This window comes from Rhynchophorus ferrugineus, unplaced genomic scaffold (genome assembly GCF_030347505.1).
Source record: "Rhynchophorus ferrugineus isolate W39M unplaced genomic scaffold, kcgeb_rfMv2 rfM10, whole genome shotgun sequence".
Lineage (NCBI taxonomy): Eukaryota > Metazoa > Arthropoda > Insecta > Coleoptera > Curculionidae > Rhynchophorus > Rhynchophorus ferrugineus.
Genome location: NW_027472589.1, coordinates 28,450,249 through 28,738,606, shown reverse-complemented (window position 1 = coordinate 28,738,606; position 288,358 = coordinate 28,450,249). Strand labels below are relative to the sequence as shown.

The following is a 288,358-nucleotide window of genomic DNA, read 5'->3' as shown; positions in this document are numbered from 1 at the left end:
TTAAGCAATCACAAACATAAATTTACGACCATGCCCTAGCAGGATTCGAACCTGCGGCTATCGCAACAGTAGGAGGACCGTCCGATCGCCTTTACCACTGCGCCACCAAGCCGGCTAAATTTAATTTTATTCTATTTCTTAGAAATAATGCATATTATTATAAATTTTAGAACCGCTTTGTATTACGGAGAAACGTGGGGGATTAGAATTTCTGAAGCGTTTGTCACATCGATTAATTCATCAGAACAAGAAACTTCTTAAATCAAATTGAAATAGTGTATTTTCAATTTTCCTTACAACGTTTGGTCAGCGCTATCATACCAAAGGGTTGGTATTTGTTCACCTCTTTGCGTATAACTCTTTCTGATATTTTTTATAACGATTCTTATTCAGCTATCAATGCTCAATCGCTTTTAGCAGCTTGTAGTGCATAACTCCTTTTTATCTTTGCCAAGTTCAGAGCATGGACTTGTGGCTGTAAATTGTTTTCCTGCAGCTTTTGAATCGTTCTTTAGAAACAAAAATTCTCTTAATTATTCTTTTAATCTCTTAATCTCTTAACTAGTGATTATAAATTAGTGTTTGGTCTGTTCATATTGTGACAAGAGATGCCTTTAAGTTTTTATATTTTTTAATCTTTATTCGCCTGTCGAACCAAAAAAAATCGAAAAATTCTACCGAAATACTAAGGCATTTTGAAAACTATGGTGGTTGCCATTTTACTTCCTTTTCAATGATTTCTTCAACTTCTACTGCAACGTAACAATAGATTATTTGTTGAATGGTCTAACGGTGTAAGTCTAATTCATTTCTTAGAAAAATTTAACATGTTTAATTGTGTTTCTGAATATAGTCTATTCAATACAGCAGTAAACGCAAGCCGTCAATACGTCAATATATTGCCGAATTTAACTTCGACTTTTAGTTTGTTTTAAATTTATATTACTATTAATATATATTATTACATTCTAATTCGATATTTTACCTATATTACAACATTCTAATGTAAAAGAGAAAATAAAACAAAATTGTTATTAAGTATAATTAATTTTAACATTATAGCTCAATGTTCACTGCTATTTTGATTTTGAAACTATATGCACTTTTATATGTATGTAGGACTAGTTTAAGATAGTTTAGAAGCCTAATTTATTAGTCCTTTTAAAAGCTATTATAACGACTGACATGGTAAGTAACACGACATGATACTTGTGAATGAAGTTATAAGGCGTTAAAAGTGTACGCTGCGCTTGAATATACTTATATTCTGAGAAATTACAGGCGCATGTGTCTCATCTAAGAAACCACAGTCGATGAATCTTTCCCGGCGAAGAAATGTCAATAAATCAGCTGACAATAAAGCCTAATTCGAGGATCCTGTGAGGAAGAAGCTCGCTTTCTATAATACTAAAAGCAACTTTGTACAACCTTGTGGTTAGATCAGTTCTTCTATTATTTACGGAGCCCAACTATGGTTAAGTGTTCGAAAATAATCAAGCGTAATAAACCCGAGTTTTTGCGTCGATATGTGACAACGGTTGAAACATGGCTTCATTATTTCATTCCGAAGTCCAATTGATAGTCATCCGAGTGGACTGCACACGATGGAACCGCTCCAAAGCGTGCGAAAACGCAATAGTTGGCGGGCAAGCTTATGACGTCGATGCCGGATGCGCATGGAATAATTTTTATTGACTACCTTGAAAAAGGAAGGACCATCAACAGCGACTGTTACTTAGCGTTATTGGACCGTTTGAAAGACGAAATCGGCAAAAAACGGCCATATTTGAAGAAAAAGAAAGTGCTGCTTCACCAAGACAAGCCAGTGAAAACGATGGCAAAAAACCATGAATTGGGCTTCGAATTTCTTCCTCATCCACAGTATTCTCCAGATCTGGCCCTTAGCGACTATTTCCTGTTCTCAGATCTCAAAAGAATGCGGGAAGATGTTTTCGTCGAATGAAGAGGTGATCGCCGAAACTGAGGCTTATTTTGAAGCAAAGGACAAATCGTACTACAACAATGGTATCGAAAAGTTGGAGGGTCGCTATCATCAGTGTATCACCCTTGAAGGCTGGTTGAATGCTGAATAAAAAAAACTAATTTTGCCAAAAAAACATTGTTTTACTATGGTAGGCCGGGGTCTTTTCTAGTGACCTGTTATTAATAATACATTTAGTACTAGGACATTATAAGAAATATGCAATATTTTTGTATAGAAATGTGGTTAAAGAAAAAGATGCATTTTAAGCTTACCCAACTTTTCGTTGGAGGTAATCTCACCCTCATATCAGTGACGTACATGTCTAGTGGAGCGGTACGCAGTGGTTGATGTAATGTGTAGCCTTGGAACTGAAACATCCGTTCCTTAACCATTTGTCGACGACGTATGGATTCCAGAGCTCCCTCCATCTTGTCCATACATCTCCGAGACTCTTCCCATTCTCTGTCACGATTTTCGGATGTTTCGACGTTGACATCGTTGACATTGAATGGCAGATACGGATATTTTGACGGAGGATCTCTGTCATTTTGACGTTTATCCAAGGTTTCTAGATAGAGAATATTTTGATCAGTAATGTCTATCGATGAAAATGCGAAGTATTAAAAGCAAATAACTGTTTGTTGTTTCATTTCAAGAAATCTTCTGCCGAAGCCCATCAAACGTTTTTAGGAACTTATGATGTTGCTGCTTCGTCATATCCCAATTATGTGTATAATTTCAATGATCTAATAATGATAATTTCGATACCAATAACAAACAACTATCTGGAGGGCCAAAGGAGTTCGTAGGCAATGAATTGCAAGACTTGCTGGACGAAAATACAGTTCAATATTCCAAAGAACTGGATCAAATGTTTCTAGATATTGTATAAATGGTGAGAAAATGGCTATGACAGAAATTGTCTGAAAATTACATGTAGAACCGTTTCAACATTGCGGTTTGATTGCTTGTCAGAAAAAAAGAGAGTTTTCTGTAGAGCGTTGTGATTGGTGATGAAAAGTGAATATACTACGACAATTCTCAGCAGAAAAGTCATGGGCAATGTAATAGTATTAAAAGAATTATAAGAAAATTTTAAGAACAATAATAAGAATATTCATTCGTCTTCTGATTAAAACTAGCAAAATTGATTGATTATTGGATCGCTTCCAATGCAACATTGTTCTCTTAACATGGTTGCCACAAAGACGAAAAAATAGTCGATGTATAGAAAAGCTATTAGGATATTTTATGTTTTAAAAGCAAAATCAAAAATTACCTGCAAATTTCTTCTATACAATTTTTGGCTGCTTATTTAATTAGATAACAAATTTTCTTACATTAAAATTATTATAAACAACTTATATGAAAATAAATTAAATATATTTTAGTTATTTTTGGTAGAAATCAATACATAATTCTTTTTAATCACAAAACTAATTCATAAAACCTAAGATAATTACCTGGAACTTTACATATTTTTCGCATTAAGATAAATTAATAATATTATTATTGAATTTTTATTGTAGTAGATACATTTTTACTACTCTGATAATAGGGCGAAGGTACTTTTAAAAATTATAATATATTATTGAAATCACTTAAGAAGCCTGTAATTTACAGCAACCATATTTAGCATAAAAGAAATAAATAAATTATAGTAACTATATCAAATATAAAGTAATGAGAAATATATATTTTTTAAATATTTACGGTCAAAATGGTGAAGGTATTTTTATGGTGATTTATGTTCTCAAATAGGTGGTAGGTAACACTGGCCCAAAAGGCACAGTCTAATTTTTTAATTACTAAGTGTCGATAAAGTGGTGAAGTTTTGAGAAGATTTAACCAGATATTTGACGAATTATAAGAAAAACAGTAATTCAATTTCCTTATTTTGAATAAATATTGGCAACTAGACAGTAATAAACAAACCAAAAAGCATAATTTCCCTTTTCTCAATAACTGGAACATCACAATGGCTATTTTAGATTAAAACAATAGACAATAGACAGACAAAAGCGTACGTAGAACGATTATCGATTCGTATAAAGTTCAGTTACATTTAATTAAAACTATCCTAAGCAGCTGGTTATTGTTAATTACCATACACAATAGACTACATATATTATTACGTATCATTTCCTCGCCATTATATAAACGACAGTTCTAAACCCATTTTGTTTTCGGTTGCTGAAATATTTTGGGAATCGGAGGCTTTTTAATCGAAAGTGAAAGGAGACTGTGTTCCATTGTGTACGTAGAAGTATCTAATTTTATACATAACTAACCTCCATAATTATTAGAAATCTTCCTCCATCAAATACTTTTACTGCTGTTAAGCCTATTGTTTTTTTATTATTTCTGTTTTCGTTGTAGGAAAACAGTTTTGCTTACCGGCCGAATCGAAAGTTATTTCCTCGCTATCGGGCACCGTTCCTGTTGCGTTATCAGTGAAACTCAGCGCCCACAAGAAGAGCATCCATTTTTGTAGGTACATGGTAGAAAGGTAGAAGTTATCTGCAATTAAAAACGTGTAATTAATTGGAACTAATTATTAGTAATTATTTAATTAATTACTATTTTATTAGAAAAAGTTTTATAGATATAATATAGAAAGAAGATTTAATTAAAACTTATTTTAATTAGAAGTGGTGTTTTAATTTAATTGGTGATTGTACCCGGGTGTATGTTTAATGGTACGTTATTTACATCGTGTAGTAAATATACTTATTCAGAGTATTGGCCATTTGATTCAGAGATTGGTCATCCTATACATTTTGCCCATCTCTTAGACAATTTATGGTTGCCATTCCATAAGAGCTAAAGCATTCACCGAACCATTTTTAAAAGTTCTTTAAAATTGGCGAAGTGTTGCTCTGCGAGCCGGTGCCCCATATGCGCGAAAAAGTTGTACGTGGATGAAGCCAAGATGGAAAGTACGGCTGGTGTAATAAAACAAGTAATTTTAACACTTCTTTGATTAGTTTTGCTATATGAGATATCATTTATGTTGTCATGTGGCAAAATTACCTTATCATGTATTTGAACGTATTGTGTACGATTAGTATTAACTATTTATCCAGGTTTTAACAGATACTTCAGACACTTAACATACTTAACAGATACAGAACTTCTTTTTTCTATGTTTTAAAGTCTCCTTTTAACGTGGGCCTCGCACCACGGTCCTCGGCATTAAGTCTACCGACTGGCGAGTGACCAACTTAGAAATCATCCGGTCTTACCCAGCCTGGTTACTGACGTGACAGGGATCATATTCCTTGTCGGATTTTGCACTCTTGCCTAGGACAATCACAAATATTAAACAATCACAAACATAAATTTACGACCATGCCCCAGCACGATTCGAACCCGCGAATACAGCAACAATAGGTGGACCGACAATTCGCCTTTACCACTGCGCCAACCAAGCCGGCAATATTTATTATACTATGCCCGTTATTCCACTGTACCCTTATACAGATTCTTATTTATATATAGCTTAAGTTATCTGTTAATAAACGTTTAATGTAATCTTCGAATCATTGTCATTTTTTATCTGCATATATTCTTTCTACCTGCTCACTTATTACTTGTAGAAGGTGATTTAGTGAGATAAGTTGTCGTGAGTTATTCTAATCATTTTAAAATGGTGAATTTAACGTTGCAAACAAGAAATATTATGAAAGGCCAAAATCTCATTATCATGTAGACTGGGAAGATCATGGGAGATCACAATGAAAGCACTTGTGTTTATTATAGAAAGAAATAACCCCTTTTAGACTATGTGGTTGCAGAATCCGTGAAAATATACATGGAAAAGATTAAATGGGATTTCCCATTCTACCTGCCATATTCACCAGAAGTTTCTTGTAATGATTACTACTTACATCGATCAGAATACAAATATTTCAAGGGGAACAATCTAGATAAACAACTTAAAATCTTAGGGAAGTATTTCTAAGTCAGCAACTTATCCGTATCAGCTTCCAAGATCTTGAATGCGGTGGTCTAAAGGAAGCAGAATAAATAAATTATAAATATGGAAATGTTCGTTCAGAATTGGCAATTTCAGGGTCAATGTCAGTCAATTGTAAAAAAACAGCATGCAGTGTCAGTCACCACTCTAATATGATGTTCATATTGAAATATTACGAAACATAATTCATGTTCCCGATTCCTCAAGTAGAATCAATGGAATACCTCGGCATCTATATCGATGATACGTTAAATTGAATCATGTTAGCAGGTCACGTATAAAAGCAGAGCAGAACAGATTCAAAAACAAAGATCTGGACTATTTAGTCGGAAGAGACTCTCAATTTCACTTAAAAACAAAGAGTTTGCATTATCAGTCAATTAAAAAGCTCATAAGTACAAATGGGGTGCAAATATGATCATTTCTTGAAAACATCAAACCGATTAGTAATCTAACGTTGTCAAAACAATATTTTTTAATTAATTACCAGGGCTTATCGCTACGTAACTTGACTTACTAAAAAGATTTCTACCGGACAGCTACCGGATCACGCGGAGGAAATCATAAGATCAGTAGAAACGAACCAAACCAAAAAAACTTGTATAGTATATAAATCTTAGCTTTATCTTAAGTAGATTAATTTTATTTTAATTTGTGACATACATATTGATGTATTTTCCCACACTCGTCTTGCTAGTGTATTAATGGAAATACAACAGAACAATAGTTATAAAATAATTTGTAAATTAACTTTGTACTAAAATGACAAAATAAAAAAAGTATTAGATGATCGAAAGAGAGTTGGTTGAGGTGTTAAGTGTTCTCTTAGAGCGTTTTATGACCGAATTTTCTTATTAAGAAATATTGAAAGCTATTGCTTGCTCGTAGAAGTTTATGGTAATAAAATTATGTGAAAATTGAGGATTTCAGTATCAGTATCGAAAGAAGATCCAACATAGAAATTAAAAGCACTTACATCAGTATGTCAATAAGATCTAAGCAAACTTCCAATAATGTAAATGATAAAACTGTTACAGTTTTTCTTAAATCCAAAGAAGCGGTTAACTTTATGTGGAATTGTTATCAATGGTCAAAAATAACTTAAATTTGATAAAATCATGTTATATGTCATTAGGTCATATGTTTGATGGAATCGAAAGGAAACATCGGTTTGATGAATTGTTAAAAATTACGATAAAACCACTGTAGCCAATAGTTATACACACTAATTAATTGGAGCCGGCTTGGTTAGCACAGTGGTAAAGGCGACAGGACAGTCGACCTACTGTTGCGATAGTCCTAGTTCGAATCCTGTTGGGGCATGATCGTAAATATATGTTTGTGATTGTTTAAAATTTGTGATTGTCCTAGGTAAGAGTGTAATGATCCCAGTTACGTTAGTAACCAGGCTGGGTAAGACCGGATGTCTTCTGGGATGATTACTAAATTGGTCACTCGCCATTCGGTAGGCTTAATGTCGAGGTCCGTGGTTCGGAGCTCACGTTAAACAGTAGGTCTAGTCCAGATAAACCCTCGTTGGTAAAAAGCAGACTTTAAAATATATTTAAATAAAACTAATTAATTGCATTATATTAAGAAATAAAGAAAAAATATCCTGAAAATTGTCTTTAATAAAAACCGTTTGATTAAAAACCTATTGAGAGGAAATTAAAAATATATTGAGGGAGTAAAGTGTAAGCTATTTGTTATAACCTAATTTTGATAGGTTATGAAGTACGTGAGTATGTCTAGAAGAGCAATGACATGAAATAGTTTGAATAAAAACAATACAACATGTTTTTCATATTTCCAAAGCTTTTATCTTTCAAGAAACAAAGTTTGATTAAAAATATATTGAAAGTTCTTGAAGAATATTTGAATGTTTCAAGGAATATTCTAATTTTTCACTACGAAATATCTCTAGAACAATTATAATGACATTAATTTCTGACAAAAGAAAACAACACTTATTATTTATAGATAACTTCTTAAAACGCCTAAATGTCTTCGCATTATCTCTGTTTCCGTTTTTATCATTTAGAATCAATCTAAGCGACTTTGTGACTAATGACAATGAGCAGGTGACACAAGAGCCAACGATATCCGCCTAAAACAATAATAAAGAAAATGCCATCGCCATTGCGAAGCGGGTCCATCATGCTCTACTTCTTAATCACAATACGTGGATATCTCGTTAATTTCGTGGTCGTTCTTTGAACCAAACGACACAATATCCATTTTGAAGAACGAAAATGTTTTGCAATACATATTATATATATGCAATATATATATATATATATATATATATATATATATATATATATACATACATATAGCTAAAATACATATAATGAAAAAAATACAGAATAATAAAGTTGAATCTTAAAGAGTAGTTAATTATTATTAGGTGATTAATAACAGAAGGGTTGCCAAAACAATTTTCCATTTAGTTACCCCTATATTTCTATAAAATACCCCTATGTACTTATTACTATAAATTATAAACTATATGAAATATTTTTAAATTTAGTAACTCTTTATTTTCTTTGTAAAACATAGAACAAGAAGAGTTTATACACCCATTTTTTGGCCGTGTTAATATTAAATTAAATGAAGAATTGGGTGTTAGGTGATCAGATCACATCCGAAATCATAACCAAAGATTCTTTTATTCCTTTAAAATCGTAATACTACATTTAAAAAGGTTATTTATTCAGTTATATTAAGGGGGCCAGGAAATTTCAAGCAATTTCAACAATTCATCAGAATCTAACTTTTTGATTTTTTTTCATCTTTTTTTCTTTTATGTATTCTTTAAACATTAATAAATACCTAGTAAAAAATGAATAATATAAATATTGTTTGCTAATTTTATTTCACTTGAAAAATACTTAAATACACCTAAGTTATACAAGTTTGATATAAAAAACCAAAACATACCTTTTAAAACAAGACATTTAAAAACATTTCAATTATTTACTATACTAAAAAAAATAAATAAATTACCTGAATGCTAATTTATGAAAATCGCGTCGATATGGCGAATGCGAGATAAAAATAACTTTCGCCTACCGCAGAAAAACTGAAATTGCACTGATATTCGAGCGAACTGCGAAGAACTGCCGATGGTGAAATGTCACTCTCCTTTATGGAGCGACGTTTTTCTCGGCCCCAAATGAAGGAAGTAACGTGGGGGGACATAAACTGGGGTATCGAATAAAATGTATCTGATTAGAAGAGAAATAGCATGTATTACGGGTTTTAAATGACACTGGTTTTCATATACGTGCATTTTACTGTTTTTGTTTATACGAGTTCATTGACAAAATTTAAACATCTGCCCTGCAAAGTTCCTGGACGTCTCAGAAGCTTTTGACCGGGTATGGCATTTGGGATTAGTATATATATTATGATCATTGCTACCGCGAAATTATTGTCTACTGCAGAAATCATATCTTTTCGAAAGAAAATGTAGAGTCTCACATGAAGGGACATTCTCAAGATAAACCTATTTCAGCTGAAATTCCACAGGGTAGTGTCTGGGATTACTCCTATATCCGCTCTATACTGCTAATATCCCAACAACAAAAGAATACAAACAGTGCCTAGAAAAACACAAAAAACAAAACCTAGCAAAACAGTACTTTTTGCTGACGACACAATTACCATGGTAAAAGATGTATCTCTGTCTAACGCTGTAGAGAAAGTACAAGTAGTAGTCAACAAGATCTACAAATGGACTAGAGATTGGAAAATACAGCTTAATAGCTCCAAATCTGTCCATGTTAATTTTGAGTTGCGGATAAATCACAAAAACCTAATTATATCACTTGACGGATGTCCTATTCCTCGAGCGGAATCAGCCAAGTACCTAGGAATATATCTCGAGGGTAGGTTAAATTGGAAACATCATGTTAGACAAACAGCAGGGCAGATCAGACTCAAAGTCAAACAACTTTACTGGTTACTCGAAAGATACTCTCAATTTGAGCTAAAATCAAAGAGATTGCTTTATCAATCAATCATAATGACAATATGGACTTATGAGGTACAAATATGGTTGCACTAAAACATCAAACCAACTAGTAATCCAACGCGCTAAAACAAAGTTAATCAATGAATCAATGAAGAGTTCCACGATAACCATAATAACAAATAAATATAATATGAAATAAGGTTGATAAATCATAGCAACGTGAAAGAAATACAGCTACTGGACAACAATCAAGAAATCAGAAGATTGAAGCGAACTAAACCACACGAAATTGTTTAGTTTATAAGTGTATTCTTAACTTTAGCTTAAGTAGTTTATTTTAATGTTTATTTGGGAAATATATACTGATGTATTAATATTGTACTCCTGTTGCTTGTGTATTAATGCAAGTACAATAGAACATTAGTAACAAATTAATTTGAAAATTAACATTGTACTAAGCATAATTATTGTAAGATGTAATTAATAAAAAAATGTCTCGACATCCCTAATGATGAAGTTGTTACTACGACTAGCATATTGCTGCCACACACAGCTACATTCCAAGAGATAATGCTCCCATATACTCAACCTAACAGGTTTAAGTGACAGTTCAGTCTTGGTTTGAGCAGCATTAGAATATCATCTACAACATCATTGAAGTAATGGGCGGATGTTTTGGTACAAAAATGTGACAAAATGAGAAAGCTATTTAGATACTGCTATAAGTTGTTTTAAAAGCAATTGATGACTTAACACCTTATTAATAAATAAATAACAGGTTAATTGAAAAGTCTCCAGCCTACTATAGTAAAACACATTTTTTGGCAATTGATTATAGCGACCCTCCGACTCTTCGATGCCATTTTTGTAGTACGATTTGTCCTTTGCTTCAAAATAGGCCACAGTTTCAGCGATGACACCTTCATTCGACGAAAAATTCTTCCCAGCCAGCATTCTTTTGAGATCTGAGAACATGAAATTGTCGCTGGGGGGCAGATCTGGAGAATACGGTGGATGAAGTAGCAATTTGAAGTCCAATTCATGGCTTTTTGCTATCGTTTTCACTAACTTGTGACATGATGCATTGTTTTGGTTTGGTTTGGTGTGTGCGGCCGTTTTTCAGCGATTTCGTCCTTCAAACGGTCCAATAACGCTATGTGATAGTTGCTGTTGATGGTTTTTCATTTTTCAAGGTAATAAATTAAAATTATTCCATGCGTATCCCAAAAATGCAGATGCTCTAACCTTGTCAGCCGATTGTTGCGTTTTCCCACGTTTTGGAGCGGGTTCATCGTGTGCAGTCCACTCGGATGACTGTCGATTGGACTTCGGAGTAAAATGATGGAGCCATGTTTCATCCATTTTCACATATCGACGCAAAAACTCGGGTTTATTACGCGCGGCATCCAGTTTGCACAGAGATTTCTCATACCTAAATATTCGTGAATGATATGATGTACACGTTCAGTTGATATTTCTAGAGTGCCTACTATTTCATTCCGTTTCAATTTACGGTCATTCAAAATCATTTTGTTGATTTTTCAATGTTTTCGTCGGTAACAACCTCTTTTGGGCGTCCACTGCGTTCGCCGTATTCGGTGCTCATTTCACCACATCTAAACTTAGCATACTAATCCTTGATGGTTGATTTTCCTAGGACAGTGTCCGGAAACTCGGCATCAAGCCAAGTTTTTGCTTCAACTGTATTTTTTCCCTTCAAACAGCAATATTTTATCAACATGCGAAATTCCTTTTTATCCATTTTTTTTCGCAATAACAAAAGTTACTTCACTCAAAATGCTATAATTCACAAACTCATAATCCGACACATGTCTAATTTATACACACATCTTTTGAGGGTTAAGGATAAATATTTTACCCATCCCCTGAATATAACGAACAGTAAATTAAAATTGATACTAAACCCAACAGCTTGAAATTTTAAGAATATAATTAATTGCAAATGGGAAACCCATCCTCTAAGGAGACTTTGAATCTCAAGGAAGGAAGAGAGAGAGAATGAAGAAGGGTTAGAGATTAAGAAAGCGTTAAAGAACATTATGTTGCATTGAAAGAATCGGTTAGGATTTTGAAGCGCGAAAAGGATAAGAAACAATCTGACGTTATCCCGAAGATCAAGCCCCCTTAGTGAGAAATCCCGTATAATTCTTCGTAATGAAACTGTAAAATGATTTGTTCTATCTATACAATAATAAATATCGAAAAGTTCCGCACTGTAACTGTTATTTGAGCGTCTAAATAAATGTAAAACATCATGAGTTGATATATTTTCCGTGTGTAGTTCGGGTAATTTAATTATGTTTAAATTAGGTTTATTGAAACAAAATTAATTACCGTTAGTCACCGTGAAAATTGAAGGACCGTTATGCAAGTCATTGGATTAGATCGAAATATGATATGTGTTTTTGTATAACGTTATACAAGATGTTGTCTTTTTGATATTAAGAAAATTATTAATATTTAAATGATCCAACACGTGGTTTGTTAGACATATTTTTTATTAATTACATCTTATATGAGTATTAACACAATCAAGGCGAGTGCGGGATTAATATATCAGTACGTATTTCCAAAATTGAAATAAAACCTAACTACTTAAGCAAAATTATTCGAGGAACCTTAGGACATTTCGGAACCTGCTTCAAACAATAGACATTGAATATGTCTGTCATCATGATGATTGTTTTTCGCGGCAGCTCTTTATCATCAAATGTCATCAATTCCAGGAGCCTTTTTAGGATTGAGGTTGTTGTCAGTTTCAGTGGCAACTTCCATTGGAGAAATCAGATTTACAGTTACATCGGGCTGATAAACAGGATTTGCATCTATTGTAGATTCTATATCATTCGGTTGTAATGTGTAGTTAGCTAAATGTTCTACGAATAATTCAGCTTTTTCGTCATTGGGTCGAACCCATTAATTTCGATCATTTTTAATTGGCGGTACTCGAATAATTGGTCTTTTAAATCTTGCTGAGTTGCTATACATAGCGAATAATCTTTGTCTACTTCTGGGCTTAATTCACTTACATATTTTTGAAATCAGTTCTGTTAATAGTCTTTAATCTTTTGATTTATCTGATTACAATTCCATTAAATATTGATTTGCCTACAGAATTTTTGGTTCTGTGCCATACTCTTCTAGCGTTTGAACTTTCTTTCTAAACGTAAAATTCCAGTAGGTCTAGCACTTTATTCCTGTCGGTGTGTTCTTAAGTGTGTTCAGTAAGTGTGTTCGCCCCTTGAATGATAATTACAACTCGTACTATTAATTTCTGCGAGTGATTTCCTTTTCCGGGTGTTACTAATCGTGAATCCCAAGCTGCGCTTTTAACATTAAAGTTCTCTCCAATAATAAACCTTGGACCTAATTTTAAAGCTAAATCTTTGTGCTGTTGGTGTGTTTTTTTGTATCTTGGTGGACAGTGTATAGCTCCAATATTAATTTCAGCGCGGTTCTTTTCAGTGCTAACTATCGTAGCTTGTATTTCTTCATTTGTAATCTCTTCTTGTTCGAATTGTTGTATATTTTGTTTAATTATTAAAGCTGTTCCGCCTCGAGCCCGTTCGTTGGGGTGTAGTGTCCAGTAAGCATCATAACCCCGTATATTAATGTATTTCTTTTTAGAAAAATTAGTCTCCGATTTGAGAGCTACACCAATGTTATGTTATTTGTTTTTAGAAATAGTTTTAGTTGCCGGACTCGCCGGTTTAGTCCATTTGCATTCCACGTTATAATTCTTAAAATCAAATTACTAATTATTGTTTTTCCTCTTTTTCCAATTTTTCTACCTTGTTACCTAAGTGACTGAGATTGTGTCGTATTTTAGTTTGAAATTCACTGAGATTTCATTATGTTGAGGATGGTTGGCTTGTTGGGTTACAGTTTCCTGCTTTTTATTTTAATTTTTAGATTTGCTAGATTTTTTGTTGTCCTTTATATTTTTTATCGTTTGAATTGCTGTTTCTTCAAGTTTTTATTTTTGATGGCAGATGACTTTGCAAAGCTTTGAGCTTTGTCGAGTTGTCAATTGTTAGACATATAACAGGACAATTGAAAGTTGGCGGGCCTGACACATATATGGCGCTACTAAAATTAAATCCATATGTTTTTTAGTTAACCCTAACCCTCAAAAGATGCGTGTATAAATTTGACTGCTATCAGATCATTAGTTTGTGAATTATAGTATTTTGATTATAGTATTAGATAAAAAGGAATTTCGTGTGTTGAGACCATATTACTTTTTGAAGGGAAAAAATACAGTTGAAGCAAGAACTTGGCTTGATGCCGAGTTTTCGGACACTGCCCCAGTAAAATTAACCATCAAGGGTTGGTATGCTAAGTTTAGACGTGGTGCAATGAGCACCAACGACGGTGAACGCAGTGGACGCCCAAAAGAGGTTGTTACCGACGAAAACATTTAAAAAATCCACAAAATGATTTTGAATGACCGTAAATAGAAATAGCCGAAAAACGGCCGCATTTCAAGAAAAAGAAAGTGCTGCTTCATCAAGACAATGCACTGTGTCACAAGTCAGTGAAAACGATGGCAAAAATCCATGAATAGGACTTCTAATTGTTTCCTCATCTACCGTATTCTCCAGATCTAGCCCCCAGCGACTATTTCCTGTTCTCAGATCTCAAAATGATGCGGGAAGACATTTTCGTCGAATGAAGAGGTAATCGCCGAAAGTGAGGCCTATTTTGAAGCAAAGGACAAATCGTACTACAAAAATGGTATCGAAAAGTTGGAGGGTCGCTATAATCAGTGTATCATCCTTAAAGGGAATTATGTTGAATAATGAAAAACTAATTTTACCAAAAAAATGTGTTTTACTATGATAGGCCGGGGATTGTTAGATTATCAGGTCGTTTTTTCGAGATGGAACCCGTAAATGGCTTGAAAGATGGGAAACATAGCGGCTATCGATGGAAAATGCTTAGTAGTAATTACCATTCTTGACGATCAGCGGTAACCGTTTTGGTCTCGGAAAATGTGACTCCCCAATGTTTCAGATCGCTTTCTATGATCTTGATTCATGTATTTTTCGCAACTGTTCTGCTGTGAGGAATTTGTTCACCTTTTATTCGATGCGATATAATATGATATACATGATACTAAAGTGAATTCAATTAAAGTGAAATTACTATAAAAACAAATATGGCTCTTCTTATATAATAGCAAATATTTGCTAATATTATTTAAACCTTTTCAGACGATTATGTGCTAATTATTTTATCGTCAGATATTAATTCAAAACTATAGGACACCTTTAGTATAAACATATTACAGGTTTAAACAATTATGTACATTTCTTTCATCCAAATACGACACTATAAATTTTATTGCAATATTGTACTAATTACTTTTATGTTAAACAATATAATTATGCACGAGACTTTAATATTTGTGTAAATATTTATCACGAGAGATGTTGCTGACAGTTATGGATGCGGAAATATTGTACAATTCGCAATAAAAGGTTTCACAACTTACAAAGACGTAGATCCATGAAATATATATCAATTAACCGAATATTTACTCCAACAAGGAATCTTTTACTTGTTATAAACAGTTTACCATTTTGTTAATTTTGTTAGTTAATTTTGAGGATATCTAGTAAAATTAAAGGTTTATTGTGAACGACTTTGTATATATTATTATTTTAGTTTGTTAATACTTTAATATTTATTCTCTAGTCTTTCAGCATCTTCTTAAATTGGCAGTTCTACTTAGTCAGACGATCTGGCATCGACTAGAAATGATAATTCAAAATAGCAAAGTTTGATGATTATTACGGGCAGGATAGGTTTTTTTTTGTTCTGGCCTAAAAACCAGGCGGTGGAATGCATGACGCATACTTGGTCGCGGAGACTTGCCCTGGAGTGACAAGTTGGACCGGGTTATGTGGGACTGCCTCTGGGCTACCAATACACTAAACCGAAACCGCCTGACAGTTGACCCCTGTGGATCACTACTGCTACTGCATTAAATTTGGGGATATGGTACCCGCTGATCGGGCAGCCGTTATTGGGCACGAGGGCCCGGCGATTCTATTGATTCGCGAACCTGAGTTAACACACAACTGGGTACTGTTGTATGGGGGCAAAAGTTTTGACTGTAGCGACGGATGCGGTCGTTTCAGTCTGGAAAAGGGGGAGAGCTTAGCGGTGACGCGGTGCTAAGCTCCCAGCATGTCTACCAGCTCGCGAACAAGCGCGTTTTCAGAAGAACTTGAGCTGAGTTGTTGTTTGTGGAATGATTGAGATATGAAGTGCTTGATTTCTGGAGTGTCAGTTTCCCTGTGAATTTGATTATTTCTGACAAACCATGGAGCGTTTAATAATCTCCTGAGGAGCTTATTTTGGAAAACTTGAAGCCGTTTGACCTGGTTGGGTGTAACTAACTTGAAGTAGACATTAGATCCGTAGACGAGTACGGACCGAATTAACATCTTGTAAAATAAGCATTTGATGGAGATGGAAAGTCTGCTAGAAGGGCAGATCAGAGAAGATAGCAGGTGTGTTATCCCCGAACCTTTTTGGATTGCTTTCTGGATTTGGGAATGCAAACCGAACCGCCGGTCGATAGGGCAGGATAGGGCTGTTATAAGTCTCAAAATTAATTCGCACTCCTAGTGTAGATGGTCCCAATTTTTACACAATATTTGAATTAAATAGAAAATTCAATTATTATTTTTATATATGAAATAGTATTAGGCATGCATATTGTCAGTGGTATCTTTTGGTGAAAACGTAAAGTATCAATGTAAAAATCTGTTAAACAATATTACCTAACTGTTTGCATTTCTACAAATAATTTTCCATAAATGAGTTACTCATTGTATAGAGATGCTAATCACGGAACGTTCGAAATTGTATTGTCTACTTTTATTACTTTTGTGGTTTGATTAGCCGAAGATCTGCTTTGATCTGCTGCCCAAGTCCATCAAATACTATTAGAAACTTATAATAGCGCTGCTCTATCATATGCTAATCGTCAATTTTCTTGTTAATAGTTTATAAAGAACCACTCAGAGTACAAAAACAGTTTGAAGACATTGAATTGTAAGACTTATTAGACGAAACCTTAGTTCAAAGTATCAAAAAACTTTCATACAACTTAGCAACTGCCAGAAATTTTATTCGATGGGAAAAAACATCGCTTGGCAGGAAAAAAGAAGAGTTTTCAGCAAAGTATTGTGACTGGCGAAAAAAGTGGATATACTGTGATAATCTTAAACGTAAGAAGTTATGGGTTAATCTAGGAGAGGAGATACGCAAAGGTGATAACACTGACATCACTTTACTGCATAAAAGGCACCAAATTTTAATGATAAACGATAATCTGAATTATTAAGTATTAACGAACACTTGCATCTTTTGTACATAGGATGTTATTGGTTGATTTGTTATGCAATATGAATGGTTTGGTATAATTTTCAACAGAGTTTCTTCATAACGGAAAGAGAAAATAATTTTTTTAACAGTGAAGAATGTTGCCATAAATATAAGTCATAGTACTTTATAATATTTTACTTAAAAGTGATATAATCATTAAATCAAAATAATCAGTGATGTATCAATGATATATTCAATATTCTTAAAAGCTATAAAAGAACCATTAATTCATTTTGATAGATTTCAAACAGGCTTGTGAACTAAATCTATTCTAATTTCAGTAGCCCTAATTAGTTTATTCTAGTTTGAGCACTGAAAATGTCAAATTTAAGTAAGTTTTGAACTTGCCCTCATTTATGTGGTAATTTAGATAGCCCTAAAATGAAAATGGGACTGTACGTGAATGCTTCTTGATGGCAAAAAGACCGTTCAAGCGAAGCAATGGCTTGAAAAGTGTTTTATTTTTGAAAAGAACTCCGTCAGAAATAACAATAAAAAGTTGAATTGCTGAATTTAAAAGTGGTCGTAAAGACCTCGATGATGCAGATCGCAGTGGGCGTCCAAAAGAGGTGATAACACCAGAAAACATACCAAAATCGTTTTCAATGACCGAAAAGTGCAGTTGCGTAAGTTAGGTAACATTATAAAGATATGAAAAGAACGTGTTGATATGTATTGCATGAGCATTTGATTTTAGGAAAGTTCTGTTCAAAGTGGGTACCGTGTTTGCTCACTGTTGGTCAAAAACAAGAACGTGTTGATGATTTTGAGCAGTGCTTGACCATGTTTAAACGTAACAAACCGGAATGTTTGCATCGATATATGAGAATGGATGAAACATGGATCCATCACTTGGACCAAATGGAATCATAACGATCGTCATCTGAGTGGACTGTTATTGGTGATATGCCTATTTCGAGGTAAAAGATAAATCATTCTACAAAAGTGGTAATGAAAAATGAGAGCGACGCTGGAATGTTTGTGTGGCTCTTGATGGAGATTACGTTGATTAATAAAGCCAATTTTGCACAGAAAAAAATGCTTTTTCTTGGTTTCGCCGGGACCTTTCAGTCGATGTATTATACAAGATATCATGTTAAAAATTAAAAAAAAAGTTCACACCCCTCAAAATGAATTCATTATCCTTTTATTTAATTAAAAAATAATAACAATGAGATTAAATGATAATTGATATGCTATATAAATAGACCGAATAAATTTATATTAACAATAACTAAATAAATACATCGAAAATGTATAGAAATTTATATTAATTATTTTTCAAGCCCGAATTACATTTTATTGATGCAGCTTAAATGGATTATTTCATTATAAAAAACGAACTATTAAAATGCCTCGAATGAGCGATAAGGTAATTAAAACTGATAATATATTAACGACTAAAATGTAGATATCTCTGTCGAACGTCATTTGAATAGTACTAGTTGAAAAGATGGCATTGCAAGGCTGGTGGATAACGCTGGTTCTCTCGCTATTGATAGCGGTGAATGTCGAGGAGGTTTTCGGTTATTGGGGGTTGAAGGGTCATAAATACGGATTGTTTTCCAATCGAGATGCGTCAACGAATGGGGTATCCACGTTGTGGATGGAACAAAAATTAGATCACTTCGGCGGTGAGTCTAGTACATGGAAGCAGGTATGCAACGTTAATTTTTATTATTTTTTATTAATCTCTTAGGAGGCCAACAATCTGCCCGTGGGAAATAACTATTATTCTATGGTTTCAGTTAAATAATATAACCATCCTGACATGTAGCTTATTGCTGTATAATTTATAATCTAAATCCTATTCTAGATACTATTCTAATTTACTCTAAAGACTACTCTAACTTATTCTGGAGTTTATTAAATCTTACTCTATGTGTCTATTAATCAGTTTATATGGTAGTTTGCGTTTGAGCCTACGCACTTCACTATCATCGCGCACATTTAACTGTTGGCGAGAGCATTGGGATGCACCAATAATATTTCCAAATACTTCGCACTAACACTTCGAATCACACTCTTTATGGGTTCTAAGGGGATATTACACAGTTTGTGATATCCCAGTTTGATATTACAGTTTGTTGGACACGTAATATGGTAACGTATCGACTGGAGGACTCTGGAGGACTGGAGGATAGCTATGTTAGATTTGCTAGTAGTACCCCACAGTTCAATACCATAGATCCAAATGGGCCTACGTATTGACTTGTTAGCAAAACAAGTTAAACCTTGTTATCTAATGATAATTTAAATTTACGCCCTTTCAGCAAATATGGTTTAGTTTAAGCCCAAGCTGTTTAAGTTTTGTTACTATATCTTCTTCCAGGTCAAACGTCGATCAAAATTGTTTCACGCTTGTGGAAGTTCATGATTATTCAATTTTACTGAGGGACATGTTCTTCTACAAAGGGTGAATATCACATGGGTAGATTTTGTCTCATTTGCTTTGATACGCCACGTTTTCAACCACTATTCGACTTCTTCTCTCCTCTGCAATTATTTTGAATCTTTTAATGTATAGTTTTTCGAAAAGTTTAGATAACAGGCTTATAGGATGATAAGAGGAGACAACTTCTGATTTTTTCCCAGGTATAAGAATCATAATGATTTGAGCCACTTTCCAAGTGCTAAGAAAGTAATTAAGTTTTAGCATGGCATGAGAGTTCTTTTAAGATTCTTCCACTAATTCGACCAAAACCAATAGCTTTTTAGTATTACTTTTTATTGATAATTAAAGAAAATCAACGTAGTATATAACAGATAATTAACTTTTCTATGCCTTAATCTACTAATAAATAGCTACAGCTAAGTATTATATTTTCCATTTAATCAGTCTTCATATATTAAAAAGATCACATGACTTGTTTCTGTTTGAGATGTTTAATGATAATATGCATATTTAAATGTAAATATTGCAATACGCTTTCACAATACGCTTGAGCTCTTTATTTTGAAACCTCTGAATCACTTGGATATTGGAGTCATTGGCGGAGCCCCACAGCTGAATTCCATCGCTCCATACTGGTCTTGTATTGGCTTACACGTATTGATAACTCCTTTTTATTAGTTTTTCTGTACATTTTCCTGGACTAGATATTTTTCGTGTTACTTTTTTATGTTCCTTCTATCAGAGTTTGGCATTCAAGGTCGTGCCAAGATATTTTGCTGTGTTGACATATTGAATTTACATACCGTTAATGAAGATATATTGCGGCATGATCCTCTTAATTATTTTTGATTTATGTAATTTGATTCTTTTCTAGTCCAGATAGAAAATTTATCAAGATCAGATTGGTGTTTTCGGGCTAAGCTCTCTGCAATCTCTTCTACTGCTAATATTACCATATCATATCATATGTGGGGATATCACTGATATAAAGAAGATACTGGACGCAATATACTATCATAATATATATCATAAGTATATTCCTTCATTATTAACAAGGAAGTATTAACAAGGAGTTTTTCAAAGAATTTAGCCATAGTGGGCAATAATGAAATAGGGTGGTATAAAATTAGCAAGAAATAAAAAAATTTTAAATTTAAGAGTTATTTCTTTACAATCTTTAAAGTATCTCTTTGGCTACAAGGTCATAGCTTGGTGTTTTTATCAAATTACAATGATGCTTAATTTCTTTCAACAGCTTATTGCAATCTTCTAAGGACAATTGTTGAAATCGATAGATAGATAGATAGTAGATTGGATATCCCTTGGCTTGGATAGAGTCTTTCTTCCAACTGTTCTGTAAATATATTTGCTATTATATTTTTCAATCTATACAAGAAAGAGTACCTAACGTAACTAAATTTTAAACCTGGAGAATCGAAATCCGACATGAATCATAACAGTTATACATTTTATAAGTGAACCTCAGCTTCTTTTCTCAAGACAAGTCTCTCTGATAATTTATCTTCCAAGAGCACTTCATTAGAGCACTATTCAAGCATTATACGTTTATAATTATAAATATATTATATTATTTATATACTCTTTTATAAATAACTATCTATCTTAGATCGTTATATTGTGAGATAAATAAAAAAAACTCTATAATATGATCGGAAAATCTTTGATTGAACAGGACTTAAATAATTATTCATAAAGGATCCCAAAATAATTATATACCTTACTTTCAAAGTCCCTTAGTATAGTTTTTAATAATTATTAAAACAAGGCCATAATTCTTATCTTGAATGTTATATCACTTATTCAAACATGTTCCTACAAAACAAACAAAAGTATTAAGCAGAAAACAAAAGCATTAAAAGTATTATGCAGTAAGGCATTTATTTGTCTGAAATATAAATACCAAGTTCCATATTACTCTATTTTTTATTATATATAGTATTTTATACTATAGTCCAGTTAAGCCAAAAAATTAATTAAAAAATACGAGAGAAAAAATCGATTGACCAATTCAATGAAACTGTTACTGCAGATGTCTACGGATGTCAATTGAATGAGTTGATGACGTATTGCTGCAAAAAAAACAAAAAATGTAATGACAACAGACGTAGTCATGTTCTTGCATGAAAACGTTCGAATACGTGTTTCAAGAGTTGTTAAAGACACACTGCTGCAATTTTAATAGGTCTACCGCACCGTTCAACAAACATAGCGCCTATCGATTACCCATGCTCAGAGCAATGTAGTATTTGGCACATGGCTTCGAGACCCAAAAAGTGCGAAAGAAGATAAAACATATTTACGCAAAAATGCGAAAATCTATTTTTACGCCTTTATATATTTATGTACGGTATAAGAATATCTAGTGGATTTACAACTACATTGATATCGATTCTAATAATCATTATAAAATGTCTCAACGATTGGTAAACATTTTTTTAATTACAAATTCGATTATTCAGAACTTAAAACAATAATAACACTTTAATTTTCTTATCAGGATAATCAATATACGTTAAAAAAAACGATAATATATCAATTAATTGAAACGTAGTTCGACGAAATTTCTGAGATTATTTGATTAAACCGAGAAGATTTATAAAATTTGCTCATTGATAAGATTTGTCCTGAGATTATTTCACAATAATACAAATTGCATTTACCATTTTATAATTCCTTATTTTTGTTGTATTTCAGAGATACTTTGCCTTTGATAAATACGGTAACAAATCATCGAAAATCGTGTACTTGGTACTTGGGGGAGAAAGTGCTCTTGGTGATGATTGTCCGCTTAAAGGATCATGGACATTGACCGCGGAAAAGCATTCTGGTCTAATATTCTGCCTAGAACATCGTTACTACGGTGAAAGCCAACCCGCGTCGTAAGTTTTTCCATTCCATTACACAATTTTGAAAAGTAAAATATATTTGCCATAAATTTTGGAGCCGTCGCCTTCGTCAATTTATGCAAGCGCATTCGCCATTTAGTCGAATTAGCGCATTCGCCATTTTATTTAGTGATAGTTTTTATCATTTCTTTCTTTCTTAATAACTTTTTATCATTTCTTTCTTTCTTAATAACTTAATAGAGTAACCAAATAATCTGAATTTCGTATTTTAGGGATTTAAGTACTGAAAATCTGAGATATTTGTCGAGTCGTCAGGCGTTGGCGGATGCGGAGAACTTTGTCAGTTATATAAACGCAAATTATTCCTTAGCTAGTGACACTAAATGGATCGTATATGGCGGTTCTTATTCCGGATCTCTGGCGGTCTGGTTGAAATATACTTATCCCAAGGTGATCTATGGGGCAGTGTCATACAGTGGACCTTTGGAGGCAGTTCTTGATTTTAAAGGTACACCTTACTTAATAATAATCAGTTTTGCCATTAGAATCTCGGCTTTTTGAATTTTCAAAATTAACACGTTACTAAATCTGCCCTGTCTCTTCACAAAGATCTCTATATCTAGAATGTTTAATGGGGTGTTAGCTTTCAAATGTGCTATTAAATTGCATCATTGAAGTAATACAAGAGATGCGTGATTTTAAGGCCATCTATCAGGAAAAATCGAGATTACTTTTTCCACGCCCTCATAGATCAAGAGAATGAATTCTAATGGTGATATCAAAATAAAATATCTGCTCCCCAAAATATATTTTAATTTCAATCACTATATGTTTATAATAGTATTTTTTTAATTAGAGTACCTGCAAATTGTTGAGAATGACTTGACGCAATACAACAGTGAGTGCACAAATACCATAAAATCAGCTTATGGCGAACTGGACGAAATCACCACCAGCTGTCTGGAAGACATAGAGCTCTATGAGTACATTGACACCTCGTTCAAGCTCTGCGAAACTATCGAGACTAGCGATGGAGTCGCCAATGACATATCGAACTTTTTCGAAATTCTGACCGACAAAACCTTCGCTACCGTAGCCCAGTACAACAACCATCCAAATCTGAAGGATGTAAACATCAATAAAGTCTGTGATATTTTAGTTAACGAATCGCTAGGTAAGATCTAATTTCAATTCAAGTATGATTGGTGGAAAGTATTAGTCTACAAATAATTATAATTAAAAATTCATATAGCAATTTTATGGGAATAATCTTTAGAGGATATTTATCAATATTTCGGGGCGTTTTGGTTATTAGGCATTCATACAAATATTGCTGTAATTTTGACTCAACGAACATTAATACTAGGTTTAGACATATTAAAGATCATATTAACAAATTAACGTAAATCTTATACGTTTATGTTATATGATTTGTTATATCATTTTATTGTTATCTGAAAAATATTTAAAAAGGTTAAGATGATTGTGCAGGAGATGAAATTTGGGGCTCATCAAAACAATCATCAGTTCTGAATATTTCTGTAGTTACGATAAATTAAGGAAATTCACATTGCCCAAAAGTTAATCATAATTTGTTTAAATTATATCCAGGTCTCCTTTTCCTCTGTATACGTTTTTTACTAGTGCTTTCATAAAACCGGACTTTGTTGACCGAGGAGAATGAAGAATACTTTTAAATATCCACAAAGCGTTCTCATACAATAATGGTCTCTTAATATCATAGTTATCTTTCTTGGTGAATGAGTTTAAACATTTAGTCGATGCTTGGATCACCTCTAAAGAAGATAAATGTTATCACTGCGGAACTTCCGAAAGATGGACAAGGATATTTGTGTCATTAAAATTTTAACAAAATAATCCTCTATGTCGATATTTATAACAATCTTAAACTATAGACTTTATTAGATACGCTTAGTACAACCTTAATTTACAACTAACTTATTACTACTTTTTCTATGTAATTGGATTAATTCACAAGCAAGACGAGTGCGAGGAAATACATCAATATGTGTTCCTCAATTATAAATTTATAACAACTCATAGCTATAGTTTAAACTAAAGGTATACACCTTATATAAGTTCGTATGGGGTTCAGTCAATTCGCTTCAATCTTCTGACATTCTGCGCGCTGTCATCGTGTAGTTCTTCGTTGGTTACGTAGCGATGGGCATTGGTAATTAATTGAAGAACCTTGTTTTTTGACAGCGTTCTATGACTAGTTGATTTGAATTTTTAGTGCAACCCCATATTTGCACCCCATACGTCCAAATTGACTTTAAAATTGTATTATAGATCAACCTCTTTGATTTTAGATCAAGTTGAGAGTATCTTTCGACTAACCAGTATGGTTGTTTTATTTTGGTTTTAATGTGTTTTGATTTTTGTCTAACGTGATGTTTCCAATTTAATCTACCGTCAAGATGGATTCCAAGGTATTTAACTGATTCTGACTAAGGAATCCGGCATCCATTCAGAAACCAGAAACAATTTTTTGAGTTTAGGGAATAGCAAGAAACCAATGGAGTATAATTAGGCTAATAAGACGGTTGTGTAATTATTTGACTTGCTTTTTTTCTATATAACTATGCTGTATAACATTGCGCAAACACATGTGGCACATGTGACAAAGAGTAAATAAATATTCTGTGAAATCTCAAAATTTTGTAATACAAAACACTGTAACTGATTATTTGAAAATTTTAGGTACTCCCATGGACAGATTGAGTGCCGTTAACACATTAATGTTGAGTGACGAAGAGTGCTTAGACTATAAATATGACAAATCTATTTTAAGGCTCTCAAATATCACCAGCGATCCAGCTAAATATGGTAATTATATCGATATTATGACAATATTTTGTCTTATTTATTTGCTTATAATAACTACTGGTGTTAAGTATTACTTTATGTACTTTGATCAGCGATATATATTAATGAAAATATTACGTATCAATATGTACAACATAACCTAACTGTTAAAAATAACGATTTTACAGTTGGTACTATTCAGTTGTTCAATTGTCTTTAAAAAAAGCATTATTTTTTTGTTTGATTTGTGGAAAGCCGTCGCCAACTCGACGAAGAACTTTTAGGAACTGGTAATGCTCTCCGACATACTCCAATTGTTGATTTTTAGTTAAATGATTTAGAAGTGGGATGAAGACCCAACCCAAACTCAAATTTGGCAGAAGCGTTAAAGTGGTCCAAGAAATGAATAGCGACCGATTACGAGCAATGGGGAAAATCCAAAAGATGGGAAGATGGGTGAGACATCAATTGAATGACAGGCAAATAGGAAGCAGAAAATCGTCTGCGAAATGTTGCTTCAAATTTCATATCATTCATATGATCGGAAGTCATTTCGGCATCGAATAGTGACGGGTGATGAAAAGTGGATATATTTTAAAAATCCTAAGTTCACAAAATCATGGTGATCACCTGGCCAAGCCGGTCCATCGACTCTGTGCTTCGTAGGACCAGAGTGACGTGGTGTATTACGATCTGTTGAAACCTGGTGAAAGAGTTGATAGTGACCGCTACCGAAAACAAATGATTTGAATTGACAAACGAAATTTAAACCATGCATTGATCGAAAATGTCCACAATGGGCCACTGAAGACACGGCAAAGCTATTTTAAATCGTGGATGGGTAACTATCGCACCCGCCGTTTTCTTCAGATCTTAACCCATCCGATTATCAACTTTTCACATCAATGGAAAACGCGCTTGCAGAGGAGCCCTTCGCCAATTTCAAACAAGTTAGAAAATGGCTCGATGAATAGTTTTGCTCAAAGGACAAACGATTTTTTTGGGTTGGTATCGATAAATTGCCTGAAAGAGGGGCAAAATGTTCCAAGAATCAAATGGCCAATACTTTGATAAATAATTTCTCGAAAATTATATAATGTAATAACTTTCCATTCTTTAATAAGTTTTAAAAGTATAATCTATTCAACAGGAGAACTAAAAAAATTCGCCGTTTCACCATTAACATTTTACCTCCCCTAATAACATAACCAAAATATTATGATTAAATTAAATTAGATTAAGTAATAGGATAATAGCGATGTTCATTGCAGTTCTAGAACCTATTTTTTATGAACTAAAGACTGATAAAATATGTTAAATAACTTTAAACAAATATATAATCATCCTGGTACTTTTACAGAACGCCAATGGGTTTATCAAACTTGCACCGAGTTCGGATTCTTCCAAACCTCGAGCCAAAACAGCTCAGTCTTCGGAACAAAATTCGACGTCGACTTCTTCGTCAACATTTGCCAGGATCTGTTCGGTCAGAATTTCAATAGAAGCTTCATAGAAGCAGGTGGGTATTAGTTGTCGTAAGCGTCGATAAGCAACTCATTGAACGTGTCGATAGGTATTGCCGAAACCAACTCCAGGTACCAGGGGAAGAGCGTTAAAGTCGAGAACGTCATCTACGTCAATGGGGATGTGGATCCGTGGCATGTTCTTGGGAAACTGGAGACCAGCGGTGAAACTGGATCTAAGGCTATTGTTATAAAAGGTTAGTCAGAATAAACTTATCGTTGTTGTTGTCATTTTTATTATGGTATAACTTGTTGGAATAGAGTTTTACGAGGTAATCATTCGTTTTAGCATATTTTATTTCGTTAAAAAGTCAATAACATCATCACCATCATGAATCTATAGCCGGCGCTTGAGGATATTGCCTGCTTCTCAGCCAATACGTTGCTGTTAAAGCTGGAGGACTTCTAATATTCTTCTACATTCTCTAACTAAGTCTCTTCACGGTTACCATTCTTGGTCCATGTATTTTCTGGAGCTGTTCGCTATATCTTCCATTCACTAGGTCGGTTTCGTTACAGAAGTATGTGAGTGTGAACTGATTCACTTTTTATTCGCTGTTTATATAGCTTGGAATCTGCGTCTCCAAATTTGTTCCTCAACTTCGCACTGCAGATTGTCGCATCTTAAACAAATTACTTCATTTCTAATACAACGTGAGGCAAAATAACCGCAACTATTTTGATTGCCTGCAACTTTGCTCAAAAAAAAGATCAGTAGTGCGGTTTTCATAAAAAGTTTATTTGGTCTTTAAACTTTTTTTTCGCTGTGATTAAAATATTATATCGGCTAAAGAGTGACCGCGATTCGCTATGCAACTTTCGGCACTTTTTAAGGCTTTTTTCATGACATCCTGCAACATCTGGGACTGAATTTCTTCAATTTCGTGACGAATATTGTTTTTAAAGATGTTGAATCGTTTGAGACTTATTCACATAAACTTTTGATTTTAAAAAACCGCATAAAAAAGTTTGGTGCTGTTAAATTCGGATATATGGCTATAACGTCATTCAATAATTGAATTGTTGAACGACCTGGGTGTGCTGTGGCTTCATTTTGCTGAAACCACATGTCCTATCCTCTTCCATTTTAGGCACAAGAAAATTTCGAATTACGTCTTGGTACTGTTCAGCAGTAACAGTAACTGCAACCTTGGTCATTTTCAAAAAACTAAAGACCAATGATGCTTCCAGCATGAATACCATACTATAGAGTTGTTTTTAGTTGATGCAATGATGTTTCATGAATTAGTTGAGGATTTTGTGTTCCCCAAAACCGACTGTTCTGTTTATTGGCGTGACCGTTGAGAAGAAAATGGGCTCATTATCAATTTAGACGAAAAATTTCACCAGACTGATTTAAGATTGCATTACAGTACTCAACTCGTTGATCAGGATCTCTTGGTAGCAATTTTTGTACTAAATGAATTTTGTACGGGAACATCTTAGAATCGGTTTTCAAAACTCGCCTTAAACTGCGTGCAGAAATGTGTAACTTGGAACCACGTCTCCGAATTGATGTTTCTAGAGATTCTGCAACACTATCGCGCAACAGAGCCACATTTTTTTCAGCGTTACGAGACGTCCGTTGTCTTCCAGAACGACGCCTGTCTGCCATCGTACGGTACTATCGAAAATTCGCATGTAAACGATAAATTCTGGTTTTGTTAGGCACTGGAGGATTAAGTTATTTTTGACGCAATTTCCGCTGAGTGGCAATAATGGAACGATTATATACAATAAATATTGTCACTATTTATGCTCGTTCTTGTGGCGTATATTTATCCATAATAAAATTTGGACGTTTACGCAACACAATGGTTAAAGCGAAACTGAGCTAAAGGTCACATAAACAAAAAGGGCGCGCAATCAAAATGGTAGCGGGACTTTTACCCGACCTGTTACGATTTCGGAGAGAAACATTTAAAATTTGCTTGGTGATTGGCAAGATGAGCGTTCGAAAGAGGCAGATTGTAGTCTTGATTGTAATATATCCCTTCGTCCACACGTACCATCTTTTATCACTGATGGCCTGTATTACTGATCCCTAATACTTGAACTTCTACACTTTCTCTAACTGGATCCCGTTAATATGTATAATGGAAGACGATCCGTCAGTTGTTAATACTACGGTCTTTTCTTCATTAATTCTCAAGCCACATAACACTGCAATGCAAACTATATTAAGAACAATGCTAGAGGCCTCAATATCAGATCGATAACAGAGCTTTTTTTTGTCATAACGAATGTATGCTTTAAGAAAATATTCATATAACTACATCTACTACTATTTTGAAGAGAAGTGGAGACACGACATCTCCTTATCGAACATTTGCACACAGCTAATGGAACCATCGTAAAATGCCTGAAGAAGTCTGAATAGCAACGATTTATTTTGTATTAACTCCAGTATTTAGAAATAATTTTTCTTTTACTGGAAGTCATCGTATTTTGTGGATGAAAATAGTCTAGTTTTCGAGGTGATGCTTTAATGTAAAACAGCGATGCAAACAGGCAGCTAACTGAAAGTTCAGAGTTATATATTATAAATGGAGGAACTACTTTATGAAGACTCATATTAAACATTTTAAGTAATCTGAAATATTGGGTCTAGCCTTTCGATAATGGTAAATGCCGATGATAAAACATAAACTTGCAGCATCAAATTATCACTGGTGATAAAAATAGAACAGAATCTAATGAGATCAGAAGAATGTGACTTACTGTATATAGAAAGAATACTCTAGAAGAATACCACAAACTTATTTTTCAGCACGACAGTATCCGTTCACAAATCTACTTTAGTTTCGAACTAGGATTATTTTGTTAATTTTTCTAACTCGTCATTGATCCTTTCTCTGTAATAATTATATATTATCATGTCATGTAGTTGTTAATAGACTTAACGAGAAATGTTAATAACTTGGAGAGAAATGTTGTGATAATGTGAAATGTGACAAACAATTTATAATGTGTTGGAAACATTGAATGATAGATTGATTGATTGAAATACGACCAATCAGCTCAGTTATGTTAAAAATATTAAATGTCATTTGCAGGAGCGTCTCATTGCGCAGGTTTTTACGCAACTACTGTAAACGATTCAGAGGAAATAACGGCAGCCAAGAAAGAAGTCCAAGACACGATTTCCCAATGGCTGAAAACGACGGAACCAAACTCAAGTACCAGAGTGAGCCATTCGATATTTATGTCTGTAATAATTAGTATGTTAGGAACACTATTGTTATAATGTATAAGTAAAATTGATGAAAATAAAAGTTTAAATATATAACATATTTTTTATTTTTCTAGTTTGTAAAAATGTTTTCCCTTTAGTATTATATTCGATCAAAAACAGTTGATGTTTTATTTTAACAACATTATTCATCATTGCATGTATATTGATCAATGATTGGAGTAAAACAATTTTTTTTGGTCTGGCCTGCAACCAGGCGGTGGAGTGCACGACCTATACTTGATCGCGGTTATTGGCCAGGAGGACCCGGCGAAAAAACAGATAGTGAAACTAACTATAGATTCGCGAACTAGGGTTAACATACGACTGGATACTGTCGTATGGGGGTAAAAGATGTGACTGCCACAATGAATGAGCCTGGTCATTTCAGCCTGGAAAAGGGGACAATAGCGGTGACGCGGCGTTAAGCACTCTGTCCACCAGCTCGCAAACAACAGTGTTTTCAAAAAAACTTAAGCTGAGTTGTTGTTTGTGGAAGGATTGAGATATGAAGTGCTTGATTTCTGGAGTGTCAGTTTCACTGTAAATTTAATTATTTCTGACAAACCATGGACATTTTTTAATCCTCCTGCCGTTTCACCAGGTTGGGTGTAACAAACTTGAGGTAGAGATAAGATCTGCAGAGGAGTACGGACAGTAAGCATTTAATGGAGATGGAAAGCCTGCTAGAAGGGCAAACCAGAGAAGAGAGCTGGTTTGCTATCCCCGAACCTTTCTGGATTGCTTTCTGTATTTATCAGTGTAAAAAACTGTTAAACAATCTAACCCAAGTATTAAATCCGATGATTTTAATATTTCTCTACATAAAAAAAACAGCTCAAACTTTCAAAGAATTTTTAGAAAATTTAGCAGTTGATAAAATATTTACAAGCAAAAAAAGACAAATAAATAAGTTTTCTATAGTGTATTGCAACTGGCGATGAAAAGTGAATTAACTACAGCAAGCCCAAGGAAGTTCTACCGTACCTAGTAAGGTTGTTGGCCACCAAAAAAAATATCGAAATATTTTTGTCGATATTAAAAAAATATCGATATGTCGGAGAAAAAAATATCGATATATTCTTTGCAACAAGTATAAGAAAATCGATATTTTACAAAAAATATATCGATATCTTGATATTTTTTCCGCATCCCTAGCATCTACTTTCATAACTTTAAAAAAGCAGAAGACGGATTATAGGAACTAACGCTGCCAAACTAACATAGTTCTTTCGATATAATATCGCCATGTTGCTGGAAATTTATTTATTAAATTTATTAAATATTTGATAAACTTTGATGTCATAACTAGTAATAAATATATTCTGTATTCATGGTTGCATACCAAAGGACATTGATTAATCTAACCGCATACTCTGTTTACGCAAGTCTTCCTCATTGGTTTTTTTATAAATTCTATCTTAATCTTATCTTCAATCTTCCCGCACTGTAATATGAATCAGTGTGAATATATCCGGAAATGTGAGGATAAGACAAAAAACGAAATTTTCCTAATTATTTCTCAAGGTACCTCGTTATAAATAAAAATTAGATTTTTTTCTCGGGCAAGGAAGCCGATCTTCGTTTGGTTTCGTCCGATCAGGAAGCACGAAGCCGCCGCCACCGGTACCGCCGATCGCCGGGCGTACCCGTCCCAAACGTCACTTTTTTCTCGTTATATAAAACGTGCGTCGGCTTAATTACAATACGGGACGATCGGCGATTGTTCTCCTCTTAATTGCCGCGCGGCCACCTTGATTATGATTTTTTATGGCTCAAGGAAAAGAACCATATGAAAATGGGTTCGAGTTAACTGAACGCAATATAAATATTAGCTTTCCGTTTCGATTCAAAATTAGTAGAACAATTGAATTATATACTACGGGTCGTTAATTAATCCTTATCAGTGCCATCTATCGGCAGTCACTTTTTTGCATTTGCATTCGATTTTTTGCACTATTATTTTTGTAGTGGGGATGAAATAATTGTAATGGTGATTTTAATGAGAAAAAATAACAATAAATATTAGGTGTTTGCGTGTTTTTCGGATCATTTTTCCATTTCAAAAAGGCATTTATTGAGAAAAACTTATTTGCCAGCGATCCAATCACAGATCCCTTTTCGCATTTCTTTAGCATTTTAAAATCATGTGGCAGGAAATGCTGAATGCTGAATTGATCTGAACAAATCGTAATCAGAAGGAATTATGTCTATTGGGGATGCTGGGTGTAACACTGTATCACAGTTCTTGTAATGTATGGCCGTCTGTTCATCCCTTAAACAATAGGTCGATTCAATTTGTTCAATTGACATCGGCGGACATCTGCAATAGCAGTTTCATTCGGCTTTAGCAGCTCGTAATATACAGGATACACTGCTTCACAACATCCCCGAATATAGCGCATGAAGCATAGAAAAGAATAAACTATATTGAATATGAAACTATATTGTTTTCCTTTTCTAATGGCGGTACATTTTTCTCCAGTCAATCGGTACTAGTGAAAACACAAAAAAATCTAGAATATTTAGATTTTGTGTTACATTAATAAATCTATAGTAATAATAATTAAATTGTTGTGTTATTTTGGTGGTCTAAGATACATTGGTTTTAAAATATGGAAGAACAAGGGTAAGTGCAGAATGTAAGGTTACATTTTTAAATGTTATAAAATCCAAACAACATCAACTTTAGTTATAATGGGAATTTTAGCTGCCATTTATAACACATCATTTTCAACCACCTGGAACATATTAACCAACATTTAATGATACCAAGAACAGAGAAGAAAATAATTCTTGTTGTGTTGGATTTGGTCAAGTCATTAATGAGGTTTGTCCATCAAGACTAGTAGCAAAAACTGTAGTAACTGGTAATAATTATACATTTATTTTAAACATAATATATTTTAGTATTGATTTAGATATTATTTTATAGCTAAGAAGTAGCTAGAATTTTTTGAAAGTAAAAGTCGAAGAATGTGTAATTCAGAGAATCAGAGAAGAGGAAATTAGATAGCATTTTACTAAGATGTAAGAACAACGTACAGTGATACTTTGAAATAATTAATTTTGTTAACAAAAGCAGAAATGGCAATGTTTATTTATATGGTTCTTGGAGTTCTTGTTAATTGTTAAAATATATAAATTAATTTAAATATGGTGTTTTTATAAAAATAGAAGGAAGAAATATTCAATATTGTTTAAATAAAATGTGTTATTTCCAAAATTTTACCAATTTTATTTATCTCCTGAAACTATTTACCTGCTTAATATATTCGATAGTAAACTTAATGATCATGATAAGAAAAAATATACAGCCAAACATAGAAGCTCCTCCTTTTTCGAAGTCGTTTAAAAAATAAGTAAATAAAGCTGGATATACGCATGCGCCAAACTCGAATTATTCTTTGTTTTAAAATTAAAAGGAGCCAATATGCGCCAATAATAAAACGCCAGCTTTTAAAAGAATACAATTTTTAAAAGCATACAATAAAATGAAGGAAGACTTATTATTTCAATGTGTGTATTTAGATGAGACATGGATATTTCAGAATGGGATAAATATACCAAATATACTCATGGTAAGACGATAATAAAAATAGTTTTAGGACAAGAAAAGTTGATGGAAAAAAGGTAAACGTTGAAATAATAATTAATTAGGTTTTATTAGTCATAACATTAATTAATAATTCATTGCAGATATATTCTACTTCATCCTGAAAACAGGAATGGTTAATAACACCTTCGATTTAGGTGGACTCGATTTGACACATTGAAGAAGAAATTGATAAATGATGGAATTGTGAAAAAATGTTAGATAGATTGAAAATTAACAGCTTAGTTATTCGCTTGAATGAAACTTTCTAAATATGATATGATTCAATGCAGCTAATTTCTAAGATGAATGATGAGGGCCATGAAAGTGGAAACAAGTAATGGTGAGTTTATAATTAATATATAATGACTGTAGGACATGTTATTGTAGAGTGTAAAATATTTATATTCACAGATAGATTTGTAATTGTCTGAAGAGAAGGAATAGTAACTATTTTGCAGATATGACAAATGTATCAGTGATTAAATCTAATTTTATCAAAAAAGATATATTACAGGTATTAACAGAACAAACTAAGGAGAAATACAGTTATAACAAAATGTCTTTACAAGAACACTGTACGGAGAGGGCACAAGAACTAAACGTAAAAGTATTTACTTTTTACGTTTAGTGCTCTCTAATGAGAGTAAAATATATTTCTCGGATATACATTTGCTAATTAGGTGGATTAGACCTCCAGTGGATACAACTATATAAAAACGCTCCTAGAACTCTCACTCATAGGTGGTAGGGAAAAGAGTTTAATGTAAATATAATCAAACACAACCCTAACACGCAAACTATTATAACTGTGTACTTCGTTATAGTTTTCAGTCCTTTTATAATATATGTATTAGATATACTATAATGTTAAAATAAATTATGTTTGATAACAGTATTTTTGTTAAATTATTTTATTTACATTAGAATTTTGTTGTAAGTTGAAACTAAAATATTTTACACGGCAACATTGCAACGTTTCGACGCCGCATATTTAGATGACGTATGTTTAAAACCTCTTCGGATAGACTATATATAATAAACCAATATCAAAACCGATCCAAACAAAAAAGTGAATTTATGATTACAAAAAACCAATCAATTTAAATAAATCTGTCTAGGAAATATTGACCCAGAGATACATAAAAGAGCAGCGAACTATAGATTAGAATACTTTTCAAAAAATTAGATGAAAGTCACTATATATATAAAACAATACCATCAGGGTTAAAATAGCCACACAAAAAGCTGTACTAAATGATTTCATAATTATCAAATCCCGATATATAAATACACTTTTATAAGTAAGAAGGAGCGCTTCCGGACCGTTCAGCACTGCATCTCATTAAAATTGTTTTCGATTAAAAAAACGAAACGCTAATAAAAATTAATAAAAGCAGAAAGATTGAAAGGTATCTGTGCATGAAGGCTAAGAAAAAAGAGAAAGGTTTATATGGATCGTTTAGAATGGCGAATTGAGAGAAAAATAACGAATTTTTGCCGCCGAGCGCTGGGATAACCTTTAAGGTTGTTCCCTGAAGCGTTCCCACAAACCCATTAATATATTTTTATGTTTATATATCTGTAGGCTATAAAATGCGTTAGTTGATGTCTAATTTGTTATTAATATATCCGACATACTTGTTATATATAAAATAATTACAGAAAAGTCCCTGGTTTAATTGTTACATATAATTTTATGCAAATATCAAGTTTAGGCGTTAATATAAAGTTGAATAAGTAAATTAATTTTGAGTTTTTATGATAAATTGAAGGCTTTGCCAGGTGTGTTGATAATTCCTTTCCGTTTTTTTTTTGATAAAGAACAAAAATGTTATTTACAAGGAATAGTTAACATGTATTTATTTTAAGTATTGGGCATTTTATTATATACATTTGCCCATCTTTTAGACAATTTATAGGTGTCATTCCAAATAAGGATACTGTACTGTGCTGTACTTTTGGCAGAATGTAACTTGTGTTTTAAGGATACTGTCTGTAGAATAACGTAACATATATATCAAACCTGTTACAAAAATCGGAAAGTAAGTATAGACACCTCCAGTACTGTGAAAAAGTGTAGTTTAACCTGATCATATTGCAGGTAAGTTGTGAATATGGTAGTTGATATACATTTCGCACATGTTTACGAATTATGTAGCAAACTGTCGAATGTCTTTCTTTCAATACTTGGTTTACACCCTAATGTCATTAAATCAATATTTTCTTTTGTATCCTAAAAAACCTGCATTAACTCTTTATTCTGTTCTTATATTTGATCAGATTGTTCCTTATTAATTGTAAATTCCAATAGCATTAGATGAATTTCTGTAGTATTTTTCAACAAGTTACATTCTAAAGTATTAGAATGAAACTGCAATAATTCAAAAGAATTCAGACTAGGAAACTGTCAGTTCAGTCTAAACAGTCAGTTTGCTTACGGCATACATATTAGATGCTTGTAAGTATTTGAATTAGCGATATCTATTGTTGAAAATGCGAATTATCAATCTAAACAATTGTTGAGTAGTCTGCTTTAGAGGCATAAATTTTAGATATTTTTTCAAATGAAATAAAAAACAAATAATATTCTTACTATCCACCTTTTAATGGTTGTTTATTAATATTTAATAACGATCCAATATCAGCCACAAGACTACACTACACCTTAACAAAGTTGAATTGTGGTTTAAAAGGTGGCGTATCAAAGCAAATGAGACAAAATCTATCCATGCGACATTCATCCTTTGTAGAGCTTGCCCCTCAGTAAAATTGAATAGTCATGAACTTCCGCATCGATGATTGACATGGAAAAACATATAGTGACAAAAATCAAACAGCTATGGCATAAACTAAACCAAATGTATTGGCTGATGTATGGGCGTAAATCTAAATTACCATTAGATAACAAGGTTTTGCTGTATAAGTCAATATTTAGGCCCATTTGGACCTGTGGTATTGAACTGTGGGGTACTACTAGCAAATCTAACATAGCTATCCTCCAGAGGTTCCAGAATAAAGTGTGCGAGTCATCAATAAAGTTGCGATATCCCCTTAGAACCCATAACGAGTGTGATTCGAAGTGTTAGTGCGACCTACTTTGAAAGACTATTAGTGTATCCCAATGCACTCGCCAAACAGTTAAATGTGCGCAATGATAGTGATGTACGTAGGCTCAAACGCAAACTTCCATATGAACTGATTAAGTGAGAGTGAGATTTAATAATATCTAGAATAAGTTAGAATAGTATCTAGAATAAGATTTGGATTATAAGTGGTATAGCAGATCGCACTTACTGAAGCGATCTTCTACATATCAGATTACATATCGGTTGATGTTCTAAGAGATTAATAAAAAAAATTTAATAAACAAAAATAAAACAGAAAGAAATTGAAAAAACCGAGAAATTATAGACTAAAGAAATAGTAGGTCTCAAAAAATGTCTTTTAAACGCGATGTTTAAAGAAAAATATATATATAATATATCCAAGATGGCATCAGAAATGAAGCAACTGGTTTAGGATGCTGCGAACAACTTTAGGAGAGACATAAATTAAGATCATAGAACGCGATAACTATAGATTGATGATGATATTGATGAATACAAGAGAAACAAGTGGAATTCCTGCTAATAGTCCAAAGTGCCCAAGTAGCAAGCGTAAACGCTAAAATGCGTAAGGAAAGAGGGACGTATAATAATTAGAACTAAAATGAGGTTCTTCTAAACGTTGAAGCAGTTTTAAGCCAGGACAATGCAGCGTGTCACAAGTGAGTGAAAACGATGGCAAAAATCCATGAATTGGGCTTCGTATTGCTTCCTCATCCACCGTATTCTCCAGATCTGGCCGCCAGCAACTATTTCCTGTTCTCAGATCTCAAAGGAATGCTCACTGGGAAGAAATTTTCGTCGAATGAAGAGGTGATCGCCGAAACTGAGGCCTATTTTGAAGCAAAGGACAAATCGTACTACAACAATGGTATCGAAAAGTTTGAGGGTCGCTATAATCAGTGTATCACCCTTGAAGGGAATTATGTTGAATAAAAAAAAATTGCCAAAAAAATGTGTTTTACTGTAATAAGCCGGGGACTTTTCAATTGACAATTCTTGGATAACACCAGAACAGGACAGACTCAAACCGTACAGTGAGGTGCATTTAATAGAAAAGCCTTGCGAAAAGGGGGCTTTCTAATTGACCTGTTACTTTGTAATGTCTTCAATTATTCCAGTACGTAACAACATTTCCTTAATATTCCCATTTAAAATTATCATATTGGTCTAATAAAAACATTTTCATATTTGTTAAATATCAATTTTTGGGTTAGATACTGTTTTTGATGTATTTTTATTATGCTTGTTATTAAAATGTTGTTAATGTATATATGTCTGTAATTTTGTTTTGAAAATGAAAATATTTGTGATTCTGAAGCGTATAATTTGGCCAAAATTTTGTCTATGCCTGACTATTCTATGGGTTAGTGTTAATGATCAGGGCTTTCAAATAACTAAATGTTTAGTTCCTGTTTAGCTCATTCGAACCTTCATGAATAGTAAAATAAAAAAACAACGCAAAATAGCCGAAGAAAAAAGTGTAAAATCGCACCAACAATACCAACGCGAAAAAAAAAACGATTTTCCACCTTTAGAAAACCTCACGGCACGATGGAGCATCCTTGAGGTGTTTCCGTTATCGCGTTTTTTTCTCTCTCGCCGCGAATTCTATTTATTTACTTTTTTTCTGAAAATGAAGTATCTGTTCATCGTTCTGACGAGACGCGGGAGCGGCGCGGAGCAGAGAGAGGCAGAGGAGAAAAAAACAACGGACGGTCGCGCCCAGCCATCCATAAAAAAATATCGATACGAAATTAAATTGGTCGCGATCGAAACCGCCCGGCGACAATCAAATCGATTTATTAATTAATTGTCTTAATGCATTTTCGATTTTTCTGATTATTTCCAATGTAAGGCTCTTGCTTTTTGGTTTATTTTTGCGCGGCATGAATCAGCCCATTCACGGTCAGCTCGACAGTCGCCCTCACTTTTGTTTTTTTTTTCGCCATCGCGGTGATCGTTTTTCTAGAAATCGGTAATAATCTGACAGATGACTCACGGTCTCCGATGAGTTTATGGTGAGGCTGGCCGGTTGGAGCCGGTTAAGACGTCGTCTAACTGTACTTGTTGTCGTTTCCGAAACAACGATATTGTAATTATCTGAAATAATTACATTTCGGACGAGGAAGATGTTTGCTAAATTAAACTGGTTAGAAAATGCCCGTCAACTCAGAACCACAATAATTTCCTTCCTGTTCAGTCCGTTAATATTAGATGATTAGATGTTTTCTGATCATTATCTTCACTTTGATAGAGAGAGCGTGTTACAAAGAAACGAGCAGAACCTTGTATGAGACTCAAAAAATGTGGTGGTTGCTTGAAGAACAATTCCAATTATCATTCCACAACAAATTATGATTCTATAAAGAAATCTTGAAGCCAGTGCGGACCTACGGATATGTTCCCAACTTACCAAAACAAAATTATTCGCAGCACTGTTAATGCTTCATGATTTATTAGAAAAAACCACTTCCATAAAGTTCAGGGGGTATCAACAATCAGCGAAGAAATCGAAGAAATTATACTTGTCGTTTCCGAAACGGTGGTATTGTAATTATCTGAAATATTTAAATTTCGAAACGAGGAAGATATTTAGTAAATTAAACTGCTTAGAAATTGCCAGTCACCGCAGAGCCGCAACAGTTTACTTTTTGTTGAGTCAAATATCGGCCAATATTTTACAAATTTATATTTCATACAAGATAGATGTAAATGTTTTTTGGCGAACACTTCAATTGGGTAACGTGAAAATTTAGTGAAAAATAACGACATATTTGAGAAATATGACATAACTATGTGTTAACCGCTATTTTGAATCGTATTCTTATTGCGGGCGAGTAAACATTTAAAAATAGAGTAGAAATATGTAGAGACTGTTTATGGTAAAGCATAGTATGTCGTTATTTAGTAACACGTTTAGTGTCCGAGAACTTTCATGAGTAGACATCTCGATATAGGTCGTCGAAGTTAATAAAATGTACGGCGATGCAGCGAGAGGCAGGAAATTGTAATAGTTGTATTGATATATCACAAGTGCGTTCGCGAAAAACTCGAAATGTAGCGGATAGCTTTATAATGCAACGAATTCAATGTATACTGGAACGAGCAGCAATCTACTACGATCCGGAAAAAGATTACGGTACCAACAAATAAATTACATTTGGGGAAATGACAATCGTTTAAAAATATTGTTAAGCAAGATACAATTTCAATTCAGACAATTTCATATTCACTTTTAAGGTATTATACCATTTTTTTTTTGGTATCTTAGCTAAAATTTTTATCAAAAGTAAGTTACAAAAATATCACTTACTAGGAATGTTATTACCAGTATGAGATTTAGAATGTCAATTCTGAGAAATATATTTTATGGGCAATTGGTATACTGGAAATAATAAATTTTATGCTAACAATCAACAGTGAAATGAACTACTCAGAAACTACAAACATTTCTTTATAATAATGTCAACGAACGTAGCAAAACACCTGCTAGTGAGTACCCAGAGGTTTAATTCACGGACGATCGGCTATTGCTATTGTCGGAGAAAACTTGCGAGTTGGGATACCAAATTTATCTAATAATCAATAAAAATATCATGTCATAAAGTGATGTCGAATAAATGGCAGACGTACTAGTATAAGTTTTGAGTTTTTCTAGAGAGAACTGAAGATTTGATGTTGTATTTACGCGTTAGTATTTTTTGGAGACTATCTACGTACAAAATATTTTTGACAAAAAAATTGATCCGACTTCACTCACTAAAAATTAAAAAATAATGAGACTTTTAACACAAAAAATATTTTAAAATATAACATGTACATAATAATCGTTGTAATAACTAAATAAAAATAAACAAAGAACTTATTTTACCTACCTACTACATGTATTTTATATTCTACTATATACGCGCAATTTAGCTTAATATATACTTAAACATATTTATCTATTTACATCATTATTTTAACTACTACCAACTGACTAATTTGAATTCGTTGCAGAACGTTTCCCGATTTCCCCCCTTCCCCCAACAGATCCTGATTCGGATCCAATAGGATCACCTCGGACGTGCACTCTTTCGAATGAAAAAAGAATTTTGAAAATCGGCCTACAATTGATAGAGAAATCGGCGAACATACATTAAGAATATATACAGCCGAACATAAAACCTTCTCCTTTCTCGAAGTCGGTTAAAAATTGACAAAAGCAACGATAAAATTTACATAATAAACAGTATAATAATAATAATAAACGAACAGGCAAATATAAAATAAAGCTATGTGCAAGATAAAAATCAATTTTAATATAAAGACCGAATTCTTTGAGGAAACCAAAGATTCAGACAGATTTTGAGTAAGAAAAATCTCTGAAAAAAGAAAAAATTGAACAAATAAGCCATATCTCCTCTTCATAGTTAAGAAATTGCTGCGTTTAGTTAAAAATGCGAAAAAAAAATTACATAAGTTCATGACAAAAGAATGAGTTAATTAAATAATTGAGCGAGTAACATAAGAGGTGTCCATTCAGTAATATATTAAGATTTGTTTACATTTATCTTCTTTTCTAGAGAAATAGCAGAAGAAAATAAGTATTTTTGACGCTTCAAAGCTCGTTATCCCTTTCGATCTCCACCTGATTATCTATGTTATAACATATAAATGAGAAAAGATTTGTATTAAGAGAAAATTAAATTAATAAATGTATTTTAGATAAAGTATTGCTAATCGTCACGTACTATTTTCCTTCATATTCTGTATTGAAATTATTCCTCGCCTTCAGACACCTGATAACTGCTAAGCTGTCTAAAATATTTTTGAGAGGTTTATTTGGTTTTTTGACTTGCAATTCATTATAGTTGTACTTTTTGGTCATTCCATGATTAGCCTCTTTATTCACTGAATAGCTCAATTGCAAAAGAAGGAATATTGTCAGTATATGTAGAAGAACGTTAAAACCATAAAATTTATCAATTAATTCGAGTTTTCACTAATAGATATCGTTGATCAAAACTGACTAGAATATCGAAAACATAGAGTGTCACTTGTATCTCTAAAACTGGAGCTTCATTGTGATTTTTTTAATCCAAGACATTTCTAAGCTGGGCAGTGTATTCAAAATGTTTTATAATCAATTTAACACGCCTAAAATTATCTCGAATAGACTGAAGTCGGCACACTCTCCGAATTTTTCTAATTTCGCGTCTTGTCGCGGTCGCATTCAAATCATTAAATCAATTAACCTTGACGGCCCGTTAAAACACCAATACCGAACCAGATATCGACCCGTCCAGGTACCCGATAATATGAAAGGATGCCGGCCAATCGCGCCCCACGAACGGAACGATTATATTTTTCAGAAATCCTTTCCGCTCAAGGATCAAACCGTCAAATAGCGAAATATTGACGACTAAATGGGATTTTTCGGTGGGAAAACCGCGTCCACCAGCTGCCGATCGCCCACCGTCGCCCGATCCGATACAGTTTCCTCTTCCGCACAAGAAGTGAACTCGAAACGAATCTAAGGTCGATACGTATCGACCGTAAATTCCACTTTCATCTCGCTATTTTTTCCCCTCGAGTGTCCGTCGTCCCTGCGTATTAAGGCAATAACAGTTAATTGATATCGGGCCGATTGACATGACGTCCGCGTCTTTTCTAGGTCTTTGGGGTCGTTCATTATTTACCCTATTAAAACTGCCATAGAAAGAACATTTAAATTATGTGCTACACATTTAAGAACCGCCAGTCGATTTTGTGGAATATAATTTTTTAAAATGTATTTTAATGTCTTTTTCTTGTATTATTTCTTTGTCCAGAACAAACAACCTTTTAATGACCTTGGATGATGTCGAATATTAGTCATATTTTTCCAATCATCAAGTGCCCAAGTTTTATGATCAGTTGTACCACCTCTATCGCAGCTTTGCTTTGGCATTTATTACAAAGTGTTGAGTTCTGCTGTCACTTTTACCGTGATAGTTTTTGTCATCTGATTGGCATGTTAACTGAGCAATACATATGTTATTTTTTCCCCTTGAGTGTCAGTCATCGTTGCGTATTAAGGCAATAACAATTAATTGATATCGGGCCGATTGACATGACGTCCGCGTCTTTTCTAGGTCTTTGTCGTCGTTCATTATTTACCCTATTAAAACTGCCGTAGAAAGAACATTTAAATTATGTGCTACACATTTAAGAACCGCCAGTCGATTTTGTGGAATATAATTTTTTAAAATGTATTTTAATGTCTTTTTCTTGTATTATTTCTTTGTCCAGAACAAACAACCTTTTAATGACCTTGGATGATGTCGAATATTAGTCATATTTTTCCAATCATCAAGTGCCCAAGTTTTATGATCAGTTGTACCACCTCTATCGCAGCTTTGCTTTGGCTTTTATTACAAAGGCTTCGGCAGTCGCAGTTCTTTGAATAGTAGCTTTTTGGTACTCTCGCCATACTGTTTTAGACGAAACAGTATTACTCAAATAAGTGTTGAGTTCTGTTGTCACATTTACCGTGATAGTTTTGTCATCTGATTGGCATGTTAACTGAGCAATACATATGTTATTTTTTCCCCTTGAGTGTCAGTCGTCGTTGCGTATTAAGGCAATAACAGTTAATTGATATCGGGCCGATTGACATGACGTTCGCGTCTTTTCCAGGTCTTTGTTGTCGTCCATTATTTACCCTATTAAAACTGCCGTACAATGAACATTTAAATTATGTGCTACATATTTAAGAATCGTTAGTCGATTTTATAGACTATAATTTGATTTTTTATTGTATTTTAATGTATTCTTTGTCGTATCATTTCTTTATACAGAACATACAACGTTGTAATGACCTTGGGTGGTGTCGAATACTCACATTTTACAAGTTTTATGATCAGTTGTACAACCCCTATCGCAGATTTCCTTAGGCTTTCATTACAAAAGTTTCAGCCATCGCAGTTCTTCTATGAATGGTAGTTTTGTAGAACTCCCGCTATACTATTTCGGTCGAAATAGTATTACTCAAAATAGTGTTGAGTTAGGCTGTCATTTTTATTGCGATTTTTTTTTATCTGACTGGCATATAAGGATTTTGTGGAGTATAATTTGATTATATTTTAATGTATGTTTTGTTGTATTATTTCTTTATATAGAACATACAACATTGTAATGACTTTGGGTGGTGCCCAATATTAGTCAATTAGTTCCAGATCTTGAACATATGCAGGGTACAAAAGAACCAATGAGAACTAAGATCTGGTAACGACATGCTGATCTCGGATATCACGGATATTGAGTTTTACGCCATTTGCATCTTATTTAATTTTTCATGGCGACAATAAATAACAATCACACTTTAAAACTCCTTTATAAAATATAACTAGTGTAGTCGATAGGATTCCGAAGAGATTATAATGGTGTTCTAATTTGAATTCATACAATTAACTGAAGTCAAATTAAGTATCAACAAAAGAAGACAGGTTGACAGGAGATTGGCAATCGTTCCGCAGTTCCTCGAAGCGTTTCTTGGTGTGGTTAGATGGAGTTTGAACAAGGGTATCACAGCTGAAGTTGTAAGGTCACAAAAGGTGGATTGAAGGTGCTCAATGACCTCTAGCCATAAACTATTCCAAGTAAGAAACATTCAAGGTTTGAAAAACCCCCTTAGTCCTTGGATTTTCGATACATACGGTAAGTACATATATTCAAGGGTAAAGCTGTGAATTTACACAGTTTACTGGAATTTGAACAGAAGCTTGCAGTTCAGGATGAACGGTCACCTAATGCGAATTGTCGTAACTCAGTTTCTTAGCCGCAGGCTATTGGAATCTGGAGTCACCAAGCCTGGGAAACCATTCCATGGAGATTGAGTAGAAACAGTGCCGTTTCAAAGATCTTGAAAGACAAACTGGCGGACAAAGGTACAGACGATACTTAAACATAATTTTACAATAACTGAAAACTGCCGAGGCAGAAGCTTTATTTTATTTAAAGTATTGTCCATAGATAGCTGTTACTTTTTCCATTGTTTTCAGAATATTGTTAACATATATATTTCTTAATCGGCTCTTTTTACTACATTATGTCGTCTAAATTTTATTTAACGATGCCTGGATCTATCATCTATGGAAAGATGAATTATAATGAACTCATTAAATAACTTTGTTGTGGGTCAACCTGTTTACCAAAACCCCCCGAATATTTTATTTTTCTCTTTTTGGTGTTAGGTAATTACTCAATAATTTACGCAGTTATTTTATTAAGTATTACAAAGTATAGCTTAAGTAAAAGTACAGCCCGTATGAGGAAAAATACGAATAAAGAAATATTGAATAAAAATAAGGAACGCTTCAGGTCCCGGGGTCCGCGACTAGTGATTTGACAAATGTTCCAACCAAAGTAGAACAAAAACAGTTACTGCCCTGTTGGGGATCATCGACCTCTGCGTGTGAGCTCAAAGTTCTAGCCATAATACAATAAAAACAGTTGCCTACAATATTTCTACGTCTTATATGATAGGGTTAATGCTTAAAAAGCAAACTGGCTCACGTTGACACCGAACTACTTTATTATTATGAGTATTATGATTATTTTAGAAAAAATATATGTGAAAACATTTTACATGCCATCAGATTCCTGATTTGGTTACAATGAGACCATCTCGGAAGTGCATTCTTCCGAATAAAAAGATTATTTCGAAATTCAGTCCATAATTAACGGAGAAAATGGCGAACATACATTAAAAGAAAATATATTAAGCAGAATATAGAACCTCCTCCTTCTTTGAACTCGGCTAAAATTGGTTTTAAGTTAAACCTAATTTAACATGTAAATGAACAAGAGCAGTGTAATTAAACTAAGAGAAATGAATGTAATTATTATTACACGTAAAACTATTCAAACCTTCGAAAAAAAGAAATTAATATTTTACATTATTTAAGGTACTATTATCTTCATAGAACTCCCACAGTCACAGAAATAACTCGTCAATAAATGAATTATTTATTAGATGTTAATAAATATAATCATCCTCTCATCCTAATCAAATGAATATCAAATTTCCTATATCAAGTAAAACGATCTTATCTAACTCATCTAGAATTCAAAGTTCATAGCCAATCAACTAGTATTAGTAAAATGAATTGCATAACAATTTGCACAGAAATGACCTAGAGTCATCGGTGAACGTACCATCGAGCGAATTACTAATAAATGTAAATGAACCTGTCGAAAATCACCGAATTCTTTTTGGTGAAAATACGCTGCGGTAAGTATATTTGTCTTATTTTGTGTCACTTCCTCTGCGAAAGCATTGCGGGGAAAATACCGGCGCTCAGGCCCGTCTCGATGTTTCGACTGGGAATTCCAGTTCACGGAATTTAGCGGGAGGACTTGTAGATATATCGTGGCTTGTGACGACTGTGAAATAGAAATCTTACGCGATTTTTACTCGGATTTGTGCCTTACCAGTTTTCTTGTGCAATAGTAATCGCGTTCATTTTTATTATTATGTCCAGTTTCAAACATTCTGTTGAACTACATTTAATACGTTTTTTTTTCATCAACTGATATTAGGAGTATAAATAAGCCTTTTTAATTTATCAGAAATTGGACATTTATTAGGAGATTGTATGTATTCTGATCATTTTTCTCACTTTAAAAGAATATCACTGAATAAACCGCAATCAGCTATCAGAAGTGTAACAGTGTATCACAACTCTTGTAACGTGTGGACGAACATTGTCATGCAAGAGGATGAATTTGTGTCCGATACTAACTAATGCCGGTTTTTTACAGCAATATCTCGTTCAATTTTTTCAATTGACATACACAATCTGTATCTTGCCGGTATTACCATGTCCACAAACAGAATTATGGCCATAAATGTTCCTTGTATTGGCTTTGAAGTTATCGCTTCTTTTTGGACTGCTATTTATAATCTATTTGAACGTTTTTTGAGTGTTTGAGCTGGTTTTCTGTCCAGTAAGTCTTGCAATACATTTTCCTCAAATATTTTTGGTCCTTCAGACCGGTCTTTGTAACCGACACCGAAATAACCACTTTTAAAACATTAGAACCAAAACGGATAATTAGCATTTGATAAGGCAACATTACCACGAGATTCTAAAACTGTTTTGAGCTTCGGCAAGTAGATTTATTCAAATAGAACAATGGAAGTAGTGAATGTTGAAAATTTAAAATTGAGTGTTCCATGATTAACATCTACGCAAACTGAATAACTCAATAATATTAAATAAAAAAATCTATTATTGTATGAGGGAAACAATAATAATAAAACATGAAACATGAATACATGAAACAAATCATGAAAACAATTTAATTAAATAGTTACGTCACTATGTTCAACAAATGTTTATATTCATACTTATTTTTATCAACAGTTACTAAACGGTACTTAAACTATATGAAAGCACCTAGTAAGATAATTAAATTCATTTGAAACGTCATATCGTAAGCTCGGACCTCTGTCAACCTTACAATTTCCAAATATTAGCAATTTTGTATTAATATCAATTTTTTTCTTTTATTTGAGAGTCGTAATCTGAGCAAATGCTATTTGCGAGGAACTTTTAGGGTAGTTCTAGGATTCCAATGGTTCATCATGATATATTCGAGCATGAGTCATCAATTCGACAAATAATACAATAATACAATCAAGTCAACAAATAATACGAAGTAGGTAAAAAAAACTACCAGAACTGATCAATTGGAAAAAGTAGAATCATTTGAGATTCCAGTCTCTGCAAAACTCTTTTAATATTCTAAAGATGGCTCCTAAAGAGGTCTGTCAAAATCACTTTGTTCAGTTTTTTGTCAGAGATGTCAGCACTCTTTAGTGATGGAATTATGGTTTGGTTTGATTTGGTCAATGAAACCATCGCCGATGAAAACGTCACATATACAAGGATGAACAAAATAAGCTACCACGTCGTCACACAATCGATCCTCCCACAGCGTCGATTACGGGAGCCCTGTCCGAAAAATAGCTTGTTCTCAACGTCGTCGATGGACCACATTCAAGTGCCAAAGAAACGATGAAACAACAGTATCTGTAGGACCGGAAGATATCAACAGTCGTATCAGATCGCAACCGTACTAACTACAACCGTTTCGATTTACCATATTTTTCAAAGCCCTTTTCATCCAGCACATTTTGTTTGGTATATAATTTTTTTTTGTATTTGATATTTTTTCATACATTTTTGTATTTTTGTTGCTTGGGGTAATTTTATGTCAAATTCTGGCAGGGGAGTATTCTAGCGACCTTGAGGCATGTCGAATTTTACATCGTGGAATAACGGTCTACAAAATACCCAGAAATATAATCCCAGATGCTGAACACGGGCGGGATGCCAGCAGCGCCAACTAGAACCCGACAACGAATAGCTGGCGGCAATCCCGAGACGTTTATATGGGATGTTATTGAAGGGTATTTCGGTGATTCAGTGCCCAACCCTCGTTTGATTTAGACGTGTCACCATCGACTGCCCAAGCCTCGTCACTAGGTAACACCACTGCAATCCGTTTTATTATTTATATTTTTCACATTTTTTTATATTGCCAATAAATAACGGTCACATAATGTAAACACCACTGTTTCATTTCGTTTTACCTCCATTCACCGAGCCACATCATTTACCCTAAAGTGTAAATGAGTATAGTAAAAACTTCATCATTGAGGATGTCGAGATATTCATTCGCGGCATCCGACTAGTGATATAAATGAGAGGAATATCTAAATATTATAATATTTCCGCTCGAATTATAGGAAAACCTCACCTATGCTTGAGGAGTAGGTAAAGAGCAGGCAGTTCGGATAGTTTATAGGAACTAATGTAAACGATGATTCAACGGACCATACTATATTTTTCGAATCATCAAGTGTGCAGTGTTTTATGGCAAACTTTTTCATTAATCTCTTAGAACTTCAACATTCTGCATGTGGGCAAGTATTATTATATGGTTTCAGTTACATAATATAACTATACTGACACGTAGTAGATCACTTCAATAAGTGATCTACTGTACAAATTATAAGCTAAAACTTATTCTAGATACTATTCTAACTTACCCTAAAGTCTATCCTAACTCATTATAAAGACTATTCTAACATATTTTAATGATTTTAAACATCATTCTATATGTCTATTATTCAGAAAGTATGATAGTCTGCGTTTGAGTCTACACACTACACTAACATCGCGCACATTTAACTTTTTGGCGAGTTTATTCGGAAGCACTAATAGTCTTTCAGAGTACTAACACTTCGAATCACACTCCTTATGGGTTCTAAGGGGTGTGGCGCTGAATCAGTTTGTTGGAGACGTAATATGGGCCATCGACGATCGCTCGCAGCATATTATTCTGGAACCTCTGAAGGATAGCTATGTTATATTTGCTAGTAATACCCCACAGTTGAATAACATAGGTCCAAACGGGCCTAAGTATTGATTAAGTATCAGCCAATACATTTGATTTAGTTTAAGCTCAAGCTGTTTGCGTTTTGTCACTATATGTTTTCCATGTCAAGCGTCGATCAAAATGCACTCCCGGATATTTAATATCATCTGCTTGCGAAAGTTCACGATTATTCAGTTTTACTGAGGGACATATTCTTCTACAAAGGGTGAATGTCAATCGGTAGATTTTGACTCATTTGCTTTGATAAGTCACGTTTTCAACCACAATTCGACTTTGTTAAGATGAAGTTGAAGGTTTCTTGTAGCTGTATCGTAAGCATATGTTGCAACAATAATGTTTCTTGAGGTCGGTAAATCAGTTGTATACAATAGATTAATGGGTCAAGAACACTGCTCTGCGGAAGACTCAAATATATTGGGTGTAGATCAGTGTATTGGTTACTACGGTTGACAATAAAAAGTATGTTTGTGATGTATGATTTCAGCAGTTGATGGGTTTACTATGTTTATTAATGAAGCCAAATTGATGGTCTGGAATAACCCTCTTGTGATTATTTTGAGTCTCTTAACGTATAGTTAAAAAGTTTAGAGATCCCAGGTAACAGGATTATAGGACGATAAGAGGAGGCGTATGGTAAACTGAAGAAGTGATTTAAGCATACTATTAAACGTTTAATTTAAATTACCGGTAGAGATTATACAAAAAAACAAATCATCACCATCGTAGCTAAGCAAATAATAACTGAAATCATTGAAAGCTCAACAGGAAGAACCGAATGATCCTTGATCACCAAAAAAATATAATCGCTGATTAAAAATAAACTTACAGCAATCCCTGCAGTAATAATAAAGCAATATTCTCAAAAATTGCGAAATATTTCGAATTAATTAGCGAAAAAAAACCGAGCCAACAGATTAACGCTGTCCTGCAACAAACTGAAGTGACAGTTGGCATTGAAACTGCTGCTGTTTCTCATGGAAATTAGGTGGACATGAAACTGACTGACAGGACCTTCATGGCGGAAACCGATTGTTAAGTAATGCTATTTCCTTTGATTTCTATTTCGGTACTTTTTGGAAATAATCACCAACGAACACAGATATCTAACGAAATGCATTAATTAATAATATTTGAAAATGGCGTCGGATTTGTAATTAACTAGTTGGCAATCTAAAACAAATACATAATGTGTTTCACTAGGTTAAGCCACGGCCTTCTGTATGGTACAGTGTCCCCAATTTTCAACTAAAACAAACGATTAAGGCGAATTACCACATTTTTTCTGTGCGAACTTGAAACGGCTCGACTAAAATTAGTGTATTTTTTTATTATTTACACTTGATGTTTTATCATTGGGTTGAAATTCGTTGGGAAAGTATAATTAATTTTACGTTAAACACTCTCGTAATAATGGACACAGAAATTAATTAAAAATCATTGTTATATTTCGCAATAATTCTAAGCCGAAATGTCTGTAATCTAAGATTCAGGGACATCATCTGACAGAATATTGATTGTATCGCCGTTAGAAATAGATTTCTCGACGGATTTTTATTTTTATCAATGTTACTGTTCGAAATGTTAATGGATTGAATGGAGATCAGTAATACTCTACATTGTCTATGAAAAGCGTAAATAATTTATCAATTGAAAGTCGTGTGCTTGAAAAATGTGCTAATGTTTTTAAGATTGCAGTAGCAAAATTGCGTCTAAAATGAGTATTTCAATATAACCGAAATAGTTATGGTTCATTTGCCCGTGACTCATTCAGCCCATTTGAAATAAATATGTGAAAATCATTATCAAAATATTACATTATAGGAACCTAGATGACCTGGTAAATTTCTTATCAGCTATTTCTATATTGAAAATCTTTTCCGATAATAATAATCCTCTTCGTTGACTGTCGGTAAATTAAACCTCCTTGTGTGTTAAACGATAAGTGTTTCGTCAGGTCTGATTGATGCATTTTGGTCGACGTTTGACTTAGAAAGAACATAAGGTGACAAAACGTAAACAACTTGGGCTTAAACTAAATCAAATGTATTGGCTAATAGGGCGTAAATCTAAATTATCCTTAGATAACAAGGTTTTTCTGTATAAGTCAATACTTAGGCCCATCCCAATGCACTCGCCAAACAGTTAAATGTGCAAACGCAAACTACCATACGAACTGATTAATAGACGCATAGAGTGAGATTTAATAATCTCTAGAATAAGTTAGAATAGCCTATAAAATAAGTTAGGATAGAGTTTATAATAAGGTGATCTTTTTGATGAAGCGATCTTTACATGTCAGTAGATTTATATTGTATAACGGAAATCATATAATAATACTTATTGTCCACGGGCAGATTGTTGAAGTTCTAAGAGATTAATAAAAAAAAGGTCTGGTGACAATATTATAACTGTCAGGTAGCATTCGATTCAATATTATTTTAAACATTTTGACTAAATCGCCGTTCTGATAAATAAACGTTTGTTGTTCTTGGATAATAGTTGATTTCACTGTTGGGATTTTGATCATTACCCTTATAAATTTCCACATCCGGATTTCCCATAAAATAAATTTGTAAAAATTGATGATCTGCATCTGGTAGTAGTAACAAAGCTCCTAGTAAGTGATAAATATGCCTTAGTATCTGCAATTGCTTAGAGAATTGTAAACTTATTTGTGACACAAAAGTGAATGTCTTTAATTGTTATAACCTTTTATTGTATGGTGCCTTGAAAGTGGGTATGAAACTTGCCGAAGCCAGTAGGTAGATGCCAGAATCAGAAATAGATTCAGTCTCATAATCTGTTACTTCCAGTAAAACCCTTACCAGTAAAACGTGTTATTGATACTGTAATAGTATGTTGCGGTTTTTGTTGGAAATAGTTTTTAACGTGTTGCAACTGCACCGAATATTAGTATGGGCAGTGTAATTAAAATATCCCAAAAAAAGAAGAGCAATATTATTATGGATTCACAGAAAGGAAACCCTCCTCTTACGAAGCAAATTAAGAATTAAAATGATCTTTATGTTAGCTCAGAGATCAAATTTATAAGATATATAAAAACAATGAGTTTTTTTTTCAATATAAACACAACTTAAAACACTTATTTCCGAGGGAGTTCTTAGTCTGGAAAGTATACATAGAAAACTTAGAGATATGCAGTTCTTTGAGGGATGTAGAACATCCCTTCAAAACCTGGAAACAAAGGATTTAAATTTTGTAAAAATAAGACACGAAGAAATCTAATTGAACTTCCAGGTATTGTTTTTAAAAGAATAAATTTTTAAAGTATACAATAAATAAAAGGAAGACTTATGTAATTTTGTATGTTCATTTGTATATTTAGATGAGACATGGATATTTCAAAATGGAACAATTGGACCACTAGTGGCACGATAATAATAACAATTGTGTAAAGACCACAGCAGTTGATGGAAAAAGGAAAATGTTAGATTAATATTTGATAAGGTTTTGTTAGCCATAATATTTATTAACAATACATTGCAGTTATATTGTTTTTCCGGTTGGAAACTGATTTCAAAAATAAGCTATTAAATAACTTAGAGGAAGCATCAGTTATTGTTATGGACAATGCACCACCTCATAGTACACTGGCGAAAAAGATCCCAACAAGTTACAATACATAAATTAATTGTGACTAACTTAAATTAACTAAAACTAAATTGAGGCCATGCTAAAGAATGAGTTACTTTAATACAGAAATTGAACTAAAGTTTATCGAGAAAGGAGTACGCAAATAGAAAGAATAGACGAGACTGAGGCAAAATACCTCATTTGATATATAACTTGACAAGGAAACACTGAAACGAAGGAAATAAGTAAAACTAAACGTAGACGGTGGATATACAGTTGTTAATCAGGTGGATAAGGCCCCCAGGGTGAACCACTACATAAAACGCGCCTAGATCTCTATTTCAAAGGTGGTGTGGAAAATATTTCATTGTAAATATAATGAAACACAACCCTGACCTACAAATTATTGTGGCTGTATGATTAACTGTAGTTCAAGTCACTTGTTTCATTTTAATATATGCAGTAGATGTTCTATAATGTTAAAGTACATGATAATTGGTAAGGTAAAACTAAAACTTAAAGTTGTTACTCTGCATAACTCTACCACAGGAAATGTTTATTTGACTGCAATTAGAATACGATTCAAAATCGCCGCTGAAGCACAGTTATATCATATTTGGCATATATGCCATTACTATTCACTTGATTTTCACGTTATGGAATCGATGTACCTATAAAAAATATTTACATATGTATGAAATATAAATCGTGGTAAAGTATTAAACAGTCAGTGCCGATAAATGATCTTCAATGTTTAATACATTATATATTCTAGTCGAGGTTTGAAAATATTTAGTCACAAAATAAAATTCCGCACTCATAAATATTTAAAAATCGGCAAAAATGTCGATCCTTTGTAACAATGAAACTGTTGGGGCCGTGATGCTTTGTTTTGGAAAATAAAAGTCGTTTCCGTTATTTTTCTTACAATTATTCCATATTTCCTCACCATGTAAAACTTCCCTGGACTTCCACTTCTAGCCATTCCCACGCTTTTAGTTGCTAAGAAATAAAAACACAAAATTTGAAAAATCTCCATATTAAATCAAAAACCAGTCAGAACGTCACGAAACCCTGACTTCACTCAATATTTCCTAACCTAATCATAAGTGAAACCTAATAATATTAATACGTGTAAATTTTTTGACACATTTCGATTTTATTTGAACTATTTATCTTATATTTCATAGCTGAAAAACTAGTTTTGTGCCACCAACAGTACGAAACAGTGGAATAGGGATTTAACAAGACAAACAATACAAATATGAATTATTTGCATCAAACAGTGACTATTATTCCGTTGAATATTAAAATATTTAAAAAATAGATTTTTTCTAGCACTAATAATAGAAGGGAGTACTCCAGATGCACTAGCTCTGAAATTTAGTAAAATATTGAAGGAAATATACTCATACTGTCCAAAGAATATCAGTTGGCAGCAGAGAATAGTATTATTACGATCAAGTGTCCTATAACTTTTAAAATAGCCCACATACTATGCAATTTGTAGTACGACAAGTTGTACTACAGATTGGACAGACAATCTATGCAATCAGTCGCCTAAATAACTCACACATTATGCAATTTGTCTATATGGAAGCAGTATTGCTAACATGCAACAAGATATACTATATTCCATATTATTCATATTATCTACATTTCTGTACATGTTGTTGAAGAAAATCAAAATTATCAGTACACAATACATTGTTATTATACAGGAAGTATGAATGAAACCGATATGGATATACGGAATTCAATTATGGGGACGTTCCGTGAAAACTAATATAAATACAACACAAATAGTAAATATATTACAAGTATAGTATACAAGTTCCAGAACAAAGTCCTGGGAAGTATTGTAGATGTACCGAGATAATACACGACTAATTACTTACACCAAGGCCTTCATATACCGACCTAAGGACAGACTACATTCTCATGTCAATATCAAAGTAATAAGATATTAATTGAAAAGTCCCCGGCGCTACTAGAAATAATTCTACATTAAATCCATATGTTTTTTAGTTAGCCCTAACCTTCAAAAGATACGTATATACATTTGACAGCTGTCGGATGATTAATTTGTGAATTATAACGTTTTGAGTAAAGCTACTTTTGCTATTGTGAAAAAAATGAATAAAAAAGAATTTCGCGTGTTGATAAAATATTGCTTTTTGAAGGGAACTTCGACGTGGTGAAATGAGCACCGAAGACGATGAACGCAGTGGGCGCCCAAAAGGGATTGTTACCGACGAAAACATTTAAAAAATCAACTAAATAATTTTGAATAAAATGAAAATTGAAATTCGACATCACTGACGAATATTTGGGTATGAGAAAGCTCTGTGCAAAGTGGGTGCCACTGGAGCTCACTTCTGACCAAAAACAACGACTAGTTGATGATTCGGAGCAGTGTCTGAAGATGATCAACCGAAATAAACCCATTTTTTTGCATCGATATGTGACAATGGATGAAATATGGCTCCATCATTTCACTCCGAAGTCCAATCGACATCCGAGTGGACTGCACACGATGAACCCGCTCCAAAGCGTGGGAAAACGCAACAGTCGGCTGGCAATGTTATGGCGTCTGTATTTTGCGATGCGCATGGAATAATTTTCATTAATTACCTTGAAAAAGGAAGGACCGTCAACCGTTTGTAGGATGAAATCGCCAAAAATGGCCGCATTTGAAGAAAAAGAAAGTGTTGCTTCACCAAGACAATGCACCGTTTCACAAGTCAGTGAAAACGATGTCAAAAATCCATGAATTGTCTTCTCATCTACCGAGTTCTCCAGATCTAGCACCCAGCGACTATTTCCTGTTCTCAGATCTCAAAAGAATGCTCGCTGGGAAGAAATTTTCGTCGAATGAAGAGGTGATCGCCGAAACTGAGGCCTATTATGAAGCAAAGGACAAATCGTGCTACAAAAATGGTATTAAAAAGTTGGCGGGTCGCTATAATCAGTGCATCATCCTTGAAGCGAATTATGTTGAATAATAAAAAAATCTGTTACAACTCTTGAATAACACTAGAACAGGACACAGCCTCAAACCGTACAGTGAGGTGCATTTAATAGAAAAGCAGCAGTGTTAAAACACAAACATAATTGAACCAGAGATTAAGATAGGGTCCTCCTAGATATATACCTAGACCTAAGATATTGTAAAGACAAATTGTTGGTTAATCGGCAACGACTAGTAACAATGTAATACATAAATTAAAAAATTAACAAATATATTATTTTCTTTATCCCCTATATATTTGTAATTAAAACATAATTAATTGATTAATACTGTTTATATATAACTCATTAAATAACTAAATGCCCTTAATAATGTACTCTCCATTATTTTTCTATCTATAGAATGAAATAGTAATTCCATGCAGTTAATTATAGAATGTGTAAATTCTTATAATGGATTCGTAAATATTCTATCGCAAATATGGAAACTAATTGAATTTCAAATTTTATTTGATCATACAAACGGCACAGAAATACTTAGAATTCGTATATATATATATATATATATATATATATATATATATATATATATATATGTATATATATATATCCAAATGATTCAACGAGATTCAATTCATGTCGATATACAGCGATAAGCTGTTTCTCCATATCCAACGATATGATTTCAAGAGAATATTTTATAATAATTAAATAATGTTACGCATTACTACGATCAACAAATTTATGATAAATTTCTGTATTGCTTAATATGGATGTTGGCAAACAATGAATAAAAATCCTATTTCGTTTAATATGTTTCTTGTTATCATATTTTAGTTGCCCCTTGCTAAATATCTAATTAAAATATTTTGTTGGGTGCGTTTAGTACAGTCTTAGTTATAAATTACCTTATTAGTAATTTTAATTCGTACTTGGATTAATTCACTAGCAACTTAAAAAAATGCTAATAGCAACGCAATTATATGTATTCATTGCAAAGAGTGAGGTTCAGTTTGCTTCAATTTTCTAATTTCATTCTTTAATATTTACGGTTAAATCTTGGATAACTTCATGAATCCACTTGATTTCGAGATCATCGTGTATTAATTTTCTTTTGCCAGAATTGTGTTATTATTCGGTTGGATAACAACCCAATTGCACCACATAAGCTCAAACAGGTTTTATTATCGATTGATACATCAATATCCATTCCCAATTTATTACCAAAACGGATAAATAGGTGTTTTGCTGATTCTGATTGAGAAATTGGGAATCCTCCAAGTGATATAATTAGGTTTCTGAATAATTAGGAAACATAATGACATATATATCAAATGTGATGGAAATTTCGGATCGTATTTTAATTGCGGTTGAGTAAACATTTACCAAGAATAGAGTTGAAATAGGTAGTGACTGTTTATGGTAAAGCATACTTTGTAAAGTATTTTACATTTGTTATTATTTAATAACAGGTTTAGTACATAAGAACTTTCTTTACTTTTATTATTAACAATGGCAAGGAGATGACAATCTGACTTAGCTCGTCAAGGTCAATAAAATTTGCAAAAAATGAAAGACAGAAAATGATAATAGTCGTATTGGTATGTCATAACTGAGTTCGAGAGTGACTGGAAATTAAATGGATAAACTTAGAAAGCAACGGATTCGTGCATAATAACCATAACAACAGCGAGAGATTGCGCAGATCTATGATCCAAGAATGAGCAGCATTCTTGGCCAACATCAAAAATATAACAGTTGTTTCCAAATGACATAACATAGCGCAACGCATACTATACACTATAATTTAATGTAACTTTCAAGGTATTATACCATAAAAGTTATTCGATAATATTCAAATCAGACAATTCAAAATATTGAATTCAATTTTTGTATCAGAGCTACATTAACAAAATCTTAAACAATTACAGATACAATGACATATTTGTTACTTACTAGGGGCACTGTTCTAACAAATTCATTTTATGGATAATCCAGATGCGGAAAATGATTGGAAAATAAGATATATTACTTTTTGTTAAAATAAAGTAGGTTAAAATAATATAAATCACCAACGTAATTGACAATAAAACTCTAACATTGTACACATGTTTTGTATAACTAGTAACTAATTTGATTTGTAATCATCAAAGATTTATGTGAATTAGTAGAAATCAGAAAAAAGGACCAAGATGACCGTTTAAGAAAAAAAATTGCGATTCATCGGAATAACATATTAACGAATTGATAGGTGTTGTGCTCATAAAATCTGACAATGAATCGAGCTATTGTCCAACAAATACAAGCATTTCTTCATCAAAACAATGATTTAGTATACATTTTGAAAACAGAATTGGATGGGATGACATCTGCTGGCTATAATATTGTCATCATACCCGACAACACCTGAAGGGTGCACAAGAAGTGGCTATTGTTATTGTCGGAGAAAATTTGTAAGATGGATATAGATGACACGAAGTTCATCGGGTCATGTACTATGAAATAAAATATATTTCCTTTAGTTAAAGTAAATTAGGTTAGAATAATATGGGTCATTAACAGAATTATTAATAACGTTCCAATAGCGTATACATATTTGGTAAAATTAATAGCTATTTTGATATGTAATCATCAAAAATTTAAAGGAATTATTGAATATTACAAAAAAGTACCAAGGTGACTGTTTAAAGAAGAAAATTACTGGTAATAAAATCCGATCATTCGTTATAACAAATCAAATAACTGATGGGCGTTGTGTTCACAATTCAACAGTAAAACGAACTGTTGTCCGAAAGATGCAAACATTTCTTTATCAGAACAACGATTTAGTAAAAATGTTCAAAACTGCATTAGATAGAATGACATCTGACAGCCATAATATTGTCACCATACCCAACAACATCTGGAGGCTAGAAAACAAGTGGATGTTGTGATTGTCGGAGAAAATTCGAAAGATAGATGTAGGTGGTATGAAGTTAATCAGGTTATTTGGTTTAAAACGAGGTCTATTTCTTAGTCATTAACAAAATTAATAATAAAGCTTAAACGGTGTATATAAGTTTGGTAACTATTTTAAATAATAAAAAATAATAAATATTGAATTAATAAAAAATTAATAGCTATTTTGATTTGTAATCATCAAAGATTTATAAGAATTACTAGAAATCAGAAAAAAGGACCAACATGACTGAAATCTGATTCATCGGAATAACAAATCAACGTCAATTTCTCCGCACTAAATATATATTTCCGAAAAATCCAGCGCGAAATTACAGCGTGATTAAGTACAAATCGACAAATGTAACTATCACCATCCCGTCCGATCTGCCAGCGAAACCGCTACCGATACGTCAACGGAGACTCTCATCTACATCTTCGTCGCGCTGACCGCAACTCGCGAGGCGAGCAAGGTTAATCGCCTACCGCCACCATTACGGCACCGCAGCCACTATAAATCGCCCGAAACTCTTGCAAAATCTTTCAGTTGTCGAATTTTTTTCGTTCATCAACGTCGGGATTTGCCGAGATCATTCGCGCTAGCCCGACTACTGCTGGTCGTATATCTCGCGTCTTGTCCATCATCGATCACCATCGATCACCATCAATTCCATCGTTTGTTTCTACTTTCGGCTTTTGCGTTTCGCGCCTTGTACCGGTGGTTTTTGCGAGTGAGTGATGCCGCCCCAGGAAAACCTCAGCCAGCCACACCACGAGAAACACGAGATGGAAGGGTAATGTCTTTTATGCCTTGTAATATGTGCGAAATCAGAAACCGAGAAGGATAAAAAATAATGAAATAAGTAGCAATTCGGCAACAGAATATTTGATAGAAGAATCTATAATTTTATACAATTCACAACTAATTAGAGATTTTAATGGATCAGCGGCCAGGTCTTGTAAATTCATATTTAGGGCATAGCGCACCCTTTTTGGAACATTGCTTTTTGCGAGTAAGTGATTCCTTTTAAGCAAAATCTCAGCCAACTACACCACGCGAAAAACGAGATGGAAGGATAATGTATTTAATTCCTTATAAAATGTGCAAAATCAGAACCCGAGAATTATGAGATAAAAGATAAAAAATGGCGATAAAATTAGTGATAACCCAAAGGGTCAATGTCTGGAAATACAGCCTGTAGAGCTAAACATTATGCTTGTATAACGATAACTTTTCTTTCAAAGCTTTGCCATCAAGAGTGTCAATTGCAATAGATAGTTTAAATAATAGTCATTAGATTTTTTTTAATTCAAAACCACATGCCACACATATTACACCTAATAACTATAACCAAGTGATTGTATTTCTTCATATTGTTCTTAAAGGCCAGATCTAAGATTTCAAATCTAAGCTTAATTAGCATTTGAAAAAGTATGATAACAATAATAATAATCTAAAGAGTTAATGTTTAGAAATACAGTCATTAGATTTGTTAAATTCAAAACCACATGGCACACATATTACATCTAATAACTACAACCAAGTGATTATTTTTCTTCATATTGTTTTTAAAGGTCCGATCTAAGATTTCAAACCTAATTAGCATTTGAAAAATGATGATAAAAAAATGATATCCTAGGGTTAATGATTATAAATGTTTAGAAATACCGCCTATAGAGCTGAGAATTATATTAGTATAACAATAGCTTTTCTTTCAAAGCTTTGCCATCAAAAGCGTGAATTGCAATAGATAGTATAAATAATTATCATTAGATTTATTTAATTCAAAACCACATGGCACACATATTACAACTAGTAACAACAACCGTCTAGTCATTTTTCCTTCATATTGCCCTTAAAGGTCAGATCTAAGATTTCAAACTTAGAATACTGCACAGTTTTCACACACAATTTATTTGTATTAATATAAAGAGTTTTATCTCTTCGACATTCGAGTAAGTCCACTGTCATGTGTTTTTGTGGATATCCTCAGTTTCAATATACTATGGGACGTTAACAATGCTGCCAAGAACTTTGTATTGGTGAGTTTGGACCATGTTAATACTAAATATCTTGGTGCAACATTATAATTGCACACGGTAGGTCTACACTGGCTTCAAGATTTGCTTGTATAACAGAAGTTTCTTATCGAGTCAACATTATGACATTTTTTAAATGCATTTTCCTGAATCTATTTCAGTCTTCAACACGTCTCATTCTCTTTTGTGTCTTCTGTTGACTAAAAACAAGTGTCTTGAAATAATAATTTCAGCATTGGAAAGTCGAAGCCACTCCAGTGGAATACGATGATTAGTTCGATGGTATTTATTGAATTTGTGGCCAGAACTTCACGCTGGTTTACAATGATAGTCGCAACTCTGCAGCATTTGCATCAACCCAATACAAAATTATAGTACAACATAAAGCACAATGCAAAATGTAAGACAAATTATTTATTCCAAGTGTTTCTTATTTAAATTTCTTAGCATTTGGGCATAATGACACAAGATGAACTAAAACAAGTCATAATTGAAGTTACTCTAAATCAAAATCCAATATCAAATATAGAACCGTCTTTAAAGTTGCTTGTTAAATGATAAAATGAAGCTTACCGAAAATTTATGCACCACTTAGCGATAAGATCATCTAACTGATGGCACTCGCAGTTTCTACCCCTATTTTGTGATTTTTTTATGTTTACGAAACATCTACTAATTTTGGGTAATATACATTAAGCATTATTACTGTTGCGAATGTAAATTCAGAATTAATTGTAGCTAATTTTTCCCACACAGAGTCTCTGATTTGAAGGTTAGTGCTATTCAAACATCATTAATGGTGTTACTAAAACTAGCAACAAACTCCTTACTAAATATTGCTATCATTTAGTTCACTCTCATTTAATTAACTAAGAAGAATCAAAATAAATTCTCAGTATTCTAGATACTAAAAAAATCATCAAATAAACGATCATCATTCTAGCTTTTCCTTGTTTTTTCTCATTAAATTCGTCGACATCGTCTGAATAATAATCAAATATGAAACAAATCCTAACCAGTTGATATTAATGCACAGTCCAATCTATTCCATTTATCTCCTGAAGGTTGATAAGCAGGAAGTAAATACGAAGATATGAAATATAGCCGGCTATTCAACAGATGTTGAAAAATAATTCATCGAATGTATTCTCTCTTACTTATTTTAAAACATTGATCGCATCTGAAACGCCAAAACCAATAATTCCACGTTTCTATCCATGTAACATGTTTTACTTTAAGTTTCTAATATTTCTTTACTACTTTTCGGCAGCTTCTATCGAATTAAAGAGAAAACCATTTGCTCAAGTGTTGTGTTATAACCATGCGTGCAGAAAAATATGTTGTTTACACTTCAGCAAAAAGACAGATAATAAAAAGTGAAGCCTAATGATAGAGCCTTGTAATAAATAATTTATAGTCCTATAATAGTATATGATTTAGCATTCAGAATACAATAAAATATAAAACTTAATAGGTTAATGAATACTTCATAAAGCATTTATCTTTCAAGTTTTTAATTTAATTATATTTTACAAAGCACCAATATTTCCTAAATCGTTTATCTTGTAATATTAGCTTGTTTTAGAGAGTTATGAGATAAAATATACTTAAAAATTTCCCGAACAAACTATTTTGTAATTTGTTATTAAAAATTTATGGTTGAAACCTATAACTTCATATAATTTAAATTACTTTATATAATCTTGATTTTCAACAGTGTCAGCTATTACTGGGCTTGGTCCTCTGGTTTTTAGGTAAGCTGATGATGTTGATGTTACCATAGAGTAATTTGATTTTTTAGAATTAACAGTTAAAATTTAACTCATCATCATCAATTCAGAGCCGGCGCTCAGAGAGAGTGTCTTCTACTCAAAAGGTAGATTTCGCCATAGAAGTCTGTAAGCATATGTCCAAACCGTTGTAATGTACATTTCTGATTTTGTTCTTTAACTGTACAGTGATTGTCGCATCTTAAATGAATTACTTAATTTCTAAAACGATCTCAGAGCGAAACATGATATCAGATGGCAACAGTGTCCAAATCTTGCTGCTATAGGATTGGCAAGATAAGCACCCAAAAGGTCAGATTTTTGTTTTGATTGCAATATTTCCTCTTTGCCTCTCACGCGCCATCTAAGAGAAGCAAAAACTCCGATAACCTGATCGATTCGGTATATTACTTTCTCACTTCTTCTTCAGTAATACTCATTCAAATCGTTTAGCAATCGCACACATCTAATATAAACATCGTAAAATGCATGGATGTGTTTAACAATACCTTGGGAGAACTTTCTAATTTAGGCAGCTTCCAAAGTTGTGTAATTTTATTTTTTTTTTATCTCAAACTTTCATCAAAGACACTTTATACCTGTTTGATATATATATATATATATATATATATATATATATATATATATATATATATATATATATATATATTATGACAGCCTTGTAAATAACTGGCTTTAGAAGGCCATCATCAAAATTTGCCACTAAGTGAACTTGAATAGACAATAGTCTTTGACATTATGGTCAACAGTCCACAATAACCTTTAAAATATATTAAAATCAAAATGGTTTAATTAATTTGATGATGAAATGACGACATAGGTAAAACCCTTTGAACACATATATCACAGAAAAATTAAAAACCCTCGATAGAAATGTTAAAGTGGTGTTAAAATATGTTAGAAATGAAAATTACAAATTCGCAAAATCCTGAAATATTAAAGGCAATCACTATACGAAAAAAGAAACAAAACAAGAACCAAATCATTTGAATCAAGAGAATATATAGTTAGATCAAGATTTATATTAATTAAACATATTAGTTGAAGAACAAACAGCCTGAAGGATTTTTTAATCAAAGAAAATAATAAAAAATGATGAAATACCATAAATTAGTAAGACAGAAAATGCTTTGGGTCATACTTAATTGTCATCACACTTTATGTTGACTCATGATACAATATAAAGTAAAACTAAACCAAAACGAACAAACTAACAAAAAATATTGTATAAATCCAGGAACCCGGTAAAATAAGATTCCAGAGTTCCTTAGAAATGTAGAATTAATAATTAACGAGTTTTTTATTGGTTCCAATTTTGCAAATATTATGGAGTGGGTGTTAGACGTCAGACGATGAAATATAACCAAAACAAAAGCACAACATTTGTGGTTGTTGTAACCCGTAATTTAATAGGAAATAATAAATGCGTCATTAAAATTAAATGTTAAACAAAAAATGTTTAATACGACAGGAAAAATAATATAAAAACGCTTTGTATTCTCAGAATTTAAGCAAACCTCAAATAAAGATTATAATCGTTCACATATTCACATTAAAACAGAAAAACTCGCAAAAAACAAACGACCACCATTATATTTTCTTCTTTTTTTACATTATTAAGTTAATGTAAGCATTCTCGTTGTTTTGAACGATAAAAATGAAGCAAATCCCAATAAACTAATCATTATTCATAGTCATTACCATCAATTTGTTTGGTGAAGGCTGATAATAAGGAAGTAAACAAGAAAAATATGAAATATCATCAACTGTATAATACAGATCAATGGAACCGTGATTTTTACTGTATTAATAATTAAGTAATTATATTCTAAATCCAACCGACCCATTAGAAATCGATTTTGAAGGTTGATGTTCAGGAAATAGTCAAGACAAATATTAACAAGCTCAAAAGTTGTAAAGAATCTAAAAGTTAAATGTATTTCGATAATCAAACAATTTGCTGTTAATTTTCATTAAATTGTTCTATTAATAAAATTATTACATGAAGGTTTATATCCAAGAAATCCATAGGAAGAACAATCAGGAACCAAAACGTATAAGTAACATTGTTTTTTATTTTTATTTCAATTTAAAAGCTTATTGATTTTCTATGTTTTTGTTGTTATACTGTTGATAAGCTTGAAAAATTTAAACAAGCAAATAAATGAGCAACAGTCATAACGTTTAAAATTAATTGCAGTATACATTATTATAATTCGACTACATCAATTAATTGAATAAGATACTTGAATAGTAATGTTAATTATTAAGGATGTATGCACTTTTCGAAATGTAAACAACAGAATTTTTCACAGCCAAGATAAGACTAAGACTAAAATATCACAAATTTAAAAAATACAATAAAGTATCGTTAAAAGAAATTTTTAAAAGCTTTCAAAGAATACAGAACATAGTACAAAATATAGTGAATGTTTTTGTTGTTCCATTATAAAGTAGGACCAGAGGACACGATAAAATCATCATAATTATTGTTGTTTTAATGAATCTAGTCCATTTAACAAAGAATGTTAATATATATTGGTCAATGATTGTTAGAAAAAATAATATATTAAATAATTCAACATGATTGTTTACACTTTTAAATTATTATAACCTGTTCTATATTCCTCACTAATATATCTATATATAATTTGTGCGAACAATAAAAATTTTACCATTGTAACGCCACAATGATTGAAAACATGTTGAATTGATGACTCAATCTGGGGGAATTCCTCATGTTACAGTATATCACTGTATATGATAAGTAAATGATCAAGTATTAAGTAGTAAAGGCAAATACTTTATAGAAATATTGATATTAATAGCAGTTTTTTAATAAGACAAGAAAAAAAATATATCAGAAATATATCAAATATCAATCGATAGACAATTCGCGTTAAATAATCAGCGATAACTTTTTAAAAAGTTTAAAAATATTAAAACAAATAGTTAAAAACAATGCATATTTAAGGGAATGAATAATATTTTTAAAATATATATAGTAAAATAAATATAACCAAAAAATATACGAATTATTCAGTAAAATGTAACAATAAAATATTGAAATGTTAGAAGATAAATAAGTAAACTAAATAATCAGTTATAGAATATTAAAATAAAATAATATAGTAATAAAAAATAAAAACAAATAGAAAAATATGCAAAAATGTATAACAGAAAAGAAAATAGCTCGCGTTTGATTATTAATATTTTAGTTTTATATCACATTAAAGAATATCAGAAAAATATGATGCAGTAATAATCACATTTTTCAATAAGACAAGAAAAAAATATATCTGAAATATATCAAATATCAATCGATAGACAATTCGCGTTAAATAATCAGCGATAACTTTTTAAAAAGTTTAAAAATATTAAAACAAATAGTTAAAAACAGTGCATATTTAAAGGAATGAATAATATTTTTAGAATATATATAGTAAAATAAAAATAACCAAAATATATACGAAGTATTCAGTAAAATGTAACAGTAAAATATTGAAATGGTAGAAGATAAATAAGTAAACTAAATAATCAGTTATAGAATATTAAAATAAAATAACATAGTAATAAAAATAAAAACGAATAGAAAAATATGCAAAAATGTATAAATATATAATAAAGAAAATAGTTAGCGTTTGATTATCAATATTTTAGTTTTATATCACGTTAAAGAATATCAGAAAAATATCATGCAGTAATAATAATATTTTTCAATAAGACAAGAAAAAAATATATCTGAAATATATCAAATATTAATCGATAGATAATTCGCGTTAAATAATTAGCGATAACTTTTTAAAAAGTTTAAAAATATTAAAACAAATAGTTAAAAACAGTGCATATTTAAGGGAATGAATAATATTTTCAAAATATATATAGTAAAATAAAAATAACCAAAAATTATACGAATTATTCAGTAAAATGTAACAGTAAAATATTGAAATGGTAGCAGATAAATATGTAAACTAAATAATCAGTTATAGAATATTAAAATAATATAATATAATAATAAAAAATAAAAACAAATAGAAAAATATGCAAAAATGTATAACAGAAAAGAAAATAGTTCGTGTTTGATTATCAATATTTTAGTTTTATATCACGTTAAAGAATATCAGAAAAATATGATGCAGTAATAATAATATTTTTCAATAAGACAAGAAAAAATATATCTGAAATATATCAAATATTAATCGATAGACAATTCGGGTGAAATAATCAGCGATAAATTTTTAAAAAGTTTAAAAATATTAAAACAAATAGTTAAAAACAGTGCATATTTAAAGGAATGAATAATATTTAATAATTAATAACAGAAAAGAAAATACTTCGTTTTGATTATCAATATTTTAGTTTTATATCACGTTAAAGAATATCATAAAAATATGATGCAGTAATAATATAGTGAAATTATCCAAAATTACTAAGTAAATAGACAATAATTAAAGCTGAAATAAAACAGAAATAGTTAATAAATAATCAACAATATATAGTAAAAATGTAGATCAAAACTAATCTTAATTATCAATTTAATATTAGGTTCCAATAATTAATTATTAACGAAAAAAGGTTCATAATTGCATAAGAAAAAATTCATTAATAAATAGGTCCAAAAAGAAGAATAAATTGGTTTGAAAATTGCTCATAATAAATATTAATAAACTCGAGTAGTAATAAGAGTTAAAATAAAACCAAATAGCAAATCATTGTAAAGCCTAAATAACAAAATATATGTTAAATATTGATTGGAAAATAATTTTAAAATAAAACAATTAATTAATTTATCAATTGCGATCAGATCTGAAACAAACCTAGAATTGAAAAAAATACATATAGAATCCGTAAAAAAGATGTGATGATAAATGCTGTGAAATATGGAAAATTATAAAAATTAAAAATAAAACAACTACAAAAAATTAATGTCTCATCTCGTCTAAACCTGAAACAAAACCATAATCTCTAAAAAAACAAATAAATATTCAGTAAAAATATCAACGATTATATATTCAAATGTAAATTAAACTAAAAAATGCATCAATTATACTGTAAAAATAATAAAACATAAATCAAATTAAAGTGATATTGATTAATCATCACTTTCATGATGAAACCTAAAACAGAACTAAAAATTTTAAAATTATTAATAATGATTAAAATATATGATTATTTACTACTATAAATATCTGTCCCACTTAGTTTAGTACCATTTGTATGCATGCGACACGAATAAAACTATATTTTAGCATAATGTCGTCATATTGTTTAAAATTTTTGAATTAGTAATAGCTTACTAAGGGAATTTCTAGATATCCGCAGGAACTTGCAAAACGTTATTACTTATATTCCAGGTACAAAAGTAGTGTTTCCTGGAACTATTCATATAAAATGGGGGTACCTTGAAATTCCTGCTATAGGATCTGGAACTCATGTCCCAAATATGTAAATTAAAAATGAAAAATACAGTTTTATTAGACTGAATATGCATTCATTGGCGAGCCTTGCTTGTATTGTTGTAAAAAATAAGTCAACGAGAAGATATAAGCAAATACTTTATATCATGCCATGATAGTAGTGGAATACCATGAAAGAAGTAGAATCAAATAACCTTTAATAAAGACATGAAATACTTTTTTGAAAATCCTACTTAAAAATTTACTATTTCCGTTAGTAATACATAATATATAATAACTTACCCAACCTGGTTATCATAGTAACTTCTTATTCCCAATATGAGTGATCTAACTGCTTACCTCCATAACACTGCACTAACTGCTGAAATAAAATAGAAAAAGATGTGTAACAAAATAATAATAAAACCAAAGCATTATGACCACAAAAAATTTTTAAACAAACATTAGTATAATAACAACCAAAAAACAAAATAATAATTCAGGTTAATTGAATGGTTATTCTAAGTACAAGTGGAACTCTTCATATAAAATGGAGATATTCCACAATTCGTACATCCTTGCCTAAGAATCGTGTCCAAAATATGTAAAATGATAAGTTACTTAAAAATAAAGGATTTTTTATACAGGGCGTTATTAATTGAAGTTCAAGGGCTTTCCATAATTTATAGAGAAGCTATTTTTTAATCAAATTAAAAGTGTCTGAAAATCATTGTTTGATTATTGAATTGTTGTTTGTTTGTTGTTGCTTCAAATATTGGGAGGACAAATTAATCACCATTGTTGGATAAAAGAAGTATCAAAGAAAAAAACATTGAAAAAGTTCAGGTGTGATATATTCGAATGTTATATGTAAATACTTGTTAGAACAATTTTGTAGGAAAATTATTTAGACAAATTTTTATTTATTGTGATGATATGTTGAAACTTAGAGGTTGTTATAGTTTGAGATTTATAAAATTGAAATCTTTCGCCTTATCGTTTTAATTACCCTAAAAGTTTTACCAGGGGATAGTTTATTCTACTACATCATTCCATTATTCCTTTTCAGCTTTTTGGGGAAAAAAGTGGTGGCTCATGATGGATAAAACAAAGTTACGAAATTTTAATTAAAAAACGTCCTAACGTTGTTTTCAATAACCATAAACTTTATACAGCATTTAAAATTGTGTGGAAGCATATTTATTTGGCATCATTTATCAGTTAGAACGTACAAACCATAGAGTAGAAGAGATAACTCAATAAGTATCTCTAGAGAAAAGTCTCGCAACCTTTAATATCTAGATGGTATTATGGTCACTATATTAAATTTTAATTATAGGCATTAGCAAAAAATTATTTGTTGAAAAGGCATTCGATGGGTTTTATAACAGAGTTTACTTCAATTCAATATGATCTATTATAGTTCTATATTTTTGTTTGATTATAACAAAAAAAACTTTACCTATTATAATTATATAATTTTTTTTAATCCAAAAATATATCATACATCTTATCACTCCTGATACCTGAAAAGAGTTTCGTTTATACCATGAAAAGTTTAGAATTTAGTTTATAAATATATCTGCTAGAATAACCGTGACCTTATTGAAATAGCAGAATTAGAAGGAAATAGTTTAAACACCTACACGTAGTATAATAAAACTGTCTTGTCTCTGTAGACTTAATCACAAAAAATATAAATAAATTATTAAAAAATATAAATTATATATATAATATGGATAATATGGATATAGGGAGCAAAAGTAATGGTAAATCACACACCACACACACATGTATAAACCAGATAATTTTAGCAGATTTAATGTGATCTATCTATTTTTTTTTGGACATAACCAGAAACTTCATAAAAAGAAAGCTATGTACGTAGAAAAATTCTAAACATACTGTTCTTTATATCCAGTATACAGCAAATGGGGTTAAAAATAAGTAAATAACAAACGCACTATAAACATTAAATGAACCAAACCAATAAAATATATCAAAAAGGCGATTGTAGTATTACCTAGATATTGGACATCGCGAAACATTTCTCCAAAGCCGTTTATAAACTTAAACCTCTATTAAATATATGCTCTTAAGAATCATTTAAAATTAAATACCACGCTTAGTATTAAATTACTTAGTATTTTTATATTCAAACAGTAAAAATAAAATATTGTTTCACCATAAACTCGTCATATCACCATAATAATGAAAACATAGAAAGATAGAAACCGAATTGATAATGACTTATACTCAGGGAATTCCTGTCCGAATTACACACATGTCCCAGTGCCATTAGGAAAATAAATCGCGTCGTAAATCCCCATCTTCCCAGAACCCAAATGCCCACGCAATATCTCACGTCCCCTGTTTATCTCGTTTCAGATTTACCAACAAGGCGTTCGTTGATGACCAGCACTCGAAATCTTTGTCCAAAGATGCGAGCTACAACAACAACAACAACCGCAAGAACGAGAAAGGCTCGGACGAGAGCAGTTTCGATTTCGACGACTTGTTCCCCCACATCGGCGCGTTCGGATTCTATCAGATCTTCCTCTTCCTGATGATGATACCGTTCGCTTTCTTCGTCGCCTGGGTATATTTCACGCAAATCTTCGTCACCCTGGTGCCGGAAGCCCATTGGTGTTGGGTACCGGAGCTACAGAATCTTACCGTTGATGAAAGGTAAGATAATATAATGTGTATATAAGACATTGGATGAAACTTTTCCAATCTAACTATTAAAATCGCAGACATAAAGGATATTTTAAAGAATCAAATATATATATATATATATATATATATATATATATATATATATATATATATATATATATATATATTAGCATTGGGAACTATCGACTGAAAACAGTCGAAACAGTCGATAGTCAAAAAAATAGCGACTGAAAATAGTAATTACTATTTGATGATGATATTTTACCAGATGATATATTTGTATTTTTTGAAGTTAGAATGGAAGATACCTCTTTTGTGATAACTTTTTGTATCGCTTCAGCATTATTTGCAATACCAAATCCTGCTTTTTTAAATCTAGGATCTAAAAATGTGGATTTCCCGCATATCGTATTCATTTCTAAAATTGCCTTTTATTGATGACATCTAATAGACAATTTTGTCATTTTTCCCCATTCACTTGTTATAATCCTGGATTTGATGGAATGTTGCAGTCCTCTTATTAACCGTATAATTAAAGACATCGTTGGGATTGGTAAAAAATTCTTCAAATCTTTTGGATCTATGCAATTTCTGAAACCTTTGGAACCTAATTTTAGTTTTCAAGAAAAAAGTTTTGACAAACAAGACGCTTGGACAAAACTCGTAAAAGTTTATCAAAAAAGTATTATCTATTATACCAGACCAAAGTATTACCTATTATGCCAGTCAAAAATATCTTACTATTTATCATTTACAATTTAATTTTTTTACCCTCGAAAACTAGCGTTCCAAAATGCTGCTATATTAATTTACAATATACAGTTATTCACAAGCAAACTACAAAAAAAACATAAAACCACATATATTACATATAAATATATATAGGCATACATTCGGCGCATTACTTTCAAGGTCGTGGCTAGGACGGAAGGCCAGAATGTTAAAAATTAGTCGAGTGAACTAGTAGAATTGAAAATACTAACTAAAAGTAAACGACTGAAACAGTCAGACAGTAAATAGTAATAAAATTTTATTATAGTACATCTAATAAATTCTATAATATTTGGTAGAGCACACCCTTTATTAGGACTCACTAAATAGAAATAATAAGAAAGAGGGCTTCCATCATACACTAAAAAATAAAATCCTATTAGACAAAAAAGCTGATCAGAATCAAAATCAAAGCTGTACTGGTCAGTCGGAAGATTCTCTCAACTTCTACCAACTAGTAAAATAACTCTGCCAAGGCTGCCAAAATCCGTATTTTTTATAGACACGTTTCTAATGTGCACTGAGTGTCACTTATAACTTCACTGAACTGGATCGAATGGTTTTACTCAATTTAATCTTGTGTCTAAGCCATTATTATCTAGGATATGTGATGTGCTGATGAGACTTCTGTTTATATCTTTTGGCATAGTTCTTCATAACATTATCGAGAATTTCTACCTTCAGGTCCTTATACAGATTGTCGTTACGAATGTATCATGGAGCATCAATAATACCTTGCAGTAATTTGTTTTAAAAGCTTTTGTATGATATTTCTCTTGCTTTGACTGGTGAAACTCCAGAGTTGAACATCATCATCATCAAGTCCATACTGGTTCAAAACTCGTTGGTGAACCAAAAGCTTGTTAGAAACTGACAATGCTGAATATTTATCCAATAACAAATACATTTTTTATACTTCAGCTTGAATTCTGTGCTTCAATTAATTATTCTTAAATGTTTTCTTAACATGTGGCTTCCACCTAAGTTTCACATCAAGGGGTCATATCAAAATGCTGTATTCTTTTTTTGGTGAAATCAATGGGTACTGATTGATTTTGAAGGGCCACCTTTCTGTCCAGCGTTATATTTCCGCAATAGCTGTTTGTGACTTTTCAGTTGATGTTGTTCTGTTGCTATCTACAATGGCTAGAATTGCAATGCCATCTGTAAATGTAGCAACAGCATATTCATTGAATGCAGTCAAGTCCTGAGTGTACTGTGTTGTGTATCTTAGTGTTTTTCTTGGAATTTCCTTTAATATTTTCCTGGTAATAAGGTCAAAGTCCACACACAAATTCAGTCATCTTCATTTCTATCTCGATCTTCTTTTTTTCTGATATTGGTTCTAGAATTTCTTTAGGGTAGTTACTAAGTTATTTTTTCCTCTTGATTTCTTGGAGATTTTGCCACGCCGTGTACTAAATAACCTTGATCAACTTCTCCACCTCATTATTACATTCTTCCTCAGTCTATATCCGGTCTCCCAAGTTCATTTTTTCACCTAATGCCAATCCAAAACTTATCCAATCGGTTGTTTTATTAACTAGACAGTAATTACTTGGCTTTGCCATGATGTAGTCGTTTAAAGTCAGAACTAGCAATATATATTCGGATATTTCGATTTATTTTAATCATGAATAGTATTGAGTCGTTTAAATTAAACCGAACAGATTATGATACGGATTCATAAAAATATCTTACGCAATTTATGGTGCACAAGATCGATTTACCATCGACAAGGAGATGTTGCGACACCGCCTCGTTATAACAGATGGTACCCGTACGAGGAGAGACCTTGCGAGAAACGGTCTTCAAACAAAGCCCGATAGCGCCATCTCGATGAACCATGACCATTTCTACTTGGATCTACGGTCAGTTCTTGCGCAACGCTCCCTCAATTCCGACGTTTTATTTGACTATTGCACCGAAACGTTTTATGAAGCCATTTGCGTATTCGAATAAACAAGTTTTCAGTTTTTTTCTCGTTCGATCCATCTTTAGTCAGCAATTAACTTTTGCTTCATCGACTTTTAAGTATGTTACACATCGGCTGATTGTTCTTTGATATGATCTATAGATAACCGCTTTAATATAACGAAAACTGATCATTTTCAAGCTAAATTATTCAGGAAGTATCCGTTTCTGTGCTATTTGTATGTTTACTCTATGAATTCTTCTTCCTAAACAAAAATTCTGGATCCGCTACTAGTTCTTTCTGATCGTATTGTGCTGTCTGATAGGCGAGCGCAGTTTGATAAGTCTAACATAGTTTTTTCGATAAAGAAGCCTTCTATTTCTAAGCATAATCTCCTTTTCCCAATTCTGTATTTCTTCCAAATAATACATTTTCTCAAGGCCTTCAAAATAGGTGTTTGTTTCAGCAATGACCTTTTGTTGAATCCAAATCTCTTTCCGCCTAGTCATCTCTTCAGCTTTGTAAATAGGAAATAGTCGCAGGGTGCTAAATCCGGAGAATATAATAGATGGGGTAGCAATTCGTAATTAAATTTATGGATTTCTTTCGCACTACATACGCGTAAACCCATGCATTGTAGCGATGGAAGAACACTTCTGTCTTTGCTAAATGCGGTCTTTTTTGCTTCAAGTCAATATCAAATTTTTCTAAAAACTTTTAATAACATTCGCTCTGAACATTTGGCCTCACTTGTGCTAGTACGACCATAATATAACTCAGTAAACCACCTCTTAACCACTGAAATTGATGGTGGAAAGCCCCCGTAATGTTTATCAAGTATCTTCTTGATTTTTATATAAAAAAGAATGCTTAACCAGCATACCAACATAACTTCTTTTTATTTTTGCAAACATTCGAGGGATTTCTGCTATATAATGGCTGTCAAACACAAACTAAAACAGAAGACATGTGATGCTTTAAAATTACCACACAGTACCAACAAGTACAACTACCGACGTTAGAGTACACTATAACCAAGCATCAATCTAACATATAGTACATATTTTATTCGTCTTTGTCCCATATTTCTTTTAAAATCTTCATCGTTGAATCATTTTCATCAGACAAATTTCCTTCTATCCTTATTACTTTTAAAAAATAAGATATAAGAAAAATCGTATTATTTCTCTTGACATTTGATATAAATAAGTATATCTTAAAAAAAATTTAGTTATTGTAACTGAAACATGTATTTGTTAATCATTCGTATTCTATCAAATTACCAAGGGTTAATCAACACTCCATCATTCAGGTTATATACAAAATTAAAATTGTAAAAAACCCGACTTTTTAACAACTTCAATAATCTGTTGAGTGTTTTTGAAGAACCGAACTTTCTTCTAAAATCTTCTTTACTCTAGTTATTTTATTTTTGACGCCTTTTACATTATCTGATGAAAAAACTTTTTACTTAAACTTCTATTACCATTTTTATCAGAATGTACCAGATTCACTGGTAATAATAAATAATAAAAAATAATCGGGTTCAATCAATTCCGCGATGATCAAAATGTTGAATACAACATATTTGAAACTCCTCGTATATGTAATTCTTTGTTTGCGGAATCACCACTTGCCTACCAATTAACATGTGTTATATCACTGAAGAATCTTTAATAGTATTTGCATTTAAATTGTGAAACTTACTTCTCTAGTAAAGCTCCTTCACGACGCAGCAGTATGAAACCATCATTCTGCCATATAATTCTATGAATAAACAAGAACATTGATGTCTGCTAATTGGGAGATCTTAACCGATTTTATGTTTCTGACGAGTATCGTTGCAAATCATTACCATAACACTAATAATAATATTGTAAAGTTAGTAAATTATAAAAAAAAACATATTTTTATGAATGTATTGGAGGTTATGTGTTATATATCATTGGATATTATAGTAAAGGGTTTCATAATATTATCGTTGGAATAAAAAAAGGAAATTAACTTGATGGCATTCACCATTTAATGGTAAATTATTCTCATTACTTAATATTACACAAAAGGTTATGTTATTCACTACTAAATCAAAGGAAGCTTGGATTGATATTAATCATCATATTAATATATCTAAGAATAGAAACCTAATGATAACAATGGTGGACTTATATCACAACAATCTATTCACTTATCTTTGGGTCTATCATACAGTAATAAATATAATGTTATTTTGTATTTTCAAATGCTTTTTAATGCGTATTAAGCTTGGCGTTAAGTAGTATATACATTTTAGGGGATCCACCATTTGTTCGTTAGAAAACATTTAGTTGAAATAAACACACCAAAAATTTTAACAGATTAAAAAAAATCAGGTAGAAGAGATTTTTAGTGTTAAAGCATCGTTAACTACTGACATTGTGTTGTTATTTTTTATTTTTATATCAGATATTAGCTGTATTGGGCGTATTCATCATTTGATAATATAAGTTAAATTAAACCACAATAATCTCTTTAATTATCTTCTGCAGATTCATACAAAAGCGATAATAGATACAACATTATTCTATATTTTGTGAAAGCTTTTCAACGTATTTTAAGCTTGGGTATCGAGTATTATATCAATTTTGAGCGCATTCACCATTTGTTGGTTAAGAGATATATGGTGATTTAAACAAAATTCTGACAGTTAAAAAATAAGGAATGAGGGATAATAATTATAACATTATTTAAAACCAGTAGAATTGTATTGTTGTTTATTAGATTTGTAATCGAAACTCGATTTCTTGGGCGCATTCAGCATTTAATCGATATTTTCTCTGAGATCTACAGGAAGTTCCCGCTTGCACTACAATCTCAAAACAGTATTTACGAAAAAACGAAAACCTATTTCACCATTCCATACAATTAAATCTAATTAGTCAGATTAACCCGGATAATTAGACAACTCTTGAATATCGTTGCAATCGGACAAAACGGTTAATCGAAATTCGGCAATGGACTGCTCATTTGCATGGCGAACGCGGAAAAAAGCCGACAGTCAAGGCCTGCCGTGATGACGAAAGTGTCGATCTAATAATAACGCGCTGCGTTTGATGTCTCCATATCCATTTTTTTTCCTGCATACAGAATCGATTTTTCTTCGAGATTTTTTGCCCCGTTACCCCCTCCTGCTCCGCCCCGCAAAATCCGACGACAAAAGGGAAACGCATTTAGGACACCGGCGTTACAAAACGTTTTAAGTATGTTTTCACGCCTCCTTTGTCGTACTAATTGATTCGATTTTTTCACCGGGTCCATTTTGAATCGTACGAAACAAAAACGAATCGTTCTTGTAGTATCTATGGGTTGGCGTCGGTTGTGTTCCGTTTTTTTTCGCCTCTCAGATCGTTGCAATAGCAACGACTCGAGCGCTATTAGCACCGAACATAAATACTCGGAATGGAAACCGAAAATCAGTCGTGTGTGAAGTTGCGATTATGATACGGTCTCGAGATTGAATTAAATCGAAGAAATGCCGTAAAAACGCTATCGCGGCTGATTTTTAAACAATCATCGATAATCGCTCTTTGTCAGTCACCGACTGCAACCGTGACATTTTGTCCCATTCGTTTTTGTTTTACGAAACCGCCGAGTGGAATCACTTATGATCCTATGATAGGTTGATGCAAAATGGTCCTTACTGTTTCAATAATCGCGGTGGCCTTGATGGTAGGAAAGCAGTTGCAGCGTCATTTAAGACAAGTACTAAAAATTATCAAAACATTAAGTTCTATCTTCAAGAATATATTAATATTCGATATTTAATTTGGTTGACTTATATGTAATGGTAGTGAGTTAATATTCCTAATCAAGCCATAAATAATAATTAATTTTAATAAGTAGGACGTTTTTTAATAGTCAAAAAATAATTATAAATTATTACATAGATTAATAATGGATGAATGACAGATTAACTTAACATCCTATGATCGATCATCTGAATGAAGTCTATTTCCTATTTTATGTCTTTATTTTTTTTTCAATTTGCTTTAATTTCTTGTCCATTGTTTTCTTGTTTTTATCGTTTTTTTAGTTCATTCTTGTAAATTTTTTTAGTGTTCTGTTTTTACTATCAATATTTTCTTAACCTTTTGTTCTATTTTCGGTTTCTTTGTTATTTACTCTTATGTTGTTATCTTATTTTGCTTCTTCCTCTTATATTATCTCTGTTCTTCTGTATTCCTTATCTATCATTTTCTTTAATTTTACTCTTTTTCTCTCTCTACATTAACAATCAATTTGTCAAGAATTGTTACTTGATTTCATTATCCTCTTGCTTCTATCATATATGATTTTAGTAATTTTCTGGTCTATCTAATTCTTATTTGATTCTTTGAATTTTTTATTTTGTTTTATGATTATGTTTTAATTTCTTCTTTATTTTTGCTTGTTTTATAATATCCATAATTTTGTTTATTATTGATTATATGTTTTTTATCTTTTGTTTCTTGTTTCACAAATTCTTTTGATGAATTACGTGGATTGGCTTGATTAATACTTCAACAATGAACAAAAAGGAAGATAACATATTAGATTTATCAGCCAATAATGAGTAAAATTTGATGAGATTACACCACTATACAAAATATAGCCTAGAAACATTAGAAAATTCAATTGCTATGGATTATTCTCCTTGAAAACATACTTCAAATAATTTCTACTTGAGCCAACTACATCATATTCAACATAAACTGACCAAACCATTTAAAAACTTACTAATATATGCAAACTAACTAATATACTTTCGATATTTTCCTGCAAATATAAAGGATTATGGCCTGTACTAGCCAAAAATATTGCTTTGTTATAAGATGTGCTTTAGATTTTTACTATTATAAAATATATCTTCACGCTGATGTTAACACACTTGCTGAATATACATTAATTGCTATATTTTGTTTAGTTAAATTTAATTTAAGAAATATTTATTGCCTTAAAAGAACAACAGGGATCTTTTTGATATTTAATCATAATTAATAACATGTAAGGGATATGTAAATATAAAAATATGACTATTAAGAATGAATAATGTACTGTAAAACGTTAGTATAATAAGCTATGTGAAATTTCTATATATTATGAATTAATTTTGCCATGCTGTTAAATATTCAGCAAGTTCTTCTTGTGTTTAACCTGAATTTTCGTCGAGTAATGTAATGGTCGGTGTTAATGTAGCTTAGTTTTTCTCATTTCTGAAACGTCGCTATGAGTATTTTATATGTTTTTGTTGTTCAAAAATAATTACTGTTAAACATTTATTATACTACCCGATGAAAAGTAAATAATGCTCCAATGATCTTTAACTAATTTGTAGTTAGATATATTTTTTAAATTTGATACATAATAAAAGATTCATGTGAATTGTGAATAAGCTTACTTAAGTATTCGCTATAAAAGTTTTCTTAGATTCTTTAAAATGTCTTCATAATATTGTTTTAAAAGGAATACTCTTTTCTTTATTAAGAAAAATAGTGCCTAACAATATAGATTATCGTGGTTTTTTTCTGAATCCTTTTCCATCTCAATTATAAGAAAGGGTATTGCTACTTTTACAGAAACCGAATTCTGTAGAATAAGTCGAATCCTTTATTCAATTTTTATTTTAATTGTTCGTTCACACAGTCCTTTTCCTGGTTATATTGCCAATAATTTACGTTCCTTCTGATCTATCTGAGGATCTCTTCTGATCTGCTCAGAATGTAATAACGTTGTCGCTACTAAGATTGCAAATTTAGCAAGACATAAACAGACAAAAAGACTCTCAAAAGGATATATTTCCGCGTCTTCCCATCTTTCACAATTCAATACATATATTAGCTTGTTATTCTTAATTGACGTAATACTTCACAATGTTTTTTTTATCAATTCAGAAGCCACTGTAGCAAAACTAAACGGAAACCGAAGGTCATTTACGCGATTCTGATTATTATATGGTTTCAACATATAATACTGGGGAAATGCCATTAAAAATCCGGCCACATTTTCAGATATTAATTGGTAAAAGATTACGTATCAGATCGGCCCGGTTTGTCCGGTTATCAATGTCGACCACTTCCTTAAAATCTCACAATCAGTCTTGTATGGTTTAGAAAATTAGAGCGGTGATAGACTGATATTGGTCAGAAATCGTGTAATCAAATGGCTATTATCTAAAGTATAAATTACAAAGGAAATATAATATTGGTTGGAGCCTGATAAAAAATCAGTTTGTTGTATGCGTTCACTATAAGGAATTAATGAATGTTCCTATATAATATGTCCATTAACAGATTTCAATTATTTGTATTGAAATTTACTAGATATTCTGGAAGTTAGCTGGTTAAATTGACTATTACAAATACGGGGTGAGCTATCTATTTGATAATTCTACTGAAATTGTAGACTATATACACCTTGTCCCAGTTTGTTGAAATGAAAGGTAAAAGTATAAATTATCTAGTGTAGAAGTTCTTCGTTGTTTGGTACTATTTTGGTTCTAGCTATTGAATTGCTTTCTTCGTAAAGTTGAATCCTATTTGAATACAATGTTTTAAGTCAGTTATAGTTTCCGGCAATGCACCAGGTCATCCTATTAAGCCTGTAACATTACATCCAAATATTGGCTTATTATCCTTAATGGTTCTGGAATCTGCCAAATGAGCAATAAATATTATGATAATTGGTACAAATGATATGGTATATTCATGGCATGTAAAAAATCACTTCAATACGTGATACTCTGTGCAAAATATCATATTTTGAATCTTATTCTATAGTCTATATATGCCCATTAGTGAGAAAACATTTTGAACTGATTGCCAAGTAATAGAACAACTCCATGACTAAGTTCCGTAGGTCAACATGTACGTAAGTATTGAGTTTTCGTCTAGTAAATGTATGGTTCTTAGCCAGTATGTGCTCTGCTTATATGAATATTAGAAAAAAATCATTTTGTTAAAAGCATTCTTAATATAAAAAATCGCCGGAAAAATTGGTGTCATACGCATCGAAATTATGCTGAAGAAAATACGTTATAGCGTGTCCATGCTGTCGAAAATATTAAAAAATCTTCTCAATACAAGATCTATCTAACAAAAACTAAAATTAAATTAGTGAAATGAGGATTTAATCGAAACCGACCCCTGAAAAGATGACTTTTGTCTTCAATAATATAGACCTGCCTATGAAAAGGGCTTATTCTCGAAAGAAAAATTATTAATGCCACAACTGAAAGTTAATCTAAGACCTTTTAAAGGCGACAAAACAACCAGTTTTTTTAATACTTTAATATTATAGTAACTACCTAGAATTATATTTGGTGTAGTAAAAAGAATGTTTTGTTTATCCAATAGATGACTTTAATAAGTTGTATCTCTCGCTGTAAAAGTTGGAACCATTTGAAGTGTTATGTATCTATTTATTAATATCTGCTGAATCACAGTGACCATCTACTATGAATCGCTCCCCTATGGTAAAATTCTTAATTTGGTCATAGTGAACTTCGATTGGTTCACCCAGAAGAGGCTTTGGGTGAACTTTGGCCACTAGGACAAAAATTATGTTTCATCAAGGCAACATTTTTCATTCAGGTCACACACAGTGATGGCGATTTGCCAGAAGTACTGGAAGAATGATTAAGAAGTTATTTTATACTTATCTTATAGTATAAGCTTGGCACCAAGTGATTACTACCTGCTTCTATATGTGGTTAAAAGTACCCGGCCTAAATTAAATCATGCTTTTCAATTAGCGCTAACCCTCAAAAGATATGTGTATAAATTTGACAGCTGTCGGGTCATTAGTTTGTGAATTATAGCATTTTGAGTGAAGCAACTATTGTTATTGTGAAAAAAAATGCATAAAAAGGAATATCGCGTGTTGATAAAATATTGCTTTTTGAAAGGAAAAAAATACAGTTGAAACAAAAACTTGGCTTAATGCCGAACTTCCAGACACTGCCCTAGGAAAATCAACCATCAAGGATTGGTATGCTAAGTTTAGACATGATGAAATGAGCACCGAAGATGGTGAATGCAGTGGAGCGAGCTTACTTTTGACCAACAACAACGACGAAATTTTCGTCAAATGAACAGGTGATCGCCGAAACTGAGGCCCATTTTGAAGCAAAAGACAAATTGAACTGCAAAAATGGTCTGGAAAAGTTGGAGGGTCGCTATAATCAGTGTATCACCCTTGAAAGGAATTATGTTGAATAAAAAAAATAATTTTGCCAAAAAAATGTATTTTACTATATTAGGCCGGAGACATTTCAATTGACCTGTTATATCTCAAGTTTTATTAGTTTTATTATCATAAATTTACGTTGGCAAACTTATATGATAGTGTTTCTGTGATTATCATGCACCAATATATACATAGTGATTGACGAAACTTTCGAAACTAACTGACGGTTTAAGTAAATCTGGGACCGAACAAAGAAAAAAAGCTGACAGTCTAATTGTTGCGTCGGACTGACGATATTAATTGATATCGAAACGATATAGCCCCCTTCACCCCTCGTGTTCTCGACGGCGTAAACGCAGCCCGATAGGCGGCATTTTTAAATTCATTATTGTTGTGGTTACGCAAACATATTTCCTTGATTCTGAATTAATAGAGCGGTTAATTAGATTCGTTAGATAGTTCGAGGGTGTGTTAGTGATTGCTTCTATCAAACAAATGTACGTTCAATGGTATCTTATATCGCGCGGCTAATATGTGATGAGTGAGACATCTAGATATAAGGGTTTGGTTTATATTAGAATAGCTTAAACCTTTAGTGTCGTTTTGCATTGCCATTCAACAAGTCGCCATAAAATAAATAGTAATAAAATACAGTAATAATCAATAAAATAAAATAGTTTTTAAGTAAAATAAAATTTTAATTTTGTTCACTTGTGTGATATTAAGTTGTCTGTACTGTTATATTATTGAGGACGAAAAGAAGAGAGGGAGAAGTATGAACAGCTATATATAAATACGATGGTGACATGATTATATGTAAAGTTGGAAAAATAACAATATAAAACTGAAGCCAGGCGATATAACACCCATAAAATTATATATCTTAAATTATTACAAACACAATAAAAAGAAAGGAAATCTCCAATGAGAATACCAGTATTTCTATTATAAAAATAATAACAAATATGGATCCCAACTAAATAACTCAGGACTCAAACCCCAAAACGTCAAACCCATGTAGTATAAGTTAATATTCATCATTAGCACAAATTAAATATGTTGTCTCTGTAACAGCTGTAACCTTACACAGACTCATACAAAATACACAATATGTTTAAAGGCATCATTCAATAATCAACAATTTCCGATAAATAGTTTCCTAACTGGTACGGATCAGACTGTTAGATACGAGTACCCTATCTAGAAATAAAGGTTTCGTTTACATTAGAATAGGTTTCAACCTGTAGTGTCTTACGTGCAGTGGATTGAAACAGTCGCCACTTGTTTTCATTAAAATAAAACAACAAAATAAAAATAAATAATAACTTAACAAGAATAAGTCAATTTAATTGATATAATCATCCTTGAAAAGTCTCAATATCGAATCCACAGGTGGTAAACGCGATTCTAGTATTATTGTTATTATTTATAAACTCAAGAAGTATTTGCTGAAAAATTCATTCATAATTATACATTTTGATAAAATACATTTTATAAAAATAATACATTTTGTAAAAAATAATAGCTTTAGTTGAATATAAATTAAATATAAACTTGTCCCACATGGGACATAGTTCTGTTCAACCCAACATATGTAACAATTATCGTTTATACTTTAATGAAGCTGTTTCCAATTAATCGTATCCTCGCAAGCGTATTAGTGAGGCGACATTACTAATAATCTATCATCAGTTGTTAATACGAGGAGCCAGTTTCTGTTTGGTTATAAACAATGTGGTTTGGAGGACAAGTTTTAACTATGTTTGCCCAATAATGACGTAATAAAATGTATCAAAACATCACGATTAAAACAGAGAAATGAAATAAATGATCGTTACAGACACAGGTTTCACCAATACTGTTCTAAAAATATTATACCCAATATTTTTAATTCTTTGAATTATTCGTGGAAAATCAGCACAGTGAATTAATTCTAAGGGAATGACAATAATGATGATGCAACTAATCTGTGTTCCTGATGAAGCTCTTTCCTTAGATTTTATCTTTAGCTCTTTCCTTATTTTTTTTAGCTCTTTCCTTATTTTTTTTTGTTGTTGGTGCATCAGCTTTCTTAAAGGTAAATAAGATATTTTCAATCAAACTCTGTTCCAAAGAAAAAGTTTAAATATAAGCAACTGGAAACTCACATCACGAGAAACCATTAGCCGGAAACGCTTTAATTGAATCTTAGGCCTACCAGCAATAGTCACCAGATTTTGCCCTTTTCAACTGTTCCACCTATTCTAACAAACGACAGGATAGCCGTCGTCCTAGATGGACTTTAGGAAAATGTAACTAACCCAGTGATATGTTGATAGAAGATTCACTTTCGTTGTAAATTAATAGCTTTTCATAAACTAAACATAACGTAAAGTCTAAATTAAATCAATAACTAACATTACCTTTATTATTAGAATGTTTTATGACCTCCTACATTTCAAATTTGATGCAATATGGCTTGATTGGATTGGATACTAAGTAATACTACAAATATGCTATTTTAAAGCCGTCTATTAGGATAAACCAAAAATAAATTATCCTCAATCTTATATTTTCGATTTCTGTAACCAATTATTGCCACAACAAAATGTGATTAGTTTAGTAACTAATTATAAACATTTCCATTAAACAGCAGGCGATATTTGTAATACGTGTTACGCTGGATAGAACAAGATAGAAGTATTAATATGGGATAACATAAATACCAAATCTTGTTCAATATTAAATGGCACCTACCAGGTTATATTTAACGATCCTGCTTCATCGATCGTTGTTAAGATTTTGAAATTAATTGTCTCTATCGCTTTTAATTATCTTTCACTTTATTTTTGTGCAATGAGAAATACCCCTTAACAAACGACATTTGCGACATTTATTTATAATTGATATTTTGATCGAATTATATTATTTCAACATAAAATATTTTACACATACAATACATATCAATATTACTTTTATTAGTTTTGTATCACTTATCTCATAACGGAAGATATATACAAGAACAGCGTTAAGACAAATAAAAAACAAAAAGTAAAACCCCAAAAATATAAACATATCTAGTATATCTATTGTGATATAATTTAAAAAATTAAAATAGAAACAATAGGACTACATTTAGGAATAGAGTATCCAATAGAAATTTCATTACGAGCTTTTGCAGATGATGCCATAATAAGAATTGATACAGGTCTGAATACCTACAGGAAGTCTTAAATAGATGGAGTGAAATACTAAGAGAATAGAGAATGGTAAGATTGTCAAACTATATGATATGTAATGCAAGCTATTTCGTGAGGAAGTGCACCAATGAACATCAGATAAGTCATGAAGTTCGTAGCATCAAATTAAACACCATTTTTCTTTTTATATCCTAGAAACACCGGTTCTAATCTCAAATGAATTTGAAAAATCATTTCACGCAGCAACGCAACTAATAGGTAATAGATCGTAAGATGTCTGAATGATATTTAGGGGAACATATTTAAGCTTCCAAACGTGCCCTAAAAGAAGACCAGTGTATATAGTCGAAAAAAAGAATGAATCAATAAAAACGACAAGCTCATATCTAACATGTTCCTCCATAAACTGCCAAAAACGCATAAATATCATCTACAGGTTTATATATGTTATGATACTCAGTAATATGTGAAATAAACAGTAATAGTAAACTTGTGAGATCCCTAAACTCCATCGAAAATATTAAAATATCTGTTGATAATCAATTACAATTATCAAATAAAAACCTAAAATGCTGTCGGTCTTAATGGCATATCGACCCAAAATACTTTTACTTAGCCTTTAAAACCAACGTAGGCTTCCAGCGAGATATTTTCGCCGATAAAAACAACAAAAAAAAACTATTTAAATAAACTGCGGCTTAAACAAAGAAACGGGTCTACCAAAGCGAGAGCTTAAAACTAACAGAGTGTGAAATATCGACTACACCGTCATTGAAACTGTTCGAAACGAGACTGATGATCGGTTAAGACCAGGCCGACATCCTGTTAAATTATTCAGAGTTTTCCGACACGCATACCGGGTAAAGTAAAAGTTTCGCTGTTATGGAGGAGAAATATCGAAACGGATTACCTTGAATGGTGGTGTGTTGATAAATGGTGACGCGGTAATTTGCGTCATGAAGATGTTATCAACTATCCGTCAAGCTTCAGGGAATAATCTCGTTTTCTGTGTAGAATGATGAAGGCCTCTTACTACACCATGTCCTTGTCCAACTTTATGTTACACGATTATCCGTTGATAAATTCTGCAAACTGTTTGTGTTGGTATATATATATATATATATATATATATATATATATATATATATATATATATATATATATGGTAATGGACAATTATACACAATATTTATATAACAAGGTGTTGATCCATTTGTTGACCTCTCTCATATCGAGTCAGTGAAGTGAAGAATCAAAGTCCATTGAGCTTAGCACAATTGTGGGAATACTTATAAAGTGAATGGAAGAAATAGGACTTCGAATACCTAAATAAGTTAATAAAATTTATGAATAAAATTTGTGAACAAGTAATTTAATATAGGATGGCCATTTTAACAAAATGTTTTTATAAATTTATTTTTATCTGTACTAATTATATTTAACGAAATGTTAAGTCAAAGGCTTGCTTAAGACTTTTGTGTAATAATTCACCACTTATCTGTTTTACTATAGTTTTTTTAATTACCCTTTTATTTCCAAACTTTTGAAGGGTAACATTTATAAATAAGGAAGTGGTATTATATATATTAATATTGTTTAAAAATATATTTTTAAATTTTAAATGTAATCTTAAACTGTAACTTTGAAATCAATTATTGTGCCTTTCTTCATCTATCAAGGCCGTATATTTCGCAATGTTATCCATCGACATTGACTACCTACAATGTGGACGCTTGATAGTTAATAGTACCCTTCAAATTCGGTCTCCTTGGCGTATTTCGATTACTATTTGATCTGCTCCTACCCCACTGCGATCACTTTTCGTGATAATATTGTACATTTTTGATTGATAATTTAATGGTTTGAATGGTATTTTTTAAACAATTGAAATATTTTGTTATTGATTGGATCGGAGAATGTAAAGAACCCGAAAAGTTTTTGAATGTTTAATGTTTTTGTATTCATAATCAGTATTATTTAAGACAAGCTTTTAATAGAAATGTATAATATAGCTTTTTTGTCTCGATCAATCGTATAGTTTACTTATTATATGATATTAATATTCTGATATCTAATTCATTAAACGACCTTCTTTATTAGTTATATGAAATTGTTATAAGGATTATTTTATTTTATTTCTACTGCTTATCATGATCCAATTATTCTATAATTTTATCTTTCTGCAGCTGTTTTGAAAGCAAATGGATCTATATAACAAGGTGTTGATCCATTTGCTTTCAAAATAGCTGCAATTCTTCATGGAATAGATACGTAGAGTGTCTGAATAGTTTCCAATGGAATGCTGTCTCATTTTCAGATGTTAAAACATTCGAAAATGCTTCAATGATGTTTGAGATGGAAGTCTACTGCTCACTATTTGCTATAAGTCCACATAACGGTTGAATTATGTTGATATCTGTCGATTGTTCCAGCCAAAGAGGATTAATGTTCGGATGCTCCTCAAACCAAGACTGAATTTTTTTGGCTGTGCGTATATATCATCTTGATATATGACAATGTTTGATAGCAGTAAGCTAGTCATAGTAAGAACTTCATCACTGAGTATGTCGAGATATTCATTCGCAGTAATGCGGCCAGTAATGTGATCATAAGCTTCTTTTCAAGTTCTCCATACATAAACCTGGTGGTTTGTAGGAAACAATGTAAACGATGATTCAATCGACATTACCACATTCGTCCAGTAACCAAGTGTTTAGGTTTTATAAAATATTTCGCAACTCTTCCATAAATGTTAATTTTGTGGAGCTCGTGCCTTACTCTTTTGTCGAAACGGCAATTCATATGAGTGTTAAGTCCTGCTGTTACTTTTGCCACCGTAGTTTTATATTGTCTGGCCACAATTCTTTTTAATGTATATTTTGGTTTTCGCCCATTACTGTTCTTTGGCAATGATGTTACCATACAATTTACTATTTAACTCTACTGATTTCATCTAGCCTCGCAGATATTTGCAGACTTAGTTCCTTTCTTGGATACAGTGTATGTTAATAAACTTACAATAAAATATTGAATAATAGTATTTCCAAAATATTATTTTGTTATTTGGTGACATATACTTCCAAATAAAAAAGAACATCAATATATTTAAATTATTATCATGGTAATCATCATTATTCATTGCAGCGTGGGAATGAATGGAAACTCGCTTTCATTTTTGCAATTTTGTTACAGACAGCTTGAATCTACTAATCAGTTAATAAAGTAGTTTCAGAATAAACTAAACTCTGAAATTGAGGCCTGCCAAATGCTATTTACGAATATAAAGGAATTCTCTACAAAGGAATCTAGAGTTATCCTGCAATCCTATTTCACTACAGGAATATATATTATTGATTTGCACTCTCTGAATATTTAGTCAATTAGCTAAAAAAGACATCTATCACTAAAGTAAGTTTTTGCTTCTTTAAGATGACGCTTATAGAAGAGAGGAAGTACTACAATGATGACTAAACTCTATCATTTTTCGAACGTTTATCATGTAAATCCATCGTTTTATCTTGGACATCTCCAAGCTAATGCTGACGTTTGGACATGTCTGTCGAATGAAAAGTGAACGAATTCCACATAGTTTTCTTGAAAAATCAACATATTGGGTAGAATAGACCGCAAACAGATTCAAAAAAAGAGCGGGATCAAAATGGAGGCCAGGCTGTAGCAGAGCCGATAAGATTTGGTGAAGAATATCCGAAGCCCTGCCCTATGAGTACATACCCTGAACGCCGACTATGAATTGATATTGATAATGAACTAGCAAATAGAAATAAATTCATTAAACAAGACATGTTCTCACAATAGGGTTAACGAGACCAATATATTTATTTTATAAGTCATTAATTACCGAAAGATCTGTCCACTTGGATATACGTTTATCATTAAAAGTTTATATTAAGTGTTGAAAAACTCAAAAAAAATTTTGGCGTAAATAATGAGTCAAGGTTTGGTGGCCCAATTACTGAACAAGCTAATTAAATTCTTTAAAAAGTCCACTAGGATAAATATATCAGCACTTTCCATATTGGTATAAAGGTAAAAGAAATTCCGTGCTGTCGATGGTAGCTATTTCTCATCAGTTGAACTCAAAAACATAATTCACCTCTATTTAGGCAACTATGCCAGGGCCAATTAAAGACATCCTATCAGGAAATTGAAATAAAATAGTCAGAATCGAATAATAGTAAAGACGACTCTCATAACAATGTACAACAATAAATTAATTTGATGGCCGGTCAATCTGTATAGCTCAGATCAAGATCTCTGTGGAACCGAGAGTAGAATAAAAAGAGACAGCGAGAGATAAGGGAGATGATGTGAGATAACATAGCTGGTAATAAATAGTAAATAAGATATATCTACAAGAAGTTTATCGGAAACAAATCCAAACAGCACAGAGTCTCATTAAATTACCTTTTTATAAAGAAGATTTTGATCGAAGTTTAATGAAGTAAAATAACGAAAGATAAAATTATAGAGTCATTGGAGCAGTGACAAGCAGTAGAAATAAAATAAAATAATCCTTATAACAATTTCATACAATAAAGAAGGTCGTTTAATGAATTAGATATCAGAATATTAATATCGTATAATAAGTAAACTATAAGATTTATCGAGACATAAAAGCTATATTATACATTTCTATTAAAAGTTTGTCTTAAATAATAATGATTATGAATACATTAACATTAAACATTCAAAAACTTTTCGAGTTCTTTACATTCTCCGATCCAATCAATAACAAAATATTTCAATTGTTTAAAAAATACCATTCAAACCATTAAATTATCAATCAAAAATGGACAATATTATCACGAAAAGTGATCGCAGTGGGGTAGGGACAGATCAAATAGTAATCGAAATACGCCAAGGAGACCGAATTTGAAGGGTACTATTAACTATCAAGCGTCCACATTGTAGGTAGTCAATGTCGATGGATAACATTGCGAAATATACGGCCTTGATAGACGAAGAAAGGCACAATAATTGATTTCAAAATTACAGTTTAAGATTACATATAAAATTTAAACATATATTTTTAAACAATATTAATATATATAATATCACTTCCTCATTTATAAATATTATCCTTCAAAAGTTTGGAAATAAAAGGGTAATTAAAAAAACTATAGTAAAACAGATAAGTTAACATTTTGTTAAATATAATTAGTACAGATAAAAATTAATTTATAAAAACATTTTGTTAAAATGGCCATCCTATATTAAATTACTTGTTCACAAATTTTACTCATAAATTTTATTAACTTATTTAGGTATTCGAAGTCCTATTTCTTCCATTCACTTTATAAGTATTCCCACAATTGTGCTAAGTTCAATGGACTTTGAATCTTCACTTTGTTAATTCGATATGAGAGAGGTGATGAGGAGTCTGGTGATTGTGATGGATATTTCATTATATGGAAAATATCTCCTTCGTTTCTTTTTTCCTCCAGGAACCACTGACATAATTTTGACGAATATTTAGAGTCATTATCTTGTTTAAAAACAAAATGTCGACCAATTAGATTCACTTCAGAAGGAATTGTATTTGAACTTTCCTGACGTAATTTAAGATTGTCTTTTTCATTCAGTTTTCCATCAATTTTAAATTAATGGAAAGGCTTATTGTTACTAAAGCATTCCTAAACCGTTACACTACCATCACCATACTTAACTGGCTGTACAGTACTAGCTTCTCAAGCCTGTTAGTTTTTGATCAGCGTACAAAAATACTTTAATGTCAAACTTAAAGCAAAATATATTCCTACATTTGCGATTATTATATATTGTGTATTCAGATCATCATACTAAAATTCAACATGATTATTTAGTATTATTTAGTATTATATAGGGAATATAGGATTCATCATTCATTATATTACTTACTAAGATAATAATAAAAGAACTAAAATTTTCCCAACAATAATGACATTCGAAAAGATTACGATTTCGTGGTTGGAATTATCAGATGCCGTGAATCCATGAAGGAAAAAACCGCGAAAGAAGTTTCGCTTGGCCGGTCATCATCAGGTCTGTCCAATTAAGTCTGCGGTCAAAGTTAACAATGATATTAGCACCAACACGAGCGATTATGTTGGTTTTTGGGCCAGGACAAAACCGAACAGAGTCGAGAGGCCCAAACCGAAGTGTAGGCGGGCGTTTGTTGTAATAGACCTTTTCACTTTTGACCTTTAAGCGTTCTACGTGATTTCACCGAAATAGAATTGGCGAATTTAAATAGTTTGGCGTTGGTATTTGATAAAATACGAATTCTACTAGTATCGTGAATTAATTTTGTAGCATTTAAAATATGTGAACTATACCTTAAGCATCAAATAACAAGAAAATATAGAATAATTATAATGAAGGCGAAAATTAACTAAATTGTCCTACTGGAATTGTTAAAATCGCTAGATTATTTATAACAAGAAAAGTGTCTTTGAGATTATAGGAACAGAGGAAATTGTTGACCAGAATTTCGATCATTAAGCTATTGTATTAACTTTAAGTAACAATATACAACACACTAGAGGTGTATAAAGGCCTAGAGACATGTTGAGTAGCTGTATCGTTACCATGTTGCTGTGATTTAATAATCTTATTTCATATTATAATGCGAAATCTTGGATAACTTCGTAAGTCCATTTGGCTTCGAGGGCATCGTGCAGTTCTTCGTTGATTACGTACCGTTAAACATTAACAAAACTTTTTAAGGAATTTGGGCACTTAAATGTGCAGAAAGAATCTACTATAGCTTATAATCAGAGTCACTTCAAAGGAAGTAATTCACACTTGAAGTTGAAGTGAACTACTATTTCCGGCGTCTTCCATATTTAACTCATATACAAAAATTATGGTAAAGGTTTAACGCATCTTATAGCACAACAATTCTCTGGTTATTTTTGGATTTATTTTGGAACAAATTAGCACTTCTTTACATTTATTTAAGTATATCTATTGACTGTAACCTATCTTTTGGTAAATATGAATAGGTTCAGGGATGGATGGGTCCACCAATATCATTTGAATCTGAAAGTTGCAGAATATTAACGAGAAATTATGAACTCGAACCCACAGTATATTTTGTGCAATCTAGCCCTGATTTGATCACTGGACATTATCCTATCATTACATTTTTACTCAAATCACGAGATTTTTGTCGAGAAAAAAATACTTAGCGAAGCATAACACCGCCACGAAGTTAACAATCTCCATTCCACCAGTCATCACAACTATAATTTACCTCAGAACCCAATAAACCGGATATATTCGTAAAAAATATCCCTAAACTGTTTTTTAATCAATTATTTGAATTATTGTTGCTAAGCAGAATGACACGAACTATATACATAATAGTTAAATATAGAAATAAAAAATGGTTCAATACAGAAAATGGATTCTCTGTCTCGTTTCAATCGTGTCAGAATTCGTAAAGTTATTAAACTAAGGCAAAAAAAATCACCTTCGACAGCCAGACTGCAGACACCTAGATATCTTTAAAAAATCGGAATTAAGAATTCGTTGCCGGTTTATGAATATTAATGACCGAACAGACTCGGTATACTGTAATCAATGCGGTGGAATGTCAAACAGTGTCGCTGGTTCCACGCCAATTATGATTAATATACATATTAATAATTATTGTCTGTGATGATAGAGAGACAAAGAAACCAAAAAAAACTATCAAATTAGGGTTAGGTCAATACGAAACAAAGATAGTTAATTTATTGTAGTCTTTTTGATGCTAAATATGTTAACAATACAGTGCCGTTTTACTGGCCATATTTCAAACATAGCAACTATAGAGTTATCACCTTTTCATACGTATCTACGTATCTAAATCCTTAAATATTTATATAACCCTTTAAATTGTTTAAACATAATCATAGCGTTCGACATGATGCTACTTTTGAATTAATTTATTCGATTAAGATTCGACAATCACTGTACAGTTCAAGAACAAATCCAAATATTTAGATAGAAAATACAATGAGCAACTCCAAAAAAGGCATAGTCCAAGATCATAGAGAGTGGGTTTGATCTCAATAAAAAAACCTCAATTACTCTCGCTAGGACGAACTATTATTTGGTTTAAAGCTAAGCTAATCATACGAATTTTAATTTTCAAGAACTAATTTTTTATAAATGATAAATTGTACCTTAATCTGTCTACCTAAACAGCTTTATTTTAGCTTAACAGAAGGCTTTGTCATTCCAAGTAATCCAATAAGATCACTAAAATTATGTTATCCTTAGCATCATCATCCCCTGGGAATGGGAATTGAACCGAACCAAATCCCATATTAATATTCGTTATCATCCCGTACTTGCTATACTGTTTAATCCTATTTCGTTTTACTGACAGTTTGTTTATTTATCGGTTGATCATTAGTTGATCTTGATCATCATTTTGTTTATTTGTTCTTTATAAGATAGATTTATATATTTGTATGGACTAAGCCACACCATCTGTGAAATTAGAACATTATTTTTTAAGAAGCCGTCTGGTTTGACCCTAAGAAGTTTATCTGTCCTTTGTCAATATCATGTTGAGTAAGAAGCCATTATTATATTCTCCATTTAATACACTAAAGTCTGGTCTTCTTCTTACTTCTTGTTGTTTCTCTTTTTCAATATTCTTCACACCAAAAGGCGAGGAGATTTCCTCTCCTTAAACTTCCCATAAGTATTGTAATTGATGTTGTACACTTTCTCGAGAGTAATTTCTTCTTAGTGTCCCCTTACGGCCCTTTTACCCTATTGTTTTCACTAGTTAATTGTTTATCATTCTATTGTACGACTGTTCTATTTTAGTAAAGATTTATTTGATTACCGCTTCCATTATTTGAAGCTCAGAAAGAGAAAAAGACTGTAAATCGCCGAAAAGAATTCATGTGGGTGCAAATGTTATTAAAATAATGGTTGATATCACAGAGATGATGAAGAAAATCTGAACTATATAAGAAGAAATAAACGAGATATTAACATGTTCTGTTATTTATCAGAAATAGTACTAAGGCGAAAGAGAAGTTGAGAAGCAATAATGATTGAAACTATTAAGGAGTGTTTTAAAAACTTACTAAATATTACTCCAAAAGACCAGTATGGTAATAGTGATCAGAGTGTAATATAAACAATGCCAAATTTAATATAATCCATAGCTGAGTTTTTTACTCTATATCATCTACAAAACTAGCAATAATATAGATGTTACTCTCATATCCTGATATCAACATTGCATTATTTTGTAAGTATAAGTGATATGAAATTGTTGCCTATTTCATTCCTATTTATATCAGATAGTGGTATAGGTGTGCTATATTTAATAGATACTCTCTTTCTCTCTCTCCTAATTCATGAATTAATTTCCCGATTCTTTCTATTTTTTTTCTCTCTCAGGTTCCTCATTTGTCTTACTCCGGCTTGGGTTTTTTCCTGATTTTTGAAGTATTTCTCTGATATATTCGTCTAGGTTCGCTTAGATGTCCTCTGATTTTTTCTCTCTTCCTTTATCCCTATACTCTCTTAACTTCTAATTTATTTAATTCTCAACCTGTCTATCACTATAATAAAACATTATTCTCTTTGTATCATGTTTCATCTATTTAAGATTTTCTGTAGGTATTATAGCCTATTATTTGTTATTACTACATCATTATAGTACTATTTATATTGCAACATATAAATGAACATAAGTAAAAATTAATCTATAACCTTAACTGCCATTATATCCATTTTTATAATATATTTAAAAAAACAAATAACAATTAATGCAATTAATACCTACACAATTAGCAATTAAAACAGAAACAATTTTATTTAACTACTTGAACACAACAGAACCCTTATTGCCTTATCAATTAAAAATATATTACATTTTAATTACTAATTGACTGATTTTAAATGATCTCTTGCAAATTGCTTTAGCACTAATCAAGCATCTATTCTCAGTACATAATAAAAAATGAACGTCCTTGATTATCGTTGATTTTATATCGTTTTAATGTCTGATTATTTCCACGTCTACTTTGTATTTCTCTGTTTTATAGAATGATGTAATTTTTTAGTGTTCTTATAAAAAAAAACATTTTAATTAATGTTGGATTAATACGTATGCATATACATGAGAATTAAATTAAATGTGTTAGCGGGCGGCTGATAATGAAGCACCTCACGCTCAACTCGTTGACCCCTCGTGCGAGTTTTTTTTTATTTGCCTTGCTTCATCATCGATATATTCAGTGTAAACTTGCGGCGTATATCTTTTAATTCACCAGAATACTGTTAAGTTATTATTACGAGGACTAACACTTACAAAATGTGGAGGATTTTCCAATTGCAGTGACCTATAATGATGTAATAAAATAATTTATTGTGCTTAAAAGTATTTGTGCATAGCTAATAAGAGGACAGTTTGATAAGTCAGTGACTTATTGAATTTCCTGTTAGGTGAGGTTTTTTCCTTTGTTGTGAGGACAACATCTGGAATTTTAATAAAAAAGGAAAAAAGTGATTTCCGTGTGCAGGTTAAGCATTATTTTTGACGCAAAAAAACCATCACTGAAACCAAAGAAATTCTTTAGAGACTCGGAACCATAAAGTTCAATGATTTAGCTCGCTGCAGCTATTTTATGGTTCCTAAAAAATGGTCGGCTGGTATGCAATTAGAGAAGAATGAAAAGGTCGTCGTTGAAACAACGTCTATTTTGACAGTATTGAAAAAAACTTGGAAAAACAATGGATAAATGCCGTTTGGTTGTGTTTACTTGATAGGATATTATGTTGAGAAATAAAACGCTTTTTGGTCGAAAAAATATATTTCATTCACAAAATCATTGTGAACAACAACATGTGGGACTACATGAAGAATAGTCTGGTGAATACGAAGGTCGAAGATCTGTTAAATCCGCTTGTTACGGTCAGAAGTTTGAGAAAACTAGGTTATGCGAATGGTATGAATTTTAGAATAATTCCGTACCGCAATGTAGAGATTTTTGTGTTGTTTTTATGACAAATTTTCTTTATGGACAATGTTAATGAGCAAATACACTTTCCATTTTTTGACAACTTCTTCTTGACCTTAAACAACCCTTGATATACACAATTTTTCAAAGATCCTATGAATTGTCATGCCATGTATTTTTTCTTAATTCAAACAAAATTCGTTGATACAACTTGTTAGTATTGGTTAAGATATTTTGGAAATAGTGATTTTGATTAAATAAATATCCTGATGAATTCACCATTCTTCTGTAATACAACAAAATAAATTGATAAATATAACTGAAATGTTATTTTGTAAGATGATATAATGTAAGTACTGTTTAATATCCGTAAAAAGGTTTTAAATATACAAACGATGAAGAAGATAATATGAATATCTGACATATACACAATATTTATTTATTAATAAGATTTTGAACCACAGTTTGTATTTAAAAAAGAATTCGTGGAACATCTCAATAATTTCCAACGGACTATTGTGCCATTCTTGCACCAAAACATCCACAAATTGCATCAATAAGTTTGAGATGGGAACCCACTACTCATTTTCTGATCTGTAACCCTCCATAATGATTCCATTATGTCAAGGTTTGGCGGTTGTACTGATTAGGGAAGATGTTTAATGATATTCTGAGGCTTCTCAAACCAAAACTGAATATTATTCATGAGGATGTCGAGATATTCATTCGAAATAACCTAGTTAGTGATGTCAACGAGAGGACCAGCTGAATATTTCGGTATTCCCGCCCAAATCATCACGAAGCCTTTCCCATATTTGACTGTTGGAAGCAGGCAGTCCAAATCGTAAGCTTCTTTTGGGGTTATCCATACATAAACCAGCCGTTTGTACAAACAAATGAAAATGATGATATATTGAACCATACCACATTATTCCAATAATTAAATGGCCAATTTTTATTATCATTGCATCACTTCTTTCGCAGCTTATCGTTAGTTTATTTTATAACGAGTTTTACAATCACAGCCCTTTAATGAATATTATCTTTGTGGAGCTCCAGCAGTACTGTTTTTATCGAAACCGTTATTAGTGAAATGAGTGTTCAGTTCTGCTATCATTACTGCCGCGGTAAATTTTAATGTTGTCTGGCCACAATCTTTTTTAATGTTCGTCGGTCTGTTTACTAAGCAACTAAGTTTGGAGCACTGTTCATCTTCGTCGATGATGTTTTACCATCTTTCGTGTATGCTCTTCATTGCCTTAAATATTGTTTTGTAAAAGCACAAAACTTAGCATCTAAACTGAGCAAAACATACCCGCCGCTTTATTTATACGGAAGCAGCAGTTTCCAACATGCAGCAGCAGCAAGATGTCATATCGTACGGTGTATGGTGAGTCCATATTTTTTCACGATACGGTGGAACGAATGCGCGTAGTGTAACAAATTAATTGCCTTACACCTTGAGTTGTAAACTTAATTTTAGTATAATCGAACGGTAACTAGCCGCGTAGTCATGATACAGTTTTAATCGGGTAAGAATTCCGCGATAATCCCTTTTCTGGCCGCCGCGAGACAATTAAAACTTGCCGTTCGTTTTAATAAAGGATAATCGATCTTATTTAGATCAGAAATGCGACCCTGGACGAATAATTTTATGGGCACCGCGTGCGTCAGGTGCGGGAGCCCAACGCTTCCGGGTTCTTTTTCTTTCCAAAGGTTTCTTCTCTAAGGCAAACGTAACGCTGTATCGAAGGCTAAGCCGCCGCCGATTGTGTCTTTTCCCATTACGCAAGCACGCGACTCGTTTGTTTGATTGGCCTTTGTTGTCCCAAGATCGCCGTAAATAATTCCCGAGTATTATATCGATTTTTTAAAGGCTTAACGTCGGTAATTCTTGTTACCGGCTAACGTACAAAACGACTAGTTATGACTAAAAAAATTGGTTTTGAATTACCCTGGCTACTGTAATTACGCTTTATTGAAAGCGTATCGCAATTAACTGACCGTACCGCATATATATATATATATATATATATATATATATATATATATGTTCAAAATAACAGTGATACAGATTAATAAATTTATTTTAAAATCAGACTTTTTTTACCTTCTCATTTTATTCTACTTAAAAAGAGAGACAACGATGTCTGATACGTTCGAACCAGGACCGTGCCGATAGAGCCATAAAGTTTCTATTATGTCAGTTCTTATTGGATTGAACCACATCAATAATTTACTAACATCACTCGCTTGAATAAACCATGAATCATTTGCTTAGTTTTGTTACAAATTATAATATGTGAAAAGGTTTAGTAAACAAAGATTATTAATATATTTAAGAAAAAACTATTTTATTTCATGAAAAGAATCTTCTGCACTGGTTGAACGGCGATACAAAGCGACGCTGAGGGTAAAAATGGTAGAAATCATTCCGATGTCTATTAAAAGGTATTTTACTAGTAATAGACCTTCTCTGAAGCCTTGAAGCCTGAATCTTCAGATCAGAGTGCAGTCAGTAGCCAGTACAGTACTTCTCGTATAATATAATTAGTATTCTTAGAAGAACCTATGAGGGATGCGGTAGCAATTCCTTGCAAATTAGCAGTGGCTGAAATTGGTTAATGCCTTCAAACTTTAACTGCACAAAAGCTTCCAAATATTTAATTTTGGTATAATTTAGACCTAAAGTGAAGGGTAAATATACACGGGTAACATGAATCTAGAAGAACGGGAAAATGGTTAACATGGAATTAAACATCTTAAAATATGTAACAATAGAAACAAAGACAAGAAAACAAACAGAAATAGAAGACCACTATTCAGCACGAATGCAATGATACCCAACATAACAGATCAACAGCAAAGCCAATGGCGTTAAATAAGGATGCAGAATTTGCGAATTGTAATGGCGAAAATGAAGTCCTAACTAAAATCATGAGGAAGAAAAGATCAAGTCATCGGCTTGTAGGTGTTGGACATGGGCTACCTAAAGCCATTCTTGTAAGAAATTGTAAGACCCTTTGCAATTCATTTATTGCCAAAAAAGCTATAGACAACAACAGATACAAAAGTCGATGATCATTTTATATAACTACAAAAAATATATTTTACCTCTCCAGTTATTGAAGTACGAAAAAAAAAGTTAATCGTATTAATTAAGCGTTTTGTCTCTAAAATGGGTAACAGATATGTTCGATACTAAATTTAAGAAAAAATTTGGCTTAATGACCGAAAAAATAATGGAAATTCAGTTGGTTTCTCAGTGGAGAAAAATCCACCTCGTTCAAAATAAAAATATCTAGAAAGTATATTAAGCATTCTAAATTATATAATTTTGCTAAATAGTGATAACTGTTAAACAGGATGAAGAAATATATAATAAATAAATACATTATAAGAGCTATATCTAAGCCAGTACTAGAAAAATGCTACTAGATGAAAAATATGAAGTTACAAGAAGAGAATCCAAAGGACAAGGTCCATTTAGAGCACATAAGTGGTGTGAAAAAATCAAATACAAAAAAAATAGATCAATAATATGTGAATATACATAATTGAAATATGAAATTTTTGACATCAATTTTGTTTTGTTTCTTCTGCTTTCATTAATGTTTTCAATATCTTAGTGAAAACTTTTCCTTATTGTAATATGTTCAGTTATTTAGTAAAGAAGAAATGTATATATTAGAAAAGTTCAGCAATAAGTCTTAACTTCTTCGACTTTCAATTCTATTTATTGGCCTAAAATATTGATAATTATGATCGCATTATGACGAATTGTTTTAAATTTGTTTATTAGTAAAACTGGTCTCCTAGACCAACCATTGATTACCTGCCAACAATTGTTATTCAAATGTACACACTATAGTCTATCCAGCGACAATCTATAGTTCCGTTCTCACACCTTACACCCTTTCACTCACGCGCTATGACACATTCCCAGTCTTCGTAAGTCTGAAAACAAGGTCCACATTTTAATTTCCTCCTTGACTGCACGAATTTCCAGGTCACGATACAAATGTTCATTGCGTACATATTAGGATGCGTCCAATGCGTTTGCCATACCTTGTTGTGGAATACCTGATTTTTTTTTTGTATTGCTACCCGGGTACAATCTGTACACCAGGTTGTAGATCAGTATCCTATTGTAAATTCGCATTTTGGATTTTTTTTTCAAGGAGCCATTATAGCTATTTTGCTTAGTTTCTTGTCGGTAAAATTAAGAGTCCAGTCGATTAATTTATCGCTAGCTGCATGTAGCCTCTTTGTGGATGCTTCTTAGCAGAGAATAGGATCTAGGACGCCGCCTTTAAGTACTCCTGCTTGTAATTCCTTTAGATCTGAATATTATTGTTCTTGTGTAATTGTAAAAAATCTATTATATATAGTACATGTATAGTATAATGAAATTAATTAATATCTCGACATATTGCTTTCACAGCTTTTTATTCAATTTTTATATAAGGCCCTGGTGCCAGTAAACCGAAGGTATATTGTTTTAAATAAATTAATTTTAAGCCAAATTTTCTTCCCCACGAAATACGGCCATGTAAATTAGAAAACATTTATTTTCATTTTATTTAAGTATGTGCAACTCATTTTTTGCCACAAAGGTTATACATACAGCAATACCGGATAGTTGTTTGAAATATATAGAGATAGAGATAGAAATTTGAATATCGGTTTTATAAATCAACCAAAAACCAATAAATTTAATGGTGTCTCTCTTTTATTTGAAACCCGTGACTCATAGCTCACCGTTTAACAATTAAAGTCTGATTTCGAAAGTCCCCAAAACGTTTAATATTAATTTACATTTTTGTCCCCCACAAACGAGACGAAATCGTTGCAGTTTTTGCAGCTGCATGCTGCAAGCCGTAATCGCAACGACTAAATTAATTCAATAAACCCAGATTTCCGTGTTCTCGCTTTTTTCCCCCGTAGAAAAAGTATTACCTAAATATATCGATCGAGTTCGAAAAAAAATTAATACATTATCTATTTATGTATTCCCGAAAAAAAGGTAATTTATGTAACCGCAGTTTGTCGGTGAAAAAATAAAGCATTTCGGCGACGGTTTCCTTATTGTGTAATCTGTGTTCGACCAAAAAATATCGCTCAAGGTCCGACTGCGATCATAATTCTACTAACATTGTTTCATTAATAATAGTTCTGTTTTTTTTCTTTTAATCTTACTAAGTGCATATATACGGTTATAAATATTTGTTTTATTGCCATTGTCAATGCCGTCCCGAGTTTCTAACCGTTTACTTAATATTGCTTGAGCAATGTAGCAAAAGCGCGAGTCGGTTTAACATTTTCACATTGTAGTTGATTCTTTTCACTGCTATATACATAACTGTTCCATGAATATTTCTAATATTAAAAAATAGTTTTATATTTATTTGTATGGAAACAACATATAATAATAGTTTTTCACTGCAGTTGGTTTATAATATATTTAACTTCAAACTTAATCTTTAACTAATGTTGGATATATAAATAATTGGGTGGATGCGCCACATGCAACGTCCTCATGTGTATATGGTTGCATAGGTCGATATTAAAATAGTTTCCTGCAAATTATAATGAACGCTACAGCGCATCCTCTTGTTAAAGCCATCCGGACAGGATGAATTGACTCAATTAAATCCCAGATACCTTCACCAAATCGGTTCTAACACTAACTTTAATTCAAACTATTGTTAATCGATAGCCGCTACTTTTCCCCGTCTTTCATGCAATTTACGATTTCCATCTCGAAAGAACCATGTATCCTTTAAGGCTTCTTCTATCTTCGAATTGACCTATTTTTTAACATCTCCCTAAGAAGTGAAGCGCTGCTTAGACAGGTCACGACTCATAGGTCGGAACAAGTAATAATCAGAAGGAGCAAGGTCTGGAGAATACGGCGTATGGGACAGCACTGTCTATTTTAATGTTTCCAAGTATGTCTTCGCCGGTTTTGCAGCATGTGATCGAGCGTTGTCATGCTGAAGAACAAGATTTTTGCGTCTTTGCTCGTATTCCGACAGGATTTTGTCAGTAGTCAATAGCAATCCCCAACGTTGGATTATCTTTTTGGTTATCCAGAACGCTCTCTATCTTCGATATCAAAATCACCACATCTAAGTCATATGGAATCCAATATTCGCATGTTAAAGTCGATTGAACATGGGTGCCATAAGCTTTACACAACATTCGAGAATATTCAATCGCCTTTTTTTTCTAATTGATGTAAAAACGCAAAAGTTCCCGCAAATACGTTTCAGTCAGTAAAAAAAGTCAGGCATTTTCAAAGCACTGAATAAAATTTCGGTTTACACTTCATGTTGTCATATCAATGAGGCTTCAACATGAAATTGGTTACAATGTACTCGATGCTCTTATATGACTGATTAATAATCGTTTTTCACTGCAGTTGGGTTCTAATACATTTATTATTATTATATGAAATAATAGTTTGCAGAAAAAAAGCTCTTTCTTACAAAAATATCTTTATGTAGCAGACGTCTTACAGCTACAAACCGACAGATCTGAGAATGACGGTCTCTCATATCCCTTCCTCCTTATGATTTAGTTAGAACTTGTTTTTCGCTTTTAGAAGTGTCAGATTCTAAGATCTCCATCCTCAATTAATGTCATTGGGTTTGATGTTTATCTATTATGCTGGATATCAGTCTCAAATAATGGTAATGGTACACTTGTTTACCAATCTTTTGCAAATTCGTGCCTTTGCTTACTTACGATTTTATTGATAATGTTTGTGAATGTTGATTTTCCATAAATATATTTGATGAACTTTCTTGACATGCTATTTATTGTTTTCTTGGCATTTAAATCAACATACATTCTTAAGCATTTTAACATGTTTTATTTCATGTTAACCGTTTTGTCGTTCATCTAATTTCATGTTAACCACATTCATTTACCTTTCAATTTAAGTCAATAATAGAATAAAGTATGTGGAAACTGTGGTATAGTCATCAACCAAGGATTTTCATATTGTACCATACATAGTTTGACATATTTTTGATTTTTGACAAACTATTAAGAATCAAACGTAGATACTTTCTTCTTTTAACGTATATTTCTCTACAATAGCGAAAGACCTATCTTGATATTTAATACTGGTATAGTCAAGGACGTTGCCCGTTATAATAGAACGTAGGGAAAAAAGTGGAAGGAAAAAATATGACCACATATATTAAGAAATTTCCTTGCCATATTCTTTTTGTGTTCCTTAACCAATCAAGCACTGAATAAAATCAATTTCTCTACACCTTTTTGTAACAGTAAGATGATGAATAATATATTAACCCGATTTCTTTTATTTTCAGGATAGCCTTGGCCATACCCATGGATGGTGAAGTAAGGAACAGGTGTAAAATGTACAACGTGAACTATACTGACTTGTTAGAACAAGGGGTAAAACAAGCTGATGCTAACTGGGAGGTGATCCCATGCAGAAGCGGTTGGGAATATAATACCACTGAAGTACCGTACTCCACCATCGCAACTGAGGTAAGATAACACATTGAATAAACCCTCAGTATTTTTTTATTTAAGAGAAAATTCAAGTATTGACAAATTCAAGAGTCGAATCTGAAGGGACTACGTCTGGTTAATAAGTTGTCTGGTAACATATTTTATTTAAACGTTTCCAAGATTATCATGAACTTGGCAACATCTGATTTATTGAGGTATTTTATTGAAGTATTTTTTCAAATATTTTGAAGGCATCTAATCGTAGATATTTGATATTGTAGTGCTAAACAAATGATTTCCAGTGATTAACACCATAGTAAAAAATAGACGAACTGTTAACATACATTATTACGAACATTATTAACACCAATGTTACTTTTAAAAGATAAAAAACTAGATCATATATTAAAAACAAAACCGGATATAGTTTATATCGTATAAAGTATAATAATATGAGGAATATTATGTTGTTCAATAAGTTTCGTCTTTCAAAAGAAAAAAATATGTATTTTATGTCTGAAGTAAGAATCCACAATATTACCAAAATCCTCCACGCCTCCTTGACTACTATAATCTCTCCTTCATATAATAATAATAAGAATAAGAATGTTAGTTCATTGTCTGATCTGTTTTTATTGTGGGATTTATATAGTTCTTGAAACCGGATTCCATTGTGTTTTTATTGATTGATATTTAATTAATTCAGCAATATATAACCGAATGTGAGTTAATGGATTAAAATATTTCTATTATATAAAGTTTTTATATTAGTATAATGGCAGTATTTATAATATTCATATACAATGGTTGTATACTCTTTCTTCGTATATTTTGTGATTATTTCTATCTTATTTGTAATTAATACAGAATGCAAAGACTGTTATATATGTATCAGCAGACAAACCAAATCAATATCCACTCTTTTATCATCACGACACGACAAGACATTTTATTATCAATCAAAAGAGGCGAACATGTAGATACCCAAATATATCACTTGAGGGATACACAATTCCTCGAAGAGAGTCTCTAAGAAATACCTCTCTGCAACAATCTCAATGAGAAATTAATTTTAAGACATTATTTTAGAAAAATGTCTGGATAGATTAGACTCAAAATCCAAAAAACTGTGCTAGTTAGTCGGAAGATAGTCCCAACTTGACCCAAGTTCAAGGAGATTGATTTATCAGTCAATAATAAAGTATTTTTGCACTTACGAGGTTGAACTAAGTCATCAAACGAATTGGTCTTCCAAAAGTGCCAGAACAAAGTTCTTCAATTAATTACCAAACCCATCGCTACGTAAAGAAAGAAGCACTAAATGATAAACATCTAAATCAACCTCTAAATCAAAAGGATTCACGAAGTTATCCAATATTTCGTCGTAAACCATGAAAGAAAGTTACTAAATCGTAGCATTTTGGAAGCAATACAATTTACAGGACAAGTATATTAACTATAGTTCTTTAAGCCATAGTATTGAATTTTTATTTCGAGACCCCTACTGATGTATTTATTTCCAACGTCTTGTTTTTAAATCGATCCAAGTATAAATGAAAAGTACTAATAAATTAATTTATAACAGGTCAATAGAAAAGTCCCTGGCCTGATACATAGATGGCACCACTAGAATTAAATCCATATGTTTTTAGTTAGCCCTAACCCTCAAAAGATGCGTGTATAAATTTGACAGCTGTCGGATCATTAGTTTGTGAATTATAGCATTTTGAGTGAAGCAACTTTTGTTATTGTGAAAAAAAAATGGATAAAAAGGAAAAACTTGGCTTGATGCCGAGTTTCCGGACACTGCCCCAGGAAAATCGACCATCAAGGATTGGTTGAAGCAATGAACACCGAAGACGGTGAACGCAGTGGACGACCTAAAGGCGAAAACCTTAAAAAAACCCACAAAATTATTTTGAATGGCCGCAAATTGAAATTGAATGAAATAGCAGACACTCTAAAGATATCACTGAACTTGTACATCATATCATTCACGAATATTTGAGTATGAGAAAGCTCTGTGCAGAGTGGATGCCGCTCGTGCTCACTTTTGACAAAAAACAACAACGAATTGATGATTCAGAGCAGTGTTTGAACATTATCAAGCGTAATAAACTCGAGTTTTTGCGTCGTTATGTGACAATGGATGAAACGTGGCCCCATCATTTCACTCCGAAGTCCAATCGACAGCGACTATTACATAGTGTTATTGGACGGTTTAAAGGACGAAATCGCCGAAAAACCGCCGCCGCATTTGAAGAAAAAGAAAGTGCTGCTTCACCAAGACTGGATCTCCAGATCTAGCCCCCAGCGACTATTTCCTGTTCTCAGATCTCAAGAGAATGTTCGTTGGGAAAAAATGTTCGTCGAATGAAGAGGTGATCGCCGAAACTAAGGCCTATTTTGAAGCAAAGGACAAATCGTACTACAAAAATGGCATCGAAAAGTTGGAGGGTCGTTTTAATCAGTGTATCACCTTCGAAGGGAATTATGTTGAATAAAAAAAAATAATTTTGCCAAAAAAATGTGTTTTCCTATGGTAGGCCGGAGACTTTTCAATTAACCTGTTATTAAAATTATACTGAGTATATTTAATAAAAAAATATAAATATATTTTCATATATTATTAAAAAATTAAAAATTAGAAAGTACCACCATAACAAATGTATTAAACATTCCTTAAATTCAGTTCAGCATCGAACGCATCTCACACATATTTTAAAGGCAAAAATAGAGGCTCACTTAACACTATTAGCATATTTTTTTCGTACGGTAATAATAAGACGACTCCCGATAAGGTTCGTGCCATTAACAGCTTAATTAATTGCCCCTTTAAAAGGACTTTAACGATGATAGAGAACCAGCCTGCTTATATGGATGCTATATCCTATAATTTCACGTGCATTCTTCTGCGTTGTTGAAATTGCTATTCTACGAAACCCACCTCCATGGTTTATTAACACTTTTCTGTCGTAAACTAGTCTGTCGATCATAGTCTGATTTACCGGTAATATTTCGATAATGTAAATATTCGCGGCATTCCTACTATAAAAAAAAAAGATTGTTGCTAACCATTATAATCAGCTTAAATAAGGTCTGTTCACGCCTAGTGCAAGAATAAACGCATTTTGCTCTATTTAAATTTTTAAATTAATTATATCTCTCTAGAAAAAAAATATTTTTTAAACACTTTTTACTTCAATGAACTTTCTTTTCAATATGTTGCTTATTAACAATTATTTATCTATTCTTCTCTGAGGACTATATTAGAACTTCTCTAATTATAACCTGAGGCCATAGATTCACAATCTGGTAGTTATACATCGCTGATAGCAAGAACATGATATTCATCCACAAATGGAGACTGGTCCATTTTAAAATTTACTATATATATTTTAAATTATATTCGGCAACAAACATGCATTTTTACAAACAGTGGGACGTGTTGCCAACAACACTATTTCTTGTGTGGCTTTGTAGATATGTTAGAGTTGATTGAGGGTTAGTTTTTTAAATACCAAACTTGGTGTTGATAAGATGTTAAGAATGGATTGGATTCGAATCGTGTGGCTGAGTGGAGGGAACGTTATTAGGACCTTGTTAATTACAACTTAACGAGGGATGTTCACAATCTTTCCACTTAGTAATAACAACACTGGTAATAGAAGAATCAGATTAATTATTAAGTTCTAAAACCTTAGCTTCGTTCAAGTTATTCTTCTTCGTAAATAATGTATTTATATATGAAATATGATAGCTCAATATGTTTCGGTTTCAATAGATACTTTCCTTATTACTGAATCAAACAGAGCATATCTAAACATTTAGAAATCATTTAAAAATCAACCTCCAAACTCCTATCAAGAAACGTGTTAGATCTGAAAAGCGTGCAAGTATCGCTTTTATTAATTTTCACCCTACCTTCGACAGTATGCACGTGTTCCCCTTAAACCTGGTAAAGTTCTTCAGGCATCTTACAATGGTTTCTTCACACAGTTTATACAGAGCGAGTATAGGTGTAAAATGATTTATCAATTTAATTTGAGATGTCGACTCTCCACTGTTTTTCAACATGGTAGTTCAATGTGATGCCACAAACCTTGATCCTTGATCGATCTGATGTTCGCTGATGATACCGCTATATACGCAGACGTGGAGGCTTCTAGCATACTTCATGATATAGTTCGCACTGCAGGGTCATATAACTTGAGAATTAATGAAGAAAGAACCAAAGTATTGACAATTGGCCTGTTATTGCAAATTTTAACGATATCGAGCAAGTGTAGGTACTAAAAATACCAGATAATAAACCCAATCGGCCAAGCTGCAGGAACTTTTCCTTCATCAAATTAGTGAGTATGGAAAAGAGGGACCTTCTGTATGGTTTGAGCTTTGGGCGCTGTCGTAGCCTAATATAGTTAGCTTGAAGCTATCTTATAGTGTTAGCTTGAGGTTACTATGATACTTAAGGCAAATTCATCATATTTCTTTTGGAGACTAAATAGTTGAAGAACAGACTCCGCAACTCAGATTAAAATGGTTCATCGAATGAAAGGTCAATGAATCCCTCAGACATAGATCATAAAAAGCGATCTGAAAGATAGGATACTAACACTGTCTGAGGTCAGAACAATAGAATATACAACAGGATATTCGAAGTCCTGCAGCACCAACAGCAGCATATTGGCCCAAGTATACACTCTTCCCGAGCGCCGGCTATGACGATGATATTTAAATAACCACTTGCCATAAAGTTAAATCTCCTCAGTATAATACTATTTTAAACGTTTGACAATTTGTGTACTATTAATATTCAGAGATTCGGCGTGTTTATCCTGCCTTTCATGTGAATCTTGGTCTTGTAATGCTTCTATTTATTCTTTTCAGCATTGTCTCGGTTTCCTAGACAACTATTTCAAAATTATCACATCTAAAGCATCATAAATACTATAATAAAGATGGTATAAGCTTCCAACAATAACAGATGCTTTTCAACAGCGTTTTTTTTTTAATAAAAATTGATTAATGTTAATTCATAACCGTAGCTTACTGATAAATAAAATGTAAATATCAGTATTATTTCATATAGTGAAGAAATCGATAAAACAACAACGATTACGGATCCCCGCAATTAGTATCAAACGCGAAGTAAGTCAAGGTTCCAGGGTTAATTCATCATTACCAAAAAAAAATAGCAGAAATCACTAAAAAATTACCGTTATTGAAACCCAGCATGTAACGTATAATTTGAATTAATTAATCCGAGTTCAGGTTATTAGGTGGATGTCGTTGATTTATTTAGCAACTTCCGATATTTTTTGTTTCGTTTTATAAAAAGAATAAACAACGTTATGTTAATTAGTTCATGTAACTATAAACGTGATAGTATAATAGTACAATAATACTGATAATGATCTCTATTGTTATTTATTAATTACTTATTTATTAATTTAACTAAGCAATAACAGCTTCAGTAAAAATATTTCTTCTACAGTAAACATTCACTCAATCAATATACAAGGTATGGACACAATAAAATACCTAACATACCCAATTAATATATTAATAAGATGTTAAAGAACCATTTTCTTTTAAATAGATGCAAATCTTCGCGGAATAGATTCGTAGAATGTTTAAATAGTTTCCAACAGAATATTGGCTATTCTTGTACCTAAATATACAGCAATTGCTTCAATGATATTAAAGGTAGAAATCTACTTCTTCCTTTTTTTCCCTCCATATAACTCCCCATATCGGTTTAAGTAAGTTAAGGTCTGATGATTGTGCTGGCTAAGGAAGATGTTTGGTGATATTCTTATACTCCTCGTACCAAGACTGATTATATATAAAAAAAAAATTGTGACAATGTTTGGCAGAAACGACTAGCATGTTTTAAGAAATGCATCGTTAGATATGTTGAGATATTCATTCACAATAATCTGACCAGTGATATAAATGAGAGGACCAGTTATCTTAATTAATATTTAATTACTTTTACTCATTAATTTAAATGCCCAGACATTAAAACTGTTTCATGTGTGGAACATTTCTGTCGCCAAATATAGCCAAATAAAATTACAAGAATCCGGGGCAAATGCTTGATATAATATGTTAGTACACTATTATTATAGCTTCATATGACTTTAAGTATGACTTTATTTGCTGTAAATAAAATATTAAAGCTTACTGAATCATATTTGCTCATGTGATATCTTCGGAAGCCAAATATCCTATAAATATTGTTTTTCATTCTCACTTTTACTGATACTCAATTTTACTGATTTACTGATATATATATATATATATATATATATATATATATATATATATATATATATATATATATATATATATATATATATATAAAATAGTATAGTACCAAAGTACAAGTTCACAAGAAAAAATATATAAATGAGTATAAAATGCTGAAAACATCCCTCTTTTGCAAGCATTTTCTCAAGCTATATTGCTAGTGAAGAAAGTTAAATTCACTTATTGGGTGCTAATATATAGCATTTTATATGCTATATATTCTGACCATCGTTTTATCATCGCATGTAAAGCTCGGAAAAACTTGCTTAATCAACTAGACTGTCTTGCAATACATTGTCTTTGTACATTGTTCGTCTTCCAAGCCGTTCTATATCATTAAGAATAAAATTACCACTCTTAAATCTGTAAAACTATAATGGACAATTGAGACATAATAAAGCAGTATCACCATAAGTTCCCAAAAGTGTTTAAAAGGATCATATAGCAGATTTCTTCCATATAAATACCAAAATTAATGAATATGGAAAATGCAACTTTGAACGTTTTATGATTAACGTCTGTAAACAATGATTAACTCAATAATAGTAAATGGAAAACTATTATTTAAGTATATAAACGCTAAAGTCATCGAATTTAACAGTGATGTTCGATTGTTTAACACTTGTTTCCCAATATAACACATAGCAGATCAAAATACATTGAACTACCTATCACTTAAAATAAAAACACTAATATGAATTGAGAACTCACAGCTTCTGCTAGAAAGCAGAAAGTGGATATGATGTTTTAATTTTTTTCTCTCTAATATGACTGGTTAATAATTATTCTATTAATATGTATTTGAAATATATAAGAATATTAGGAAGATAAATATCAAAAAAGTATATGTTGTATCCCTGAAAATGTCAGATCTTCACAGAAATAAATGACAATCTTTTACTGGCTAGCACAATATACTTTTCGACCTCCAAAGATACCTTTAAAATTACATGTTAAACCAAAAGTTAATGAGGTGACGAAAAAACGATTTGCTTAGCAATTCTATATCATTACTACTGGTCTTAAATAGTTTTCCGGGTTATATAATTATTTTTGCGGTAAAATTCTGTATAGGTTCTGTATAGACCAGCTTCTTTTTTAGTTATTTCTTGTAAACATTTCCTTATAATAATTTAGTTTTTGTAGGTACTTTTGCGTGATAATTATTCTTGAATATTATTAACATCCAATTATATTTATATTTTGAGAAAGATCCGTGATATATTAACTGAAAAAAATTACAATTTTATGAAACTGTCCCAAAAAAATTATCGGATATTTCTTGAATTCCATCATTATCAGAAACTTGAGAAAGCTTAGGTCAATATTTATATAATAAAGTCTCGTATTTAAAATAAACGGATTTATCGGAAGTATCTATTTTTGTCTATATATCTGTCTCGGTATCTGTATAATATTATCCATAGATAAAAAGAATTAAATACGTAAAATTTACGGAAAAAATAAATTTGATATAAAAAATTCTAACCTTTTTGCAGAATAACTGGGTATGTGATAACGCTGCCCTGCCCAGTACCGCCCAATCAATTTTCTTCTGCGGAGCCATCCTCGGTGGTTTGGTCTTCGGATGGATCGCCGACAGATTGGGAAGGATCCCGGCCTTGGTCGGTACTAACATGGTTGGATTTATCGGCGGCATGGCCACGACAATGTGCACCTCCTTCTGGACCTTCTCGGTCTGCCGTTTCTTGGTGGGTATGGCCTTCGACAATTGTTTCACCATGATGTACATCCTAGGTAAGAATAATCATACGTTTTTTATTCAGTTTTTTTAATACTTCATAATCTCGTAGTACTTGAGTATGTTGGACCGAAATGGAGAACCTTCGTGGCAAACATGTCCATCGCTATCTTCTTCACCTTTGCTGCTTCTATACTACCCTGGATCGCGTATTTCCTGGCTGATTGGAAAATGTTGTGCTACGTTACCAGTGCTCCTCTGGCTTTGGCTATTTTAACACCATGGATCGTTCCAGAGTCCGCCAGGTAAGATGAACAAATGATTAAATTACAAAAGAATATTTCATTAAATTTCTGTTAATAACTCTATAATATTTTAATATTTTCCTTTAAAACAACCAAACAATATTCATATTAATATTAATAGGAATTAAAAATAATCCAAATCTAAAAGGGCGAAAAATTAAAATGTAGGTAAATGTGCTGTAATAATATTCTCTAAAATCCTGAAATACCTCAAATTAATATATTAAATTAATTATAAATATAATGTGAAAATATCCTGTCATAATCTCTGAAGAGATGTTAATAACTCTGAAATATTTACATATTTTCCTTTGAAACCCCTAAAAGAACAAAATCCATATTAATGTTAATGAAAATTAGAAATAATCCAAATCTGCAATGATAAAAAGTTAGAATATTCTCAAAAATCCTGAAATAGATTAAATTCATAATTCAGAATCTATGATTTTCTTGGTAAAATCGAAGCAAGCTATTTGGTCTAAATAAATTAAAAATTTAAAGTAAATTAATTAGAAGGAAAAAAATTCCAGAACCATATAGCAGCGTCACCTACCGGGTAACGATTTAAAATATAATGAGCTACTCAAATACATACACACACACACAAATTCTCATCAAAATCTATCCAGTAGGTTTAAAAGAAATGATTAGAAAATAGAATAGTTCTTTGGTTTAACATTTTTGGTAATTAAAAATCGAAATCTGAAATGCTAAAAAATAAAATATAGATAAATTAGCTGAAACAAAGTTATTATAAGTAAATATTCTAAACAAGTAAAGAAATTAAATAAAAAGGTGTAATCGTTCTGATGGCAATTTAAAATAACACAATATCTACAACGGTCAAAAAATTATGGTACAGGCTAATAAATTAGCAGGGAGCGAGACATTCTAAAATAGCTGAAATAACTATTTATAATTCCCTTATATCAGTTAATGTTTCCTCTTGAAACAATTCATACACATAAAAATATTCACCAAATATATAATAAGATTTTTGCTAATTGAAAATATTGAATTGATTGATAAAAATAATAAAAAATTAGATAATAGGATGAGTAAATATTCTGTAAAATTATGTAAGAACGTCCTAAAATCAATTTAAATACCTAAACGAGTGAAAATCTAAAGTATATTAAAATTTAGCTTAAAAATATTTATGTATATTAATTATTTTCAAAATCCAAAACTGCAAATTAAAATAATTAAAAAATGATCAAATATATACCATACAAAAATACAAACAATGATAAAATAAACGTGTAAACCTTATAAAAATTATCGTGAATAAAACATAGAGATTTTGCCTGAAAGATGGAAATATAGCTGAAATAAAAAATTACATAAAAACAATATTAAATATTTAAGGAAGTGCCTAACTTAAAGGAACTGGGATCCTGTCTTGATGACTCCATGTCATTGGGGGAAAATAGAAACAGCTACGTACTTCAGGAATCGATTTATTATTAAGTTGGTATACATGTAACCCAAAAGTTCATATTTTGTTATGTTAAAAGTTTTATATATATATATACATATATATATATATATATATATATATATATATATATATATATATATATATATATATATATATATATATATAAAAGCAAACAATCAAAAAATAAATATGTAAACTCTATAAAAATTATCGTGAATAAAATATAGATGTTTTGTCTGAAAGATGGAAATGGTGAAATAAAAATTATATAAATTCGTAATGAGGATATCTAAAAATATATCTTGTTCTGAGAACGACAAATTGTTTATTTTTTCCTTAAATAATCAAATTAATTTCAAATTCAAAAATCAAATTAATTAATTAAATAATTAAATAATAAATAATATCCGCATATATATATATATATATATATATATATATATATATATATATAAAAGCAAACAATCAAAAAATAAATATGTAAACTCTTTAAAAATTATCGTGAATAAAATATAGAGGTTTTGCCTGAAAGATGGAGATGATGAAATAAAAAATATACAAAAACAATAATAAATATTTAAGGAATTACTTAACTTAAAGGAACTGGGATCCTGTCTTGATGACTCCATGTCATTGGGGGAAAATAGAAACACCTCCGTACTTCAGGAATCGATTTATTATTAAGTTGGTATACACGTAACCCAAATGTTCATATCTTAATATGTTAAAAGTTTTCAAAAATATATAAATTCGTAATGAGGATATCTAAAAATATATCTTGTTCTGAGAACGACAAATTTGTTTATTTTTTCCTTAAAACAGCAATGTATATACATATCCGCATCAAATATTATGTTAAACCCAAATAAAATGCAATAATAAATGAAAAATGAACAATTTCAAACCGTATTTTATAACAAATTAAAAAAAATCAAAGCTAATATATAATATATAAAACAACGCACGGTGTTCAATAATATCAAAAGCAAAAATAATATAAACCAATAAACTGTAAAAATAATTGCTCCAAATATAAACCTGAAATTCCTGAAAATAATTGTTGACCGCATAAGCACATGACCAATCACTGATTTTATTATATGTTCTTATAATCGAAAAATGTTTAAAAGCTTTTTAAAAATCTTAGAACATCCTCGCAGCGCTACCTACCGAGCCCGGCTGTGAAACTAAACCTTTCTCGAATCCACCTAAACATACACAACTTCATAAAAATCATATATATATATATATATATATATATATATATATATATATATATATATATATGCATAAAAATATTTTTGCGTATTAAATTATACCAAAGAAAAAAGCAAACAATTAAAAAATAAATGTGTAAACTTTATAAAAAAAATTAAATCTCTAAAATAAAGATTATCGTGAATAAAATATAGAGGTTTTGCCTGAAAGATGGAAATGGTGAAATAAAAAATATACAAAAACAATAATAAATACTTAAGGAATTACTTAAATTAAAGGAACTGGGATCCTGTCTTGATGACTCCATGTCATTGGGGGAAAATAGAAACACCCTCGTACTTCAGGAATCGGTTTATTATTAAGTTGGTATACATGTAACCCAAATGTTCATATCTTGTTATGTTAAAAGTTTTCAAAAATATATAAATTCGTAATGAGGATATCTAAAAATATATCTTGTTCTGAGAACGACAAATTGTTTATTATTTCCTTAAATAATCAAATTAATTTCAAATTTAAAAATCAAATTAATTAATTAAATAATTAAATAATAAATAATATCCGCATCAAATATTATGTTAAACCCAAATAAAATGCAATAATATATGAAAAATGAACAATTTCAAACCGTATTTTATAACAAATTATAAAGAATCAAAGCTAATATATAATATATAAAACAACGCAAGGTGTTCAATAATATCAAAAGAAAAAATAATATAAACCAATAAATTGTAAAAAATAATTGCTCCAAATATAAACCTGAAATTCCTGAAAATAATTGTTGACCGCATAAGCACATGACCAATCAGTGATTTTATTATATGTTCTTATATCGAAAAATGTTTAAAAGCTTTTTAAAAATCTTAGAACATCCTCGCAGCGCTACCTACCGAGCCCGGCTGTGAAACTAAACCTTTCTCGAATCCACCTAAACATACACAAGAACTTCATAAAAATCATATAATATATATATATATATATATATATATATATATATATATATATATATATATATATGCGTAAAAATATTTTTGCGTATTAAATTATACCAAAGAAAAAACAAACAATCAAAAAATAAATGTGTAAACTCTATAAAAATTATCGTGAATAAAATATAGATGTTTTGCCTGAAAGATGGGGATGATGAAATAAAAAATATACAAAAACAATAATAAATATTTAAGGAATTACTTAACTTAAAGGAACTGGGATCCTGTCTTGATGACTCCATGTCATTGGGGGAATATAGAAACACTTTCGTACTTCAGGAATCGATTTATTATTAAGTTGGTATACATGTAACCAAATGTTCATATCTTGTTATGTTAAAAGTTTTCAAAAATATATAAATTCGTAATGAGGATATCTAAAAATATATCTTGTTCTGAGAACGACAAATTGTTTATTTTTTCCTTAAAACAGCAATGTATATACATATCCGCATCAAATATTAGGTTAAACCCAAATAAAATGCAATAATATATGAAAAATGAACAATTTCAAACCGTATTTTATAACAAATTATAAAGAATCAAAGCTAATAAATAATATATAAAACAACGCACGATGTTCAATAATATCAAAAGCAAAAATAATATAAACCAATAAACTGCAATATACATTGTTAATTGAAAGAAACCAAAAAAAAAAAGATTATTGTAAAATATATTTATAATCATAAACGTTTGAGGGACTATTTAATTTTAAGGTCAATACTGAAAAGTGTTCTATTTTCTATAATATTTTGTCAATTCGAAATCAAAACCGCAAGATTTTCTTATTAAAACTTATCAAAAATAAATAAATGGGAAAATATAATAAATAGTCTTAAAGCATCTTAAAAAAACTCTTACTTTACCTGTCTTCTGGCCGATACACGCTTCTGAGATTGTAAAATAGTAGGATAATGGCCGGAGGGATGGATAGTTAGTACCATCATCATCACTATATATGACTTTAAACAAGAAAAAAACAAGAACTAATTCCTCTATCCTAAGTGTATAAAGTTAAGAATTTTGGAAATTAAGTACACAGTAAATCAATTAAAAACTAAAAATAAATCTCATCCACTTTGAAAATCTAAAAAGTTAAACTAATATATTTTAATCAGAACGAATCGATTTTAAGGTCGACGTTTAAAATTGTCGTAGTTTGTTGACAAATTACCCAACACCAAAAAAGAAATCAAATCCAATTAATATTACTTAACAGTTATAAAAAAACCAGGCATCATTATCCTTATAAACAAAAATGAGTACCCTAGTACTATAGTGATTTTTCACGTAAAATAATAATACATCAAAGGTAAAACTGGTAGATACTGGTTAAATTTAGACGAATTGATTTTAAACAAATCTTAAACAGATTTATAAAATTCACTAAACTATACTTTCGAATATTATATAAAAAATCACCCCAAATTCAAATAATACAAGCGTTATAGAAGGAGTTAAATTAACTGTAAATAAAAAATCTAATTTCTCTGAAGTTTTGTACTTTAAACTTTGTAAAAATAGCCGATTAAATCTAAAATTTCAAAAAAAATCGCCAGTTCGAAAACCTAAAAAGTTAAACCAATAAATTATAATCACGAATCATTAAGGAACGAATCGATTTTAAGGTCGATGCTTGAAATTGTCTTGATCTGTTAAATGTTGACAAATTGCCCAATAGTAGAAATGCAATTAGATTCAATTAATATTATCCAATAACCGTATAATGTTTCCAATATCCTCGTTATCTATATAAATAAAATTACTGTACTAAATTTGTTTCTGATCCATTGCATTTAACATACCAAGAATTAATTTGTAAATATTGGAAATAAAGAAACATATTGGTAACACTTTTTGGGTCATAGAATCCAAACAATAAAATCCATAAAAATTGTTATTGTTGAACTTGTCTTCCTACAGTTCAAATTGAAGGTAAATCAATCGTCTCTGTTTTGAAAAGTTTGGATGTGATGGTTGTCTTTTATATTTCGGGATTTGCATGCATTTCAATAAAATTACATTTTCTATTTCGATTTCCTAAATGTTCGCACTTTGAACAAAGCAAAATATTATTAAAAGCAGATCTGTTTGTTTATTGTAAAAATTTTGAATGTAAACCTTCAACTATTCATTTTACAATTAGCTACATTTAAAAACAAGAATAAAATACTATATGTTGCCCTTTAAACCTCCCCCTATAATCGTCCAGATTATCTGTTTACATAAAACTGTCGATACGCTACATTTAACACATAATAATCGTAGCAGGATTACGTCCCGCTACCCCTTTCATCTCGTCGCAATCCGGCCCGACAATTACTATTAATAAATTTAAAAAGATTCAGTTTCGCAACGCAAGGATCCGAATAGGAAACGAAACGAGCGAATCCTCCGGACCATTAACTTTATAGGTCGCCCCCTGCCCATAAAAGATCCGAATCATCGTGTCGTTTACATCTAAAACGTTTCCTTTTATTCCCGCAGATGGCTCGTCTCGCAGGGGAAGATCGATAAAAGTATCGGCATCTTGAAAAAGTTCGAGAGGATCAACAGGAAGACCATCGACCCGAAGATTTACGACCAGTTCAGGGTGAGTGTCGCTTTTACGAGGTGATGTCGTCGAAAACTGACGCGGGTTTCTTGTCGTTTTGTTCGCAGGAGAGCTGCATTAAGACTCAACAGGAGGAAGAGAGCGGTAAGAACTACACCGTTCTGGACCTGTTCAAAACCCCCAGGTTACGTAAGATTACCATTATTTTAATTCTGTTGTGGATGGCCATTTCGTTGGTATTTGATGGTCACGTGAGAAATGTCGGTACCTTGGGCCTGGATATCTTCCTGACTTTCACCATTGCCAGTGCTACGGAATTCCCTGCCGATACTTTCTTGACTGCCGTTCTGGATGTATGGGGACGTAGATGGTTGGCGTGTGGATCCATGGTTATTAGTGGAGTGTTCAGCTTGCTCGCTACAGCTGTACCATTAGGTAGGTATCAAAAAATGGGAAATTGAAATACAAGAACCAACATTTTAGAAAATTATTGATAATAGAAAAAATCGGCACTAGTAAAGACACCAACATCCCTATAAATGAGCTCTACATCAACAAGAATTAAAAAAAAACAGGACATCTGGTCAAAAGCAATGTAAAAGGACCCCAGGCTTACACTCCCACCAAAGAAATATTATTTTGTCTCAGAACCCCGACCCTGTATATTTCTCTCGTTATAAAAGACTACAAACTTCTGCTTATAAAGAAAATGTATTTATTAAATAATTGAAAAATATATACCCAGAAGAGTCATTAAAAATATTATTAAAAATTTAGAGACACTGGAAAAGTCATTAAGTCATTACTTTCTCTACCCAAAATACACTGAATAGAATAGAGCGCTTGTGGAGCAATAATGTGTTATGGTCCAATGAATCATCGTTTACATTGTTTCCTCTAAATGGCCGTATTTCTATACTTCAAATCTTCAAAAGAAGCCTACCATTCAGACCCCTCTTTCTATAGTCAAGTATGGGGAAGATTTAATTATGGTTTGAGCGGCAATATTCTGGCATTCAGCTAGTCCTCTCATTCATGTCAATGAAGAAGTTCTTACAAAAACTAGCTTTTTGCTGTCAAATACTGCATATTCCACGATAATAATGCGCCCATACACACAGCCAAAATGGTTCAGCCTTGGTTTGAGAAGCATCAGAAAATCACCAAATATCTTCCTTGAAGCAATTGGTGAATGTTTTGGTACAAAATAGGAATACACTCCGAAGAAAACTCATCCCTTCTAGCTTGATATTGCAATTTTATGTCAAAATTGATATCCCCATAATATTTTAAGATCAGCGAAAAACTAATAGCAATATTTGGTTATTTTCAGGTATTCCTTCTGCCACTTTAGCCATCTGTGGACGATTTGCCGTTAATATTTCTTACAATATCGGTTTACAATATGCCGCCGAACTACTACCGACCGTGGTGAGGGCTCAAGGTGTCGCCCTGATACATATCATGGGTTACGTCGCCAGTATCGTCGCACCTTTTGTTGTGTACCTGGTAAGAGAGACTCAACGATATCGCTCCGACATATATGAAAACGAGCACGATAATTTCAGGCCAATATCGACCTGGCCCTTCCACTGTTGATCCTGGGAGTCATGGGCATCGCCGGCGGTATTCTCGCCTTGTTCCTGCCGGAAACCCTCGACCAGGAACTACCCCAGACACTTCAAGACGGCGAGAACTTCGGTATCAACCAAAAAATGTGGGATTTCCCTTGCATCAAAAAGTAAGGCTACCACCATGGACTCGTTCCGCATATAAAACTGACGAATTCATCATTGTTTCAGGCCAGAACCAGAAGAACAACCCTCCGAGCTCAAGAGAACCCCTTCGGGCGGTCCCTCGCTCCGGGGATCCATCAGGGGATCCTTCCGGGGAGAGATCAGGTCGAGCATGATCAACCGCGGCTCGATAAGATCGAGAGCCTCGGTGGCTCTGCCCGAAGACCAGGTGGTCTAGGGACCGGAGAGGAGGATCACGTGACGCCCACAGGTGGTCCGTGATCAGGTGATCAAGCTGTGATTCGGAGCGTGTTCGCAAAATTCTCTTTGGACGCACGACGATGGTTCGCTGACGGCGGGAGGGAAAGGAGGAGGAAGATGGCGCGCATCCGCGACAACCGTGTGGATTCGTATCCAAGCGATTTTGACTGTGTTATTATTAAAAAATTTTGTTCTGTTGATAGGCTTAGGATTGTAAAAAGCTAACGGCGCTTTAATTTATTTTTATTATGTGTTCTATAAACGTATTCATAGAATATCATAGTGTTCGTATTATTTAATTGTTTGTTGGATAATATCGTATTGATATTTGCTCAATAAATCGTTCAAATTGTTGTATATATTGTACGAGATAGTTGAATTATTTCAAATCCCCCATCCCCTTTGTATTAAAATGGAAATTGTATTATTATACGAGGGTTAAATGATAAGTACCGTAACGTATTGATAAGTACTAGAACAAGCACAGCCAAGACCACATAAAAAATAAACCCGTCAGATTTAGGATTTTACATACCCACAAATAGCAAAGAATTTCTAAGCTACTACTTTCTCATTAAATAATAACAGATATGTGGCAAACGGAGTGTGTCACAAGGACACATCTTACATTAAATCAAAATATTTATTTGTATATATCCATAACAGAGAACCTTAGGCAAAGAACATGCTGCATCACCGGTTTAAGGGGATGACAAGAACTTCTCGATAAATAATTGAAAATAACGAAATTGCTGAAAATGTTTTTCATTCACTTAATGTTAACTGGTGACAAAACAAAATTCTTTGATTAATTAACATTGGTTATCGCCACGTAACCAACGAAGAACTATACGATAACCTCGAAAACAAATGGTTTTATCAAGTCATCCAAACTATACGAACTTGTATAGTATATAAGAGTATTCTTACCTTTAGCTTAAGTGGTTGAGTTTTTAATTTGGGAAATACATACCGATATATGCATCCCACACTCATATTGATCTACTTTCCTACTTGTATTGATGGTGCAAGTACAACTGAACAATATTAATAAATTAATTATATAAATTAAGATTCCATTAAGCAAACTAATGTAAGATCAAATCAATCACCCCCTACCATTGGAACTTTTATTCATTTTACAGAAGACGTCGAAGTAGAAGACCAATAATTAGGATATCAGTTTTCAGTTGACCAAGTTTTGAGTTCTCAAGCACTGTTTGGCTCTCAGGCTCACATTTAGATGAGATGGGTGATTCTATTTTTTTAAAATCGGCAGTAAACATGTTAGCAATATAGTAAAGCGATCAGATATTTATTGTTGATAAAAAGAATAATTAAAAATCGATTTCATCAAGCAACTCTGGTAGAACTGAAGACTAGTTCAGCAAAGGTAAGTTTTATAATATGTGCTCTTTAAAGTCTTATTATACATAAGGAAATCGCACAACAATGACTTCTGAAGCTGCGAATTTAACTGAAGCCACTGGCATAAGTTGGGGTATGTACAGGCTGAAGAGAATAATAGACAATGTCATGAATTTCATTTATAAAAGTCGTATAACTTTCTTAACCACAAGTAGGAGACTTTAACTTTCATGTCATTGTTTTTTACAAGAAAATTTATATATTTTTAACCCCATAACTAGAAACATTTTGGGACTCTCGTTTTATTGACTACTTCACTGCAATCCTGTGAATTACTGCGGATATTAATGCTAGACTACGGAAGGAAAAAATCAAAGTGACTTACCATTGACATTTTTGTATATTTTATAGAAATAATTGAAGAAGAATGCCAACATCTGGAATACCATTGTTCAGTTACCCAAGTGTGATGGATTATTGTATTACATAATATTCAGCAATAAATAGCTCAGTTACACGAAAGACTATCAGTTTGTTTATGCTGAAAAACAAAGGAAAAGAACGAATTGTTAAACCCCATGGAGTAATATGTATTAAACAAAACATTCTAACCTAGCAATACGCTTTTCAGGCAAATCGCACAACAATGATTTACAAAACTGTAAATCTAATTGAAGAAGTCTAAAAAGCTGAACAGAGTAATAGACAATTTAATGTATTCCATCTGTAAAGGGTTTATAACTTTCTTAGCCATGACTGAGAGGTTATAACTTTATATCCTCAAGAAATTGCTTGTTTTACTCTATAATTGGGACCTTCATTGTACAGACTTCTTCACTGCAGTCTTGTGGATCACTGTGGATACTGGTGGATGGACTATGGAGGGGGAAATATCAATACGATTCGCAACATAAAATTTATTTCGCTATATGCTTATTCCGATCGACCTGTTAAAATATGAATTTTAGTCTATATGTGTGTTTCTCTAAGGCTAACCACTGAGCTGTCGAAGCTCCACCACAAAAATATATTTCCTATGAGGTCTCGCGCCGCCGTCACGAAGACATCCTACTGTCGGGGAAGGGGTGACCGCGGTGGCCGCTTCTCCAGGTACGCCTTTACGTTGGGCACGTCGTGTATGCGCTCCTTCAGGCCCTTGAGAGACGGGTAAATGTTCAAGGCGGCCCGGCCGTACATGCCTTCGAACTGGTCGAGGAGGACCGCCAGCACCAGGTCCGACCAAGTCACCTGCAAACGATTGGGGGTGGATTATAAGATCGAGCGGTGAAGCGGTGGGCGAATATTTACATCGGAGCCGACTGAGTAACCGCCGTTATCCTTCACAATTTTCTCGAACTTGGAAAGGTAAAACGGTAGCTCTTCCTTGGTGACCCTGGCTCTCAGCTCCTCGCGTTTTATCGGGTCTGGTTCTTTCATGACCTTTGTAACACCTAAAATGAATGTGAGTAACAGGGGATAGGCTCATATGTCAAATATGTACAGATTGACATTCGAAAATACAGTACTTTCAGGTTTTGCTGTTGAAAGTGCAATATTGGATTTTGTTTTCATCAATTAACAGATACTCCTGAATATTCCTTTTAAAATTAACATTAATTCGTAAAAAAGTATAAACATCCCAATAATATTGTTCAATGAAGCACTAAAACGTTGATAAGTGCTAATCAAGAGGGAAACTAATGAATTAACCAGTTAGTCATTCTTGAAATATTTTGAGAAAAAAAAACAAGAAGCGGTGGAATTCTAGTTAGAAAAATTCTTGTCAACTGCATCATCAAAGCCATCATCAACTAATATTTAAATAAAATCAGACATTTAGTCTGTTTAAAGTTATTTTGTAAATACGTCATCTAAATTTGTGACATCAAAACGTCGCAATGTTGCCAGATGAACCCTGAGTCTTAGTTCAGTTCGGCTTTGACATACGACAAAATTATAATCTAAATAAAATAATTGAACAAAAATGTTATCAAATATAATTTATTTTAACATTATTGTACATCTAAGAACTACAGTTAATTATACAGCCACAATAGTTTATAGGTTAGAGTTATAACCTCTTATCACTTTTGCTTTCAAGAATTTTGCATACGTCTGACAACCGGACGACTTTGACAGGCTCATTCGTTTACGTGTTCGAACTAATCAGACAGCATTGTGTCTCTTTTTTAACTGGAATAAAATGAGAAGGAAATTGTCTGGTTCTAAGACGAATTTACAAATTGCGGCAGGCAACACATTAAACATTTTGATGACGTCTATACAAAAAAACTTTGAATAGACTATATACCATTGAACACTAACACTGAGAAGGATTGCATAATGATACATACTATAATTATATCAACATCTTAAGATAATAGTGCTGGTTTAGATACTAATTAAAACCTGAAGACTGAAATCTTTAAAGTTACACATCTATAATATACATGATATTTGAAAGGTAACAGTTCATAGAATATTGTAGATATAATAAAAGGAAGCTCCTGAAATTCATTATTATCATATTTTGCTTGAAGATATACAACTAAATCGTTTAAGATCAATAATACATAAGTATACTCAGTATAGTAGCGGAAAAAGTCCAAACCAAAAAAAAAACAGATATACCCAGCATTCAGTGATTTGGAACAGGAATTAACCGACTAAAAAGAGAAATATTTTGGGTTATGTTAGAACAAAATAGAATAATAAAAATTTAAGAAGTATAAAAGAAAAAATACCAATACTTTCAAACCCAATGAAAACTAAGGCAAGGCGAAAGTTTAAGCTCAACCTTTTTATAATCTCAATAGATGAAATAAGAAAGAAATGTCAAATTGACAAAAAAAAACAGAAATGTCAGTAGAATAGAATGCTAATAAATAAAAGCATTTACAAGATCACAATGATGGGAAAGACAGAAGCTATAATTATTGAAATTGAAAAATAGAACTTGAAAATTAAAGGAAAATATATTGTAAAAATAGGGCAAGTAAATGTGTTTAAAAATCTGGGTATAGAAGCCGAACGTATGGAAGTCAAGAGAAGGAAAAGAACACCAGAATTGGAAAAACTATAAATTTGTAGTTCGTTATAAATAGCAAGCATGTTTCGAAGAATGAATGAATGAATACACATTCATGAATCATCGATAATTAATAATCGCTCTAAATAATATTTTTATGTATTTTTTTACTTCAATATAAAATTAATAATAACCAATAACTAAGAGGTTCTTAACCGATGAGATATTTAGATCATAAGAACAATTAATTAAGCTATCGGATTTTCGAATGTCAACCTGTACGACTATACCAAGCCTTACTTTCTTGGAGATCGCCCAGTGTATCTACTAGAACATCACATTGCAAGGCATCCCATTCGGTTTTACCAGTAAGTCCGAACTGGCGAGCCAGATATCGTGCGATTGCATTGCTCTGAGGTACGTCTTTTCCATCGATCACCAGCACTGGTAACTTACCGAACGGAGTTTCTGGAGCAAAATTTCGGTCTTAAAGCTATTTAATAAACCGAGGGACTTTACAAACACGTACGTAGTTAATTGATATATATTAGGTGCTTGCATGTATTTCGATCTGGTGAAATGTATTAATCTAAACAACTGTTTTAATATGTATCTCTATAAAATAACGGTAATAAAATAACGGTTATTGCGTTATTTAATATATACAGACAATAATCATGAAAATCTGCTGTCGAAGCCCATCAATCACTTTGGAAACGTATGGTGATGCTCCATTATATCCCATTTGTCGGTTCCAATAATTTAAAAATGGATGTCAACGACAATGAATGACATGGAAAATCAAAAACTTCAAAGACAATTAATTTTAAGGATTTTTGACAGCTTGAGACATCTTAGTAGTTGATCAATCAGATGTTTCAGGCCCTAAAGAAATTTTCAACAACGACAACAACGGTTTAAACATCGCGGTTTCATTTCTTGACATATACAAAATGAGTTTTCGTGGCGTGTGGATCTGGAGATAGAAAGCCATCGATGATAATTCCCAGGATAAAAACTCAAGGGTTAGGCCATTCAAATTGACCACAACGCGGAATAGTAATGACCATAACATCTTGCTGCATATATAGTGGGATCAGCAAGGAGTAATATATTACGAGCTACTAAAACTGAATGACACTGTTAGTGTAGATGTTTACCGATGCCAATTGGCAAATTTAATGATTAATGGTAGCAAAAATGCTCTCAAAAACATCCTCTTCCATTCGTACGCTCTACCATATGTTGCGAATTGTGAATTATACCCTGTTGCAGCAGAAAAATGTGCAGCAGGAATCAATATGGTTAGATTGCAGTTTCGAAATGCTGAAGTGACAAAATCGTTCATTCCATACGGAATCAACAGGTTACCAGAAATATGGGAAAAAGTTGTAGCAAACGATAAGTAATTTTATTAATTTATACTTTATCAATTTTCACAGTTTTACAAGCACCTAATATTTACTTACAGTTGAATATCAAAAAATAATAAAAATTAAACAATGAGAATTAATTTTTTTAACGGCTTTTATAGTTTATAGTTTGAAACGTGTATTATTTAATAGAATGTTCAGTTTCAGAGAAAAACCAAACACGGAACTGTTCATTATTCTAATTTATACAGGGCATAGACAAAATAATATGAACACCATCAGTATACACTACTTCCGTCTCCTTTTTTCTTCTATCCTGGTTCCCAACTGGTTTACAAACCCTTGCTGACATCAAATGACGTTCACGAATGCACTATTCAAGGTGAGTATGCGTGAGGGCGCGAGGGCCCGAGGGCGGCTTTTGGCCGCTTGGACTGAACAGGACGCTGGGGGTTATCGAGGTGCAAGACCCTCTGAGAGGGATTTTAAGAGGGGATTATCCGAGAGGGCTGAAATTTGGAGGAATTTCTCGAATATGTGGTTCACAAAATCTATTACAGTTGGGGTGTCAGTTTCTCTGTGAATTTGGGAGTTCCTGACAAACCACGGAGTGCACAGAGCTTGCCCAAATGACTTGTTTTGTATTACCTGGAGCTTTGAGCTCAGAGTTGGTGCGTAGCTGAACCAAGGGTTTGATCCGAAGAGGATCACTGATCTAATTAATCTTTTGTAGAGCATAACTTTGATAGTTGGTGGTATTTTACTCCTACGACATAGTGGCGAGTACAACGTGAAGGAGATTCCGTTGCCTTTTGAAATGACCTTTCTGATGTGGTGGCACCAAGTGAATCGTTTATCGAAAATTAAACCAAGATATGTGGCCTTGTGGCGCCAGGGGATTGGGTAATTATCTACTTGGAGCTTTTATATTCTTAGGTTTTTTGGGGGTCAATTCCTAGTCTCCATAATCTTAGCCATTGAACAGCTGTGGATAGTTGTCTCTGGAATCTATTTTGCGCGCAATCCGAGCAATGAGTAACGGTGAAGAAGGCAGTGTCATCCGTGTATTGTGCGCCTTCTACGTTCTTCCTGATTAGAATGTCGGCCATTTTAGAGGTTAAAAAGGGCAGGCACAAGGGGGGAGCTCTGGAGGACTCCGGAGTTGATTGATTTGGTTGATGAACGCGATTTATCCACTCTAACTTGGAAGGATCTTTCCGACAAAAATGACCTCAGTAGAATTACCAGGTCTATGAGTAAACCTGATTTTACTGCATTATAAATTAAACCTTCGTGCCAAACTTTGTCAAATGCCTTTGTGATGTTAAGAAAGACTGCACGAAGGGCTTGTTTTCTCTTCAGTGCCTTTTCAATAGGATCGTTCTTTCTGCAATCTTGGAGATTGAACTAAGCATGCTGATTGGCCTGTAGTATGAAGGCGAATTGTTTGATACTTCCGTGTATTACTACTACTTCCGTGTACGTAATGCATAGTATTGCTCAATTTACATGCCAAATCTTGTAGGTTACACATCAGCGTATTATACGCCTTGTTCTGTGACTATTAAAACAAGAAATGTTTCAGCCTTCGTCGGTATCATCGGCGAATCAAAATTAACTAGCAAAGAGCGACAGACATTAAAAAGGATTATGACCAGACAACATAAAACTACCGCGGAAAAGTGACAACAGAACACAACACCCACTTGAACAAAAACAGTACGGCGGGAGTTCCACAAAGTTAATATTCACGGAAGGGCTGCGATTGCAAAACCCTTTATAACGGAAACCAACGCTAAGCTGCGAGAGAAATTGTGTAACCATCATAAAACCTGGACACCTGATGATTGGAACAATGTGGTATAGTACGATAAATCATCTCGATAAAACATTGGTTCCTACAAACGACAGGTTTATGTATGGAGAACCTCAAAAAAAGCCTACGGATCCGGACTGCCTACTTCCTTACAGTCAAGCATAGGGAAGGTTTCGTTATGAATTTGGGGAACAATATCGTAGTATTCACCTCACGATGCACTACTACGAATGAATATCTCGATATGATATGATATGCTGAAGTTCTTATTATAACTAACTTGGTGCCACAAAATAGTGCAATATTCGAAGACGAACATGCATTCATACACATAGCTCAAGACCATATATTCCCTTCCCGCCACAATCGCCAGACCTCAACATAATTGGACTCCTATAGGAATTTCCAGAGCACAGAGTGAGGAGTACATGTCAATCTTTAACTTATCTAAGCAATTTGATCACGTTTTGGTACAATAATGGGACAACATTCAGTTGGAAACAATTCAGACACTCGATGCCGCAAAGAACTGCACCTGTTTAAAGGTGAATTGTTGCTCAACACATTATTAAGAATTACATATTGTATATATGTTAACTGTTCATAATATTTTGTCCATTCTCTACACAAATGAATAATGTTTTAGTTATTTTGGATCAGTTATTTTGGATATCGATAACCATGTAAAGGATAAGTTGATATATACTCACTTTTCTTAAGTTCGGGCCATTGGTCTTTCGAGACGCGTACATCATCAAAATCGACGCCAGCGTAAGCGAAGATGTACCGTATGTGTTCCGCACGCCCAGGAACATCGAAATACTGCAGCTTATAGCTCTCGTGCTGAATAGACATCTTTTGGGTTTTCTAAAAAGAAATAAAAATAATTAATTTTAAGTAGCCCTACAAAGATTCATCTCATTCTTTTTATTTTCAGTAAACAGGACACACATAGTCTATCCAAAAGCTTTTTGTACATACGTCATCAAGATGTATAGTGTATTGCCTAGAATCAGACTATTAAGAAACTTATAAGAGGTTATGAACCGGTAAACGTTATTTTAACGCTTTGATGGTTTTCATATATTTTAAATCGCTACTTATTATTTCTCTGATTGAAAATTCCAAAGCCAGACCGAACAGATTGCGTCTCTAGTCAGTTACTTTGAACAGGAACGAGATAATGTATAATGGAATCTTGCCAGTAAAATTCGTTAGAGAGGTAAGCATTTTTACTGTTAAATATTAATTTTCAACGATTTTTATTGAAAATATTTTTAACGTGTTGCAGCTGCACTAAATATTGGTATTGACACGGCTATTGGAATATCTCAAAAGATGGAAACGATCTTGAATTCACCGAAAAAAGACTCGACCGTCGGATAACAAACCAAGATTAGTTTGATTGTATAAAGACAGTGAATAGTTTTTCAATACAATTATAATTTAATATAGGTAAAATGGAACTTCCGGACATTCCTTTTAAAAGAATACAATTTTTTAAAGCATATAATAAAATGAAGGAAGACTTATTATCTCAATTTTTGTATTTATATGAGACATGGATATTTCAGATTGGGATATACCCAACGGTCACTCATGGCAAGATAATAATAAAAATAGTGTTCTGACAACAAAAGTTAATGGAAAAAGGTAAATGCTGGAATAACAATTAGGTTTTATTAGTCATAACATTTGTTAATAACTCATTGCCGTATATGGCGTATATCTACAATATTGTACTTCATGCTCGAAACAGGAATGGTTAATAACACCTTCGGTTTCAAATGATGGAATTATGAAGAAATGTTAGATAGATTCGAAATTAACATCTTACTTATTCACTTGAATGAAACTTTCTGAATATGGTATGATTAAATGCGGCCAATTTCTAAGACAGGATGATGAGAATAGAAACAAGTAAAGGTGAGTATATTATTAATATAAGATAACTGTAGGTAATCTTATTGTACAGTGTAAATTATTTATGTGTTCAGAATATACATGAGTATTTGGTTAAAATGTGTCAAGAGAGAAAAAATAGTTACTGTTTTGCAGATATGGCAAATGTAGTGATCAAAACTAGTTTTATTAAGAAATATGAATACAGGTATTAACAGAACAAACAAAGGAGACCATACAATAATATATGTTCTTTGATGAAAGTAAAATATATTACTTGGATATACAATTGTTAATTAGGTGAATTAGGCCTCCAGGGGATGTAACTACAAACGCGCCTAGAACTCTAACTCATAGGTGATATGGAAAAGAGTTCAAAGACAACCCTAACCTACAAACTATTACAACTGTGTTCTTAATTGTAGTTTTAAGTCCTTCGATAATATATTCATTAGGTCAACTATAATGTTAAAATAAATTATATTTGATAACAGTGTTTTTGTTTAATTATGTTATTTAGATTAGAATTTTGTTGCATGTCAAAACCAAACTAAACTAAAACTCAGGGTTGATACGGCAACATTGTGATGTTCTGACGTCCCAAATTTAGATGACGTATGTACAAAATAACTTTGGATAGACTGTATACAGCGTTCGTACATATACTTTTGTTCATTAATATATTATTACTGGTCGTTGCTTAATAATTTGTATTTGGTACACTCAATACATACGAAAGAGTATTTTGTAATTCGTATTTTAATTAAAGAAAAACATGTATTTCTCTCGGCTCTAGGTTGCATCACTAACTTATAAATAATGTCTCTAAAATTCACTTAACCAAGACCGAAATTAACTCCTACCGACCCAATAGAATCCAAATGGGGGACAAGAACAAATATACGGTGCCTATTCGTGTGATACGGTCTCCGGTTTTATCGGAGTTTCTTCGCCAAAGGTCCGCTTATCGGGCCAAAAGTCTCTCGTTAATTGCCCGGTTTTAAAGCAAATTATCTTTCTTTCTTGGCCGTTCGATATAGAGTAAAAAACGCGGCGCAGCACCCGTTCGAGACCCGGCATTGGCCGTTATCAGATGTTAGGTCTAACGTTGCGTTTCGAGATGTTATCGCTTAATTTACCGCTTGAAAAGCACGCAGGACTTCACACGAATGGTTAATGAGTGATTTACAGTTATTTTTAGCCCTTCAACATAAAATCGTTGCCCCGAGGGCCTCGGCCAAGATAGTATTAACATATTTTTTTTTCTATGGTAAGCACGTCATTGGCGGAATCAATTTTATGTTAATATGTCGTTGGTTTTTACGAGTCCTTGAAGGTCATAATTAATGTTGGGAACTATCGAGTGAAAACTACTATCGACCGTTTCAGTCGTGTACTTTCAATTGCTATTTTCGGACCTACTACCGTCATTCGACTGATTTTTTAACGGTCTGGCTTTGCCGTATTAGCCGTAATCTTGAAAATAATGTGCTGAATTTATGTTTACATAGGTTTATAGTCTACTCAAAATTACAGTGAACTCATGTCATCAAGACGTTTAATGTATTGCCTGTCGCAATTTCTAAAATCCGTTTTAGAATCAGACAACATTCCTTCTCAGACATTTCCCTTCTCATTTTATTCTAGTTAAAAACAGACACAATGCTATATGATACTTCGAACATGTAACAGAATCAGCTTGCTAAATTCGTTCAGTTGTCAAACGTCTTATTATAATAACAGCCGGTTTGATGGCGCAGTGGTAAAGGCAACAGGACGGTCCTACTACTGTTGCAATAGCCGCGGGTTCAAATCGTGCTGGAGCATGGTTGTAAATTTATGTTCATGATTGTTTAATATTTGTGATTGTCCTAGATAAGAGTGTAAAATCCGACAAGGAAAATGATCCTAGTTACGCGAGTAACCAGGCTGGGTAAGACCGGAATCCTTCTGGGATAATTTCTAAGTTGGTCACTCGCCAGTCGGTAGGCTTAATGACGAGGATCGTCGTTCGGAGCCCACGTTGAATAGAAGGTATATTTATATATATATATATATATATATATATATATATATATATATATATATATATATATATATATATATATAAACATAATTTAGATAGATAGAAAGCTTAGATATATGCAGCCCTTTAAGGGATGCAGAACATCCCTTCATACACTGTTGGGTAATAAAGGATTTAAACGGTGTAAAGATAATTCAGGTCTAACAGAAAAGAAAAGAAGAAGAAGGAAAAGACAATTACTCGAAGCATTCCTTGGTATAGTTAAATTGAGTTCGGGCGCAAAAGTTTTACAGCTGAAGCTGTAAGATCATAAAGATGGATAAAGGTGCTCAAAGACCACTAGACATAAACTATTCCAAATAAAAAACATTCAATCTTTGAAAAAGAATCCTAATCCGTGGATTTCCAGCACAGACATCACAGTTCAAGGTGTAAGGCCACGAAAGACGAACTGAAATTGCTGTGAATTAACATAGTTTACTCGAATTTGAAGCTCGCAGTTTAGAATGAACGGCCACCAAAGGCTGATTGTAATAACTTAGTTTAGCCAGCCGTAGATTATTGGAATCTGGAATCATTAACTTGGAAACCATGCCATAGAGGGAAACCATAGAAATTACTGTAGAAAATGTGCTATTTCCAAGATCTTTAAAGGCAAACTGGCAGGCGAAGGTACAATCAATACTCAAAAATAATTTTACAACTATAAACTATTAGAGTGGACAACAACCACGTCCATTCCTGTAGTCATTTTTTTAGGAGGGATATGTTACATAATACTGGTTATGGCCATGACCATCTGCTTTAAAACCACCTGAATGGTGAACGACTAAGACGGGTTGGTCTGTTTTCTAATAAATAAAAATCCTCAGTGTCACTTTCTATCGCCGTTCAACCAATCGCCTCTGCTTTCCCTTAAATTTATAGTTTTTGTTTTCTAAAACCTTTAACACTTTATTATTTCTATACATACAAATTAAATTACAATACGAAAATAATTAACTCTATATAATTGAGGTTACAGAAAAACAACTTCAAATAAATGGTAACTCGATTTTATGCCAACAAAATAAACACAATTAATGTAATAGAGCTCTATGCAATCAATGTTTAAATTGAATCTGCGGAACTACTTCAAGAAGACAGTTTGAGAAAACTTTCGGTAATGATAAAATTTAACTAAAAAAGTTTTTAAACAAACAATGTTACTTCTGACAAAAGTTGTGTTTGACAGACGTTATAACAACTTTTATGTTTAGTTTACAACATTTGTTCTCAGCATAAACGTGTATATGTTTTACTGGATTACTAACGCCCAAGTTTATTCCAATAAAACAGCATTTACCAGAAGTTTTACAACATTATGTTATTGAAACAACCTGCACAGGAGTGACGATTTTTACACAATGGGCAAACATATGAATAAATTTCAATAAAATATAGTTGAAAATAACACTACTTGATTTACATCAAAGGCAATAGGCTATATATATCCATATGGATTCTGAAAATTAGTAATCTTAATTTTGAGAATCTTTAAAATAGTATAAAAAAAGACATACACTCTGCGACAAAAATTTAACACACTGCTGATTTTTCATTTCAATTCTTACTAAAAAATGAATTCGTATATATACGATTAATGTACAACATTACAAAGAGACAGCTACTGTTTATTTACAAATTATTTACGGGGAACCTGTAAGAAAATAAAAGATTTATCGCTAGAACGACTCGACAAAACTATTTCATTTTTATTTCAGTAATGGGTACAGTACCTCCTCTATTTTTTGCAACTTCAATCAGCCACTTCGAAAGCGTTTCATATAGGATTTTAAAATAATCTTAATATAACTTTTTCCACACATCTTGGAATCGAAATAGTTTAGTTTCGAATTATTAGTTTTGATAAGAGTTGAAATGAATAGTTTGTAGTGTGCTAAATTTTGTCGCAGAGCATTCATAAAAATGTCACTGTTCTGAAATAGAGTGTATTGATCATTTGTATATTAAAAGAGAATGGGAAATCACCCACACGTAAAAAAAATGTAAAAATTAAGAAATTGTGCGACAGTGCCAAGTTTAACCCTTGAATCAAAATGGTTGCAAGATGATATGGATATGGATGAGAAAATATGGATAAAACTGTAACGTTATAATTCTAAACATTATACTTTATTCCATATTATAAGAAGATAAAAAATAATCGTTATTTAAACGGTTGAGACATTGACTCGTTTTGCTATATTTGCGGCGAATATATTAAAGTAAAAAAGTATGATTTAAGTACAAATGTATAGATTCGCGACGTCTATCAAGTTTACTTTAATCTACCTGTTAAAAGTCTTGCACATGTTTTGAAGGGTGAGTTTATTTTCTTTTCTTTTTTATAATTATATGGAACCATTCATTGAGTTATGCGTTACGTCTTATTGTAGGCTGGTACAGAGGTGAAGAAAGAGCAACGAAGTTTGTGGTGTCAAGAATTTGGAGGGAACTAAGTGATCATCACAGAGATTATTATTTTTGCGTTGTGAATCAACTTAAAGGTAATTCAAAGAAAACATCTTATCCTGATGTATCATTGACAACAGGTCCAATAACCCATAGAGAAAAAAATCCTGTACCTGTTCCTCCTGTATTGAAAAATCAACTATTCTCTCAGGGTTCATCTGTATTCGGTATTGAACCTGATCCAAAAACACCATACCTTGTCAAATTTGAAGATCTCAAGGACTTAATAAGTGACTTAAATCTTCCAAAAAAATAAAGCAGTTATTGGCAGCGCGGTTAAAACAATGGAATTTAAATTCTGATGTTCAAATATGCAGTACAGGTTGATAAGAGAAACTTCTATTGAACATAGCAAAAAAAGTAAACATTTAGACTCTTTTTTAAGACAAATAAATCATAAATGGAACTTCCTTATATTTTATTAAATCATTTACATGTACAAATTGTATGTACTTTTATTTGTTGAGTTCTTATTCCTATGTCTAGGTATAAAAGCAAGAAAAGTCGGATACACATGTCCCATGCGCAAAAATTCTGTAGATAGGTATTATTGGAGAATTTGATATACCGGCATTGGCAACCGTGTTCTATTGACTCTTCATCGCTATATCGCTAGAAAGATCGTAAAATATTGTAGAATATTTTAAATTACGAAAAAAAAAAGAATTAAACCCTGACCTTGATACGAAATGAAAAATATTTTCCGAGTTATTATTTTTTGCATGCAAAAAAACATTAATAGAAACCCAAGTCACGCTCCGAACCGAACTACAATTTAGCCAAAGCGTCGGAAAATCTCCGTTCCGCAGCCTCCATCGGAAAAGGCTGAAAAGTCTTATCCGCCACTTGCGTCTCGGGCGGCGAATCAACTCCGAATTCCTTTTCCAAGCCGTAATTGAGATTTGAAATTCAGATAAGCCGTCGTGCTTCGTCATTTTTAGTCCGAGCCGACGTGAATTCGACGAAACGGAAAGGTGGAAATAGTGTAGATTGCGACGCCCGTGCAAATAATAATTTCCAGGCCATCAGAAGACGAATATATAAATGAATAATCACGTCATGACGAATGTATATTCGAGCATAATGGTGAATGCGCTTGTTGCAATAAATTGGATTACAAATTCTATAGATTACAAATTCTATAAAATCACAAGTTAAAATAAAAACGTTAGAACCACTTAAAGGATTATATTGTATTAATTGTTATTGCGGTTGGAAATGGTTTCTTGTGTTAGTCTCAACATATGTGGCATATGAAATAGCTATAGGGACACAGTTTATAGTCCTCGTAGAAATAACAATAGCGGAATGCCAAGCCAATCGATATTTAAGTACCTGAGATGTCCCTTTCCCCTTCTCATGTCGTACGAAAAGAAAGAAACGTGTTTAGTTGAAATTCTACAAGCGTAGTGAACAGACTATAAAATATACACTGAAAGTGAAAAGAAAATATACAATTTTAATATTAACTATTAATATTATTAATATATTAAAATATAATATAATAATAATATATTAATAAAAAAATTATATTTAATCTAAATACAATGGCTGATTCTTCGAGTTTTAGACGGTAAGGAGAGATTTAGTTGTTTTATTTTCAAGTAAATTATTTATTTTATGTTTTCAATATTAAAAAAATAGTAATAAATAAATTTTAAATAGTTTACAATAGAATCACCCGCTCTCAGAGTAATAAGAATTTGGAGAAAACATTCGAAGCAAAAGAATCTGATGATGACTGCGTGTAGTGAGTGTAGTAGTGATGATGAATATTTCCCCCCGAGTCAGGCGGCAGCTTCGGATTGTGGATGATACAGATAATTAACATTTCTATTTTCTTTTGTGTACGTTGATAGTTATAATGTATTTTATGTTATATAAATTGTATATTTTATTCATAATAGATGATGACATTGTACTCAATAATGAAGATAATGATTAGGAAGATGAAGATAAAGAAGGTGAAGATGGAGAGGATGAAGATAAAGAAAGTGAAGATGGAGAGGATGAGGATGAAGAAAGTGAAATAGAAGCGACGCTGTCTGGAATGACAGCAAAAGATGGTACTTAGTGGGCTGCGACATCACCAAGTGAACATCAAACCGGGAGCCATAATATTATTTGAGAGAGATGTGGACCTAATAGGAACACCAACATGCCGTCAAATTTAAATAAAGTTAATTACCAATGCTTATCGTCATATAACCAACGAATAACTGCACGATGACCTCGATATCAAATATATTTACAAAATTATACTAGATTTCGACTTAAAACATCAAAGGTTACTGAATCACAAACAACGTAAAAACAATAAAGCTATAAGGCAACGGGCAGGAAATCAGAATATTGAAGCAAACTAATGTATTAAGCATATCTAATGTAAGGTTAAAAAAACAAATCTACCAGACAACTTTTAAGAAGTGAATGCAATAATAGTGCAAAAAACGAATTTAAAAAAATGGCGAAGGATCCAAATACAAATTAAATGTTATAACGAATTTAAAATCAACTTACACTGATCAAATAAATTGGAAATATGTATATTCGTATCAAACAGCGTAGTTGGAGGTTTATTTAAAAATAACCTTATTGACTATCCAATATCGGTCTTAAGAAACTCATACGTCACCGATATCGATCTCCCGGAATAACAGTTGTCGACGTTGTCTGATATTGGTTTTCCACAATATATTATGCATTGTTTTTTCCATTAATAAGACACACGACAAGTATTCCGACCAATATCGGCTTTATATCCGCACTTTTTCAAACGCCAACGTTGTTCCGTATCTTTTTATTACACGATAAATTAACAATTGGTTCAAGAGTCCTTCGACGATGCGAGAAAAAAATGTAACAGTCTCCCAAACAAAGAAGTAAGAAGAAAAATTGTCTTTGAACTGTGTGTGGGGCAATAACAAAGATCTTCTTTATTTAGAAAATTCGTGTACGTCGAAACGTATAGTCGAAATAATATGAATACCATGCAGTAGTATATCTTCTTGCGTGTTGACAACACTGATTCTGTGTAAATAACAAGTCAATTAAAAAGTCCCCGGCCTGACACATATATAGCGCTACTAGAATAATTAAAACTCCAAAGATGCGTGTATAAATTTGACAGCTGTCGGATCATCATTTTGTGAATTATAACGTTTTGAGTGATAAAAAAGGAATTTCGCGTATTGATAAAATATTGCTTTTTGAAGGCAAAAATACAGTTAAAGCAAAACTAGGCTTGATGCCGAGTTTTCGAACACTGTTCCAGGAAAATCAACCATCAAGGATTGGTATGCTAAGTATAGACGTGATGAAATGAGCACCGAAGACGGTGAACGCAGTAGGACGCCCAAAACAGGTTGTTATCGACGAAAACATTTAAAAAATTCACAAAATGATTTTGAATGACCGTAAATTGAAATTGAATGAAATAGCAGACAGTCTAAAGAAATCAACTGAAAGTGTACATCATGTTATTCACGAATATTTGGGTATGAGAAAACTCTGTGCAAAGTGGGTGCCGCGCGAGTTCATTTTTGACCAAAAACAACGACGAGTTGATGATTCGGAGCAGTGTTTAATAATTTTTTAGAAATAAACCCGACTTTTTGCGTCGATATGTGACAATGGATGAAACATGGCTCCATCATTTCACTTCGAAGTCCAATCGACAGTTATTCGAGTGGACTGCATACAATGAATCCGCTCCAAAGCGTGGGTATACGCAACAGTCGGCTGGCAAATTATGGCATCTGTATTTTAGGATGCGCATGGATTAATTTTCATTGACTACCTTGAAAACGGAAGGACCATCAACAGCGACTATTACATAGCATTATTGGACCGTTTGAAAGACGAAATCGCCAAAAACGGCCGCATTTGAAGAAAAAGTGCTGCTTCACCAAGACAATGCACCGTGTCACGAGTAAGTGAAAACAATGGCAAAAATCGATGAATTGAGCTTGGAATTGCTTCCTCATCCAACGTATTCTCCAGATCTGACCCCCAGCGACTATTTCCTGTTCTCAGATCTCAAAAGAATGCTCGCTGGGAAGAAATTTTCGTCGAATGGAGAGGTGATCGACGAAACTGAGTCCTATTTTGAAGCAAAGGGCAAATCGTACTACAAAAATAGTATCGAAAAGTTGGAGGGATTTTTCAATTGACCTGTTAATGCGATGCATATGTAGTATGTCTTTTAGGTTATATTTCAGGGTATCATACGCTAGAAAAGTTGTGCCCCCGTTGGTAATCGAAGCCGGACTTCCGCGCGTGAGCTTAAGTTTCTAACCGTTACACTTTAGAAATAGTTATCTGCTATGTCTATACGTCGTCTCATATGAAATTGTTAGTGCTTAAAAAGCAAACTGAATGACTTTTACACCGAACTACTTCCAATTTTTCGTCACATCAGTTCAACAAAAATATTATACACAAATACCTGATTATTTTATATAAAAAAATATGTGATAACTTTGCAGGTGCCTTTGAAATTTGAGAGTTTCCCTCAATTTCCCCCCTTCCCTCATCAGATTCTGACTTAGTTCCAATGGGTTTGTTAGTTCCACTCCTTCAAATAAAAACAGAATTTTGAAAATCGGTCCATAATCGGCGGATAAATCGGTGAACATACATTGAAAAAATATATACAGCCGAACATAGAAAATCTTTCTTTTTAGAAGTCGAGTAATAACAAAAATGGACAGGATGAGAAGTTAAGATGTAATAAAAGAACTCACTATTGAATCAGTGAAAGAGTAACTGGAAAGGAGACAACACAACTCAACAAGACAAGTAAAGCGAATATAGGAAGCAAGAACAGAGGGGAGACAAATCAGAGGACGACCTAAGTCAACTTCAGAGGAGAGAAAAACCACTGGCCGAAGCAAAAACACTGAGCAAACCTAGAAACAAATGTAAGGAACTTATACGTGGAACATACACACCTACACCACAATCATTGTATACCACAAAAGATGCTTTTTATATAAATAAAATAATATTTCCTCAAAAACATATTAGTTAAAAACCATATATTTCATTCGACATATTTATTCAACACATTTATTTATGTAAATTAACTGAATAAAATCAATAAACAAAACCATTATTACAGTAGAATAAAAGTCATTCCACAATACCAAGCCTAATAGTCTAATTTACCCAAGAAAAGCAAACGCATACTACCGCCTTGGCCAAAAATCAACGATAATTAAAGCCGCAATTTTAGACAAACAGGGAAGACGTATATCATCGGGTATTAATTAATTTTAACAAGTAACGTCTCGGGCCGCCTAAAATAATAATGTCAAAAATATACCTGAACGAAAACGGCCGTGAAAGCGTCTAAACACACACATCAACGTCAACGTAAAATCCGTTTTAATTCATAAACAAATCATAGTATCCGAGTAAATTTATCTTGAAAGAGGTTTGTAAAGAATTTTGAGGTTAAGAGCACCGACACTAACAAAATTAAACTGCAACAATCACACGGTTGAGTGTTGTTTTACCGTACGACATCAAATACTCACATAAAAATCCATAAGATAGCTGACAAGGAGGAAACTAGCGGCACTCAACAACAAATGTAAATACATTATTGTTTTCCTTCAATCTAGTATCACGTTAAGGACGGAAATGTCAGATTTAACTAGCGCAAACAACAGAAATGTTGTCATACATCTCGTGCCCGGCGGGTTATGAGTGGTACTGAACGGTGAAAGCGAGTACGCACGTTATCGCGGCGAGTTAATCGCAAATAAAATGTTTTAAATAGATATCTCGATTCGAAATTAGATATTTATTTTTTTCTATACTATATTTTAAAGTCTCCACCAACTAGCGGTTTATCTGGAGTGGACCTACAGTTTAACGTGGGCTCCGAACCGCAGTCCTCCGTATTAAGCCTCCCGATTGGCGAGTGACCAACTTAGAAAGAAAAAGATATCCGGTCTTACCCAGCCTGGTTACCGGCGTGACTGGGATCATTTTCCTTATAAAATTATGCTAGTTACTTAGACCAGTGCTTCGTATTTGCCGAGTCGCAACCCGGTACCGGGTCATTAAAGTAAAATACCGGGTCGTAATAACAGTTGAGTGATAGTGATTTAATACAGCCAAATACAAGTTCTAATACTGAGTCCAACAAACGGGCGCACGATGAACAGGTAAATGAATTTTTTAAAAACAAAAAGGGGTCATGGGACTTACAATACCTTGAAGATTACATTCAATTCGGGCACAGATAACAAACCACTATGTGTAATTTGCAATGTCGAACTGTTAAACGAATCAATGAAACTTTCAAAGATGCAGCGGCATTTGGAACATCCTGACTACAAAGAAAAGTCAACAGATTTCTTGGCAAATAATAAGAGAAAGTTAATTAATATAAAAAAATTAAGTCTATATTTTCACAAGGAACTCAAGCTCATTATCTTGTCCTGGCTTCTTATGAAATTTCACAATTAATTGCCAAATCCGGCTATCTACATTAGTTATTGATGAGAAGATAATATTTCCGTCGGTAAAAATTGCATCATCTCGATTGTTCGAAAAAAAAGAGCAAAGCCAAGTAAGTCAGTTTGCGTTATCGAACAACATGGTAAAGCGTAGGACTGTAGATATAGCAGATGACATTGAAAAATCAGTCCTTGCAAATCGATGAAAGTCACATCGGCATCGGCAGAAGAGTTTTTGTTTTGTAAATCTTTGCCAACAGCAACGACAGCCGCAGAAATATTTAACTTGATAACACTGAATGGAAGCAGTTTATTGGATTGAGTAGTGATGGTGCACGAGCAATTTCAAGTATTCGTACTGCGCTTTATCCAAGGGTAAAAGTTGAAGTGCCGGAATATGTATGGACGCGTTGTAGCATTCACAAAGAGGCACTGTTTGTCAAGAAAATGCCTTTGCCCTTGACAGCAACGATGCAAGAGTGTGTCAAGTTCATAAACTTTACAAAGTCTTGTCCACTGACTTCAAGATTATTCTCTGTTTTGTGTAAAGAGGTGCGATGGCTCTCAAGAGGCAATGTTTTAAAAAGGCTTATTGAATGAAAAGAAGTAAAATCTTTTTAGAACATCCCCGTGCAGCCAGAGATTTAACATTTGAATTCAAGGACAGATTTCAAGACGTTAACTGGTTGGAAAAAGTGGCTTACATATCTGATATTTTTATATTTTTAAATAATCTAAATATGACACAGCAAGGTAACAGGGTAACAACATTTAAAGCGCAAGACAAGATGTAAGAAAAAAGCCTAATGTGTTACTTTGTTGGCACAACGCGCGGAAACAGGGAACTTCAGAGCATTTAATAACCTAAATGAAATACAAAAAGAGTACAACATAATTGTATTGCCACAAGACATCTTAACTGAAATTAAAGGATATTTATCAGGACTGGAGGAAAATCTTCAAGAATATTTTCCTCAAATCGACATCAACAAAGCTTGGATAAGAAACCTATTTGCCGACTCGTGAATTGAACTGTCAACGGACACAGTACTCAAGGATATATTTAACACAAGACCATTAATAGATTTTTGGTTATCTTGTCGTCAAGAATTAGTTCATCAGGCAATAACTTTCTTACTGCCTTTTGTCACAATTTATAAATATGAAGCTCGGTATTCAACACTAATTTACCTATTATTTTAATTAAATAAATATAGAAACCGACTTGAAGTGGAACCGGACCTTACGATAAAACTTTCATCATTTTCTGCGAACTTGGATTATTTAGTAAAAAAATAAGCAGCATAAAATTTAGTGATTAAACAGGCGATACCAAAATATGTAGTATTAATAAAACATTTACCTAATGGGACCGGCTTGGGATAAAAAAAAATATTAAATAGGCCACCAAGGGGCAGTATGAAAATTACCGGGCCATGGCAGAACAATGTTTGGAAAACACTGGTGTAGTGCATTCCCGTAGACGGATACTGTAGGAATTAGTAGTTTTGTTTTGACCAAATTTGATTCTTGTTTATGGAAAGGAAATGACGCAGCGAAATCTAAGAGCGCTTGGATGCTGTGTACGGCGACTCTTCTTCTTCGATAGCGATCGTCAAAAATTGGTTTAACGAGTTTCAACGTGGTGCCATGTCGGTTCTACCACGAAGGATAACATGACAAAAATCCACGATCTCAAATTAGCATACCACCGATTGAGTGTACGCAAGATAGCTGACACAGTAAGCATCTTAAAAGACAGCGTGGATCATCTTGCCTGAAATTTTGGGCATGAGAAGGCTTTCGGTGCGATGGGTGCCGTGTTTAGTCACTCCGAACAACAAGCACAACCGTGAGACCACTTCACGGCAGTATTTGACGCTGTTAAAGCGCACCTGAAGGAGCTTTCGCGTCCAAGAAACAGTCGAAACAGTGAACTTCACCCGGTGAATATGCTCCGAAGAAGACAATAAATATTGACTTAAATGTCAATCCGAATGAACACACCACAATACACTTTTATTATACGAGCAAATGTTGGTGTTCGTGGGGTTTCACGAAGAAATCTAATATTAGCATGTTTCAAAACAACCAAAATAAAGTTATCCGCCTCATCATTAGTGGAATATTAGGAACAAGAAGATCTAAGAGTACCAACATTCAGCTAATAAATTAATTAAAAAGTTTGCGAAAAAGCACCAAAAAAGATTGCAGGCTCACAAAAACGTCGAAGCATTTCAACTGTTCAACAACAGTGGGCTAATCTGGAAGTTAAAGAAGTTTTTGAAGATTTAAAGCTACGTAGAGTGTACCAGTTGTACCATCCATCAATTGTTAATTACCAAACGATTAGGGACAATACTAGTATTTATGTGATTTATATAAATATAAATTTGTGTTTGAATAAATAATGTTGTTTTTAAACGGTTATTTTATCTTAAATAAATACTGGTATCATTATTATTCCTTCTATGAAGTAGCAACACAATGCATGCGCGTCATTTGTGTTACGTTTCTTCTCATTTAGTCATTGTCCGTTAAAACGCGCGCTTTGCAGTATTGTATAGATATTATAATTTCATTAGTGTTAACTAACTCTTGCATCTAAAACAATCAAAAGTAAGTAATGCTCCCCATATTCCCAGAGGGAGAAAGAGGGGGAGAGAGAGACATTGGAGGCTCGAAAATTGTAAAAAGAGAGAGTGTAAAGATGTCGGAGAGGACAATGTGAAGCTATACGAGGTTGGTTTAAGAGAATCTAATAAGACGGCGTCCTTCCAATAAAGCACGCCTAATCGACAGCATGAAAAAGAAACTCCAAGAAAAATGGGCTAGACAACATCGAAATATGACTTTTGCAGACTAGAGTCGCGTGAGTATAACTTTCTTGAACACTACAATTGGTCAATAACGATTTTCTAGTATTAATTCTGTTAATTTACAGGTGTGCTTTTCCAATGAATCAACCTTTTCTCCCACTTTTCTCTTCCAATCCAATCTTTTCCAGACGACGCCTGGTGGACCATTCTACCTTAATCAAATCACCACAGTTAATCACCCGGTTAGTGTCTTGGTGTGGTCTATTATCTCAACCAAAATTTGTGTATGCCTATACAGTGTAGAAGAGACAATGAAACAAAGACCTATAAGCCAGTACTATAAATCCGGTTACCACCGCAGACAAATGAATGGCTCCCTGACAATGACAAATACATTTTTATGCATGATTCTGCACCGTGTAACAGAGCCAGAAGTATTACTGCGTATTTAGCGAAAAAATCACTGTTTTGCCTTGGCCAGGAAATTCACCAGACATGTAACCCATAGAAAACATGTGGGAACTCATCAAACGGGTGATTGTAAAAGAAGTAATTACCACCAAGCAGCAGTTAATTGAAACTCTCATTAGAGAATGGCATCATAACTTAAATCTCTAGGAAGATGCGCACGCATGTATTGAGATCATATCCCGACGCATAGAAGTTCTTATTGGAGCAAAAGCGGCATCACTAAATATTAAAATTAATTATATTATCTTTTAATAATATTAAAATTACGAAAGCGAAGATTATATTTCGCTTTTTTTTTATAGTTTTGAGACCCCCAACTTATCATTTTTAACAGAAATCGGATTAAGCCACAAAAATTAAATAATCTCAATATTGTCCCTAATAATTTGGCCACCCACTTTAAGTTTATGTCTTAGGTCTGGAGAAAATTACTAGATAGTTGTCGATAATAACTAGTTGTAAAATATGTGCTATGTGCTTTTAAAATTAACAAAATTAGCTCAAATATCAATCAATTGGTCGATTTCATATTTGTAACTAAACAAATGATTATAAAGGGACCACATGCAGACGCACCAATTTAAAGAAAACATTATTATAGAATACGAAGGGTATTGTTTTCTTTTAATTCCCAGCGGCCATCGCCGAACGCAAAATACTACAATAAAAGAGAGAAAAATATTTGTCCCAATATACACGAATTGAAAGCGAGAAACTGTATCGATTAAACCGATCAAAAACGTGAGTATCATGGATGGAGGGCGGACCATCTAGCGGTACGTATTATTCCAATATTGGTAACATTACTGGGATTTATTTCCGAAGCTTGTTTTATAAAATTTGGTCTACTAACTACTTGGTAATTACGTGTTAATCTCAACTTTAATCTCAATCTTTAAACTCTCGTGTAAATCAGTAATGAGTATAAAATACTTGGACGTGACACTGATTCGATAACAAGAGCAAGTGAGAAGAGCATGTTAAGATTATTGATTATTAATATATTCATAAATTATCATTTAAGGAATTAAGTTGATTTTGATAGAAGCGCAGCGCTCAACAAATGTGCTATTCCTACTATAAAAAGTAAGTATATCATTATGACCAATTAAATGAAAATGCAAAACCCTTTCGTTAAACGAAAAGGAAAATAGGTCTCCAATTTCCATATTGGACAATAATTTTGAGACTGTTGAGACTGTGCCCTCAGTTTCTTACAAATTGTAACCAGGCCTATCAAACCAAAAAGGCTAAAAAGCAAGTATAATTATAATAAGGGACTGTTACGTTTGTAGCTAGTATAAGTAAAGTTCATAGTATATGTCAGCAAATGCCAGTATGTTTCGAAATAAATCAATATTTAATAGGAAATAAGATTGGTCCAAGCCTATAACTAATTTTACAGGATTTACAACAGATGGTGTTACTATGCATTAAATTGCCTCAGGAACTTTTAATTTTTACTTCAATTTGGATTCAAAAAGGGCGGCTGAAAGTCATAGTATGCTGTGTGAAGCTTATGACAACCATACTCCTTTTATTTCAACATGTGAATACCGGCTTCGACGCCTTAAAAGTTGTGATTTTGACACCCAAGACAACAAGCGTTCAGGACAGCCAAAAAAACGAGGATTTGAGCTCATTGCTCAATGAAACCATCAATGAAAAACGGAATACGAAAAAAGACACAACAATGTTATTCTTCAGCATGACAACGCTTGACGACATGATACAAAACCGGTGAAAACATGCTTGGAAACATTAAAATGGGAAGTGTTACCCCACTCGCAGTATTCACTAGACTTTGCACCCTCTGATTACTACCTATTCCGATATATGAGTTGTGAACTGTCTGACTAAAGTACCACTTCCTATGAAGATACCTAAAAATGGGTCAATTCCTGGATATACAAAAAAAAATGGTTCTTTCAAGATGGAATCCGTAAATGGCCTGAAAGATGGGGGAAAAGTAGTGGCTATTGATGAACAATACTTTGGATAAAATACATCGTGCCGATTTTTCACAATAAAGCACAATCAAATTAAGAAAAATTCTTTAAAATTAATTATGATTATGATTACAAGTCTAATACAAATTGAAATTTTTTCATCGATGCTCAATCAGGGATATTATTTACATATCTTAATATTCATTTTCATAATTATACATTGCCATAATATTGTCATTAAAAATTTCTTACGTATATCATAAAATGTTTCAATCAAATGTTAAAAATGTTAAAATTGTAGAATTTATGTATTTATGTAGGATATATTTTACTGTAGCATTAATGTAATTTTAGTATTTAAATTAGATATTTTATTAAATACTTTTATCACTTTCCTAAAATTATTCAACACAACTTTTTCTAATTTCCCATTAAAATTAAAATTTCGTTTAAAATTATAAAACACCCTCTGGCGTTGATTTCGAGCGAAACTTTGATGCAGCTCTACACATAGGGGACTCAAAATTAAATAGATTTATCTCTATAGGTAACTAGATGATGTAATATCTAGATGTCACTATAATCCATTTTATTCCAATTCAATCCCAATATTAGTTTCGGGCTCCATTTTCTGTATGCAGAACATTTTCTAATTTAGTTCATTATGTTATGTTGTTCGAAGAGTTCTATAACCAAATGTACAGAAAGAAAAGAAATGAGACAGAGTTTTCCTTTCAAGAAGTTTCCGACTCTAACAAGGCCTATTATGTTATGAAACTCCAAATTATCTGAACTGAACGTGTGTCGTGTATGACTCAGAATTGTTTTTACTTGCTATGTACACATAGAGCTTTCGAATGTATATAACCATATACTGTTTTTTTTTTCAGAAAGTCTACGTTTCTTTAACCTGGTTACCAACAAATGGATGTTCTTATTTTGGACACAAGATTTTTATCGCAAAGTCAATTAAAATTTGAATAGTATCAAATTGTGTTGTCCCTTAAAAATGTGCTTATAAAACCAGCATTTATTTTTTAAGATGTTAATTTATTTAAAAAATATATTTTGATTAAACATCCAAACCAACATGTTGTGGCTTAAAGCTACATAACCAAGACAGGATATTTTTGGATACGTTATAATGCAAGGAGTCGAACATACACATCCTCAACAATTATGTTAATAAAAATAAATTAAATACATTTCTCATTTACAATCTGTTATGACTGACTTTGTGCGCCACCAAGAAAGCATTAAGTTTGTAGAGAAAAGGCAGTATCTCATGGCCCACTTAGCAACTACGTCAATATTGTTTTGTTGTATTGTAAGCAGGCCTTTTAGCTATCTCCTTTATTTTATTCCTAAAATTAAAGACCTCTTTAAAAATGTAAATTTTAAACCTTTTCACCATATAACACGTAATGGTTTTCAGAATAGTTTTACAAATATTATGATAAAATGTATGATATATTTTTGGAATAAGGAAGTTAATTTACATCCGTAGAGTCCTGATTTGGTACCCAATTACATGTGGTCGATATTGGATACCTGAAGTAATGTTTGATTAAGAGTTACCTAAATCGCAATGGAAAAAACCCTACGAAAATTAAATTCTTCTATTCTATTGCATGAAAAAGTGCACTGATGCTCACAGAGAATATTACGTAAAAACGCCTAAACCACAACCAAAGGCAATGAGCTAAGGCAAGCCATTCAAGAAAAGAACTGTAATTATCATTCAACAGGTAAGCCTAATTTTCTGACTGAATGAGCTCAACTCTGATCTTTCAGTCATTATATTAACCCTAAGCGAAATTACAACAAAAAGGACACCAACTGCCACCTTTATTAACAAAACTAGTCATTTGGAAAGTTTTAGGATTGACCTCCGATGCAATATCAACCAGAAAACCAGTCTTGCTGCAGACATACCAAAGTGCTTACATATATAATTAAATGTGTAAACTACCCAGAAATCCGAGAACTAGTTGAAGAAAAAAAGAATAGCGAGAAGAAGGTGGCAACAAACTAGGGATCCCACCTATCCTATCCTAGAGGCATATAATATCTATACCACCCATAAGAAGCAACAACGGACCATGGACCAGAGACAATAAATAAAAGCAAAGCTCTTTGCCGAACATCTAGCTGAAGTCTATACTCCGAACAGATAAACCACGTCATAACTTGTCGTTATAATCACAAAATATCACATCACTAACCCCAAAAACACTAAGCAATGAGATAAGAATAAACCTGAACCCAAAAAAGTCACCGCGATTCAATTTATTCACTGGAGAAATTCTAAAACAACTACCTAGAAAAGTCATACTAAAGCTTACTAATATTTTTGACGCAGCTTTTATACTAAAATATATTGCCTGCATGTTAGAAAATGGCGGGAGTAATTATAATACCAAAGTATCAGGCTTTTATGGGAACATACTAACAAATGTGTCGAATCAGATCCATGGAATATCGGATATCATTGAGCTTTGTTTCTTTGGAAGAAACACAAATATGCTCTATAGTTTTCCTAGATATAGGACAAGCTTTCCATACAGTTTGGCACCACTATTAAATAAAATGCTGCTAAAGCAATGATAATGTAGAGATATTCAGATGAACTATTAAACAGGAAGAAGAATATTCTGAAATAAAAGAAATACAAACAAGACAAGGTAACGCCCTAGGGCCTATCCTTTTTCTGATTTATACTAATGACATACAAATACTCGATGGAACTCGATAGCTAAATTTGCACTGCTAGCAGTAGGTAAATACCAAGAAGTATCCATAAAGAGACTACAGGCAGCTAGCCCACAGACTAAACCAAACAATGGAGAAAACAAATGAAACGACCTCAAATCTGTTCCTATTAATTTTACCAACAAAAAACTAAATAACCCACTAGTCTTGAAACTGAATGGTGCTATAGTGGCAAAGGTAGAAAAAAGGGAAAGAAGAAGTCAAAAAGAAATTAGCCGAACTTAAAACAAAATATAAACGGCTATAATGACTCACTGATAAAAATCCAAAATACCAATTCACAATAAGGTATTGATCTATGATCAGGCGTTCAAACCAATATGGCTATAAGGTATAGAGCTGTGGGGCTGTACCCGAGATAGCAATATAACGTATGTCCTCGGCCTAACATAGAGATGGCACTACCATATGTTTTTTAGTTAGCCCTAACCCTCAAAAGATGTGTGTATAAATCTGACAGCTGTCGGTAAATTATAGCATTTTGAGTGAAGCAACTTTTGTTATTGTGGAAAAAATAGATAAAAAAAATTTTGCGTGTTGATAAAATATTGCTTTTTGAAGGGAAAATATACAGTTGAAGCAAAAACTTGCCTTGATACAGAGTTTCCGGACACTGCCCCAGAAAAATTAATCATCAAGGATTAGTATGCTAAGTTGCGAGCACCGAAGACGGTGAACGCAATGGAAGCCCAAAAGAGGTGAAAAAAAGATATCAACTGAACGTGTACAACATATCATTCACGAATATTTGGGTATGAGAAAGCTCTGTGCAAACTGGGTGCCGCGCGAGCTCACTTTTGACCAAAAACAACGACGAGTTGATGATTCGGAGCAGTGTTTGAAGACGATCAAGCGTAATAAACCCGAGCTTGTGCGTCGATATGTAATAATGGATGAAACATGGCTCCATCATTTCACTCCGAAGTCTACTCGACAGTCACCCAAGTGAACTGCACACGATAAACCCGTTCCAAAGCAAAGTGGGAAAACGCAACAGTTGGCTTGCAAGGTTATGGCGTCTGTATTTTGGGATGCGTATGGATAATTTTCATTGACCACCTTGCAAAAAAGGAAGGGCTATCAACAGCAACTATTACATAGCGTTATTGGACCGTTTGAAGGACGAAATCACCGAAAAACGGCCGCATTTCAAGAAAAAGATCGCTCTGCCTCGCTAAGAAAATTCACCGTGTCAAAAATCCATGAATTGGGCTTCGAATTGCTTTCTCACCCACCGCATTCTCCAGATCTGGCTCTCAGCGACTATTTCTTGTTCTAAGATCTCAAAAGAATGCTCGCTGGGAAGAAATTTCCGTCGAATGAAGAGGTGATCGCCGAAATCGAGACCTATTTTGAAGCAAAGGACAAATCGTACTACAAAAATGGTATCGAAAAGTTAGAGGTTCGCTATAATCAGTGAATCACCCTGGAAGGGAATTATCTTGAATAAAAAAAAAACTAATTTTGCCAAAAAACGTGTTTTACTATGGTAGGCCGGTGACTTTTCAATTGACCGTTTGTCGCTGGATAGACTATAGTGTGTAAATTGTAATAATAATTAATGATTGGTCTAGAAGACCAGTTTTCATAATAAATAAATGCAATAGATCAGTTGCAATCATTGCACGATTATAAATTTACAACACAACTCTCAAATACTCACACAATAATCGTAAGTTGATTGAATAATGTAGACAAAAATGCCAATCACCAATATATGTAGGTAAATAGACATTTTCCTTTATTTCAGCACGACTTTTAAGACGAAAACAAATAATTAACACATGCAAATAACATAAAAGTTTCCCGAACATAAAACAAATGGTGCCGAATAGCGAGAAAAATGGAGTATGTTATCACCAAATCAGCGATAAAATAACTTTTTTCGTAGATATTTTGAATTTTATTCGAAATGTTTCTGGCGTATTGGAATATGAATAGATTCGACGGTAAAAAAAAACGCAAATCGAGTGGACGGCCACATGCGGACGCACTAATTTAAAGAAAACATTTTTATCGGATGTGAAGGGCATTGTTTCCTTTTAATTCCCGGCGGCCATCGCAAAACCTGAAATATGACAATGGGAGGGAGGAAAACATTTTTCCAATATATATGAGCCGAAAGGGAGAAACTATATCGATTAATCTCGCCGAAAAATATGAATATAATGGATATTGAAAGTATAGGGTGGGCAATATTGTAGTTTATTTTTTAAGTATCAATTATTTCAATATTTTCGATGGCAAATTTCCACAGAAAAAGATAATTAGTTTTAATTTTGAAGGACTTGAATTGATTGAATAATGAAAAACTATTTCCAAAGGACAGCAGCTTAAGCAGCTAGTAATAAATTTTGCTGATCCCACCATATGTGTAACAAGACCTTATGGTTATGAATATTCCTACGCGAGCGATTGCTTCGAGCTCTACATGGATTGAACTCCTACACTAATCAATGACTGTTTGCGCTTCAGATGATTGTAAAACCTCCATATATCACCACCAGTCCAAAATCCCACAAAAAACTCTTCTTTTTTGCCCGGCAAGCAAAGAAAAAGCGATGTTGAAACGATTCATAATAGCATTTTCAGTCAGTTCGTGTGGTGCCTATTTTCCCTCAATTTCCATAACTGTCTGAAAGTTGTTTCTTCAAGATAGGAACAGTCGCTTTTCTATTTTCAACGATATAAAATAGTAATGTTGACGTCGATGACAAAGAACAGCCCGGAGGACCAAAAATGATTTAAGACAACGAATTGCGAGACTTACTGAGCAAAAACCCAACTCAAACACTCAAAGAACTTTGAAACAGTTTATCTATTAAAACATCATACAACGTACAACTTGAAGATTCAACTCTTTACAGCCGTTTAAAGATTCAAAATGAGTGAAAATGGCTACGACATGAATTAACTAAGAATTTCGTTTCTAGCCATGCAAAAGAAGAGTTTTCTAGGGCTAATGCAACTAGTAATGAAAATGTGACATAATGCAGCAATATTGAGCTCAAAAAGAAACAGATTATTCCAGGAGAGACATCCACATTGACACTAAAACGAAATATTTCAGGATCATAAAGATTTCTTGTACTTGATGACTTGATCTTACCAGAAATAAAGGCAAAAGTAGTAGAAAGCAGTAAAACATATCTTGATTAAAACATATTGTTCCAATGTAAGCACACATTATTTAAGATAATGTGAAATAAAATGTGAAAAATAATAATTAGCAATAAACGACAATTCCAAAAATAGTAATAGAAGCAAATTTTCAAACTAAAGACTACAATAATAGACAAAAAATGTATACACACAGGAATAGTTAAATTATAAATAAAGCCCCAACAAGTGAATTCAACAGATGTACTCCACAAGTGTTTCTCATTTCTTCTTCTTCGTTTAAGATTTTTGATAAATAATCGTAAAATTCATCATTGAAAATGCATCGTAATTTAATCTGATATTAAAACACTATTTAGAACGTCTTATTAAAAGAAAATTCTCGCTACATCTCCTTATTTACATAAAAGTATCCGTTGTATACCCATCGCCGAGTCACTCGATCTGTATTAAATAACCTGTCGAGAGAAATCCGCTTTATTTGCCATACTTAATACCCCGAGATTAAAATATATTGATCGATCTCCACGAAACCTCGATACACACTGGAAATAAAGGAAAGGCGTGTTATATTAGAGAAATATCGCGGAATAACGCAACGTTCAAACCGCAAGGATGATATAAAAATACGTATAGGTATATATACCCTCCTCCATCTGATCCAAAGGCACTCAACTAATCTACCGGATTACATATCGAACAAATCGAAGGCGAAATAAAATGTTATGATATCGCAATTGTCGGTTTTGGTTTTATTATTGAAATTATTTAAAAGTGAATGACATAACAATGCCAACGACAAAAGGCGGCCTGGAAGGCCAAAAAAAGTCGAAGACAATAAATTAGGAAACTTATCGGAACTTAGGGCTTGATGATTCGATTATTTCCGGGCGTTGAAAAATCGAAAATGAGTGCAATATCGTTTCAATTTCACGGTTTCATTACTTGCCAGGCAAGAGTCTTCTGGGAAATATGTGAGTAGCGATAAAAACTTGATGTATTGCAGCATTGCTGAACGTAAAAAGCAACGGGTTACTCCAGGAGAGACATCCACATCGATACTAAAGCGGAATATTCGTGTCCATTAAGGATTTCCTGTACTTGGTGAGATAAGCAAGGCGTATTATGTTATCAATATCGTTCTTTCGATATAGTATCGCCATGTTACCAGAAAAATGAGGAAAAGTTATAGAAAACGATGGAAAATATTTTGATTAATTTATATTGTATCAATATTTCTTATTAAATGACTTGTTAATGTCAAAAACTTATGTGTTCAACTATTGTATAACAAGTTTTCATTTCTATAACCTGGAATTCAAATATCGACAAAAAATGTGAAAAACAGTAATAAACAATAAACGACAATTCCAAAAATAACAATAGATGCAAATTTTCAAAGTAAAGTCTACAATAATAGACAAAAAATATATACAAACACGAATAGTCAAACTATAAATAAAACCCAACAAGTAAATTCAACAGATGTACTCCACAAGTGTTTCTCATTTCTTCTTCTTGGTTTATATGTTTGATATATAATCGGAAAACTCGTATTTAGAGCATCCTATTGAAAGAAAATTCCCGTGAAATCTCCTTATTTACACGAACGTATTCGGTTTATACCCATTACCGAGCCAGTGGATCTGTATTAAATAACCTGTCGAGAGAAATCCGCTTTATTTGCCATACTTAATACCCCGAGATTAAAATATATTGATCGATCTCCCCGAAACCTCGATATACACTGGATATAAGGGAAGGGCGCGTATTACTAGGGAAATATCGCGGAATAACGCAACGGTCGAACCGGAAGGATGACATAAAACTACGTATACGCATATATAGAGCTTGATCCTCGTCCATCTGATCCAAAAGCACTCAACTGATATACCAGATTACATATCGAAACAATCGAAAGCTAAATAAAATAATTACGATACTATCGACGCCCATCAGATATTTTTAGAAGCGTATGGCAATGCTGCTCCATCAAATCTCAATTGTTGGTCTTGATTTCAATGATTTAGAAGTGATAAATTTTAGCGAATGACAAAGAACGGCCTGGAAGACCAAAAAAGGTCTAAAGCAATGAATTGCAAGACTAATTGGACGAAAATCCAGCTAAAATCCTCAAAGAACTTCCAGACAGCTTAGAGTATATAACAAGTGAAAGAGGCTACTACATGAATTGACCGAAAACTGTATTTTGAGCCACTTCAGTATAAAAACGAGTTTCTGGGGCGTATGTGACCTGCGACGTAAAGTTGATCTACTACAACAATCCTAAGCGCAAAAACCAATGAGTTACTCCAGGAGAGACATCCACATCGTTACTAAAGCGAAATATTCGTGACCATAAAGGATTTCCTGTACTTGGGAAAATTATCAAAGCATATTATGTTATCAACATGGTTCTTTCGATACGGTGTTGCCATGTTACCAGAAAAATGAGGAAAAGTTGTAGAAAACGATGGAAAATCTTTTGATTAATTTATATTGTATCAATTTTTCTTATTAAATTACTTTTTAATGTCAAAAACTTATGTGTTCAACTATTGTGTAACAAGTGTTCATTTCTATAACCTGGAATTCAAATATTGACAAAAAATTTGGAAAAAAGTAATTAGCGATAAACGACAATTCCAATAATAATAGATGCAAATTTTCAAACTAAAGTCTGCAATAATAGACAAAAAATATATACACACACGAATAGTTAAACTATAAATAAAGCCCCAACAAGTGAACTCAACAGATATACTCCACAAGTGTTTCTCATTTCTTCTTCTTCGTTTATATGTTTGATAAATAATCGGAAAACTCGTATTTAGAGCGTCTTACTGAAAGAAAATTCCCGTCAAATCTTCTTATTTACATAAAAGTATCCATTGTATACTCATTGTCGAGCCAGTGGATCTGTATTAAATAACCTGTCGAGAGAAATCCGCTTTATTTGCCATACTTAATACCCCGAGATTAAAATATATTGATCGATCTCCACGAAACCTCGATATACACTGGATATAAGGGAAGGGCGCGTTTTACTAGGGAAATATCGCGGAATAACGCAACGCTCGAACCGGAAGGATGACATAAAACTAAGTATAGGCATATATAGAGCTTGATCCTCGTCCATCTGATCCAAAAGCACTCAACTGATATACCAGATTACATATGGAAAGAATCGAAAGCCAAATAAAATGATTACGATACTATCGACGCCCAGCAGATACTTTTAGAAGTGTATGGCAATGCTGCTCCATCAAATCTCAATTGTTGGTCTTGATTTCAATGATTTAAAAGTGATAAATTTTAGCTAATGACAAAGAGCGGCCTGGAAGACCAAAAAAGGTCGAAAGCAATGAATTGCAAGACTAATTGGACGAAAATCCAGTTAAAATCCTCAAAAAGACCAGACCTCCAGACAGCTTAGAGTATATAACAAGTGAAAGAGGCTACTACATGAATTGACTGCAAACTATCTTTTGAACCACTTCAATATAAAAAAGAGTTTCTGGGGCGTATGTGACTTGCGACGAAAAGTTGATCTACTACAACATTCCTAAGCGCAAAAAGCAATGGGTTACTCCAGGAGAGACATCCACATCAATACTAAAGCGGAATATTCGTGACCATAAAGGATTTCCTGTACTTGGTAAAATTATCAAAGCATATTATGTTATCAACGTGGTTCTTTCAATACAATGTCGCCATGTTACCGGAAAAATGTGGAAAAGTTGTAGAAAACGATGGAAAATATTTTGATTAATATATGTTGTATCAATTTTTCTCACTAAATAATTTTTTAATGTCAAAAACTTATTAGAATACCTGTAAATATATAATATTTAAGATACCCTTAAATAATTCGACTGTTCAAATCAAAAGAGTTCATTTCTACGACCTGGAATTCAAATATCGACAAAAAATATGGAAAACAGTAATTAGCGATAAACGACAATTCCAATAATAATAGATGCAAATTTTCAAACTAAAGTCTACAATAATAGACAAAACATATATACACACACGAATAGTTAAACTATAAATAAAGCCCCAACAAGTGAACTCAACAGATATACTCCACAAGTGTTTCTCATTTCTTCTTCTTCGTTTATATGTTTGATAAATAATCGGAAAACTCGTATTTAGAGCGTCTTACTGAAAGAAAATTCCCGTCAAATCTTCTTATTTACATAAAAGTATCCATTGTATACTCATTGCCGAGCCAGTGGATCTGTATTAAATAACCTGTCGAGAGAAATCCGCTTTATTTGCCATACTTAATACCCCGAGATTAAAATATATTGATCGATCTCCACGAAACCTCAATATACACTGGATATAAGGGAAGGGCGCGTTTTACTAGGGAAATATCGCGGAATAACGCAACGCTCGAACCGGAAGGATGACATAAAACTAAGAATAGGCATATATAGAGCTTGACCCTCGTCCATCCCGTCCGGACGCACTCGACCGATCCGCCAGATCAGCCACCGTGCGAGCCCGAAGTCCCGACTCGCGAATGCGAAATAAAATATTTACGATACAATTTACAATGGGGGACCCTCTCTCTACTCACCCGATAGAACCAACCGGGACGCCAATCGGAACACACTGATCCAGTGGCCTCGGGCCTCGGCGTGTGCGCAGTGTCGGTCCGCTCGCAGCCCACCAGCACTCTGGAAATCGCCAGATCGGACTGTTCGGTCGGGTTCCGGCCGGGCTTCGCTCCCCCGTCCGACTCTGAATATTTATCGTCGGGACAATTTCCCAAACTTCGCGCGCAACACGATTTCCATTGCGATCGTTCGGCCGCCATCTTCCATAATCCGCGTCGATATGGGGGGAGGAGGACGGTGTATACGGTGGATGGCGAAAGTGTCCCTCTGTTCGTGTTCGTAGTTTTACCATAAAACTAGCGGAGACAACATAATTGTTCTTTTGGACGGAATAATTTAGTTCGACAAGTAAACAGATATTTGTTTATAATAAACAAATGTTTAACGACATACACAAAAATCTTGGGACCCTATCGCAACGCCACCTGTGGTGAAACTAAACCATCATCGAACCCACGTAAACATTCAAATAAAATTCATCAAAATCGGTCCAACTATTTAGAGGGAGTTCAATTACATACACGCTGACAGAACAATTACACACACGCTGATTGGTGGTGGTAAAATTAGAAACAGCATGTTAAACAAAAAGCAAAACAGATTAATAGCATCAAATCTGTCCATGTTAATTTTGCGTTGCGGCGAAATGACAAAAAACCTAATTATATCACTTGACGGATGCCCGATTTCTCAAGCAGAATCAGTTAAATACCTCGGAATACATCTGAATGGTAAACTAAATTAAAAACATCATATTAAACAAAAAGCAGAGCAGATTAGACTCAAAATCAGACAACTGTAGTGGTTAGTCGGAAAGCCAATTTGGACCTATGGAGTTACACTAAGAGATCAAATCAACTAATAATCCAACGCACCCAAAACAAAGTTCTTATTAATTACCAATGCTTATCGCTACGTAACCAACGAATAACTGTGCGATGACGTCGAAATCAAATGGATATACGAAGTAATCCAAGATTTCGCCTAAAAACATGAAATAAAGTGGCTAAATCACAACAACGTGGAAGCAATATGGCTACTGGACAACACGCAGGATATCATAAGATTGAAGCGAACCAAACCACACGAAAGTGTTTAGTGTATACTGTATTCTTAACTTTGGCTTTTGGATTTTTTTAATTATTATTTTTTATTTTTATTTTTGTATTTTTTTATTTTATTTGTACTTGCCTTGCTTGTGTAAACAGAACAATAGTAATAAATTAATTTGTAAATTAAGATTGTACTAAGTATATCTAATGCAAGATGTAATTATACAAAAAAATAATGTATATTGTAACTTTTTTTCAAAATTTGTGAACCAAATACGGGAATGCGATTAATATCTAAGATATCCTAAAACAGATCGACTTTTAGAGTCAAAAGAGACCATTTTTAAGACATGGAATTCAAATGTCGACGGAATGATGTGAATAACAATAAACGATAGTTATATGTTCTTATAATAAACAAAAGTGTAAGAGATACACAAAAACCCTGGAACCCTATCGCAGCGCCACCTACCGGACCTGGTGGTAAATCTAAACCATTATCGAACCCACGTGAACATTCACATAAAAATTAATCAAAATCAGAATAACTTTTTAAGAGTAGTTCAATTACATACACTCAGACAGTAGAATTATCATCTATATGTAAAGATAATTCTTAAATTTTTGTGATTTTATGTGGATTTATGTTAAGAACAGTTTGTAATCACAATTAGACCCGGTAGGTAACTGCGATAAGGTTCCAGAAATTATTTTAAATATATTAGATTTAAACTGGCGTTTATATCTGTCAGAATGTCATTTTCATGGTAACCTCCGTAATAATGACGGGCTATATGTAGAATAAATTGAATGTTGTATTATATTAAAAGTAAAACGTGCTGTCTTCGACCGATCAAGCAAACCTGAACTTAAATCCCATATAACATTAATACACTCATCCGATCTCGCAGATATTTGCAGACAACCCTACGATATAGTGTATATAACATTATATAATACGAGGGTCACTATTTATATTTCGGGAATTGGCAACAGTGTTGTCATGTGAGTCAATGAACATTTTCGTACGATGATTTTTTACGATTTTCGACGTAGATTATCATAACAAGAGTGTATCAATCAACTTAATTTCACTTTTGATGATGAAGCTCCATCAAAAACTACCGTGTAGCGCTGTTTAGTGAATTCAATCGTGGTCGTAGTTCGCTGTCCGACGAGTTTCGTGAAGGTCGTCCAAAATCGGCTGTTGTGCCAGAAAACATCGATGCTGTGTGCGAAATGATTAAGAAAAGATCGTCATGTCACCTATTGTGAGATTGAGGCATCCCTAAGCATTAGTTCCACCAGCATATATGCGATATTACATGAACATTTCTCAAAAAAAGGCTCGTGTCAATTGGTACAAAGAAATGCTTAAGAAATTCTATTGCGATGCTTCAAAAGACGTTTATAAAATCGTGACAGGTGATGAATCATGGATATATTCGTATGAGCCCAAAAGTAAGCAGCAGCCGACTGTATGGGTGATCCAAGATGAACCAAATCCAACAAAAGTTGTTCCCACACGAAGCACTTCAAAGAAAATGGTGGCCTGTTTCTTCGGGAAAACTGGACATATTGCAACAGTGCCTCTAGAGGATCGTTGAACAGTAAATTCTGATTGGTACACAACCATTTGTTTGCCAGCAGCCTTCGGTGATATTAGGAAAACAAACAAGAGACGCCGAATTGTTCTTCATCATGACAATGCAACCTCTCAAACAAGAGACTATTTGAGCACTTAAAACATCGAATTGATAGGTCATCCGCCGTACAGCCCTGATTTGGCACCCAATGACTTCTTTTTGTTCAAATTCGTGAAGAATAAACTGTGTGGTCAACGATTTTCATCGCCCGAAGAAGCTATTGAAGCGTTAAAAAATCATGTTTTGAAGAACCTTATTCGGAATGGAATAAATGCTTTGAAAATTGGTTTAGGCATATGCAAAAGTATATCGATCATCCTGGCGAGTACTTTGAAAAACAATAAAAATATATTCGCAGCTTTTGTTTTTCAAAGTACTATTTGTTTTTTCCTATTCCCGAAATATAAATAGTGACCCTCGTATATGTTAAATTACAGTAATATATTGAATAATAAACATAATATTGGCAACATATTTTGAAACATGTAGGGCTAATTTTAAACCTAAGACGTAAAATAAAAATTATATTTAATAAAACAATTTAACATATTAAGTAAATAAAAGCAGAGATCAAAATAAATAATATAACAGCTACTTACACGATATATGACAAAAGTTCCAACGGACAGTTCTGAAAATGAAATGAAAACGTATTTGAGCGACCAATTTTCAATGACAAGGGTGAAATTAAAAATATATACAAAAGATCGAATCGGCGATTATCACGACAGATACTTCTAATGTCAGTTAACATGGAAATATAACGGTACTGGCAGCTAAAATTACGAATAATTAATTATACTGTTGGATCATAGTACTGATAAATAAATGTACCGACAAGTACTGATAATAGATGGTACTGATAATATTATAGTAATAGTAGTAATAGTTAATAACAATGACGCACGATCATAACAAACAATAACTGATAGCAAAGTTTAACTATGTTCGCAGAGACTACTCTATGACTATGGCAGGATGAAGTATGATATATGCAGACGGTACGAAGGGAAAGTAACACGCGACGTACCTGATTTTACCCTAACACTAACAATAACGGACATGCAATGAGATCAAGGGAAGCAGACACACGATATCCTGCCACTAAGGTTAGCAATGCTCGCTAGGGTAAAGCCAAAATCTCAAATAAATAAATAAATAAGCAATACTATTGCTATTGGGCACTCACTTCTCCAGCTCCAGCTATAATGAATGTGCAATGCGCACAAAGGAAAAAGCCCTTTCGGTGGTGTTTATATGTGCTACAAATTAATAATAGATCATAACTACACATCCATACATTACTTTGGCGTCACTTTCTGACTGAAATGATAGTAAATAGAATATAATACATAGAGATTTAATAAATAATAAATGGAAATTAAAAAGAGAAAATTGGAATACTCTGTGAACAAATTCGCCATTTCATGAAACTCAGGTTGGGCAGCACTAACGCAGTAAAATCAACTGAATAAGCACTACAACATACTATTAATGACAATTTTCTTATCCATCATTATGGATAAGACTTGGGCATACCATCATCTCTAGTTCCTAAATTACTCCTGTGTTGGTAAAACAACACACTCATATCATTACTTAACATCTTCGTCATCATCATCAATAACAGGTCAATTGAAAAGTTCCCTACTTACCATAGTAAAACACATTTTTTTGGCAAATTATTTCTATTTATTGAACATAATTCCCTTCAAGGGTGATACACTGATTATAGCGCCCCTCCAACTTTTCGATACCATTTTTGTAGTACGATTTATCGTTTCCTTCAAAATAGGCCTCAGTTTCGGCGATCACCTCATTCGACGAAAATTTCTTCCCAGCGAGCATTCTTTTGAGATCTGAGGACAGGAAATAGTCGCTGGGGACCAGATATGGAGAATACGGTGGATGAGGAAGCAATTCGAAGCCCAATCCATGGATTTTTGCCATCATTTTCACTAACGTGACACGGTGCATTGTCTTGGTTAAGGAACACTTTCTTTTTCTTCAAATGCGGCTGTTTTCGCCGATTTCGTCCTTCAAACTGTCCAATAACGCTATGTAATAGTCGCTGTTGATGATCTTTCCTTTTTTAAGGTAGCCAATGAAAATTACCTCCAATTACCTCCATTAATTCCATGCGCACCCTAAAATACTGGCGTCTGTATACCTTGCTATGTCTTGTGTACCTTGCCAGCCGACTGTTGCGTTTTCCCAGGCTTTGGAGCGGGTTCATCATGTGCAGTCCACTCGGATGACTGTAGATTGAACTTCGGAGTGAAATGATGGAGGAATGTTTCATCCATTGTCACATATCGAAGCAAGAACTCGGGTTTATTACGCTTGAACATTGCTTCACACACTTCAAACACTGCTCTGAATCATCAACTCGTCGTTGTTTTTGGTCAAAAGTGAGCTCGCGCGGCACCCACTTTGCACAGAGATTTCTCATATCCAAATATTGGTGAATGATTGATATCTCTATAGTTCAGTGCGTTAATATTTTTAGAGTGTCTGCTATTTCATTCAATTTCAATTTACGGTCATTCAAAATCATTTTGTGGATTTTTTAAATGTTTTCGTCGGTAACAACCCCTTTTGGGCGTCCGTTGCGTGTACAATTTGCCTGTCATTTGAAAGACCACAAGCTTACAGAAATCAAACTGAAGCAATGTCCCAACACGATTTTGTAGTGCGAACTATATAACTACTGTACCAGTGAATATACCAGCCTACCAGTAGTGAATATCAGATCAGCCAAGCAGTTTGAACCATCATAGAGAACGTCATGTCTGTTTTTTAAAACTTTTCGCACAATTTCATCCACTGCTATGGTGAAAAGTGGTGGACAGATGGCATCTCCTTGGCAAACACCGGCTCGGGCCTCAAATTTTAAAAGTTTAACAACTTTTAGAGGAACATGTTCAGCTTCCAAAGCTACCCAAAGTGAGGGCTAATGTATACAGTCGAAAGCAGATCGATATGAATAAAAACTACGAGCGCACGCTTTCTACATCTAATAAGTTGGTCCACTAGATGGCATAGCTCAAAAATCTTACGCAACCACCATTGGATCTAAATCCGGCACCGTTAAAAAAACATTCCTAATATCTTATACAAATATCCTATTCACAACATTTACTAACTTGTGACTTCTAATTATTCGAATGTCTCGAAAAAATCTATATTAATCAAAATATTTTCCATCATTTTCTACAACTCATATACCATCTCGAAATAAGGATGTTGGTTTAGAATTCAAATCTATCCAGCAGCCAAGTCAACCAAGAATAAGAGGTAAAATATTCAATTAACATCGGTAGACATCTGCAGTAACAGTTTCATTCGGTTTTATCTGTTCCTAACACACTATACTTTGCTGATACTACCAATATACAGAGCAACATTTTATGGACCTGAATCCATATATGGAATTTGGAACATTCCAATAATAGCGTCTGTATACACTGAATAACTCAATAATAATAAATGGAAAACTATTATTTTATGAAGGAAAATGTCAAAACCATGGAATCTCACAGTTTACAACAATACTTGCATTTTCACCAATAGTTATCATTGAACAAAATACACCCTTAGGAGACTATGTCAAATAATTAACTGTATTAATAGGGTAGTGATAAATACATAATATGACACGTTATTAAAATATTAACCACTAATTAAGTGCAAATACACTCTAATTGCAAATTTATCAGACTCAATAAATATAGCACCAACATATAAAACCTTTATAACAAAAATAGAAAGCTATGTAGCCAAAAGGCCAGTTCTTTAGATATATTTTATTTGTATATAATTCATTAATATCAATATTTAATTTCAATAAAAAATAAAGATGACAAAGATAGTTTAAATTAAAATATTTAGACACATTAATTAAAACTACCTTTCTCCTGTTACACATAAAAATAACACAAACAATGAAGAGATTTTAAAATAAATCCACCGATGATAGATAATAAATCAACAATGTGTAGCATGTCAAGTGTATCACATTAAAATACGTGAGAATAATAAAAAATCAAGCAAAAATAATATCAAACTAAATAGTTCTAGAAATGGGAAAATTTTTTTTGGGGAATAAAAACTAGAATCTATAATTATATATATTAGTACACCTCGCATTTCATATTAATATCAGCTCATTTAGAAAAACAGAATGCTCACAAAAATATTCCAACAATATAAGAGCATAAAATAAAACTAGTTTCCCCCTAAATATAGAAAATGAAATAAACAATGAAGGTGAAATCGAAAACTAAATGGTTTATTTTGATTTAAAATAAAGAAAGAACTAAGGAAATATCCTATTTACTTATGATAAGAATCCACATTAGATAATTAAATGATAAAGATACACAATAATAGACAAGCCTTTAAAGTATTTTATTTCAAACAAAACAGAAATGTGTTAATCTATTAAATACCTTGAAAAGCATCCCAAACAAAATTAAATAGATTTGGGAATGGGATGAAATGGATTATCCTGATTTTTTAAAGATAAAACCAGAAATTATTAAATTATTTCAATTAAAAATATTCAATATTGGATACATATATATATATATATATATATATATATATATATATTATTTATTAATATCAATATCAGTTCATATAAAATATAGAATGATCACAAAGAAAATTCTAATCAAAATATCAAGAACCAAAACAATACTACTCTTTCCTACTACACAAAATATAATACAAACATTGAAGAAGAAATAGAAAACAAAGTTAATAAATTTATTTTAAAACTCGCCAGAACTACCGAAAAGTCGTATTTATTTATAAAACTAAAAATATATATGTATTAAACAGTGATTAAGGTACACAAATATAGACTAGCAATCTCTATAAAAGTACTTTATTTAAAAAAAAACAAAAATAGGTAACTCAATTGATATGACTTGAAGGACTATGATCACAAACATTAATAAATAAGTAAAAAATCCAATTATTACTTACTATAGCAAAGAGTTGGCCTGAGTATGTAAACACAAAAAAGAATATAAAAAATACTTTGAATTACTTAAGTCAGACATTTTAAAATTAATTATCACCATCCATATCCACTTATGTTTACATTAATATACAAACTAATTATCACCAAACATCATGCACCTTTCATTATTGATAATGAATAAATCAAGACCAATGTTTTGTGCAATTACCAGCTGCACCACAGAACTCCTTGTTATGACCTCACTAAAATACACAAGAATATACCTAACAGTAACGCAGCCAAAAGCTGTATTTTATGTGATACATGGAAGTAGATTGGTAAGCTAGATGCCTTATTGTTCTCTGGTTCAACAGGCAGAAACAAAATTATAGCACATACTAATATAATTAATGTTGACATAACATTGTTGCTTCTTGTCCGATCTACGTGTATGTTCCTAAAATAAAACCCCACCAGAATTAATAAAATCACTAAAATATACACTGCAAATATTTATAGACCCACCTTATAATATTTTCCCCCTGAACTGATCTACTTGAACTATCCACACTACTTTGAAACTCAAAATCATCATCGTTATGGTACCTATTATCTTTTTCGCCTGCAAAAATGGTTGATTCAATTGTCTTCCTTCCAATAAGCTAGCAAAATGAAGAATAAAAATAATAATAACGTAACAAATAGACGCAATAAGAAACACTTATTACCTTATCAGTTACCGAGTCTTGTATAACAATTTTGAACTTGTCCGAAATATTGCAGTTTGATGGTGTTATATGTTTAAGGGTTATTACTAGATCTACGGAATTCTGAGGAGGTATCGTCCCTTCCGGATTGGGAACGATATATTTATCCCAACACGCTGCATGGCAATGAACTAAAAAAGTCGCGCTACACAACACGAATCTGATATAATAAATCTTTTACCCTTACCTTTGTATTTTATCGGAAAATCGTAAGGACTATATAGAGTTACCACCTGGGTGTGACTGTTCTTAGAGCCCAAGAAAAATCTTAAACTACTGGGAAACACGAATACTGGAACTTGACGATAGTTCATACTCATTGTCTATCCCTACGTTTGTTTTTATGTCATAAAAACACTGTTTATTTTCGTCAACAGCTGTTCTATGACGTATTTTGTAACCTAATCTATTAAAAACAACAACAAAAAGAACAAAAGCACCTGCAGTCGAAAATAAATACCCACGCACAAACAAGTGAGAACTGGATCAAAAACCCTAATAATACAAAGTGGAAACAGGCACCCTTAAAGCGAAAAACTTTCTAAATTTAAATGTATATTGTCGCCCCCTGGAGATGGAAGTGGAAAATATAAGCGGGAGAATTAAATAACTTTAAATATAACTATTATGTAATTAAATTAATAAGATGTAAATAAACAGAAGTTAATTCATTTAACTATTATTAAAACAGTGAATTACTAAAAATTCGATAATATACATTATAGATTATTTCGATGTTTCTCCACACTAATAAATATAGAATATAAAATCGTAAATCTGACAACATGTAAGTGTCATCAACAGAAAGGCGATCCTAACCTCTTTTTATGAATATCCTTTTATGTACATGACCCAGTTCATACTAAAAAAATAAAAAATTCGATTAAAATGCAGAATCCCAACGAAGACACAGAATGGAACGATATTTTACGCTCCAAGGGGATCATTCCACCCAAAGAAAAGGAAATAACAGAAGATCAAATAGTGTCTATGTTAGAACAAACTATTGAGAAAAAAACCAAAGGTGAATGACTGAATGACTAATTTTTTAATTACTTTACCTATTAATTAACTATTCTAGAAGGAAAAACTTTGGACGAGCTTGATTTAGACGAACTGGATGAACTGGAAGATTCTGAGGATGAAGCTATATTATTAGAATACCGTAATAAAAGAATAGCTGAAATAAAAGCTCTAGCTGAAAGGTCTAAATTTGGTTTCGTTGGGGAAATATCTGCTCAAGATTATGTAAATGAAGTCAATAAGGCTGGAGAAGGAATTTGGGTTGTGTTACATTTATATAAACAGGGGTATGCTCATCAATATTGCACTTGTTTGATGAAAAAGTTTTTTTTTTGTACAACAAAACTAAATTTACTTTCTTATCAAACCTATACTTAGTGAGGGCATATAATAGAATGGATTTTAATTTTCAGTATACCACTATGTTCTTTAATTAATGAATATATGCGAATCTTGGCTCCAAGATTCCCCACAGTAAAGTTTTTAAAGTCAATATCAACAACCTGCATACCCAATTACCCTGATAAAAATTTACCCACAATTTTTATCTATTTTGAAGGTAATTTGAAACAACAAATAGTAGGGCCTGTGGAATTCAGGGGGCCAAACCTAACACAAGATGGTACGTAAAATTAATATTAACCTATAGAATTATTCACTGTGACTTGTTAATTGTAGAATTTGAATATTTGCTGGGAAAAACTGGTGCGATAGAAACTAATATCACCGAAGACCCTCGGCCAAAAGTTAAAGATAAGCTTATGCAAGATTTAGCAAGTACTAATGATTGGTCTTTGTAATTTTTAATTTTACAAATAATTTATGCCAAAAATATTTATGAATTTTATATCAAGAGAAGTAATAAAGTTATACGAAATATAAGCCATGGTCTGCTTACCTTACATATTTAAAATTAATTTTACAATTAAATAGATAAAACCATATAATTCTTGGAAATATACAAGTAGTATATAAAATCTGTATTTGCTGAAAACTTTTGTAATTGTTGTATAATGGTTTATATACATAATACTCATAATTTACTTACCTTCAACATTTAATTCACTTATAATATTCACTAACCACCTAAATACTATATATAAAAAACATAAATCTTGTTAAAACAGAAAGACTGATAAGTTTGTTTACATAATGACGGTAATGGCTGAACTTAGCCCTTAGCTTGCTTAGAGTTGTAAGTCTCCGAAGCTTCCGCATTTTTTACTTCAAAAGGGGTCACTTATAAAATAATTTTAACATTTCTTGTCAATATGATGTTACAATGGTTACGAAATATATCATTTTGTGAATGGATAATCACATAATTTAGTAAATGTCTGCTTTTGAAGCATTAATATATAGATAATTTATAACGAAAATTTTAAAAATTTTACATCAAGGTATACAACGAGGGATAAAATTCGTAATGCACTTACCTTCAGCATTTATTTCAGCAATTAACCACTCACTAATAGCACTAAAATTTGCGCGTTTAACTAAACCGCGATGGACATCTTGGTAAAACTGGACGCTTGTTTAAAAATTTTGGCGGCGTTACCTGTGTCATAGCCTACTACAAAAGTTTCACACCAATGAGATTATGGCATATCATTAATATATAGCGTGCCATGATTATCTAGCTCTAACAAGTACGGGGGGTGGTAATGACACTGTTTAATAATTCCTAGTATTGCTTCTTGCAATATAGTTTTATAAGTAGCTAAGAGAAATTTATTCGTTTGGACAAAAAGGTTAGTGTATATTAAAAATTATGTATAATATAATAAAGTGGGCAGTCAGAGGTAACCTTATTTACTATTTATTGTTATTTTTTGGTGAAAATTGCGTTCTTAGTTGAATGTATTATTTTTTTTTAAATTTGCATTTGCCAAATGTTTATTGCGGTATTACATATAAATTACAAAACGATGATCTTCTAACCTTTGAAAATATACATCATATCCGTTTTTTTTATTTAAAAAAATTGTTAATACTTTGGACAATGCAATAGTTAAAACACAAATACTATATTATTTTTATTATATATGTTAGCATGACTGTTTCATAATACTGTTTATATAAGTAAAATTAATTATGCAAGAAAATGTGAAAAAAAAAAACAGGTAACGAACAAAATTATTTATTTGATAGCTATATAAGCCCTCGTGTACTTTGATATAAAAATATAAAATGCAGTTTACCTAACAAACACACCTTAACAATAATGGAACCATAAAAATGTTGGTCTGTTCCACAGTTTAAGCAGAAGAAAGAAACATTACATATATAGTTTAAATCTTTATTTATAATCAGCTCATATCCTACGAACCCATCTAAATATCTTTGGAATTCAAATTGCTGCTTAACAACCAAGAAACATTGTCGAACAAACCAACTAACAGAGTTATGCAGTTAAAACAACAACGGAACGGTGTCCTTTTAATAATTATTCGCCATATCACATCGTTTTTATTTTATTTGAACCTATACCTAAACTCGTTTATTAAACCCATTATTATTAGACCTAAAAATAAACTACAGGTACTGTTTTGGTTGATTTCAAAACCTTAATCAACGATTCCGAAGTCTTTAGGCCGAATACATCCAGCGGTTCTCGAGCCATGCAGGCAATTCTGCAAGTTATGTCAATATATTGATTTAAATTAATGAGATCCATTGAAAAACAATTGCTTACCGGCCTCCCGAAATAGTATGCAGGAATTTCCAGTAGCTGGGCCGTAGATTCGTCGGTTCTATTAAAGCTGCATGGAAGAGGATGCCAGTACTTAGACAGTAGAGGAATTCGGTGAATCCAGGTACTTTTGGAAGGTAGCCTTTTTGGATACCGAGATTATAAGTTATCTAAAGGCAGAGATGTTCAACGTCAGTGTAAATAACGCTTTTATTCGCTGTAATATACCTGAGCTGCTTTCCACATAACGTAGAGGGCTACGGTGGTGTCGGGATACTTCTTAAAGGCCAATGAAGCGATCAAGCTGGCAGGGAATGCCATAAATGGATCATCCATGCCGAATATCCGTCTCATAACGCATAATGAACCCTGAAATATTCTGAATTAATTACTATTTTTTAAGTGTTTAAGTCATCACAATACCACACCACCACCCCCGCTCACTATATTAAATTAAGAGGTCTTCACCAGCAGTTATGACTCTAATAACTAAAATTTCGATATCAGTAAAATTGGTCAATAAAAAGGAATAATCCGTTTTGCTGGCAATAGATGAATCGAGCTGATGCTAAAGAACGATTCTACATCCTTTTGAAAGAAATCAGTCTCTATTCAGTTATTGTGCTCCTTCAAGTCTCCCTACCGTTATTTCCAACAAATCATGACTAACTTAGTTTAATCATCATCAGATCTTCATTTTTTTCCTGCTGTCATCCAGTTTGCAATTTCTTTCTTATCACCTCTCAATACTACAAAACTACCTTGCCCACTTTATGATTTTTTTTATTTTTCTTGCTACGTCTACTTCTATTTCTCTAATTCATAGTTGATGCATTTTTTTTCTGCTTTTGTTGGTCAAAACATGGTTCTTTATACCTTATTTTAATTTCTTTTGTTCCTAATTTCCATTCAACTTGTTTTCTTGTCTCTGACTATACTATACATTATAATCATTTTCATTTATAATCAGTCAATAATCTCTTTTGTTCGCACATGTTTTGTTTTTATGATTTTATCCCTCTCTTATATTCCTTTATCACTATTTCTTTATACTATAATGTAATTACTGGCATGAAAATGTATGGTCCTGGTTGGTATATGTAACACTTATGATATTCATTCACTATTAATAATATAACTAATCCAGCACTTCTGGAAGATTAGGGTGATTATATCTTTCAACTGTCGACGTGCCAGTTCTAATATGATTCAGAAGAAAATTGAAGACAAGAAGTTGATAAATCTATACTAGAAATGTTTATAGCATAGAGAGGATGCAAATCGGTTCACTATTACTCAATTTATCTTGCAGAACATGAATGTCACAAGTTTCTGCATTTAGTAAACGCAAAAAGGAGTATTGATCAGTTATGTGTTGTTAAAACAAAATGAAAATACCACTGTTGAAATATCCTAATGTCAACTGAACAATTTAAATGACGAAATGTTGCAAGAAGGCTAGCAATAACAAGTAATAAACGTAAATTCTGTAAAAAACGTAAAAGCGTAAACGTAAAAGATGTGAAAATATTTATTTTAATTTGAATAGGAAAAAGTTATAGCAAATGATAGAAAATTTATTTTATTGTATGTCCGTATTCATATCGAAGGATTAAATTGCACAAATCGTTGATAAACAAGTGAACTACATCTTAGTCAATTATTTTTTTCATGGTTTGTATGAGAGTTAAACTTGTAAACCATGGAAACTTATTATGAAATAATATTGAACTTTGTTTCGTTTATTTTGGTTCTTGAATTTCTTCATACATATTCATAATTATCTTCTTATTTAGATTAAAATTACTTTCATCCCATATATATTGTTATCAATTCTTTTCAGATTTCATCAATTCATCAATTATGATATATGGAGCTGGTGGTATTACTTTCAATAGTTAATCACAAATATTAGTGAAATAAACAAATTATTTAAACCATCAATCATTATTTTCAATTTTTATTGTAACTATTGTTATTTTGGGGAAAAGACAGACAATTCTGAACCTGGTTTTGCCCAGTTTGTCGCTTCAACTTTCAAATATATGCTCCCAATTAGGCATTTATTCAATTTAAGATAATTTTCATTCAAGTTGGATTGTTAAGAAGTATAATAAGTGATGCTCGTTATTGGTACCATCATGTTTTCTGATATGTATAGTATGTGATAATATAAGAATGTATTCGTCACTAGGTTTTGACATAATCAGATCCATCTCATGAATTTGTAGTACCTTTTAGATTGTCATCATTATAAAGCTCTTCAACAGTTATTATGTCTTGAGCATGCGTGATAGTGGTACTATATCAAAAAGAACTTATAAGGAAATACTCTTTTTGTTGTTCACAATGGCTTTTCACAAAGGAAGATATTTCACTAGAGAATGAAATAAAGCTGTTTTAGAAGTTTTACAGTATTGTTTAAATAGAAATATGGCAAAAGGCCAATTATCAAATGACTAGGAGTTTGAAATTTGTATCAATAGATTCGCTGTAAAAATAATTGAAACAATCAAAATTATTATTTCCCTAACGCATTATCATTAGACGCGTTAAAATAAGAAGTTTATATATGATCATTCTTAAATTCAGTTGGTGAATGGGTTTAAAATATCCTTTGATAATATATCAACAAACTTACCCTAAACAATCCAGAATACAATCCTAAAAACAATCCCAAGTTGATCATGTCAGGCCTGAAGAAAATCTGTTTAATGTTCTTCGGCGAACTGGTGATTCTTTTTAGGTTTAGAACCAATTTTAGGGTGATTTGGATCGCTAGGCCGACGCTGAACATTTTGGTTGTACCCTGGTTTTAAGATTTTTATTGGAATCTGTTTTTTTCTCAGATAATATCATGTCTACCTCTGTCACGTAATACAGGCAACTAAAGGGATGCGGGCAGCTGCTGTGCCTTCCCCAGCACTTCACTTTATGTATGAATTTCTTGTAGATGCGCAGCATTTGGAGCACCAACGCCAGTACCACATTTTTCTTCGGCTTCTTGCCGGGATCGCTGCTCATGTTTGCGACAGGCTGCCTGGTGAAAGTGTTGGGTTCCATTGCCACTGGTCTAGGACTAGTTTCCTTCGCTTCATGGGGCCCAACAACAAACCTATCGGCGACATCACGGTGAGTTCATTAGATTTCAGATAAAATTTAATAAGAATGGTGCCAAATCATCGACATATCACTTCAGTTATTTATAAAATTTATCTCAATTAAAAATCAAACCTAACCGTTATTGCTAAAAGTACTTGTTTGTTTTTATAAATGCTTTATATCAGTGCATACCGTAAAACCTTGAACATCGAATCGGATACGTCTTTGTGATAACCTTTCTTATAGTAAGTAAGTAAAATAGCCATGCTAATTCCGAACAGACCCATATCACCGTGATTGATGTTCCTCACCAAGTTTCTTGATACCGCCATATTCCATACCTGTAATATAGAGAAATAGTAATTTCGAACTGTCCTATGGAACTCTAATGTATTTACTATGACCTAAAATATATTATTTCTGCAGAGAAAATGCTAATTTCGGACCAACACGCTATTTAGCGTTGTGTGACGTCACTTCTATGTAAATCCAGGTAAAAATAATTGATTTTGAGTACCGATTCTGAATTCTCAAGTGTTTAAGTAGCATAGATTATTTATTTACGTGCCATACAATAAAACAATACGAATTAACTGGTTTAATCAAGATGTTATATCATATTTACCGCATCCTTCTAAAGTAACGCTACTTCATCGATTACAAAGTAGCTCCATGTAACTTCGCATGGACCCCATGACTTTAAGTTCTAAATAAATATTTTAAATACGTTATATTTAGATTGAAGTCTTGATAGTTCTAACTATAGCTGAATAAAATTTTTTGTTTGGGTTTGGAGCCACCTCGGCAAAATAAATTAATGAACTGTCGTCAAATTAGAGTTGTTAGTTTCGTTGAATCATTATTCCATGGTTAGATTTTATTTTAAACATTCAAAAACTGAACAATTGATATTCCGAAACCATAGAAAACTCTATAAACACAAATAGAAAGTTCGAAGTTCATAACAAAATGTCATTTGCATCAATCTACATAAAAGTGGATATTTCAAGTTAGTTTTATGCAGTAAATTATTAATCTCGCCCTGATTTGAAAAATGTATTAATAACATTTTATTGGATAAATATGACATTTTTATTATTGTTTCTATTCCTATCATAGTTATTTTATTATCACTTACCGTCTCAGTTGCAATATTGCTGACATATAAACATAGTAAAGTTCTCCTGGATGGCCTCTCTATCAAAATAGAGAATACACTGGATAGAAATGCCGGGAGGAAAGAAACAGACAGGACGTTAAAATTCCCAAGAACTCGCCTGAAATTCGGTCCCTCTCCGTATTTAAAAAAAATTTAACTATAATTACTGTTACCTTAGTCCACACAAGAAGAAACTATAACCAAAACCAGTAAAACTAAGGAACGCCGATGACTGAATAATACCATGTATTGTATTTCGTAGGTCTTTTTTGGTAGGAACTCGCCCTTTCATCAACAGAGAGAACTAAAACATCAACATTAATTTAATTATCTTAGAAATTTCGAGTAATTATACCAAATTTGTCACGATATAAATTCTTATTCCCCTTAATAATATCGCTAAAAATAATTGTATCGTAAACCCTCCACAGGTAGTCCAATAATGAATGTCCTGACAACCCACAAACGATTTCACAAAAAATTTACTCTGAACGGACATTTTTATTACAATTTTAATCAACAACAACCACTAGCATAAAGCGCATTGCTGGTACACAATGAACTGAATGTGTTATTTCAAAATACCTGTTTAATATCGTTGAAATTTATCACATCATCAATCGACTTAAATAAACAGATATAAATAATCTATCGGGCAATAAAATCGTAATGGTTTCTTATGACATTTTAATTTCCCCCTATTAGTCCGGCTGCTAGCAATGAATACTTACTATATAAACCGTGCTATATATTCTCAATGACTCTATGATACAATACAAGAAGCATCCAGCTATCGCTATACTGCATGATTCTTTCCAAGGATGTACATAAGTGTAGCAAGATACGTCTACGGGAGGCCCCAATAATTTACTTAAAATATTAGGCATTTCTCTGTTATGTTATCTTAAAAAAACACTGATAAAAATCCGTCCAAACAAAAGGTGTAAAATCGTCTATCGATCGACATATATATACCTAGAAGTAATTTTATTATGCAACAAAAATTATAAAAAATGTTAACTCGTTCGTTTTATCCATTCATGGTGTTTTATTTTAAGATATTTTTTATTGCTCTGACGTTATTAACCTTTGTTAACCTCACGGTTGACGTTAGGTCATCAGCTGATTGCCAAAACACTTATGTCACCATGCTTTGAGGAATTTAGTATTTCGCGTAACCGAAACGTACATCAAATGTCGCCGGCTAACTTCACTCCGCCAGATGTCAACACCTTTTTCCCTGGTTGTAAAATCGATAATGCTGTTCTTATTGGAAAATGCTCAAAATAAAAGAAACTTAGTGCGGGACAGTGCGTGAATTATCCACAGAAGAATGTCGGAGCGGATACTGGACACGCAGGGTTGGCAGGAAGAAGCACAGGCGATCATCAACGACGTGAAAGATCACGTAAAGCTCATCGAGGTATCCAAACATCTCCAAAGCACCGATTCCCGGATCTATTTAAATGTGGAAACCCTGGAAAACGCCAGGTACACGTTCGAACTCACCGTGCAGGGATTCCGGTTCTGCGGCGACAGCTTCGACTCGAACAACTTGGAGAATGACAACTATTTCGAGACCCCCTACGCCCTGCTGAACTCCGTCAGTCCCAGTTTCAAGAACTCCTTCATGGACGTGCTGTTCCAGAAACTGAACTACTGTAAATAGGACCGCAGCATCGTTCGGGATAGTAGTCAAATTTACTTGTGTTGTGACAGACTCTTAGTGCAATTCGAATTATATTTATGATATTTACACCGATATTTATAGAGCGCATTTTATTAATGTTTGTTTTCGATGCCAGGAAATACTCTAAATTTGGCACACCAGCGATTAGATAGATGATAAAATTAATGACATTCGTTGCCAACTTCACGGCGCACTAGCTCCCAACAAAAAGGATGTCAGGTTTCAGAATTTCCTGCTAAAAAATGACAAATTCGTGAGTTTACTCGTGATCGGTGCGTTCAAAAATAATTCCTCTCGCCGAATCGAGTTGATAATTCAACATGTTGTGAATCGGGAAGGTTGTTTCGTGGAAGAGTGAGAAGTGACAGTGCTATGAACAGTAACAAAATGAGTTTTCTTTTGTAGGGCAGAATAGAAAAAGGGTAAGTTTTCCGAAATTGTTTCTTGGCGGTGTTACGTCGTTCTTTTTGTTTCATGACATGGAAAATTAGTCTTTTTTTCAAATGTGTTATGCATGCCGTGTATAAGGAGCGCTCGATACCTTTAAAAATAAAGCCAAGGTACATTTTTTGCTGTGTACACAGTAATTACTCTTGAATGATTATCGTAGAATGTCCAAGGTATTTTTAATTAACCGGGTATAAAGGTGGATATTCGCTTTAGCTTTGAGGAATATTCGGTTTATTCATTATTTTATTGTAATACAAGCCGCTCAGTATCTATTACAACTTCTCGACAATGCACCTGTGGATGTATCAAGTACTCTGAAAACACAATTACCTATCAGGAGATAAAACGATTTATGATAATGAAAAATGCAAACATAAATTGTATCGGTTATAATAGTTGTCACGTTAAAATTGTTTTAAATTTGAGTTTTCTAAACTTTCGAACGAAGGCAGCAACAGTACCTTGATGCTTTAACTCGAATTTTGTTCGGTTTTTCGCTTGATTTATTCTGGTCGTTCGTGACAAAAGAAAAGTATGTCGTCGATTAGCGATAAATAACTATACCACTGGAAAATTAATGTAAAATTTAATCACATCAATTAATATATGTGATCACGGCGGTTATTTATTTTCAATAAAGTAATTTATGCCAGAGATAATAAATGTTTATTTTTAGTATGTTAATTTTTTAAAAAACTTTATTTAGTATCGAAAACCGGTCGGCCTTTTTGAATTTTATGCTGAATAATGGTCAGTTTTTTTCCCTGCATCTATTCAGCTTCCCGAATGTCAAAATCCATTCTATTTCGTCGTTTTGGTTTGGTTTTTGCGCATCGGGAGTCTGTTTCGTCAGCTGTGGTTAGTTGGGTCAAACTTCAGATTGATTCTTTTTGATGTTGGCTGTGTTCTGGTTGCTTCTGGATTCTTCCGCATTTATTTTCAGTTGTTTCGGATTTTAGTTAGTTTCATTTGAACAGCATTGGGCCTCGATAATCTGAGCCGATTAAAACTGCGGTTATCCGGTAGCTAATTAAGAAAAAGTTAAATGATCGGATTATTTGGCATGAGAAATACTTAACATAAAACAACAAGGAACAACAGCTATATAAAATATATTCAGGATTACAGGAATGTTATTTTATGAAGCTTTGTTATATAATAAACGCTGTTATCTTTTCATTCTAGGAAATTGGTTTGTCCCCTATTGTCCCGGAATAATACAAAAGTTCTTGCTAATGGCAATTAAACACAACTAAATAACCTTTACACTATGTACACCTCAGTGGCCATTAACCACGTCTTTAATATATATATAGTTTTTACTATATCCTACAGTTTTACTTTGAGATTATTTTTTATATAAATTTGTAATTTCTTGTTAAAGTTTTTTTTTAATTTAACCAGTGAGTAAAATGGTTATTTATCTGACAATAAGATGAAATGATACCACCAAGAAAGTTCTATGCTTTAAAAATGTTTTTGTTTTTCTTTGAATTATTTTGAAAATGTTAAAACATGCATCAGTCAGTTTCTTTTCTTGATACAAAGCTTTATTGCGAATAATTGTGTATATTTTTCCACGTATTATCCATCGCTACCCACTGCTTATTTCTATTTTTGTGGCAGTATTAGAATTTCACATCGGAAATTCCTCATGTTTGAGTATCGTGCTGTTCGGCCAAACCATGTGGCGCTGATGGGGACAAATAATAATCTGAGGGGAGAGAACTTTTTTGTTTCAATGTAGGTTTTGCAACACATTGTATTAAGACGTTTAGACTGGGAGAACGAAAACTGAAAGAAATTCATACAATTTCGGTCTCTATAACACCATAATCTCCAATAAAAAATATTTTTAATTAATTTTGGGCTAAGAAAAACGAATGCGATAAAGAAAACTTTCTTATAATTTGTTAGCTGTAGGTTTTTTAGGATTTATCGAACATTTTTCATTATTAATTGTTGAAATTGGTGAAATTACCTATTAGGTAGTAAGATCTTAATAAAATCCTTTTCCTTCTCATAACCCTACCATGATTTTGCAGATTTCATTAACTTTAACCATAACAGCTCGACTTTCTCCCGTAACAAAATTTCGAATCATCTTATTCTTCAAAAAAATCATGGCCATGGTGTATCTAAAGCATGTTGAGTACTTATTCTGCACTGTCGCAGTTTTCTATTTGCAGCTTATAAGTTTGGGGTGGGTAAGAACTGGTAAACTCTTTGAATACAGAACGCGTTAAACTGTAGATGGAACTTTCGCGTATCTCAATGAGTATCTGGGGCATTATTTGCTAGCTGCATGGAAATCACCAATTATGAAACTTTTAGTATTATAGTACAATGATATAAGGCATTCAATGAAGAAGAAGTTTATTATGTTTGGTTCTCTAACCAGAAGAAGCTCTTTATTTAGAAACCTAATTTTAAAGAAGCCCTAACATATCAGATGTAAGGTTATTTAGTCATGAATTGTACCACTGTCACAACAGTCATTATTATTTGCTACGATTAGAGGATGAGGCTGTATTATATAGCCGAAAGAGTTAAATAATTCAGGGAGTACCTCAATTATTTCACAGGCACTTTAACTGAGTACACTTTCAAAACAACAAAATGAAGTTTGATTAATAAATCAGTTTCTCTGAATGTTATTTATGTCAATTATGTATAATTTTTATACAGAATGTGAGTTGCGTCATCATAAGTATCTTGAGACTAATTCATATTCCTAGTACTATGAAAATTTCTATAAATATTGTTTGAAAATTTTTTTGTTAGAATATCTATCTATAGGACTATTCGGTGACTTTTCTTTGGATAATCACTAAAGAAATTGATGAAATTATTAACAAGAACGCTTATCAGCAGTGTCGATATTGCTATGGAGCTAAACATTGACCGCAAAGTTGTTTTGAACAATTTTCATAGAACTAACTGGGAAAAGAAGCTCAACTTATAGAACCTATGGATACTACTTTTGTATTTACGTTTTCCTATATGCTTCTTTTTTATAATGTATCGAGGTCACTACGAGAGCCCCATATCTTATTAAGCCTTGAAAAAGTTGGTACTTGAAATCTTGCAGGAACTTTTTCCAAAACTTAATGTAATAAATATTTGTTCACGATATATATTACTTAATTCACAATTTACTTCGCAAGTTACCTTTTATGTCTTTCTATTGCAGTAACCCTGTCGTGATTTCGCAGAAGATTTCATTGTTGTAACTTTAACTATAAAAGCTCGTCCTTATCCTGTGACAATTCAAGATTCGAATTAAACGACTCAATCTATGTCATGAGATATTGAGGGTTTGTTGAGTTCTTCTTCTTCTACACTGTCTTCATTTTCTACTTACATTTGGAGCTTATAAAATTTAATACGGAACACGTTAAACTGTAGATGGAAGATTCGGGCATCTCTCATCTCATCGGGTGTCTTTCAATTTTAACTTACAATTCTTTAACTTTCTGGTTGACTGGGGCATTCTTTGCTAGCTGTATAGAATTCATCAATTCTGAAACTTTTACAGCATGTGTGGATAAGTGACCATGGATAATTTAAACTCCATTAACTCTCAGTCTGTTAATATCTGCTATTAGTGTTAATTACGTTGTCAGAAAAATATTTTAACAAGGAGTTTGCGTTAAATTTTGTGTGAAATAAAATTAAATCAATTTATAGGACAATTTGGTGGCTTTTCCTTAGATAACCACTAAAAAAATTGAAGAAAATCTTATGATATTACTATGGAGCTATGCATTGACCGCAAAGTTGTTTTGGACCATTTCTTTAAAACTTACTAGAAAAAGAATCTTAACGTATGAGTTCAGCACAAAAATAGCCAAAGAGCATAAACTTGAGACGTTTCTTTTCAATCGAAAGAATCTGAAATGGTGGGCAAAACGTGGCGAGGCGTTACAAACGTTTGTGAGGCCAATCCACCATGAACTGCTTCCAGATTATTAAGCGGTTGATTCTCGATTTTTTTGTAGACAATTAAAAATATTACGCCCAAAATTGAAAGAAAACAGTACGACATTAAATAATAAGAAAGGAAATGTCTTTCATTGTGGAAACCCTAGACCACACACAGCTTCTTTATCAGCTAACATAACTGGCTCAGGTATAGCACCCCCAGAGTTTCAATTTACCGCAATTTTTCAAATTTACCGCGTACAACGCACGAAGAATATGCAGGATTGTTGGGAGTAACGCGAGAAACCATTTCCAACCGCTTGAAAAACATGTAAATACTCCAAAAGCTTGGATATTTTGTGCCGTGTCAGTTAAAGCCAAGAGGTATTGAAAGACGTTTGGTCATGTGTGAAATGCTGCTTCAGCGGCAATATCGGAAATGTTTTTTGCATCGTATTGTTATTGATGATTAAAAGTAGATCCATTATGGTAATCCAAAGGGAGGGACCACTTGGTCATGCATCAACATCCTCGGCAACGCCAAATATCCATGCCACCAAGCTAATGCTCTGTATTTGATGGAATTAGCTTGGTGCGATATACTATGAGCTGCTAAAACATAATGAAACCATCACTGGGCATCGCCATCGACTCCAATTGATGCATGTAGATAAAATATTGCTTTTTAAAGGGAAAAAATACAATTGAAGCAAAAACTTAGCTTGATGCCGAGTTTCCGGACACTGCCCTAGGAAAATCAACCATCAAGGATTGGTATGCTAAGTTTAGAAGTGGTGAAATGAGCACCGAAGGCAGTGAACGCAGTGGAGGCCCAAAAGAGGTTGTTACCGACGAAAACAATAAAAAAATCCACAAAATGATTTTGAATGACCGTAAATTGAAACTGAATAAAATAGCAGCACTCTAAAGATATCAACTGAACGTGTACATCATATCATTTACGAATATTTGGGTATGAAAAAGCTCTGTGCAAAGTGGGTGCCGCGCGAGCTCACTTTTGTGATGATTCGGAGCAGTATTTAAAGATGATCAAGCGTAATAAACTCGGTTTTTTTGCATCGATATGTGACAATGGATGAACCATGGCTCCATCATTTCACTCCGAAGTCCAATCGACAGTCATCCGAGTGGACTGCACATGATGAACCCGCTCCAAAGCATGGGAAAATAGTCGACTGGCAAGGTTATGGCGTGTATTTTGGGATGCGTATGGAATAATTTTCATTGACTACTTTGAAAAACAGCGACTATTAGATAGTCTTATTGGACCGTTTGAAGGGCGAAATCGCCGAAAAACGACTGCATTTGAAGAAAAAGAAAGTGCTTCTTCACCAAGACAAATGCACCGTGTCAAAAATCCATGAATTGGGCTTCGAATTGCTTCCTCATCCAACGTATTCTCCAGATCTGGCCCCCAGCGACTATTTCCTGTTCTCAGATCTCAAAAGAATGCTCGCTGGGAAGAATTTTTGTCGAATGAAGAGGTGATCGCCGAAACTGAGGCAAATTTTGAAGCAAAGGACATATCGTGCCACAAAATGGTATCGAGTTGAAAAGTTGGAGGGTGGCTATAATCATTGTATCACCCTTGAAGGCAATTATGTTGAATAAAAAAAACTAATTTTGCCAAAAAAAATTTGTTTTACCATGGTAAGCCGGGGACTTTTCAGTTGATCTGTTATAGGCCTAATAAAAGACGAACTTGTTTCCACACCCAATGTAATAAATATTTGTTGACAACAATCTATTCACTTCGAAACTTACCTTTTGTGTAGGTCTATTTTTAGTTTATTAACTGACGAATATGTTAACTTTTACGGCGACAAGCGTGATGATTCCCATTTGATACACGCAATTAGCCGACCGTAATATCCGCGATAGATGGCGAGCATTTGGTTCTTTTGATCGATTCCATTCTGCACACACCCTGTTCCTGCAGACACCCGGGTAACCGAAAAAATGTGGGCGTAGTTCTGGTCCTTTCACGTGTTTTTTTTTATGCGATGGCTATACGTTCCGCCATTTCGTTCGCCGTAGAAGGCCTTCGGAACGTGTACGTATGAAGGTCCGAGATAAAGGATGTTCTAAATAGGGATTCGAACAATGGTTATTGTCTAGTTATTAGCCGGCGCTGTTGTCGCTTTCAAATAATAATAATAATAATGAGCGGTTCGACGACTTGCAGTTTCGGAGTCGGATCGGGCCACACGCTCTTCAAGGACCGTCGTTCGTGTGTACGGGGTGTGATGGAAAAAAATTCGGCACTTTCTATTTTTTTTTCGGTTCGTTTTGTTTAATATCCTGTGGGTTATTGTTTTTTAGAAAGTATAATATTTAAATGAATTTCAATCTATAAAATATGTTATGAGACAAAAGTTCTAGCGAATTTCAGACTGAACTGCGACACAATTTCAGTCAGTTAGAAAACAGGGTAGAAAAATTAGAAACATCCCAAGACAAGTTAAAGGAAAACAAAAATGGCTAATTCATTCTTAAGAATTATAACATGGAACGCAAATGGCTATATCAGCGAATATTCTGAGATCAAATAACATAAATATAGCTCTTATATCGGAGACTCATTATTACTCATTATATTATACATTGATACGGGTTTCGAGGGTTATATTTCGGAAATAGGAAAAAGAAACAAATAGATAAGCTGAGAATATATTTTTATTGTTTTTCAAAGTACTCCCCACGATGATCGATACACTTTTGCATACGCTTAAACCAATTTTCAAACCATTCCGAATGAGGTATCTTCAAAACGTGATTTTTGAACGCTTCAATAGCTTCTTCGGGCGATAAAAGTCGTTGTCCACGTAGTTTATTCTTCACGAATGGGAATAAAAAGAAGTCATTGGGTACCAAATCAGGGCTGTTCGACGGATGACCCATCAATTCGATGTTTTGAGTGCTTAAATAGTCTCTTGTTTGTGCCGATGTGTGAGAACTCGCATTGTCATGATGAAGAACAATCCGGCGTCTCTTTGTTTTCCATATTTCACCGAAGACTGCTGGCAAACAAATGATTGTGTACCAATCAGAATTTACTATTCTGCGATCCTCTGAGAAGAGACTGAGACTGAGAGGCACTGTTGCAATATGACCAGTTTTCCCGAAGAAACAGGCCACCATTTGGTTTGAAGTGCTTCGTGCGCGAACAACATTTGTTGGATTTGGTTTATCTTGGAACAGCCATACACTCGACTGCTGCTTACTTTCGGGCTCTTACGAATATATCGATCACTCGTCATCTGTCACGATTTTATAAACGTCTTTCGGAGCACCGCGATTGGCACAGCTAAGTGTTCATGTAAAATCGGATATATGCTGGTGGAACTAATGCTTAGAGATGACGCTTTGAGCTTCATCGCCAAAAGTCAAATTAAGTTGATTGATGCACTCTTGTGATAATACACGTCGAAAATCGTAAAAAATATTCGCACGAAAATGTTCACGATTCAGTTCCAATTTTTGCCAAGACGGAACTTTCAACTAAATTGGAAATAAACAAATAGCGTCCGTGCGACAAAATGTTCTGAGTATGTATATATCAGATGGACTCACATGACAACAGTGTTGCCAATTCCCGAAATATATATAGCGACCCTCTTATGCATACTGGATATTACACCCTAGTGAATGTGCTCGAGGCGGAACAGCTTTAATAATAAAACGAAATATACAGCATTTCCAACAGCACGAGATAAAACAAGAAGAAATACAAGCTACGATAGTTAGCATTGAAATGAAAGGTGCTGAAATAAACATAGGAGCTATGTACTGTCCGCCAAGATACAAAGTAGCACAACAATACACATTTATTTTTAAAATTAGGCTCAAGATTTATTATTGGAGGGGACTTTAATATTAAACATACAGCCTGGAGTTCACTATCAATAAGCACCTGGAAATGGAAACGAATTTGCTCGCTGTAATAAATATTACTAATTCTAACTATCATTCATGGCGTAAACCCACTTACTGGCTTACCGACAGTTATAAAGTGGACTTTTACTGGATACTGGACTTTTACATTTCGGAAGGCATCTCATCAAATGATGTACAAATCAAGAGCTTGTGCGAGTTATCATCTGATCATTCCAGTATTGTTAATCTCACTAACAAATTTACTAACTGGGACACGTTTTGATTTATAATGCAGGAACAAATCAGTTTAATCGTAAGACTCAAATGTATACAGGATCTTGAACTGCAAACCCGAAATATAATTGAAAAAATTCGGTCTGCTGCAAAAGAAGCTACCCCAACATCAAGAGAGAAAACAGAATATTAGGTAAATTACCCCCTTTTGAAATTAGGGAATTGTAAAAGAAAGACGAAAAGCTAGAAGAGTATGACACGAAACCAGAAATGTAAAACATTATTTATTAGAATCAATAATCAGACAAATCAAAAGATTAAAGCATGTAAACAGAGTTGCTTGGATTATGGAAAACAATTCGGAAATTTAAAAGACCAATTACTAGAATCCAACCTATTAAAAAAGATTGAATCGAATGGGTTCGATGATAAAAAAGCTGAATTATTCGCAGAACATTTATCTAACATATTCCAACCGAATAATATAGAATCTACGAAATATGTAAATCTAATTTCTCCAATTAAAGTGGCCACAGAAATTGAAAAAAGGGCTCCTGGAATTGATGATATTTCACCTAGGTTAATGAAAGAACTGCCACAAAAAAGCAATAATCATATTGACATATATATTCAATGCCTGTTTGAGACTGAAGCATGTTCCGCCTGTCTTAAAGTTGCTGGAATAATTATGCTTAAATAGACCTGACAAACCGGAAGGACAAGTTGGATCTTACAGGCCTATTTTGCTGCCCCCTGAAACTACTATTAGTATAACCATTTATAAATTTCCAGTTTGAATTTCATAATCACCACGTGACAATCGACCAAGTGCACACAACATCGGTTGTTGAAAGTATATTTGAAGAAAACTAATCTGAATATATATATATATATATATATATATATATATATATATATATATATATATATATATATATATATATATATATATATATTGCTAAAATTGTCCACTTCCTTATTTGCCTTTAGCCTGTTTTAGGTTTTTTGCATGAAGGCTTCTTGTTGAACTCGTGATATCCTCGCTGAGATGTAGGAGTTAAGAGTTCAACGTATTGCTTAATTATTGAAAGATGGGAAAAATTGTAGAAAATAATGGTTTAGGGTCTCGGTGAATGGAGGTAAAACGAAATGATACAGTGGTCTTTACATTATGTGACCGTTATTTAGTGAAGTTGTATTAAAAAGTGATATTACAAAATAGATAAAATGGATGGCAGCGGTGTTATCTGGAGACTAGGCTCGAACAGTCGATGGTGGCACGTCTGAATTCAACGCTGGTCAGATGAACGAAAATACCCTTCAATCACATCCTAGATAAACGTCCCGGGGTTGCCAGATAATCGTTATCATTTCATAGTTGGCAGAGCTAGCACCCCGTCCGTATTCAACATCTGGGATTATATTTTTGGGTATTTTGTAGACCGTTATTCCACGATGTAAAATTCGACATGCCTCAAGGTCGCTACAATGGATTAATATATATTGTACTAATTTGTCTTATTACTTAAATTACAAAAAAAGATCAGACTTTGCCTAATATAATAAGGATCTCTGAAGTGCTATTTAAAACAAGAATATAGTCGTCTCACAGACCTCCTATATGCAATAAACGTATGTGTGAAACTGGCTTACTGTTCTCGGTGATTTTGGATCGTGCATTCAACACAATTCTGATGCGTCGTTATTGACGCAATACAAGTAATTTATATGTCTGGCACAAATAATACGTGCTTAAAAACAGTGTAGTAATATTAAGTATCTTTTGTAAATTTAATCTAACTGTGTAACGATAAAATCTTTTTCAATAATTTCGTCTAATTTGATATTTTTTATTTGATATAATGATTATATATAATGATTTGTTATTTGATATAATGATTTCGAAGATATTAAAAAAATCTTACCCCTATTTCTCATATTTTAATATGCCAATGTCAAAAACAGGTTTAAAACGTGTATTACTACATGATGGAAATACTTATAGTCTGTTAAAGTTATTTTGTATATAAGTATTTAAATTTGTGACCTCAAAACGTAGCAATGTTGCCGCATCAGCTCTGAGTTTTAGTTCAGTTTGGTTTTGGCATACAACAAAATTCCAAGCTAAATAAAACAAGTGAACAAAAATGTTATCTAATATAATTTATTTTAACATTATAGTACATTTAAGAACTACAGTTAATTATACAGCCACAATAGTTTATAGGTTAGAGTTATAACCTCTTATCACCTTTGCTTTCAAGAATTTTGAATACGTCTGACAACTGGACGACTTTGTTAGGCTCATTCGTTTACATATTCGAACTAATCAGGCAGCATTGTGTCTCTTTTTAACTAGAATAAAATGAGAAGGAATAAAAGGAGAAATGAGAAAAATATTGTCTGATTCTAAAACGAATTTACAAATTGCGACATTAAGCATCTTGATGACGTATGTACAAAAATACTTTCAATAGACTATATGCTTTATTGCATGTTGCTTATCGATTCCGCATAAAGAAAAGACTTAATAATAACTTCACAAAAAGTTTATACACCGCATGATTGGATGCTGTGTGAAGTTTTGGAAGTTTTGATAGGTCGTGAAGGAAATCAGCAGAAATAGATACTAGTCTATAACTAAATAATAATTACTAATCATATTGCGAGAAACATAATAACAGCAGTTGTTGAAAAGTCATGCGAATACTGCCCTGCAATATTTCTGGATGTCTCATAAGTTTTTGACCGAGTATGCCCGTTGGGATTAATCTATGAAATGAGCAAATAGCTACCGCAGAATTACTGTAGATTGCTGGTATCATATATTTCCGAAAGAAAAAATACAATCGTTCGAAATCGAAAAATAGTTTGGCTGGAGTTCTACAGGGTAGTGGCTTAGGACCACTCCTCTATCTGCTCTATACTGCTGATATCCCAACAACAAAACAAACAGTACTTGGAACATTTGCCGATCATACAGTTATCATGGCAAAAGGTGTATTTCTGTCTAGGGCTGTTGAAAAAGTACAAGTAGCTGTCAACAAGATTTACAAATAGACTAGAGAGTGAAAAATAGAGCTTAATAGCTCCAAATCGCACACAGAAATTCTGCAGAAGAGAACCTAGATGTGTAAAATGTTCAGGTAAACATATCACCACAGAGTGTAGAAAACCCAAAGAAGCTAAGCCGAAATGTGCAAACTGCAATGAAGCGCATCCGGCAAGTTATAGAGAGTTGCTAAAACACTACAAGAGAGGATAAATTAAAGTAGCTCACGTTAAATCTCAAGAAACAATGAGTGAAACCGAGGAACAACCGAAAAAATATAACAACGTTAATGGTGAAATAGCTTATGCCCAAAGTATCAGTCAAAGTAACTAAAGAGACACCAAGGAAGATGAAGCAACCACCAACGAATTGCTACTTAAACTAATAGGAAAGCTGGACAGACAAGAAAAAATGATCGAATATTTTTCCGAAAGGATTGAAAAACTAGAAATGAAAAACATTAGGCCTGTTGCCCCAAAAACCCGAAATGGCAAATAAAGATATCCGAATAGCAATTTGGAATACTAATGGAATCCAGCAACATCACGCTGGACTACAAGTATTCCTAGATATGCAAAAAACAGATATTTGCCTAATATCCGAAACCCATTTAACAAAAGAATCTTTTATAAAATTTAGAGGATATACATTCGATCATACCATACATCCAGCTAACACCGCAAGAGGAGGAAGTGCAATATTAATAAAAAAGAACATTTCCCACCATCAAGAACTTGGAAACTACCAAGAAAGGGAATTATAAAACTCACCAACTTGATCAATACAGCATTTAGATTAAAACATGTCCCAGACATTTGGAAGATGGCGGAAATTATAATGATCCCAAAACCTGGGAAGTCACCAAACGAAATAAAATCCTATAGACCTATATCACTGCTGCCAGTAATATCTAAGGTTTTTTAAAAATTTCTGTTGAAAAGAATAAAACCGATCATAGAGAGAAAAAACCTAATACCAACACACCAGTTTGGGTTTATTAACAAGCACTCAACAATTGACCAGGTCCACAGAATAACAGATGTTATTGAAAAAGCCTAGGAAAGTCAAAAAGTATGCTCAGCTAGATTCTTAGATGTAGCACAAGCCTTCGATAAGGTTTGGCATGAAGGCCTTGTTCATAAACTACAGAAAATGCTACCAAAACAACACACTGAACTATTAAAATCATACATTACAGCCAGAATGTTTAGAGTCAAACAAGAAGAAGCTTACTCTACAATAAAAGAAACTAAAGCAGGTGTACCACAAGGAAGTGTACTGGGACCAATGCTTTATCTACTTTACACTTGTGATATACCACAAATGGAAAATATCACGATGGCTACATTTGCTGATGATACTGCGATTATAGCTGTCGGAGACAATAGTGAAGAAGCCTCACGAAAATTACAACAGGCAAATGCAATATAAATAATTGGACACAAGCTTGGAAAATAAGAATTAATGAAAGTAAATCTGTACATGTGCAGTTCACCTATAAACAGACCGTACAAGCACCAATAACATTAAATAACACTATCATTCCATATAGCAACAACGCTAAATATCTCGGAATGAATCTCGATGCAAAACTTCGCTGGAAGGAACATATAAAGAAGAAAAGAAAAGAACTGGAATTGAAATATAGGAAAATGTACTGGCTAATTGGAAGAAAACCACAATTATCAGTACATAATAAATTGCTATCATATAAGCAAATATTGAAACCTATATGGACATATGGAGTTCAATTATGGGGATGTTCTGCAAAGAGTAACATAAATGAAATACAAATTTTTCAGAACAAAGTCCCGAGAGGTATTGTGGGTGCACCCAAATACTATAGGACTGATTACCTACATCGAGACCTTCAGATACCCACAGTCAGTCACGAAATCAAGAGAATTGCAAGGGGGTATGAGGAAAGACTCCATTCTCATACGAATATTGAAATATTGCAACTTTTGGATACCATCAGAACAGGACACAGACTCAAAAGAAACAAACCATCTGATCTTTTATAAACATTATTTCGATCGATCATGTATAAACATTATTTCACCAGAGACTGAGTTAGGGCCGATGGGTCCTCCTAGTTATATACCTAGATTTAAGTTATCATAAAGAAATTGTAGGTTAGACGGAAACGACTAGTAACAATATATTAATTAAATAATTAAAAAAAAAATATCTTCAAATCTGTCCATGTTAATTTTACGTTGCGGTGAAATGATAAACATTTAATTATCACTCAAGTAGTTTAGTTTTATTTTAATTTAGGAAATACTTTTTTGTACTTTTTTCTCATTTACATTAGAGAGATTCATTCTCATTTACATCTTCGATTAGTATTTGAAAATTATTAAAACCCGAAATTACTCTTTCCCCAACCCATTATATTCTAACAAATTATTTGTTTTATTTTCCATCCGAAGCTATCGATATAAATTAGGTTTTTCATCGATTACATATGTCCGGATCGAGTACAGTTGCACTCAAACAGCTGAACGGTATTTCTGGACGCGATCCCAGAAATAAAACGTCATTTGTCTGGAAAATGTTCACCTGCGCTGCGTTCATCATCCGAACAACACTTCGTATTCGACGATAGCCGCTGTTTTACGCTCGCATCGCGTTCCCTTCCCCGTTTTTACGACCGCCTTTGGTTTTTTAATCGCATAGTCGGAAGAGGAAGACTTAATTCTCCAAGAGGCGGCATTTTCCGCTTTACACACGCTGATCGTTTCTTAGCCATACGTAAATATCGCGTTAAGAATCCCGAGCCAAAAATACAAAACGCGGAATGGTGGTTTTTGAAGATAGACGCGAAACGAAAAAACGGACGAATTTTAATGTATGACGTACATCGTTATTTTTTGAACTATCAGTGCTATAATATTTATGTATTCTGATATTTGCATTATGCTCGGCGGTTCAAGGTAAAATACGATTTATGGAAAGTTTTACATTTCAAAATTAGGTCTCCATAATTTAATAAATACCACCAGATATGTTACTTGTCAAGAACACCGCAAAAACTAGTTATTTACGTATTCATTTTATGAAAAAAAATACACTTTTTTAAAACAAAAAAATTGATATTACTACGCGATTCCATGTATGTTTATTAGCGACATCTATTGGTAAAATGCGAGGTGTCATCGTAAACAACTTAACCTAACTATTAAATTTGATGGTTTTGATCACAGAGTAATATAGATGCAACTTAATAGAGGACTCTGGTGCAAAGTTTTGCTTTGCCCAACATCCAGAGGGAGCCATAATCGGCCATTCAAGTAATATTTTACTGTGAAGACATTTGATTGGCTCATATATATATATATATATATATATATATATATATATATATATATATATATATATATATAATGTATATAAACATTATATATATAAAACCAAAAAACTTTGGTGCAATACAAATCAAAATTATCTCTTCCATCTCTCCATCAGTACTTTTAATATATTATCCTAAAGATTATTATGGAATGTGCAATTGAAGTGTTTTAAATTTACTTTTTTTAAAACATTTGACAAAAATTTTGTTATATTATCGACGTGGCAAAATCGCTGAATAAAATAAGACATAGCTCAAAGACCTACTGACAGTATAATAAAACAATTTTGTTAGAGTCCTGGACACGAGATATTGTCTTGCCTCTATAAAATCAGTCTCAATTTTTGGGTCTACTGATTTACTTATAATTTTATGTAAGGAAAAATCACACTTAATTTCTTTTTAAAAAAGTTTTACTAAATAACCTGAGATATACACTACGGTACAATGTAAAACTTTGTTTGCTCTTATAGGAACATCTGGACTGAAGTTATAGAGTCAAGTAATTAACAGTAAGAATGAGCAGAAAGGGGGATACTGGCTGAATGAATACAAACTTTACCATTACCTTCTGGAGTTTGTTCAAATGTCGATGATACTTGCTTCGAACACCCTGGTTGTGGGCCTGGAACGATGGAAATAGGCACTACAAATATAGTAAGACAGTTTAGAAATGAATGGTAACAATTATGAACAGAAATTTGACTGACTCCTTCAATTTACCTTCTATATAATTTTGATTTTAATCCACTTCCATTTGTACATATTCTGGACTCGTGGTATTATTTTCCGCATCACTAAATTGTTCATAAGTACTTAAAGAAAAGTTTAATGTATCACAAAAATGTCCCACATGGTAACGATCATAAATCTGTTTCATGTTTAACCCAACCAGTTTAGGATTGTTAATGTTCTCCACTCATTTCTTAAAGATCGCTTTTTTAACGGAAAACGATGATGCATTTCCTCACTCTGCATCCGGACACACAACACTTCCTAGAACGGGAATGCATTTCAACTACCGACTTGTGCAAAACAAGTAATGTGTTAAAGGTAGCGACATCTACATGTTGGACGTCGCGAAACATTTCGCCAAAATTTCCTATGAAGTTAAATCTCTATTTCTCTATGGTTTTGATATATTATATATTTGAATACTAATCATCAAATACATTTAAAATATACGGCGATGTTACTTTGTTGTATCTCAATTGTCAATTTTGATTTCAAAGATCTAAAAGTGGTGATTGTAATGTCAGTGACGAAACAAAACGGTCTGAAGGACTAAAAAGACTTATGGGATAAAAAAAAACCAGCTCAAACTCTAAACAGATTTGATAACGCCTTTTTAAAGTGAAAAATGATCAAGTTACATACGAGCACTTAATAACCACATGAAAAAACATCTGGATTATTTGGTAAAGGCATTGCTGTCAACACAGCTGTTGTGTTAGAATAATAAAACAACTTTTCTGTTTAACAATGATGTAAGTTTTTCTGGTTAATGCTATTTTCTTATAGAATAATGGTTTTGCAGTATGATAATAGTTATATATGCAGTACATTGTATTAAATTGCCTTTGATTATTGTTATCCAAACCTTAGATTTAGTATCTTCGAGTTTATAGCATTTTGACAGGCTAAGATATTTACAGGTGCAAGGCGCAGTGCTTTGATTTATTTGATTAATTGATGCTTTTGTTAATTTTTTCAATAAATTTCGTAACGTTCATCATTCATCTGGCTTTACTTTTAAGAATAATTATAATATCGTAATTAATTAAAAGAAACCCATTAATTCAACTATATCAAGTCACACGATCATAGTGCTGAATTAACTGTTTTTTTTTGTAATTACTTCTGGAAATACATGGTGCTTTAAATCACTCCATGGTTTTAGTTCCTGTTTTATTTGGATCCTATACGCTGTCAGAACTAAATTCACCCATCAAATACTTGCCTCGTCAATTCAGCTTTCATTCCTTCCTCAACTGTTCATTGATTCTCACATCTTAATAGAATACCTTCATTTTTAATTGCGATTTTGTTATGGATATACTGACGCCTAATTGTAAGCATCAACCAATATACATTTCTGGATCTTACAATTTTCACACATTACAATCCTCGTGAAACTTTTAACGATATTTAAAAATAGTAGCACTAAATTTATTCCTTATACAGTTGTGAAAAATATAGACTTGTTGCAGGTTTGTAAAAAATTATAAATGAAACATATATGATATCTTTTACCTTCCTTGTTAGAAATTCCAATAATGCATCATTGCAAGACTTCTTTTCACAAGTCTTGCACCATTTGGTCTAGTGTTTTCATGCAAAAGAATGACTTCTGTATCAAGAACTAGTACTGATTTGTGCTGTAATATTTCTTAATTTCCTCAACTCGTATTATAGTCATTATTCTTCCATCTACAACTTTCTTAAGCCATACCATCCATCTGGTAATTTTTACCAACTTTTAGAACGCTCGCAAGTTCTTTACTTGCTTGATCTGGGTGTACCATATGTCCAAGAATTTTTGCACTTCTTTGTCTTCTAGCTTTTTATACTCCTTATATCCTTCTTTGTTATTGATATTATAATAATTACTTGAAAATGGTCAGCTTCTCGATGAACTTTCACATGTGTTTGGCGCATCTTGGCAGGGAATTTCATCTAACAGGAATAATACTGAAAATTGAAAATATTATCTTTATCATTCATCTTTAGCGTATGTCAGCAATAAATAACTTCAATAATATTTTAAAGTTTATTTATTACATTGTTACTAGTCGTTGGCGATTAACCCTTTGTCTAGATATAGGACTAGGATATAGGAGGACCCATTGACCTTATCTTTGTCTCTGGTGTGTTGAGTGAATGATGTTTATCTATTAACATTGCTGTTTTTCTATTAAATGTACCTCACTACACTACACAAATCAAATGATTTGATTCTTTTAAGTCTGTTTTCTGTTCTGGCGTTATCCAAAAGTTGTATTACTTCGATACTGACGTGAGAATGTAGTTTGTCCTCATTTGTTCTTCCAATTCTCCTGATTTCCTAAGTGACAGTTGGTATCTGAAGGTCTCGGTGTAAGTAATCAGTCCTGTAGTATCTTGGTGCACTTCTCAAGACTTTCTTCATATGTTCATAGAGGCTCAATACTTGCTTGTATAATAGCAATTTATTATCCACTGATAATTGTGTTTTTTTACATGCTCTTTCCAGCGAAGTTTTATATTAGTTTTATTATACGTGAGCTGCATTTCAATAATGACGGATAAAATGTGACTCGTGGTAGATAAATGTTGAAACTATCAAGCATTAAATGCATAACGTTAAAATTACTTCCAATATTTGTCATTGATAATTAATTCCTGTATAATGTCTATTATATTATCTGTCATGGGTACTGCAAATAGGCTGCAGTTTTTTTTGTGCTAAGAAACATTAATTGATGATTTTTCTTTATTATATTTTTTCATTTTTCATTTTTGTCTTCTAAACATTGTCTATGGACTTATCGCTGTTTGAAATAAAATGGTAATCCTTAAACGGTATGCAGAATGATAACACACATTTGTGTTAAACAACTGCTTTGAATCATTTTGTATTCTATTTACAATACTGTACATTTAATATTAAATAATCCTGCTGTCGTATATTTTTACTGAACTATAAAAAAATAATTTACCTTAACGTAAATTTCCGAGAAAAACACTTAAACGAAGCTTTTTAATCTCTTCGATCCATCTAGCATTCTTCCACTTTACGAATATTCGAACTCACAAAGGCCCCTTTATAGTTCCTTGAACTTTCTTTCTCTTTTATAGTTTGACTTGGTCCATTTTCCATGTCGTATATAGTAAAATGGTCTAAATTAATATTCGTATAATTCGTAATGTTAAATAATTTTTATTTATATTAAAAAATAATCTATAAGCTGTGTGTGACAGTGAATCATTTGTGGAGGACCGGTTGATATAGATGAGGTGTTCAGTCATCTGCTTTTCTGATATGATTGTGATCCATCACATGATCAGTTATGATAACTTTAATCATACATACTTTTATCACATTTACAATTGCCTGAAAACATAGTGGATAGCATCTAAAAATAGTTTAACAATTTCTAAAATAAATAAAATAGGAAATAACATGACGAAAAATATTAGTATATTAGTCACAGTATTTTCTTTTTCAAATACATGGAACTATTTAGAACTATTGCACCAGTAAAAGGATCAAGGTTCCATCATCTTTTTGATACATTGGTGCCATTTCAAATTTGCATAACGTCTGTTGTTGCACACTAGGGAAATCTGAACAATTTTGGTTTTATTTATATTTATATAAATCTCTTCTTAAATCCCCTTACTTTTCGTATTATTTACTTAAGGAGGTAACCTAGTCCAGAAGTCAAACATTTTTTTTTGTGACTAATAATCATTTTTTGGGATTGATTTTGGTGTGGTTAAACCACTGTTGTGTTACGAGCTGCTAAAACTGAAAGATAATTTCACTGACTGAATCTAAAGGAAAAATAATTTCTATACACTATAACTTGGCTCAGATACATTTTGAAATTCTAAAACTGGATAGTTCCCTGGACCAACGGAATTTTATCATTTCTGTATCGCTATGTTGGCAAAAAGATGGGAAACAATCCTAGAAAATAAGTTTTTTTTTAATCTAACGTGTATCAATTTATCTTATTGAATGTTTATGTAAACGAGAAAATAATAAGAGTTATATTGAGATTTCAGAATGTTAAATAAGCGTTTTCTTAATTTTTACGGGGTAAAGTCATATTTAAAATGTTCATTAAAATATCTTGACGGGACACAAAATAATGTCCGGAAGTTCCTAAAAAGCTCTCCCATTAGTCCGGATAATTCAGGATAGATTTATTTGAAACAGAAAGATTATTTTTCTATTAATAAATATAGCTTGTGATCACCAAGGACCGACATTCGAATTTATTGGGATTTTAGAGCCTTGGAGGTTTATACAATTTTGTGAAAATAACAAATTTATTTCATCTCTTTACATAAATTAATGCATAAAGACGAGTTTCTTTGTTTATATGAATACTATAAAAATAATATACAATTAAAGATGTTAAATCGATACGTAATGGTGAGGCATGTCGAATTTTACATCGTGAAATGACTGTCTACGAAGTACCCGGAAATATGATCAGATGATGAACACGGTCGGGGTGCAATAACGGCATCAACATATTATCTGGTAACCCCACGACGTTAATCTGGGATGTTATTTAAGGGTTCTTTCGATCATTCAGTCACTGACCATTGTTCAGTTCAGACGTGCCACCATCGACTGCCCAAGCCTCGTCTCCAGGTAACACCGCTGCCATCCCTTTTACTATTTGTAATTTCCTATTTTTATATAACGGTCATATCATGTAAACACCACTGTTTCACTTCGTTTTACCTCTATTCACCGAGTCATATAAACAAACCCTAAAGGTTCATCCATATATTGTTATTTTAATAATCTATGTTCATAGAATAATCACACAAGTTAATTTTCCCCCCAAGATAAATTTTTCAAGTTATGTAAGCAACAAAAATCACTATCAAAGTACAATGTGCAGCGACCGCTACTACCCTTTAGGCCATCGCTTAAACATCTTCATTAAGTTCAAGGGTTGGCAACGCTGGTGGATCCATGGAACCATGCTGTTCCCGGCTATAAAAGAACACGACGATGTCTCTCTTTTTTGTACCCCTTGTAACAGTATTACTTCCATAGTACTTCCGTACTTCCTTAACCTGATCCTGTCTATCCTCCCGTCGACCACATGTAATATTTAATATATGAAATAAACAAGTTTTTATTCAGCCAGTGCTTTCTGTTCCCGTGCGAATTCTTTCCACAAAATTATTAGTGAGTGTTCCGATAAACAATCGTGTTGTCAGCCACACATTCCGACCGACAAGACGAACATTCCTACAAATGTATTCTCAAGAAAGCGTCTAATAATAGTGCTACCAAGGCCAGCAATATAACTAGCAACCACTGTATTCTCCAAGGATATATGTGTTCAGAAATTGAAAACACCCTTGACCCCTTGTTTGAATTCGAGATCTCGAGCTAGTAAAACATTATAACCATGAGTCAACTTCGGTTAAACGATCTGTTTTGATAACAAAGGGAAGGAGACTCATCTATTGAAGTAAACAGGCGAGTGCGAAACATAATGCACCATCAATCTTTTTGCGCATCAGGAAACTCTATAAACAACCATAACGAACTGGTATATGATGGTACGAACTCGACAGACTTCGAGCTCTATTTGTGCTATATTGGCGCTTTTATGCCTCTTATCAGTTATCCGCTGTGTTCTGCAATTGTAACTTTTGTTTACGATATTTTTCTTGACCTTAACCTTATAGTCTATTATCAGATATGTCGCTTATATGTAGCTATTCCTGGGATACACTGGCCAAACGTAGGATCGATTCGTTCGGTAAAGCGCGAGAATTAAGTTTATAGTATCGAATACAAAATTCTAGTTAAGTATTTAGATCAAAGGGTTTGTTAGTGCCAAGTCATTTATAATATCCCAACAACAAAAGAAACAGTAATTGGAACATTTGCGGACGACACAGTTATCATGGCAAATGATGTACCTCTGTCCTGTGTTAATAGTTTCAAATCTGTCCATTTTAATTTTGCGTCGCGACGAAATGACGAAAACCTAGTTATATCACTTAACGGATGACCGATTCCTCAAAAAGAATCAACCAAATACCTCGGAATATATCTCGATGGTAGATTAAACTGGAAATATCACATTAGACAAAAAGCAGAGCAGATTAGACTCAAAGTCAAGCAACTGCACTGGTTAGTCGGAAGATACTCTCAACTTGACCTAAATTCAAAGAGATTGGTTTATCAGTTAATCACAAAGCCAGTTTCGACCTATGAGGTGCAAATATAGAGTTGCATTAAAACATCAAACCAATTGGTAATCCAACGCACCCAAAACAAAGTTCTACGATTAATTAGTAGTGCTTATCGCTACGTAACCAACATAGAGTTACACGAGGACCTCGAAATTAAATGGATATACGAAGTGATTCAAGATTTCGCCTTAAAACTTGAAATAAGGTTGCTGTTGAAGCAATACAGCTACCGGACAAGACGCAGGAAATTAAAAGATTGAAGCGAATTGTTTAGTCTATAAGTGTATTTTCAACTTTAGCTTAAGTAGTTTTAGTAGATTAGTGTTATTTTAATTTGGAAAACACACTGATGTATTAATCCTGTAGCGACCTTGAGGCATGTCGAATTTTACATAGTGGAATAACGGTCTACAAAATACCCAGAAATATTATCCCAGATGTTGAACACGGGCGGGGTGCCAGCAGCACCAACTAGAACACGATAACGAATAGCTGGCAACCCCGAGACGTAAAATTATTTCTAAATTCCCATTATTTTAGAAGGCACCTCGTATAGAAACAAATAAGCTAAGATTAATGGCTGGCTATTGCCACTTTACTCATACATATCTCATGATTACACTAATCTATATGTTAAAGAAAAGAGATAAAGGGGTGTAGAGGGGGTAAAGTGGGCAACGATACTCCACACGTAGGCCAAGCTTGTAGGCCAAGATTGATCATAATTTATATTTTGTGTAAACTCACAAAACGATTTTTGTTTACCTAAAAAATAAGGTGGAGGAATACTGCAGATAATTAATTTTTCCCATATATTCATCCAAAAATATCAGAAATTTAGTATTATTTAATAATTGGTTTTTTGATAACTACAGTATTCTTTAAATATAATCTTATCACCTTTGTTATTAGGTTATTGAATAATTGTCATTCATTTTTATCAAACCTAATATATACAGTCGTCGAACTGTATATATACCTGTCATTCTTCTGTATTCTGGGTATTGATAAGATAAGTAATTTCAAGAAACAGAAAATCCATTAGCGTTTTCTGAAAATGATGCCTCATATCTTAGCAAAAGGTTTTTAGCTTTAAATCCCTATAAATATTGATAAAATATTTTTGGTTGTATTTTTATAAATATTTATCCAGTATATAAATATATAACCAGTATTCAGTATAACAAAGAAAAATACATTTGTCGATATTTTGTTGTAGTTGTTTTGTCGCTCTTACCAGCTATTGTCCACTTATTTGTTTATATTTTTGATTCAGCGGTGAAGTAGTGTATCTGTGTTCCATTTATAACTATTGTTACAAAAACGTATTAAGTAAAAATCCAAAATTCTACTGTATTTATATATATTTTCATATATTTATGAAAGTAAAACTGTTTGTAATCTAATAATTGGAATGATATGCAATCTTAAAAGCTTAAAAGCTATCCTTTAAAGGTTTATACTATTTAGAAACCATATAGATGTGTCAACAATGGTGCAATTTCTATTATTTTTAACAATAAACGTTTTCAAGAATGTGTAACCGTAGATAAAATTGACTGGTCTTTCTCAAGACAGATTCTGTCTTGAAGAAACTTCTTCCACTTAATAGAAACCTAGTAAAAACACCATGACTTGTCGTCTAACAATTGTAACGACATGAAATTTTGCCAGCTATACTTTGAAGGTTCGTACTTTCCAGATATTACATGGTTCCATCAACAAAAGTGATATACTTATCATTTTTGAGTTCTTTAGATTCACAAAGAGATATGGTCATGTCGAAAACACTCATTAGATTGAAAGAAAATAATCGGATGTGGAGTAGACCAATATCTTTCCTTGTAGTTAGTAACAGTTGACATAAGTAAGAAATGCGCTTCAAACATTTTTTAATGAGTATATTAAAAAGGTAGAAGAAATCGACGGACACAAAAGGCAGCCCCATTTGGCAAATAAAACTATCTCAGCCAGGCTGTATACCAGATATCTATCTATATGTTCAAAATAAATTAAAGTTAAAATTGAATACACTACAGAAAAAATATGAACGTTGTATATAAAAACATAGCGGCCCGCTCCGACTTTGCACGGGCATAAAATATATATGCCTATGTCACTCAATGAAAACATGATTAAAATCGATCCAGTATTTTTGGTTCATTCATTACTGCCCTTGGTCTGCACGCATTAAATTTGGAGTAAAACAATTCCTCTTCCCCTATACCTACTATGAAGATTTCCTGCTATCTTTGGAATATCTAAATTCATACAATTTTTATTACATTACACATTTTTAAACGCAAATTTTAAATTTGTAATATCTCCGAAAATATTTGTTTAATTTACATGCTGTAAGGAACCATATTGATCTATATTAATTGCACACTGTATTTAAGGTACTTAATTCGATAAGGATTAATGCCCTATTGCTTAAAATAGCTTCGTAAATAAGCCATTTTCTCACGTAAAAAGTAAACAATAAAAATGGTTAATGTGGGTTATCCCAAAAAGATAAACATATACCATCGCGGACTTTTTTGTAGGCCTTTTTATGGTGTACAATACTGTAGTACATTAATTTGATCTAACTCGTAGGGTTAGGCAGCGTTTTTGCTAATTGCTAAATAAGCCTAAAAAAAAATAGGTTAATTTACGACATCACGTTAGAAACCTCTAAAATTAGCGATGTTGCCTTAGTATATTATGCATGTATTATACATATAAACCTTCCTCTTGAATCACTCTATCTATTGAAAAAAACCGCATCAAAATCCGTTGCGTAGTTTTAAAGATTTAAGCGCACATAGGGATATAGGGACAGAAAAGGCGACTTTGTTTTATACTATGTAGTGATTTTGAAATATTATACACATTCATTACACAAAACTGTATACTTTTTCGTAGTTTATTATCTAGTACTATATGTAACATAACTATTATCTAAGATGCGGTAGAACTTCTAGTACTATAACACCTACACAGGCACATTATTTAAATGAAGTAAACAACGTAAATAGACTAACCCAGCAAACAATTAGGAAGCTCTACTTTGCGTCATCATAATTGATTAATGTTGTGTCATTGAAAATGTCTTGGAAATGAAATAAATGATAATAAAATGGCCTTAGGTCAGGGCTGTATGGTAAATGATTCATTATTTCCATACAAGCTTCAATGATGCTTGGTTAAAATACGAAGCATTTATAATTTTTAGTTCTTTGTTTTTGGTTGCTCCAGTCAGTTTTATCAATCATCTACAATATCTGGGTAATATTTTGATATAATTCAATGTGTTTTATGTTTACGTTATCACTCTTGGACATATTTTTGTCAATTAATTATTCATAAAGCATCATGCGGTATAATGAATGTTGAATAATGCTATAAACAATCGAATTTTTTGATTAAAATACAAAAGATTTGCCTTTGTTCAAAGACTATGTAAGTCATTTACACCACGTTAATTAAAAACAAACAGATGAATACTGTTAAGTAATACATCTCTAAAAATGACTACTATGATCATTAAACTGTCGCTAATAGTTAAGGTTGACTGAAGTCTAAGGTTATCCATCTGTGGGTTTGTGTATTCACTTTGATCGACTTTTGCGATTTTGGTAAATTATTCATCTTCTTTTGGTTTTGGTCTATTCTTCGTATTTCAATTTTTGTGACATATATTCAATACACTTTTCGGAATTCTATGTCCACATCCACTGAGCTACTGTTTTAAAATTGTGTGCTATTACTTAAAAAAACTGTTATTTGATATAAATAAATGTTAAAAGCGATCGAATTTAACAATTAGATTAGGTTGATGGTTCTGAGCAGTGTTTGAAGATGATCAAACGTAATAAACCCGAGTTTTTGCGTCGATATGTGACAATGGATGAAACATGACTCCATCATTTCACTCCGAAGTCTAATCGACAGTCATCCGAGTGGACTGCACACGATGAACCCGCTCCAAAGCTTAGGGAAACGCAACAGTCGGCTGGCAAGGTTATGGCGTCTGTATTTTGGGATACGAAAGTGCTGCTTCACCAAGACAATGCACCGTGTCAAAAATCCATGAATTGGACTTCGAATTGCTTCCTCATCCACCGTATTCTCTAGATCTGGCCCCCAGCTACTATTTCCTGTTCTCATATCTTAAAAGAATGCTCGCTGGGAAGAAATTTTCGTCGAATGAAGAGGTGATCGCCGAAACTGAGGCCTATTTTGAAGCAAAGGACAAATCGTACCGCAAAAATGGTATCGAAAAGTTGGAGGGTCGCTATAATCAGTGTATCACCATTGAAGGGAATTATGTTAAATAAAAAAACAAATTTTGCCAGAAAAGTGTTTCTCCGTATGGTAGGCCGGGGACTTTTCAATTGACCTGTTATAATAAGATAAACATTTGAGATGAAGGTGTCAAATATGATATAGCATCAGTTACGTTACTTATTGTAAATTGTTTAAAACTAATTCACAGTTTTTATATTTTGATTGTTGTTAGTACACTGTTAAAAACTGTGTCACAATCAGAAGATAATCGATAACAACTGTATCTTATAGTTTCAATTTTCTATTATCAGTGATTCGTATTGTGTATTTTCATAGGTCAGAATTAGACGAAGGTTATATATATACACCAGTCCGACACCGGTATATTCCGTGAGCTTCTAAACACATTAATCAGTGGAAAAGAGGTGAACGAACTTTTTTTTTAATTTCCGATACCTGGAAGCGGTCTGTCTTTCTATCGCCGTTTCTTCTACGGCCAGTATATTAGCAAAAATCGCACTAGCACCATCGATTTGAGCGTTGTAGTTATCAAAAGAACCTCGTTGGGTTCAAGACTTATCTTAAACCGTTCGGTTTCCTTGTCTTAGTAAAACGCGTCGGGCTGGGTTAGGCTCTTGAATGAACGGGTTCAGTATCGATTTAAATGTCAAGTAGGCAAGAGTGGATAAAAGATGCAGCTGACCGTCTTGGATATTTTGAGGTACGTGAATATAAACAAATGCGTTTCCGTCACCCTGTGTTAACTGTGATTTTTGTGTTGTTATTATTGTGTTGTGTTTGGTCATTATCGATAATTTTAGACCATCTATAAATATATTGAATTGATTATGAATTGGTTTGTTATATTATGGTTTATCTTTATAATTCTATTTGTGCAATATACGATTTTTTCTGTTATACTTGTAATCAACTGTATTTTGAGTCATGGTTGGCCTACGTGTTTATCACATTTTGATTTAAATTTATGAAATATGTATGATCAAACACACTTCTAACTTATTAGATTCCTTGGAATCGTTTTTATCATACTTGTTGACTTCCTCTTCCACTCCCTCTTCGACTTTCCTTCTTATTTCATCTCTGCCTATCTCAAACAACATTTATTTACTTCACCGTAACATCTTTGTCCATCTACCTTGTTATTACATTTACAATTTCTTCATGATTGCGTGTTGATGAATATGAAGCTAATGATGCACAATTAATTTTTATTATATATGGTTCTTAATATTCTCCTTTTTATTATTTTTCTTCGACTTCTATATCTGAGAAATATTTTCACTTGTGTTATATCTATTCTGATATGTGTACCTTGCATCCCAAGAAGTTGACAACAAGATGTTCGAAATGCAGTCATATCTCAAATCGTTTTTCTTATGCACGTCTTATTCAATTTCTTTTGTTTTTTTGTAGGTATTCAGTGGTTAAAATTTAGCCGTAGCTTATTCTAGTTAATACTCTTATTCTCTCCTAATCAAACATAACCAAAATTAATTAAAAAAAAGTTATGTAAGAATGCCAAGCGTTGTTATGTATACTAAAATAATTTCAAATTGACAATATTTTCAAAGCAAATTGCACTTACTCATTGCACTAAATCACTCATGAGCTCTTGCAACATTCATTTTAATTCAATTTAAACAAAACCATATAAACATATCTCCTACCTGCAATATTTTAGTTGGTGTTTTATGCATTTACATAGGGAATCGGAGACGAATTATTGAAATTAATCTCAATAAAATTTACTTCTTTAACAATTACTTTAATAAGTTACACGGTACTCTAATAAATTTTGCCTTTGGTCTCCTATCTTGTGTTTTCAGATACTCAAATTCATGAAAAATCTTAAAATTCAAACTAGATCCCTTAATATTTATATTATTATCTGAAGTAGATGTTTGTGGATACTAATATGAGTGAGAAAATTCTCCTCTTGTGGGTAGATAGAGCACGGTTGCAAATTTCTTTTTGCTATCTGGTTTGTAGTTATGGGAATGTATTTTAGTATCATCTTTAAGTTAGTCACTCGCCAATCGATATGCTTAATACCGAGAACCGTGATTGATGGTACGCGTTGATATTATAAATCTACGATAGAAGAAGCAAAAAAAAATACATGTATATGAAACATAAGTGTCATGAAATAAGTAGAGTTGTTAATTGTTAAGTTTTTTTAACTTTTTTTAGTGCTATGACAGTCCTATAGTCTTTTTTTTCTAGATTTACATTGTACACAAATATATTGTACAAATTTATTTTATATTAGTTATAAAAATACTTTCAGCCCTATAAATTATACCTTAAACTCTCTTATAACCCAAATTATAGTTAGTGGTGGGTTTTTTTTTGTTCTAGGTTTATGTAGACATATTTATAACGATCTATTTTTGTGTTTTAACTGGAATTATGGAAACAACAAACTTTCATATGAGATCACTCACCTGGACGGCCAAGCCGATTAGAAACATTTTGTTTTAATAACTCATTATTTTGACACAATCTCTGTTTTATCAGACGTTGAACAAATAACGTTTTTATAATAGATCGTGCCACCGTTCGTACGTGATTTATCGCCGTTTAAAAAAATATGCTTTACGTTAAAAAATAATCACTTGGAATTTCGAACATTATCTTTTCAGACATTTGTTGGAATTAATTTTTAAAATGTTTTATAATAAAATACATATTTTGAATAAGTTCTCATTGTTTTCGAATTGGTTAGAGGCTGGCCCATGATTGCAGTGTTGATTTTCTGTGACTAACATTGTCGTCATACAAAAGCCATGTATTCTTTTTTTTTGAATAAGTCGTGATTCGGCGAATATTCATAATCAATTATTTCGTGTTTCCATGATGAATAACAATGACGATGTTCTTCATCAACAACTTCAGCACTATTTTGAAAACACTGAGCTATCCCTAAACTTTTGTTTTACCATAACGCATGGGATGAAATGTCTCGAGCGTAACAAAGAAAACGCGCTTTTTTTTTCAAAATTTTCTCTATTTATCAACGTAATCTTCATCAAGAGCCATCCAATCATTCTAGCGCCGCCCTAACATTTCAATACCACTTTTGTAGAATGATTTATCTTTTGCCTCAAAATAGGCCTCAGTTTCAGCCATAACCTCTTCATTCGAGCAAAATTGGTGGAAGTTCAATTCATGAAGTTTTGTCATTGTTTTGATTGACTTGTGACACTGTGTGTTGTCTTGATGAAACAGAATTTTTTTCTTTGCCATATGCGGTCATTTCTTAGCAATTTCGCCCTTCACACACCCCAATAACACTATATAATATTCACTATTGATGGTACTTCCTTTCTTAAGATAGTAAATGAATATTACACCACGCACATCCCAAAATATCAAAGCCATAACCTTTTAAATAAAAGTTTAATCAAAAAGTAAAAAATAAAGTTTCATCAGTTGCGGATGAAATGATGGATCCATGTTTCATCCATTATCACACAACTCCGGTTTGTTACGTTTAAACATGGCCAAACACTGCTCAGAGTCATCAACACGTTCTTGTTTGGTCAACAGTGAGCTAACACGGCACCCACTATGAGCAGAGCTTTCTTATATATATAGTCAATTGCTCATACAATATAAAACCAACACCTTCTTTCGACACCACGTTTTAAGTCAGCAAACCAACGTTTTGTTGTTGTTTCTGCTGGAGCGGAGTCCTTATAACACTTTTTAAGCCATTGCTTCGCGTTAATGGTATTTTTTCCCATCAAGAAGCAGTGTAAAATTAAATCACGAAATTGTTTTTGATCCATTATTTTGAAAATAACAAAAGCAGTGTCACTCTTAGCACAATAACTTACAAACTTATGAGTAGAATATCATGAAATTTTAATGGCTTTCCTTTGAAGTTTAGTACTAACTGAAAAAGTGGTGAATGCCATCTATGTATTAGGCCTGGAACTTTTATCCCATGTGTTAGCAGATTCACCGAAACAAACCAATATTTAACATTTATAAAATTTTGTTATAATGTATATTATTTGTATATAAAAAATTAAATTGAGAGATTGTTACTAATCGTTGCCAACCATCCTGCGGTTTATTTTTACAATACCTTAAGAACTAAAAGCCAAATATACTTTATAGATTCACACTTTTTTAATTAACCCATTATAACGTTCGTTAACGTAACATCTCAAAAGTGTAAGCGATTTACAAACATCATTATCAGATATGAATTGTTTTGGAGTAACACTGTTGAAAATATCTTAAGATATTTGTTCTATCGTGCCCTGGTAGTCCAAGAAAGCCACAGGTTTTATACCTGAGATGATTTTTTCTTCCATTTAACCAATACATTTTGTATATCCTAAATTCAGATATTTTCTTTTTAATCTGTTCCTTCCAACGGAGTAGATACATCTTTTTGTCGCCACTCACAACACACCACAAAAATCTCTTTCCGATAGCATTCTGGTAGAAATTTCCCGGCATTTTCGCCACTTCGATCTTTTCCATCCCATCGCAAACGTCTGGAAACAGTTGATTCATGAAATACTCAGCTGTCTAAAAGTTTTTTGAAAGTTTGTGGTGGCTGTTCATCCGATAAGTGTTGTGATTCATTATCTTATGAGAATTTTTTTAACATCCTGGCTATTCTTTGCCCTTCGAATCAAAATTGGCACTACTAATATCATTGAAGACTAAACACAATTGGGATATAACTGAGCGGTAGGGGTATAAAAGAGCGGTTAGGTTTTCTGGAGGCCTAACCGCATGCACTTTGCGATCAACCCGTCGTGCCAGACCTTGTCGAAAGCTTTGGTTAGGTCCAGAAGGACTGCTTCAAGCTTTTTATGTTGGTCAAGAGCGTGATGGATGTGTGCGGCCAGACGGGTAGCCTGAACGACGGATGAATGGTGAGCGTGAAAGCCGAATTGTTCATTGTTCAGCGTAGAGTATTGCCCTCTCGGCAAGCTTCGAAATGGCGCTGAGAAGGCTGATAGGCCTGTAGTCAGATTGAGACCATTTTGCTCCTTTATTGGGGATAAGCGCTATATGTGCGTGTTTCCAAGACGCCGGGAAATGTTGCAGCCTCATGATGGAGTTAATGATGTCAGCCAGTTCTGCGAGCTGCTTATGCGGGTGCTGGTTTTTAACTGGGTAATCGATATTCCGTCGAAACCTGGAAATTTTTTGGTTTGAAGTTTGCCGATCATAGTCTGTAGAGACTTTGGAGACACGAAATGGTTGAGAAGAAAGGCTGGGGTTACTGGTCTTTTGATGGAGTTGGATTCGTTGATGTCATTGTTTTTAGCTTTAGTGTTCTCTGCGGGTGGGAGGCATTTCATCTGAGCTTTGTAGGTCTCTGAACTCGACTTTTTCTTGGTCAGTGACTGCTAAATTTCCTGTAACCGCTGACATCAGGGAGGATGAGTCCGCGAAAAATGAGTTCCATTTAATTGCTCGCCAAGTCGAGACGGCCACCTTTACCTCCTTACATGCTCTGTTCGCCCCCCTTTTGACTGCAGCATCAAGGGTGAATCGAGCTAATCTGCATAAGCCGTTTTTGATGCGAATTTCACGTTTAAGAGAAGCGGGAAGGTTGTTTTTCCACGGTTGGAAAATCTGTGAGTCACACAAGTTCACTGAATCTTGTGAGTGAAGAATATATGATGGACTTCCACAACAGATTTCTTAAAATAAAACAGCAACATTAATGAGTGTTAAAAGTGCAGTTTTGAGCGTTTCATGATTCACGTCTGTATAGAGAGAGAGAAATACCAAATCCACTGCATTTAACAGTTGCCTATACTTCACATCTTCACTAATAGGTATCGCTAATCAAAATTCATACTAGCGCCTAATAAATACAAACCATTTTTCTATTATGAATACCTTCTCTTCGATTAGATTGACTGTTAATTGACCTCGTAAATCAAATAAATTCTTTTCCCCGTGCCCTAGTATATAATAGAATTGACAACATAAACTTAAACATATAACAAGTTATTTGCATTTCAACTAATGAATGATCTTTTGTTATTATCTCAAGTTATTAATTGAATATTAGCAAAAATTAATAACAAGCATTAATTAAACCGGTTTTATTAATTCAATTATCACTTTGATGTAATCGGCATCATTAAGATCCTCTACGCCACAAGTCGTACAAAAAATAAGGTAATTTACGCGATATAATAGCTCGATTGTATTTTTGCAAAATTCGTTGGTTTCAAACCGAATTATTCAGTGTGTAGCGACCTTGAGGCATGTCGAATTTTACATCGTGGAATAACGGTCTACAAAATACCCAGAAATATAATCCCAGATGTTGAACACGGGCGGAGTGCCAGCAGCGACAACTAGAACACGATAACTAATAACTGGCAACCCCGAGACGTTTATCTGGGATGTTGTTGAAGGATATTTCCAATGATTGAGTAACCCACCATCGTTTGGTTTAGACGTGCCACCATCGACTGCTTAACGACTGCTCAAAATTTGCATTTTCGACATTTCTTATTTATTCAACCAAAAAATTGATTTGAAAAAATCTGCTGCTGAAGCCCATACTTTAAGGAACTTATGATGATGCCTTTACTTTATATCCTAATTGTGGTTTTTTGCTCTCAACTAGTTGAAAGTGGTGGTTTTCTTGTCAATGACAAAGTGTGATCATCACAGACAAAGAATTACAAAACTTATTGAACCAGAATCTCATCCATTCAAAGAACTTTCAGATAGTTTAGCTGTTGATGATGTTGGCTACCGCATGAATTTGCTAAAAATACCTTTTCAATATCGCGATTTCGTTGCTTGTCCGATAAAAAAGAAGTTATCAGTGGCGTTTTAACGATAGTGAAAAGTGGACCTGTTACAACAGTCTCAAATTCAAAAACTCATAGGTTAATTCAAGAGGGCCACTCACATGGACACCGAAGTAAAATATCGATGACCATGAAGTGTTGTTAGGTGTGTTGAATTCGAAAATGACTTCATTTTGGTTACAGTTTCTTAACAATTTGAATAACTGTTAAACTAGTTATCACATTTTCCAGTGAGGTTCCTTTTTGTACATTTTCGATTGTGGGAAGAGTCTGGAAGGCCTCTCTGAAGCGTCCAACAGTAGTCTGATTAAGACGTTTCATTTTTCTTGGCATCTCTAATCCTTCTAAAATTGTCCATTTGGCTTTTCACTCACATCTCCCAATTTTCCGGCAAATTGTCGTCGAGGGAATGAAGAAAATGTACTTTTAGCATTCATTCGACATTTTATTTATAATTTGGGTCTTATGAAGAATATCTCTATAACCTCCTTCAAAGCAATCCACCTTTCTTTTTGAGGATCTGTCATAGTCGTGATAAATTGTACCTTTCTTAGCGCTGGTAAAAGAACTTTAAGTCGAGGTAGTACCAATGCTTCTTGGAGGGCGTTATTTTCTACAACTTTAAGCTCCCTCATCGACCAACGCTTTTTGGTCCTGTGATTTGGTAACATTTGGTAACATTGCGAAGGATCAATTCCACGTTCTTGTGATGTGATCTTTTTGATGAATATAGGAAAATACATCATTGTGCTGTATCGTATGGGATCGTAGCAAAAAATCCTGACGTCTTGGATTTTTTTTCATACTATTTTCGTTTTCAACATACCAAAATACGTAGAAATCAGTTGACCCAAAATACTCTACTATACTGGAGTTATTTGTTAAATACATACTAGAGTTTTTTTGCAGACACGTGTGTGTTATCATAGTACATATAAGCACTTAATATTACGGTTATATTTAAAAATAACCACTTTATTGTACGACTTAGAAATTGTTAATGTATTTTCGGCATCATTAAAATCCTCCAGGTCACAAGCCACACCTATAAAAAGAAGATAATTTACGCGATATAATCGCTCGATTATATTTCTGATATTATTCTAATACACCTTTTGTATTTCAAGCCAGTTCCATCTATTGTTTCGCCTAGTGACGCAACCTTTTCTATTTGTCTAGTTTTTTTTCTTTAATAATCTCGCTTGTCCGTCTGGCCCCTTTTTATTTTGAAGGTTAGCGATATTTTCGTGACCTTTTCACTCTTATCAATTATTTCTCCGTTTCCTAGTTCGATCCGATTTAAGAGTGATTTTAATTAAATCGACGTTTTGACGCTGAAGGTTAACGCGGCGACGGAAGAGGGCACACCAGTCGGTTGGAGATCGTTAACCTGAACGACAGAAATAGATGAATTATTTAATTCGTATGGGTCCACTAGGTCGAAAGTTACGTTAATTTTATTAAGTATTCTTAGAACTCATTTTTTCGTGAAACATTCTGTATATTGATAGATTTAAATCAAGTAAAGTAGCGGCCAACAAGATCTACAAATGAGCTAGAGACTGGAAAATACAACTTAATAGCTCCGAATCTGTCCATGTTAATTTTGTGTTGCGGCGAAATGACACAAACATAATTATATAACTTGACGGATAGCCGATTCCTCAAGCAGAATCTGGAATACCGCAGAATATATCTCGATGGTAGGTTAAATTGGAAACATGTTAAACAAAAAGCAGAGCAGATTAAACTCAAAGTCAAGCATCTGTACTGGTTAGTCGGAAGCTACTCTCGACTTGGCCTAAAATCAAAGAGATTGGTTTATCAGTCAATCATAACGCCAATTTGGACCTATGGGGTTGCATTGCACTAAAACATCAAACCAACTAGTAATCCAACGCACCCAAAACAAAGTTCTACAATTGATTACCAATGCTTATCGCTACGGGACCAACGAAGAGCTACACGATGATCTCGAAATGAAATGGAAACACGAAGTCATTCAAGATTTCGCCTTAACGTGAAATAAGGTTGCTAAATAACAGCAATGTAGAAGCAACACAGCTACTGGACAATATGCAGGAAATCAGAAGAGCTGAAAAGAAAATGAAGCGAACCAAATCACACAAACTTGTTTAGTGTATACTAGCGACCCGCCCCGGTTTCGCACGGGTGCAATGCTGATACTAAATTAAATACACTACAGAAAAAATATGAACGTTGTATATAAAAACATAGCGGCCCGCTCCGACTTTGCACGGGCATAAAATATATATTCCTATGTCACTCAATGAAAACATGATTAAAATCGATCCAGTATTTTTGGTTCATTCATTACTGCCCTTGGCCTGCACGCATTAAATTTGGAGTAAAACAATTCCTCTTCCCCTATACTTACTATGAAGATTTCCTGCTATCTTTGGAATATCTAAATTCATACAATTTTTATTACGTTACACATTTTTAAACGCAAATTTTAAATTTGTAATATCTCCGAAAATATTTGTTTAATTTACATGCTGTAAGGAACCATATTGATCTATATTAATTGCACACTGTATTTAAGGTACTTAATTCGATAAGGATTAATGCCGTATTGCTTAAAATAGCTTCGTAAATAAGCCATTTTCTCACGTAAAAAGTAAACAATAAAAATGGTTAATGTGGGTTATCCCTAAAAGATAAACATATACCATCGCGGACTTTTTTGTAGACCTTTTTATGGTGTACAATACTGTAGTACATTAATTTGATCTAACTCGTAGGGTTAGGCAGCGTTTTTGCTAATTGCTAAATAAGCCTAAAAAAATAGGTTAATTTACGACATCACGTTAGAAACCTCTAAAATTAGCAATGTCGCCTTAGTATATTATGCATGTATTATACATATAAACCTTCCTCTTGAATCACTCTATCTATTGAAAAAAACCGCATCAAAATCCGTTGCGTAGTTTTAAAGATTTAAGCGCACATAGGGATATAGGGACAGAAAAGGCAACTTTGTTTTATACTATGTAGTGAAGTGTATTCTTAACTCTAGCTAAAGTAGATTAGTTTTATTTTAATTTAATAGATAGATACTGATGTATTAATATAAAGTCTATGTAATATAAGGTAATAAAAAAATAAACATCTTAAAAGAAATAATGATGGTAATACAGTATTGGTACAAAAATGTACAAAATTGCAAACAAATTATTTGTTCTTCTGTTCTCAAAATCTTAATCAAGTTAATTTCAGAACTTATTACATTTCTCTGGAAGGCTCTGTTTCTATTTCGAGTGTGAACGATTTAAGAATAATTAACAGATAGCACTTACAGTTTCTTGGACGAATACCTCATACTCATGTTTGCATGCTTGTCATTTCTTGTTTCACTGACAAAAAAACAAAAAATCACACCCGTAAATTCACACGCAGAATAATTCTGATGTATTAGTATACTAACCAAATATGGTTAATTTTACTGGTTTAGATTTATATTAACACAATTATCAAGATATTTTAAATAAAAATGACTGTTTACATATAACAGGTCAATTGGAAAGTCCCCGGCCTGAAACATAGATGACGCTACTAAAACTAAATCCATATGTTTATTAGTTAGCCCTAACCCTCAAAAGATGCGTCTATAAATTTGCCAGCTGTCGGATTATTAGTTTGTGAATTATAGCATTTTGAGTGAAGCAACTTTTGTTATTATGAAAATAATTGATAAAAAGGAATTTCACGTGTTGATAAAGTATTGCTTTTTGAAGGGAAAAAATACAGTTGAAGTAAAAACTTGGCTTCATGCCGAGTTTTCGGACAGTGCCCCAGGAAAATTAACCATCAAGGATTGGTATGTTAAGTTTAGACATGGTGAAATGAGCAACGAAGACGGTGAACGCAGTGAACGTCCAAAAGAGGTTGTTACCGACTAAAACATTTAAAAATGCACAAATTGATTTTGAATGACCGTAAATTGAAATTGAATGAAATAGCAGACATTCTAAAGATATTAACTGACCGTGTGCAAAGTGGGTGCCGCGCGAGCTCACTTTTGACCAAAAGCAACGGCGAGTTGATGATTCGGAGCAGTGTCATCAATAGCGACTATTACATAGCGTTATTGGACCGTTTGAAGCACGAAATCTCTGCAAAACGGCCGCATTTGATGAAAAAGAAAGTGCTGCTTCACTAAGGCAATGCACCATATCACCAGTCGGTGAAAACGATGGCAAAAATCCATGAATTCGGTTCCGAATTACTTCCTCATCCACCGTATTCTGGAGGTCTGGCCTCCAGCGACTATTTCCTGTTCCCAAATCTCAAAAGAATGTTCTCTGAGAAGAAATTTTCGTGGAATGAAGAGGTGATCGACGAAACTGACGCCTATTTTGAAGCAAAAGACAAATCGTATTACAAAAATGGTATCGAAAAGTTATAATCGCTATAATCAGTGTATCGCCCTTGAAGGTAGTTTTGCTATGGTAGGCCAGCGACTTTGAATTGACCTGTTACAGTAAATTAAATCATAATTTCAAAATCATAAATTAATCAGTTAATCATAAACCAGCAGTTCTAGAATTCAGGAAACTTAAACACGAGTCAATATTTTTTAAACATTTAAATACATTTAATTGTTTTTTTCTTAGTGCAAACAAACTTTGTTTATTAATTTTAATTCAAACGCAAAAACCTGCGTATAATTGTCATAAAATAAATAAATTTTTAACTTCTCTTTTATGTTCAATCAGATAAACGCAGTGTTGTTTACGGTTTCTTATTTTTTCCGTCTGTTTATACAAGAAGATACCACAACATTGATCTAAAAGAGTACCTTTTAAGGTCATAAATGGATACTGTCATTTATGAATGTCATTCTTCTTAAGATTTATTCTCAGAATCGAATAGTCTTATGCTTATCAAATGTTAGTTTATTTTACAGTTTGGTAAAGATTAGGTGCTTGCTTGATATTCGCATCATATTTGCATGTAAAAAAGGCTTTTATTGAGAGAAATTAGTATGAAATATATTAATCAAATATTTTCCAAACTTTTTCCCATTTTTCTGGCAACATCGCGATACCGTGTCGACAGAACGATGTAAGAGATAGGAGATAGGTTTATGTGAGAGAAATTAATTTAAAAATATTTCATACTATGTGGCCTTTGGTCTAAAAAAGGTTCGTATAGAGTAGATATTAAGAATATGAGGTTATAAAACGAATATTTTGAAAATGAATATTTTCTAATTTATATAATAATTTCAATTGATTTAATCTCGCCGAATGATTTCTGCCCATGGTTGAATAATAATAATTAGGGATAGTGAGTGAGTGCATTTTTTTATTTAAAAGTGTAGAAATGTTCGTCCAGTCGGTTGGTCGGACTGTGTGGCTGTCGATGCGATTGATTGTCCGAACACTCACTATTTGTGGAAGGAATTCATACGATAACTGAAAACACTGGTTGAGTAAATACTTGTTTATTTCAATTTTAATTGGTACATGTGGTGAAGGAAATACGGAAGCGCTGTGTAAGTGGCACTGTTACAAGGGGGTAGAGAAAAGAAAAGAGAGCGAGACGTCGTCGTAGTGGTCTTTTACAGCCGGGAACCGCATGGTACCAATCCACCGGCATTGCCGACCTTTGAACTTGCTGTAGGTGAATGCGTGGTGGCCTAAAGCGTCGTAGCGGTCGCTACAACAAGTTAAACTTTAACTAAGGATCTTCATTTTTAGTGATTTCTATTAATTGATATATCAGCCTGACAACGTTCTCAAAATGGCTTTTGAACAAACCTGTTTTGAGAACATTGTCAAAATTAGAACTTGTTTTAGTATACTAACATACTGTTTTCACTTTATTTTGATTATGCATCAGCAGGATAGTTTTACAAAGGAAACATAACTAATTTAAATAAGTTACAGTGAAATATTGACCACTGGACGATTACATCACTACATAGTATAAAACAAAGTCGCCTTTTCTGTCCCTATATCCCTATGTGCGCTTAAATCTTTAAAACTACGCAACGGATTTTGATGCGGTTTTTTTCAATAGATAGAGTGATTCAAGAGGAAGGTTTATATGTATAATACATGCATAATATACTAAGGCAACATTGCTAATTTTAGAGGTTTCTAACGTGATGTCGTAAATTAACCTATTTTTTAGGCTTATTTAGCAATTAGCAAAAACGCTGCCTAACCCTACGAGTTAGATCAAATTAATGTACTACAGTATTGTACACCATAAAAAGGTCTACAAAAAAGTCCGCGATGGTATATGTTTATCTTTTAGGGATAACCCACATTAACCATTTTTATTGTTTACTTTTTACGTGAGAAAATGGCTTATTTACGAAGCTATTTTAAGCAATACGGCATCCTTATCGAATTAAGTACCTTAAATACAGTGTGCAATTAATATAGATCAATATGGTTCCTTACAGCATGTAAATTAAACAAATATTTTCGGAGATATTACAAATTTAAAATTTGCGTTTAAAAATGTGTAATGTAATAAAAATTGTATGAATTTAGATATTCCAAAGATAGCAGGAAATCTTCATAGTAAGTATAGGGGAAGAGGAATTGTTTTACACCAAATTTAATGCGTGCAGGCCAAGGGTAGTAATGAATGAACCAAAAATACCGGATCGATTTTAATCATGTTTTCACTGAGTGACATAGGCATATATATTTTATGCCCGTGCAAAGTCGGAGCGGGCCGCTATGTTTTTATATACAACGTTCATATTTTTTCTGTAGTGTATTTAATTTAGATCAGCATTGCACCCGTGCGAAGCCGGAGCGGGTCGCTAGTATAATATAAATCATGTTGTGACTGTGACTTTCGACCATGTTAAAGCACAGCACGCTATAAAGTGTCGCTTTTATTAAGAGACATCAAAAGAGACCGGAACTAGTTCTAATGAATATTAATTCATTTTCGCTCTTATAGTGTCACTAGTATTTTTAATATATGTCATTAAGCATTAAATAATCAGAGCGGTTATTATTTGAATTGTATGTAACTATATTTAACATATTAATCGTGTTAATTAGTATCAAAGTAGTCAATATATAAGTGAATCATTAATTTTCGTTTAACTAAAATCGTTGTTATAATAAATTATCTGGGTTTAGTCATATTGAATGATAAACTATTTCAGTTCTGTATCTTTTTTATTTATATTAAGACTTAATGACTAATTGTCACGTTCAAACACACGTATATTTGATTAAATCTCTAAAAAGCCTATTCTAATAATTTACTATAGGAGTAGGTGCTGCATACATACACACTCACAAGGGACCTTGTTTTCCTACTGGCTTTTCGGCTAAGGAATATCTGAGAAATGATGTTAATGTTGCATTTCTATAGTAACCTACCGTTGTAGTTTGTTGTTCCTTGAAAAAATGGAGGACTGCTATGCACACTTTTTCATATTTTCTTATTTGTTTAACTTTCTTTTTTATAATGTTGAATACCTTTTTAATTATATCCTTCAACCAGTATCCATTTTGTTGAGGAATATGTCTGACGTCATTTAGAATTCTGGCGTGGATGTGATAAATGCTCTGTAACTTAAGGAGTCCAGGACGGACCTTTTTGAGGTGGTATTCTGTGTATGTGGATTCCCTCTAAACCTTATAACATAGCTGGCCATTGTTCTTTCATCGAACTAAAACGTTTAAGGCGTTAGAATTATTCTCAATATCCATGGTGAATTGGATGGTTGTTTGTCCACTCGTTTGCATATATAAACCAGATAGACGGCTTTGGTGAGGCGCTAGGAAGTACCTAGTTTTCAAAATGCTCCATGAATATGTTATGTGTGATTGGATGATGATGGGAGAATTCATAACGGCAACAGATGTTTGTTCATAGAACTTGGTACTGAGAATATGAGGAAAGACCGTGTTTGATGAGAGGGAAGAGGTTATGTGGTCTTTTTATTATTTCTCATTTAAGTCTCATTGATGATAAAAATGAATATTACGTCAAAACTTCCTTTTTAGTTGTCCACTGACTCGAATAGTCCGTATCTTATTTATATAATCAGCAGAGTTTTTAATTTGATGCGAGTTTCTATCTATTAGTTCTTGCAGAGATTTACTTAGGTATTTGCAAGATCTTAGGTTACATGTTTATGTTCTTATAACGGCTTTTCTATTTTTATCTTGATGTTCATCTTTTGTCCAACACAAGGTGTACTGCATAGTACTACTGATGTCATCTTCATCTTGATAAGCAATTAAAAGCGTGATTATTGTTGTGTTTTTTTTGAAATGATGCTTTTCATACAGTTAACACAAAACCCCTAAGGAATTAACAACGTGCAAAGATTAATTAGAAACTCAATTATCCTTCTCAAAAATACTTCGGTAAAGTTTAAGAGTTCCCTTTTTACCAATTAGGGTTGGTATCTATTATTATGTTAATCGATTCTATTGATTAACGTGGTTTTTATATAGGGAACTACTTAAAGATCAACATCCTTGAAAGCATTTGGTCTGTCCCAGCCTGATAACGACATGACTGAGAGGGCTGTTAAGGATTTTACAATCTTTCCTGTAAACAATCACCAGGAACTTAATAAGACTCATGTCTTGAGGAAGACTATCCATCCATATACTTATAATTATTGCACAAGTTCATAAATTCTTTAAAAAATGCTCAAAATTATTTCTATTTAAAGCCATGTTTACAATATTCTATAAACTACTACGTGTTAAAGGTTGCTTTTCAGTGAATGAGTAATATTGTTTATGAACAGATGAGACACTGATACAAAAACTTTACTTCTAATTTTTTCCACTGATATATATAATACGTATTTTCTAGTAGTGAATCAGTACGGCTAATTCCATATAAACAATATTTATTTGTTCGTCGTATAATCACGGCATTCATCGGTCCCAAATATTTAATTATTGGATGTACGTATTACTCATTTATCAATGAAGGAATTATTTTTCTTTAATTTAAAAGGCATTGAACGAGAACCACGTCGGTTGAAATTATGCCCCAAGGTTAGAATATGTTCCCAGCGATGATAAACAATTTATTTTTCTGGGTCATAACATCATATTTTTGATAATTGTATGGATGTATTGTTTTTATACGCATACGATTTAATTCCATTGTCTTCGCTTTTTTTTAAATAATTTGTTGTAATTTCGTTAAAGACGGTTTCCTATCTTTATTAGTATTATACTTATGCTAGTAGTCGCCCTATGGTCGAAATACGACCACATTGTATTAAATTAATCAAGTTTCTCTCAAAATATAGTAAAAGGACTAATTTAAAAATTACATATTACTAAAACTTATTTTCACGGTATTTTCAATATAAGATGAGATATATATTTGATATATAACATTAATTAAAGTAATAAATGTCTGAATATTTAAACATATTCAAATATATGCAAACTATCTCAAGAACTAACACTCACTGACATTTTTTTAATTGCATTTAATTAAATCTAATTTCCATTATCTTTCAATAATCAACAAAGTATTAATAAGTGTAAATTACTACGTCACTGAATATTATAACAAAGTATTATAAGTAAGAATATTTTCAGAACTATAACAACTTCAGAGCGTCAAATATAAGTACACATGATATTTTTTACATTTATGTTGGGAACATAAGTATGGATTAATAAATGAAGTAATACTATTAATTAGAAGTAATAATATTGTATATTAAAACATCGAATATATGAATAAAACAATTTTGAAATTAATATTTGGTTTTAACATATGTATTAACGTTTTTACAATCATTAAATTAACTATTGAACTTAGGTCTATAAAGTAAATAATCAAAATAATTGTCACAAGTTTCAAAGGATAAAATGTGTACCTTAATATTTCTCAATCTTTTAAAATGTTTACAAATGTACTGTTAATAATTCATAATTTCTTCTATTTGTCCCATGTGTTCCATCTATGCAAATAACAGGTCAATTGAAAGGTCACCGGCCTGACACATAGATGGCGCTACTAGAATTAAATCCGTACGTTTTTTAGTTAGCTGTAACCCTCAAAAGATGCGTGTGTAAATTTGACAGCTGTCGGATCATCTGTTTGTGAATTTAGCATTTTGAGTGAAGCAACTTTTGTTATTGTGAATAAAATGGATCAAAATGAATTTCGCGCTTTTATAAAATATTATTTTTTGAAGGTAAAAAATACAGTCGAAGCAAAAACACGGACCAGACACTGCCCCAGGAAAATCAACCATCGAGGATTGGTGTGCTAGGTTTAGACGTGGTGAAATGAGCACCGAAGACGGTGAACGTAGTGGACGCACAAAAAATATCAATTGAACGTGTACATCATAGCATTCGCGAATATTTGGGTATGTGAAAGCTCTGTGTAAAGTGGGTGCCACGCGAACTCAGTTTTGAAAGTACAACGACGAGTTGATGATTCGGAGCAGTGTTTGGAGATGATCAAGCGTAATAAACCCGATTTTTTGCGTCGATATATGATAATAGATGAAATATGGCTCCATCATTTCACTCCGAAGCCCAATCGACAATCATCCGAATGGACTGCACACGATGAATCCGCCCCAAAGCGTGAGAAAACGCAACAGTTGGCTGACAAGGTTATGGCGTCTGTATTTTGGGATGCGCATGAAATAATTTTCATTAACTACTTTGAAAAAGGAAGGACCATCATCAGTCACTATTACATAGTGTTATTGGACCATTTTAAGGTCGAATTCGCCGAAAAACTGCCGCATCTGAAGAAAAAGAAAATGCTGTTTCACCACGACAATGCATCGTGTCACAAGTCAGTGAAAACGATGGCAAAAATCGATGAATTGGGCTTCGAATTGCTTCCCCATCCACCGTATTCTCCAGATCTGGCCCCCAGCGACTATTTCCTATTCTCAGATCTCAAAAGATCTCTCGCTGGGGAGAAATTTTCGTCGAATGAAGAGGTGATCGCTGAAATTGAGTCCTATTCTGAACCAAAGGACAAATCGTACTACAAAAATGGTATCGTGTCTTTGATCCAAAGTGAGCTCACGCGGCACCCACTTTACACAGAGCTTTCTCATACTCAAATATTCGTGGATGATATGATGTACACGTTCAGTTGATATCTTTAAGAGTGTCTGCTATTTCATTCAATTTCAATTTACGGCGATTCAAAATCATTTTGTGGATTTTTTAAATATTTTCTTCGGTTACAACCTCTTTTAGGTGTCCACTGCATTCACCCTCTTCGGTGTTCATTTCACAATGTCTAAACTTCGCATACCAATCCTTAATGGTTGATTTTTCTGGGGCAGTGTCCGGAATCTTGGCATCAAGCCAAGTTTTTGCTTCAACTGTATTTTTTTCCTTCAAAAAGCAATATTATATCAACACGCGAAATTTCTTTTTATCCATTTTTTCGCAATAACAAAAGTTGCTTCACACAAAATGCTACAATTCACAAACTAATGATCCGACAGCTGTCAAATTTCTACAAGCATATTTTGAGGGTTAGGGCTAACTAAAGAAAGCATATGGATTTAATTCTAGTAGCGCGTTTAAGTGGCAGACGGGGGACCCGGCCTGACATTAACCAATTGACCTGTTATGAACATGTAAAAATAGATCAAAAATGGCTAAAAATTTCTCTAAATCAAGGAAAAGCCCGGACAAGTGTTGAAAGACTATTTTTATTCGGTTAGCCAGCCACCTTATACAATTAAAAGTGGTCGTTATTTTCTAACCACACCTCGTATATTACTTTTAATTTATATACTCATTATTGCTTAAATTGAAACTAAAATTGAATTAACAAAATTATATAGTATTTAGTAGACATAATATTTAATATTCACGACGAGCGATCAATATCATACGAGCATTATTTTTAAATTTAATTCTATTAATACCTAATAAATCATTAGATATTTAATTAATGATTTAATCGAAGTTCTCCGATACGATTATTTAATCGAGACGTACTTCGTTAAGTCGTTGAATCATTCGTTTAATAGGAATACTGCATTATTTAAACTATTCGATAGTGGTGAGTAGTATTCTTCAAAATACATTTTAGTACATATACATACATATATTTGTAAATAATTCCTAGAAAATCTGACAAATACCATTCATTCATTAGAGAACAATGTTTGAAATAACTAAATACGTTAAGTAGTAATATCTTATTTGTTTTAAGAGGTATATTTAAAAAATATATGTTTTACTTGGCGTAAAAAAATTCCATTTCGGAGATTTTTCGCTCAAAGATGACTAAGTTAACGGACTATTTTAATGGGATTTTTATAGGATAGCTCCAGAGTTTGCATTTTTATTACACCTTACATTAGATATATTTAGGACAGTCTTAAGTAATTTTTTTTTTATTAATTTATTTTTTATTACTCTTCGTGAGTCCACAATCTGTCAATAAGTATTACTATTGGCAATAGTATTTCTTATGTCTATATTATATATACATGGCATGTAGAAAATCACTTCATTAAGCAATCTTCTGTATAAAATATTATCTTAATTAATTAGTCTTATTCTAAAGTCTACATATGTCCAGTAATCAGATCAGGTGCTGTTAAACGTTTTAGTCTACGCACTTCACTATCACGTCGCATATTTAGCTGATTAGCGAGTACTTTGGGATGCACTGACACTCTTTCGAAGTACTTCACACAAACACGTTGAATTACACTCGTTATAGGTTCTAGAGGAATATCGCGTTGTATCACTTTATTTGAAATATAGTACGGAGCATCAACAATGGCACGCAACACCTTATTTTGGAACCGTTGAATGATGGATATATTAGATTTGCTAGCGGTACCCCATAGTTGGATTCCATATGTCCAAATGGGCTTGAGTATAGACTCATACAGCAATACCTTGTTATCTAATGATAACTTGGATTTGCGCCCGATGAGCCAATACATTTGATATAATTTTAGTCCCTGTTGTTTCCGTTTAGAGAGTATGTGCTTCTTCCAGATTAGGCATCGATCTAAGTGCATACCAAGATATTTAACATGCTCTGCTTGGGGGAGTTGACGATGATTGATATTCACTGGTGGACATGTTCTTCTACGCAGGGTAAACGTTATATGTGTGGATTTTATTTCATTGGTTTTAATGCGCCATGTCTTCAACCATAATTGTATTTGCTCCAGGTGGGTTTGTAGGTTTATTGATGCTGTGACTGATGTGTGATGTGTTATTTTTGTGGCGGGCAGATCAGCCGTATACAGAAGATACAGTACTGGACCCAGTACACTACCTTGCGGAACTCCTGAATATATGGGATTTAATTCGGTATGTTCTTCGCCTTGATTTACAATAAAATGTCTATCAGTGAGATACGATTTTAGTAACTCATAGTCCGGATGAGGGAGAAGTTTCTTTAGTTTAACCTGCAAGCCCGTATGCCATACTTTGTCAAAAGCCTGAGATATATCTAGAAAAGCAGCCGAACAATATCTTTTGGCATTTAGGTCAGCATTTATTTTGTTTACAAGTCTATGCATTTGTTCTATAGTCCCATGCTTATTGCGAAAGCTAAATTGAAATTCTGGAATAATTTTTCTTTTTTCTATTATATAGTTTAGCTTTTTTATGTATAATTTCTCGAAAACTTTCGAGATTATCGGTAACAAACTTATAGGTCGGTAGGAGGTCACATCTTCTGGTATTTTTCCTGGTTTAAGTATCATTAATATTTTAGCTACTTTCCATATACTAGGGAAGTAATTAATTCGTAGCATAGCATTAAATATATATGTTAATAGCTTTATACCCTTTTCTGATAGTTCTTTTAAAATTTTGCCAGTAATTAAGTCATAACCAGGAGCTTTTTTAATATTAATCTCTCTCATTATTGTTTGTTTAACTTTTTTGAACGTTAATTTCTCGTGCGGTAAATCCATTTGAAATGGCGAATCTAGAAAGCTAGTAATTTTATTTTCCTCATCTTTATGTAGCTGAGACTGGAATGGTTTAAAAATATTTTTTAAGTGTTTTGAGAAAATGTGGGCCTTCTCTTTATTGCTTCTCGCCCAATTATTTTCGTTTGTTTTAATAGGTGGGTTATGCTGCTGGGATCTCCTAAGCTTTTTTGTTGCTTTCCACAACGAATAGTGTGTAGCCTCAATTGATGTCAAGTTTTCTAGGTATTCTTGAATGCCTTGGTTTTGTTCTATTTGGATTAGTTCTTTCAGCTCTTTTATTACCCTATTAAATTTTCTTTTATTCTCTTCAGTCCTTTGGTTCACCAGTAGAGATATCTTGTAAGTTATCTGTCTTTATTGCTTTTAGCAGTTCTCTACCTTTTGAGGTTATTATTCTTGAACCCCGCGTTAAATGTTTTGCATTATAATCTCCTCCGGCTATAATTCTATTACCTAGCGTACTGAAGAATTCTTGAAATTGTTCTGCCTTGTTGTTATGTTTGGGTGGGCAATAAATCGAAGTAATAATTATAAGTCTTTATTATAAGTATTAATTATATAATCTTAAGTAATTTACAAATTAATATAGCTCTTTTGTTCTGTTATACATTTCTGATAGCGCTTATTCACTGTAAATGTTCGTGTGGTTTTGTTTGCTTCAATTTTGTAGTATCCAGCGGTTTATTCAATAACCTTATCTTCTTTCTTAGTAACCTTATTTCCTGATTTATAGCGAAATCTTGTATAATCTCGTAGATCTGTTTGATTTCAAGATCATCGTGCACTTCTTCATCGACTACGTAGCGATGCGTATTGATATTTAATCGAAAAACTTGATCGAGATATCTATTTGGTGTTAAGTCAAGTTGAGAGTATATTTCGACTAACCAGTACATTTCTTTTTTGATTTCAAGTCTGATCTGCTCTGCTTTTTGTTTGATGTGATGTGAAGATTCTATTGACTTAAAATGGTTTATAATATTTGAAAATCTCTGAAAATGTAATTAAACTCGTCCAACTGTGATGTCCCAAATAATTATTAATTTGTTTCTTATTACGATAATGCGCATTCTCGTACTGCATTGCTTCATTCCGACTTACCATTTTGTAATCGCTCTATTCGCCTGATTTAGCTCTATCGGACTTTTTATTCTTCGTATCTATTTCAATAAAAATGTCGACGAGTGAAAAGAGTATCCAAAAGATATTGCTTTGAGATTATATTATCCATTTCGAAAAATAAATACTATAATTTATTTACTCATCTTTCAAGAAATTAACGGGTTCTCATCCTATACAAATTTGCAATTGAATTTTTCACTTAGATTTCGTAGTATAATGATCAGAGCAAATAATCGCCTGAGATTTGTATTTCAAGAACTCTTTTTCGTATTTATTTAATTTTGTATTAGCACTTTAAATAAAATGATTGAAAATAAACCTACAAACATAGATAACTACAGATAACAATTAAACAAACACACTTACAGATTATATGTTAGGGATAAAATATAAATAAATAAAAAAAGATAAATATACGTAAGATAAAGTAAATGCAATGAACAAATAAAGTGAGATAAAAAATAAATAAACCTTAAAATGCAGACCTATATCTTATTATCTGTCATTCTAGTGTTAGAGATAACTGAGGATATTTTTTAAGAAAGTTAATTATTTTCTAGGCATCTAGATCAAAGCAGATATGGTCTGAAGAAGTAATGTTTATTGTGGCACAATATCATACCCTACATTATGTTTGAATTTTATTATAAATGTTCGATTTTTTATTTATTTAATTGCATTAAAAGTTTAAATAATCTGAGATAAAGTAAACACAGACTAGTATAGATAATATTTAAACAAGCACAATTACAAAATATGTATGTATATACTAGGTATGATAAAAATAGAGGTGCTTGCGTATATTTTGATCAGCTATATTTATTGGTGAAAATTGAAAGTATCAAGTAAACAACCTAACCTAATTTTAAATTCTATTTTGATTTTTATCTACTTAAAATAATATTATTGAGCGATTGATTTTTTCCGTTTAGTAACATTGAGTCATATAAATAAACACTAATCATGGACTGAATAGAGATAACAATGATTCTAAAAGGTGTCCTATAACAATAGAATATGTGAGACCGTATTTGTTAATTATATTTCTTGATATATGATACGTAGACAAAATTGATAGCGATAATGTTATGACGGTAAATAAGCCACATATAGTTACGGTTGTTCTTCAATAAAGCCCATTCTTCTTTAAAACGGTTATAATATGTCCGTGAAGAATTAAAGATAACTGATAAGAGCATTCTAACTATTTCTTGGCAAAATTGGTTTTTTATTCAACATAATTCCCTTCAAGGGTGATACACTGATTATAGCGACCATCCAACTTTTCCATACCATTTTTGTAGTACAATTTGCCCTTTACTTCCAAAAAGGCCTCAGTTTCGGCGATCACTTCTTCATTCGACGAAAATTTCTTCCCAGTGAACATTATTTTGAGATCTGAGAACAGGAAATAGTAGCTGGCGGCCAGATCTGGAGAATACGGTGGATGAGGAAGCAATTCGAAGCCGAATTCATGGATTTTGCCATCGTTTTCACTGACTTATGACACGGTGCATTGTCTTGGTGAAGCAGTACTTTCTTTTTGGTCAAATGCGGCTGTTTTTCGGCGATTTCGTCCTTCGAACGGTCCAATAACGCTACGTAATAGTCGCTGTTGATGGTCCTTCCTTTTCAAGGTGGTCAATGAAAATTATTCCATCAAGCCAAGCTTTTGCTTCAACTGTAATTTTTTTTACAATAATAAAAGTTGCTTCAATATATTTTGTATCTTTTGAGGGTTAGGGCTAACTAAAAAACATATGTATTTAAGTAGTTGTTTGTTAATTTTAATTATTCTAGTAGCGCCGTCTATGTGTCAGGCCGGGGACTTTTCAGTTGACCTGTTATTAAATATATCTTAGGCAATATGTATTTTCCTGTTTCTATTTCTATATTTGTTTGCGTATTATTCAACAAGTTTAGCAAATATGATTTAACGTTAACATGGTGAAAAGCAAACTCATTATGTTTATTGAGCAATTCTGTTTTTAATTATTTGACTCTTTTCAAACTCATTAATTGTTGTCCATAGTCCACTTTGCAATATTTCTTGAGAGCTACAATGCGTTTGTTTCATCCTAGTTTTATATAATATTCTGGAAAACCTTTCGTTTTGCCCTCACAAAGAGGATTTCGCAAATCGTTTGGAACCCGGTGTACTCGTTATTGAATAATTTAGATTTTCTGTAATCTTTTTCGAAAACACCGTCAGGCAACGTTTCATTTAGCTGCTGATTCTCATATCTTTCATATTTTTTCTATTTTCTTGATACTTCCTGCTCTGCGTGTTAAAATAGTTTTGTTTAAGACACCAAAATCGTTCTTTATATGTTTTTTTTTGATACAGCGTGTTTGCCATAATGTTTTTGTGGTGAACAGGACGTTCTGACGGCATATTTTATTTCTCTCTTTGTTCGACAAAACAGGTTTCAGTAAAACAACTGCATTTTTATGTACAGAGCAAATGTTATAAACTACAAGTGAAAGGTTATTACTTATCAAATACAGGTGTTGGCAAATGCAACAAATACCAGTAGCGGCATAGCAACGCCTACTTAAAAAAACGTCGGAATCATATTTGTAACTCTATGGTATTTCTAAATGCTTTTGGTATTTCATAAAAATAATATTTGGTTTAAGTGAGGGAATTTTATACATATCTTAACTGGCGTAGTCGGTAGGATTCCGGGGAGATCCAAAGGCTGTTAATTAACCGGAGTCGAATTAATTACTAATATACATTAGTATACGTTACTTAACAAATATTTCTGGATTTGGCGCATGCGCATATTGGGCTCCATTTATTTTTGTAACAGGGAATAATTCAAGTTTGGCGCGTGCGTATATACAACTTCATTTACTTACTCCTATTTATACATAAATTATTTTTTATAAATAAATATGCACAAATTTGATAAATATTTGATTTATTGTTGAAACTATTTATAAGGAGGGAAATAAACATTGGAAATTTATTGAAATAACATTTTATTTAAAATATTATTGAATAAAACGAAATAATAATAATTACTATAAGTCCAGCCTTTCTAATTTTATAAAAACACCATATTTACATGAATTTACATATTTTAACAATTAACATGAACTCCAAGAGCCACCGTCATACATGAAAGCAGCGAATTTGTCCTAAAAATCACCAAATATGATCAACTATGATCCCTATTGTAAATTTTGCTTCTATTCTTGATCCACAAACCGGGTGATCGTAGTTTCAAGCTGAAGGGAACCTTCAATCAATAAATTATTATTTTTATAAATTATTATTTACCTTACTCTTATTGCTTTATATTTTGTTAATTCAATACAGATCAAATTTTGTTCGCAAATTTATTAACTAATTATTACAACTTACTACAATTAATGGACAAACCTCATTAATGAATTGACTACTTCCAACACAATAAGAATCATTTTCTTCTCTGTTCTTGTTATCATTAAAAGTTTGACATATGTTGATACCTATTCGATGTCGTTGAACATAATATGTTATGAATTTGGCAGCTAAAATTCCCACTATATATAAAATTAATGCTGTTTGTATTTTATGACTTTAAAAATTTAACCTTACGTTGTTCACTTACCCTTGTTCTTCCATTAAAAAAATGAATGTTGGATGAAATGAATGAATGACCACCAAGAATAACACAACAATTTAATTATTATTCCTATATAATTGTTAATGTAATACAGAATCTAAATATTCTAGATTTATTTGTTGTTTTCACTTGATCGATTGTATGGATCCACTCGAAATGAACGTAGCGCCATTAGAAAAGGAAGACAATATAGTTTCATTTAGTTTATTCTTTCCTATGGTTTATCCTACGCGGGATAGTGCGCATGTGCCAAATCCGGAGATCTTTGTTGGGTAATGTATCCTAAATAAATTATCGAGAAAAGAAGACAGGTTGACGTTGAATTGGCAATTGTTTCGCAGTTACTCGAAGCATTCCTTAGTGTAGTTAAGCGGAGTTTGGGCAAAAGTATCGCAGCTGTAGTTGTAATGTCACCAAAGATGGATTGAAGGTACTTAAAGGCTCCTAAAGTGTCCTAAGAGTCATAAACCATTCTAATTAGGAAACAGGTATACAATAGGTCCGTTGATTCCCGGCACAAGCATCGCAGTTCAGGGTGTAAAGCCACCAAAAGCGGACTGAAGCTGCTGTGAAGTAACATAGTTACTGAAATTTGGACTGAAGCTTGCCGATCAAGGTGAACAGCCACCAAAGGCGGGTTCACCAAAATTTGGGAAACTGTTCCATGTACCATGGAAATTTGGATAGAAACAGTGCCATTTTGAAGATCAACAAAAGCCAAATAAGCAGGCTAAGGTACAGGCGAAACTTAAAATAATTTTGTTAAACTTATAAACCGCCTAGATGGGATAACGACCCTGTGGTTCTTTCTTCAGGAGAGGGGTGTTACCTCGCTTTATTGTTGCTGCCCTGACTTATAGACTGTTTTGTATTCGGGGAATCAGAGATATCTATTTTAAGACTGAATGGTGCAACAAGTGAGATGGGTTTGGTCTGTTTTGTGAAAAATAAAAACCAGTATGGTGTTGTATCGCCGTTCAACAAGTCGTCTTCTCTTCCCTTAAAATAAGGTAGCATTTTGTAGGGAATTAATAATTTTTGTGCTTCAGAGCCTTTCAAATTTAATTATATATCATTATTTATATTGAGAAATTTGAATCGTATATCTTCTTAGATAATCTTTGTTTTAAATATTGCCTAACAAAAACATTTCCATAGTATATTTTTTTCTAAAATGAAGTACTTTTACGAAAAAGTATAACCACTTAACAGATAAATAATTTCAAATATAATATAAATATTTAAAAAAATAAGTGTATGTTATCCTATGTGTAATACATAGTGTCGTATAGCTGTTTTTATATATAACAGACACAGAGAGATTCTTGCTGATAATTTATAAATGTAACTTTTCTTTCCAATTATATTTTCGGCTAATTTTCTATACTAGTTATTATTTTGTGAGGGTATAAGTGAAGAAACCAATTTACCTTTTCGTACATAATATAGTTAATGTAATAATAATAGAGAAAATTTGGTAGTTATAAGATTTTTTGGAATATATTAGGCCTATAAATTAATTTTAAAGAATTTACAACAAATGGTGATATGAGTATTACATAGCATCGGGTACATTTCTAACTAACTTCTTATTGAAGCCGTAACTTGCTTCACTTTTTACTATGTGTAATTTAGTCGAAGTGTGAATTTTTTGTTCGGTATATTGAAAATGTCGACCACATGTTGCAAGACCGATGAAAACATACTTGTAAACATTATAATGGGAAGTGCTATCCCACTCGCTGTATTCTCCAGACCTTGTTCATTTTGATTACTGTTTGTTCCAACATATGAGTAAGGACCTGTCTGAGCAGCACTTCACTTATTAAGTTATTACTCACTTATTACATATTACCAAAAAATGGATCGATTCGCAGACAGCCTCAAAAGTTATATCGTTCTTCATAGGGACGTATAATGAATATCGATGGACAGTACTTTGAATAAAGCCAGGTACCTAGGTCTCGAGTTCGACGACGGTTCGAGGGTAGCAAACCTGCTATCTTTTCTGATCTGCCCTTCTAGCAGACTTCGCATCTCCATCAAATGCTTACTTTACAAGATGTGAATTCGTTACGTACTCCTCTACGAATCTAATGTCTAATTCAAGTTTGTTACACCCAACCAGGTGAAACGGCTTCAAGTTTCCCAAATTAAGCTCCTTAGGAGAATCTTAAACGCTCCATGGTTTGTCAGAAGTAATCAAATTCGTAGGGAAACTGAGACTCCAGAAATCAAGCACTTCATATCTCAATCATTCCACAAACAGCAACTCAACAAGCTCAAGTTCTTCTGAAAACGCGCTTGTTCGCGAGGTGGTCGACATGTTGGGGGCTTAGCACCGCGTCTATCGCTGCAGTCATAACTTTTGTCCCCATACGATAGTATCCAGTCGTGTGTTAACGCAAGTTCGCGAATCAATAGAATCGCCTGGTCCTCGTACCAAATAACGGCTGCCCGATCAGCGGGTGCCATATCCCCAAATTTAATGCGTTAGCAGTAGCTATCCACAGGGGTCAACTGTGCGGCGGTTTCGGTTTATTGTATTGGTAAGCTCAGAGGCAGTCCCACATAACCCGGTCCAACTTGTCACTCCAGGGCAAGTCTCCGCGACTAGGTATGTGTCATCCATTCCACCGCCTGGTTTTAGGCCAGAACAAAAAAAAAACGAGAGTGTAGAAGATTGGGGTGTATAGCGGATTGATTTTCCAATTTTTACATCAAGGATCTCTATCAGCAGACTCTTCTTCAGAAAATGTTTCCTACTGATCAGAATATATTCCGTAAACTCTTCATTATAGTCATAAAAAAGCCCATCAAATTATTTTTTTCCTGTTATATCATTATTCTTTCTCTAGAAAATATTTCGTTGCTTTCATTATTTCTTGTACTGATTCTGTCAATTCGGACATCTTAAATGTTTGCTTTGTTCTTAGAACATTTGAATATCCGTTTTATAATAATTTTTCGCTGTTTTACATGTTACCGATGTTTGTTTATTGTGATGCAATCCGTTGAGATAACCATAACTATGACACAATTACGGTTATCATCAAATATCTAATCGCTTAAGCGTCGAGAATCAATAGGCAACCATTTCACGACCATTTGTCTGTTACTATTTATCGTTTCCAGTAAGCTCCAGATGCACCCGTTTTGAAAGTGTCGATTTATCCTCACATATTCGAGCGGAATATTTGTTTTAATCGCGGAATTATTCGAGGAATGTTCGTGAATCATTACTTTATTTCATAGGCCACGGCGCAACTTCACCGTACTACCACACGACCACGAACTATTCCTCCAGTACACGCCTAGATCTAGTGAGTCACTTTCGCCGGGTACCTGCTTGTCGGTTCGTTTTCCCTCTCCGTTCGGTTTCGCGTTGCGGTCTGACTAGTTTTTTCCTCGTCCTTTTCAAAAAACGATTATATTTCAGTTGGTTCGGACGTGTTTCTATTGAGCCGTTAAAAAAACGTTATGACCAGGTAATAATTTAAACCAGCTCATGTTGTTCATTCATTTTAGCATGAATAGTAACATTTCCGTTAATTTTGTTAAAGAAAATTGTGTCTACGCCCACCAATAGGTGTCTTGTAAATTAACTAGATTGTTCAACAAAAAGTAACGCGGAATCCGACTTATTACATCTCTCTCTCAATATAATCGGTATCCAGAAGACACGCAACATCTCTCTATCGCAACTAATACCTATCTGTATTCCAGGAGGGAAGTTTTTAACGTGTGAAAAGAGCCATAGGTCAGATGGAGTTAAATCTGGCGAATAGGCTGGACCACAAAAGAAATCGTTTTTGGAGGGTGTTTTTCAACGAATTTTTCCAAGTAATTGACCCAAAAGATTATTTTTTATTATTTTTTCATTCTAATAACTCAAGCTAACAGCTCACTGTCAAGATATCTATTACACATCACTTCTCATGTCTATTGTTTTAAGGGATTATGGGAATGAAGCAGTGTTCGCACATGTTTTTCTTCCAATCTGAACACACTATTTTTTGAAACCTCAAAACTTTTTTACAAAATCTGTCTTAGTCAGTCGTTGTTGATTTCTGGTGTTTTATGGACAGTTTTTGTACGTGCTTACTTTTAATCCAAATAAAACTAATTACAAACTATTGTTTTTGAAAGATTAACATATTTTCTATTTCGTTATGAATTTCCATCCGTTTTTAAACTTTTTTCCATGTTAAACCCGTTAATTAATTGACAAATTAAAATTAAAATTGTCTAGGTTGGCAAATACTCCGCGAACTTACTAAATAACCTGGTGTGTTATCTACGATTTTGTGATTAATTAAATAGAGAGTAATAAAATAGAAATTTAGCAAATACCAAATAGGTAACCCAAAATCTTGTAAGGTATTTTAAGAATAGTTTTATTATATTTTGTGTCGTATAGAGACACCAGTAAAAGGGCGAACAAGTTAGCAATTATGCTTAAAAAATTGAGTATTGAAAAATTTTGAAAATTTACGGGCTGTTCTATTCATTAATGTTTTCAGAAGATATTTTTATCAAGATCAAACAAAATATTGTCATTTATTCAATTATCAATATTGAATAATTTTAAAAACCGTATTCTATCTACCATTTGATGGGACTTGCTTTCAGCAATCCCTAGGAAGCAGCAGGGAAAGTCAAGAAAGAAGTAGAAGATATTTTCTTTCAATATATAAGATTATTTCTTTGTTTTTTTTTGTAAATATTTCTAAAGTGAAAGGAATGAACGTTGCCCTTCGAATTGTTTTGCTCTCCACCATACAATTCAGATCTGGCCCCAGTGATAACTAACTAAGTGTTTCTAAACCTCAAAGGAATGCTCCAAGGTTCGAGGTTCGACTTAAATGAACAAATGATTCGAAGTCTAGGCGAAATTAAAACCTATTTTGAAAACAAAGAAAGATTATCCTGCAAAAAGGCATAAAAATGTTGAAGAATGCTGGTTTGAATGTATCAATCTTGAGGCAGAGTATTTTGATATATAGAGTTGAATTTTACTAGGTCCAGGGCATATTGTTATAAATCCTTATGAATCTGAATAATGTTAAACACACTGAGAACCTTCGAACACAAATAAATACCGATTATATTAGATCTTTTCGCACAACAATCTACATCATATACGATTTGGCCTGATACGTTTTTAATTGTCGAATAAATGGCAGAGATACATTTTTATATATAATTTTCTAATAATCTTTAATAAGTATAAATATAACTATATATTTCGTATATAATTTTCATATATTAAGTATACGGAAGAAGTGAGATCGTTTTATATTTAAAATTATTACTAAACTATTTAAAAAAGTTCCAACTTCTATTGACATATCAACATTGACACTTTTTTACTATAATTGGTCGGTTTGTGTAGTATATATATATAGTATATATATATAGTATATATATATATGTTGCCTGTATATATGCTTTATATATATGTTGGCTAATATGATTTATTTTGTCGATAAGTTTCGTTAATATTATGAGGTAAAAGAGATTTAGAAAATGGGGTAAATGTGTAGACAGCTGTTGGATTATAATTCGAAAAGTATTAAGTCTAATTATTGCAGATATAAATATGACCTTTGATTTCGAAGAGTGATGGAACTTGTTGATTTAAAAGCCATATAAATTGTCTTTGAAGTCTAATAATATTTTTCAAATGAGAGTGAACAATTAAACTCATTGGACACAAAAAAAACTTTGTTTGAAAGGCTAATAAGAAAAGAAAAGAGAAGGCTGCAGTTTTTTTTCTGACATTGCACAAAACTGATAGGGTGTGGTATAAGAAATTTAACTACAAATTAACTAAGCCACTGTCTAATTATTCTTATTTTAAAAGCAAATGTTGTTAATTTGGACACCAACAAAATGGCTAAGCAATCTTGAAACATTGCACCGAAAAAAGAAGTATTGGACTAGACATTTAGAAAAATGCACTAGATACCGAAATCTTGCCAGTTCTACTGTATTAATGTAGAACCAAATATTTACATATACGATTTGTTTATGTTGGATCCCCATTATTTGACATAATCTTAAAAAGATGCCCGTGTCAATTGTTGCAAAGATATACAGTAACGGTGCATCAAAAGCTTTATATAACATCTACACAGGTAACGACTCTTAGATCTATGCGAGTCCCAACTAAAACAACAGTCCACTGTATGAGTCCCAAGTCGAAGCAAATGTTTGTCTGTTTCTTCGAAACAACTGGACCTGTGGTGGCTGTGTCGATAGAGCAACGTAGAACGGTGAATTCTAAATGGTACACAACTATTTGTTTACCAGAAGTGCTTCATAAAATAAGTAAACAAGAAGCTGCAACGAAGGATCTTTCTTCACCATGACAATGCAAGCTATTACGCATTAACTGAAACAACCATCATGTTTTGAAGATACCTCAATCAAAGTGGAAAAAGTGTTACGAAAATTGGTTGGTGAATACCTCGATAAACAATAAAACCATTTTAGTTAATAAATCAGTCTCTTGTCATTATTAAGCTCGAAATATAGATAGTAACAGTCGTACATAATTTAAAAAAATTTTTAGATAAGATAAAGTTAAATGACACTATAGTTGCAGAAATTGATACAATATTATTTTAAGCGACAATCTCATTGCAAAAGTTATTAAAATTATCACAGCTCAAGGCTTTCTTGTGAAAAGTGTGTGCGTTATTAGAACTTTCCATTTAAGTATTTCCATATAGATTTTCACGAATTTTGCAACGTGTGACCGATGTGTTTTCATGTTGCAAAATCTTTTTTCGCGTTTCGGCTTGTACAACGACCGTTTTTCTTTTATTATTCGACTAAGTGCACCACTATAAATGATCATACTTCCTGCCGATACCGTCCTGGTGTTGAAAAGAAATGTTTACTCATTAGCAAAATCATAATGTATCTGTAATGACTTAATAACAATTCTTTGGCAAAATTACATAGTAGTTATTGAAAGTACTGCCGATGCTAAATTGGAGAATTATTAAAAATTAATTCACAATCTTCTGTAAATATATTTTTTAAATATTAAACTTAAAACTTAATATTAAATTTATAACTAACAAAAGTTTATCTTTTATTCTATTATGTACTGTAGATGTGTCTCGGTTTTGTGACATAATTTGTATGTTTTTGAGTTGTTGAATGATTAATTTTTTTCATTGGACGGCACGTTTCATGACAATTTCGGTAACTATTTTTTTATAACATCTTTATTAGACACGCTTAATACAATCTTAATTATTATTATTATTACAATTAATTTATTACTACTTTTCCTATGTGCTTGGATTAATTAACAAGCAAGACAAGTGCGAGAAAATACATCAGTATGTATTTCTCAATTATAAAATTATAATTATTTATTAATTATTAACTTATAGCTATAATTTACACTAATAATACACACTAAATGTTCACACAAGTTCGTATGGTTTTGTTCGTTTCAATCTCCTGAGATCCTGCTCGCTATCCAGCAGTTGTATTGCTTCCACGTTAGTATGATTTAGTAATCTTCTTTCGTGTTTCAAGGCGAAATCCTGCACAACTTCGCAAATCCATTTGATTTCCAGGTCATCGTGCAGTTCTTCATTGGTTACATAGCGATAGGCATTGGTAATCAATCGAAGAATCTTGTTTTTTAGTGCAACCCCATATTTGCACCCCATAGGTTCAAATTGGCTTTATAATTGTATTATAGATCAACCTCTTTGATTTTACATCAAGTTGAGAGTATCTTCCGACTAACCAGTATAGTTGTTTTATTTTGGATTTCGGTAACTATGTAAAACAAGTTATTACATTAAAATAAAATAGAATAGAGTTCAAAAATATAATTTTACTTACGTAAGAATACACTTTACATTTTCGTTTAAGGGAATTTAAAAGGTCTGTCTGAAGCGTCCAACAATAGCCTGATATTAAGACGCTCTATTTTCCGTGGTACATTTTCTCCATCTCTTTGTCATGGTGATATCGTTCGAAGTAGGAATTAAGAAGATGTACTTTTAGACTCATTAGACTAACTTAGGTTTCAAATGCCTTTAGCAATGTTTTAACGGTTTATTTTGTTTATAGTAGGACCTCCTCTAAGTCCTCCATAGAGTTGGTAGGTCTCCCAACAATTTATAGACTGTCCTCTATTTCCACTATTTCCAAGGACTTTATGTCTCTTTCTATTTTCTCGCATCCGCTTGTGCCAGAAATTCGTCTGGATTCTCAGTAACAGAGGAACCATTTGACTGATAACTTTATAGATCGTAAGATACATAGCGTGGTGCAGCTTGAGTGGGTCATCTTGAAGAAGAAAAACAAGCTTTAGCTCGTTAAGGACTTGTTTTATTGTCTCTTTAGAAAAGAGAGAGATACAAATAAAATGAAACAGGTAGCTGATCGATCACTGCCAATTTACCCATTCCTTTCTGTGTCTTTTAACAAAATGCAATGGCAAGAAGACTTCCCTCAAAATCTGCCCAAATTATTTGATTTCCTTAAAGAAATTTCCCTAGAAAAATGTACCTTATACATAGCTTTATTTTAAGATGATTTTTATTTATACACAATTTTATTTATTTGTTTGTCTAGATATTTGTTTTATTTAGATTAGAAGTTTTGTCATTGATTTTACTTATTTATTTTTGAACTCTAAACAGTATATTCAATAATATCTTTTGGAGATTGGAGGTGTTCAATACATGTATTTATATTCCAGGCTTGAAGCAATGGATAGTTTACAAGTTGCATCGGTTCAGCCTACAGTTAGTAGCAAAACATCTAGTCGTAGTACATCTCCTTGTCGCCAGAAGGGGTCGTCTAGTAGTGATCACGCCCCCAGTGTAGAGCGCGACAAAGGTTACCATCCACATCATGTAAAAACCTTTAGTCATGGATCAGCGGATAGTGCGAAGGTAAGTGACATATCTTCTAAACATTTGCATTTGCATTTATTATGCACTTCTCTGGATCCATATACTTCAACTATCAACCTCTAGTTGTTTTACTTTATATTTTGAAAGATCTTATACTTTCACCGACTAGTCTTGTTTTTATAATATTAATACAGCAAATGCTCGATAACGTGAACATTGACTAATGCAAACCATTGTAAACTTTTCGATATCAGGTACAGTATCAGGATTAGCTTAGTTCACATTAACTAACATCTATTGTGTTATAAAATAAACCTAACTTCTTTATTCCTTGCCACATCTATTATTTCTTTCACTATTTTTTTTCTTGCTTTTTTCGCATTTGTCATCATTGTTCGTTACTTCTTTACTTTCCACCCTTATTCGTTTTATTTTTAATATGTTCTTGTATTTTTTTGCCTTTATGTAAAAAGAATTACTATTGGTATTCACTTGATAATGGAAATGAAATGCATTCATTTTCTTCTTTTTTTTTGTTGGCATTTAGTTCCTTTATGTTATTTTTGTTTTTTCAAGGTGTTTGTAGAATCTGTATTACTTAGTTGGTAATTTTTTATATATTCTCCTTTGCCATCCTATGCCCTGAAATACTGCTATAACTATTTGATATATTTCAGTTCAGACACTACTCTTTCTATCTATTTTGATTTTGTGTGTATTTCATTCCCAGCTTTCTTCTTATTTTGCTTTTTTCGCATTTGTAATTTCTTTATATATGTTCTCCTATCCTATGTCTATTAACTTTTCTTTTTCCTAGATCATCTTCCGTCTTTGTTTCCTCCATTATTTTCGTCTATGCGTTTTTCTTCATTTATTTATCATCATTTTTTAATCTACAATTATTTTTTGATCATCTAGCTTTTGTTGTATAATTATTTTTATTTATAATTTATATTATAAATTATTTATACACTTCTTCTTAGATTCTTATTTATATTCCTCCTTAAGTTTTTTTTTATTTTTCATTATTTACCTTTTCTTTTGACAACATTATTCTAGTCGGTCTATTGCCTTCTCGTTTATCAGTTTCATTATATTGTTGAAACTTCCTTTTCTTCCTTTTATTTTTAATTTTATCCCTTGTATGTCTTTATGAGCATTATATTTGATTTTCCAGACTTTATATTGTTTGATTTATTCCTCTCCTTTCATCCCCCCGCGTTTAACTCGAGATATATGGAAATTTCAGAGCCAGGAAGCAGGTCAGGTCCCCCATTCTCGATCGTCCCGTCACAAGAGCCCCACCCAGCTGGCGCGTAGCCACGCCAAAGATCACGACAGCAGCGCCTTCTTGGACGATTCGGTGGGGCAGATCGCCAACGCCTCCTCGCAGGACATGGAGGTATCCCAGACGTACCCGTCGTCATATATATCGAACGGCAGCGGGGGGGAGGCGAAGGAGGACGAAGCCGACGGCGCCAACCTGGATTCCAAGACCAGCTTGATCCTGGAGCATCTGGGCAACAAGATCGTTCGCGTCCGGGACCTGATCAAGATGGAGCAGAAGCTGCGCGACGGTGAGCAGTCGGCGAGCTGTTCACCCGGCGAAACCTTAATCACATCGTTTTGCTTCCAGATAACGTGAACGAGTACTTGAAACTGGCCGCCTGCGCCGACAAGCAACAGCTGCAACGGATCAAGGCGGTGTTCGAGAAGAAGAACCAGAAGAGCGCCCAGATCATCGCCCAGCTGCAGAAGAAGATGGACGTGTACCAAAAGCGGGTGCACGACCTGGAGAAGTTCGGCGTCCAGGGACATCGGCCTCCTCGGGAGGTCCTCCGGGACATGGGACAAGGATTGAAGTAAATCCACTCGAAATAATATGAGGGACACTGTTTATATTTTGAGCCTAACGATTTAAACAACAAATTTCTGATTTAGAATCATGTCATGATCGTTTATAGTCCGCGACAAAAATTTAACACACTATAGATTTTTCATTTCAACTCTTCAAATACATTTTTTAGCTTTAGATTCTACGATTCATTACAAAGGGGCAGCATTTGTTTATTTATGTTATTCTCACGGAACCTATAAGTAAACAATAACAGGTCAATTGAAAAGTCCCCGCCCTGACACATAGATGGCGCTACTAGAATTAAATCCATATGGTTTTTAGTTACCCCTATCCCTCAAAAGATGCGTGTCTAAATTTGATAGCTGTCGGATCATTAGTTTGTGAATTATAGCATTTTGAGTGAAGCAACTTTTGTTATTTATAAAATAATGCTTTTTGAAGGGAAAAAATACAGTTGAAGCAAAAACTTGGCTTGATGCCTAGTTTCCGGACACTTCCTCAGGAAAATCAACCATCAAGGATTGGTATTCTAAGTTTAGACGTGGTGAAATGAGCACCGAAGACGGTGGACGCAGTGGACGCCCAAAAGAGATTGTTACTGACAAAAACATTAAAAAATCCACAAAATGATTTTAAATGACTGTAAATTGAAATTGAATGAAATAGTAGACACTCTAAAGATATCAACTGAACGTGTACATCATATCATTCACGAATATTTGGGTAATAGAAAGCTCTGTGCAAAGTGGGTGCCGCGCGAGCTCACTTTTGACCAAAAACAACGACGAGTTGATGATTCGGAGCAGTGTCTGAAGATGATTAGACGTAATAAACCCGAGTTTTTGCGTCGATATGTGACAATGTATGAAACATGGCTCCATCATTTCACTCCGAACGACGAACGAAGGTTATGGCGTCTGTATTTTGGGATAAGCATAGAATAATTTTCATTGACTACCTTGAAAAAGGAAGAACCATCAACAGCGACTATTACATAGCGTTATTGGACTGTTTCAAGGACGAAATCGCCGAAAAACGGCTGCATTTGAAGAAAAAGAAAGTGCTGCTTCACCAAGACAATGCACCGTGAATCCATGTATTGTGCTTCGAATTGGGAAGAATGTTCGCTGGGAAAAAATTTTCGTCGAATGAAGAGATGATCGCCGAAACTGAGGCCTATTTTGAAGCAATGATCAGTGTATCAGCCTTGAAAGGAATTATGTTGAATAAAAAACTAATTTTGGCAAAAAAATATGTTTTACTATGGTAGGCCGGGGACTTTTCAATTGACGTGTTAGGACAAAACTCGAACACAGTTAGGCAAAGATATCGGAAGGAACTGATCAATATTTTGAATTTTTATTTTAGTAATGGGTACATCCTGGGTAAGTAATCCTTTATTTTTCACAACTTCAATCGATCTCTTCGGTAACATTTCATATAGGTTTTTGACACAACCTTGATCTTGAACGCTTTCCATTATATAGTCTTTTTTAGTTGTTCAATATTATTAAATTTTTTACCCGTTGAGTACACATCACGTGCTAGCTTACCTCCAACAATTTTCAGCGATATTCAAACAAGAAGAGCGTACTGGCTGCTTTAAATTTTTGAATATTGTGTTCTGAAAAATATAATTCCAACCGGCAATTTGTATTCCATAGTTAGAAATTTATTTATTTATGTATTTCCTTCAAAACTTCACCCAACTGTCTTTGATCTGATCTTTTCTTAAATCATGATTCTTTAAAACAATTTTTTCATTCTGCTTCAGATATTTCCAAAACACGTTTTTTATATCATTTTACGCGCAATTTAAGGTTAGTTTGCGAGAACAAAGAAATTATTCTGTGCTAAACCAGGACTGATCTTAGTTTAGAATCTACAGGGTAGTTTTTCTTTTACTTCATTATATCAGTGGTAGTACAATCTATTCTGTCGATATATTTGCACTTTAGTATTAAAAAGAACGTATACTTGTCATCACCTCTTGAACGAGAAGCTTCGTACGGATTTCGTCGAATTACCAGTGGCATAAGAGAACCACCACGCATCCTTCCTAAAGAAAGCTACTAAAGAGTTACTCTTGGTCATAATCTGGCCCGGTCAACTTTCACTTGTAACAAAATTATCTTTAACTATTCTTATCTCCATACACTTATAACTGCGATATTTCTGTCCTAAATGTCAATAAACGAAGTCAAAAATTACTTAAATTCACTCCACGAATCAGCAACACAAGCTCTCGTCCTTTTGATTTTGATCAACTGTAGTTAATAGATTTTGACAGGTATGAAAATAGAAATTCATCTTTTTATACTCTAATGTAAGTAATCGAAAACTTATAATGTAAACACTTGTCATCACTACTTAAACGAGAAACTTCCTCGTACGAATTTGATCCAGTAGCAATAGTATAAGGGTCGCAACATCCTAATTCTAAATTGTACATATATCTAATAATTGATTCATATTATTAGATTCTTCTAATGTAAACACTTGTCATCACCTCTTGAACTAGAAACTTCATCGTGCGGATTTGGTCGAATTAGCAATAGCATACGAGTCACAGCACCTCCGTCCTAAACTATATTTCTAATTCATTAATATTATAACATAAACAAAAACTGGTATAATGTAACCACTTGTCATCACACCTTGAACGAGGAACTTTGTCGTGTGAATTTTCTCAATTTACCAGTGGCTTAACAGTTTCATAAATTGATATTAACTACAACTTCCTTAACATTAAATATACATATATACATTGTCAAAATCGCGAAATAACAGTTAATTATTGATAGTGATCGAAATTAAATAAAGGCCCAAAATATGCATAGTGTTCGTCGTAAACACGCGGGGAATCTTGTCTACGTTTGTTGGTCGTTTTCAGGAACGTAGGTGGCAACATCCGAGACGGCATCACCGGTTTCGGGGGATCCGTCATCTCGAAGCCGAGGGAGTTCGCCCATCTGATCAAGAACAAGTTTGGCAGCGCCGACAACATCAGCCAGTTATCAAGTGAGTGCGTTTTTGCGCCAGTTTCCGTTCTGTAGCTAGACATATTAACATTGAGTATTCGAACATCCCAAAGATTGTCGTTTTTATTGCTCTGACTTTCCGGATGTTTACTCTGCCCCAGACGAAGGTAACTCGTAGCAGTTGACGTGACCGAGGTGCGGTTTGTCGGAGGAGATCTTGGCCGGGGGATGGGTTCTAATGGAGAGATGGTTCAGAGAGGGGGAGTCACGATTTTATCCGACAAACTGCATCCCTTAATGTTTAGCCATATTTTATTGGTGACTTCTTGGAATTGATCGTTTTTATTAGATTGTTGCGACTCGACTACGTGTAGGAGAAAGTATTGCGGTTTATTCAACGTCTTTGTATATAACGGGACATCATAAAGTTTTGGTAAAAGGTCAGAAATAATGAAAGGTCCTGCAAACTCATACAGTGGACGGACAAAATAATATGAACACCTGATAAGATATTGAGCCATCATTTTATTTTAAAACAATTGCAGTTATTCAAGGAAGATGAATTAGAGAAGATGTTTGAAGGTATTCTGATGATCCTCAAACCAAGACTGAACCTTTTTCGCTGTGTGTGTGGACGCATTATCATCTTGGAAGGTTTGGTAGCCATATGCTAGTCAAACTAAGAACTTCATTGTTGAAGACATCGAGATATTCATTCGCAGTCATCCGACCAGTGATGTGAGTGAGAGGACCAGCTGGATACCACAATATTGCCTCCCAATCCATATTATTTTGTCTATACTGTTTAACGTGGGCTTCGAGCCACAGTCCTCAGCATTAGCTTAATGACTGGCTACTGACCAACTTAGAGACCATCCCAGAAGACATCAGGTCCTACCGAGCCTTGCTACTGGCGTAACTGAAATGGTTTTCCGTGTAAGATTTTAAACTCTTGCCTAAGAACATTCACAAATATAAATTTATAACCATGCCTTTCCGCGATAGGCAGTAGGATTATCTTGTCTTAAATCCTGCGGCTACCTGATATCTGATAATTTCTGAGTTGTATAGTCGTTTTATCTCCTTGTTTATATATATATATATATATATATATATATATATATATTTTTCAAATATTATCGATATTTTGTTTACTATTCTATTTATTGTATTTTTTTAGTTGTAACCATTGGTTTTAATAATTTTTAAAGCAACATAATAGCATCGTTAGTTGAATAACTGCAATACTTTTTACTATAACTTTTATCACGATTGTTATTTTAAAACATTTTATGATTTACCATTATTATGACCTTTACGATAATTGTGAATACACAGGATGGGACATCTGTTAGTTTATTTTAAAAGTGTACGTTAATTTCACAGTAACAAAGTGTTTGTGCCAAATTTCCAGTGTAAGAAATGGATTGTTTGGCTTTAAGCAAGGTTGGGGAATATAGAAACAATATTTTCGAAATTTCGGTCGCAGCTTATTTTCATCTTGAAAATTCATAAACAAACAGAACCGGAGGATTTCTGGTTCCTCAAATTGAAATGTATTGATAGGGAAGCCATTACATCCTGAAAGGATGAGCGTTTGACGTTGGTTTTGAAAATAATAATAGCGTTACCGTGATTTTATACAATTTAGACTAGGGTCAGTTTTAGTTCCAACAAATATTTCTTTAGGCAAAATATAGTTGTGATTTTATTTGAATTGATTCAAATTACTTTGAAAGACCAATTCATTTCAATATTTTTGATATATATTTTTATCACTAACAATTCTCTCACGACATAATTCTAAAGCTCATCAGATAATTAAGAGTTTCGAACTTGTCGATACAAACTATAATAACTTTATAGTTAGGGACTTCACATTGCCTAAAAAGTTATTCCCAACTTCTTTAAATGATGTCGAAGTCTTTTTTTCCTCTGTACTCATCATTGCTTCCAAAATTAGAATCAAATATTAATTTACGAATATCGGACACAACAAAAATCTCTTCTTTTGGTTTAGTTTTTAGCAAACAATAACATTTTCTACATAATTTTTAATAAACCATCACCATCTTTGTGTAAAGCTTTTCCAAATTGCTTGATTGAGTCGATCTAGTATGTAGTGATGGTAGAAGAATCTTTTTAGAGTCTAGTAAAGTTTTGTGCAAATTGTTCTTGTTGGATCTCAAAATTTTTCTTACATGCCTGTATTTTTTGGATCAATGTCCTTTAAATTCAATCAATTACTTATTCTCTCCGCTGGCCCACTCACATATCACATGGCACAGAGAAATTTTATTACCCTCTTTTCTTGGCCAAGGAGCATGGACAACATTTTTAAATACCCATACAACATCCAATAATCAGATTTTTTATTTTAGTAAGTTTCCTTCATATGAACTGAATAGCAATTTTTTTTTATTACTCTTCGTGAGTCCACAATCTGCCCTATTGGCAATAAGTATTTCTTCTGTTTATATTATATATACATGGCATGTAGAAAATCACTTCATTAAGAAATCTTCTGTATAAAATATTATCTTAATTAATTAGTCTTATTCTCATGCTTATTCTAAACTCTACATATGTCCAGTAAACAGATCAGGTGGTGTTAAACGTTTTAGTCTACGCACTTCACTATCACGTCGCATATTTAGCTGATTAGCGAGTACATTGGGATGCACTGACACTCTTTCGAAGTACTTCACACAAACACGTTGGATTACACTCGTTATAGGTTCTAGAGGAATATCGCGTTGTATCACTTTATTTGAAATATAGTACGGAGCATCAACAATGGCACGCAACACCTTATTTTAGAACCGTTGATTTGCTAGAGGTATAGCAATGAAGCATAATTATTTCTTAAATGTAATAATACAAATTTCAAACTTTTCTAAATAATTTATTTAGTACATTGTTACTAATAATAACGTTCATATGCTGGAATTATAAATAACACTGCTGTTTTTCTATTAAATGCACCTCACTATCCTACACAAGATCAAATGGTTTGCTTCTTTTAAGTCTGTGTACTGTTCTGGTGTTATCTAAGAGTTGTATTACTTCGATATTGACATGGAAATGGAGTCTGTCCTTATGTCTCCTTGTTATTATCTTGATTTCCTTAGTGACAGTGGGTATCTGAAGGTCTCGTTATAAGAAATCAGTCCTATAGTATCTGGGTACACGTACAATACTCCTCAGTACTTTTTTCTGGAAAACTTGTATTATAGTTATATTACTTTTTGTAGTATAGGTTTCAATACTTGTTTATATAATACCAATTTATTAAGTACTGATAATTATGGTTTTGTGCCAAGTAACCAATATGCTTTCCTATATTTGAACTTCAACTATTACCTTTTCTTTTTTATATGCTCCTTCTATATCACTTGCCTGTTGTAATTTTCTTGTGGCTTTTTCGTTATTGTCTCCGATAGCAAGAATCGCAGTATCATCAGTAAATGTGGCTATCGTTATATTTTTCATTTGTGGCATATCACATGTGTGAAGAAGGTTCCAATTCACTTCCTTGTGAAACTTATTTTTGATACTGAAATATTAAAATGTGAGAAACGCGTGAATGACGCGAACTCTTATTACTATTTTCGGAATCAGCTTACTAATTTTTTAAAGAGTTTGTATAATCGACGGTGTGCCGCAAAGTGGGTTAAGAGAATGGGCTGACACCAGGTTAATTAATAAAAAGAAAATTGTTATATAAAAAAAGTATAGTTTCAAAATATCAGGAAAAAATTAACAGATGTCCGGCCTTATATTTTATGTAATAAATACACTCAATTGTATTCCAAGTTGACATGATGAAGTACTGAAATCTTGTATATAAGCTTCCCTGTGGTATAGGTAGTTAGAGAAATTCCCCTGTAACATATATCTGTTTTGAGTGTATATATAATTAATATACGAGGTTGTTCAATAAGTTTTGTCGATCGAAAAGACAAACGTGATATTATACTTTGGAAAAAATTATTTAATCTAGATTATATCGTCTAAGAAGGCGAATTATATTGATGAATGTTTTTTCTCAAGAATTTTGATATTCAGCAAGTTGAAAAGGTGACAATAATATTTTGAGCCTATTGTTCTTGGCACAGCTTTTTGAAACATGTTATTTTAACCAAAACGTTTTCACACTTCCTCATAAGATCCCTAAATTAATCGATGACATCCAAAACCATGTTTGTTTCTATGATGTTCTGATATAGCTTTTGGGGGCGCTTAACATAAATCGTTTGGGGAGATTAGTATTACAACGTTTACAGTAACAATAGCCCATGAATTTATTTTGATGATACACTTAAATATACATACTATATACACTAAAATATACAGATATGAACAGTTGTAAATAAATACATATAATCCACTAAAACTGCCAATGCACGTCAATGTTGCTACATTATATTTGACTTTTGGTTTATGTCGTATGTCGGTTTATAACCTCCAATTATTATCATTAATGTTTTTAAGAATTTTGCAAAGATTTGGCAACATTGTTTTGATGTTTTTACACTGTTTTTATAATCGTCATGCCAAGAGTGGCCCATTTTGAAATATCTGTCCCGTCTAGATACAGAAATGTATATAATGAATCTTCGTTAATTGTTTTGTATACTTTTAAAAATTGTATTCTTTTAAATGCAATGCCTGTAAGCTCCATTAGACATCTTCGTGGGTCATCTAAATGGTTCAAAATCAAATCCTATATTCCCTAACAGTTTATGAAGGGATGACTTACATCCGTCAAATGGCTGCATATCCCTAAGATCGTTAAGCATACTTCCCAGACTAACAGTTTTCTTTTAAATTATGTTTCGATTGAAAAAACTACTTACTGTTTTTATATATTTCATAAATTCGATCTCGAATGATGAACAACAAAGCATTGTTTTACATTGTATTGTTTTTTATATTTTGAGAGATCTTAGTCACAATGCCCAACATTCACTGCTGCTGCAACATACTAAAATGTTATCAATAAAACCGCAGCAACTTTATTTCGTTCCTATTCAAAGTAACTGATTAAAGTCGCAACGTGTTTCTGACTGACTATTTATGGGCTTCAGCATTTTCAATCAGAGTAATTTCAAAACAAGCAAAGCGCCAAAACAACGTTTGCCGGTTTATAACCTCAAATTATTATCACTAATGTTTCACTAAAGATTTTTGCCATCATTTATTCTGTCGTGTTGATTCGGTTACATGTTTTTACGCATCAGACAGCATTGTAACTCTTTAACTAGAATTCTATGAGAAGAAAACATACTGTCTGGTTTTGAAACGAATAGACTATATATTCGACGTCATCTATGACGTGCATTAGCTATTTTATTGGACCGAAGCCCGTGTTCATCAAAAACTAGTACCGTTTATCGAGAAATAAAACTAGGAAAGAGCAAAACTGATTGAACAACCCATTTAACATATGCATACATGCTTAATGCGAAAGCTACGCCCCCCCCCCCCCCCCTAAAAAACGTAAAAAACTACAATCCCCCCACCCATTGTTAATAAGTATAACTGTCCGAATAACCCCGTCCGTTTGCACGCCTTAATCTAACCGCACGCCGTTCCCTCTCTCCTCTCAACGGCAGCTTGGTACGTAGGGGCCGCTCAGTCCGCCAATCAGACCACGGGATCGGAGGGTAGTTGCGCAGGGCCGTCTCAGGAGGGCGTGGCCGGCGAGGAGTCGGCGGCCAATCATAAGCCGACGACGAAGCACGGCAGCGCCACGTTGCCGATGACCGCGTCACAGAGTAGCATGCAGGGCGGGGTCGGCCAGAAGAGGTTCCCCAGTGACGACGGGTCAGAGTGCGAGAGCAGCGTCACCAGCGACAGTATAGGAAGGTAACTGTTCTTCGAGTTCGCAATTCGGGGCTTTTTGATCTCATCGTCGTCGTTTCCGATAGATACGGACATCCGCAGGAGTTAAATCAGGAGCACTACTTCACCGACCTGGTGAAGAAGAACAAATTATTGCAGGAGCAGGTGGATGCGTTGAAGGAGAGCGCGGAGAACACCAAGAGTCTGCAGACGGAGGTCCAGTATCTTCACGTAGCCTTGCAGGTAAGTCTTGCTGGTAATGTTGGATACTTCCTGAACGAACTGCAATAGCAAAAGGTTCTTCACGAATTTCTAGAAATGTATCTTTGGATCTACTATTAACGCATTACATTAAATATAAACATAATTTATAGATACAGGATATTTAGAAAGGTTTCCAGATTATTTTTTTCAAAATCAACTAACTAGATCTATCAACTTTTAACTGGTCCCCAAGTTATGTCCTTACTTTAGTGGAATTTTTTTAATTAAGACCTTACAACTAGTTTTCGCCTTCCAGTGATTTTTTTCAAACCATTGACATCTGGACTATGATGAGCATCACCATACATTTTCACAAGGAATTTCACTATTTACAAGCAAATTTAAATGTACTTTTTTGTGCCACCTTCCTGGAAAAACTATAATCTCCTCAATGTAGGACTTCTAATATTCGAGATCAGAACAACTATTTTGATGTGTCGAGACTTTCCAGCCTCTCTATTAGTCACTAAAAATGTGTATGGTCTAGTTTTGTGGTAATAGAGGATAACGTCTTTCCTATTCTTCCATTCTGGTCTCTTTTTTTTCAATCGCCTGCTTTAGTCTCACTAGTTGTTGATTGTAGAGAGTCAAATTAATTCCCAATCTTAAGAAATCGTGATACATTTATGTACCTCTTGCTGGTTCGTTCTCGAATTACGCTACAGTAAGGCTAATCTTGAATGACGGTCATTTCTTCATAGGACGAAAGGTTCAAGGCCGAACGTTTAGAGGAACAAATCAACGATTTAACGGAGCTGCATCAGAACGAGGTGGAGAATCTGAAACAGGCCATGGCGGACATGGAGGAGAAGGTCCAGTACCAGAGCGAGGAGCGGCTGAGAGATATCCACGAGATGCTGGAACAATGTCAAACCAAGGTGGGTGTCGTCGTTGTCGTCATCGATAGTGGTTTTATCCCAACTCGATGTGAGATTATTTTTAGAGATCTTTGCGGTTATCGTATTGAATGATTCTGTAATTTTATATACATGAAAACATGGTTAGTATATATTGATCGTAATTAATCACGTTAAGTTTTTGTTATAATTAATAGTCATAGTTATACCCGCGAATAATAATTGTAATATGTACTGTGTCTGCATTTCTCTACTATCTATCTGTCTCTTTTCCAAGTATATTTAAAAATACCTGGAGATAGCAGATGTGATTATGTTGAAACATTGTCAAGTAAATAACAGTTCTCTTCGAATTCAGTTAAGGAGATCAATAATTTAATCTGTTACATTATTGTTAGGGATTGCTTTGTCCTAAATTTATCATGTCAGAAACCTAAGATTGTTTTCCCTTTCTCAAAATTGAGCTACACTTCATACTGTTCTCCAAAATATCCACAATCTATGCACATATACATAAAATTTGCTAGTAAAGTGTCACTATTGTTGAAAAATAAAATTGATTCAGCAGCAAAAGTAAGTAGTTGCCACTGAATAATATTAAAAAATCTATAAAACTCACTTGAAGACTGTAGTAAAGCTAGTAACGTAAAGTGATCATATTTATATATGTTTGATACAGTTCTTTAATTTGCCAAAATTCATATCAATAAATAATTAATTTAAAATGTAGAAAACCACTGCTTTGCTAAGTTATGAAGTATTGTCTTTCTGAAAATTAGAAAAGTACACTCGAAGCATTCTAATACCAGATGAAATTTGTACAACAGAGATTCTGTATGTTTCAAATTGAACAACGTATTGTGGCAAAAAAAGTTCAGCAATAGCCAGTAACAGACGCATTCTCTTGCATGCTGACAACAGGACAACGTGAAAGATACGCTATCGCAGCTCGAATGGGAAGTTCTGTCGCAACCAGCGTGCTAACCAGACATAGCGTCTTCTGATTAGCTATGATTAGCTGGCACACGGTTTTGAAGTGCTAAAGAATGGTGAAAACGGATCGTTAATAGGATCGCTACCAAACCAGCATCATCCTTTCGTCACGCTATCGCCATGTTATTAGAAAAATGGGGAAAAAGTTTTAGGAAATGATAAAAAAAAAAAAAAATTTGATTAACATACTGTACCATGTTTTGTTAAGAAACGCCTTAAAGTAAAACATGATTAGAATACATGCAAACATCTAATACGACCATCAGCTAATATGACAAAAGATCAAGCATGGCCCACCGAACTGAACCACTTTGTATAATACTTTTATAATTCATATTTCAAATAAATACTACGATGACTATAGATATATATATATAGACGGTACTTATCACCTTTCAGATACAAAAAATGGAACACCAAGCGTTGCAGCAGCAGCAGTACGTGATGCTCGAGGGCCTAGACAACTCGAACGCTCGCGCACTCGTGGTGAAACTAATAAACGTCCTGCTCACTGTCCTGCAGGTGGTCCTGTTACTGGTTGCCACCTGCGCAGGTATCATAATGCCTTTCCTGCGAACCAGGTGAGTCATGCACCCTTAGTCCTCGCCGTTCAGTCAGTCTACGTTTATAAATCGGTAAGGGCAGTCCCGACAACCCGAGGGCGTGGCTTCCGTCCAAGGCCGCGCCTCCCATCTCTAACTCTCTCTCTTTGTTTCGTTATCTTTTGTTTTCTTTCTTTTTTTGTTGTTTCATTTTCTTTGTATAGCTCCACTAGGGGAACGGTCACGGTGACAGAAGTGACGGACGGCAAGCATCAACTGGGCAACCTGGCCAGCTTGAAGTGGCCGTCAATCTTCTCCAGGGGAATATGGAAGAGCTGACCTCCGCACACCCTCTTAGGTAATTGTTCACAGTTTTGTTGGGTAAAATGTGAGAGTAATCCACGTTTTTCGTGTTTATATATAAGACATCAAACATTTCTTCAAAATAACTATTATTACTTCTAATGTTAAATCTATTGCTAAATAAAATAATGACAGTATAAGAAGAAGCTTGATCTCAGTCTTAACCTCTTCTTCAAAAGTGAAATGCTTATTCTACAAGTCACAAACCCAAAAGCGACTGATAGAGTTTAATTATGATTACTAATAATCCAGCCATCAGCTTAATGGATCTTCTGAAGTCTGTACATATGTTACAATCACACTAAAATTGCTGAACAATAACATGAAAAGCAAGAGAATATATAATACCTAAACTATGAAAGCAAAGTACACCAAATTAAAAGCAAACAGAAACATAAAAATATACGAATATAAAAAAAAACTAACACTATGAGCTTTTGTGAGTAAATACATTTTTAAAATTTATTTTGATAATCACATAGTGAACAGTGAGACAATTGTGAATTATTGGTGTGGTAGTTTCAAAACTCTATATGTTATATATCACATCAAGTACACTCTGTCACTTATTGTGAAACAATTTAATAATTGTCAATTTTATTTAGTTGAATTTTTTTAATATTGTCCTGATAAGTTAATTTTCTACCATCCATTCCCCACACCTTCTAGGATTATCCATAATTAATACCTTTTTTCTCGTATGTAAGAATTCAATCAATAAGTGGGTCAATTTGAAACAAAGAATACACGAATGTAAGACCCATTGTTTTGTTTTCTGTGGTTAAATAATGTTGAGCCTATTCGAGCAATTTTTTAATAAAAGCCATGACATTTAAACTTTTTGTTATAGTTGATATATCATACTTTAATACAAGGTCGTTCTCCGAAAACAAACATTATTTTATAAGTGTAACTTAATCCACAAAATATTTCCAATTTGAAAACTAAAGCTGAAATGATAAGGTACAAAATTAAGTCCAGGAGATGAAATGACAAAGTTGATAAAATATACATTTTAATCACGAAAAAAATCAAATAGGAAATTAAATAAATTAACTAAATTCTGGTGTATGAAACTATTTTGTAGAGAGTTAGTTAAACCGAACTTTCTCCATGCTATTTTGCAAAAATGTGCCTGTAAATTTTTGTTTTATTTTCTTTGTTTCTGCAAAAAAAGTAGATTTTACGCGGCATTCGATTAAGGAAACATTCGAGAATAACAACACAGTAACACTAGTAAGGAAGTTAATAAAGATCAAGAGTAATAGTGTAATTAGAAATTATATAATAATAAGGATAAATAATTTTTGAAAAGTGATATTGGCAACTGGATTATAAAGACAGATAGACCTTGTCAATAAAGGCAAAAGGCAAATAAGGTTTTACCAGTTTCATCAACTTAATAATTTCTCAATATATATCTGACAATGTATGATAATTGATATGTTATCATGAGATTCCAATAACATGAAATCAACCCATTCATACAGACATCAGCTGTAACTAATTGTAAATATAAGATAAGATCCAGTAATGGTTTGGTTCTGTGTATAATAAATATATATATATAAATAATTGTTACTGCAAGACTGTTAATTGTTGCTTGCTTCTTTCTGCATTTCTTGTTCTCTTGTTCAGACTTTCTCGTCAATGGTTGTAAAATATGATTGTTATAGTTTGACCACCACACCCTTCTTTATTTCGTTATATAAATCGCTAATTGACTGGTCTAACAAAGCAGCGCTACAAAATTATAAAAAGTTGAAAAAAAACAAACAATAAACCTTGCAAATTATCGTATATTACTATAAATCATTTCCGCAATGTTATAAATGCTACAGAAACTCCACTAAAACTTTGATATCAACACTTTATGACGATAAGGAATCTTCCAACAGATAAAAATCGATGTGACTATCAATAAATTTAGTTGGTAAAATATTTTTCTTTTATATGCCACTGCCTCTGATGGGAACTCATATTATGGTGTGCCATATGTTGTACTATTACAGAGGTTACATATTTGGAAGCAAGACTGAATTTATGGTAGATAACGTGGATTACTTTTTCACGTACCTCATATTTCATTTTGACTGAGACTGTATTGCGTTGCATCCCATCGCGTGAGGGCTTGAGTATTTTGTTTTCCTTTGAGGGTAACTAGTAACCAGATAAACTTAGACTGACGGTGATTATCTTTGGTGTTTGGTGTTGTAGCCTGTAACAATCAGTCGCTAGGCAACTAGATGTAGCGACGGCGTTGACCCGTCGGCCTGTGTGTTGCGCGTACGCACTTGAACAGGAAGGATTTTACCGGAGATTTTCTTTTGCAGAGTCAGGATTATCACCACCGTTGTTTTCGTTATTGCCATAGTGTTCACGCTGAAACAGTGGCCGGAAGTGCGCGACATAGGCAGTCACGCGATGAAACGCCTTAAAGACACTCTGGGTCCGGTCGACTAGCGTTTACTGTTGGCCCTAGTGACCAGTGGGAGCCTCCATAACACTAACAGGCCCCGCCCCATCTCTATGGTTGTGTTTACAAAAGAGGCGTGTCCCGTCCGTCCGGGGGGCGGTCGCGGACCTCGCCTACCACGATTAACCGAGTGATACAACTGTGGCGGCTATACACATACACATACACACTGATTACACACACATACTTTTGTTATTCCGTTGGGTTTGACTTTTTCTAGGTTTGAGTGTCGCGATTTAGCCGTAGAGCCTCGAGATCCCGCCCGTTGCTCAATTGTTTTTTTCTCGTCATTTTCGTTGTTATTGTCCGTATTATTATTATTATTATTATTATTATTATTTTTAATGGGAAGACCAAAAATATCTAATTTAGTAAATTATTCGTTGACTACTTGTTTTAGAGTAAGACGGATCCGCTCTATTTTCCAGAGTGAATTTTAACCCCCCCACCCCGTGAATCAAATGAAAATTACTAATTAATTAAATTACAAACAAGAAACTAATAATGTTAATAAAATAATAAGGAATAATATTTATAAATAAGGGATAAACCAAAAAAAAATGCGTAGCGTGTAATATTGAGACGATGCTTTATCTACCTGTGGTTCTGTTTTGTTCGTTTGACGAGGTGGATTTAATCCCAGTCACTAGACGTAGAGGGCATCCCCGATGATTATTATTATGATGATGATAATGAGATTCCTGCGGATTTTTAAACGCTGCAAAATGCTCGCTTGTTGACTGATATCGGAGATTTTTTCGTTTCGTTTTTTAGTCGATATGACAGGGTTGTTGCGGTTGTAGAGTTTTTGGTGTCAATGTGGATGTAGATGGGGAGTTTTTATGGAGGAAAACGATCGTTATCTTCGATCATAATATCGTCTTGTTCATAATACTTTTGATTTATTGGAATTACACAAAGAGCTGCTTAGTTCTCTTCTCTCTTCTTCGAAAAAGTTTAACAGTTCAACAAAGAAATCCATCATAGCCATCTTCTGCAGAAGTTTTGATTAATATCATTGCCATTTTAAATGCACTAATGTTAATACTCCACTAGTTCAGGAAAGTTGTCCTTATAGTACTTTTCTCCTCGGCTATTATCATCACTCGAAGATTATTTGGCTCATCATGACATCTTTTACCAGGGAAGCAATTTAGAGTAAGAAAGCTCCAATTTTCATTCTTTAGACCTCTTGAACATTCAGAGAACTTGTAGAGAGAACTCTTGTTGGTATGATGAAATATAGTGGATGATTTAATAAACATTTCAAGTTAAAATCGAAGCTAGCATCAGATAAATTTAACGATGATCATTTTCTGTCAAATTGTAACCCATGCCAACAAATATTTAGATTTTGGCTATTCGCAGACTCTTGAATCTCAGTAAGATATCTGAAAGTTAAAATACATCATAATGTTTCTTTCTTCAAATCTACTGGTGGTTAAACGTGCCCTACGTCCACAGAGGCTCACCACTAATCGAACATCCACAACATCCCTAATCTGTAGTAGTATACTAGGACACAGAGCGTCAAAACAAATGAATACATACTTTGAAACGTGTTTCGTCCATTTTTCTAGTTTGCCGTGAGATTGAATGCGTGTGAGTTAATATACAGGGCCTTTCGGGAAGTACAACACATATATATGTATAGGGGAGATTTTGAAGTTCGCTGTCGTTAGTTTCCATTGATAGTCGGGCTTAAAGCGATATTTGATGCGGTGCTTGTCCGAATCCCTGGTTGGTTGCGTTTTGGAGGGTCTGCTTGGGTTTCGGTTTCAATCAATGTAGGGTTATGTTCATAATTTTAAGCAATATAAAAAATCAACAATCATTGACAAAATTGTAGGAAAAGTTGTTCTTATTCCCAGGTTTTTACTGCTATTGACTATGAACTTTGACAAACTATCCTGTAGATTTTTTGAAACCCCCAAACCCACGCGACTTCCTCCAAATAAACAAATAGACTAAATACTAGTTCGAATCATCCCGAACTAACCCACGTTCGTTTGTTGTTTTAGTTCAAAAACTGTTCGGTTTCAATTATTTATTTTTTCCCGTATAGCTAACTGATTATTATATATACACATATATAGTTTTAGGATTTATTTTGTATTTCAATATTCGTATTTTGTCTATTTAAATAAAATTTTATTTTTAATTTACAACTTTGCATTTGATGTTTCCCGCTCTCGGTCTTGGTCCTCTTCCTTCTTCCATCAACTTTCCAGTTTCAGGTTCCCTCGAGTTTAAATTGTCGCGGTTGCGGAGTGTTGAGGTGGAATTGCCGTCGTTTCGGGAGAAGACTACAACGAGAGATAATATGGATCCGACAGCTGAAGACACAAGTAATTATTTTCTACAGTAGTTTCACTAAGATTTAACAACACATAACATTCTTTTTTGGCGCCATTAAATTACCGAGGCCGTTCAATATATTTTTAACCGACTTCGAAAAAGGAGGATCTATGTTCGGCTGTATATATATTTTTTAATGTATGTTCGCCGATTTCTCCGTCAGTTTTGGGTCGATTTTCAAAATTTTTTTTTATTCGAAAGAGTGCCCTTCCGAGGTGGTCCCACTGGAACCAAGTCAGGATCTGTTGGGGAGAAGGGAGGGAAATCGAGGGATACGCTCAAATTTCAAAGGCATCTGATAGTTCCATCAAGTCGTTCAGTGCGAAAGCCATTCAGTTTGGTTTTTAATCACCAACTGTAGCCTATAAAACCTCGTAAAATATTGTTTACATTATACTACTGCTTCTATTGTGTAATGGTGTAATTATTTTCAATCATTATTTCTTTATTCCTATTTTTCCTCATACGGGCTGCACCTTTACTTGGCCTATCCACTGTAATATTAAATAAAATAATTACGTAATTTATTGAGTAAATATCTAACACTGAAAAGAGAAAAATAAAATATTTTTAGCAAAAAAATTGAACCGACTTCAAAATATAAATAACAAACACTTACTAAAAATTAAACAATAATCAAACTTAGGTTTTTAACACAAAAAAAACATTTTAAAATAAAATATGTAGATAATAATCGTTGACTTTGAATGGATATAATCATTCTAGTTCTAAAAGAAGGTTCCTAGTCAACTACACTACTTTGTAATCAATATAAATCCACAATCGTATTAGGTACTTGCACGTATTTTGATCAGCGATTTCTATTGATGAATAGGCGAAATATCAATGTGATCAACTGCTATACAACATAACCTGTTTTATTATTTTTTTAATTCAACAGTTTTCCATATAGTATTAATGAGGCACTTAGTTCCTCTTTCATTACATTGTTGTTTGATGTGGAGACATCTGCTGCCGAAACTCATCAAGCACTTCTAGAATGTTATGGTCGTGTCGCTCGGTCATATCCCAATTTTCGGTTTGGTTTTGCGATTCAAAAGATTCAAAAACATTCGAGGACAATGAATTGCAAGACTTATTGGACGAAGACCTATTTTAAATTGTTAAAGAACTTTCAGACAGCTTAGCAATTGATGAATCAACTATTTTCAGTCGTTTAAATGCAATGGAAAAAATCTAAGAAGAGGGAAAATGGCTATCACACGGATTGGTTTAAAATTCCACTTTGAACTGGAAATATTCATAACTATAAAGTATTTCTGTGTATATGGTGGACTGAGGAAGGTGTAGTGGATTATAAGCTGCTAAAACCGAATGCATCAGACTATGTAACCGAAACTAAACGAAGTATTATTGCAAGAAAGAGCAGCAATAGTGAGTGAGTGAAATCATGAAGGTGGATTGTGGAATGGAAGGAATTGTGGTGATGTAATTGAGACTTTCCCCTGTTCACTGTCTTGTCACTGTTCCTTTGTCTAGTGAATCATGAACTACTCTTGTACTTAACACAATTTTTCGATATTAATTAACAAATAAAAACATATATTTCTTTTTGTCAAATCGCGTAATATTCTTTCTGGATCACTCCTATAACTCACTGTTACATATTTATCTATAACTTCTTGACTGATGCCTGTAGCTGCTCTTCTCTTTCCTACTAATCTTTTTTCTTTCACGTTAGAACACATCCCATGTGTAGAGTTTTTATTTAATTTTCTTCGAGTTAGTTGCTTGTTTTCAAATAAGTAGATCAAAACTTTTGTCAATATTTTTTTTATAAACAATATATAATATTTTTCAGTCTTATGAAATTACCGAAAGTAATATAAAACTACTCTAATTCGATGTCTAAAAACTTAAACTTGGACGGGCAGTGGGATATCGGAAGTGGAAAAGAATATCGATATTTTCCAGGTTTATTATTCGGAACAGGAAAAAAAAGGTCATTAGTCCGAAAAAATATCCATATTTTCTAGGATTATTCTTGTGAAGAGCCAGTAAAGGGTCATTGATCCGAAAAAATTGATCGGTTTACTGAAAAAAGTATCGTTCAGAGAATATATTGTATATTGTAAGGCTCGTCTGAGAACATTTTTTTTTTTTACTTTTTGTGATTCCACAATCTGCCCTATTTGCAATAAGTATTTCTTATGTCTATATTATATATACATGGCACGTAGAAAATCACTTCATTAAGTAATTTTCTGTATAAAATATTATCTTAATTAATTAATCTTATTCTAAAGTTTACATATGTCCAGTAATCAGATCAGGCGATGTTAAACGTTTTAGTCTACGCACTTCACTATCACGTCGCATATTTAGCTGATTAGCGAGTACATTGGGATGCACTGACACTCTTTCGAAGTACTTCACACAAACACGTTGAATTACCCTTATTATTGGTTCTAGAGTAATATCGCGTTGTATCACTTTATTTGAAATATAGTACGGAGCATCAACAATGGCACGCAACGTATTTTGGAACCATTGAATGATGGATATATTAGATTAGCTAGCAGTACCCCATAGTTGGATTCCATAGGACCAAATGGGTTTGAGTATAGACTCATACAGCAATACCTTGTTATCTAATGGTAACTTGGATTTGCGCCCGATGAGCCAATACATTTGATACAATTTAAGTCCATGTTGTTTCCGTTTAGAGAGTATGTGCTTCTTCCAGATTAGGCGTAGGTCTAAGTGCATACCAAGATATTTAACATGCTCTACTTAGGGGAGTTGACGATGATTGATATTCACCGGTGGACATGTTCTTCTACGCAGGGTAAACGTTACATGCGTGGATTTTGTTTCATTGGCTTTAATGCGCCATGCCTTCAACCATAATTATATTTGCTCCGGGTGGGTTTGTAGGTTTGTGTCGTCTGCATATGTTGCCACAGTAGTTATTTTTGTGGTGGGCAGATCGGCCGTATACAGAAGATACAGTACTGGACCCAGTACACTAGCTTGCGGAACTCCTGAATATATGAGATTTAATTCGGTATGTTCATCGCCTTGATTTACAATAAAATATCTATCAGTGAGATCCGATTTTAGTAACTGATAGTCCGGATGAGGGAGAAGTTTCTTTAGTTTAACCTGCAAGCCCGTATCCCATACTTTATCAAAAGCCTGAGATATGTCTAGAAAAGCAGCCGAACAATTTCTTTTGGCATTTAGGTCAGTGTTTATTTTGTTTACAAATCTATGTACTTTTTCTATAGTCCCATATTGTAAAACGCAAACTGATGTTCTGGAATAATTTTTGCTTTTTCTATTATATAGTTTAGCTTCTTGATGTATAGTTTCTCGAATGCTTTCGAGATTGTCGGTAATAAACTTATAGGCCGGAGGAAGTCACATCTTCTGGTATTTTTCCTGGTTTAAGAATCATTAGTATTTTAACTACTTTCCAGATGCTAGGGAAGTAATTAATTCGTAGCATAGCATTAAATATAAATGTTAATAGTTTTATACCCTTTTCTGGTAGTTATTTTAAAATTTTACCAGTAATTAGATCATAACCAGGAGCTTTTTTAATATTAATCTCTCCCATTATTGTTTGTTTAACTTTTTTGAGCGTTAATTTCTCGTGCGGTAAATCCATTTGAAATGGCGAATGGCATCTTTATGCTGAGACTGGAAAGGTTTAAAAACATTTTTTAAGTGTTTTGAGAAAATGCCGACCTTCTCTTTATTGCTTCTAGCCCAATTATTTTCGCTTGTTTTAATAGGTGGCTGCTGGGGTATCTTAAGCTTTCTTGTTGCTTTCCACAACGAATAATCTCTAGCCTCAGTTGGTATCAAATTCTCTATGTATTCGTGAATGCCTTGGTTTTGTTCATTTTGGATTAGTTCTTTCAGCTCTTTTATTGCTCTATTAAATTTTGTTTTATTCTCTTCAGTTCTTTGCTGTTGCTAATTCCGTCGTAACTTTCTTTTTTCTGCTATCTTTTACTGTATTGTACATGATATATGTGTATTTTTTTCTTGAAAATGGTTCATTGTTAGGAGTCGCGGAATATGCTGCCTCCTGTATATTTTTTATAATGTTTATTGCTGCTATTTCTGTCCGAGAACATAAAACATCGAAAAGCTATAGGTCCGGAAATTGTCTTAATATAGGGGATGGACAAAATAACATATACATGCGTATACACCATTTACTTTTAAAAGTAGAATGTCTCAATAATTCCCAACAGAATGTTGTCCTATTCTTGTAACCGTCGCAAAACGAATGTATAGTATACAATGTATACAATGTATATAATGTATAGTATACTGAAATATGACCTACAAGACTTGGCATGTAAAGTGAGCAATATCTACTGGTCGCTTTATTTACACGGAAGCAGTGTTGCTAATATGCAACGAGATGTTCTATACTTCATGGTTAATATATTATTTTGTCGATCCCCTGTATACATTAATAAATATATTCTAAAATAAATATATAATCAATATATATACTATATTTCGTATATAACACGTGGGGCAAAAGTCCCGCTACTATTTTGATTGCCTATAACTTTGTTCAAAGAACAGATAAGTAAGTTTGGTTTTCAGAAAAATTGTATTTGATCTTTACTTTTTTTTCCGTTATAATTGCAAAAATTATATCGGCTAAATGGTGGCCGCGGTTCGCTATGCTACTTTCGGCTCTTTTTAAGGTATTTTTCATGACATCCTGCAATATCTGAGGCTGATTTTCTTCAATTGCTTCAATTTCGCGACGAATATTGCCTTTAAGATATTGAATCGTTTGGGGCTTATTCACATAAACTTTTGATTTTAATAAACCCCATAAGAAAAAGTGTGGCACTGTTAAAACCGGAGATCTGGCTGGCCATGCTAGGTCGTCACTTCGCGAAATTATTCATCTTCGTGGAAAAATGTCATTCAATAATTGAATTGTTGAATGAGCTGTGTGTGCTGTGGACCCATCTTGCTGAAACCACATGTTCTTTAGTCCTTGCTCTTCCATTTCAAGCACAAGAAAATTTCGAATCATGTCTTAGTACTGTTCAGAAGTAACAGTAACTCCAACACCTTCGTCATTTTCAAAAAAAAGGGACCAATGATGCTTCCAGCATGAATACCACACCATACAGTTGTTTTTAGCGTATGAAATGATGTTTCATGCATTAATTGAGGATTCTGTGTTCCCCAAAACCGACCCTTTTTTTGTTGTTCTGGCTTACAACCAGGCGGTGGAAGGCGGAAGACTTGCCCTGGAATGGCAAGTTGGACCGGGTTGTGTGGGTCTCTGGTCTTACCAATACACTAAACCGAAACTATTTCTACTGTATTAAATTTAGGAATGTGGCACCCGCTGATCGGGCAGCCGTTATTGGGCACGAGGGCCCGGCGATTCTATTGATTCGCGAACTTGAGTTAACACAGGACTGGATACTATCGTGTGAAGAAGTTAGAGGTTAGCGGTGACGCGGTGCTAAGCATGTCGACCAGCTCGCGAACAAGCGGTTTTCCAGAAGAACTTGAGCTGAGTTGTTGGTTGTGGAATGATTGAGATGTGAAGTGTTTGATTTCTGGAGTGTCAGTTTCCCTAAGAATTTGATTATTTCTGACAATCCATGGAGCGTTTAAGATTCTGAGGAACTTATTTAGGAAAACTTGAAGCCGTTTCACGTGGTTGGCTGTAACAAACTTGAAGTAGATATTAGATCCGTAGAGGAGTACGGACCGAATTCACATCTTGTAAAATAAGCATTTGATGGAGATGGGAAGTCTGCTAGAAGGGCAGATCAGAGAAGATAGCAGGTTTAGTATCCTCGAACCTTTCTAGATAGCTTTCTGAATTTGGGAATGCCAACCAAACCGTCAGTCGAAGTGGAAACCTAGGTACGTGACGTTATCCAGCCATGGAATTATTGCGGTGCCCCCAAAACCGACTGTTCTATTTATTGACGTGGCTGCTGAGAAGAAAATGAGCTTCATCGCTCATTATTAATTTATACGAAAAATCTTCAATTTCGCCACACAGCCTTCAGACACTGCTCGTTCTTGTGGCGTATAGTTACCATAATAAAATTTGGCCGTCTACACAACACAATGGTTAAAGCGAACCTGAGCTAAACGTCACGTCACACCAAGATGGCGCGCAATCAAAATGGTAGCGGGACTTTTGCTCCACCCTAAATATCAAGAACTGTAGTTTCTTCTAATAACCAAACTCAGATAGAAACCCGGAAATGACTTAAACATATAGCACCCGCAAAAGCACAAAAAATAGAAAGCAAAATAAATAAACAACGCATTTCTGGTATTAGTTTTTATTACATGATTAAATATGATTAAATATGATTAAAAGCCGTAAATTGACTTGTTGCTGATACAACCCTTGCGATATTAATAAAATATTCTCCTTTCCTATTCATCTCGTTTCAATAATGGGACAGGGCATGGCCTTTTAAACCCAACAAGCACGAAGTGTTCATTTATGGCGACATATATTCCATTAATATAAATATAGGATGAAATGAAAAATTTGTATGTAACAACTGACGCTTAATTTCGATATAGCGACTGATGAACAGATGGTTCCTCCATGAACAACGTTATATTAACGAACAACGTTAAATAATTAAAGTTATAGATAGATACGCTTAGGTTATATGGATAACAAATATGGTAGTATGTTAGGGAGTGTAACCTAAACACGTATACGAGGGTCACTATTTATATTTCGGGAATTGGCAACACTGTTGTCGTGATACGTGAGCCCATCTGACGGTTCCATCGTAAAGTTTGACATTTTTGACGATATACGTACACAGAACATTTGTCGCACGGACGATATTTGTTTATTTTATATTTAGTTGAAAGTTTCGTCTCTGCAAAAAATGGGTGTGAATCATGAACATTTTCGTGCAATGATGTTTTACGATTTTCGACGTGGATTATCACAACAGGAGTGCATCACAATCAACTTAATTTGAATTTTGGCGATGAAGCTCCGTTAAAAACCACCGTGTATCGCTGGTTTAGTGAATTCACTAAATTAATTACAATCGTGGTCGTAGTTCGTTAATAAGAGTTTCGTGAAGGTAGTCCAAAATCGACTGTTGTGCCAGAAAACATCGATTCTGTGTGCGAAATGATTATGCAAGATCGTCATGTCACCTGTCGTGAGATTAAGGCATCCTTAAGCATTAGTTCCATCAGCATATATGCGATTTTACATGAATACTTAGCTGTGCGAAAGTTATGTTCGCGTTGGATCCCACACAATTTGACAATCGCTCAAAAAAAGACTCGGGTCGGTTGGTGCAAAGAGATGCTTAAGAAATTCAATCGCGGTGCTTCGAAAGACGTTTATAAAATCGTGACCGGTGACGAATCATGGATATATTCGTATGAGCCTGAAAGTAAGCAGCAGCAAATCCAACAAAAGTTGTTCCCGCACGTAGCACTTCAAAGAAAATGGTCTGTTTCTTCGGGAAAACTGGTCATATTGCAACAGTGCCTCTAGAGGATCGTAGAACAGTAAATTCTGATTGGTACACAACCACTTGTTTGCCAGAAGTCTTCGGCGAAATAAGGAAAACAAACAAGAGACGCCGGATTGTTCTTCATCATGACAATCGAGCTCTCACACATCGGCTCAAACAAGAGAATATTTGAACACCCAAACATCGAATTGATGGATCATCCGTACAGCCCTGATTTGACACCCAATGACTTCTTTTTGTTCCCATCCGTGAAGAATAAACTCAAAGATTTTCATCGCATGAAGAAGCTATTGAAGCCTTCAAAAATCATGTTTTGAAGATACCACATTCGGAATGGAATAAATGCTTTGAAAATTGGTTTAAGCGTATGCAAAAGTGTATCGATCATCATGGCGAGTAATTTGATAAACAAAAAAATATATTCGCAGCCTAACTTTTTTTTCCTATCCCCGAAATATAAATAGTGACCCTCGTGATTGTGAGACTTTTTTATTATCGTTTGAATAATAAGCATACGGTAGATCAAAAATATTCCATTATAAACTTTGAAAACTCAATTCCCCATATAACAGATGAGCTGAAATGCCCCGGGCGTAGCAAAGAATTCGCTTTTTTTGTTCAAATTTGGTTTTACTTTTTTTTCTTTGCCATATGCTGCCATTTGTTTACCAATTCTGTCTTCAAACGCTTCAATAACGCTATATAATATTCACTGTTGATGGTATTTCTTTTCTTAAGATAGTGGATGAATATTACACCACACACATCCCAAAATGCTGAGGCCATAACCTTTCCAGTAGATTGTTGTGCTTTCGAGCCCTTTGGACGAGGTTTACCAGTTGCTATCCACTCATCGTTTTGATTCCGTAGTGAAATGGTGGATCCAAGTCTTATCCATTATGACATCGATGCAAATATTTCGGTTTGTTATGTTCAAACATGGCCAAACACTGCTCAGAGTCATCAACACGTTCTTGTTTTTGGTCAACAGTGGCAGCCATTTTGAACAGAGCTTTCTTATAGTTAAATGCTCATGCAATATTAAACCAACACGTTCTTTTGATATCTTTGCGATGTTAATGAAGCAACTTCACTTTTCAATCATCCACAACAATTTTGTTTATGTTTGATGTTTTCTGGTATTGCGACCTATTACTCTGGTGTAATAGTAATGCTGGTGGTCAGCAAACCAAAGTTTTATTGTTGTTTCTAATGGAGTGGAGTCCTTATAACACTGTTCAAGCCATTGTTTCGCTTGAACGGTATTTCTTCCCATCAAGAAGCAGTGTAAAATTAAAACACGAAATTGTTTTTGATCCATTGTTTTGAAAATAACAAAAGTAGTGTCACTTTTAGCACAATAATTCACAGACTTATAAGTAGATTATCATGAAATTTTAACATCTTTCTTTTGAAATTTAGTTCTAACTGAAAAAGGGTTCATTAAAGGTATCACCATCTATCCGTTAGGCCGAGGACTTTTCAGCCCATGTGTTATTTATTAGGAGACACGTACACATTATGTATTTGCTTGTATTTTGATCATTTTTGTCCTTTCAAGGGACATTTATTGACAAAAAAATTGGTACCATATACATTAATCATCTCTTTACATCACCGAGCGTTGACTTGTGAAAGGATAATTTTGTGTCTGTCACAATTTGTTCCATTGAGCATATGCAATAACAGCTTCATTATGACTTGGCAGTTTGTAATACACTATCTCTATTTAATCTTACCATATGCACAGCAATATTTTATGGGTGTGGATATGAATGTTGTTTTCGTTGATACCCCGCAATATTCAGCAATATATATCGCTGATCAAAATACATGTATCACCTAATAATTTAGCAATACTAGATATTTATATATCGTATTAATCGTAATTATATTTTAAAAAATATCTAACTACCAATATTAAAGATTTATTAAAAATAATTAAATAATTTTTTATAATGTTTAAGAAATATATTTAATTTTTTTTTCAAATATCGAAAATATCGATATATCGCTAAAAATTATCGCCCAAAAATAACTTCTATATATTTGCGATCATTGTACTTGACCCTCGTAGCAGAGATAAAAATTAGAAGACATAATCAGACTATATAAATAGAAAATATACTATAATTGCCAGAAGGGTGTGACTTAATCACGTAAAGTAGTGTGACTTTTTTATATCATTTTAATAATAGAAATATAAACACTAAACCTGTAATAACTCCCAAAATATCACCTTAATAAACTTCACCCATTTCCTGTTATTATCTCTAATTTAAGGTGCGTCTTTAAAAAATGGGAATAGCATTACCGGTGTGGGACTAGTAAAATTAACTGGATATAAGCAAATGTACCAATTAAATACTGTTTTATTTATCATTATAATTATTCATGGATACAAATATAGAACAAAACAAAACAGAAGAAAAAAATATCAAGGTAGTATATATATATATATATATATATATATTATTTTTGTTCTTCTGTTTTCTTCATTTTTCTTGTCAGATTTTGCACTCTTACCTAGAACAATCACAAAAGTACATTTACGACCATGTCCCAGAAACCGCCTTGTCGCTTTTACCATTGGGCCAACCTAGCTGGCAAGGTAGTTTTTTGTTAGCGACTTTTCGAATTTGCCACGCAGTACTACTACCCTCAACTACGATCTATTGATAGATCTGAAGAGTCTGGTATTTTAAAAGAAATGAAAAAATTGATTTTCGTGTGCTGGCTGATTAAACGATATTTGGAAATAGCAAAAAGTTATAGGGTTCTAGAGAATATGCTGGATGTGGTAACAGTTCGTAGTCTGATTTATATATTTTACCATGGTAAATATACACAGTGTACTCCCGGCATAGTCTTGATGAAATAACAGTTTTTTCTTGATCTGAGAAACCTATTATTTGGAAGGAATAAAAAAAAGAACAACTCTGAAGTAAATGCATAAATACCAGTTATATATTTTCTATTGAAAATACTGTTTTTTAAAAAATGATTTTGTTTTTAATTTTGACAGTAAACGATGCACTCGTTTTAATTACCATGTTTTATTTAAATACAATGCTTGGTTATAACAAATTGGTGAAAAGGCAAGGAAAATACTCGGTGAGACGAGACAATTTTTTAAATAAGTTAAAAGAAGGTTTTGTTAACAAATAAAACGTTTTTTCGCCGAAAAAAAAGTTCAGTCAAAAAATCCGTGATTCATCAAATTGCCCTCGTACATACACCAAGTTTCTATAAATATAAAGATCGAATTTTAGGATGTTACTATCAATAAAATGGGACACGACTTGAGTAAATATTTACAATAAAACTATAATTTATCAAGTGCGATGATGATTCATTCAAATAAAAATTAAACAAGGTGTATTCTAAAGTAAACAGGACTACTTAAAAATGAGAACATAGGCTTAGAAAGTTTACGGAATTCCTTTATTTTACTAGGGCTTTTAATACAATTATTTGCAAGTTTGTTAGATACATTGATGATGTATTTTGAATGTTGAATTCTGCGAAATCTGCAGGCAATTTGCACTCTCCTAGGACCACCACTGATTTTGTACGAGACAAACCCTAAATAAACTTTTTAAAGAACCAAGTGTTCGGACAGATTATATATGCTATTATATATTATATTATATTTATATTAAAGATCTATATCAAGAATAAACTTTATTAAGATGTGGTTTATATAAAATAAAAATTCCCAAAGCTATTATGGCGCCATCTGTTATGCGAAATGTAAAACAAATGCTCTTGCGACCTCTGTCCACGGGAACGGGAAACATCGGTCGTCGCTACAGTTTCCTTTTTTAGTTTTGACAGTACACTATGTAGTTTTAAGTTTGATACTTTCCTAATTTGGAGTGCAATTCAAATTTTCAATGATTTGAAAACCGTGAGATTTTTTCCCGCGATAAGAAGACGAAGTCGTCGTCTCCGGCGACCTTTGTATCAACGACCTGCCGCTGCCCGTCAATATTTGCCCGAAAAAAACAATCAAACCGCATAACAGAGTGGAAATTATCGGGATAAATACGCAATAGCGATCGATTATTACGGCCGCAACGCAAGAAACGCGCTTCGATAACATCCGAACGTTCGGTTCCGAAATATTTTTCGAAAGATTAATTTCAGTGTAAGAGCAGTCGAGATATGAATAGCGGATCTCCGGTTATCAGTGTAACCTCTGAGTTCGATCTGTTTATGTTGTTGTTGTATCACATCGTTTGGTCAGTGCAAAGGTCCTCTCCGGTTAAGGGAGCTTCAGTGTTCTGCGGAAAATGTCTGGGAAACTGCTCAGGATTGGATTCATCGGCGGCGGGAAGATGGCCCAGGCCATGGCCAAGGGCTTCATATCTGCCGGTGAGTAATTGTCGCCTTTGTTTCTTAATTAAACGGTTGTTTGGGTCAGTGGAAAAGTTCGGCGAATTAAGCTGATCGAAGAATAGAAAAACTGTTTTAAATAACATCAAATGGATTATTTTTCATTTTAAATAAACATCTACTGACTGGTAGATGGTATAATATATAGTAATTCAAATATTATCCAACATTTTCCATCTTTCTGGCAACATGGCGAGACCGTATCGACAGAACGATCTTGATTTGTCAGCGATCCACCATTGATCTATTTTCCCATTTCGAAATCGATCTGAATAAGTGGTAGTCAGAAGGTATTATGTTTTGTAACGTGTGACCGAACTTTGTGTCTGTTACTCTCTATTGCTGGTCTTATTTGCCACAAAACCTCGTTTAGTTTGTCCAGTTAACATCTGCAGTAACAGGTTTTAGAAGCTCGTAATACACTAAACCTTGCTGATCCCAACTTGGGATTAACAAGACTTGAGTATTCTACTTTGGGTCGATGTAGATGGTTTTCCTGCGTTTTTCATTGTAATTCATTGTTATACGCCACAGAAAACTCTTATTTTCTTATGGCAAGCAATGAAACATGTTTAGTAAATTCACATGGTAATAATTTTCCTAGCTCTTGAATCTTTCCTATTGTGTATAAATCTCTGCAAAACAGTTCATCCAGGTCATTATCATCATCATCAGCATATCAATATCGCTAAAATAATTTGATCGAGTTTGAGGTAGCAATTTCCTTCAAATCATACAATAAAAGCAATGAATATTGAACATTAATACAGGTTAGCTTTTTTACGTTGGTGCTTCATCGATACTACATTGATCAAAATACATTCAAGCTCCTAATACTTTGTATCCTTTAGTAATTTTCACTGGATATAAGAAAGTTCTTAAATTTGATTTGATGTTAATATTATCAGTTGGCATCAGTAACAACAGAAGTCCGACAAGATTAAAGCGAGTGTGTAGGATGATTGTTGTATTATATTGTGAAGAGAAAATGTTAACTGTGTCTAGCACTCAAAAATATTATTAGCTAATAAATAGTACAGCCTGGCTAAAAGAATCCTTAACATGTAACTATTTTTAGTCATAGTAGTGTGCTTATTTAATTATAGAGATAACAAGATCACCCAAATGTCAATCAGTCTTTTTTTGAACTATCTATAGTTTCCTTCCTTTATATCATTTTTAAAAAGCGTTAGCAGAAACTTAGCACTAATTTCCGACATAATTTCTTCATTTATGACTGTGAAATATAACCTTTGATGTCTTTAGGAACGTTTTATCGTGGGCCTCTATTTTCCATATGTTCTCATAAGATCTATATATACAAATATTTTTAATTGAATATTTTCCATGAAAACAGTAGATGTATTAAACACTATTTTCTTGATGAAGAATAGAACTCTAATTAACACAAAGAAATATTTTTTTATAATTATTGATATCAAATGTTGCGTCACCAAAAACCAATATAAGACAAACTCTGGTGTTGAAGGTATTATGAAATTTCGAAGTATCAGGTGGATATTTGATTAAACATTAACTTTTCATCATGTAAATGTTACTAATCACCAAGTAATATTAAATAATTATCTCGTAATTTTGAGAATAACATGTATATTACATAGAACAAAAATGAACACTGATAACTATAGTTATCTAGTAAACAAATTAAAATTATTAAATAATATTAATTTGTGTATTTGCATGAGCTGGTTTACTTGCGCTCTGATAATAAATATCATTTTAATATAATGTTGAGAAAAAATAATTTGAGTTTTACTAATAGCTGGATATATGTTGTAATACTTGTTCAATGAAACCACACTATAGTGCGTTTGAAAGTTAATCCCTAGAACATTATACGCATAGAGGTAGCAGTATTCGTTTAATTGAGTAGTCGCAAATTTGAAAATAAAAACTGTATAAGGTAATTTTCGTTATATTTTGCTTATTTATTTCCAACAAGGAAAACATGCGACCGCGGACTTAAAAATTCTGTGTTGTTTATGGAGATTAGTGTCAAAATTCCTTCAAAAGTGAAACAAGTACTCCCTCCCATCACAACACACATCTCTGAAAGCAATTCGGATTGTTTCTAATTATGGTTTAACCAGAAAAGGTCATTGATCAAAATGACACTTACACTATCGATCAGAAGTTTCCAAACACTTTATTTTTAGTTTCAAAAATACTGCAAATAAACATGTTGGTGTTGGAGTTTATTATTTTTACGACCGTGCTTATAACAGTAATTAACAAAATTACTAGTTTTGATTGCTGTGAATTGGTTGTTTAAATCAATTATTCCTTATTTTGGAAGAAAGACCGACACACGTATTTTATGACCACAAAGGTTACTACACCGCTAGTTGTTGTTTTTGTTGTTGATGTTTTTTTATTAATTTATTTATTAAAACTAGTAATACAACTAAAAATTGCATTTAATCTGACTTAGTCTACTAACAAACAACTACAACTAAGAAATTTTCCTCTGAATCACTTAGTGTTCATTTGCAAGATCAAAAGGTTTTTCCGTTTGAGACGTCTAATGACATTATCCACATTTAGAAGGCTTTATGCTTCTGTGTTGACATGGTTCTGGGGTCTTTTTTGATGGGAATCGGCGGCAGATCGTCTGATAGTATCCCGTTAGCGTTCAATTCCATTATATGAAAAGTGGTCATTATTGGGAGTTAACAATGTTAATACTGTTCTCGATTTTATTAAGTCGCAGGTTTTGGTCTTGTAACATCTGCATCATTTGCCTTAGCATTTTGTAGAAAATTTTTGGCTGTTCTAGATGGGGATGAATTGGTAACAGATATAGTTATAGTGTTAAAATTGATGGAAAACTGAATTAAGAAGGTTATCTGAAGATACCCCAGGAAAATACCATTGCTTCTAATTATGTATTATTCATCTTTTGTTCATCTTCATCACAATTTATTGGTTTTATGGTCGTTTGTTTAATTATCTTATAGCCTCCAAAATTTTGAATGATTATGTTTATCATAATATGAATAAATGCGGCAAAATAATCTAGCGATAAATAAAATAAAAAACCTTAAACTATAACCAACGAGCCAATCATCGTCGACGAAGGAAGGAAATATTCCCCTGCAATATTCCTGGACATCTCACAACTTTTGACCGACACCTTTTGACTTTTGTTAAAAAATTAGCAAATTGCTACCGCGGAATTACTGGCGACCGCTGAAATCATATATTTTCGAAAGACAATTTAGAGTTCTATTTCGGTTGAAGTTCCATCGGGTAGTGTCTTGGGACAACTCCTGTCTCTACTCTATTCTGATGATATCCCAACAACAAAACAAATAGTACTTGGAAGATTTGCTGGTGACCCAATTTCCATGGCAAAAGTTGTATCTCTATCTAAGGCTGTAGAAAAAGTACAAGTAACAGTCGACAAGATCTACAAATGGGCTAGAGGTTGGGAAATACAGCTTAATAGCTTTAAATCCGTCTGTAGAGAAAGGTTAATTTTGCTTTATATGTTACACAAAAAGCAGAGCAGATTATACTCAAAGTCAAGCAACTGTACTTAGATACTTTCAACTTGACCTAAAATTGGTTGAGATTGGTTTACCAGTCAATCATAAAGTAAATTTGGGCCTATGGCGTGCAAATATTGGATTGCACTAAAACATTAAACCAACTAGTAATTCAACGCACCTAAAACAAAATCCTACAACTATCCCCCATTGCACGATGACCTCGAGATCAAATGGATATACCAAGTGTATAATATATATTTTGCCTTAATTCATGAAATAATGTTGCTAAATCACAGCAAGGCGGAAGCAATAGAGCTACTGGACAACACGCAAGTAATTAAAAGATTGAAATGAACCAAATCACACAAACTTGTTTAGTGTATAAGTGTATTCTTAACTTTATCTTAAGTAGTTTAGTTTTATCTTAATTTGGGAACTACATACTGATGTATTAATCTCGTACTCGCCTTGTTTGAACGGTAGTAATAAATTAATTTGTAAATTAAGATTGTATTAAGCATATCTAATGCAAGATGTATTTTTAAACAATAATATGAATAAATTCACTTTGAATAACGTGAACAATCGAAAATATCAAATTTCGCTTATCTTATTCGATGACTAGACGGTTTTCTACCGTTTACTACTAGTGTAGATTGACTTCAGAGTCATATCTACAAGCAATCATTATGTTATTATCGATAAAAAAAAGTAATAAACTTATCGATTGGACCCATTGTCATAATCTTAAAAGGTTTCTATAGATTACAAATCGAGCCAGCGTAAATCTGACGAGTGAGTTCGTTTACTGGCCGCAACGTTTCGACGTTACGATGTGGGCGTTATCTAAAAGGAAACACGTTTATGTAAACGTTGTCCGATCATTCATCTTTGAGTGGTCGCGATTGTGTCGTGGAAATTTTTCAGAAATCCAAAATTATATCTAAAACGAAATCGTTCGAGTGGCATACTCGATCAAGAGTTAAAACGAAAAGAATTATATATAAGTATATTATTGTTTTGAGGTAATTTTTTGTTATATTGGGAGAGAGGAGGGGAATTCCTCGTAAGAGCTGCATGTTAACAGTTTGAAACGTTTTGGGACCTATTCCATAGGTCTGTAACAAAAAAGGTCTTTGAGTATTTTTATTCAAACCAACTGAATTCAACTTCAACAACTGAAACAATTCCAAGACGTCAGAAAACATTTAACACACAAACGGTCATCGATCAAAATGACACACACTATATTTTTAGTTACAAAAATACTACAGTAAATCTTCAAATTAACATGTTGATTTTTGAGTCTTTTACGACCGTGCTTATAACAATAACAAAATTGCTAGTTTTTTTAAATGAATTAATCTTTATTTTGAAAAAAAGACCGACACAGGCGTTTTTACCACAAACGTTACTACACCGCTACTTGTTGATTACTAAAAATTGGTAGGTTTACTCAATGACTACATTTTAGTCTAAGGTTTGAGTGCAATAAATCATAACAAAGATACAGCACAATGGCGTCTTTTCAGAGATAGAAGGCTTAAAAATCAGTTCTGCTTTACAATGGTGCAGTGTGCGTTATCATTCCGTAGACCATAAAGAAACCTACAAGAACTTGGAATTGGTTCTTCGCAAATTAAAATATGAGGATAATGGTTTGCAAGTCGGCTGCGATTTGAAAATGTAGTGCTTTGTGCCTTATAGCTCGAACAACAAGCTAGGTTTCCCAAATTCCCTTGCTTTTTATATCTATAGGATAGAACAGACTGAACTGATCAAGTTGGTGAAAAAAACGTCCTCCAAGAAACATTGGTACTTCCACTCAAAGTTGTTTTACCACGGCTGTACATGAAGTTGGGATTCCCAGGAATTCCCAGGCCGCAAAAGCAAAGGTGAAGGAAGATGTTCTCGTCAAACCGGACATTAGGCGGCTTATGACTGACCCACAATTCATGACGATCCTGACGGATTCTCAGAAAAACGGATGGTTTGCTTTTAAGAAGGCCATAGATACATTTTTAGGCAACCATAAAGATCCAACTATAAACAGAATGCTAAAAGTATCGTAAGCTTTAGGTTGTCTAATAACTTTAACAGTACATTTTTTTCACACCCATCTCTACTACTTTCTGAAAGATTTGGGCGATGTGAGTGAAGAACAAGGTGGATAATTTCACCAGGATATTGAAAACATCGAGGAAAAATACTAACGAAAATCGATTTTTTCAATGATATCAGACTGTTGTTGGACACTCCAGATTCTAGAGAGAACTTCTAGATGTGTCGTTAATATTTTGTAAATAAAATAATATTTTCCTTGTCAGTCATATAAGTCCTTGTCATCGGCAAAAAAATCACCACTTTTATATCGTTGAAGCGTCTATACACACTGAACAACTCAATAATACTTAATAGAAAGCTATTATTTTATGTAGATTGTCTAACAGTTTTTTAAATTCATATTTTACATTTCTATCAATAAATATCGATCAAAATACATGTAAGCAATTAATATGTAATACTTTGTTTTTAGTTTTGTTCATTATCTTAATTATCTTTTAATAGTTGTTTTTGTTTGTCAAAATAGATGCTATTTGATATATGAGATAATTGTTGAGCTATACAAAAAGAAAGGGCCTTTCTATAAAGAATTAGTCAATTCTGTGCCATTTTATACATATATCTATCTACCGAGCTTTTGCAGGTGGTATAATAATAAAAATTAATAGGCCACAATAGCTACAGAAAGTCTTAAACAGTTCCAGTCTTATAATATTCCATTGATACTAAAAGAATGTGCAATGATACTGAATGAAAGCGATGATAATAGGGGAGGTACAAGCAAAGCAATAAATAGAACCAGTAAATGCATTTATGTAAACAATGAAAGTATGGAGAAGGAAATGAATACCAGAAGATAAAAAATGAAATATGAGGCAAAACTAAAATAGAAGTGTACAAAGCAATTTAGAGACTAAGCCTAACTTTCAGTTCCGAGACCTGGATATTGTCAAAGACAGATAAAAGTAAGATACAAGCAGGAGAAATGATATATCTCCGAAAACTCTGGCGTTTAACAAATATTGACAGGATAAGACATAAGAGGATAAGAACTACCTCAATATTAGATCAGTGTGGCACATAGAAAGGAGAGAACTCAAGATAGGTAAAAAGTATATGGGAAGGGAAGATGGAGAAGGCAAAAATCAGAGGATGACCTAAGCGAACTTAGGGTGACTATATCTGACAAATACTTCAGAAGATAGGAAAAATAGCGCCCGAAGCAAGAAGACTGAACAGAGACAGAAAAATATGGAAATTGTACGTGGAGAAAGAGAATATAGACAATAAAAACATAATAAACCTACACTACTAAGTGGTACTTCTAAGAATCAATGTTTATATTATCGTAGATTGTCCTTATTTTCATAATATTTTCTATTTAAATGTTAAGAACGTGGATTACTCCATAGCACACTTCATTTCAAAACATATACACGTAAAACATACACGTAAAATAAATTTGAACATTCTGGAGATTGCACTTAAGATAACGTTCAAGAGCTACTTTTTACCCCAAAATATTCAATAATCAGTTGAAATATCTTGAGAAAAGGGAAATACGTAGAATTTGTGTCGTATTTGGAATATTTCGAATGCCAAAATAACGAAACATTTGAAATAGAAATTATTTGTTTACTCGAAAACTATTTTATTTTAACGGAATTAAGTGGCCACTTATTGTCTTCACTGTAAGATTGATACTTCTTCCGACTAATTATCTTTAATTTATCTTTGATGATCTTCTGGTCTTTTGGATTGGTCTCCCAAGTTTTGTTGTAAACAAATTCCAGTAGTCTACCGATTGTACTGTAGTTTTAAGGTAAAACTTAATTTTTTTGAATTTGTTGCGATTCTGGCGATCTAAGTCTAATCTAAGATGAACCAAACCTTTAACTGTAAACACTTCTCTCACCCTATCTCATAACTAGACGTAAACACATGTTTTTTATAATCCAGAATTTTTTAAGATGTTATATTTACAAGATTATATACAAAAAATATAAGATATTTCTTAAACATTATAAAAAAAACGTTTTAATTATGTTTAATAAACCTTTAAAATTGGTACTTGAAATTGGTATTTGAAACAACGATAATTTAAATGTGCGTTGTTGGGGAATATGACTTCTGCCTCCTCTAAGTTATATTTTATTAGGATTATCGTTATATATCAATTTTAATTTTTTACCAAAACGAATTTTCAATTCCTTAAAATCCTATTTTTTTTCAGGCCTGGCTAAAGGTGAAACCATCATCGGCAGTTGTCATCCCTCTGATCTAGCTAGTCTTCAAGCATTCAAGGTAAGTCCTTCGCCATCATCATCACGAAAGATTTTCAAGCACTATCGGCGATTGGTTTCTGTTCTAGGACCTCGGTGCGGAATCTATAACGGAAAATATTCCAGTGGTGGAGAAATCCGAGGTGGTCATTGTGTCGGTGAAGCCTCATATCGTCCCCATCGCTCTGGGTGACCTGAAGAACTCTGGCATCGACGCTGGGAAGCTGTTCCTCTCGGTTGCTATGGGCGTGACCACATGTCAGCTAGAACAAGTGAGTTACTAACTCGATTACTAACTGGTATATCTTGATGAGGGCATGTTCTAGTTACTGCCAAAAGAAGCCAGAGTCATAAGGGTGATGCCCAACACTCCAGCACTTGTGCAGAGCGGAGCTTCGGTATTCGTCAAGGGTACCGCGGCTACAGACAATGACGCCAACATCACCAGGAAACTGTTGCAAAGCATCGGGACCTGCGAGGAAGTGATGGAGCCTTGGATGGATGCGGTCACCGCTTTGAGCGGTTCTGGACCAGCTTACGTGAGTATTTCTTCAGGAAATTGTTTTTAAATCATTTTAAACTTCTCTACGAGTTTCATGACAAACATGCCATTTGCAACGATTAAATTATAAGTAGACATTTTGTGTATTTACAATGCAAGTTCTATGAATTGCTCTGATATCTTATCAAAGTAAAGTGTCCAAAGATTATAACACGGTGTACTTTAGTTAAGCACTTGCAAATAATTTAGAATAAAAGGTCATATTTTATAACACGGTGTACTTTAGTTAAGCACTTGCAAATAATTTAGAATAAAAGGTCATATTTTATAACACGGTGTACTTTAGTTAAGCACTTGCAAATAATTTAGAATAAAAGGTCATATTTTATGATATAGCCTATTTTTAATGGGTTTTATAGGAATTAATAGTTGTTGCAACTTTTAATTCGTCTTCCTGAAGGTTCGCAAATGTCTTTGTTAAAATTGTTCCAGTTCCAACAGTTTTGTTGGAGGACTGTCATTATGTCATTACCACGTTTTATTATTAAACTAGCGACCCGCCCCGGCTTCGCACGGGTGCAATGCTGATACTAAATTAAATACACTACAGAAAAAATATGAACGTTGTATATAAAAACATAGCGGCCCGCTCCGACTTTGCACGGGCATAAAATATATATGCCTATGTCACTCAATGAAAACATGATTAAAATCGATCCAGTATTTTTGGTTCATTCATTACTGCCCTTGGCCTGCACGCATTAAATTTGGAGTAAAACAATTCCTCTTCCCCTATACTTACTATGAAGATTTCCTGCTATCTTTGGAATATCTAAATTCATACAATTTTTATTACATTACACATTTTTAAACGCAAATTTTAAATTTGTAATATCTCCGAAAATATTTGTTTAATTTACATGCTGTAAGGAACCATATTGATCTATATTAATTGCACACTGTATTTAAGGTACTTAATTCGATAAGGATTAATGCCGTATTGCTTAAAATAGCTTCGTAAATAAGCCATTTTCTCACGTAAAAAGTAAACAATAAAAATGGTTAATGTGGGTTATCCCTAAAAGATAAACATATACCATCGCGGACTTTTTTGTAGACCTTTTTATGGTGTACAATACTGTAGTACATTAATTTGATCTAACTCGTAGGGTCAGGCAGCGTTTTTGCTAATTGCTAAATAAGCCTAAAAAATAGGTTAATTTACGACATCACGTTAGAAACCTCTAAAATTAGCAATGTTGCCTTAGTATATTATGCATGTATTATACATATAAACCTTCCTCTTGAATCACTCTATCTATTGAAAAAAACCGCATCAAAATCCGTTGCGTAGTTTTAAAGATTTAAGCGCACATAGGGATATAGGGACAGAAAAGGCGACTTTGTTTTATACTATGTAGTGAAATAATAGCAAATAAATAAATACATAAATTTTCAGTGATTAACTGTCACTGTTCCGAGAACTCCTCAAGTAAAACCAAATTGTTCAACTAGATCACTGCTGTATTCTTGCCAGCATAACATCAAAATCAAGTTGGCTTGGCTGTGATTAAATCCCCTTTCTTCCAAGGAGAAAATCTTACATAAGCACACTAATTTTCCATTAACTTACCGCTATCGATATGAAAATTCCTCAGGTAAAATCAAATAATCTTTTTTTGTGCTCAAGACGTCTTTAACTTATACACTGTAATGTTTTTCAACCGCTTATTATTACCTTACGTATTATTACTGTTCTTATCATGGGCCATCTTTTCGTTATAATATAATTGCATTATCTTTTTGAGATAATATCAAATTTATGGTTGGAAAAACATACTGCTTGTCATCCATTTTAACGTTGTTTCCTCCCATCTGTTTTTTTCTTTCACAAAAGTATCATTTCACTGTTTTAAATAACAATGCAAATAGTGATCAAGACACCCAAAATATTCATCCATTATTGCAGTTTTTATCTGGGTACTATTAGTTTGTGTATTGTATTTTTTATGATAAACATTAATTGCACTTCATTATCCTTCTATGTTGTGTCTGATTGTCTTACTCTCACCTCATCTCACTTCTCCAACATTATTTATAAATATACATTGTTTTGACATAAAAGGAAATATTCAAGCAATTAATATACCACCTCAAGACATGTGAGCTCTCCTCTGGCAAATCTTAAACTTGATATTATTATAACTATTTTCGGTGGCCCATTATTTTGACGATAAGGGAGACAATAATTAATAACGTGGGCAGGCTGTAGTGGATTGAGGATGGGTGTGGAAGAAAATGTTAACTTACATGTTCCATTGAAAATAACTATCTGTTTTGATCTGTTTACAAAAAGCAACATGGAATAATATCCCAACACTAGGAAACAAACCAGCAGGGATAAACTACTGAAGATAAATTCTAGAACACTTGCCAACCAGGCTACTATAACTTTATCACGATTGTTATTTTAAAACATTTTATGATTTACCATTATTATGACCTTTACGATAATTGTGAATACACAGGATGGGACATCTGTTAGTTTATTTTAAAAGTGTACGTTAATTTCACAGTAACAAAGTGTTTGTGCCAAATTTCCAGTGTAAGAAATGGATTGTTTGGCTTTAAGCAAGGTTGGGGAATATAGAAACAATATTTTCGAAATTTCGGTCGCAGCTTATTTTCATCTTGAAAATTCATAAACAAACAGAACCGGAGGATTTCTGGTTCCTCAAATTGAAATGTATTGATAGGGAAGCCATTACATCCTGAAAGGATGAGCGTTTGACGTTGGTTTTGAAAATAATAATAGCGTTACCGTGATTTTATACAATTTAGACTAGGGTCAGTTTTAGTTCCAACAAATATTTCTTTAGGCAAAATATAGTTGTGATTTTATTTGAATTGATTCAAATTACTTTGAAAGACCAATTCATTTCAATATTTTTGATATATATTTTTATCACTAACAATTCTCTCACGACATAATTCTAAAGCTCATCAGATAATTAAGAGTTTCGAACTTGTCGATACAAACTATAATAACTTTATAGTTAGGGACTTCACATTGCCTAAAAAGTTAGTCCCAACTTCTTTAATGATGTCGAAACCTTTTTTTCCTCTGTACTCATCATTGCTTCCAAAATTAGAATCAAATATTAATTTACGAATATCGGACACAACAAAAATCTCTTCTTTTGGTTTAGTTTTTAGCAAACAAGAACATTTTCTACATAATTTTTAATAAACCATCACCATCTTTGTGTAAAGCTTTTCCGAATTGCTTGATTGAGTCCATCTAGTATGTAGTGATGGTAGAAGAATCTTTTTAGAGTCTAGTAAAGTTTTGTGCAAATTGTTCTTGTTGGATCTCAAAATTTTTCTTACATGCCTGTATTTTTTGGATCAATGTCCTTTAAATTCAATCAATTACTTATTCTCTCCGCTGGCCCACTCACATATCACATGGCACAGAGAAATTTTATTACCCTCTTTTCTTGGCCAAGGAGCATGGACAACATTTTTAAATACCCATACAACATCCAATAATCAGATTTTTTATTTTAGTAAGTTTCCTTCATATGAACTGAATAGCAATTTTTTTTTATTACTCTTCGTGAGTCCACAATCTGCCCTATTGGCAATAAGTATTTCTTCTGTTTATATTATATATACATGGCATGTAGAAAATCACTTCATTAAGAAATCTTCTGTATAAAATATTATCTTAATTAATTAGTCTTATTCTCATGCTTATTCTAAACTCTACATATGTCCAGTAAACAGATCAGGTGGTGTTAAACGTTTTAGTCTACGCACTTCACTATCACGTCGCATATTTAGCTGATTAGCGAGTACATTGGGATGCACTGACACTCTTTCGAAGTACTTCACACAAACACGTTGGATTACACTCGTTATAGGTTCTAGAGGAATATCGCGTTGTATCACTTTATTTGAAATATAGTACGGAGCATCAACATTGGCACGCAACACCTTATTTTAGAACCGTTGAATGATGGATATATTAGATTTGCTAGAGGTATAGCAATGAAGCATAATTATTTCTTAAATGTAATAATACAAATTTCAAACTTTTCTAAATAATTTATTTAGTACATTGTTACTAATAATAACGTTCATATGCTGGAATTATAAATAACACTGCTGTTTTTCTATTAAATGCACCTCACTATCCTACACAAGATCAAATGGTTTGCTTCTTTTAAGTCTGTGTACTGTTCTGGTGTTATCTAAGAGTTGTATTACTTCGATATTGACATGGAAATGGAGTCTGTCCTTATGTCTCCTTGTTATTATCTTGATTTCCTTAGTGACAGTGGGTATCTGAAGGTCTCGTTATAAGAAATCAGTCCTATAGTATCTGGGTACACGTACAATACTCCTCAGTACTTTTTTCTGGAAAACTTGTATTATAGTTATATTACTTTTTGTAGTATAGGTTTCAATACTTGTTTATATAATACCAATTTATTAAGTACTGATAATTATGGTTTTGTGCCAAGTAACCAATACACTTTCCTATATTTGAATTTCAACTATTACCTTTTCTTTTTTATATGCTCCTTCTATATCACTTGCCTGTTGTAATTTTCTTGTGGCTTTTTCGTTATTGTCTCCGATAGCAAGAATCGCAGTATCATCAGTAAATGTGGCTATCGTTATATTTTTCATTTGTGGCATATCACATGTGTGCAATTCACTTCCTTGTGAAACTTATTTTTGATACTGAAATATTAAAATGTGAGAAACGCGTGAATGACGCGAACTCTTATTACTATTTTCGGAATCAGCTTACTAATTTTTTAAAGAGTTTGTATAATCGACGGTGTGCCGCAAAGTGGGTTAAGAGAATGGGCTGACACCAGGTTAATTAATAAAAAGAAAATTGTTATATAAAAAAAGTATAGTTTCAAAATATCAGGAAAAAATTAACAGATGTCCGGCCTTATATTTTATGTAATAAATACACTCAATTGTATTCCAAGTTGACATGATGAAGTACTGAAATCTTGTATATAAGCTTCCCTGTGGTATAGGTAGTTAGAGAAATTCCCCTGTAACATATATCTGTTTTGAGTGTATATATAATTAATATACGAGGTTGTTCAATAAGTTTTGTCGATCGAAAAGACAAACGTGATATTATACTTTGGAAAAAATTATTTAATCTAGATTATATCGTCTAAGAAGGCGAATTATATTGATGAATGTTTTTTCTCAAGAATTTTGATATTCAGCAAGTTGAAAAGGTGACAATAATATTTTGAGCCTATTGTTCTTGGCACAGCTTTATGAAACATGTTATTTTAACCAAAACGTTTTCACACTTCCTCATAAGATCCCTAAATTAATCGATGACATCCAAAACCATGTTTGTTTCTATGATGTTCTGATATAGCTTTTGGGGGCGCTTAACATAAATCGTTTGGGGAGATTAGTATTACAACGTTTACAGTAACAATAGCCCATGAATTTATTTTGATGATACACTTACTAAAATATACAGATATGAACAGTTGTAAATAAATACATATAATCCACTAAAACTGCCAATGCACGTCAATGTTGCTACATTATATTTGACTTTTGGTTTATGTCGTATGTCGGTTTATAACCTCCAATTATTATCATTAATGTTTTTAAGAATTTTGCAAAGATTTGGCAACATTGTTTTGATGTTTTTACACTGTCCCATTTTGAAATATCTGTCCCGTCTAGATACAGAAATGTATATAATGAATCTTCGTTAATTGTTTTGTATACTTTTAAAAATTGTATTCTTTTAAATGCAATGCCTGTAAGCTCCATTAGACATCTTCGTGGGTCATCTAAATGGTTCAAAATCAAATCCTATATTCCCTAACAGTTTATGAAGGGATGACTTACATCCGTCAAATGGCTGCATATCCCTAAGATCGTTAAGCATACTTCCCAGACTAACAGTTTTCTTTTAAATTATGTTTCGATTGAAAAAACTACTTACTGTTTTTATATATTTCATAAATTCGATCTCGAATGATGAACAACAAAGCATTGTTTTACATTGTATTGTTTTTTATATTTTGAGAGATCTTAGTCACAATGCCCAACATTCACTGCTGCTGCAACATACTAAAATGTTATCAATAAAACCGCAGCAACTTTATTTCGTTCCTATTCAAAGTAATTGATTAAAGTTGCAACGTGTTTCTGACTGACTATTTATGGGCTTCAGCATTTTCAATCAGAGTAATTTCAAAACAAGCAAAGCGCCAAAACAACGTTTGCCGGTTTATAACCTCAAATTATTATCACTAATGTTTCACTAAAGATTTTTGCCATCATTTATTCTGTCGTGTTGATTCGGTTACATGTTTTTACGCATCAGACAGCATTGTAACTCTTTAACTAGAATTCTATGAGAAGAAAACATACTGTCTGGTTTTGAAACGAATAGACTATATATTCGACGTCATCTATGACGTGCATTAGCTATTTTATTGGACCGAAGCCCGTGTTCATCAAAAACTAGTACCGTTTATCGAGAAATAAAACTAGGAAAGAGCAAAACTGATTGAACAACCCATTTAACATATGCATACATGCTTAATGCGAAAGCTACGCCCCCCCCCCTAAAAAACGTAAAAAACTACAATCCCCCCACCCATTGTTAATAAGTATAACTGTCCGAATAACCCCGTCCGTTTGCACGCCTTAATCTAACCGCACGCCGTTCCCTCTCTCCTCTCAACGGCAGCTTGGTACGTAGGGGCCGCTCAGTCCGCCAATCAGACCACGGGATCGGAGGGTAGTTGCGCAGGGCCGTCTCAGGAGGGCGTGGCCGGCGAGGAGTCGGCGGCCAATCATAAGCCGACGACGAAGCACGGCAGCGCCACGTTGCCGATGACCGCGTCACAGAGTAGCATGCAGGGCGGGGTCGGCCAGAAGAGGTTCCCCAGTGACGACGGGTCAGAGTGCGAGAGCAGCGTCACCAGCGACAGTATAGGAAGGTAACTGTTCTTCGAGTTCGCAATTCGGGGCTTTTTGATCTCATCGTCGTCGTTTCCGATAGATACGGACATCCGCAGGAGTTAAATCAGGAGCACTACTTCACCGACCTGGTGAAGAAGAACAAATTATTGCAGGAGCAGGTGGATGCGTTGAAGGAGAGCGCGGAGAACACCAAGAGTCTGCAGACGGAGGTCCAGTATCTTCACGTAGCCTTGCAGGTAAGTCTTGCTGGTAATGTTGGATACTTCCTGAACGAACTGCAATAGCAAAAGGTTCTTCACGAATTTCTAGAAATGTATCTTTGGATCTACTATTAACGCATTACATTAAATATAAACATAATTTATAGATACAGGATATTTAGAAAGGTTTCCAGATTATTTTTTTCAAAATCAACTAACTAGATCTATCAACTTTTAACTGGTCCCCAAGTTATGTCCTTACTTTAGTGGAATTTTTTTAATTAAGACCTTACAACTAGTTTTCGCCTTCCAGTGATTTTTTTCAAACCATTGACATCTGGACTATGATGAGCATCACCATACATTTTCACAAGGAATTTCACTATTTACAAGCAAATTTAAATGTACTTTTTTGTGCCACCTTCCTGGAAAAACTATAATCTCCTCAATGTAGGACTTCTAATATTCGAGATCAGAACAACTATTTTGATGTGTCGAGACTTTCCAGCCTCTCTATTAGTCACTAAAAATGTGTATGGTCTAGTTTTGTGGTAATAGAGGATAACGTCTTTCCTATTCTTCCATTCTGGTCTCTTTTTTTTCAATCGCCTGCTTTAGTCTCCGTAATTGTTGATTGTAGAGAGTCAAATTAATTCCCAATCTTAAGAAATCGTGATAAATTTATATACCTCTTGCTGGTTCGTTCTCGAATTACGCTACAGTAAGGCTAATCTTGAATGACGGTCATTTCTTCATAGGACGAAAGGTTCAAGGCCGAACGTTTAGAGGAACAAATCAACGATTTAACGGAGCTGCACCAGAACGAGGTGGAGAATCTGAAACAGGCCATGGCGGACATGGAGGAGAAGGTCCAGTACCAGAGCGAGGAGCGGCTGAGAGATATCCACGAGATGCTGGAACAATGTCAAACCAAGGTGAGTGTCGTCGTTGTCGTCATCGATAGTGGTTTTATCCCAACACGATGTGAGATTATTTTTAGAGATCTTTGCGGTTATCGTATTGAATGATTCTGTAATTTTATATACATGAAAACATGGTTAGTATATATTGATCATAGTTAATCACGTTAAATTTTTGTTATAATTAATAGTCATAGTTGTACCCGCGAATAATAATTGTAATATGTACTGAGAAAAATTGCCATCAATAAAATAGGCAATATATGAACAATGAGAAACAAGCTACAATATGAAACTCTATGTGTCTGTATTTCTCTACTATCTATCTCTCTCTTTTCCAAGTATATTTAAAAATACCTGGAGATGGCAGATGTGATTATGTTGAAACATTGTCAAGTAAATAACAGTTCTCTTCGAATTCAGTTAAGGAAATCAATAATTTAATCTGTTACATTATTGTTAGGGATTGCTTTGTCCTAAATTTATCATGCCAGAAACCTAAGATTGTTTTCCCTTTCTCAAAATTGAGCTACACTTCATACTGTTCTCCAAAATATCCACAATCTATACACATATACATAAAATTTGCTAGTAAAGTGTCACTATTGTTGAAAAATTAAAATTGATTCAGCAGCAAAAGTAAGTAGTTGCCATTGAATAATATTAAAAAATCTATAAGACTCACTTGAAGACTGTAGTAAACCTAGTAACGTAAAGTGATCATATTTATATATGTTTGATACAGTTCTTTAATTTGCCAAAATTTATATCAATAAATAATTAATTTAAAATGTAGAAAACCACTGCTTTGCTAAGTTATGAAGTATTGTCTTTCTGAAAATTAGAAAAGTACACTCGAAGCATTCTAATACCAGATGAAATTTGTACAACAGAGATTCTGTATGTTTCAAATTGAACAACGTATTGTGGCAAAAAAAGTTCAGCAATAGCCAGTAACAGACGCATTCTCTTGCATGCTGACAACAGGACAACGTGAAAGATACGCTATCGCAGCTCGAATGGGAAGTTCTGTCGCAACCAGCGTGCTAACCAGACATAGCGTCTTCTGATTAGCTATGATTAGCTGGCACACGGTTTTGAAGTGCTAAAGAATGGTGAAAACGGATCGTTAATAGGATCGCTACCAAACCAGCATCATCCTTTCGTCACGCTATCGCCATGTTATTAGAAAAATGGGGAAAAAGTTTTAGGAAATGATAAAAAAAAAAAAAAATTTGATTAACATACTGTACCATGTTTTGTTAAGAAACGCCTTAAAGTAAAACATGATTAGAATACATGCAAACATCTAATACGACCATCAGCTAATATGACAAAAGATCAAGCATGGCCCACCGAACTGAACCACTTTGTATAATACTTTTATAATTCATATTTCAAATAAATACTACGATGACTATAGATATATATATATAGACGGTACTTATCACCTTTCAGATACAAAAAATGGAACACCAAGCGTTGCAGCAGCAGCAGTACGTGATGCTCGAGGGCCTAGACAACTCGAACGCTCGCGCACTCGTGGTGAAACTAATAAACGTCCTGCTCACTGTCCTGCAGGTGGTCCTGTTACTGGTTGCCACCTGCGCAGGTATCATAATGCCTTTCCTGCGAACCAGGTGAGTCATGCACCCTTAGTCCTCGCCGTTCAGTCAGTCTACGTTTATAAATCGGTAAGGGCAGTCCCGACAACCCGAGGGCGTGGCTTCCGTCCAAGGCCGCGCCTCCCATCTCTAACTCTCTCTCTTTGTTTCGTTATCTTTTGTTTTCTTTCTTTTTTTGTTGTTTCATTTTCTTTGTATAGCTCCACTAGGGGAACGGTCACGGTGACAGAAGTGACGGACGGCAAGCATCAACTGGGCAACCTGGCCAGCTTGAAGTGGCCGTCAATCTTCTCCAGGGGAATATGGAAGAGCTGACCTCCGCACACCCTCTTAGGTAATTGTTCACAGTTTTGTTGGGTAAAATGTGAGAGTAATCCACGTTTTTCGTGTTTATATATAAGACATCAAACATTTCTTCAAAATAACTATTATTACTTCTAATGTTAAATCTATTGCTAAATAAAATAATGACAGTATAAGAAGAAGCTTGATCTCAGTCTTAACCTCTTCTTCAAAAGTGAAATGCTTATTCAACAAGTCGCAAACCCAAAAGCGACTGATAGAGTTTAATTATGATTACTAAAAATCCAGCCATCAGCTTAATGGATCTTCTGAAGTCTGTACATATGTTACAGTCACACTAAAATTCCTGAGCAATAACATGAAAAGCAAGAGAAAATATAATACCTAAACTATGAAAGCAAAGTACATCAAACTAAAAACAAACAGAAACATAAAAATATACGAATATAAAAAAAACTAACACTATGAGCTTTTGTGAGTAAATACATTTTTAAAATTTATTTTGATAATCACATAGTGAACAGTGAGACAATTGTGAATTATTGGTGTGGTAGTTTCAAAACTCTATATGTTATATATCACATCAAGTCCACTCTGTCACTTATTGTGAAACAATTTAACAATTGTCAATTTTATTTAGTTGAATTTTTTAAATATTTTCCTGATAAGTTCATTTTCTACCACCCATTCCCCACACCTTCTAGGATTATCCATAATTAATACCTTTTTTCTCGTATGTAACAATTCAATCAATAAGTGGGTCAATTTGAAACAAAGAATACACGAATGGAAGACCCATTGTTTTGTTTTCTGTGGTTAAATGATGTTGAGCCTATTCGAGCAATTTTTTAGTAGTGTAACTTAATCCACAAAATATTTCCAATTTGAAAACTAAAGCTGAAATGATAAGGTACAAAATTAAGTCCAGGAGATGTGATGATAAAGTTGATAAAAAATACATTTTTATCACGAAAAAAATCAAATAGGAAATTAAATAAATTAACTAAATTCTGGTGTATGAAACTATTTTGTAGAGAGTTAGTTAAACCGAACTTTCTCCATGCTATTTTGCAAAAATGTGCCTGTAAATTTTTGTTTTATTTTCTTTGTTTCTGCAAAAAAAGTAGATTTTACGCGGCATTCGATTAAGGAAACATTCGAGAATAACAACACAGTAATACTAGTAAGAAAATTAATAAAGATCAAGAGTAATAGTATAATTAGAAATTATATAATAATAAGGATAAATAATTTTTGAAAAGTGATATTGGCAACTGGATTATAAAGACAGATAGACCTTCTCAATAAAGTCAAAAGCAAATAAGGTTTTACCAGTTTTCCTCAAGTAGGTTGTTGATAAATTATGCGAATTTTCATCAACTTAATAATTTCTCAATATATATCTGACAATGTATGATAATTGATATGTTATCATGAGATTCCAATAACATGAAATCAACCCATTCATACAGACATCAGCTGTAACTAATTGTAAATATAAGATAAGATCCAGTAATGGTTTGGTTCTGTGTATAATAAATATATATATAAATAATTGTTACTGCAAGACTGTTAATTGTTGCTTGCTTCTTTCTGCATTTCTTGTTCTCTTGTTCAGACTTTCTCGTCAATGGTTGTAAAATATGATTGTTATAGTTTGACCACCACACTCTTCTTTATTTCGTTATATAAATCGCTAATTGACTGGTCTAACAAAGCAGCGCTACAAAATTATAAGAAGTTGAAAAAAAAACAAACAATAAACCTTGCAAATTATCGTATATTACTATAAATCATTTCCGCAATGTTATAAATGCTACAGAAACTCCACTAAAACTTTGATATCAACACTTTATGACGATAAGGAATCTTCCAACAGATAAAAATCGATGTGACTATCAATAAATTTAGTTGGTAAAATATTTTTCTTTTATATGCCACTGCCTCTGATGGGAACTCATATTATGGTGTGCCATATGTTGTACTATTACAGAGGTTACATATTTGGAAGCAAGACTGAATTTATGGTAGATAACGTGGATTACTTTTTCACGTACCTCATATTTCATTTTGACTGAGACTGTATTGCGTTGCATCCCATCGCGTGAGGGCTTGAGTATTTTGTTTTCCTTTGAGGGTAACTAGTAACCAGATAAACTTAGACTGACGGTGATTATCTTTGGTGTTTGGTGTTGTAGCCTGTAACAATCAGTCGCTAGGCAACTAGATGTAGCGACGGCGTTGACCCGTCGGCTTGTGTGTTGCGCGTACGCACTTGAACAGGAAGGATTTTACCGGAGATTTTCTTTTGCAGAGTCAGGATTATCACCACCGTTGTTTTCGTTATTGCCATAGTGTTCACGCTGAAACAGTGGCCGGAAGTGCGCGACATAGGCAGTCACGCAATGAAACGCCTTAAAGACACTCTGGGTCCGGTCGACTAGCGTTTACTGTTGGCCCTAGTGACCAGTGGGAGCCTCCCTAACACTAACAGGCCCCGCCCCATCTCTATGGTTGTGTTGATAAAAGGGGCGTGTCCCGTCCGTCCGGGGGGCGGTCGCGGACCTCGCCTACCACGATTAACCGAGTGATACAACTGTGGCGGCTATACACATACACATACACACTGATTACACACACATACTTTTGTTATTCCGTTGGGTTTGACTTTTTCTAGGTTTGAGTGTCGCGATTTAGCCGTAGAGCCTCGAGATCCCGCCCGTTGCTCAATTGTTTTTTTCTCGTCATTTTCGTTGTTATTGTCCGTATTATTATTATTATTATTATTATTATTTTTAATGGGAAGACCAAAAATATCTAATTTAGTAAATTATTCGTTGACTACTTGTTTTAGAGTAAGACGGATCCGCTCTATTTTCCAGAGTGAATTTTAACCCCCCACCCCGTGAATCAAATGAAAATTACTAATTAATTAAATTACAAACAAGAAACTAATAATGTTAATAAAATAATAAGGAATAATATTTATAAATAAGGGATAAACCAAAAAAAAAATGCGTAGCGTGTAATATTGAGACGATGCTTTATCTACCTGTGGTTCTGTTTTGTTCGTTTGACGAGGTGGATTTAATCCCAGTCACTAGACGTAGAGGGCATCCCCGATGATTATTATTATGATGATGATGATAATGAGATTCCTGCGGATTTTTAAACGCTGCAAAATGCTCGCTTGTTGACTGATATCGGAGATTTTTTCGTTTCGTTTTTTAGTCGATATGACAGGGTTGTTGCGGTTGTAGAGTTTTTGGTGTCAATGTGGATGTAGATGGGGAGTTTTTGTGGAGGAAAACGATCGTTATCTTCTATCATAATATCTTCTTGTTCAACAAAGAAATCCATCATAGCCATCTTCTGCAGAAGTTTTGATTAATATCATTGCCATTTTAAATGCACTAATGTTAATACTCCACCAGTTCAGGAAAGTTGTTGAGGTGTGAAACCAATCCTTATAGTACTTTTCTCCTCGGCTATTATCATCACTGGAAGATTATTTGGCTCATCATGACATCTTTTACCAGGGAAGCAATTTAGAGTAAGAAAGCTCCAATTTTCATTCTTTAGACCTCTTGAACATTCAGAGAACTTGTAGAGAGAACTCTTGTTGGTATGATGAAATATAGTGGAAGATTTAATAAACATTTCAAGTTAAAGTCGAAGCTAGCATCAGATAAATTTAACGATGGCCATTTTCTGTCAAATTGTAACCCATGCCAACAAATATTTAGATTTTGGCTATTCGCAGACTCTTGAATCTCAGTAAGATATCTGAAAATTAAAATAAATTATAATGTTTCTTTCTTCAAATCTACTGGTGGTTAAACGTGCCCTACGTCCACAGAGGCTCACCACTAATCGAACATCCACAACATCCCTAATCTGTAGTAGTATACTAGGACACAGAGCGTCAAAACAAATGAATACATACTTTGAAACGTGTTTCGTCCATTTTTCTAGTTTGCCGTGAGATTGATTGCGTGTGAGTTAATATACAGGGCCTCTCGGGAAGTACAACACATATATATGTATAGGGGAGATTTTGAAGTTCGCTGTCGTTAGTTTCCATTGATAGTCGGGCTTAAAGCGATATTTGATGCGGTGCTTGTCCGAATCACTGGTTGGTTGCGTTTTGGAGGGTCTGCTTGGGTTTCGGTTTCAATCAATGTAGGGTTATGTTCATAATTTTAAGCAATATAAAAAATCAACATTTTGTATATAAGGTTTTCATTGACAAAATTGTAGGAACAGTTGTTCTTATTCCCAGGTTTTTACTACTATTGACTATGAACTTTGACAAACTATCCTGTAGATTTTTTGAAACCTCCAAACCCACGCGACTTCCTCCAAATAAACAAATAGACTAAATACTAGTTCGAATCATCCCGAACTAACCCACGTTCGTTTGTTGTTTTAGTTCAAAAACTGTTCGGTTTCAATTATTTATTTTTTCCCGTATAGCTAACTGATTATTATATATACACATATATAGTTTTAGGATTTATTTTGTATTTCAATATTCGTATTTTGTCTATTTAAATAAAATTTTATTTTTAATTTACAACTTTGCATTTGATGTTTCCCGCTCTCGGTCTTGGTCCTCTTCCTTCTTCCATCACCTTTCCAGTTTCAGGTTCCCTCGAGTTTGAATTGTCGCGGTTGCGGAGTGTTGAGGTGGAATTGCCGTCGTTTCGGGAGAAGACTACAACGAGAGAGAATATGGATCCGACAGCTGAAGACACAAGGAGTATAAGGTAGTAGTTTTTAAAAATGATTAATTTTTATAATTATTTTCTACAGTA

The 288,358-nt window shown here is 33.1% G+C and overlaps 11 protein-coding genes across 29 annotated transcripts in view; 7 read left to right on the top strand and 4 right to left on the bottom strand.

The window, feature by feature from the left end:
• Positions 1-9,095, bottom strand: part of LOC143203986 (uncharacterized) — an 11,989-nt gene extending 2,894 nt beyond the window's left edge. The window contains exons 1-3 of one of the 2 annotated variants that reach the window (XM_076416380.1): positions 8,970-9,095; positions 4,382-4,504; positions 2,257-2,552 (exon numbers count right to left, since the gene is read on the bottom strand). In XM_076416380.1, coding sequence (XP_076272495.1) covers positions 2,257-2,552; positions 4,382-4,484 — 399 coding nt within the window. In that variant the 5' untranslated portion in view covers positions 4,485-4,504; positions 8,970-9,095. Of the gene's footprint in view, positions 1-2,256; positions 2,553-4,381; positions 4,614-8,969 lie in introns of those variants that run through there. The other variant, XM_076416381.1, reaches the window with a different exon arrangement.
• Positions 9,096-18,782: 9,687 nt separating this feature from the next.
• On the top strand, positions 18,783-30,264 carry LOC143203983 (putative serine protease K12H4.7). Its single transcript, XM_076416370.1, has 8 exons — positions 18,783-19,018; positions 22,472-22,656; positions 22,896-23,131; positions 23,480-23,797; positions 25,348-25,473; positions 26,813-26,971; positions 27,026-27,172; positions 30,032-30,264. The coding sequence occupies exons 1-8, from the start codon at positions 18,815-18,817 to the stop codon at positions 30,220-30,222; spliced, it is 1,566 nt and encodes a 521-aa protein (XP_076272485.1). The 5' UTR covers positions 18,783-18,814; the 3' UTR covers positions 30,223-30,264.
• Positions 30,265-59,387: 29,123 nt separating this feature from the next.
• On the top strand, positions 59,388-120,171 carry LOC143203981 (solute carrier family 22 member 13). The gene is made up of 10 exons (XM_076416355.1): positions 59,388-59,639; positions 70,460-70,759; positions 103,134-103,317; positions 111,096-111,354; positions 111,411-111,603; positions 117,745-117,850; positions 117,919-118,246; positions 119,145-119,320; positions 119,380-119,552; positions 119,614-120,171. The coding sequence occupies exons 1-10, from the start codon at positions 59,584-59,586 to the stop codon at positions 119,783-119,785; spliced, it is 1,947 nt and encodes a 648-aa protein (XP_076272470.1). The 5' UTR covers positions 59,388-59,583; the 3' UTR covers positions 119,786-120,171.
• Positions 120,172-122,078: 1,907 nt separating this feature from the next.
• On the bottom strand, positions 122,079-167,040 carry LOC143203985 (glutathione S-transferase). 4 transcript variants are annotated; one of them, XM_076416378.1, is made up of 6 exons: positions 166,955-167,040; positions 159,359-159,390; positions 128,104-128,260; positions 124,505-124,672; positions 122,485-122,627; positions 122,079-122,424 (listed from the first exon to the last, which is right to left on the bottom strand). In XM_076416378.1, exons 3-6 carry the CDS (start codon positions 128,246-128,248, stop codon positions 122,245-122,247), a joined length of 636 nt encoding a protein of 211 aa, XP_076272493.1. In that variant the 5' UTR covers positions 128,249-128,260; positions 159,359-159,390; positions 166,955-167,040; the 3' UTR covers positions 122,079-122,244. The 4 variants fall into 4 exon arrangements, with proteins under 4 accessions (XP_076272493.1, XP_076272490.1, XP_076272491.1 ...); XM_076416375.1 differs by lacking the exons at positions 159,359-159,390; positions 166,955-167,040 and adding an exon at positions 156,022-156,276; XM_076416376.1 differs by lacking the exons at positions 159,359-159,390; positions 166,955-167,040 and adding an exon at positions 149,980-150,138.
• Positions 163,635-164,998, bottom strand: LOC143203989 (motile sperm domain-containing protein 1). Its single transcript, XM_076416384.1, has 4 exons — positions 164,683-164,998; positions 164,457-164,626; positions 164,254-164,390; positions 163,635-164,185 (listed from the first exon to the last, which is right to left on the bottom strand). The coding sequence occupies exons 1-4, from the start codon at positions 164,813-164,815 to the stop codon at positions 163,981-163,983; spliced, it is 645 nt and encodes a 214-aa protein (XP_076272499.1). The 5' UTR covers positions 164,816-164,998; the 3' UTR covers positions 163,635-163,980.
• viaf (viral IAP-associated factor) lies at positions 165,301-166,400 on the top strand. Its single transcript, XM_076416383.1, has 4 exons — positions 165,301-165,519; positions 165,577-165,805; positions 165,932-166,140; positions 166,197-166,400. Exons 1-4 carry the CDS (start codon positions 165,384-165,386, stop codon positions 166,316-166,318), a joined length of 696 nt encoding a protein of 231 aa, XP_076272498.1. The 5' UTR covers positions 165,301-165,383; the 3' UTR covers positions 166,319-166,400.
• Positions 167,041-167,642: 602 nt separating the features above from the next.
• On the bottom strand, positions 167,643-174,122 carry LOC143203984 (transmembrane protein 135). Of its 4 annotated transcripts, XM_076416372.1 has the most exons (10): positions 173,447-173,612; positions 173,203-173,374; positions 172,645-172,775; positions 172,451-172,589; positions 171,505-171,653; positions 171,076-171,325; positions 170,852-171,019; positions 168,439-168,579; positions 168,214-168,380; positions 167,643-168,151 (listed from the first exon to the last, which is right to left on the bottom strand). In XM_076416372.1, the coding sequence occupies exons 2-10, from the start codon at positions 173,356-173,358 to the stop codon at positions 168,043-168,045; spliced, it is 1,410 nt and encodes a 469-aa protein (XP_076272487.1). In that variant the 5' UTR covers positions 173,359-173,374; positions 173,447-173,612; the 3' UTR covers positions 167,643-168,042. The 4 variants fall into 4 exon arrangements, with proteins under 4 accessions (XP_076272487.1, XP_076272489.1, XP_076272486.1 ...); XM_076416374.1 differs by lacking the exons at positions 173,203-173,374; positions 173,447-173,612 and adding an exon at positions 173,981-174,122; XM_076416371.1 differs by having other exon boundaries at positions 173,203-173,588.
• Positions 173,805-174,140, top strand: LOC143203991 (GSK3B-interacting protein-like). Its single transcript, XM_076416386.1, has one exon. The coding sequence runs from the start codon at positions 173,805-173,807 to the stop codon at positions 174,138-174,140; it is 336 nt and encodes a 111-aa protein (XP_076272501.1).
• Positions 174,141-174,346: 206 nt separating this feature from the next.
• On the top strand, positions 174,347-253,047 carry LOC143203982 (transmembrane and coiled-coil domains protein 2). 12 transcript variants are annotated; one of them, XM_076416368.1, is made up of 11 exons: positions 174,347-174,583; positions 234,542-234,737; positions 235,948-236,275; positions 236,335-236,560; positions 239,450-239,577; positions 245,168-245,408; positions 245,471-245,627; positions 246,350-246,526; positions 247,898-248,079; positions 248,265-248,398; positions 250,737-253,047. In XM_076416368.1, the coding sequence occupies exons 2-10, from the start codon at positions 234,552-234,554 to the stop codon at positions 248,377-248,379; spliced, it is 1,740 nt and encodes a 579-aa protein (XP_076272483.1). In that variant the 5' UTR covers positions 174,347-174,583; positions 234,542-234,551; the 3' UTR covers positions 248,380-248,398; positions 250,737-253,047. The 12 variants fall into 12 exon arrangements, with proteins under 12 accessions (XP_076272483.1, XP_076272482.1, XP_076272480.1 ...); XM_076416367.1 differs by having other exon boundaries at positions 245,156-245,408; XM_076416366.1 differs by lacking the exons at positions 174,347-174,583; positions 248,265-248,398 and adding exons at positions 188,311-188,657; positions 189,547-189,730.
• An 11,831-nt stretch (positions 253,048-264,878) lies between these two features.
• Positions 264,879-273,576, top strand: LOC143203990 (pyrroline-5-carboxylate reductase 3-like). Its single transcript, XM_076416385.1, has 4 exons — positions 264,879-265,113; positions 272,944-273,014; positions 273,082-273,264; positions 273,319-273,576. Exons 1-4 carry the CDS (start codon positions 265,032-265,034, stop codon positions 273,559-273,561), a joined length of 579 nt encoding a protein of 192 aa, XP_076272500.1. The 5' UTR covers positions 264,879-265,031; the 3' UTR covers positions 273,562-273,576.
• A 6,650-nt stretch (positions 273,577-280,226) lies between these two features.
• On the top strand, positions 280,227-288,120 carry LOC143203411 (transmembrane and coiled-coil domains protein 2-like; the record flags this gene model as incomplete). Its single annotated transcript, XM_076415530.1, has 5 exons — positions 280,227-280,510; positions 280,573-280,729; positions 281,452-281,628; positions 283,072-283,253; positions 285,856-288,120. Coding segments are annotated over 5 exons (930 nt in total), but the record flags the coding sequence as incomplete, so codon positions are not given.
• Between the last annotated feature and the right edge of the window lie 238 nt (positions 288,121-288,358).

Excerpts from the sequence above, each read along its gene's own strand:
- LOC143203983 (XM_076416370.1), top strand. The coding sequence starts at position 18,815 with ATGGCATTGCAAGGCTGGTGGATAACGCTGGTTCTCTCGCTATTGATA. Across the intron at positions 22,657-22,895 it reads GGTGAAAGCCAACCCGCGTC|GGATTTAAGTACTGAAAATC; the intron begins GTAAGTTTTTCC and ends TTCGTATTTTAG. Across the intron at positions 27,173-30,031 it reads TAAGGCTATTGTTATAAAAG|GAGCGTCTCATTGCGCAGGT; the intron begins GTTAGTCAGAAT and ends TGTCATTTGCAG.
- LOC143203981 (XM_076416355.1), top strand. The coding sequence starts at position 59,584 with ATGCCGCCCCAGGAAAACCTCAGCCAGCCACACCACGAGAAACACGAG. Across the intron at positions 111,604-117,744 it reads ATCGTTCCAGAGTCCGCCAG|ATGGCTCGTCTCGCAGGGGA; the intron begins GTAAGATGAACA and ends TTATTCCCGCAG. Across the intron at positions 118,247-119,144 it reads CGCTACAGCTGTACCATTAG|GTATTCCTTCTGCCACTTTA; the intron begins GTAGGTATCAAA and ends GGTTATTTTCAG.
- LOC143203985 (XM_076416375.1), bottom strand. The coding sequence starts at position 156,261 with ATGGCGGCCGAACGATCGCAATGGAAATCGTGTTGCGCGCGAAGTTTG. Across the intron at positions 128,261-156,021 it reads GTCCCGGTTGGTTCTATCGG|AAAACCCAAAAGATGTCTAT; the intron begins GTGAGTAGAGAG and ends ATTTCTTTTTAG. Across the intron at positions 122,628-124,504 it reads ACTGGGCGATCTCCAAGAAA|GTGTTACAAAGGTCATGAAA; the intron begins GTAAGGCTTGGT and ends CATTCATTTTAG.
- LOC143203989 (XM_076416384.1), bottom strand. The coding sequence starts at position 164,815 with ATGAGTATGAACTATCGTCAAGTTCCAGTATTCGTGTTTCCCAGTAGT. Across the intron at positions 164,627-164,682 it reads TTTTCCGATAAAATACAAAG|TTCATTGCCATGCAGCGTGT; the intron begins GTAAGGGTAAAA and ends CGACTTTTTTAG. Across the intron at positions 164,186-164,253 it reads CAGGGGGAAAATATTATAAG|GAACATACACGTAGATCGGA; the intron begins GTGGGTCTATAA and ends GTTTTATTTTAG.
- viaf (XM_076416383.1), top strand. The coding sequence starts at position 165,384 with ATGCAGAATCCCAACGAAGACACAGAATGGAACGATATTTTACGCTCC. Across the intron at positions 165,520-165,576 it reads TATTGAGAAAAAAACCAAAG|AAGGAAAAACTTTGGACGAG; the intron begins GTGAATGACTGA and ends TAACTATTCTAG. Across the intron at positions 166,141-166,196 it reads GCCAAACCTAACACAAGATG|AATTTGAATATTTGCTGGGA; the intron begins GTACGTAAAATT and ends TGTTAATTGTAG.
- LOC143203984 (XM_076416372.1), bottom strand. The coding sequence starts at position 173,358 with ATGCCTAATATTTTAAGTAAATTATTGGGGCCTCCCGTAGACGTATCT. Across the intron at positions 168,580-170,851 it reads TGTATTCTGGATTGTTTAGG|GGTTCATTATGCGTTATGAG; the intron begins GTAAGTTTGTTG and ends AGAATATTTCAG. Across the intron at positions 168,152-168,213 it reads CATACTATTTCGGGAGGCCG|AATTGCCTGCATGGCTCGAG; the intron begins GTAAGCAATTGT and ends CATAACTTGCAG.
- LOC143203991 (XM_076416386.1), top strand. The coding sequence starts at position 173,805 with ATGTCGGAGCGGATACTGGACACGCAGGGTTGGCAGGAAGAAGCACAG.
- LOC143203982 (XM_076416356.1), top strand. The coding sequence starts at position 200,977 with ATGCAGCTGACCGTCTTGGATATTTTGAG. Across the intron at positions 234,738-235,947 it reads GATCAGCGGATAGTGCGAAG|AGCCAGGAAGCAGGTCAGGT; the intron begins GTAAGTGACATA and ends TGGAAATTTCAG. Across the intron at positions 245,628-246,349 it reads ATCTTCACGTAGCCTTGCAG|GACGAAAGGTTCAAGGCCGA; the intron begins GTAAGTCTTGCT and ends ATTTCTTCATAG.
- LOC143203990 (XM_076416385.1), top strand. The coding sequence starts at position 265,032 with ATGTCTGGGAAACTGCTCAGGATTGGATTCATCGGCGGCGGGAAGATG. Across the intron at positions 265,114-272,943 it reads CAAGGGCTTCATATCTGCCG|GCCTGGCTAAAGGTGAAACC; the intron begins GTGAGTAATTGT and ends ATTTTTTTTCAG. Across the intron at positions 273,015-273,081 it reads CTAGTCTTCAAGCATTCAAG|GACCTCGGTGCGGAATCTAT; the intron begins GTAAGTCCTTCG and ends TTTCTGTTCTAG.